Raw genomic sequence first — 212,221 nt, 5'->3', positions numbered from 1 at the left:
ACCATTCTAGATGCCATTAAGAACATTTGTGATTCATGGGAAGAGGTGAAAATATTAACAAAGCACGATCCATGAAAGAAAAAACTGTTAAGTTGGATTTTATTAGGATTAAAAACTTATGCTCTGCAAAAGACACTTTTTAAAAAATTGAAGTGTAGTCAATTTACAGCACTATATTAGTTTCAGGTGTACAATATAGTGATTCAGTATTTTCATAGATTACACTCCATTTAAAGTTATTACACTCCATATAAAGTTATAAAATATTGGCTATATTCCCTGTACTGCACAATATATCCTTGTAGCTTTTTTATTTTATACATAGTAGTTGGTACCTCTTAATCTCCTACTCTATCTTGTCCCTCCCCCTTCTCCCTCCCTATTGGTAACCACTAGCTTGTTCTCTATATCTGTGTCTGTTTCTGTTTTGTTATATTCATTTGTTTGTTTTATTTTTTAGATTCCACATATAAATGATAACATACAGTAATTGTCTTTCTCTGTCTTAATTATTTCACTAGGCATAATAGTGAAATATAGTGTTGCAAATGGCAAACTTTCATTCTTTTTTATGGCTGAATAATATGCTATAGTATATATATAATACATCTTTATCTATTCATCTGGCTTTTTTCTTCTTTCTTTTTTTTGCTGTACCCTCCAGCATGTGGGATCTTAATTCCCCGACCAGGGATCAAACCCTCGCCCCCTGCAGTGGAAGCACAGAGTCTTAACCACTGGACTGCCAGAGAAGTCCTCCATTCATCTATTGATGGACATTTAGGTTGCTTCCATACCTTGGCTATTGTAATTAATGCTACTCTGAACACTGGGGTGCATGTATCTTTTTGAATTAGTGTTTTCACTTTTTTCAGATTTATACCCAGGAGTGCAATTTCTGGATCATTTGGTATTTTTATTTTTTGAGAAACCTCCATACTGTTTTCCACAGTGGCTGCACCAATTTGTGTTCCCACCGACAGTGTACTAGGGTTCCCTTTTCTCCACATCCTCACCAACACTTGTTATTTAATTTTTTTTTTTTACACTGTATATCTGAATTTTATTTTATTTTATTTTTTAACATCTTTCTTGGAGTATAATTGCTTTACAATGGTGTGTTAGTTTCTGCTTTATAACAAAGTGAATCAGCCATACATAAACATATATCCCCATATCTCCTCCCTCTTGTGTCTCCCTACCACCCTCCCTATCCCACCCCTCTAGGTGGACACAAAGCACCAAGCTGATCTCCCTGTGCTATGTGGCTGCTTCCCACTAGCTATCTATTTTACATTTGGTAGTGTATATATGTCCATGCCACTCTCTCACTTCATCCCAGCTTACCCTTCCCCCTACCCGTGTCCTCAAGTCCATTCTCTATGTCTGCGTCTTTATTCCTGTCCTGCCCCTAGGTTCTTCAGAACCATTTTTTTCTTTTTTCTTTTTTAGATTCCGTATATATGTGTTAGCATATGGTATTTGTTTTTCTCTTTCTGACTTAACTTCACTCAGTATGACAGGCTCTAGGTCCATCCACCTCACTAAAAATAACTCAGTTTCATTTCTTTTTATGGCTGAGTAATATTCCATTGTATATATGTGCCACATCTTCTTTATCCATTCATCCGATGATGGACACTTAGGTTGCTTCCATGTCCTGGCTATTGTAGATAGAGCTGCAGTGAACATTTTGGTACATGACTCTTTTTGAATTATGGTTTTCTCAGGGTATATGCCCAGTGGTGGGATTGCTGGGTCATATGGTAACTCTATTTTTAGTTTTTTAAGGAACCTCCATACTGTTCTCCATAGTGGTTGTATCAATTTACATTCACACCAACAGTGCAAGAGGGTTCCCTTTTCTCCACGCCCTCTCCAGCATTTATTGCTTGTAGATTTTTTGATGATGGCCATTCTGACTGGTGTGAGGTGATACCTCATTGTAGTTTTGATTTGCATTTCTCTAATGATTAGTGATGTTGAGCATCCTTTCATGCGTTCCAACACTTGTTATTTGTAGACTTTTTGATGATAGCCACTCTGACAGGTATGAAATGATATCTCATTGTGATTTTGATTTGCATTTCTCTGATGATTAGTGATGTTGTGCATCTTTTCATGTGCCTGTTGGCCATCTGTACATCTTCTTTGGAAAAATATTGAAGATACTGTTAAAGATGAAAAGACAGGCCACAGATTTGGAGAAAATTTTGCAAAACACATATCTGATAAAAGACTTGTACCCAAAATACACAAAGAACTTTCAAGACTTAATAAGAAAGTAAACAATCCAATTTAAAAATGGGCAAGGAGTTGAACAAACACTTTACCAAAGAAGATATACAAATGGAAAATAAGCACACGAAAAGATGCTCAACATCATTAGTCATTAAGGAAATACAATTTAAAATCAACTATGCACCAAATGGCTAAAAAACAAAACCAAAACCAAGACCAAAGCTAAGTGATAAGCTGGAACTCTTAAACATTGCAGATGATAACATAAAATGGCATAGACACTTTGAAAGACATTTTGGTAGTTTTTAGAAATGGAGATATTGCGGGGACAACCACCTCTGCACCCGTTAGGTCTCATAAGAGTGACCCTATGGGGCTTCCCTGGTGGCACAATGGTTACGAATCCGCCTGACAATGCAGGGGACACGGGTTTGATCCCTGGTCTGGGAAGGTCCCACATGCCGCGGAGCAACTAAGCCCATGCACCACAACCACTGAACCTGTGCTCTAGAGCCTGCGAGCCACAAGTACTGAGCCTGCGTGCCACAACTACTGAAGCCCGCGTGCCTAGAGGCTGTGCTCTGCAACAAGAGAAGCCATCACAATGAGAAGCCTGCTCAGCGCAACAAAGAGTAGCCCCCTCTCGCCGCAACTAGGGAAAGCCCGCACGCAACAACAAAGATCCAATGCAGCCAAAAATTTTAAAAAATTTTTAATAAAAAATAAATTTTAAAAAAAAGTGACCTTATGAAGCCAACAATCTTTATCATCACCCCCAAGAACACGATATTATTTTTTATTTATTATCTTGGCTGCTAGATCTAGAGGTATGGTTTTCTCCATTATGATAGTTCTTATCCCTGGCCAAGGATAATAAATGAGGGCTTATTGGGGAGTATTCACGAGATCAACCCTGTGGGGGAGTAAAGGAAGCAGAATTAGGCAGAGGGAAAAGTTGAACTGTTATGCAATCACAATAACTCAAGGCAGCTTTGTAGCTGGAATGATTTTTCTGAGTTATTCCAAGTTGTATCCATTGGATCTGGAATGGCTGACCCTGGGAAGCCTTTGGGTGAGATATCTCCCTTCAGTCAAGGGCAATTTCTGGAGAGAGGCTCAGCTAAGGCTGTCATCTGCCAGTACTTGTAGCAGCTGAGGAAATGAGTGTTTCAGTCCTACAGGAGGGGAATCTGAGCAGCACACCCCCCAACCATAGTGGCTTAAATAAGTTAGAAGTTAGTTTGTTTCTCTCTCTCTCTCTTAATAGCTCCAAAGTAGGTGCATCCAGCAGAAAGTAGAATGATGGTTGCCAGGAGCTGGGGGAAGGGAGAATGGGGAAGTATAGAGTTTCAGTTTTGCAAAATGAAAAGAGTTCCGGAGATGGGTTGTGGTGATGGTTGCACAACAATATGAATGTATTTAATACCCCTGAAGTGTACACTTTAAAATAGTTAAGATGGTAAGTTTTGTTATGTGTATTTTACCACAATAAAAAAATTCAGGGAAAAAGCAGGTGGTTGTTAGGGGGGTCCAGCTCTTAACAATCAGGGACCCTGATTCCTTCCCTCTTGTAGCTCCGCTATCTTCTAAGTGGTTCTTCCCAAACTTTAAAATAAATGTGAATATCTTGGGCATCTTGTTAAACTTCAGACTCTGATGAAGTATATCTGGGGTGGGCCTTACTCTAACAAGTCCTTTCTAACAAGTTCTGATGCTGATGCTGCTAGCCCAAGGACCACATTTAGAATATCATGATGTTTTTGTGATTTAGAAGCTGCACAAGTCACCTCTGTTCCCATTCCATTGGTAAGAATTTAGTCATGTGGCCACACCAAGCTATACATCTATTACTTTGGAAGATGGAGAAACATTTTGGAGGATAACTAACAGTCTTTCATGGATCTTGTTCTAGGTATCAGTTTCTTCATCTATGAAATCAGGACCTTTTTACCTCTAATAGTCTGGGGTTTTGTGACACCCAATGTCCTCAACTGTAGAAACATGATTCTGGGTTACTTATTGTTGCTTTCTTGCAAGGTGACAAGAAAAAAATTTTGTGTTGAGACAAAGAAGATTTTAAAATTTTATTTATTACTTGCTTTCTTCTAATGGAAGTATATTATTAGGTGAACAGGATTTTAGGTGTGAAGAAACCAGAAGAGAGCTGAATTGCTCTGCAGGAGAAAAAGGAGAGATTTATGAGTTTGGAGGGATGATCCCAGGGGCTATAAAGCAGATTATAACCAGGTGCACCTGACAAGGCTGCCTCAAAAAAAGACTTAGAAGGGAGAGAAGGTAGCTGGTGTCTGGAGATGAACTTGGGGGATGAACAGAACTGGTTAATGGTGATTTTTATTAAATTTTACTGTGTGTTATATCATGCAACCCTCCAACCCCATCTTCTCTACAAAACCTTCCTTATATTGCCTTGTAGAATGGATTTTCTTTTGAGATATAAAGGGAAGTACTGAGTCCTACCCTAAGGGTAACACAAGGCAGGAACAATTGCTATCACTGGTTATATAATGCAGTAAATACTCTCATTTATCTTCAACACTTGCTTTAAATAAAAAAGAAAATACAACACACACACACACACACACGACAAAAAACAGGCAGGCTTCCTTGCACTCCAAAGACTTACTGAAGTCTGTTTCTGTTGTGATTACTTACTATGGAGGCCTCAGCTTTTCATTCATGACTTAAAGAACAGTCAAATAATACTTTTTAAGTTTCCTTCCAACTTCACACTTCTATAACTCAAATGTTAAACAGAATTTAAGTACAACTGAATCAACCATAATTTATCATTTCAGTGGTACCAGGAAGGCAGAAATAAGCAGTGAAGAATTGAGACAATATAAATTAGTCCAAACAAAACAAAACACAGAACTGAGATACTTGGAGAATTAAAGATAAATTGCCTTTCTTGGTTTGGCAATCTATATAATTACAACAGTTCTTCACTTCGTGACTTGAGGTATAATTTTGCTTTTAAAAAACAACCATCGGGACTTCCCTGGTGGCGCAGTGGTTAACAATGTGCCTGCCAATGCAAGGGGACACGGGTTCGAGCCCTGGTCCAGGAAGATCCCACATGCCGTGGAGCACCAAAGCCCGTGCGCCACAACTACTGAGCCTGTTCTCTAGAGCCTGCGAGCCACAACTACTGAGCCCACGTGCCTGGAGCCTGCGCACCGCAACGAAGAGTAGCCCCCCGCTCGCCGCAACTAGAGAAAGCCCGCGTGCAGCAATGAAGACCCAATGCAGCCAAAAATAAATAAATAAATAAATTTATTAAACAAAAAAACCAACCATCATTTTTTAGTGCGTTTTTGCTCTGACTTTACAAGAGGAACCATCTTAGGATAAGATTATTATACATATGGAATAGGTAACAAATGCCCATGGTACAAAATTTTAAAGGTACAAGAGTCTATACCGTGAAATGTCTCCCTCTGTATCTCTCTCCCGCGGCCCCTCAGTCTCCTGGAGGCAAGCACCTGTCTCTTGGGTACCCTTGAAGAGGTATTCTCTGGATATGTAAGTTAAGTAGGATGTTATGAGACACTTTCTTAGTTTCAGCTACAGCCTCAAAGGTTGAGAGAAAATAGTAGCTACCACATACATTCACATTCCAAGGAGAGTGGCCACCTTTCAAACAGGACTTACAAAGGTGAGAATCAAAAACTAGCTTTGCAAACCTTAGACAATTTTGAGGGTATTAAAGGCTTGAAGCTGAAGTGACCTGAGAGGGGGATTTTCTTTGGAGAGGATTTTGTTATTCCTCATGTCCACGGGTATCAGGAGGATGGTGTTTCCCCTTACATTAACCCAAAAAGAAGCCTTCAAAGAGACCACTTCTAGGTCTGGGCTGGATAGCATCCCTCACAGTTAGGGGGGTGGTGACATGCTGGAATGGTGTCTGATGCACGCCTGGGGAATTTAAGGTGAGAAGTTATGGCTTTAGGCCTGAAGAAGCAGAGAATGGAGAGGCCAAGCTTCCTGGGAGTGAGCTGCATTGATATGAGGACCAAGTGGATTCATGGGCAAAACCCAGGTTGAAATTGGCTTAAAAATAACATTGCTCAATATAAAATACATAACTAATAAGGACCTACTGTATAGCACAGGGAACTCTACTCAATATTCTGTAATGGCCTATATGGGAAAAGAATCTTAAAAAGCGTGGATATATGTATATGTATAACTGATTCACTTCTCAGTACAGCAGAAACCAACACAACATTGTAAATCAACTATACGCCAATAAAAATTTAAAAAAAAATAACATTGCCCAATTGGGCTGCCTGGAGGGGCATGAGACCCCAGAAGAGAGAGAGAGGGAGAGAAAGAGTAAACATCAGACATACAAGGGCTGAGGGTTAGAGGTGTAAGTGGCCTGCCGGAGAAAAGCATCCACCACATCACAGAAATTGCAATTGGAGGTTCCTAAATGGGGGATCTCGGAGAAAACAATACAAGAGATCAAGAATCACAGCCAGATCTCACCCCACCCCCTCCCCATATCCTCAAGTCCAGGGTAAGAGAGTGTCATGGACATATATACACTACCAAATGTAAAATAGATAGCTAGAGGGAAGCAGCCGCATAGCACAGGGAGATCAGCTCGGTGCTTTGTGACCATCTAGAGGGGTGGGATGGGGAGGGTGGGAGGGAGGGAGGTGCAAGAGGGAAGAGAAATGGGAACATACTGTATATGTATAACTGATTCACTTTGTTATAAAGCAGAAGCTAACACATCATTGTAAGGCAATTATACTTCAATAAAGATGTTTAAAAAAAAAAAAAAAAGAATCACAGCCAGGGGCCTTCCCTGGTGGCGCAGTGGTTGAGAATCTGCCTGCCAATGCAGGGGACGCGGGTTCGAGCCCTGGTCTGGGAAGATCCTGCATGCCGCGGAGCAACTAGGCCCGTGAGCCACAATTGCTGAGCCTGCGCGTCTGGAGCCTGTGCTCCGCAACAAGAGAGGCCGCGATAATGAGGCCCGCGCACCGCGATGAAGAGTGGCCCCCCGCTTGCCACAACTAGAGAAAGCCCTCGCACAGAAACGAAGACCCAACACAGCCATAAATAAATAAATAAAAATTAAAAAAAAAAAGTACCTGGATTCTTTAAAAAAAAAAAAAAAAAAAAAAGAATCACAGCCAGAATCTGCTACTCCTAGAAGGCCACAACTAGAATTACCTGTTTATCAGTCAGGTATGACCTTTTCCATCCTTTACTTCTCCCTATTCTTTTAACCCTGAGGGGTCAAAGCAGCTTAGAGAAGCAGGCGAGAGGCAGTAGCGGCCCAAGGCTGAGAAGTTAGGAAGCTTCCCAGCCTGCCCATTCCTCAGGCTTACAGCTAAGCTGAGCTGGAGGAAGGATAAGTTCTAATTTACAGAGGGGTTTGTAGTTTCAGTTATTTCACTGGACTGACCAACTGAATTACAGAAATGAAACTATTATTGGAAATAAAAGCGTTCAAGAGACTTTCTTTTTTCTGAGTGACCAAAAAAATTATGATCTTGCACAAGATTTCCTCCAAGGTTTAAAGAGATACTGAAAGGAAGAAGTAAAGTTGCTGTTTACTTATACCTTATTTTGAGCGTGACCCATTTAATAGGATTTTTACAAAAACATATGTGCGCATACCATACATACTGTTCTATGCTTTCTTTTTTTATGTAGCTGGGTGGCTGTTCCCTATTAATATATATAAATTTACTGCATTCTTCTAAACAGCTGCATAGTAGACCATTTTAAGGATGTACAATGATTTATTTTAATTGTTCCTTTTTAGGGTGTTGTCAATATATTAGTAATTCTTAATCTGTAAAGAAAAATGTAGAAAAAAATTTAAAACAAACACCTTAAATGCTTCTACCACACTTAAATAAACACACTTTCTAAGCATCTATTTTATGTGAAAGATATTTCTGGGTTTTTTTGGGTTTTTTTTTTTTTTAATAAATTTATTTATTTTATTTTTGGAGTTTTTTTTTTTTTTTAATAAATTTATTTATTTTATTTTTGGCTGCGTTGGGTCTTCGTTGCTGCGCTCGGGTCTTCCCTAGTTGCAGCGAGCAGGGGCCACTCCCCACTGCAGTGAGCAGACTTCTCACTGTGGTGGCCTCTCCCGTTGCGGAGCATGGGCTCTAGGCGTGTGGGCTTCAGTAGTTGTGGCATGCGGGCTCAGTAGTTGTGGCTCGCGAGCTGTAGAGTGCAGCCTTAGCTGTGGCTCACGGGGCCAGCCGCTCTACGTCATGTGGGATCTTCCTGGACCAGGTATCGAACCGGTGTCCCCTGCATTGGCAGGCGGACTCCTAACCACTGCACCACCAGGGAAGTCCTGATATTTCTGTTTTTACAGGAACTTTGTTTAAAAAAAAACCCTCATTGCTAAGCTTTAGAGTAATCCACATCACACCTAATTATCCACTGTATGACTGTCATTAGTGATTGCAAGCTGAAACTGAAAGCATTCAATAATAAGCAAAGCAATTATAATTAAATTCATTCTGGAACCTGGTTGAGCCACACGCAAAAAAAAAAAAACATTTTCCACCTGTTCCAAATTATAGTATTTTAATACGACCTAGGATGGTAGAAGTAGATCAGTTGTTTATTTTAAAAATTATTTTTTGGACTTCCCTAGTGGCTTAGTGGTTAAGAATCCGCCTGCCAATGCAGGGGACACAGGTTCGAACCCCAGTCTGGGAAGATCTCACAGGCCACGGAGCAACTAAGCCCATGTGCCACAACTACTGAGCCTGCGCTCTAGAGCTCGTGTGCCACAACTACTGAAGGCCACGTGCCTAGAGCCCGTGCTCCGCAACAAGAGAAGCCACTGCAATGAGAAGCCCATGCAATGCAACGAAGTGTAGCCCCCGCTCGCTGCAACTAGAGAAAGCCCGCGTGCAGCAACGAAGACCCAATGCAGCCAAAAATAAATAAATTAATTAAAATTACTTTTTGCTTAAACAGTTTTGTGCTTATGTTCTAAATTCAGGACACTGTTCTAAGTTCATCACTAATGTTAACTCATTTAATCCTCATAACAACCCTAGGAAGTAAGTATTGTCATTATACCCAGTTTACAGATAAGGAAATCGAGGCCTAGAGAAGCTAAGTAACTTGGTCAAGGTCACATAGCTAGAAAGTGACAAGGATTTGAATGCAGGAAGTCTGGCTCCAGAGTTCATGATCATAGTCACTCCCCCATTTTGTCCCCCTTTAGGCTGACTATAAATCTATCATATCACTGCAAAGATGAAGACTTATGGTGTGCTTTCTTAAAGCAGAACTAGCACTCAAAGCCATAATCTTCAACCGCATCATCATTAACAACAAAATTTGATAATGAGTGCACACTATACAGAGGACACTATTCTGTCCCTATGGATAAGAGAGATAAATCATGGCCTCTGCTCTTGAAAGAATTTAATCTAATTTCCCTGCTGGGTCAAAGGAAATTGCCAGAGGCAGTATTCTATGGCATTATCAGGTCAGTTCCAAGCGGAAAAAAAAAATACTAAAACCTAACAGTTAAATCCAAATGAGGAAAAATAAGAGGAAGCCAGAATGCAAATTCAGTCAGCTTGGGACTGGAGGAGAGCTAGTACGTGAGATGGTTCCAAGCAGACTAAAGGAAAGAGATCTCGAATCCTTACCTGGCTGAGAGTTTAGGTACTGGCCACAGATCGTTACCAGTGGCCTCTGGTGTGGGTGTGGTAAGAAAAGTCAAAGAGTTAAAGAGCTAAACCCATGTGGAGAGGGTCCTGTTTTCCCATCTATGGGAAATCAAGGCTCCAATACACTACTTCTGAACTCCAGATAGTACTCTTTTAATAGTAAAGAGTAGAAATTTACATGATTGGCTAATTTTTTTTTTTGGCTGTTCTTGATAAGCATTCAGTTGAGAGAGATCTAAGGCAGGAAGGGAAAACTCAGATGCCTACAGAGGCCAGGCTGCTGACTGTACATGGTGTACATGGGTGTAGCTGGTCAGGGTAGCAAAGTGAAGAGCGCTTGCTTACTTTGACACCATTTGACAGCAGCTCAGGATTTTGTTGTTTATTTCATGTCAAAAATCATTGCGAATGCAGTAAGCAGCCACTCTAGGGAAAGTGGTACTAGCTGAAAAGGGAAGTAGCTTAAAGAGAAGTTAAATAAACACACCAGTTTTATTCTTTATGGATTCTAAGGGGAAGTCAGGCACGTCAGAGTTGATGCTTCTCCCGCAAAGGATGTGTTTATGACGAAGGCAAGGACAGCTGGATTGTAGGTTCCATCCCAGGACTCTGTGTCCTTACTGTGTAAACAGGCTTCACACTTATTTTCAGAGGCAGAAAGGAAGGGGGGAAGCTAAAGAAACTGGGTCAGACCACAGTCAGTCTTAGGTGGGATGGGGTGGGGGAGGAACCCCAGGAAATAGAGCAGGTGATGACAGCTGTGAGTAGTAGAGGAATGAGTGCTGAATCCCTAGGGACCCTGCTGAGAGCAAGAAAGAGACTCTGAGGGGGGTGGCCTAGAAGTGGGAATAGAGCTGACACTTAACAGCCTTGCCCATGGAGTCCTGGGATAATGCCCAATAATAACATTTTAAAACAACCGAACTGGAGAATCTATGAAATTCTGCCTGATTGAATAAAATTAGTTAAATAAAAATCATGATAACGTTGCTGGTGTAAATACTTAGGTCATTTGGTTTGATTTGCCCAGGTTGATTCTCCAGAGGCTGCCACCATTTAGCGTGAAATCATATTCCGCTTTTTTGCAGGGGTATACTTGCAGTCAAGTAACAAATTGCACTATAATAGCTCAACCATTATTTTTTCTATTTAAGAGACAGTTTGTCTTAAATTGATTTTCTTCCTCTGCTACATAGCTAAAATTTTTGTCTTCATCTTATCATGCCCAAAATAAGCTTCTAAAAATAAAGTAATGAAAAGTCTTAAGGAGGAAAAGAAAGAAGGTGATGAAATTTGTTAGCTTTACAAATAAGGGATCTTGAGACCTGTAAATTTAAAAGTTTAGACTTTTACATTCAACACTTTATTCCTATTTCATAGGGTTTTGTTTCCATTTTTGTTTCAAAAACTCTACATACAAATTTTAGGAAAATAAGAGTATATGCCCACCATAGTTATTTTATTTCATATCCCACAATTTGGAAAAATAACAGTTTTATTTTAGAAATAGCCAAGAAAGAATTTTAGGCAGTGAATGATGTCAAAAACATAGTTCTTTATTTTAGAAATATATTATTTTAATCTATCATGCATCTAATAAATTCAAATAATAGAGACATAGACTAAAAATTTCTAGTAGGAAAGAAGATATTTGCAGGTGAAAAAAATACACTGGACCTCTAAGTAACAGTTAATTACAAATAAGTAGATTTGCCATTATCCTCTGCTTTAGCGTTATCCAGAAGGTTTTATCCAAACTCCTTGTTAGGTCACTTCAAGGCAGAGTATGGCTTATTAAGTAATACTAGTTTTCTAAAAAGAAGTTAAGTATATTGAAATGGGCTACCAAATTACTCAATATACATGGAGCTCCTTTTTTAAAATGTCCCTGTTGGAAAGGTCCATATATTGTTTGTTACCAAAAGCCTCTCTAACTATAATTAAAAATAAAACTTTAAAAGATAGCTGTTGAATTAAGTAAGTAAATTGGTAATAACAATTTGAAAATAAACTTAAACAATACCTTTTTAGTTGCTTAGCAAAATATTTATTACAAATAAATTATGCTCCAAATAAGCATATTGTATTAAAATAGAGATATCCCCTTGAAATCTCTTCTTCTTGAATAAATTTCCCCTCTCTGACAAAAGGTTTCTAGAATGTGGCAGGTGGGTGGTACACGTAGTCTTACAGCCTATGCAAAACAAACTTAGGAACAGATTTTAAAAAATAGATTAAGTGTTTTCTAAGCCACTGCTTGCCTACACTAGCCAGCTGAAGGCTTTAAATAATTTAATCCCTACAACAACTGCCAGCTCCAACTGGAAGCCTTAAACAAGAACTGGATTCACTGAGGACTCCAACAGGTGCAGTCTAATAGTGCTCCCCTAAATCTACTACTGATCTATGTTTGTGCATGTGTAGGACACTGTATTCTTAAATTCAACAGGACACTAATTCAATTAATCCAAATGCCTCTTGTTTTGTCCCATCTTCCACTACCATATTACCTGACATTCCTCTGTTTTTTTCCAGAGAAATACTTAGCACAATGTGTGCATATGAGTTTGTTTTCAATGTTGCTTTTCTAAGCAAGATCCCTCTTATTACAACAGTTTAAGTTTTGCAAAGCAAATTAACTAATACATTACTTTCTTCCTGTTGTTATTGCTCTTTCTATCCAACTGACTTTTCTATATTACTGCTTGCTAAGCACCATTAGAATTCCTCAGATTTTTTTCCTTTTACACATTTATAAAATGTATAAGAATGTACTTGTTGCTTATGTATTCAAATATATCTACAGAGAAAATTCACACATAGCTTTTATGTAATCAAACTGAGATAACTTTTCCTATCAAGTTAAAGTGAAACACCAAAAAAGAAAAGACCACTATCATGCCCTCAGTCAGTCATGCAGTAAAAAGAAGTTTAAAAACCAATAGCTAACTGAATATGCAATGCAAAATAATGAAGTTGGACCCTTATTTTACACTATATATAAAAATTAACTCAAAATGGATTAAAGACCTAAATGTAAGACCTAACGCTGTAAAACTCCTAGAAGAAAACATAGGGAAAAAGCTTCAGGACATTGGATTTGACAATTATTTCTTGGATATGACATCAAAAAACATAGGTAACAAAAGCAAAAATAGACAAATGGAACTATGTCAAAGTTCAAAACTTCTGTGCCTCAAAGGAAACAATCAACAGAGTGAAAAATCAACCTACAGAAAAGGGAGAAAATATTTGCAAATCATATATCTAATAAGAGGTTAATATCCAGAATATATAAAGAACTCTTACAACTCAATGACAACAAAAACAACCCAATTAAAAAATGGGCAAAGGACTTGAAAAGACATTTCTCCAAAGAAGATATACAAGTGGCCAACAAACATATGAAACGATACTTATTTCTGATCATAAGATACATGCAAATCAAAACCAAAATGAAGTATCACATCACACCTTTTAGGATAACTGCTATGAAAAGAACAAAAAATAACAAGTACCGGTGAGGATGTGGAGGAATTGGAACCCTTGTGTACTGTTGGTAAGGATGTAAAATGGTGTAGCCATTATAGAAAACTATGGAGGTTTCTCAAAAAATTAAAAATAGAATTACCACATAATCTAGCACTCCTACTTCTGGGTATATATTCAAAAGAATTGAAAGCAGGATCTGGAAGTGATATTCGTACACCTATGTTCATTGCAGCATTATTCACAGTAGTCAAGAGGTGGAAATAACCCAAATGTCCATCAATGGATGGATGCATAAAAAAAATGTGGTATATACATACAATGGAATATTATCCAACCTTTAAAAAGAAGGCAGTCCGACAATATGCAACAATATGGATGAACCTCAAGGACAATATGCTAAGTGAAACAAGCCAGTCACAGATATACTGTATGATTCCACTTATATGAGGTATCTAAAATCATAGAAACAGAAAGTAGAAAGGTGGTTGGCAAGGGCTGGGGAAAAGAGAAGGGGGAAATTAGTGTTTGTTTAATGGATGTAAAGTTTCAGTTTTACAAGATGAAAGAATCCTAGAAGAAATCTTACTGAATATACTTAACACTATTGAACTGTATACTTAAAAGTGGTTAGGATGGTTAATTTAATGTTACATATTTTTTACCACAATAAAATAAATAAATAAATATCAAGGAGAGAAACCCAAAAGCTACAGTTATCTTCCTGGCAAAATTCTTTCCCTAACACTTTTTCCTTCCTACCCCCAAGGTTTATAGAATTATTTTTTCCAACTTTTTATTTTGTAAAATTTAAAAACCAGAAGACTTGTAAGAAGTATAAATTGAATACTCATCCTAGATTTGTCAACATTTTGTCACATATACTTTTTTCTTTCTCTGGCTGTGTCTTTCCCCCACACATATACACATATATATTAACATGCATACATATATGTATATGTATATATGTATGTATGTGCACACATATACATATATAATTATAATCATTTCACTAAGCTATTTACAAGTTAGTGGCATACATCATGACACCTTACTCCTAAATACTTCAGACTATCTCCTAAGAACGAGGATATTCTCCTGCATAATCATAATATAATTATTACACTTGCTAAAGAAAAAAAATTATCCATGACACTTGTTAAAGATGGCAAAGGAGACTTTATTCAGAGAGAACTACCACAATGGGGTTTTGTAGTGTGGAGGAGAGATTGAGCTCAACTAACAAAGGCAAGTGGGAATTTATAAGGAAGGAGCAGGGTGAAGGTCTGTGGATAGAAAATTACTAAGAGGAAACATCAAGTGTAGGGAGATTCTGGCTAAACCATTTGACAAGATTCTTGCTGAAGGCAGGCTAGGGTGATAAGATATAGAAGATGAGGGATGAGGAACTTGATCAGATGTCAGGAGTGGTCAGATACCAAGCGTGGGAAATTTTCCAAAAAGTGACCCAGCAGGATTCTTGCTAAAACTGTACTAAATGGGCCAAGGACAGAACCCAAGGTCAGGGGCATAGTCAGAAAGAGGACTCAGAGGAACCTGACTCAAGTTAGGTCAAAGCAGAGTCTTTGTCACATTTGTGAAATTTAACATGGATACCATATTACTATCTACTAAACAGTCTATATTCAAATGTCTGCAATTGTCCCAATAATGTCTTTTATACCTGTTTTTTGCCTGTTTGTTTGTTTTGTTTCATTTTCTCTTGTTTTGATCAAGGACATTCAGTGAAGGATCACATATTGTGTTTAGTTGTGATGTCTCTCTGGTCTCCTTTAATCTAGAATAGTTCCCATCTTTTTTGTTTGTTTTTTGTCTTTCAAAACATTGACATTTTAAAAAAGTCAGAACAGTTGTTTTGCCAAATGTCAATCAGTCTGGATATCCTCATGACTAGGTCTAGGTTAAAAACTCTGTGGGATACCACATCGTTGATTTGTGCTCTTTTCCTATCAGGTGGTATGCCATAAAGAGTTAACTCAGCAGGCTTGATTGCTCAAACTCTGCACCTTCCAAAGAAAGGATTGGACCCTGACTGGCTCCTGGGAGATAACCTCTGAGCCCTTGGAATATCCTGCCTGGAAAGAGTGTTTTTTGAATGCCTTCGGCTTTGGGCAATCTGTATCATTTTGATCAGATAATTTATGCTAACAATTTGATTTATGGTGAGTACCTGTTTTTATATGCTGCGTGCCTGTGTGACTGACTCCCAGTAAAACCTTGGACACTGAGGCTTGGGTCAGCTTCTTTGGTTGGCAACACTTCACACATATTGTCACACATGGTTACTGAGAGAATTAAGCGCTGTCCGTGTGACTGAGAGAGGACAACCAGAAGCCTTACTCCTGGTTCCTCCTAGATTTGGCTCCATGCTCCTTTTCACTCTGCTGATTTTAATCGCTATCCTTTTGCTATCATAAACCATAACTGTGAGAATCACAGCTTTTTTGAGTTCTGTGAGTCCTTCTAGAGAATGATCAAACCTGAAGGGGCCTTAATGTTAGTTTGCTTCATTATTGGTGTTAACTTTGTTCATTTCACTAAGTTCCTCCCGAATTTCTCTAGTATAAAGATATCTTTTCCCTTTGTAATTAGGAAGTATTCTGTAGAGTGATACTTTGAGACTATGAATATTCTGTTCCCCAACAGTCTTTTACATAATAGTTTTAATATATTTTGATGATTCTTGTATGAATCAATTATTACTATGGGGGTTATAAAATGGTGATTTTTTGTTCTGTAATAACATGGATGGATAGGTTCTTTTTTGTTAGTCAGTTCCTACTATTATTTATTTTGATGCTGAACTTGACCACTATTTGACCAGTGGGACCCTCCCTCAATTTGACTCCTGTGTCACCATCAGTTTTTCAGAACTTCCTTACTTTCTGATACAATGAGATATTCCAAATTTACTTTGTCTTTCCTTGCTCTAGCTTGAAATCAACCATTTCTCCAAGTAGACATTGTTCCTTTTACTTTCCTTGAACATGAATTCCAGAGTCATGTGTAGCCTGTAGGAGTGATGAATAGAAAGCAGAGTCAGATTAGTCTACTAGGATGCACGATGACTGCATTGCTTTTGGCCTAAGCAAATAGAAAGATGTAGTTGCCATTTTCTGAAATGGTAAAGCCTAGGAAAAGAGCAGGTTTGGCAAGTAAGATCAGAAGCTTGGTTTTGGACATAAATTTGAGATACCATTAGATTCCCACATGGAAATATCACATAGGCAATTGGTTTAAGAAGTCTGGAGTGCAGAATGGAAGTATTGGCTGAAGAAATAAAATTGGGAGTTAGCATATAGCTGGTATTTGAATCCATGGAACATAAATGTGACCACCAAGGAAAAGATTGTGTTAGGAAAGTTCTAAGAACTGAGTCCTGGAGCATTCTAAATTTGGGAGATAAGAAGTATTCAGCAAAAGAGACAAAGAAGGAAGATCATACAAGTTTAGAATTGTCATTATTGCCTGGTGAAATTAACCACTGATTTGGTCTCCATCTCTATCCCTATAGTTTTTCCTTTTCCAGAATATCATATAAATGGAATCAATCAGTATGTAGTCTTTTGAATCTGGCTTCTTTCACTAAACATAACGCACTTGGGATTCATCCATACTATTTTGTTTATCAATAGATGTTCCTCAAAATTGTTGAATAGTATTTCTTTATATAGATGTGCCATAGTTCATTAATTCAACACCAGTTCATAGACATTTGGTTTATTCCCAGTCTTTAGAGATTATGAATAAAGTTGCCATAAACATTTGTATATTGTTTTGTGTGAAAACAATTTTTATTTGTCTTGGGGTAAATATTGATACTTAGGAGTGGAATTTTGGGGTCACACAGTAAGTATACATTTAACATTATTAGAGACTGCCAAACTGTTTTAAAAACTGTCTGCACAATTTTGCATTTCCACAAGCAATGTATAAGAGTTGCAGCTGCTTTGCATCCTCATCAGCACCTGGTATTGTCAGGTGTTGTTGTCTTGCCATCCACTACTAATAGGTTTGTAGTCATAACCTATCACAGTTTCAATTTGCCTTTCCTTAATGACCAGTGAAATTGAGCATCTTTTCATGTGTTTATTTGCCTTCTGCTTTTATTTTTTCATCAAGTGGCTGTTCAAATGTTTTGCTCATTTTTTAGTTGTGTTGTTTCCTTATTAGGTTTCAAGAGTTCTTTGAATCTGGATACAACTCTTTTGTCAGATATGTGCTTTGTAAACATTTTACCAAAGTCTGCAGCTTGTCTTTTTATTCTCTTAATGATGTCTTCCAAAGAACAAAACCTTTTTAATTTTGAAAAAGTCCAATTTATCAATATTTTCTTTTATGGATTAAATATGCTTTTGGCATCATATCTGGAAAACTCTTTGCCTAATCCAAGGTAAAAAAAGTTTTTCTCCTTTGTTTTTTCCTAAAAGTTATATAGTTTTACTTAGGTCTGTCATCCATTTTGAATTAATTTTATATAAGGTATGAGGTATAAGTTGAGACAGGTTTTTGCACATGGATGTCCAATTGTTCTAATACCATGTGCTGAAAAAGCTATACTTTCTCCGTTGGATTACCTAGACACTTGGTCAAAAGTCAGCTGTTTGTACTTGTATGGGTCTCAAAAAACCCTGCTTATATTTTGACTGTAATTGTTTTGAAACTATAGATCAATTGGGGGATAATGACAGCTTCATATTTAATAAGTCTAACATAGTCAGTGACCTTCCTGCCATCATTTTCATAGTTGCATTCTAATGTTTAAATACCTTTATTGAAGTGTAGAATTTATTTATACTTTTTAAGGTAATTTAGTAATTGTACATTTTAATCCATACTGAGTTTCTGGAAGGCAAAATCTGTATCCTACTTATCTTTGAATTACAGTATGCCGTAGATTCAAAGCATAGAGTAGGACCTCCATAAAAGTTTGTGGATTAAATATTTAAATATGAGACTTTTAAACGATTCTGATATCTTCAGACGTGTAGAGGGTTGGGCATATGGAACTTCCATGATACAAGAGGAAGAAAGAAGTATTTCTCTTTCTAAAAAGAGCCATAGTAATTGTCCCTGATGCAAGCAGAAGTAAGAAGACAGAAGAAACTGTCCCCCAAATTTTCACCCATCACAAGACTTAGATTCCAGAAATGTCAAGGCAAATTATTTTATAGGTGAGACTCATACAGTGATACATTATACCTAGCTTCCTGCATTTCATTATACACTTATACAAAAATTTGATCCAAAAATGAGAAACTTCTGCTAGAGCTGGTTAGGTTTGATTGTTTTTTGTCACTTATGAAAATTGTGCACTTTTTGCAAATCAAAACCGCAGTCAGGTATCACCTCACACTGGTCAGAATGGCCATCATCAAAAAGTCTACAAACAACAAATGCTGGAGAGGATGTGGAGAAAAGGAAACCCCTGTAAACTGCTGGTGGGAATGTAAATTGGTGCAGCCACTATGAAAAATAGTATGGAGTTTCCTTAAAAAAATAAAAATAGAATACCAAATGATCCAGCAATTCCACTCCTGGGTATATATCCAGAAAAAACAAAAACTCTAATTCAAAAAGATACATGCACCCAAATAAATAGTGTTCATAGCAGCACTATTTATAATAGGCAAGACATAGAAGCAACCCAAGCGCCCATGAACAGACAATTGGTTTAAGAAGATGTGGTATACATATGTTGTGGTATATATATATAAAATATTACTCAGCCATAGAAAAGAATGAAATATTGCCATTTGCCGCACATGGATGGACCTAGAGAATATTGTGCTTAGTGAAATAAGTCAGAGAAAGAAAAATACTATATGATATTCCTTACATGTGGAATCTAAACAATAATACAAATGAATCTATATACAAAACAGAAGCAGACTCACAGACATAGAAAACAAACTCAGGGTTACAAAGGGCAGAGGGCGGTGAGGAGGGACAAATTAGGAGTATGGGATTAACAGATACAAACTACTATACATAAAATAGGTAAGCAACAAAAATATACTGTATAGCACAGGGAATTATACCCAATATCTTGTAATAACCTATAATAGAATATAATCTACAAAAAAAGGAATCATTATGTTGTACACCTGAAATAACACAATACTGTAAATCAACTATATGTCAATTTTAAAAATTATGTAATTTTTAGTTTGGTCCCCATAGTGGACTTTTTTTTTTTTTTTTTTTTAGAATTTCCCTTTAGGAGAAAATTCATTGCATGATTAAGTATTTTACTGAAAACCCCCACATTTTGCCTTTGCCTTACTGTTGAATAGTACTATAGCAAACATCATCAATCAATTTTCACATAGCTGTAGTTCAAAGATAGGTGTAAGGGATATGTCATATCCTTTCTGATACACAGATGGTACCAAATTATTTTACCAATAATTATGTGACCATGGTAGCCAAAGGAGTAAAATTCATCATTATTTTTTCCTCTGCTACCATTTGATTTGGTGTGGTTCAAACAAATGATTTTGATGTGAAACTAGAGTGCTCAGATTTCTAATCTTTTAAAACCCTTTGCTTCCTTCATTTTAATGACTATTGGCAACAAAAGCAAAAATAAACAAATGGAACTACATCAAACTAAAAAGCTTCTGCATAGCAAAGGAAACCATCAACAAAATGAAAAGGCAATCTACAGAATAGAAAAAAATATTCAAAAATTTTATATTTGTTAAGGGGTCAATATCCAAAATATATAAAGAACTCATACAACTCAGAAGCAAAAAAAAATCAGGTTAAAAAATATGCAGAAGATCAGAATGAAATACATTTTTCCGAAGAAGACATACAGATGGCCAACAGATACAAGAAAAGGTGGTCAACATCACTAATCATCAAGGAAATGCAAATCAAAACCACAATGAGATACCATCTCACACCTGTTAGAATGGCTATTATCAAAAGACAAGAGATAACAAGCGTTGGTGAGGATATGGAGAAAACGGAATCTTTGTGTACTGTTGGTAGGAATGTAGATTGGTGCAGCCACCGTGAAAAATAGTATGGAAGTTCCTAAAAACTTTTTCAAAAAACTACCAAATGATCCAGCAATTTAACTTTTTATTCAAAGTGGGTATTTATTTGAAGGAAACAAAAACACTAACTCAAAAAGATAACAGCACCCTCATGTTCAATGCAGCATTATTTACAGTTGCCAAGACATGGAAACAGCCAAAGTGTCCATCAGTGGATGAATGGATGAAGAAGATGTGGCATATCAAGGAATATTAATCAGCCATAAAAAAGGAAGGAAATTCTGCCATTGCGACAACATGGATGGACTTCCAGGGCATTATGCTAAATGAAGTAAGTCAGACAGAGAGAGACAAATACCATATGATCTCATCACTTACATGTGGAATCTAAAAAAAAAGAACTCATGGAACAGACTGGCATTTTCCAGAGGTGAGGGGATGTGAAATAGGTGAAGATGGTCAAAAGGTACAAACTTCCAGTTATAAAATTTTTTAAGATAATAAATAAGGCTCTATCTGTACATTGATTCGTACACAATGAAACACATTTAGGAAACCCCATCTCCATTAGATGGATCAATTAATTGTTCATTTAGAATCATTTAGGAATTGTCTGTATATATAGGAAGTGCCTTTCTAAATGACTACTAACTAGTGTCTAGATGAAAATGATAATTTTATTATTCCAGTCGATTGGAAAAGCATTTTAAATTATTTTTTTCCAACTATACTGGTAGATTTACACAAATTATGTTATTCTCTTTTCAGGCACAATTTGGATCAAAAAGAGACATTTGGGGACTTCCCTGGTGGTGCAGTGGTTAAGAATCCACCTGCCAAAGCAGGGGACACGGGTTCGAGCCCTGGTCTGGGAAGATCCCACATGCCGCGGAGCAACTAAGCCCATGCGCCACAAATACTGAGCCTGCGCTCTAGAGCCTGAGAGCCACAACTCCTGAAGCCCAGACGCCTAGAGCCTGTGCTCTGCAACAAGAGAAGCCATCGCAATGAGAAGCTCGCGCACCGCAACGAAGAGTAGCTCCCGCTCACCGCAACTAGAGAAAAAACCCGCGCGAGCAACAAAGACCCAACGCAGCCAAAAATAAATAAAATAAATTTTAGAAAAGAGAGAGAGACATTTGTCAAGCACTTGGCTGGAGCTAGGGGTGCATGCTCTGATTAAGAAAGCTAGCAAGGATAAATGGGCCACATTGGGATCAAAACTATGACCTCATTGACAACGAGTTCCAACTAACCAGCACAGAGATAATAAATACATACTTCTTGGAACTTTGCTTTCTCTCTTCTCCACAACTGTTTTCTCTGTAGTCACTGAAGGATGAAGACATTTTATTCTCTCTAAACTTCCAGCAGAACCCTTTGTGCCAGGGATAGCACATTCCATCCTTCTGTGTACTATTAACAGTAAACAACGAAATGACCATCACAGAGTCTAAGTATTTGTTGCCTCATGAAAGGAATTTAGAAGAGTCCTTGGATGAAAAATCACCACACAGAGTAGAGTGGTAGTATTGTACTATTGTGCAGAGTATTATTACACCGAAGATTATGAACCATACATACTTTGCTGACAGTCTTTTGTGGGCCAAATTCATGTCCTCAAAATAGACACGGCATTTTAGATAATGTAAATTTATGGATATGGTAGATTTTTCTCCTAGAAAATGAATACATCTTTTATACAATTTCCAGGATAAAGGATAATGAAACTGTGGAAGCAAAGTTCTAAAATACTCATTATTTTTACACAACATCAAGTTGTGTTCGGAGATGGTAAAATCTGTTCTTTAAAATTATTTCTATTTCAGATGAATCATTTGGTGAACAAGCTCACATAAAAGGTGAGGGAACAGAAAAAGAAGGGGAAAGAGGACAAAAACTGATAATTTATCAGAATGTGGTTGTATCACACTTTAGAATGCCAAGAGCAGAAGTTCATTCAGTCTTAAGGACAAAGGAAGTTAACTGTAAGGACATGGATGGTTTAAGATTGTTAAGCCATTTCCTAGCAGGCAGTTCTAGGACTGGTCACACCAGTGTCCACATGGTCTTTCTCTCTCTTTCTTCTGGTGTCCCTCTTCTTTCAGCTTCAAACTTTCAAGTAGGGTACATGTGGTTGTATTGTTTAATTCATCAGTGTGGAGTCTGTCTATTGGGTAGATTCTGATTCAGGTGCCCATTCCTGACAAAAGCATTTAGGTTTAGCTTCTTTTTTTTAAGAGGCAATAGGTAAATCAACTATACTCCAATTAAAAAAAAAAAAAAAGAGGCAATAGGAGACAGTAGAAAGTCTGTGTCATATCACTTAGTACAGGCCCCACTTTCTTAAAAACAAAAAATAGCCCTCCACAGAAATCAAAATTGCACAGTATACCCAATATTTACGGCAAGGGAAGAAATGTATGCGTATGATTGAATACAAAAAGGGACGATGTGAAATAAAAACTGTTTTTCAAAGTGGTAAGATTATAATTATTTCTCCCCCCCTCAGTTTTTGCCAATATTGTTTTCTAGTGCTTTGACTAATTTAAGAAAGTTTTAAAAATATTTAGAACAATAAGTATCATTTAACAATACCTATATGTTTTTTTAAACTGATTATCTCCAGCTTTTTTACTTTTGAAATCATTTTAAACTCAAGCAGTAGAGTCAGATTAAATTTAGGAAATGTGTAAAAGATGAGATTAATTAACATTCTAATTCAAGATGAGTCAATAGTCATTCCAGTCAGTTTTATCATGCACATGAAGAATTCATTACTTGCAAGTGTTACATGTACTTTAAAAAATAAAATTCCAGATATATTTGTGTCCTTCTCACACAAGCTTTTAAAATATTTGCCCATCCCTCTACATAGCTGTAATCATATGCCTGTTAAACTTTTTGTAAAATAGATCAAAATATAAAAAGCAGACTGAAACATTAAGAAAGTATAGCTTTGAGGGTGAGGAAGTGGGGGTATGATTAATGTATTTGTAGCAAGTGGGTATATTATATCAAGTATAACATATGCCCAGCCTTTTATGACCAACTTTAACAGATATGAGTTTAAAATTAGAAATAACTGTAGAAATCTCCAAGGAATTTTAAAAAATCCAATCAGCTGGTTAACAGAGCTTTTGCTTTATTATCAGTGATGCTTGAGTTTTTCAGATCCCAAACAAAGGACCAGTATTAGCTTTCATAGCCAGCAGATACATTTGTAAGTGTTTAAGATGATGGATCAGTTGGAATATATATTTATCAGAGTGCCTAATTACAATGATCTCTCAGCAATTTAACAGTTGTCATTAATGTTTCTAGTAAAATTCTTATGTAAGTTATAAGAAATTAGTTCCTTAATCATCTGGTAGGTATGCTTGGACTATACTCTAGAATTCTGATTAGTATTTTTAACTGATTCGTAATAAGGAAGTAATGTTCTTACCAAGTATGTTTGTTTGTTTGTTTTGGCCACACCTCGTGGCATGCAGGATCTTAGTTCTCTGACCAGGGGGCCAGGGATCGAAACTGTGACCCTTGCAGTGGAAGCCCGGAATTCCCACCAAGTATGTTTAATCAAGTGGAAATTGTCTGCCACCTGGGGGATTCATGGAACCACTGCAAGTGGCAAAATTCATAAAGTATTACAACATATGTATCAATAGTATTATATTTACATAATTGTGGCCAATGAGGTTGTGGCAAAAGGAAGAAACTTGTATCCTGAATGTCAAGTGATGAAAATGTCCAAAAGAAAGGAGTGATCAGCTTTGTCAAATATTGCTGATAGACCAAATAAGATGAAGAGGACGGAAGGCTGAACACTGAATTTGGCAAGTGGGAGGTCATAGGTGTTTCTGGATGTTTTATGGTTCTTCTTGCTATTGTCAGTATGTCTTTTCATTTATGACATTTTCTTTTTTTTTTTTTTGGCCACCACATGTCTTTCAGGACCTTAGTCCCTCCACCAGGGATTGAACAGGTGCCCCCTGCAGTGGAAGCACAGAGTCCTAACCATTGGACTGCCAGGGAATTCCCTATGACATTTTCTAATCCATTACTGATGGAGTATAGGAAACTATTAATTGTTGTAAGTTGATTTTTTATTGGGCCACCTTACTGGATTTTATTATTATTTCTAATAATTTATCAGTTGATTTACTTGTATATTCTAGGTAGAAAATCATATTTATGAAAATATCAACAGATTTGTCTTACTTTCCAACATTTATACTTTATTTGGCATTAAGTGGCATATCTGTAATTTTAAATGATTTGCTGTAGATTTCTGGGAAATATTCTTTATCTAATACGGAAGTGTTTTTCTACTACTAGTTTGTTAGAGACTTTCCTTTTCTCAAATCATTAATGTGTGTGGAATTTTACCAAATAATTTTTAACAAATATCAGATAATAATGATTTTCTTTTTTCAATTGTTAATATGACAATATTCATTAATAGATTTGCTAATGTTAATTTATGCTTATGGATAAATCTAACTATCCAGTATTTTATATTTTCTTTTAAGCTCCATGCTGTTTTCAATTTGTTTTTGTTTGTTTTCTTTTCTTTTTTTTGCTAATTTTGATTTTTTATTTTTCCAATTTTGTTTACAAGTAAAACTGGCCTTAGGATTTGTTATAAGTGCCAACTATGTACAATTTTGGTATCAGAATTATTTTTAGCTCTAAAGTGATGTTGGAAGTTAATGAAATGTTTGAACTAAATAAATCTAAAAGTGTTAAACAACAACTATCATACAGGACAAATTCCCAAGCTCTAGTTGATTTACACATTTCAAGCAATAGCTAAAACAAAACTTTGATGGACTGCTTCTCAATTCATTCAAAAGTACTCTACTAGAGAGTAGATATAATCTAGCAGAAGAGAGAAAATATGAATGCAAATATAACACAAGGCAATATGGAGACGTGTTATAAGGATTTTAGAAGTGGAGATAGTTTCTGGCTCAGTTGATCTGTTAAGGTATCGTGTAAGAATGCCTGGTAGAGGGCAAGTACATGCAACTTATATCACAGAAGACTGATCTCCCTTCTACATTAAGAGCTCCTAGAAATCGAAAAGAAAGGAATGAGCACCCAATAGAATAATGGGCAAATGCCAGGAATAGAGTTCACAGGAAAGTACAAATGGTCTTTAACATAAGAAAATTTTCGCAACTCCACATATAATAAAAGTAATGCAAAACAAATCTTTACTGTGATACCACGTCGAACTTACCAGATTGGCATAAATACAAAGGTTTGACAACATACTCTATGGCAGGACTGTGGGGAAATGAGCACTCAGATATGGCCGTAAGAGTGGAAAATGGTACAAGGTAACAACATTAGAAATACCTGTGGAATCCAGAAAAATGGTACAGATGAACCTATTTGCAGGGCAGGAACAGAGACACAGATGTTGAGAACGGACGTGTGGACGTGGGGGGGAAGGGGGGTGGTGGGATGAATTGGGAGATTAGGATTGATATATATACACTACCATGTGTAAAATAGATAGCTAGTGGGAACCTGCGGTATAGCACAGGGAGCTCAGCTCAGTGCTCTGTGATGACCTAGATGGGTGGGATGGGGGTGTGGTGGGAGGGAGGCTCAAGAGGGAGGGGATATATGTATACATATAGCTGATTCACTTCGTTATACAGCAGAAACTAATACAACATTGTAAAGCAACTCTACTCCAATAAAAAAAAAAAGAAAAGAAATATGTCTACCAAAACGACAAAAGTATTTACCCTTTGACTCAACAATCCCATTTCTTAGAATCTATGCTGAAGATACCTCTACAAACAGAAACAATATATGCACATTTTTATTCATTGTAGCATTATTTGTAATAGGAAAAGATCGGAACAACCCTCCTGCCTATCAATAGGGAACAAGTTGAACAAACTATGGTACATCCATACTATGGAGTGCTGTGCAATTGTAAAAATGAGTGAAGATCTCTGTGTATTAATGTGGAGAGATCTCTGGATTATCTACAATACAAATGATAAATGCAAAGTGCAAAACTGTGAAATAAAGAGGGGAGGGATAAGGATATATGCACATACACATATTTCTGCTATAATGTAATGTGTACTTTTCTAAAAAGACTTGGCCTTCTGAAAAGCTGCATGCTTAAACTAAGGATTTATGTGAAAAAAATAGGGTTAAGAGCAGACCATTAAAAATTTATGTCACTTTGTAACCAAGCACGAATAAAAATAATAATTGATACCTTGGACAAAAACCTGGATCACTCAGACAGGCAGCCTGAGGTGAATGGAGGCTGCCAGGATCAATATTTAAAATTTATAACAACAAGGGGTACAGCTAGGCCTTTCAGTCAACCCTCCTCCCCCACAGCAGGCTCTCTTGGAGAAGTCTGTTAGTCTAGTCCTCCAAGAAGCAGAAACTAAAACAGGATTAAATAAATGTTCAAGGGTTTTATTAGGCAAGTCACCAGTGAGAGAAAAGGGAAAGGAGCCAGGGAAGGCTGGGAGGATCATCAGACTACAATGCAAGTCTGACTCCAGGTGAAAGACAGATGAAAGTAGCATCCTAGACTATCATGCAGCCAAAGAAAGATTTAATAAGCTGTTGGAAAGTCCTCAAGCCAGAATCAGTCATCAAGGGTTCTGGTTTTCCAGGAAAGGGCCTGCCTTTGTATCCCTAACACACTCAGTCCTTGGCTGGGAGCAGCTCATGAAAAGCATAGCCTCAGAGAAAACACAGGCAATGAATTTCAGCAGCTTGGACCCTTGGTCAATGAAGCTCACTGCAGCTGCACATCTCTCAGGCCCATACTCACTGGGCCAGCTCAAGGACATCTGAGTGGTGCATTTACATAGCCTCCAATACCATCATACAAAGGGAAAGCTGGTCATCAGCAAGAATGACATCAACATACTAAGAAAAATGATACAGAGAGAATCCTGGGACTAAGCCCTTGATGCCACTTCTTCCTGAAATCCAGATTTCCCTGCTTTTTCACATAATTTGGCTGTTCAAATTTTCCGTGGTGAGCCATAAATTCCTCTCCTTACTTAAAAAAATAAAAAATAAAATAAAATATATAAAAACAGTAGAGTGAAAATACCAGCAACATTTTAATTAAATCAAGGCTAGTGTGTGCTGAGACTATCCAGATTGAAGGGGAGCTCTGAGCAAATGGGGCTTTCATTAAGATAGGCCTAGAAGGTACTGCGTCTTGCTATGGGAGTGTCTAGATCTTTCAGGGTGTCCACAAGATCAAAATATATCATAATAATGTTTAAGTCATTTTTCACTCTTGTTCTCTGATGAGTATGCAGGGGAGTTTTCCAGAGGCTACATGACATGTAAGCATATTAAAGTCAGAAGCAGTTTGAGAATCCAGCTGTTTCTATTAAACCAGATATTAAAAAGATTTGCAAAATGCCATTCTTCTCGCTAATTTTTTGTTTTGGAAAATATAGTCATTTCTTTATGAATGTATGTTATTTATGTTAACTTGTAATGACATCATTATATTTAATTTACTTAATAAATAAAAGTTGATATTTTATCAGTTTTAATTTCTATATAGCCCTCAATGATTTTTAAGAGTTTATAATGCTCTTGAGACCAACAAGTCTAAGAACCTCTAACAGAAAAACTTTAGACTTCCTTCATTACAGTGATGAACAGTAGTAATATTGTTATTAATATTTGGAAATATTTTCTTTACATTTCTCAAAGACTTTAGATCCTGGCTCTTGGTTTCTCTCATCAGTACCACTCTGTTCATTTCAATGTATGCCTAGACAAACCTTCCCACACCAACACTTTTCGATTTTTTGAGCACACCTCCAATGATCTTGTCCTCAGCCATTCACGTCTATGGTCACACCCTAGATCTTCTCATTGTGTCATTATGGAAAACTACAGATCCTCTGTAATCTCATTTTTCTGCATTCCAGTCCTCTGATCACCACCTTTTACCTTTTTTTAAGTTTATTTATTTCATTTATATATTTGGCTGCGTTGGGTCTTCATTGCTGTGCGTGGGCTTTCTCTAGTTGTGGCGAGTGGGGGCTACTCTTCATTGCGGTGCATGGGCTTCTCATTGTGGTGGCTTCTCTTTTTGCAGAGCACGGGCTCTAGGTGAGTGGGCTTCAGTACTTGTGGCACACAGGCTTGGTTGCTCCGCAGCACGTGGGATCTTCCCAGACCAGGGATTGAACCTGTGTCCCCTGCATTGGCGGACGGATTCTTAACCACTGCGCCACCAGGGAAGTCCCACCTTCTATGTTTTTAGCTCAGTCCTTCTAGAGACCCTTTATTTGATTGATTGATTGATTGATTGATTGATTGCCACACTGAATGTCGGCAGTGAAAGCACAGAGTCCTAACCACTGGACTGCCAGGGAGTTCCCATCCTAGACACCCTTTAATGCCACCATAGGTCCTCAAATCTGGTGATGCTACTGTTGCTCACCTCTTGGTGCCCTCATTTCTCCTCCTTACACAGCTTAATCTCCATGGTCAATCACTGCAAACACTCCTTTGCATGAAACTTCAACGTTTCTCCCTTTTGGTTGCTCACGCTCATTTGACAAAACCACACCTCTGGTTAAATGCAACACCCCCAGCCCCCTCCACTCCCCACCAGCCCCATCCCCTGCCAATCCACATATGAAATTGTGCAGCTGAATTTAGGCTGAAGCAAAACATAAAACCAAGCTGACTGGTCCATTTTAATTCCATGACCAGAAACCTCAACTGGACTCTATGGTTTGCCCCTCAATCCTACTATGTTTCCCTAGTCAACTCACCCTCACCCCCTCCCAAATTACCTTAATTTTTTTTTTTTTTTGGCTGCGTCGGGCCTTAGTTGCAGCACTTAGTTGCCCCGTGGCATGTGGGATCTTAGTTCCCCGACCAGGAATGGAACCCACATCCCCTGCATTGGAAGGTGGATTCTTTACCACTGGACCACCAGGGAAGTCCTCCCATGTTATCTTCTCATACCTTCTCTTCCCTCCTCAAGCCCCCAAATCCTCACCCTCAAAACTTATTTTCAACCCGTGATCTTGCTTCCTACTTCACAAGAAAATGGAAGTAATCACAAGGGAATGTCCAAAGACTCAACAACACACCTAACCATGTTCCAGCATCTTTACTCATGTACTCGTCTGTCTGTTGAATTGTTCAGGCTTCTATCTCCAGCCAATTCCTCCTCAATTTGTGTGTGACATTCAGAATCCTTCTGCCTATCTTACTCCAGCAACTCTCTGTTTTACCTCTTAATGTTTTATTTGATACTGTATCATTCCTGCCAATATATAATTTTGCTGTTCTCTCTCCCACTTTATTTTTTTTTAATATTTATTTATTTGGTTGCCCTGGGTCTTAGTTGTGGCATGCAGGCTCCTTAGTTGTGGCATGCGTGTGGGATCTAGTTTCCTGACCAGGGATCGAACCCAGGCCCCCTGCATTGGCAGACGGATTCTTAACCACTGTGCCACCAGGGAAGTCCCTCTCTCCCACTTTTTTTTAAATAAATTTATTTCTTTTTATTTTGTTTATTTTTGGCTGCGTTGGGTCTTCGTTACTGCGCTCAGGCTTTCTCCAGTTGCAGTGAGCGGGGGCTACTCTTCGTTGTGGTGCACAGGCTCTAGGCACACAGGATTCAGTAGTTGTGGCACGTGGGCTCTAGAATGCAGGCTCAGTACTTGTGGCACACAGGCTTAGTTGCTCCGCGGCATGTGGGATCTTCCTGGCCCAGGGATCAAACCCGTGTCCCCTGCATTGGCAGGCGGATTCTTAACCACTGCACCACCAGGGAAGGCCTCTCCCACTTTAAAAACAAACATTTCTCTTGGCACAAACTCCCATTTATAAGACAAATAAGTCCTGGAGATGTAATGTACAGCATGATGACTATAGTTAACAATACTGTATTTGAAAGTTGCTAAGAGAGCAGATTTTAAAAGTTCTTACCACAAGAAAAAAAAAATTGTAACCGCATGTGGTGATGGAAGTTACCTAGACTTACTGTGGTGATCATTTCACAATATATACATATACATCAAATCACAATGTTGTACGCCTAAAACTAATACAATGTTATATGTCCATTATATCTCAATAAATTAAAAACGAAGTGTCTGGAAGAAATATGCCTTTGGCTACCTATCTTGGCCTCAAATTCCAGAGCAATAGAAGATTGATAAATTCTACTACATAACAATTCAAAAAAATTATTTTACATGACAAAAAAAGAAACAAACTTCCTGTCACGCCCCCACCCCCCAAAAAAACCCATAAGCACAATTAAAAGATAAATGAGGGGACTTCCCTGGTGGCACAGTGGTTAAGAATCCGCCTGCCAATGCAGGGAACACGGGTTTGATCCCTGGTCTGGGAAGATCCCACATGCCGCAGAGCAACTAAGCCCGTGCACCACACTACTTAGCGTGCGCTCTAGAGCCCGCGAGCCACAGCTACTGAGCCCAGGCGCCTAGAGCCATGCTCTGCAACCAGAGAAGCCACCACAATGAGAAGCCCGTGCATCGCAACAAAGAGTAGCCCCCCCCTCGCCACTGCTAGAGAAAGCCCGAGTGCAGCAACGAAGACCCAACGCAGCCAAAAATAAAAAAATTTAAAAAAAAAGATAAATGAGAAATGGGGATGAAATATTTGCAACCTATATAACACTCAAAGAGTTAATCTCTATAATATGAGAGGATTCTTAAAAATCAAGACAATGAAGACCAAAAATACAATAGAAAAATGGGCAAAAGACATGAATAGACAGTTCAGAGTAAAAGAAAATGATCCTTATACATATGAAAAGATCATAGCCTCACTTGTAATTAATAGGAATATGAATAAAACTATACTGAGATACCACTTGTTGAAGGAGCTGTGGGAAAAATAAGTACACTGATTTTAGGAGTGCAAAGTGGCACAATTCCCATGGAAGGGAAGATCTAATAAAATTTCACGTCTATTTACTCTTTGAGTCAGCAATCCCACTTTTACAAATGTACCCTTAAGATACATATACATAAATATAAAACAACATATGCACAAGATTATTTGCTGAAGCATTTGTATAGCCAAAGATAGGAAACAACACAGATATCCATCAATAGGGTTGGGTAAACTCATGGTACATCCACACCATGGAGTACTATGCAAATGTTAAAAAAAGAATGATGAAAATCTCTATTTTCATCATTTTCTCCCTACTTTAATGGTAGGGAGTGACCTCTACAACGTACTAAGTGAAAAAAGCAAGTGTAGAATAGTGTGCCCTTTGTGTAAGAAGTAAGGTGAAATGCATGCATTATGAATTTAGGCAAAAAGAAATACTAGAAAGATTAAACTGAAAACCAATAAAAATGTTTATCTATAAAAGATGGGAATGGAATTAGGTGGGTGGAGGGGGTAGAGATTGAGGTGAAACTTCTCTGATTATAACTCCGTAGAAGTTTTGATTCTTGAGCCATGTAATAGGGTTTTTATATTTTCAAATAAAATTACATCTTAGAAAAACAAACATTAAAATTGAAAACAAATGCAAACAATTGAACCTAACTGTATATTGAATTGCTCACATAAACTCAGAGAGATAAGAATTATTTCAAATAACTTTTGCACAAGGCTTTCTGACTGACCATCCTTAATGTGACATAATCTAAGGACAAAAAGAACTTTAAAGAAATCTTAAACCTCACTCAGCAAATGTATTGTTTTTGATATTTTAGTACTGGTATTTTTAATTTAGAAATTTTAAATATATTTTGTAGGAACCAAGATTTTCAGTGTAAGAGAAAAGAGAGACAAATGTAAAATCAATAAAGAAAAAAACCGGTCATGTTTAATTTGAATTGGGAAATCCATGTATGAACTCAAAATTAGAAAAATACATTTCCTATCGCTGAACACTGAAAAGGCCTAGAAGCAATGACACCCAGTAGCAGAGCGAACATCTATTGCCGGCATCTTAGTTCTAATTTCTATTCCCAAATTGAAGGAACCAGAGTAACCTTGGAGCAATGACTGAGTCCAAGTCTGTGATAGGGAAGGTACGTAAGTGATCCTGGGACATCTTGTGCCAGTAGGCCAGAAAGTTGTCCAAGACTATTGTTACCATGTCAAAAAGACATAGTATCCATTCACCCAGGGAAGGGACGTGTACTGGCTGAAAAAGAATAATGATTGCAATCGACCGAAACAACTTAAATCTTAAAAAACTCGTGAATCCACATGATACTCAAAAAGTGAAAAGGCCAAAAAAAAAAAAATCATTTTCCACTACTTGAAGTAGATATTAAATCAAACCCTTTACTTTGAAAATTGGTCATTATAGGGAAAAAAGTAAGCATTTATCCTGTTTTTTTAAGGTTAATGAGGAAGAGTTCTTTTTCACAGAAGAAATTTCTATTAATGTAGGAATTAGAGAATTATTTAATCACCAGATATTTCATTATTAGTTCAGGAAAGATTTATCAGTAAATGACCAAACCGTGGTGAAAATTTGTTGGGGAACAGGAAATTGGCACGGTACCAAAGCCTTACTCTGCAACTACTTAACTACTAAGGATGAAATATACCTAAAAAAGAGATGTGATAGTCACCACCTTAAACAAGTGATCAAACTTAAAATCAAACTAGTAATTTGATGTATCTCCTGGTGTAATACAAAACGAAAAACATATCTATATTATGACATATTCTTGTCAAAATGTGTAACCCGAATCTAATCACTCTTTTAGCGTACATTTTAGTTTATAGGAAACATGGGAAAGAGGAACATGTTAAATTATACTACAAGAAAACAATCAGATATATCCAGAATATGGACTATTCCTAGGGACAACTGGCGAACTCTCTTAAAAAATTCATAAAAAATAGGGCTTCCCTGGTGGCGCAGTGGTTAAGGATCCGCCTGACAATGCAGGGGACACGGGTTCGAGCCCTGGTCCGGGAAGATCCCACATGCCGCGGAGCAACTAAGCCCGTGCGCCACAACTACTGAAGCCCCCGCGCCTAGAGCCCGTGCTCCACAACAAGAGAAGCCACCGCAATGAGAAGCCCGTGCACCGCAACGAAGTAGCCCCTGCTCACCACAGCTAGAGAAAGCCCTCGTGCAGCTATGAAGACCCAACGCAGCCAAAAATAAAATAAATAAATTTTTTAAAAATTCATAAAAAATAAAAAGATGGGCGATAAATAACTAGAGATATAACAACTAAATGCAATGCTTGAAATTTGATTGGATCCTGATTTGTAAAAACCTCCTATAAAGACATTTTTGGGATACTTGGGAAAATTTGAACATGGACTGAATAGTAAATTATACAAGGAAATAATTGTTAATTTTCTTACGTGTGATATGTATTGCAGGTATAAAGGAAATTTCTGAGATATTCTGAGAAAACACAAGCTGATTTATTTTGGGATGAAGTGTCACGATGTCTGTGATTTACTTGAAAATTATTTTGCAAAAAACCAAACTATATATGTAAATACATACATATAAAGCAAACATGCCAAAATGTTAGCCATTGGATCAAGATGATGGGTATACAGGTATTCATTGTATTGTTCTTTGAACTTTTATCTCTTTAAAGTTTTTCATTAAAAATATTGGGAAAAAATATTGGCATTTGAGTCAAACTTTGAAGAATAGAATGTGAATACTATTCTTTTTTTTTTTTTAAAGAAATTCACGTTCTTTTATTTATTTATTTATTTATTTATGACTGTGTTGAGTCTTCGTTTCTGTGCGAGGGCTTTCTCTAGTTGCGGCAAGTGGGGACCACTCTTCATCGCGGTGCGCGGGCCTCTCACCATCGAGGCCTCTCTTGTTGCCGAGCACAGGCTCCAGACGCTCAGGCTCAGTAATTGTGGCTCACGGGCCCAGTTGCTCCGTGGCATGTGGGATCTTCCCAGACCAGGGCTCGAACCCGTGTCCCCTGCATTGGCAGGCAGATTCTCAACCACTGCGCCACCAGGGAAGCCCAATGAATACTATTCTTAAAGACTGATGTTCTTACACTAGTTCATTTAAGACAAACTTAGAAAACAGATAAAAAGAGAAAAATTATGATGTATAGTAGTCTCCGCTGCCCTCCACCACCACCCCCGCCCCCCGGCTCCCCACCATCCACAGTTTCAGTTACCTGCGATCAATCTTGTTCTGAAAATATTAAATGGAAAATTCCAGAAATAAACAATTCTTAAATTTTAAGTTGTGTATCGTTCTGAGTAGTGTGATGAAATCTGGTGCCACTTAGCCGTCTTGGTTATCAGCTTGACTGTGGAGGTATCTCAGTGCTTGTGTTCAGTTAACCCTTATTTTACTTAGAAATGGCCCCAAAATGCCACAGTAGTGAGGCTGGCAATTTGGATATGCCAAAGAGAAGTTGTAAAGTGCTTTCTTTAAGTAAAAATGTGAAAGTTCTTGCCTTATTAAGGAAAGGAAAAAAATCATGTGCTGAGGTTGCTAAGATCCATGGTAAGAACAAATCCTGTACCTGTGAAATTGTGAAGAAGGAAAAATAAATTCATGCTACTTTTGCTGTTGCACCTCAAATTACAAAGGTTATGGCCACAGTACGTGGTAAGTGCTTAGTTAAGGTGGAAAAGGCATTAACTTTGTATAATTAGATATTTTGAGAGAGATAAAGCGCACGTGCACAAATGAGCAAAATTCACGTAACTTTTACCACAGTTTGTTGTTATAATTGTTCTATTTTATTATTGTTGTTAATCTTCTATCGTTCATAATTTATAAATTGAACTATGATAACATAGGTATGTACAGGAAAAAATAGTATATATAGGGTTTGGTACTATCCCCTGTTTCAGGCATCCACTGGGGGTCTTGGAATGTAGGATAAGGGAGCTACAGAGGATAAGAGAGGGAGGGATTACAGTGTTTAACTAGTCCTCTACTGTTGGATGGTGCAATAAACACCTGTAATATACACCCTTTGCTCATGTGTCTGATTTCTTGGAAGTGTAAGAATTCAGGCTGTGAAATGTAAAATAGATAGCTAGTGGGAAGGAGCCACATAGCACAGGGAAATAAGCTCAGTGCTTTGTGACCACCTAGAGGGGTGGGATAGGAGGGGTGGGAAGGACACCCAAGAGGGAGGAGATATGGGGGATATATGTTTATGTATAGCTGATTCACTTTGTTACACAGCAGAAACTAACACACCATTGTAAAGCAATTATACTCCAATAAAGATGTTAAAAAAAAAAAAAGACTTCAGGCTGGAAAGGGCAGAGGTGGAAACATGAGCAGAGGCATGGGAGACTGAAAAGAATAAGGAGTGTATGGGAAAGGCTGAATAGTTTACGTTGGACCATAGGCCACTGTAGACGAGAGGGTGTTATAAGTCTTATGATGATCCTTGAACGTAAAAGAGTTTGAGAAGACCTGCTCTCACTTAATCTTGGACTTTGCCAAGTACAGTTCCAAGCACTTTTTCATGTATAACTTATTTAAATTGCAGGTACTGGGAATTCCCTGGCGGTCCCGTGGTTAGGACTCCACACTTACACTGCTGAGGGCGCAGGTTCCATCCCTGATGGGGGAACTCAGATCCTGCAAGCCTCGTGAAGCGGTAAAAAAAAAAAAAAGCAGGCATTATTGTTACTCGTAATTATAGGCAAGGAAACTGAGGCACAGCGATGTTTAACTACCCACGGTCACCCATCTAGCGAGAGATGAAGCCAGGATTCAAATGAATGCAGGCTGGCTCCAGAGCCGGAGCGCTATTATCAAGAACCATGGTGGGATGCTGAGCTTAAAAGCTGGGCCTTACTGACTTCAAACCTTCGACACATGAGTAAACGGTGGCGGTATAAATTAACATGGGCTTGATCTGTCCCTTTCATACCGCAAAAGCGTGAAGAGCATTAGGTGAGACCATAGAAAACGTCATAGATTCCTTATCTCCAAAATATAGGAAGCATTTAACACTTAGCATTGCTCCAAAATATGGCCAGCTTGCCTGAACTGAAACGATTTGCAGGCTTCAACAGTGAAGAGGTGCGCTCCACAGCTTGATAATTAAATTCCAAAAGGCGCGCGAGCCCCAGTGCAAAACAGTTTCCCGCCTCCCAGCCGGTTGCAGCTCGCTCAGCTACAGCCTCTCTACTCCCAGGCCGTGACGTCCCGCGCTTACATTGGGCCCGCCCTGACGTCCCGCGCTTACATTGGGCCCGCCCCTGGGATCTTCCTGCTTCTGCGCGGTTCAGTAATCGATGATTTTGCGCTCTTAACTCCGCCCGCTGCCCCGGAAGTTAATGCAGAAGCCACACCCCCTCCTTGGCCGGCCCGGGCGCAGCCATTTTAATTCATATCTGAGTGGGCGGTGGCGGTTCTTGTTGGCGGTCTGGCTCCGCAGGGCAGGGGGCAATTTTAGTTGTCTGGGGGTAGCTTTTAGTTTAATTTTTCTTTTCTAGCTTGGCATCGCGGGCCAGTTCGCACGTTCTAGTCGTCTGAGGCCATGTCAGGAGACGGAGCCACGGAGCAGGTGAGGAAGGAGAGTGGTGGGGCCTCGTGGCGACCTCTTCTCTCCCCGTCTCTGTTCGTCCGAGTTCTCCAGCCATGTTCGCTTGAGTAGGAATCAAGGGTCTAATGAACCCGAAAGACAGGGTACAGAAGTACGGTGGGAATTGGGGAGCAAGATCTGACTGAGATTTAAAACTTTTTTGGCTTCTCTGTCTTAGGCGTTAAGATGAACAAATATTTGATTTAGACAATAGCCGGGAAGCTACTTCGTCCTATTTAGATTCATGGGACTTCTCCGGTGAGAGTCTTTCCTTTAATACCATTTTGGTGTTAAGGGGTTAGGAATTGATTATTTTAACGTGTACTCGCTGTTTTCGAAAAACTTGACAGTGTTCCCTGCGCCGGCTTTCCGATATATACTGCACCCAGAAAAAGGTTTGAGAAGTAATTTAAGATGAAACTAATCTGGAGAATTAGACTCTTGCATGAGAGAATGAAGAAGGAAGCAGTTTAGGAATAAGAGCATCGTTATGCTAAGGTTTGGGAATTTTGTGGCTTTCTCCTGCTCCTTCCCTTTCTTCTATCAACATTTCATTTTCATTTTTCCAATGACACAAATAATTGTAGAATTTGATAAATCGGAAATGAGAAGTCTGTTTGGGCCACTGTAAGTAAAAGCATCTGTTTTTTTAGTACTGGATATGTGACATTTAAGTATTGTAAAATTCAGATTTTTAGTTAAATGATTTGTTTCTTTTGCTCTTTATTCAGAATTTTGTAGGATAGTATTTACCTTCGAAAGAGGAAACTGGCGTTTTATGAAAGCTGTCAATTTATTTTTCGATTCAAGTCCGATGTGTTTAGGTAAATAGTTTTTAAAATGGAGGCTAGCTAGACTGCAGTCTCAGTTTCCTGAAATTTCCCATTGCCATAGCAACGAAATACACTTAGGTTTTCGTTTTTGAGGTCCCCAGCTTTTAACGTGGGGGCTGTTCTTGGAGGTTGACAGAGATGAGGCAGAATTGGAGTGTTCCCATTTAATAGGGTGACTGTAAATTTTATTGTGTCGGGAAAGTTTGGCTAAACTGAATTTTGTGTTTGCTCGTCGACTGATTTCAGTCCTGAAATTTTCACAGTATTTACATTTTACATGCTGTTAGAATGCCCAAGAATGCCAAGTCTTAAAATCGTTATGTCAAGTCTGTTTATGTATACCTACCCTTTTTCTGGGCTCATGTTTTGTCACCTGAAAGTAGAGGAGGAGTAATGTGCTGAGGTTTTCATTGAAAGCTTCCCGAATTCATTGTTAATTTTAAAATTTATCTGAAAGTGTAAACACACTGAAATGTTGCCATGACCTTTCATTTCACAACTGTGGTGTTTTAAGTGGGAGAGAAGGTGGTAAAAATTTAAAGAAAAAATTTTCACCCATAAGTTTTATGTGTAAAGTTTAGGACATAAGGAAAAGTGCAGTGAACAACTGCAGTACAGTTCTTCACCTAGAATCGACAGTTGTTGAGTATTTTGCCATATTTGCTTTATCTCCTTGTACATATTTATTTGAAAGTAAGTGACACATATTCAGCCCCCCTTATATCAGCATTCTCTTATACAGTATAAGGCATTAATGCTGTTATATAACCATTATACCATTTCGCACCTAAGAAAATTAATAGCAGTACCATATCATTTCTAAAAATCAGTCCCAAGAATGTGATTCATAGGGTTTTGTTATTTTAAAAATCAGAATCTACACTAATATGTATAAAATGGATAACTAAGAAGAACCTGCTGTGTAAAAAAATAAATAAAATAAAATTCAAAAAAAAATCAGAATCTAATCTAGGTTATTTGCATCATTTGATTATGTCTCTTGAATCGTCCCTGTGTTTTTTCTCCCCTAGGATATTTATTGTATATTTGAAGAATCCAGAACAGTTCTCTTGCAGAACTTCTCATTTTATGCCTGGGCTTATTTGTTTTGTGTGTGTGTGGTATCATTTAACTTGTCCCCTCATCTTCTGTATTTCCTGAAAATTATGGTTATGTCTAAACTCAGAGCTTTGATAATATTCAGGTTAAATATTTTTGTGTAGAATACTTTATAACATCACATCAAAAGGCACTTCATGCTAGGTTGTTCCAGTGTTAGTAATGGTTAAGTTTGGTCACTTGGTCAGGGTTAGGGTAATGACTGCTGGATCTCTTCATTGTAAAGGATTATTTTCCCCTTTGCAGTTAGTAATCTGTGGGTTGATAACTGTGTTTCTCAATAACCTTTTATCTAGTTATTTATCATCAGTTGATAATCCCTAAATAAATCAGTTTTTTCCTTGAAAGTGGCAAGTGGTGGTTTTTTAAAAAATCCTATTCTGTCTCTACTTACTGGCTCATATTTTTTCCTCAAAGATGAAATTCCTTTTTTCTTTTCCCCTCCTTTTAGAAGATTGAGGATAGCTGTGGATTCATGGGGTTTCTCTGTATTGAGTATGTTAAAATCAGCTATAGCCTTTTCTTTTTCTTTTCTTTTTTTGTTTTTTAAATGCTTAACTTGTCCTAGCCTTTATGGTGCTTCCTATATATTTTTTCCATCAGTCTGTAAGACATGTTTTGATATCTGAGGATCAAGAAAAAAAGAATAGTATAATGTATGATGTTTCTATCATAGAGCTTCAACTCACAGCGAAACATGTTTTCTCCATACTTTCACTTACTCTCCCCACCTCTATCACTTTGAAGGAAATCGCAGATACTGTATTATTCAACTTTAACTGAAATGGTAATTAAATGATACCTTAAAGAGTGACATGATCAAAAATAGGAATCAACTAGCTCGCTTGATGTGTAAGACAACAGTTAATGAAAATTTAGAGGAAAAATGAGATGATGGACAAGGAAAAAAAAGACTAAACAAAACTGAAGAATAATAAGAAAAACATCAAAACCACTCTGAATCATGGATTTGCTTTGGAAAGATGGTAAGGGTGGGATAGACAAAGAATCCTGTGAGATATGAATTACAGATTTCTTTTAGCTGGTTAGCATTGAAACTCAAAAAAAATTTTGTTCAGTAAACCTGATAATATCTTAAATTTGTTATTCAGAAATATAGATGGTCCTTTCTTCGTACTGAATCTCTAGATTTATGCTGTATGAAAGAGGGAAATGATTGTAGACAAGCAAAATCACAGCTAAGGTTTATTGTGATTTTTTTTTTTTTTTTTTAACTCTTGTAAGGAAGTTCTATTTTACATTTAGAGGGCTATTTAAATTACCTTGCAGTTTTGGTGGGTATTCTTCTGGAGCTTCGTGTTTACTGTTTTTGTCAGTTTAATGGTGACAAAACCACCTGCATATAGGTTTTGTTAGGTTTTCCTGCTAACAAAAGCACATCTGGTTCCCGTGTGGAATTATGGCTATATTTTTATCGTGTACATTTTTTTTACTGCTTGATTCAACTTCTGATCTCATTCTTCACTCCATTTTACCTTGTGCACCACCTCTACAGCATTTAATAGGCTATTGGTTAGAGTTCCTCCACTGGGTTTTGAGTTGAAAGGCTGCCTTAGTTATTCACCATTGCACCTTAAAAACCTAGAAACACTTGTTTTGATAATTAAAGGTGTTCACTAGATAAATGGATAAATTTTTGCATTCAGGCTATATGCTATGTTACAAAATTTTAAAGAATTGTATCTTTTGGGAATACAGGTGCTTATAATTATTGTTAATAATTAATACAAAGTAAAATATTTTGGGGCATAAGAGTGAATGGTTTCTAAAGTTTTGTTATATGTATTTGGCCAAAGAAATGTATTTGGCCAAGTCAATTCCCATGAACCTTTAAGTCCCTAAAATTCTGTTTCTACGCTTTTGTGTTTTAGGAATAAGATTTCAGTTTTCAAACAATTCATAGCCTATCCTAGAATTTAGGCAGGCCTAAAGTATAAAAAGAATGATCCTTACTTCGGAAAAATTGCATGACTTGAAGGAGCACAAATTAATTGCCAATAGTTCTTAACAAAGAGGGGAATTTAGGGCCATAAATAATTGTTTTGCTTTTGGTGAAAAATAAGTTTAGGAAGATATAGAAAATATGAAAAATATGTGTTCTATTATATACTTACTAATGAGGAAAGAAAGACGAAACACTCAATGTTGAAACCTGATTTATTTTGTTGAGTAACCATTAATATTTAGTAGGGGTTAAAGGGAAATAGTGCCAATTTTAAACCCAAGTGGATGCGTGTGGAGGCTAGAAGAGGGAGGGAAAGGCCAAGAATATATGTTATAAAGAATATATGTTATAACAACAGTGTGTTCTTATCCAATTATTCTTATCTGTTGTTAACAAAATCTTTCTGTAATAGCCTTTCCTACTTTTCCCCCTCCTATTTTAAGATACTTAATATAATAGTTTGGGGCAGGCAAATTTGATTTGATCTTATTGTTAATATTTCTTGCGGAAACTGACTACATAGGATACTCTGTTTGGCAGTAATTATTCCTAAGAGAGATTGATCTGTGTTTACAGAAATATTGGTTTTCCGGAGAAGTACAACAGAAGGAGATTGTGTTAGAAGAGATTTGCATTCCCTCAGCATTAGGAATACAGAAATTTACAGCCTAGATAGACCTTCCAGAATGGCAAAATCTATTCAGATGTTTGTACCTATTCAGTGGATGATTGCAAAAAACAGTTCATAGTTTTAATCTTTTCTGCCATTGTCTCTAAATCTTTATTCCTCTTTAGACAAGACCCAGTTGTGAATTTGAGTCTTTTTTGTTTTTACTGAACAGTTGGTAATGGTGTGAGAATTGATTTTAAAAGAGATTTTAGTTGAACAAATGTTTAAGCTATTTTTAGATTAATGGATAGGTTATAATCAGCAGTAAATATTGAATAAAACCAGAAGGGTAAAACTGTGTCCTAATTGTTGTTTTCTAATGTTTCACTTAGTTTATCAAGTGAATTAATATTTTGGCTACTCCTGGTCTAAAGCTGCATTTTTCAAATTCTAAAATATTAAGATTTTTATTTATAGTGTGTAGCTGTTTGTTTCCTGGGGGATGAATAAACAAATTTAATAAGCAAATATGATAAGTATAATTATTTGGACCAATAACCATTAGCCTATTTTTTCTTTGTTAAGTTTTTGAATTGTTTGCATGTTTAGTAGATTTTAGTCTTTGGAAGGTTTGAATGGATTATATACAGGATACATTCAGATTCATTCACAAAAAACATCTAGTAGAGTTTTGTTGCACTGGTAAAGGAACATAGGACTAAGCTGGCGTCCAGTATTAATGTCATCTGTCACATAAAATGCTTAATTCTCTAGGCATATGAATCGGCTCAGTTATTACTTGCAGATAGTCTTGCAGAGTGCTACCCTAGTCTACTTTTAATTTTGAAAAAAGGCTACCAAGACAGACTTAAGAGTTGAAATGTATGTATTTGCAGTTTTCTTAATGTTTTAATAACAACAACAAAAGGAATGACTTAGGTCTGATTCCACTTTATTTTTGAGGAAACACAACATTTGGAAAAAAATATATTTACAGAACAGATGGATTAGGTGGTGTTTCTCAGAATGGAGTCCATGGTCCATTGCATCATATTCACTTAGGTGCTTTATAAAAGTATAGGTGCCTATACCTCAATTTCAGACATACTATCAATGTAACAGATTCTGTAGGTGAGGCTGAGAATCTTCATTGGAAATGAGTATCACATGTGATTTTTATGTAAATGAAAGTTTGCAAATCACTTAGGTTAGGGATTGAAGATACTTGGACCTTCAAAGTTGGTTTTGAATACATTGATAAAATAAATGGAGAAAAACATTGCAGATTATTTGAGGATGGTTAGGCCTTTGATAGTATTTTTACTGATTTTTCCTCTCCCTACTATATTTAGTCACTCATTATCCTTAATAGTGGAAAGTACTCATTACAAAACTAGTTTTGAGACACTTCTCTGCTTGTTCTGTTGCAAAAATCAGCAAAAATCTTGGTCAAAAAGCTAATATAGGTTTACATCCTTTAACTTACTACATTCCTCCCTGCATACTTTTGATGTTTATCACTTGGTTTAAATTTTCACTGACCTCTAGTTTAACTTAATTTCCATATGACCTCCAGCATAACACCCTCCCCCATTTACCACAAAAATAGCTGTTTGGAGAAAGAGAAGTACATTTTTTTTCCTGTCCAGGTTTTACTTGTGGGAATGGAAAGAAGAAATTAAATTAGATTATAAATTATTTAATCATTAATATAATAGTGTCTGTCAGTTCTCCACACCCCACGCCATTAACAACCACCTAATATAAATAAAGCTATCATATAGAAAGAAAGTGGTTTGCAGCTTAACTCGGTTTCCCAGAGGCTACATGACATATCCACAGTTATATGAAAAGGCTATTAAAAATGTTGCTCCCTTTTCCAACTACATAATTGTAGTTTTGTGGTCTTATACTTCATCAAAAACAATGTAGTGCAATAGGTTGAAAGCAGAAGCAGATGTCTTCTATTCAGCCAGACATTAAAGAGATCAGAAAAATGTAAAACAGTGCCATTTTTTCCACTAATTTTTTTTAATTTTGGAAAATATTTTAAAATAAAATCAGAAGTTTACTTTAAAATAAATTAACACATTAAAATTTTTACAGTTTTAATTTTTAGTATAATGTTGATTTAACCCCCACATTTTAAAAAAAATCTCTGGTTCCTCATTTTTAAGAGTGCAAAGCGATTCTTTATAAGAAGTTTGAGAACTGTTGAAATAGTGCAGGGAGCCTGTGAGACAATGTCATAAGTTCTATTTCTGAGTTAGCGTCACAAAACAAAAGGTTAAATATAGAAAGTAAAAAGACAACCAGCTGAATGGGAGAAAATTTTTGTATATCATATATCCAATAAAGGACTAGTATCTATAATATGTAAAGGACTCTTGCAATGCAATAACAAAAAAGAATTAAAAATGGGCAATCTGGAAAGACCCTTCTCTAAATATATACAGACGCCAATAAGAACATGAAAAGTGCTGAACTTCATTAGCCACCAGGGAAATAAAGATCAAAACCACAATGAGTTACCACTTCACCTGCTCGGATGGTTATAATCATCAAAAAGATGGATAATAACAGGTGTTGGTGGAGATGTAGAGAATTTGGAGCCCTCACACTGGTGGGACTGTAAAACGGTTCAGTCGCTTTGGAAAACAGTCTGGCAGTTCTTCAGAATGTTACGCAGAGGTTTGCTTTTTGACCTAGGAATTTCACTTCTAGGTATATACCTAAGTCAAAAGAAAACACAAAACGAATTCCACTCAAAAACTGGAAATAATCCAAATGTCCATCAACTGATTAATAAATAAAATGTGGGATATCCATGCAATGGAATACTTAGCAATAGAAAGGAAAGTACTGATATATGATAAAACATGAACCTTGCAAACATGCAAAGTGAAAGTCAGAAACAAAACACATTGTATGATATCATTTACATGAAATACCTGCACATCTATAGAAACAAAGTAGATTGGTGGTTGCCTAGGGCTAGGGGGATTGGGAAATGGGATTGCCTGTTAATGGGTACTGGTTTTTATTTAGGGTGATAAAAATGTTTTAAAATTTATTATGATGGTGAATATACTAAATTTAAGCCATTGAATTTTACACTTTAAATGGGTGAATTCTATGGAATGTGATTATGTCTCAATAAAGCCATAATTAAAAATAAAAAAGGTCAAACATGTATAATGTATCTTATCTCCATAATTTAAGCCAGTTGTACATGGGTTATTCTTCACATAGAAAAGTTGATATTTTAGCAGTACACTACGACTAGAAAAACAGTTCATAGAACAGATACTGGAGGTAGTTCCTCAGCAACATTTTCGCCTTACACCAAAAAAAAGTCCGTCATCTACTTCACAATTTTTTCTGATTTTTGTACCCATTTGAAATAGTATATGTTGGTGTGTATGTGTATACTCCTTACAGTTGTGTTATTTTTCTGGTTTTTAAAATTGTGCAAATCAAAGAAGTTCCCACTGTCCTACTAGTAAGTATCATTAAACGTGCATGCCTTGGGAATTGAACTAGTCCAGCTTTTGCTCCGCTCATTTGATTTGGGGCCCATCCTACTCCCCATTATCATCCCCCTGAAGAATGATAATGGGATTACAGATATTCCAAAGACAAAAGCTGGATTTTGATAGAGTTTCTTTATAGTAATGTTTCTGGGACATGTAAGCATGAGACGGCTCTTCTTTTGCTATAACTAAGGAGAGTTCTGACCTCATTCCATTACAAATGGGCACTGGAAACTTGGCACAAGTTTTCTTAAAGTGACCTATTTCTCTGATCTGGCAACAGATTCAGGAAATAATATTACAAGTCCATTCCTTATGGAGGCTCAGTCTCCTTGTGGATACTACAAAACTGTTCAATTTTCATTTGCTTTACAGCAGTGTGGTAACCAGGCCACAAAACAAAAATGTCATGCTCTTGGTTACCCAGTTGGTTCATAGCTGTGATGATGAATGACTTTTTTTTTTTTTAATTTACTTATTTTTATTATTTATTTATTTATTTTGGCTGTGTTGGGTCTTCGTTTCTGTGCGAGGGCTCTCTCTAGTTGCGGCAAGCGGGGGCCACTCTTCATCGCGGTGCGCGGGCCTCTCACTATCGCGGCCCCTCCAGTTGCGGGGCACAGGCTCCAGACGCGCAGGCTCAGCAGTTGTGGCTCACGGGCCCAGTTGCTCCGCGGCATGTGGGATCTTCCCAGACCAGGGCTCGAACCCGTGTCCCCGGCATTAGCAGGCAGACTCTCAACCACTGCGCCACCAGGGAAGCCCGATGAACGAAAAAAGTCTTTTATTGTGAGAATTAAATGTGGCCTTTAACTACCAGAGGATACTCTTGGCCATTTTGGTTACCTTCTATTGTTAATTAATTCGATTGATTGAGAATTATCTAAATAGATTGTTTTATGAACATTTAACTACATCCTTGTCCAGAGGAAAACATTTAGGGTTATAAGAGGTTCTGCGAAGAGCTGAGCCATAGTTCTGCCGGATTCTAACTGGACTTTGGGCAGATTCGTGTAAAATTTAGTTATATTTTTTATTATGAAATGGGATTATCAGTTACTTAACGAGGAGTGATAGTTAATGACTAACATAGTAGATGCTCAATAGATGTTTTTTTTTATATCTGATCCAACATCCTTTCCATGGGGTTCTTAGGTCCCTGGTAACCTCTTCCCCCAGGTGTCTGTGGGCAGAATTTTCGGGGTTCCCTGAACTTGAATGGGCAAAATAAAACTTTTCACTAATCTCTAACTGAAATTGAGCCTTTCCTTCTATTACGAATGTAGGCAAGAAACCACACTAGTAGTGTTAGCAACAGCTGTGTGACTGGGACAGACATATTCAAAGTACTGTTGGCACTCATCACTAGACTCGCAACTAGATTTTGTTATTTCATGTGTTAAGTATTTATTACAATGTAAACTTTGTTTAAAAATATTTTGATAATTATATTTCAGTATAATTGGTTTCCTTTGAAATCCTGCATAGTTTATTTTGTGTATTTAAGAACATTATCCCTAGAAAGGCCCATAGGCTTCCTTAGATTGCAGGAAGTTTCAGCAGCACACACAAAAAAAGTTTGGAATCCTTAGAGAGCCATAATTTTCAACTGAGGCTGCACATGAGAACCTCCTGGGGAGTTTTTTTAAAAATAGTGAGGGTCCAGGCTCCTTCTTAGAGATTCTGTTTTAATTGATCTAGAGCGAGGCTTGAGCATCTATTTATATTCCCTTTACCCCAGGTGATTCTGATGTGCTGCCAGGGTTGAGAATCACTAAGTGAATGGCTTGTTTTATTTTGTAAGGAGACATTTATACTTGCTGCAATTATGCTGGTCAGATATTAGATGCTATCTTCTGAGTTTCTCTGTTCTTTTGCAGATTATGGCATACATAATCTGATTTTGGTAGGTTAATTTTCAGCAAGTGGATTTGAGTGATTTGGCCTCCCATCAGACTGCTTTGAAGCACTAATTGTTAGCATTGATTAATTTAGCTGGTTTTTAATTCCTGATTTAAAGTTCCTGTATCAGATTTACTTCTTATTTTACCGTTAACGTTTTATAGTTGATATCTTACGAATCCTAGTTTATTTTAAAGTATTTTTAAAGTTTGTCAAGAAGTAAACCGTTCGAAAGAAATCTTTATTTTGTTGTGTCCCAAGTGCCCATTCAGCAATGTCTGGCACACACTGGGCACTGAACAAATATTTCTCAGGTGAACTGTAAAAATTCAAACAGCAGAAGAGTATACAGTGTGTGAAGTACACTTGTATGTGGTGTGTGTGTCTCCCCATCCACTCCTATTTTTTTAACCGGCTGTTACGGAGATTGTTCCATGTTGCTGTTTATAGAGCTGCATTGCTTTGTTCCTTTTAGTGACTACAGATTCCATAATTTATTTAACCAGTTCTTTTACACATGATTATTTAAATTATTCCTAGTCTTACACAGCAACAAACAACCACATAGCTGATTACTCTCCTGTGTACATCTTTGTGTACATGTAGAGTAGGGTAAGTTGTCAGAACTGGAATTCAGGGTCAGATATTCATGTTAAATTTTGGTCAATATTACTGCTTGTTCCTGCCAACAATGCGAGAATGTCTGTTTCTATTGATATATATTCTTGCCAGTGCAATGTTAATTATAAAACACCTTTGTGGGTGCTTAAAACTTAGCCTTCCAATGCAGGGGGTGCAGGTTCGATCCCTGGTCGGGGTGCTTAAGGTCCCATGTGCCTCTCGGCCAAAAAACCAAAACATAAAACAGAAGCAATATTGTAACAAATTCAATAAAGACTTTAAAAATGGTCCACATATGAAGTGAGTAGCATTGACATATATACACTAACAAATGTAAAATAGATAGCTAGTGGGACGCAGCTGCATCGCAGGGGAAGATCAGCTCAGCGCTTTGTGACCACCTAGAGGGATGGGATAGGGAGGGTGGGAGGGAGACGCAAGAGGGAGGGGACATGGGGATATGCGTATACATATAGCTGATTATACAGCAGAAACTAACACAACATTGTAAAGCAATTATACTCCAGTAAAGATGTTAAAAAGAAAATGATCCACATCAAAAAAAATCTTCAAAAAAACCCAAAAACACCCTTGATCTCTATCTTGTGGCTTACATTTGTATTGCTTTTAAGTGTTTAAAGTTCATTGTTCTTTTTCTATGAACTGTTCGAATACTTTGCCCATTTTCTTTTTGAGTTTCTGATTTTTAGTGACTGGACTTTATGTTAATAAATTTAATACTTTGCCATGTGTGTTGGGGATATTTTTTAAGTTCGTCTTTTCACTGTCATTGTGATACTTTTCCCATGCACAAATGTAAATAAACTTTATGAATTAAGTTTACTCTTTTCAGAGGCTTTTAAAGAGCCTTCCTGGGCAAAGATACATTTCAGTATATTTTCCAATGGTTCTTTCTTGTGTTTTTGTTCTTAATGTTTAAAGTTTTGATCTATCTGAAATTAATTTGGTAGAAAGGGTAAAATAGGAATTCAACTTTATTTTGATACAGTTATTCTAGCACCATGCATTGAATAACCCAACATTCTGATTTGAAATGCCACCTTTATTATTTCCTGTTTTTCCATATATCGTCTTTTTGAACCATCCTGATCTGGTGATTTATCACCATTGCAGTACTCTTTATTTGTCATTTTATGTTCTAATATGTGGGTGGGACCAGTGGTCCTCCTTTATTAAACTTTTCCAGTTTTAGTTTCTAAACTAAAGTAGTTTAAGCAAGCTACTTACAAAGCTCTTGTGTATTAGTTGAATATCCTAATTTTGATATAAAATTATATTAGTCTTTTAAAACATGGTTTTCTTTCTAAATGTATACTTATCAGTGGTGGAAACTGATTTATTCCAAAGAAAAGTATACTTCTTCCAGGTAATTTTTTTCCCCTAGACACAAGACTTGAAAATTTTTTTCCCAACTGCTATTTTGACAGAATTGCTTAGTGAAATATTAATTGCCACTAAGGGGGAAAAAAAAGGAAAAAGAAAGGTATTAGGGGCAATGCTTCCCTCTCTATCCCCTCTTGAATGTTACTGATACTTATTGCCCTACTATGGATTTCAAGAAGTCCTACAAAAAAGGTAAAACCAAACTTAGTACAAATTAACATTTATCTGAATTTTTTGAGTATCACTTTCCTTTTGTGGCACACAGTATTCTGAACAACAATTTGAGAAGTAATACTTGTATTTATGCCTCAGGTCCTAGCTACTCTTAGGTATTAATTTTTTAAGATTATATTTCTATAAGAAAAATAAAACTACCTTATTAAAGAGTTTAGAAAATATTAAAAGAAGGGGGGGGGGAAAGTCACCTGTACTTCTACCACCTGTCACCCAGACATGACTACTAAATATTTTAGTACAATCTTTTCAATCTGTTTTATTATGGATTTCTTTTATAGTTTTCATTATGCTGTATATACACTTTGTAAATCATGCTTTTCAAACTTTCACATCAAAAATAAAATTTCCGTGTCATTTCATGCTTTTTCTTTGTGGCTCAGGATGAATTCTGTATAGCAGTGTTTCTCAATGTTGGTCCAGGGACCCTGTGGGTTCCCAAGACTTTCAGAGGACCTGTGAATTCATACTGTTTCATAATAGATTTAAGACATTATTTGCCTTTTTCACTGTTAATCTCATGAGTCTACAGTGGAATTTTTACATGAGTTGATATTGCAGAAGGTTGAGTGCAGAAGCAGATAAGAAAATCCAGCTGCATTTTGAAGTCTGACATTATATAGATTTGCAGATATATGTAACATAATCTCACTGAATTTTTAAATAGTTATTTTTCATTAAAATGTTATTTATGTTAACATGTAAATAATTTTATTGTTATCTGTATACGAATAAATATCTAACATTTTTCTCAGTTTTAATTTCTAATATGGTAAATACTGAAATTACCCACATGAACAAAAGCTCTTTGGTGTACTCAAGGGTATAAAAGGGGTCCCAAGACTACAGAGTTTGAGAACTGCTGCTCTATATTATTTCATGTAAAAGATGGGTTTATTTAAGTTTTAAAAATGTTTTTTAAAAGTATGTGTTCACTTGATTTTGTTATTATGCAAGAGATTTATGATAAGATGGTATATATAGATTATAGGAAACACAGGCCTCTTTTATAAGAGGACATTTTTATGCTTTGTACTGTGATACTGCATCTGGGGGCTGATATGTTGTGCTTGAATTAAATTAGGCCTGAGATTTTTAAAACAGTAACTTCAGTTCATTGTTTTTTTTCTCCCTAGGCAGCTGAGTATGTCCCAGAGAAAGTGAAGAAAGCCGAAAAGAAATTAGAAGAGAATCCCTATGACCTTGACGCTTGGAGCATTCTCATTCGAGAGGCACAGGTTTAGTGATATAGGATTACATTTCCTTCTCTATGGGGCCAATCACACTACTTGGTTCTGCAGTAAATAATACATTTATAATCCTAACATTGTAAATGCTGTTTATTGGTTTTCAATTTTAGAATCAACCTATAGACAAAGCACGGAAGACTTATGAACGCCTTGTTGCCCAGTTCCCCAGTTCTGGCAGATTCTGGAAACTGTACATTGAAGCAGAGGTTAATATTTTATTTTATTTTTTCTTACATAGCTTTTGATGGGAATTGCAACATACACTATAGTGATAGAAAACAAATTAGGAACATAGATAGCACAACTAGGACAAGGAGGATTTAAAATGTCTCTTGCCTTTATTTTGTAAAATAGGTATGAAGGAGTAATTAAAATGAATTTTTGAAATTTGGGTCTTTACAAGCTGATGATTGTTGCATTTTGGAGTTGCAACAACATTAAAACAGTTTCAATGGTATTGGAGTGCTTTAGCCTTTTATTTACTTGTCATGTGTCAATTTATTGCCTCCTGTGTCATTTATTTAGAACTCATTTTTCTTTTTATTCCTATTTACAAACTAATATGAACGGTATTATAAGAAAATACAGAAATGTTAACTTAGTTTCATAGGGTATTTTGAGTGTCTCTGGTTAAATGAAACCTTTAGGTGAAAAATTATTTTCGATTTTAATTTTGTGAAAATGCATGGTTTGTCAATAAATGTAAGCACTTCAATAATTTAAAGAAACGTTTTTCTGTAGGATAAAGTTTACATTATACAGGAATACGCTAATATGAACTCAAACCTATGTAATCATAATTTACCCAATGATACTTTGTTTTTGTTTTTTTTCTTTCTAACTCTCTTGAAATTTGAAGTCAGGCATGTTTATTTTAAAGAGTAAAGGCCCCATTCTTGGTTATGATTAGAAGGGAAATGTTCATTTTTGAAGACCAGAATTAGCAATCCAGATGATAATAAAGTGTAAATGTATCGGTAACAGTTGGCACCAAGTAGTCATTTTTCAGGTGATATATTAATGAGATGTAAGGGGTAAGATGGGAATAGTTGATATCCACATTAAGCTGAAAGTGATATCCATTTCTTTTTATGACTTAAGAAGTATTCTTATTTGAGTATTAATTTTGTAATATAAATTCTCAACATAATCAAGTACACTGCAGCCTCGTCATAACATATTCCACAGTAGCTGAAATTTGATAACATGTGGGTCTGTTTTGGACCTATCAAAGGGCTTTAGTCATCAGCAGTACTGACTTCAACACAACACAGTGTGACCTGTGATGTGTCCCTCAGAAATGGACCCAACCAACAGCAGATTTAAATTGAGGCTACAGTGTACTCACTGTATTTGTGCTGTAGTTTATATTGTATTACTTTGGGAGGCGGGGAATTACTGGACAATAGCAGGAACATTGTGTGTGTGTTAAATTTTTTCTGTGTGGTTGTGTATGTGGTATGTGTGTTTGTGTGTTTGTATGTGTGAGAGAGATTGTACCTTATGTGGAGTCTGGTTGTGGTTTTGGACCAAGACCATATCCTTAAGGTTTTATCACTTATCTTTTGGGACCATTTCCTTCCTTTAGTATATCTAATCATCAGAGTAGACTGGCGTGGAATTCACCAGGTGAGTGAATAGGCCTGTCTGAAGTGTGCTGAAGCCAGGATCACCTTTACTTGGTCTTCATTCCAGTTTGACTTTACATATTAGCTTATATGCAAACTCATCAGAAATTAACATAATTGGTACATGATAGTTTTTGTATAATGAAGTAATACGTTCTGAGTTTTAGAAGTTTCTTTCAGTTTCTCAAATATTCAAGTATTATTCATGCATTTTATTATAGCATAAGTGAAACTGAAATTGGCTGTTAGATACCCCATTCTGTAAGTATAAGCACAGTGAGTCTGTTTCTCCCATTTCCTAGCTAAAAATACAAACTGCATTCTAAAAAAAAATTCTGAGACCAGATGTTATTCCAGAGGGCTGAAAGTTGTCTAAATAACAGGCTCATTTCATGTAATATTTCAGAGCTGTTAACAGTTGCCTGATTGATTTAGTTGGTAATGTTTGCAGTTTCACACGCATACACACACAAATATGAATGTATGTATAAAACACTTTTTGAGAAAAAAATGGTAAAGAATATGTGTATTTTATAAAATTTATATTTCTGGTTTAGGAATTAAGATGTTACATTGAATGCAAATTTTAAAAATGCATATCCTGAGCTATGTTTTCCTCTTTCTTAATTTGCTCTTTATTTTCACATTTGTACTTTGTTTAGCCTGTGAGGGGCTAAAGTTTTCTTTGGCCATATCACCCAATGTGGCCTTTAATATTTCTGGAGAAGACACATATTTATAATACATTAAAATCTGAAGTAATAATAAGAATGTCTTTAAAGATAATACTAACAGTGTTTACATAACATCCTGTATGCACTCTCAAGAAAATAAAGTTTTGTTAATACATTTGTTGTAACTCAGTACTTCATGGTGGGAAAATTGTTTATGTTCAGTTAAACCAGTGTGTGTGAGTCCAAATACATTTAGTTTTTTTCTAATAGAAAATACATACATCTTTAAAAATGAGATAATTTGCTTCCCCAGAGAAATTTCTTGTAAATCCTACTTAAGAACAAAGTGGCAAAGGAGCGGGGTATGTTTTAGGGGTTTGGGGAGTAGGGGGGATACTTTTAAACTTGAAACATCAATTGCAAATGGGAGCATATTATAAATAATTTTTAGTAAAGAAGTTAATGACAGTCATATTTTTAATATTTACCAGTATATCACCTTTTCTCATATCAGTGAGCATTTAGCAATACTAGTTGCTAAAAAGCTACTTGTGTAAAATTTGAACTTTAAAATGTCATCCTTAATTCATTACCCACTTTTATTTTTGTTGCTTATTGGAGGTAAAATTCCTTTAGGACCAACATCTATATATTTATAATACATACATAATTTCAAAATTAAGCCAAATTACTTTAATGTTGTATATATTATATAGGAGATCACATTTCGCCTCAACTGCTTGAAATTCTTTGCTTTCTTCTTGAATTCCAAAATGCTACTAGCCATATCATAAGAGCAAACAATTGTATGGCTCTTCTTAAAGTGATGGCAGTTATAAGTATAGAGTCTAAATTGTTATGATATGAAAATAGTTTTGCTGCTGCTTGGTTTTAGTAAAGGAAACATTTTAGTACATCTCTAGTTCATATACAGATGTCTTAAATCTGCAGTGCAGTATATTTTAGAGTTTAAGAAATGGGAGTTTTTAAACACTAGAGTTAAGTGAAATACCCATTTAGAGCCTAAGTGCTCTTTAAAGAACCCCTTTTTAGAGTGGTCAGAAGGGTCACAAAATATTAGCAAATTTATAGTTTTGCTACATTTTTTAAGTCGCTTTTCCCCATTTGGTTTCTGTAGCTCTTCATGTAGCTAGGTAATCAATGTGACAGCATGTAAGCTACAAATAACTTAGTGTTAGAAGTAAGTTGTTTTGAATTGGGCCACATTCATAAGAAATTTTCTTATGACAGGGTGATTTTTTTAATTGTTAGCTGAAGGAGAAATGAAGAAGGTAATGCTGCTGGTAATAGCAACAATGTATCTTGCTGTCTGTGAAAGCTGTAATTCTTTAATAAAAGTATGTAGAGAATTGATTGCCTTTTATTAAAAAATTTTTAATGTGAATCCTTTTCTTATAATGAGTTGTGACGTACATATTTCAGTTTTTCAAAATAACCTTTCTACTTGGGAAAAATGACTTTTAAAAATACCTTTCTTCTTGGAAAATCGAAGTGAACTCAGGATGGAACATGGGTGACCTAAATTGAAATAAACTTCTCCACTGTCAATACTGTTTTAATTTCTCTAAGTAGCAGTTTAAACTACTGTATTATAATGTTTTGTATATATTGAGCAATGTGATTTTTAAATGCAGAAAAAAAAATTTAATTATCATATAGATTTCTTTTCTATACTTCAGCTTGCAATCTTTTTTTTTAAAAAAATCTGTACTCTTTTCTTATAGATCTGCTCTTTTCCTGTTTGTAATAAATGTTGGTCCATGTCTGTGTGATTATTCAGATTGTTCTCTAAAATGCAATATGCTTTTTAATCTATAGTTTCTTAAATGCATGTATAAATGTAGTGTAGGGGTATAAAAGAAAACAAATTTTGCAAACACTGAACTGAGTGATCAAATATCTGAAAGTGATATGAATAATTACATACTATTTTTAAAACAAAGGAACTATTTACATTTACTGTTTTAAGTAGTAAACTTCTATTTTAGGTCTTACTGAAATATCTAATCCCATTCATCTTCCCTTCCATTATTGTAGCATAGGTGTTTAGGTTTTGTCACTTCCACTAACATGATCTATACATTTTTTCCCTTGGAGCCTTTTCTTTTCACCCCAGGCTTTGCAAAATAAAACTATTTGCAAAAAGACGTAGTTAATTCAGATAACAAAATTTCTCTTAAAAAAAAATCTTGTTTTTTTATTGTTTATGTCTTCTAGGTAATTTGTTATTTTATGTGAAGTGTAGCCAGCCCTTTATTTTCAGGCAAAATCTTGTACTAATCAACCTGATCATTTTTATATTTCTTTATAGAACAAATTTATAATCATTGAGTCACTCATAAGAATATTGGGGAAAAAGGTTCATTTTTTCCCCCTCTTCAAAGACTCTTAAAATTTTTAGCCAGGCTTTTTTATATTCTGTTTTTGTGTATCTAATAAGAGTTATGGTATATTCTGAAAATCTGGAAAAGCCATCTCTAACCAGACTTTTTTTTTAAGTATATACATTCCAAAATTTGTTGTGAAACATAAAGGGCTATTGGATCATGCAGTTTGAGGTTTCCCTGTGGGTAGTAGTTTAGCCTAAATTTCTTGGGCATTTATGGAATAACATAGTAATATACAATACCAAGTACTTAGTGTTTTAAATTACGGGGGGTTGTAGTCAGTAAGGTCTTGGGGGATTAATCTGCTATACAACCCCCTCGCCATCCCAAGAGATACTCATTAAAGGTAGGCTCCAACATGTGGCATCCATGAATAAACACAAACTCCCCTAAGCCTTTTATAATAGTTAGAAACCTCCATATTTGGAAACAGAACTAACCCTAACACGAAAAGCCTTTTTTAGGGTGCTCTGCGGTTTTGGTTCTAACTTTGAGCATAAGGGAACCTGGTGGCAATTAATTGACTTTCTCTTAAAAGACAAAAAGACCTCATAAAGGCTCAAGCGTTTTCTGATGGGTTTAGTGTGTGCTTTCAACTTGCAAACAGCTGTTCCTTTTAAATGAATGAGTCTGGCACAAGGCATTTCCAAGAAATGAAGATGTCTGAAATAATACTAGTGATGTCTATGAAAAGCTGCACTTCTAAATGTGGACAAGAATGCATTTATTTGCTTGTAAATAACTTCCTTTTTAAACTTTAACTTTTATTACTAAACATTTTTACTCTTAGCAACTTTGGAGTAGAAAACAAATAGTCGGTTAGTATAATGGCATAATAAATTCTGTATAAAATTTTCCCCCACGTATTCAGAATCTGCAGCAAATTCAACAAAATGGTGAATATTTGCTTTGAATACAACCTGTTGAGAAACTAAACGGCTTTTCTAATGCTCAGGAAAGCATAACCTGGGGTAAGTTTTACCATTTTGTATGCTAGGAAACCTCCAAAGAAAAATTTTCTGTTTGGAAATGTTAAGTGATTGTTCTGAAAACAGAGTCTGATGTCAAGGACAGTATTGAAATGTTGTTTTGGAATAATTACTTTGAAATGTAAAAAGGTCCAAAGATAAAGTCCCAAAGCTATTCTTAATCTTCCTAATACTTTTTTATTCATGTTACAGACCATGTTCAGTTACAACCTTTTTTTTTAAATACAAAGTTTTAGCTCTAGCATATACGGATAACATTATTATAAGTCTTTGTCTAAAGATTCCTGTATATGGGAAACAGTCTTTTTTTTTTTTCTCTTTCAGTTTATTGAGATACAATTGACATGCAGCATAAGTTTAAGATGTACAACATAATGATTTGATATATGTACGTATTGCGAAATGATTACCACAGTGTTTAGTTAACATCCATCACCTCACATAATAACAAGGGAAATGGTCTTATATGATGACAGATTCTGTAACTTTTTCATATTCAATTTGAAGAAAAAAAGAGTGCTATTTCATGATGACGGTTTTCTTGAAATTTTTTTAATTCAACAGACTATGGCTATGTATGTATTACATATTTAAAGCCAAAATGAATATTAGGTTTAAATCAAATTTAGAGCTGAAAGATGAATTAGCTTAGCCCCCTGTTTTATACATGTGTAAAATAAGAGATTGTTATCCCTTAGAGCCAAAGTTTGCAAATAACGTAACTTCAGTGTCACCTGGGAAGCTTTTAAAATATTCAGGCTTTGTAATTATTATTCCTGCATTGCTGACTCAATCTCCAAACGATGGACATGTAGGATCTGTTATTTTTAGGTGTTTCTGGTAGCCAGTTTTGGTAATTGAGGCTTTCTTTAGAGGGCAATAATTGAATCTTATTGCCATGAGTATACTTCATACCTGGCAGAATACTCCCTGTACTTGTCTGGAGTATAAAGTGATTGTTCTTTTGACTATACCATGTTGTGATTTATCAATCAGTATATAATCAATCAAGAAGTAATCTTTAGAGGTATCTACTATTTGCTTGGTAGTATTTTTGACAGTGTGGTTGCGTTATTAAACTTGGTCAGTTTTTTTGAACTTAATTTTATTCCTGGGTTTGAAGCCTGATTTTCTAACTCCATAAACTTTTTATTTTAAACACAATATAATCACCTAAGTGCCAAATTCTAAGAATCAACTTGTAAGGAAGTCTCATGTGTTAAGAGAGGGCCACTTAAGCTATGGCTTAAAAGGATTACTGCAGGGACTTCCCTGCCGGGGTCAAGTGGTTAAAGCTCCCCGCTTCCACTGCAGGGGGCACGGGTTTGATCCCTGGAGGTTCGATCCCTGGTCTGGGAACTAGGATCCCACATGCTGTGCAGCATGGCCCCCCAAAAAAAGATTACTGCAGCTTTTTTCGATAGCTGACTCTTACCCTTACTCCTGAGAATTTTTAAACATATGAATACCACATCTTCATATTTTCAGATTGTTAGCTAACATCCATTCATTTAATTAGTACTTGAGTCTTTGTAATATAAAAGACTTTCTCATTCTTTTGGGGGGTGAAAATGGATTGTGGTCACAGAGAACCATTCATTATTTCTAACTATTCCTGTAGTTCAGTTTCGATTCATTTCTAAATTTTTCATTACACAGATGAGTGCGTTTAACTCATGTCCCTTTATTTTAAAAAAATTTTTTCCTTAGTGGCTTCTGATAGTTTTTAAATGAAATGTGATTTTTTAATGGTATTTTTAGTATTTGTAGTTAATGTCTATTCTCAAGAGAGTTGGCTCTCTCCAGCTATAACTGAGAATTTTGCCACCAATGATACTTACAAAAGTACTCAAGTAATATCCAAATTTCATAAAACTTAAATGTCAAAAATGACATTACCTTAACAGAACAGCTGGTGAAAGTGTAGATTGTCATAGAAGAGCTTAAAAATATTTGGGGAAGATTGCCAACAAAATAACTTGGTTTCCTGTATTATCTATACGTTTATTTTAATTCTTTCATCCACCATTTCCTTTGATTACCAGTTCTAACTATTGTGTAATAAGTGATTTTTTTAAGGTTTTGTGGTTCTATTAATTAGAATGTTAGTAGGTGAGAAAATGCTTAAAACATATTATTTAGATTATCATTCTTTTAGATTAAAGATTCAAATTATATGTCCATCACTTAACCTGATTGACCAGTTTTTAACATCTGACATAAACTTTATCAGTTCTGTTTTTCGTGAGCCATAGGGGATTGGGTTGCATACATCATGACATCAGTGTATTTGCTAATAACAAAGATATTCTTATACGTAAACAAACTTATGAAACCCAGGAAATTTTACATTAATAGAATTTTAATCTGCAGTCCATTTTCTTCTTTAATTTTTGATCTAATAATGCCCTTTAGAGCAGTTTTCTTTTAAATCAGAATCTGATCCAAGATCATTGTATATAGTTGTCATTCCTCTCCAGTCTCCTTGGATGTTGAATAGTTCCTCAGTCTTAAATTTGATATTTCCTTATTAGATTCAGGTTATATACAGTATAGCTGAAAAGCTACAAATGGTTGTGTGTCCTCTTCAGAGGCACATGACGTTCATTTACCACTTATTGATGATGTCAGTGTTGACCATTTTCTCCACTGTGTAGTTACTGTTTTTACTTTTGTAACTAATAAAATAGTGGGGAGATATTTTGAGTCTCTGTAAAAATCCTGTGTCTCAACAACTGCCCACTCAATTTTGAATCTATTACGATTTTTGCCTGAATCAGTGATGTTTTTCTGACATTATCTAGGGTGTTTCAGTGTATTTATTGTTGAATATAAATACGTACTTAAAGTTCAAGCTTATTTGTATTCGAAAACTGTTGTAAAGTACTAGCTTCTCCTTGCCCTCATTTTTTTTTCTTTTGAACAGCTTACTAATAGTTAGAAAAGAGGATGATTTACAAGATTTGTGCATTTTATGATTGTAGCAAGTTTTCCAAATATAAAATCATATATTCTGTCAGTAATGCTTTTAAATTCTCTCACAAATCATAAGGGGAAGATTAAAAAATTTGCTCCCCCACTCATATAGAAACTTAACTGGTTGTATATTTTCATAACAATCATTGTAGGCTATGGGAAATAAATATATTGATTTACTTAGTTGACCAAATGGCAAATTATTTCAAGTAAGAATACGTGTTTTAAAAGTCATGAGATCTTTGATGTTAAAACAGGTTAAAAAGTGAGTCAAAAAGATCGTCTGGATAAATATTTGTGTTTGAAAATGCTATATTTTTCAAGTACTTATTTAAATTCTCCATTGTTTGAGGTACAAATTAGAAAGTTAACACTTTAAAGGAAATAATTTCTCTATTAGCAATTAAAGGGTGCTTACAGCATGGAAGTGGTATTTTCCCCAAAGTAAGCTGTTCAGTTATGAATTTGAATTTCCCAGAGTTCACAGAATAGTTAATGAGATTTACACTTAGAGAACAGACATTCCAAGTTGAAAGAACTTATTTATATATGTGTCTGTGATTTAATGTTTTATAGTTAGTTGGGGTAGTTATTTGCCATGTGTCTCAATGGCACGGTCAGAATTCTCCCCATTATTACTAAGACAGTGGCCTGACAATTTTTGCTAGTGTGGAAAGGATGTTTAAGTAATTGTTAATTTATTTAAAGAAATGCAAGGAATTTGTAAATTTTACTCTACAAAGGATAGTGTGGAGGAATAGCAATGACACAGAATTTGGAATCTGGTGACCTAGGATTTACTGCTTTTAGCTTTTCCTTGAATCAATGTGACCTTAGGGAAGCCATTAATTTTTCTCTTTTTTCCCTTCCCAATTTTTTATTATGAAAATTCTGAAACAAAAGTCAAAAGAATAATATAAGTATTATAGTAAATACCTATACACCTTCTTCCTTGATTCAGTGTTATGTTTTGCCATACATGTTTATCTTTCTCTATACAAAGAATATTGTCCTACATAACCACAGTACCATTATCCCACTGAAAAGGAACAGTGTTCTAATATAATTTCATACTCGGCTCATGTTTATATTTTTCCAACGGTCTCATATTCTTTCTAAAATGCCCTATTTCTATGATGGATGAAATCACTTGTATTTTATCTTCTTATAATGGTCCTTCTGCTGTGTCTTTTACTAAATTTAACAAGATTTCATATTATTTCACACTCTTGTTCCTTTCCCTTCCCAGTAGGAAAACTAATGTGAATTCAAGTGTTGTTTCCAATAATTTGTAAATTATGATATAAATGTAAACATTCCAGTAGCAATTATAGACAAGAGCTGTCTTTATAACTATCCTGATATTAGAGAGTGGGGTGGGAATTTTTTATATTTTTATTACTAAGAGGCAACTTATTTTATTCTAAATTTAAATATATTTGCAGTGAGTTAAAAGTTTTGAGGATCTTACCCAAAATATGCATAGGATTGCACTTGTTCTTAGAAATAAGCAGGTGTTTTTCAATTATATCACATTTTAAGTGTAGATCTACAAAACTACTAAATTTCATGGAAAAAAAAATTCTATGTGCACGTTATTTGAGGAAAAGAAGAGTGTGTGAGGATGATATTTTTGGAGGTGAAATATTTTCTAGAATAGATTTTTAGAAATAAAGAGTGCATTTAAAAATCCATTGTTGATTTTCAATTGTTATTGATAGTGATTTTTTTCTTTATTCTGATTACTTGCCTAAACAGTAATAGCTAAAAATAATTAGGCCTTTAATATATTCTGGGCACTGTGTTTAGTACTTTACATGGGATATCTGACTAATCACAGTTTACCTTTTGAAGTAGGTAAGTATTATCCCTTTTTTTTCAAATGTTCAGCTTTTCTGAGATCTAGAGTTCTTAAATAGCTTTCCTAAGATAATACTAAAGTTTAAGCTACTGGGAAGTAAATAGGAAAGCTGGAGGCTTTATACTCAGATAATCTAATTCCTAGGTCTGGGCTCCTACTCATTAACCACTGTACTAACAACCTAAAGGACCTAAAACACAGTTGTAGAATAGCTAAATAGTAGGTTCATAACTGACTCCTTTTTTCTTTGCTCAAGTGTTTCTTGCATTCTTATTTAGCTATTAGGATTTGGGGGTACATTTGAAAAAATATGTATAACTACTCAAAACCACATAAAATTGCTACGAATATTTTGGAAGATGGCATAGTACAATAACACATAACTGCATCTTAGAGTTTGTATAAAATCTTAGTTCTAAAATTCTACTTTGCAAAATTCTGTTTTTACCCTTCACGGTTTTTAAACTTTTCTGCACTATGTACTTGGTTCAGATTTCAAGTAGTAGAAAGGAATTCCGAACACAAAAGCGGGAAATCTTAGCAATTCTGACCCTTTAAGAAATTTCTAAGAATGTATTTTTTATAGCTCTAAATATTTATTTACATTCAGCATTAATGTGAGAACAAGAAATTTTACCTTTCGTTTCTGATTTAGCAATTAGGAGTTTTATTAGGATGGAATTTTCTCAAATCAAGGCCAAAATTTAGAATTTAGGTAAAGTATGTTACCTTTCAATCTGCTTACTGAACGGTTATCTCTATACTTTTCTTTCCATAGAAGTCTTGCAAAATAAGTTTTCTGATAGGACAGTCTGTACTTTATTGTGATTTTTTTTTTTTTTAGAGGGGAGATCTTTAAAATGTTTGAAGTTATGAAGCAAAACTTCATGAAAAAATAAAAATGAAAGATTAAAGGCAGGGAGCACAATATCTAGCTTCCTTTTTAAGAAAAAGTGAAAGAGGGTGTTAATTCCTATAGTTAATGGGAAAATCACATTTATTGAAGATCAGCATTTCCAGTTATTTGAACCTTGTGGTTTATCAGACTTAGAAATTCAAGACATACTTTTTGCGTGCCTCCCCAGACTATGTCACTGAAAACTGAAATATCTTCATGCATCTTCCTGATACAGTTCAATTGATTCTAAATAAACCATTATAATGTTATGTCAAATTTTAAATTACTTATAAGAGAATTTAGCAGTTCTAAAGTTTCCCACAATTGAAGAACTAGAAATTTCATGTATTCTGTAATGCTTATTCTTTTTGGATAGGATGATACTTTTTGGATAGGAAGAAAAGTATAAGTTGTACTTTAACTTTTAGGAGATTCTGTGCAGATTAAAATATGCAGAATTCTGTTAGCAAGTCCTTTTGGCAAGTAATTTTACATGTGGAGTCCTTAAAAGTATCCAAAACAGTAGGTAGAATGAAGACACATGCCTATTGATATATTTGCCTGGATTATATTCAGATAAAATTGCCTGAAGTGTTACACTGTTTTTCTGTATCACAATTGACTGTTGAATTTATGGATTCTGAAAAAAGTCATCTGGTATATTTTCAGGCCCTACACCATCTATATACTTTCATAAATTTTTATATGGCTTCGGGTGAAAACATACATGAAAACACCTTCTTTCAGGTTCTTTCATTTTATATATCAGGGGAAGATGGAATTAACTTTAAAGTATCTACTGAGTAAATGCATGCTAGACACTTAGATGCTATGGACACATTAGTGAACAAATTTACAGTTTGGTGTAGGAGACAATTATAATACTGGGTGGTAGGTGCTCTGATTGAGAAAACATGGGGAGTGTATGTGAGGGTGGGTCAAGGAAATCCTCCAGAAGAACAAGACTTTTTTTAAACATATCTTTACTGGAGCATAATTGCTTTACAATGTTGTGTTAGTTTCTGCTGTACAACAAAGTGAATCAGCTGTACGTATACATATATCCCCATATCCCCTCCCTCTTGCATCTCCCTCCCACCTCCGTATCCCACCACTCTAGGTTGTCACAAAGCACCGAGCCTGTGCTATGCGGCTGCTTCCCACTAGCCATCCATTTTGCATTTAGTAGTGTATATATGTCCATGCCACTCTCTCACTTCGTCCCAGCTTACCCTCCCCCCTCCCCGTGTCCTCAAGTCCATTCTCTATGTCTGCATCTTTATTCCTGCCCTGCCACTAGGTTCTTCAGTACCATTTTTTTAGATTCCATATACTTGCATTAGCATACAGTATTTGTTTTTCTCTTTCTGACTTCACTCTGTATGACAGACTCTAGGTCCATCCACCTCATTACAAATAACAATTTCGTTCCTTTTTATGAGGAACAAGACTTTCTAAATGCAAGTATGAAATTACACACAGAATCCCTGGCAGAGAAGCACTAGTGCCGAGGTCTCAATGATTAAGGGAGAAAAAACATGCTCTGTTTGAGAAGTTGAAACAGCTTGATAGTTTTTAAGCTAAGTTTTGCTTCTAGCCCTTCGCAGTATTGTAAACAGATGACTTGTGACTATTTCATGAAAATTTTCTTAATTACAAGAACACTAGCTCAATAGTTAATCTAGAATTGCAGCTAAGCTGTTAGGAAAATAGAGCTGGAGAAAAAGTATGAACTTCTGAAATTTCATAATGGCTAGTATTATGTGAATGTAATTTTGCTCTAGGAAAACCGTAAGTTGTGATATTTATAATTGTGGGCCTCTTTTAAAACTCAGATGCCTACAGAAATTTAGAAGTTAAGTGAGGGGAGGTTTCCTTTATAATTTTCAAAGAAAATTGCATGTTGGTTAGAAATTCTCTTGGTTTTACTAATTTTTACTTTGTATTTGAGTCTTAAGAAAGTAATAGAGTTAAGAAGCTATGAAACCTTTTATTCTCTATAATAGCCTTCATATAGTTTGAGGAAAATGACATTAATTGACCAGAGTATTCATTTTGGAGGAGGAACAAAGCCTTTTCAAAGGGAGAAAATTAGTTATGTTTTATTGGTAGGTTAGACTTGAGTAGTTACTTTGAAAAAGTTGGTTCCTAGAAAAATTTTTGCCATGAATAAAATCTGTTTTTACTAAATGCCAGTCCCAGGATACCACATTGTCAGTATGTCTAGTTTATCCAATAACATAGTTCCCAGATTGACTTCTGCACACACACAAAAAAGATTGCTCATCTGTTACATGAATTTTATTAATGAAGAAATGTATAGGACACCCAGATTGACTTCTGCACACACAAAAAAAAGATTGCTCATCTGTTACATGAATTTTATTAATGAAGAAATGTATAGGACACTATCCTTTTATTTGGTTAAATACATAAGTTAATATGCAAGTGTGTACTAAAAGGGACAGTTACACCAAAGGGACAAAACTTTTAAAATACCACTTACACTTTTATTGATTATAGTATTGAGGATTGAAACTTGGTTTTGGATAAAACCTGAAACTCATGTTCTGATGTCTTGTGAATATTTTGGGAATACTTAAAAGACTGACTAAAATTTAGTGAAAGCACAAGAACTGTGTTTCAAACTTCTCTTTTTGACGAAAAAGTTTGTAAATTTCATTCTCTAAATTTTCAAATTTCCATGAAGTCCAAAAATCTGTTAGGGAGGGTAGATTGCCTATCTATGGCAGTATGTTAAATTAATATGAGGAGGGAAGTATTAATAAGAATTGTATTGGTGTAATAGTGATAATATTGTATATTTTAGAAAGACATTGGTATTATATGAAACACAATGTTTTTGTAGCAGTAAGTAGTTGAGAATTATAATGGAATTTTGATCGCTGAATTAGCGAGTTCTGGCTCTTGATTGGAATCTTCAAAAACAATAACCAGGGTCCTATTTCAAGTAGAAATTGAATATAGGTTTTTTTAATGATACATTTTTAATGAATTGATATCTGTAAAGTAACATTTTTATATGTTTAAGAATCAGTTATTTCTTAGTCATAAATTCAGATAGGTTGAATAATTATTAGAAAATAAATGTACGGAGTGAATACTAGGATACCCACTTAAGTATAAAATTTTGTGCTTGATAGCTGCATGATAGATAATTCACATAGTAAAGTCTCTTCTTCAGTCACTCTGGCCTCCTTAAATATTCTAGACACATTCCCACCTCAAGGCTTTTCTTTACATTAGCTATTTTATCTGCTGTAAAGATACTTATCCAGATAGCTGCTTGGCAAAATCCCTTGCTTTCTTCAAATTTTTGTAAAAGTGTTATCTTCTCAGTGAGATCTGCTCTTGCCCATATTTTAAATTGCCACCCCCATTCCCAACACCTCAAAACTCATCCTTTCCTCTATTTTTTTCACCTATAGTGCTTATCTTCTAGTATACTGAACAGTTTACTTATTATAGTTTGTATTTTATACATTAATATGTTTCAGGAATCTAGAACAATGCTTGGCACATAGTGGCACTCTAAATATTTGTTGGGTGAAAAATGCACAATGGGAAATAAAACTGAATTTATCATTATTTTGCAACTTGAATTTTAATTTCTAAGAATTAGAGTGTGACATAATTTATAACAATGTATTATTTTTCATCAAATTATACGTGGCCAATACCTTTACTGTTAACATAGGTTTTAAAAATGTCTCTACAGTTTTTCTAAAAATACAAAGAAACTATCCTTTTGAATTGTCTAATACCCTCAGCCATTTAAGTATTTTAGAATGAGCATCATTGACATTTACAATTATTCTATCTTGATGTATGACCTAAAAGAGGTTTTTAAAGAATTATCCAATTTTAAAGAATTACAAAAGGGCATTACTAATTTACCTAGCATTTTGAAGTACCTTAAAAAAAAATTGCTTGTTTGTAATTCTGAAATGCTTTCAGATAAAACTTTAAAACCTGATACAGAAAATAAATGCCTGACTGGTTACAAGAAAGATTTAGGTGTATATATTGAAGTAAAACTTCTGAGACATTTGTATGTGTATGTATGAGATAAAAACAGGAGTTTTCACAACTTGATTTATCAAATTTCACAGGTTGTTTGTCAAATTAGTAAAGCATAAACATTTTAATTCTTACCCACCCATTTTCACTTGGACCAATGTATATGTGCACAATGCCAACATCCAGTTGATGCGTGGAAATTCTTTAAGACATCTAGATATTTAAAAATATAGAAAGTTCCTGTTTTAACTTAATCCATAAACTTTATATAGATTTATTTTAAAGAGAACAAGTATAAAAGATGAATTACTCCAGTTCTGGTCCTTAGAAAGAGTACTTCTGTGTTAAATGTTATTTATCATTTTACTTTTTGTTTTTGTAACTTTCACCCAAACTTCACTTACTTTGGCATGGCAAATATTAAGGGTAAACTCAAATTGCTGGTTTATAAAGTATTTCAGAGAACTGAATTACACTTGGGAATTCTCCAGTACATTAGAGGAAATATATTTGGTTTATTGAATTCTGTAATTTTCTTAACCTTTGAAATTTAGTGTTTCAAAGAACATTGGATTTTTAAGTTTTTAGTTGCTTTTCAAGATAATTTGCATACAGAATTTTTTCCTAATTCTTTTGAAGCCAGATGTTAATAAAATATATTGAAGATTTGGGTGATATGGTGAGCTTGGTTACTCAGATAAATGGTTTCACTGAAAACAAAGGCTGCCGGCAGAATTTTAAAACGTCTTGAAGAACTGACAGCATAGTGAAGAATTACCAAGCCAAAACCTAACTGGAAAACAAACACACACACAAACAAAAATAGGAATGCTGGGAGATAAGCTGAGTTCCTAAACTGTTTTTACCCTGAGAGCCTTTGTCAAACTGGGAGAACTTGAGCTTCAATTTCAAATGCTTATAGGAGTTCAGGTAGCAAAAGTCAAAGCCCAAGGCTTGCCCAGCAGGACACCCTCTTCCTCTAAAGCTGTGTGTAGGTAATACTCAGGATGACAGTGAACCAGAAATAAATCTGTGCTGCCTTATTAACCCGAGAAGACTGAGGAAGGTTGCTGTGGTCCTGAGCAGAGCAGAATGGGGAAGTCCTGGGATGTTTCAACAAGTTGGCACTTGCATGGATTTGTGGTCCAAATAAACATAACTTGGGTGGTTCAAAAAATTTTTGAACCATGCGTAAGGTGGCCTCAACCTGAATTATGCTACTAGGTGCCTGATAATCTTTCTCAGACTTTTTCTGGAGGAATGCACCTTCATCCTAAGCCACAGAAGAATATCCATGAATATTTTTCCAAGGAAAAGGAGTTTGCTTGTTAAAAACTAATCATGTAATAAAAAAACAGATACAGCAGAAACAGATCTGCAAAGACTTCAAAGACTAGAATTAAGATGGAATTAGGTTAATAAAAGATTAGACACAGGTGAAGAGAGAATTGGAGGATTGAAGAAATCCAGATTGGAGTTTAAAGAAACAATGAGATAGGAAATATGAAAGGATTAAGACCACAAAGGATAGAGTGAAAATGTGTCTAACTGAAGTTCCAGAAGTAGAGGAGAGATATTGGGCAGAAGCACAATTTGAAGAGATAAATACTAAGAATTTTTTTAGGGTGATTAAAAGAATTCAGCAGATTCAGGATGCTTCATGAATCCCAAACTGGATTAAAAAAAGAAAAATTCCCATGTAGACACAGACTGAAACTACAGAAAAACAATGAAAACCAAACCCATCTCAGAAGCAGCTGGAAACAAAAGGACAAATGGCCTTCAAACGAATGGCAGTTAGGTTGACAACTTCCCAAGAGCAACAGTAGAAGCCAGAAGACAATGGAATTGCCTCTTCAGTTTACTTAAACAAACCTGTCAAAAGTTCTATACGCAGGAGAAAAATCTTTATAGGGGTGAAGAAAGACATTATAGGTGAGGTTAATAAAATAACATTGTCAAAGTTAAATATTTTTTTTTGATAGGTAAGAGTGGGTTTATTTAGAGAAACACACTCCACAGACAGAGTGTGGGCCATCTCAGAAGGCAAGAGGCCACATATGTATTTTTTGACATTTCCCATTATAGTGTATAACTTCCTCAAACTAAAAGAAATGATATATATATATGTATATATATATATATGTATATAAAGAATATTCTTGTTTAGGTAGTATCCACCAGATTACTCAATATTTTTCTTAATAAGATTTTCCCTCCAAAGTCATTCTTTTCTAATGAAAGTTCTCATAGATGAAAGGTCTTTTGTTAGAATTGTAATTCATGTTATATTTTTACCTTCATTTTTTTGAGGAAAATGATTATGAATTTTATTTTTATTTTAATTTATAAATTGGTAAATCTTATTTGATTGGTTTAGTGCCAGAAGTTTATAAAGATTGTGGCATGCAACAGTCGTTTTGTTTTTTTAATTTTTAAATTTTATTTATTTTTTTATACAGCAGGTCCTTATTAGTCATCAGTTTTATACACATAAGTGTATACATGTCAATCCCAATCGCCCAATTCATCACACCACCACCCCACCCCCTGCCACTTTCCACGCTTGGTGTCCATACGTTTGTTCTCTACATCGGTGTCTCAATTTCTGCCTTGCAGACCGGTTCATCTGTACCATTTTTCTAGGTTCCACATATATGCATTAATATACGATATTTTTTTTTCTCTTTCTGACTTACTTCACTCTGTATGACAGTCTCTAGATCCATCCACGTCTCTACAAATGACCCAATTTTGTTCCTTTTTATGGCTGAGTAATATTCCATTGTATATATGTACCACATCTTCTTTAGCCATTCGTCTGTCGATGGGCATTTAGGTTGCTTCCATGACCTGGCTATTGTAAATAGTGCTGCAGTGAACACTGGGGTGCATGTGTCTTTTTGAATTATGGTTTTCTTAAGGTATATGCCCAGTAGTGGGATTGCTGGGTCACATGGTAATTCTATTTTTAGTTTTTTAAGGAACCTCCATACTGTTCTCCATAGTGGCTGTATCAATTTACATTACCAGCAACAGTGCAAGAGGGTTCCCTTTTCTCCACACCCTCTCCAGCATTTGTTGTTCATAGATTTTCTGATGATGCCCATTCTAACTGGTGTGAGGTGATACCTCATTGTAGTTTTGATTTGCATTTCTCTAATAATTAGTGATGTTGAGCAGCTTTTCATGTGCTTCTTGGCCATCTGTATGTCTTCTTTGGAGAAATGTCTATTTAGGTCTTTTGCCCATTTTTGGATTGGGTTGTTTGTTTTTTTAATATTGAGCTGCATGAGCTGTTTATATATTTTGGAGATTAATCCTTTGTCCGTTGATTAGTTTGCAAATACTTTCTCCCATTCTGAGGGTTGTCTTTTCGTCTTGTTTATGGTTTCCTTTGCTGTGCAAAAGCTTTGAAGTTTCATTAGGTCCCATTTGTTTATTTTTGTTTTTATTTCCATTACTGTAGGAGGTGGATCAAAAAAGATCTTGCTGTGATTTATGTAAAACAGTGTTCTTCCTATGTTTTCCTCTAGGAGTTTTATAGTGTCCGGTCTTACATTTAGGTCTCTAATCCATTTTGAGTTTATTTTTGTGTATGGTGTTAGGAAGTGTTCTAATTTCATTCTTTTACATGTAGCTGTCCAGTCTTCCCAGCATGCAACAGTTTGTTAAAGTAAATGTTGACTTTCAGATGTTTACCCATCTATATTACTTCAATAATCTTATTATTAAATGTTATAAATACTTTATAAAACACTTTAAGTAATCTTGAGTGACATCAGTGTCTTGTTCCATTAGTTAACATCCATTTTTAGGTTTGAAAATTATCTGACTAAATAAGTTAAAATTTTATGGTAGTACTTCTGTACTTTGTTTTATCAGTTTGTGTTATGGTTGATTGTTTCTTTTACAAATGCTTAAATTCTACTAGGTATTTAGATGTTGCAAAAATCCTTTGCCTTAAAAAATACTGTGAGTTAAATAGTTTAACAATATTATACATCTTAATACCTGTGTGCATAATACATGTTCTATTACTTGTATACATTTTTAGAGTATCTGGAATTTTTTTTTTAAGAATTGATGGTTAAATACAGAAATATGTTTAAACATGAGAGAAGCCCCAAAAGGTTATATATTACCTAAAGAGTTTTAAAATACATATTTGTATATTTTAAAATATGGTTCAAAAACCCAAGATATGAAAGGGACCTACAGGGAAAAGTTTTTCATCTGTCCATCCTTGAGTCACCCAATTCCCCTCCCCAGTGAAAAATATTCAGCTTATTTTTTTTCCTCTCCTTTTACATGAACAATTGCCTCTTAGGTTTTGTTTTACACCTTGCTTTTTTTCTTATTTGCTTAACAAAGTAAATTTTAGAGTGTATTTTTTTTTTTACAAGTACTTATTCCTTATTTTGTTTAATCTGTCTTCTGCTGAAGGACATTTAGGTTCCTCCCAAACTTGTTTTATTACAAACATTACTGCATTGAATATATGTGTACATGTCATTTCTATCTGTAAATATATCTAGGTTATTCCTAGATGAGGAATTGCTGGATCAAAGAGTATGAAGGATTTTTTTTAACCAAATTGCCTTCCACAGAGGTTGTAATAATTTGAAATCCCATTAATAATCCTTGATATTGAAAGTACACTTCCTCACAGCTTGTTAATTCAATATATTATTATACTTTAAAATTTTTGCCAGTATTCATAGGTAAACAATTATAATATCAGTATGGTTGTGATTTGCATTTCTCTTATGTATGAGATTGAACCTGTTTTTATACATTTAAAGTCCCTTTAGATTTCTTTTTCTGAGACTTGATCTCCTTACTCCATTTTTCTGTTTGGTTTTTTCTTATTTGCAGGAACATTATACGTTAGGGGACTTAAGGGAAACTTTTAACTTTTGCATGATTTGCTATTTATAAGTTCAGGTAATTTTGATATAACATTTAAATAGTATGTTATCTTTATTGTTTATGTTGTTTTTCTCAGTATAAGACTGGAAGGAATGATAAATACGCTCTCTGAGGTAAAAGACCAATACTTTCATTTGTTACTTTGGTGTTCATGACTTGCTTTAAATAATTTTCTTTCAAATGTTTTGTGCTTAGATTTTCATTTAGTTGATCAGCTCTATGATTTCCCACTTAAGTATTATGTTTGCAAATTATTTTTCTCATACATGTCTTGAACTTTTTATATTCTTGCAACTCAGCATTAGAAAGGTATGAGGAGACTTGAATACCCATATGTAATAATAACAGTTTTAAGTAGATTTTATAAGTGTATATTTCTGTTGCTAGTTATATATTTTTTCCCTTAAGTTGATTTGCCTATATTTTTGAAGGAAAATCTTGATTCACAGTACAGATTTTCTTGAGCTATTCAGTGTCACTGAAAATAGTAGGCATCAAAATCATGAAACCATCTTTCAAGAATGATAGCTCCCTTTGAAGTGAGTCTATGTGTAAGGATTATATCTGCACTACTTATTTAACATTAAATATTTTTAAACTAGTTTTCTCAATGGTCAGGTAAATACTTCATAAAATCTGGTTTTAGAACATGAATGCCCTCCTATCCAGCAATGTATCTCAACTGTAACAATTTGAAAGTCCGTCCTTAGATTATTGTGTGCATATTGTGGGATGATGAGGGAATGTGGGGAGGAGGATAGAGCAATGGTCTTGTCCCTGTCCTGTCTTCCCTTAGGTTTAGGGAGTGCTTGGGAAAGGGCTGTTAGGAGCTCGACTTCTTTGAGAAGCAGTATTAGGAAATTTTTTATTTTCCTGTTATTTTTTACATGTCACAGCTTTCGATAATCTGACATCCCCACTAACCTGTTACATAAAGCCTGGACAAAATCAGACCTGTATATTAGGATCCATTAGAAAGAATGGGCATGTGTTTATTAGATTATAGGAGCCTTCCTCCAGACTTCATTTACCAGCTAAAGTAACATCATCTTGATCCAGAGCTTGCTCTTCAGGTTTTTTTCCCCTTCAACTTTCTTTGCATTTCTGTCACAGCACAAGGAGGGAATTCCAATATAATCTTTATTGCAGTCTTGTCTACTGAAACCCTAATGCCAGTATTCTATATAGAATTTGGACTTAATTCTTTACTTCAGGTGATACCACTTGGGAAAATGTCATCACAAACATATATCTGGAGGAGATAAAATGTGAAATATAAACCAAACATTTCAAACTATATAAAACAAATTCCAGAGAACATAGTGCATGCTTTCTTGATAAGCCTTTAAATAAATGTACTTAGGAACTTACAAAGTTAGGAAAAAAGAAGTTTTAAAATTTAAGTATCTATTAGATTATTTAATAAACATTCTGGAGGTAGTACTTAACATTTCAAAGTAGGACTTAACCCATTAAAATAGAGCCGAAGTTTCAGTTTTGGAGCATGTCTACCATAGAGGAAGAAGATTCATGTCTCAGTCTTACTGATTCTTCTGGAGTTTTATATTTTTTACCTGAATTTTTTCTTTGCTTTTCTTGAAGATAATTTGTTAGCTATGTCTACCTATTTAAACCTCCATTTTCGAAATTCCAACTTCTCATCTTTTAAGTAAGTACTTAAAGCAGTGTTACATGGGAAATGAAAACCATGTTTTCATTCAAAAGAATTAATGAAAAATAAAATTGATTTGGGTGTTTGCATGGAATTATCTAAACAATGTGAAATCTGTTTTCAAAGTACATATTAGAGTTTTAATCAGTCCCTATCCATTGTTATTTCATTGTGAATTGTATGACAGTATAATTCTTAGCATTCTTTTTAAATCTTTTTACTGAAGTGAGGTTTTTATAGTTAATGTTTTAACAAGAATTACAGAACTTATAATGAGCTTTCTATAAAACTTACACGTTTTACATTTTTACATTGGCACTGATAAAGGAAAATATTATTTGAAAGAGTAATATATGTTTATTGCAGAAAAATTAGAAAAATATAAGCATAAAGAGAAGAAACATCCATATTCCCACTTTCACCACTTAGCATTTCTAGATGTAGCTATCTATAAAATCTTAAAACTTTTTTGTAACTTAAGTTTTTTACATGATAGCATACTTTTGTGTTGTTTATTATACAAAATCACTTTTAAATATGCCAAAGTAGTTCATTTTAGACATATGCGCTTTTTTTTAAATAAATTTATTTATTTTATTTATTTAATTTTGGCTGCGCTTGGTCTTCGTTGCTGTGCGTGGGCTTTCTCTAGTTGCGGCGAGCGGGGGCTACTCTTCGTTGCGGTGCGCGGGCTTCTCCTTGCGGTGGCTTCTCTTGTTGCGGAGCACGGGCTCTAGGCACGTGGGCTTCAGTAGTTGTGGCACGCGGGCTCTAGAGCACAGGCTCAGTAGTTGTGGCACACGGGCTTAGCTGCTCCGCAGCATGTGGGATCTTCCTGGACCAGGGATTTAACCCATGTCGCCTGCACTGGCAGGCGGATTCTTGACCACTGCACCACCAGGGAAGCCCTAGATAAATGCTTTTTAACCAGTCCTTTATTGTTGTGCATTCATATAGTTTCCAGTTTTTGCTTTATGTGAAACAAATACAATTTTACTTAAATATCTTTACACATTTATAACTTCTTTACATTTATATTTTAGACTTGATATTTCACTATCAAAGGTTGCTGACATCATCTTTCAAAAATTTCAGGTCATGATATTTTTTAATTGCTTCAGAATTTCAGTAAAAATGGCCAATGTATAGTTTGCACAAGAGTAGAGAGAAAAAAGATTAAATAAATGTACAATTTTGGTGAGAAATGATTAGGAGATTATTTAATATTTTTAAAAAGGGAACCTGAAATTAGGTTATTTTGTTAACAAAATAGAAATAAACTATGCTTAGAGGATTGAGAAAACTGGAATTGGATCATAAAATACAGGTGTAGGTTTTAATTTCTTGGATAAAATAAAAAGGGCATCAAAGGCAGAGTTACAGAATGTGATTATAATTTCTGAACTAAAGAGTATTTGAAAAGCAGCATTGAAAAAAACATAATATTTTAGTCTCAGGAATGAATGTACTGTAATTTTCATAGAATGAGGAAATCATCATTCATAAGTCTATGTTGATAGGGAAATACTGGAAGAGTAGGCAAGTTGCTCAAAAAGTAGAGAACTGTAATCCACTGGATTTATATCCACTTCATTGTAGAAGTTTAATCCTGTTTTTGAAAAGTGATTTTAAGAAAAGCTAGAGATGAAGCGTTACCCATGGTACTGTGTATCTAGTATACATGTTGATTCAGCAGTATTAAAGTGTACACAGAATTAGTAACAAAGAAATGCATAGAAAAACTTACGATGCCAGTTGATGCCACTGAAAATTAGGCAAGCAAATTGATATTCTGATAGGAATCTATCAAAATGGGAAAGAAATTATCTTGATTTATGAAACTAGAATGATCAGAGGAGTGATTAAAATAAGGCTTTTGCCCAATGATAATTCAATTGTTAATTTTTTTAAAATAGCAATTGTCAATATGTATGCAGTGAGAAGTATTGTGAAAGATGAATCGTAAATGGTTTTCTACTCTAAGAATTTTCACCACATGTTAAAAAGTTGTGTGACTATACTAATGGGAGATTAACTCAGCAAAATGAGAGTAGAGTGAGATATTTTCTAAGGCAATGTATAAAGTTCATGTAGTAATCTTAGAGAAATTATACTATTGAATAATATTTTAAGTTTGCCTAGAAGGATTTTTATTTTGTTAAGAGAGCAATTCATAAAAGCTAAAAATTAAGGTAGCAGGCTAGAGAAGACTATAAATGGATGTGAAAGAAATAAAGTGATATTAGGCTTTTGAGGGAAGTGAATCAGCACACCTACTTGAGCACTTCCCTGGTTGTGCAGTACAGAACTGATTCCATTTTCGAGATCAGTGGCTTGTAAACTTGGTTCTCTGACATTTCTGTAGCTCAAGGATCTCAAACGATTGTACACATTTCTCATTCTCAATTTTAATTTACCATTTAGAAAGAAAATCTATGTCATACATCAATGTAGAGGTGGCATGGGGGAGGTGGTGTAGGGGGGCTAGAGTAGCAAAACCAATGGAGCCATGAAGATGAGTGATGTTTTGATACTTTAGATCAAACTACTCACTTCTCAAAAAGTGAAATATCCTGCTCTGTTTTTCTTACTCAGAGTTTGCCGATTATTTTTGAAAAGTAATGATTTGGCATGGTGTTTACAAAGTGTGTTTACTGGGAGCAAAGAGTTTAGACATTAAGTGAAATAGGCTGAGTCTATAAATGTCAAGTGAGGATTGTTGACAGATGCCCTATAAATTGGGACAAAATCAAATTTAGGTCAGAGTTTTACCTTTGACATTCTTGGTTGAAATTAATTTTGCCTGATTTGCTAGCAATTACTTAATAACTTTTTCAGCTTGGTAGGCCTGGCTGAGGATTTGAGAGCATTTAAGAATGAATTCTAAATGGAGATGTTTATAACCAGAGAAAAATACCAACGAATTACTCAGAAGAGGAATTTACTGCCCCAAGTCAGCTATGATTTTCTTTCTTTTCTTTTAAAAAAACAAAAACCCAGTTCTCTTTGCTGCTGTGAAATTGTGTTATAGAAATAAAATCTGTCACAGAAATAACTGAGACAGAAAAATTCTCTATTCTCGCAGTGATAACAGTTTTGGCTAACAGTTTTGTGTGCATTTCTCCTGAGTTTATGTCTTTTGCACTCTAGATAGAGACACAGAGGGGGTGGGATGAGGAGGATAAGTTGATTGGATAAACATACCAAATGTGTGCCCATTTTTAAAATTCCACTTCCTTTTAAAAATATATTGTGGACATATTTCCATTCAGTATTATAAATATACATCATTGCGTTTAAAGTTTTATGTATATATGCATAATCCATTCCATTGTTTAGACAAAGCGTAATTTATTTAGTCAGTCTGCCTTTGGTCATTTAAGTTTCCAGACTTTTCTCTACCACAAGCACTCTTTCAGTGAACATCCTCATACCTATATCTTGCTAAAGAGCAATGTAGTGTAATAGCTAAGAGCTCAGTTGTGCAATATTGGGCAACTTACTAAACCTTCCTCAGTTTTGTCATCTTTAAGTAGTAAATAATAATAGTACTTTACTTAAGTGTTGTTCTAATGATTGAATGAGTTAATACATATAAACTCTTACATAGTAAGAGAGTAGTGCTTACATACCTTACATAGAGTAGTGCTTACATACCTTAAGTATTTAATAAATGCTGTTGGTATTAGCAGTATTTCGTCATTGATTTCAACTTCTAAGAAGTTGAATTGTTTCAGCTTTTAAATTTAAATTTGTAATAGATAAGCAATAATTTTCTTATTTTCAGATCCACTGGTCTTTCCTATACCCAGAGTTCCTTTTGACCTGTGGCATATCCCACCATCCACCACGTCTTTTTCTTATAATGGTCTCCTTTGACTTCTCTGATGTGATTTTTATCCTTTTTCTCTTATCTCAAGTACTCTTTGGAGTTCTTTTCCTTTTCTCTGCCTGAATAATGGATAATTTTTGAGAAATTAATCTTTGCTTGTCTGTATATTCTCTTCTTCAGAGAATATATTTAATGCGTTAGGTATTACATGCTCTAGGTATATATAAATTTTTTTTAAACAAGTGACTCAGATATACATCTTTAATCCCACTGTCTTATTTGAAAACCAATACCTTATCTCCTAACTGTAAACAGTTTCTACCTGAATTATTTATGGTCATCGCAAATGTAATAAAAAGTAAACTTTATTGTACAGCAACTACTATAACATTTTTCATTTTTGTTCCCATGAAAAAATTACTCTATTGTTTTTCGCTCTATATTACTGTTTTGCTCTCCCTGTTCTCCCTCTGCCAAGCCCAGGCCACTATTATCCCACTTAAGGATGATAGCAACAGCCTCTTAGCTATTCTCTCAGCTAGTGGCTGCTTGCCTCATTCCATGGCACTGAAAGCCACCTCTGTCTTCTTTCCTACCTTTACCCCCTCAAACCACCCCCGCCCACACACAGATGAGCCATAGTTTCTGTACTTTCCTTATTGTGTGACAGCCAATTTTTGTGTATCAGATTTAAACTCTGCTTGGCTTTTTAGGCCCCCTGTAATGGACCTCCACCACAACTAGCCAACCTATTTTCCTAATACCTATTCTTGTTTGAATGTTTTCACTATTCCACAGAAACTCGTGTTATTTCACGAATTTACAGAAACTTTTTCTCATTAATGGCCAGGATTCCATCTGAACAATAAAACTTTTCCTTGGTAACTCTAATTTGCATGGAACGCCTATTCCTCTGGATTTTATAAGACATGGCCCAAGTAGAAAATAATTTAAATTTAGTCCTGTGTTCTTTCCAATAATTTTATGATTCTAACTAGATTATAAGCTCTTTGATAGAGTTCAGGTCCATATTCCCATATCTACTTGGTAAATCCTAAACATGCTACAGATACTTTTTAGTTGGTTCAGAAAAGTGGAAGATTAATTAATACCTAATTTGGTTCATACAAAGAATCATTTAACCCAAAACTGAAGATAATCATATTTTTGCTTAGCACATTTTAATGTCAATCATACTGAGACTATAAGTGGTCTATACTTTACACTCATATTTAACAAATGTTATTTCTGTGCACATTTTAAGTGCCTTGAGGAACTGGAAATTTATGGGACAACAACATGGTTTTGGCCAATCTGTTAAATGTAAATCCATGTATGTGTATGTAGGCATACATTTGTAACTACATTTAATAGGAAAATTATGGAAATAGTACCGTATATTGTGGGAAAAATTAGGAAGCACAGATAAGCAAACATTTTAAACTACCTAGTTTATTTATCTGACTCCCTCACTAAAATATAACTCCATGAACTATAAAACTTAGTTTAATCCACCACTGTATCTCTAGAGATAGAATAGAGCCTGCCACATAGGCACACAATTATTTGTTGAATAAAAATGAATTTACTGGCAGATACTCCTCTCCTGATATCTTTACTTTAAAATTGGGACTGGGTGGAAAGGAAAATGTTCTGCAGCTTCTCTGGCAACTTAAAAATCTGTTGTTTGATCTTACAGTTCATTCCTCAATGTTTCCCAAATTCGTTAAATCTGCTTACATTTTGTAATTTTCTAAGACATAATTTCCAAGGCATAGCGGATTGAAAACAGAAAAGAGTAGTGAGAAAGAGTAAATTAATGGAAGATGGGGTTTGTATTTAGGATTCCATTTGCTTTCAGGTTTCAGGATTGGAGCTGAGCTTTTTGGATAATAAGAGAAGCAGAATCAGGCAGCTTCTGCAGCTCAAACTTAATTTAAATTGGTTGTCCTAAATTCCACAAAAGTGCATGTGCTGTGCTTTAGAGTAGAAAAGATGTAGGGGACAAATTAAGAATGTGGGTTTATGATTAATTCAGTTATTCATCACATTTGTCCTAAGCAACTGCCATGTTAACTCGCTTGAGATGGGGCCTAGCTCTGCCTCTGCTGTGTGGACCAGTAGTGTCTTAAAACACAAGTATGGACTTGCCCCAAATGGTTATTATATGAAAACCTAAACAAAATATATAGAGACTTACTTTTTCTTTAGATTGGTTTGCTAATTTACTTTCCTCTCTAGAGTCATCTTGCCAGTTGGGTTCACTTGTCAAATGTGTTTTTGAACCATTCAAAATAAATTATACAGTCGCTTATTAATTATTCTTATACTTGATAATTTAAAAAATAACATTAAAAAGTTCTGATGTTATGGGATTTGGTGGGGTTTTTTCCCCAGGCTATATCATAAGAAAAAAAACAGTGAATTTGAGGAAATCAGCCAAAATGCTGTTGACATGTAGAGGTTTATTTCTCTGATAAGAAAAATACTAGCTTTATAGACACTTATACTGACATTTTATAAATTGTTCAATGAAATATTAAAATATGTTCTTAACATCAGTTATGAAAAACTTATTTTTGAGCAGTGAAATATTGTGGCTTCTTTAGATCTTCATATAAAAATGTTCCAGGTAAAAGGCATAGCTAATCTAAACTATGTTATAAATGAACATTACCACAGTTAAATGAAGGTTTTTTTAGATTTTTCTGACAATGTTTACTTTTAAAAATTAAATAATCTACTGTAAATGATCATTAGTTCCAATAACTGCCCAGAGGATAGTTCTAGTTTCAAAAGACAATGTTAGTTAATGCTTGGGAAGTAATTGTGGAAGTTAACAAACAACTCGAAATAGGAAGTGTTCAAAAGTTAGGAACAGATCTGTGTTTGTTCAGTGTTATACTTCTTTTCACTCTCCCCCAAATAACCACTCATTTGAATTTAATTAAATTTAAAGTTTAATTAATCTTGCTAGAATTCCAACTATCTTCCCCCTTTATAAAATGAAAATATTAGGAAGTTGACAATTTTATTTTTTATTTTTTATGTTTTCTTATTTTTTTGGCCTGGCCACGTGGCTGGTGGGACCCTAGTTCCCTGACCAAGGATCAAACCCAGTGAGAACGAGGGGTCCTAACCACTGGACTGCCAGGGAATTCCCAGCTGACAATTTTTTAAAATTTAGTACTTTTTCTCCACCACAACTTTTCATATTTTGGTAAAATTCAAATGATTCATCAAAAAAGTAATATTGAAGTTGTATGACAAATTTTGATGATAAATAGATATATCGAAGGATAAATATTAAAATTATCCTAAATTTTTTCTTGGAATGATTTTTTTAATTACAAAAATAATATACCGTGTTATTAGAAGCTTTGGAAAAAACAATCATTCCATCACACTAACATATAAATTGTTCATTTTTTGGTATATTTCCAACCACTTAAAAACTTTTTCGCATTAGGATAACTTAGGATTCCTGTTAAAAAAAACAGAAATCTACATTTTTAACAGTCACCTGAGATGATTGTTTGCAGGTTAGAGAACCAAAGACTAAAGATAATTTTTTGTTTGTTTGTTTTTGGTCACGCCGTGCGGCCTGAGGGATCTTAGTTCCCTGACCAGGGATGGAACCCATGCCCCCTGCAGTGGAAGTGGAGTCCTAACGACTGGACCACCAGGGAATTCCCTAAAAATATTTTTTTAAGACCCCTGTTATTTAAACTTATATAACATTACTTTTAATATAATAAATAAGATGTGAGCAAGTTCTAGTAATCTTTGCAATCTAGTAATCTTTGTAAACGTGTGTGTGTGTGTATATATATATACATATATATATATATAATGGGATTTAAATGGAGGCATTTATTTTTATTTTTATTGAAGTATAGTTGCTTACAATGTTATATAAGTTACAGGTCTACAATATAGTGATTCACAATTTTTAAGATTATACTCCATTTATAATTATTATAAAATATTGGCTATATTCCCCATGTTGTAACTATATCCTTGTAGCTTATTTTGTACCTAATAGTTTGTACCTCTTAATCCCCTACCCCTATATTGCCCCTCCCCCTCTTCCCTCTCCTCACTGGTAACCACTAGTTTGTTCTCTATATCTATGAGTCTGCTTTTTTGTTATATTCACTGGTTTGTTGTATTTTTTAGATTCCACATATAAGTGATAACATACTGTATTTGTCTTTCTCTGTCTTATTTCACTTAGTATAATGCCCTTCAAGTCCATCCATGTTGCTGTAAATGGCAAAATTTTGTTCTTTTTCATGACTGAGTGGTATTCCATTGTATATATTTACCACATCTTCTTTATCCATTCTGTTGATGGACACTTAGGTTGCATACATATCTCGGCAATTATAAATAATGCTGCTATGAACATTGAGGTGCATGTATCTTTTCAAATTAGTGTTTTTAGTTTTTTTGAATATATATACCCAGGAGTGGAGTTTCTGACTCATATGATGATTCTATTTTTAGTTTTCTGAGAAAACTCCATACTGTTTTCTACAGTGGTTGCACAAATTTACATTCCCACCAACAGTGTTATTTCTAACACTTATTATTTTTAACCATTTACATTTTCTCTTTGGGAATTGCCTATTCATATTCTTTGCCAATTTTCCCAAAGAATAGTTTCGGTTTTCCTGGCCAATTTTAAGAACTGTATATAATCTGTCATCTACACTTGGGAATCTGGTGACTTGAATTTGTCTTACTTCACTCCTACTCTCAACTCAACCTATTTACTGAGCCAAGCAGCTGGATGCAAGGAAACCTCAGATTCTATTGCAGTCTCGAAGAACAGGGCTGGTGGAGCGCCTAGGACAAGGAATAAGAAACTGACTCAGAAATACTTGGCACCCTTCCACTGTCTTTTTGCCCCAGAGGAATGTTGACATCAGCCTGGCCACCAGGAAACCAAAAAGGAGCCGAACTGGCAGGCTGAGTACTCCTTACTCTTGAGCAAAGATTTCTCTCTGTTTTTTTGTCAGAAGACTACCAACAGCCAACTTGCTGTTTACACCTGCTACACAGCTCTCGTGGTAGAGAAGGGTCAACTACAACACTGGGACTGCCAACTCTGAGATCAGGGAATAGACGGAAGAAATAACTGCATATCTAAGGATCCAGCAACAAGAAAGGAATATAAACAAACTGTTGGGACAGGCCCCCAACAAAATAGAGCTGCTGGAGGAGAGAGACAATAACTTGAACAAAATAATAGGAGCACAGTGAGATTGAAACTGCAGTATTTAAAAAAACAAAACAAAAAAACCTCTGGTGCCAAAAGCCATTATTTTTGAACCAACTACAGCAATAGGTCAACTGGAGGAAAATGATAACATGGAGACTTAAATTTGTGGCCTGGAGAATCTAGTGGAAGAAGTATTTTTAAACTTAGAGCCAAAAGGCAAAGAAAGGGTAAAAATAACAGATTCTGAGGATAGAAGAAGTAGACCTAATGTGTATAATAGGAGTTCAATAAGGAAAAAAAGGAACAGATTAAAGAGAGGCAATAATTTAAAAAAGAGGAAAAGTCTTGAGCTGAAAGACATGACTCTAGCTTCAAAGGGCATGCTGAGTCCCTGGCAGAATTCATGGTAATAATAATAAATGTCAATTACTAAGTTCTCACTTGCAGTGTTCTAAGGGCTTTACATTTATTAACTCGTTGAGTCCTTAAAACAGCCCTACAAAATAGGTACTATTATCCCCCCTAATTCAGAAGAGGAAAAATGGTTAAGTGTATAGTCAAAAAGTGAACCCAAGAGATTTGACTCCAGAGCCTTGACTAAACTGCCTCAAAGAGCAAAGACCTATATTTAAGCAAATCCTGTTACAGTTTATGAACTCTGAAGATCAAGGGTGAAATCTTACAAGTTCCAGAGAGAAAGAGCAAGTAATCAGCAAAAGAAAAAGAGCCTGTCACCAGAGTTCTGATCTGCCTCACCTTAAGCCAGAAAGCAGTGGGAAATTTTATCTATACTACTGATTGAAAAGAACCACAAGCCAAGGTTTCTCTAACCAGTCAAATTATTCACCTGTCAGGCTGATACAAAGATTTGCTGATATATCACAATTGAATAACTAACCCCACCTACCATCTGATGAAAATACTCAAAGAAAGGGAAATCTAATAGTATTTATTTAACCTTTGTCTTCGCACATGCCACTCCTTCTGCCTGGAATAACTCCTCCCTTTCTTTACCAGTCTAACAACTCTTTTTTAAATTTAAATAGAATTGATGTACAATATTGTGTTAGTTTCAAGTGTACAGCAAAGTGTGTGTGTGTGTGTGTATATATATATATACACATTTCAGGTTATTTTCCATAAGAGGTTATTACAAGATATTGAATATAGTTCCCTGTGCTATACAGTAAATCCTTATTGCTTATCTATTTTATGTATAGTAATTTGTATCTGTTAATCCCATACTCCTGATTTATCCCTCTCCCCTTCCCTTTCCCCTTTGGTAATCATAAGTCTGTTTTCTATGCCTCTGAGTCTGTTTCTGTTTTGTATATAGATTCATTTGTATTATTTTTTAGATCCACATATAAGTGATATATAATATTTGTATTTCTCTGACTTACTTCACTTAGTATATTCTCTAGGTTCATCCATGTTGCTGCAAATGGCAGTATTTCTTTCTTTTTTATGGCTGAGTAATATTCCATTGTATATATATACCACATCTTCTTAAGCCAATTGTTTCTTGATAGACACTTGGGTGGCTTCTATGTCTTGACTATTGTAAGTAGTGCCGCTGTGAACATTAGGATGCATGTATCTTTTCGAATTAGTTTTCGTCTTTTCCAGATACATGCTCAGGAGTGGGATTGCTGGATCATATGATAGCTCTATTTTTAATTTTTAAGGGAACCTCCATACTGTTCTCCATAGTGGCTGCACCAATTTACATTCCCACCAACAGTGTAGGAGGGTTCCCTTTTCTCCACATCGTCTCCAGCATTTATTGTTTGTAGACTTTTTGATGATAGCCATTCTGACCTCACACCTCATTCTTAACATCTTCACTTCTTCCAGGAAATCTTTTGCAACCCCATAAGTCTGAGTTTTATGCTCCTCCTAAATGCTCCCATAGCACCCTGTAGTTCCCCCATCTTGACACTTGTTTTCCCTGTAAAATTGTAAGCTCTATGAGGACATAGGCAGACTATGCATGTTTTTTTCACTGTGGTAGCCCCAGTGCCTAGCACAGCGCCTGGAGTATAGTAGATTGACTGAGTGATTAAAATTTATGTGTAGTCAAAATTCACAAATCTTTTTTGCTACCCTACTCAGATTGTTCTAGTAGTAGCTATTCAGGGAAAATAAAGCTTTAAGTTTGTCTTCATTAGATACTTAAAGCCCTATTCAAGTATGCCTTGTTTATATTTCTTTATTCATCTTGTGACTGTTTTATAAAATTTTAAATTCACAAAAGTTCAACATAAATGAGCTTATAAAAATTTTTCCATATAGAATTAATTTATGTAAGGCATATTTACAATGCATATTATCCATATTGGGTTCAAACTTCTATTTGTTATTTTCAAAAGGCAGAATTAAATAGGAAAGTGTAGAAATGAATTTACAAGCTTAATCAAAACACTCAGAGATAGTGATAGTACTCTAAAAAGAATGGTGTTAATTCTGTATTTTTCTTTGTTTCTCTGCAGATTAAAGCTAAAAATTATGACAAGGTCGAAAAGGTGAGTCCTCTTAAGTATACTTTGAATGTATGCTGAAGTTTAATTTAGGACCTAATATACATAAGGCAAATACAGTAAAATGTTAACAATTGTTGAATCTAGCTAGTGATTACATAGGAATTCATTGTACTTATTCAGCCCTTTTGTATGTTTGAAAATGTTCATAATAAAATCTTGGGGGACTTCCCTGGTGGCGCAGTGGTTAAGAATCCGCCTGCCAATGCAGGGGACACGGGTTCGAGCTCTGGTCCGGGAAGATCCCACATGCCGCGGAGCACCTAAGCCTGTGTGCCACAACTACTGAGCCTGTGCTCTACAGCCTGTGAGCCACAACTACTGAAGCCCGTGAGCCTAGAGCCTGTGCTCTGCAACAAGAGAAGCCACCGCAATGAGAAGCCCGCGCACCGCAACAAAGAGTAGCCCTACTCACTGCAACTAGAGAAAGCCTGCATGCAGCAACGAAGACCCAAGACAAAAATAAACAAATAAAATAAATAAATTTTAAAAGATAAAATAAAATTTTGGAAAAGAAAATAATTATACTCTGCTGACCAAAATTATGAGAATGATTTTGATTATCTAAACAAAATAGAGGGAGTTGTTATTTGACATTTATTTGTAAGAAGATAAATTCATGAAAGGAGCTGAATTTGTTTCTTTAATGTTCCATTTCAACTATGTACATGTGAAATTTATTTAAGTGTGGATTCTGATAATATTTTATTGTATTTACAGCTATTTCAGAGATGCCTTATGAAGGTTTTGCACATTGATTTATGGAAGTGTTATCTTTCATATGTCCGAGAAACCAAGGGTAAACTACCAAGTTACAAGTAAGTTCAATCAGGAGCTTAAGAATGCAGGTCATCCCCAGGCACACAGTCAACCCCATAGAAACTCACACCTCTTAACTCCAGAGGGTGAAGAAACTTAAGGATTTGAAAAGTCAGGATTCTCTGAGAAGTCAGTAAACCATGGAAAAAAATGCTTCAAAGAAAGCCACTGGTATTAGATTTATTCTGGAGAATTGAATCATCCAAGCCCCTCTTATATATTGAAACACTGTACATTTGCAACTCCAAAGCACTTTGTTGACAGGCTTGTTGACAAACTTAATAAAAAGCATCTTATTACTTGTCATGGCACCACTCTTGGCAGGTTACATTGTAATATGCTACTTAAGTATTCCAAGGCATCTTTGACAATGGTATTGTTGTATAGTTGACCTCCTCACTAGGACTTACCCCACCTATCTATCTTTGTTGAATCTAAATAATGGACCTTCTCAAATGCTGTTTTTGTATATAACAAATAGGCAGATTATTTTTATAACCAGAATTCTATCTTTGTTTTCTTTTTCTTCATTATTGTTTATTGTCTTACACTGAAGAAGTTCTTTCTCCCTAAATTTTATGTCAGAGCTAATAGATCTTCAGACATAACTTGCCTTCTTAATCAAAGAACCAGATATTTCCACATTTGAATCTTCTACATATAAGATTAGGCAATTTAAGGGCTTTAAAGAGGGGACTTCCCTGGCGGTCCAGTGGTTAAGACTTTGCCTTCCGATGCAGGGGGTGTGGGTTTGATCCCTGGTTGGGGAGCTAAGATCCCACATGCGTGGCCAAAAAACCAAAACATAAAACAGAAGCAATATTGTAACAAATTCAATAAGGACTTTAAAAATGGTCCACATCAAAAAAAAAAGTCTTAAAAAATTAATAAACGATATAAAGATAAATAAAACATGGCCTCTATCTTTGATAAGCTTACAAGTAGTAGGTAAAAGAAACAAAGTACATAAATTAATGACATTGACAAGCTAAACACAAAAGAGCTTAGCCTTTACATTTTGTTTATATACTTGCAAAGATGTCTTTACATTTTGTTTGTATAAGCGGTTTAAATGCTGTTCTGATCATATGATCAGAAATCATGATTATGTTTTAGTTGTAGATACATTTTAATAACATGAAATTTTTCTAAAAAACATGCCTTTCATGTTTATTTCAGAGAAAAAATGGCTCAAGCATATGACTTTGCACTGGATAAAATTGGAATGGAAATTATGTCTTATCAGGTAGAGTTAAATTTTTTTTAATACATACACTTAAAAAATTTGAAACTACTAAGAAAGATACTAACATTTTATTTTATTTCTTAGATTTGGGTAGATTACATCAATTTCTTAAAAGGCGTGTAAGTATTTTTATAGTTTTATTTTCTGTGTGAACAGTTGATTTAGCTATAATATAATTGATGGTATTTCTTATCCAATGCCAGGGAAGCTGTTGGATCTTATGCAGAAAATCAGAGAATAACAGCTGTTCGAAGAGTTTATCAACGAGGTTGTGTTAATCCCATGATCAACATTGAACAACTGTGGAGAGACTATAACAAGTATGAAGAGGTAAATTAGGCCACAGTAGTTTATTATTATGACCAAGCCATCTAAATTTTTATGCACTGTGGATTTGTGGAGGCTAGCCTTTCTAATATCAGGTACCTGGATATCAGTGCTGCATACGTTTGTTTTCATATTGATTGTAATGAAAGAACCATTCCTAATGTTTTGAGAGTCTCATTTTACTGTTGAGTTATTTTTAGAGAATACTCTGGGAGAATTATAATTCTTACCAAACCATTTTTAATCAGTGCTAAACCATATCCACACAGTCATACACACACACATAGCCACTGATCTCTTATGAAACAGTTCCTTTTTAGAACTGCTTTTCTAGTAGTAATGATGAGTTGCAATGCCCCTCTGTCACCTAGTTACAGTGATGTGATTATTGCCTTGTAATTGTGAGATGTAGGGCTGTGGTCCAAGATCTTTGTCTCATAAGCAAATGATTTAACAAACTGAACTAATAAGCCCATTATGTAAACATACATGCCAAGTAAGCTCTATCTTTAAAAGAAAGTTCCTCACATGTCCACTGTGATTTGGAAGAACTATGTAGGGTATTGAAACTGTTCCCTCATAGGCATGAGCAGTGGTTCTCAAACATTTTGGTCTTGGGATTTTAAAAAGTATTAAAGACTGCAAAGAACTTATAATTTTAATGTGGCTTTTACCTATGAATATTTAGCATATTGGAATTAAAACTGAGAAAGTTTCAAGATACTTATTTATTAATTCATTTAAAGCTTGCAGTAGTAGACTCCTTATATTTTAACATAAATAGTATTAAACTGTATTTTCCAAAAGAAAAAATTCAGTGAGAAGAGTGGCATTATTTCATATTTTTGCAAATCTCTTTGGTATTTAGCTTAATAGAAGACAGGTAGATTTTCATATCTGCTTCTAAATTCTATCTGCTATGCTGTTGAATGTCATGTAGCTTCTGAAAAACTCCACTGTATATTTGTGAGAGAGGCAAATCATGTCTTAGTATTGTTTGAAAATTGTTTTGATCTTATGGATCCTCTGGAAGGGTCTTGGGGAACAGGAATCTTTGGACTACTCTTTGAGAACTACTAGGCATGAATGATAATGTTTATGTCTCCTTGCTACCTCTGCATTTATTTTTTAAAATTTATTTTATTTATATATTTATTTTTGGCTGCATTGGGTCTCCATTGCTGCGCGTGGGCTTTCTCTAGTTGCAGCGAGCGGGGGCTACTCTTCGTTGCGGTGCGCAGGCTCCTCTTGTTGCATAGCACGGACACCTGGCACGCGGGCCTCAGTAGTTGTGGCATGTGGGCTCAGTAGTTGTGGCGCACGGGCTTAGTTGCTCCACGGCATGTGGGATCTTCCCTGGACCAGGGCTCGAACCTGTGTCCCCTGCATTGGCAGGAGGATTCCCAACCACTGCACCACCAGGGAAGCCCTGCATTTATTTTTAAAGTTATGCAGACCAAGTTAGAAAAAGGCTTTTAGAACTAACTCATGGCTATTCACCCAGATGAATCTTTACATCATTCTTTTTTTTAAAAAAAAATAAATTTATTTATTTATTTATTTATTTATTTATTTATTTATTTATTTATTTTTGGCTGTGTTGGGTCTTCATTGCTGCGCACAGGCTTTCTCTAGTTGCGGAGAGCAGGGGCTACTCTTCGTTGCAGTGTGCGGGCTTCTCATTGCGGTGGCTTCTCTTGTTGCGGAGCACAGGCTCTAAGCGTGCGGGCTTCAGTAGTTGTGGCACGCGGACTCAGTAGTTGTGGTGCACGGGCTTAGTTGCTCTGCGGCATGTGGGATCTTCCCAGACCAGGGCTCAAACCCATGTCCCCTGCATTGGCAGGCGGATGGATTCTTACCACTGCGCCACCAGGGAAGTCCTGTATATCATTCTTTATTACTAGAATTTTATGTGAAATAATTGGTCCTTTCCAAATCATTCCCTGTCTTTAGAAATTCCTGACATATGGAAACTTACTGCATCTCATAACACATAGGCAGATCCTCCTTCATTTCTTAAGCATATAATGTGATCAAACCTTTATTTTACTAACCAAAAAACCTCTTAAACACTTTAAAGTAATTTAGCAAATGAATATACTATATTATGCTAACATTAAAATATACTTAATTTTCAAATAATATGCATTTTTCTTTTTTTTTCCTTAGGGTATCAATATTCATTTAGCTAAAAAAATGATTGAAGATCGGAGTAGGGATTACATGAATGCTAGGCGGGTAGCAAAGGTATGGAATTCTATCAGGCCACTTACTATAATGTTTGTTGTGAGTATGTTATTTACACAGGAGCTTTCCCTATCTGGTATTACTCTTAATATTTTCAATCATTAGCAGTCTTAACTAATGACAGTTAATTACGTTGTCTGAGCAGATGATTATTTGAAGCAAATTACCTCTTTACAGACATGTTAAAGGACAAAATAGAATAAATCAAGTTTGGAAGAAATTATTTTTTAAAATATAGAAACAGAGGTCATAGAGACAAAGTTCTACCTAGAATTGATCAAGTAGTTGTTATCCATCCCTCCTGTCAGCTCATACATATCCGAAAACTGTAATAATCTGTGGTCTAATGACATAGCTCTCAGGGACCGAGTTTTGTCTTGTGTACATAACTTTCCATTTGTTGACACTGTTAGAAGTTAGGGAAAATAGCCTAGACTATGAACTATTGAAATTTTAAAAGACAGATCACTTCTCCAAAGGTGGCAGTAACAGTGCCACCAGATCATCAGTCATGTTGATCTGTCAACTCCTCTGTCCTGAAGAGTGACTTCCTAGATCACCTGCAGAGAGGGCCCAGGGCTGTTCTGTTCACCCAGTCCTGGGAACCTCTTCTTGGGTAGGTAATCTTCTGTTATCTTTATTCCTGCTCTTAAATAGTTTTTAGGTTATATTAACAAAGTAGTATTTGGAAAAACTAGGCATTTTGAACAAAGTATTCCAAACAGATCAGCTGCATTTCATACATCTGAGTTGTTCCTCAGCTTACCACAGAATTCTAAATACTTGTTGTCTAGGAATATGAGACAGTAATGAAAGGTTTGGACCGCAATGCTCCCTCAGTGCCTCCTCAGAATACTCCTCAAGAAGCTCAGCAGGTAGATATGTGGAAGAAGTACATACAGTGGGAAAAGAGCAACCCTCTTCGTACAGAAGATCAGACCCTTATAACTAAAAGAGGTAACAAGACTAACCCTTCTGGGACTCCAATTATGTGTATGTTAGGCCACTTGATATTATCGCATAGGTTACCGAGGATGTTTTTTACTCCCAGTCTTTTTTTCTCTTCTGTTCTTCAGATTCAGTAATTTCTATAGATCTGTCTCCATGTTCACTGACCTTTGCTTTATCATATCCAATATGCTGGTGAGCCCATCTACTGAATTCTTCATTTCAAATATTCTACTTTTCAGTTGTATAAATTTCCATTCTAGAAATTTTTATGTTTTTTATAGTTTTCCTTTTTCTGTTAAGATTCCATGGCTGTTACCATCTTTTTCTTTATATCCTTGAACATTTTTATAACAATAGTTATAAAATCCTCATCTGCTAATTCCAATATCTGAGCCATTGTGGTGCTGATTTCTTTTCCTCTTGACTATGGGTCACATTTTTTGTTTTGTCACAAGTCTAGACATTTAAAAAAAATTTTTGGACATTGTAACAGATGTGTAAATGGTACATAGTAAAGACTAGATTCTGTTATCTTCCTCTGAAGAATGTTGAGTTTTCTTTTAGCAGGGAGTTAAATTACTGGCAGATCTCCTGGACCTTGTGGAGGCTTGGTTTTACACTGTTAGGATGAGTCTCTGTTAGTGGCCTTTATCTCACAGTAAATCTCTTAGTCCTGGGATATAGTCTTTACTCCCAAGATATAATGGAAAGTTCAAGGTGTTTACTCAGACTTTCTTAACTTGATGGGACTCAGATTCCAGACTTGGTCTCCATTACAGTGGGAAGCTGATGAGATATCTATCCAGCTCTTTCAGCTTTGCTTTCTGCTCAGGCTGTTTGTATTCTTTCCTGTGTATGTCTATTTTAGAGTCAGTTGAAGATCTGAGGGCATTAGGCCCAGATTTTCAGCCTCCACCTTCTGTGGCTCTCTTTTGGGGGATCTTCCCCCTTAATTTCCAGCTGTTCTTGTAACCCAAAACTCCATGTTACTTACCTCAAGCCAGTAAGACTTCAGCATTTGGCTTGAGTTCTAGCTATCCCAGAACTATACACACAGGGGTGTGCACTTGAGGGGAAAAGCCATATTAAATATATATCTCACCTAGTGTGATTCCAATTTTTTAAGGGCTCAGTCCTCTCCAGTTTCTTTTTCTTTTGGTCATTCTCTAGTGCCTTTAAACAGTTGCTTTTTGTATTTTTCAGTTTATGATTTTTTTTTTTTTCAGGAGAGTTAGTCTGATACAGACTACTCTGGCACTGTCAGAACTAGAATTTGGAACTTAAAAAAAAAAATTCCTCAATCTTGCCTTGCTCTCTCAGCTGGAGGCCTTTGCAAGTACTGTTTCCTTTGTTTACACCATTTTTGTATCTACTCCTGTCCTTCCTGCCTCTACTTACTCTCTCATCTGACCAGATTCTATCCCCTCTTCAGGTTTCGCTTAGATGTCAGTTCCTTAGTGAAGCCTTTCTTGAGTCTCTAAACTATGTTAAGTCCTGCTGCTGTAAGTTTCAAGAGTACACTCTACTTTCCTCATCATAATACTTATTACTTTTCATAACTGCGTTCTTAATATCAATCTTCCCACTATACTGCAGACTTCTTGAGTATAGGAAGTCTTATTCACTGGTATATTCACAGTGTCTTTCACATTCCCTAGCATATAGTTGTCACTCAATAAATATTAATTTAATAAATGATGAATGAATGGGGTTTGGGTGGATGATAATGCCAGAAATCACCGAAGTTTTTTTATTTCCAATTATCATTCATTACTGAGGGCCCTGTCTTAGCCTAAAAATTGAGTTGTGACGCTTGTATTGATAGTTTTGTAAATAATATTTATTCTAATTGAATGTTGCAAATGTCTTCCCTTAGTTATGTTTGCTTATGAACAGTGCCTGCTTGTGCTGGGCCATCACCCTGATATTTGGTATGAAGCTGCCCAGTATCTTGAGCAGTCAAGTAAACTGTTAGCAGAGAAGGGGGTGAGTATTTATTTGTTTCCCCCTTTTGGTCTTTTCATGGTTTTGATATAGCAATAATTTGCTAAAAGTATAGCACTGAATTTTGGTAATGAAGTGTAGGTATTGAAAATTTTAATCTTATGTCACTATGAATCTTAGTGACCCTCTTATATGATTAGACTACCTTAGTCAGAATTAAAATATAGTGGCTCTTCTTTAATGTATTAAAGTGATGAATCATTTAGAGTACTTCTATGATTCTTCTTTATGTTAAAATAATGGAAGAAGTCTTTGGAATTTTTTTTTTTTTAATATTTATTTATTTATTTGGTTGCACCGGGTCTTAGTTGCAGCATGTGGGCTCCTTAATTGCAGCAGGAGGGTTCCTTAGTTGTGGCATGCGAACTCTTAGTTGCGACATGCATGTGGGATCTAGTTCCCTGACCAGGGATTGATCCTGGGCCCCCTACATCGGGAGCACGGAGTCTTATCCACTGTACCACAAGGGAAGTCCCTGGGATTTCTTAAGAATCCAGAAATGCATATGTGTCCATACGTATATACATATGAGTGTGTGTTTTATTCTCTTTCAGCTTTATTGAAATTATTGTAAGTGAGCTTTCTTTTTTCTCTCCTAGGATATGAATAATGCCAAATTATTTAGTGATGAAGCTGCTAATATATATGAAAGAGCAATAAGCACTTTATTAAAGAAGAATATGCTTCTTTATTTTGCATATGCAGATTATGAAGAGGTGAGTTAAAATATTTAGAACTTTCTTGTAATTGGATTTTTTACTGCAGCACTGAATTTTTTTTCTGGCTGCTTCTTTGCCAGGCATATTGCTTTTGGAAGACAGAGATAATGCAGAATGAACAGTTATTAGTCCTTAGCTCATTATATATTTATGCTCAAAGCAGGTGCCTTTGTGGGGTGCAGCCTCTGGATTCCTCAGAGCTCAAATCCTGCTTGTTTATGAATACATATTTATATCCACTTCTTCTCTACCACCTTAGAGTCGCATGAAGTATGAGAAAGTTCACAGTATATATAACAGACTTCTGGCAATTGAGGATATTGACCCCACCTTGGTAAGTAACTTTACAAGTCTCCTTCCCACTTTTGTTGAATTGTTAGTTCTATGAATCTTGACCAATAACATAGAGTTATGGGACAACCATCACAATTAAAATACAAAACACTTCAATCACCCCACAGAAATTCCCTCATGTGACCCCCTTGTAGTCACCCCTTCCCTGTCTCCCGTCCCGACAATTGCAGATCTGCTCTCTGCTCGTTTCTTCTGTTGTTGTTTGTAAGTGCAGCGCTATGAACCAGCCACAGTGGGGCTTTCTCTAACACCTTCCTTGTGAGCATGGTTTGAATACCACGTAATAGTTGCTTAATAAATATTTCTTTTTAAATAAATGGAGGCAGGAGAAACCAACATTCTGGGAAGCAGTTGGACAAGAACTCACTTTATCCTGAATTCTACTCTGTAATAGTGGTTTTCAAAGCCCTGAATTTCTGCAAAAGTGCAGCAGAGCTCTTTCAGTGGGAGGGGAAGGGGAGGGGCCAATGCGTGGGGCTCTAGACCCTCTGCCTCAAGTCAACTACAGCTATACTCCTTTTTTTGTTTGTTTATCATGGGATTCCACTGCTCTAATTGCTTGCATTTAATCATCATTTTAAAATTCATTTAGCAAACTGATCTGTGCTATGCACTGTGCTAGATTCCAGCAGTATAATGACACATAAGTAAAATTCCTTTCCTCAAGGAACTCATAGTTCATTCATCCATCTATTCATCTGTCTAAACTGGGCAATGTAGTTTGACATCATCAAAACTGAGCAAATCAGGACCCTACTCATAGTCACCCTGTGTACAGTCCAGAGATGTTTGTTCATTGAACAAATATTGCATACTCATCATGTGTTGGGCAATCTGTAGGTGCTAAGTATAAAATGACTCAAATAGTTTATCAGTAAAGTTACATTATATGGTCTTTAGGAAATAGAGTAGTGGGTTTTTAAAGTAATAAATCAAGAAATACTAGCGTTTTCTAGTATTTTCACTTTTATTCCTTCTTTAAGATTTAATTTGCATGTTCTGGAATTAGATAATTGTGATGATTGCAAAACCTTGTGAATATACTAAAAACCGTTGAATTATACATTTAATGTATATGAATGTGAATTATATCTCAATTAAAATATTAATTTGCACGTCTTTAATACCAGAAAAAATTTGCTTGTGGATTTAAATAGTACACTATCAATAATCTTACTTTTTTATTTCTCGAGTATTCAAAATTGCTTCCTTATACAGCAAAACGTGTTAGTACTGCAGTAAGGTGAACCTGTATTGGATGCTACAGTGTTCACGTTTTGCCTAGTCTGTAGAAAACAAATACTTTTTTTGTGTAGGTATATATCCAATATATGAAATTTGCAAGAAGAGCAGAAGGTATTAAATCTGGAAGAATGATATTTAAAAAAGCAAGAGAAGATACCAGAACCCGCCACCATGTCTATGTTACTGCAGCACTCATGGAGTATTACTGTAGTAAGGTAAGTCCTCAAATAAAATATAAAGATAAAATAATTTCCTTCATATGAGATAAATTAATTAAAAGAAAGGCAGTCCTAATTTCTGTCATTAAGTTTTATTATTTATTTATTTATTTATTTATATCTATCTGGTTTTTTTGGCCGCGTTGGGTCTTCTTTGCTACGCGCAGGCTTTCTCCAGCCGCAGCAAGTGGGGGCTACTCTGCCTGTTAATTTATACCTTATTAAACTCCACATTTCTGAATCTGAATCCCCTTGAATGGTTTTTAGCTCTGTAATTTTAACTTAACATAATTTTAATCTCCATTTTAATTCTTAATATACCTTGTCATATTTAGATGTTATAATATATATATTAGATGTTTTATAATTTATAATGTTTATAATATATATATTTAGATGTTTTAATATTCTTTGAGTATCTTGTTTGACATTGCATGGAAATCAGTACTTTCCTCTCTACTTCTAGGACAAATCTGTTGCCTTTAAGATTTTTGAGCTGGGGCTAAAGAAATATGGAGACATTCCAGAATACGTCCTGGCCTATATTGACTATCTTTCTCACCTCAATGGTAAGTAGATTCTAGATCTGTAATGGTTACTTAATATTAAGCCATCAATGTCATTCTCTGAAATTATGTTGCTGGGTTTTTTTCTTTCTCAAATGTATTACATTCTGTCATCACACCAGAACCAGGCACTTGATAGGCACTCAAATATTTGTGGCCTGTCAACTATGAATTTATACTTCTTGCATAATGGTTGATGCCTTTCGATTCTGCAGAATGGTCTTTAATTTAGCATCAAAGTCCCAACAGTAATAGGATAAAGCCACAAATCTCTAGCCACAAAAACTCAAAGATGCCCAAGTAGTAAACTGCTTTGAGGCTTCTGGGGAAGATATTTCAAAGGAAACATTATGTTTATGAGCATCTTTATTTTCCTATTTTGTTGTAATAATAATGACCATCTTTTATTGAGTTCCTGCCTTATACCAGGCACTAGGCTAGAGGATCTGTGTATGTGTGTATGTATCTTATTTAGTCTAGTTAACCACAGTCCAGGATATGTAATTTCATGACTAAAAATGATCTGGCTTAAAAACTGATTTAAGAAAGAAATATGAAATTATGTGCCATGTAAACAATTGGATGTAAATTAGATATCACAGGTAAATATTAGTGATTTTAATGATATTTTAGAAAAATATAGCATTCTGTATACCTAAATAGTAGAAAAGAATAAAACTTAAACATGATTTTATATTTCAGCTTAGTGATTCTACTCTCTGGAAAAGGACTTAACTCCAAAAAGTGAGACAGTGGAGCATTTAATTAAAAAGAAATTTTCTTGTATGAAATGAATGTTCCTCACCAGTTTTATATTGTTTTGCTTGATTTTTTAGAATAGTTACTAGGATGTACAATATTTTCCTCTAAAATTGAGGATGAACTCTAAAATTGAGGATGAACTCTGATGTCAGCATTATTATCTTCTAAAATCAGTGTCTTTGTTTATTCATCAACCCATCATTTATTCAGTAGTTTTGGTTAGTAAGGTCTGGAAATACAAGAATAGGACTCCATTGTTACCCTCAGAGTATTCTCCTTGGGAAATCAGATGTGTAAACATAATTACATCATAATTTGATTCTTAATTGTGGCATAAATTCTGGGGTTAAGTGTATAATAGTGTTTCAGATTTCTCATCTGCAGAATGGTTATAATAAGAGTACCTTTCATAGGACTGTTGAGAGAATTAAATGAAATTTTGCACGTATTTGACTTATATATGGAATGTGGTAAGCATACAATAAATGTTAACTATTTAAGGTGATGGTGGCAATCATGAAAAACATGTGCTAAATTCTATAATAGAGCCCTGAATGAATTACTTTGGAAGCACAGAGAGGAGAGTGTAATCTAAGTTCCAGAGCTGTGCTATGCAATTATGGTAGCCACTAGACTACTAAGTTTTGAGCCCTTGAATTGTGGCTAGGCCAAAATGAGATGTGGTGTAAGTTAAAATACATACTGACTTCAAAGAGATAGTAGAAAAGAAATGTAAAATATCTTAATAATTTTTCATATTGATTACATGTTGAAATGATAATTTAGATATATTAGGTTAAATAAAATATATTAAAATTAATTTCACCTGTTTTTATTCTTTTATTTTTATTTTTATTTTTGTTTTTTGTTTGTTTTTATACTTTTAAATGTGGCTAGCAGCAAATTTAAATTATTGGATAGCACTGTTCTAGAGGGTGAGAGAAGGCAGCATGAGATGGGTCTTGAAGGATAAGCAATCGTTTTCCTAAAGATACAGGAAAATGCATTATTCCAGGAGAACACAGCATGTAATAAGCAGTGGAAAGTTATGTGGAATGGCAAAAAGTGTGTCTGGAGCAAAGCTTGGAATAAAGCTAAAAGAATAAAATGCAAGATTTACTTATTTCTTTAAGTACAGTATGTTAAGTTGAAGATAAAAGCCATGAATATGGTGCCATCTTCTTTGGTTCAATACATGTCATCTCTTGGTTTGACTTTGCATATTATGGACATGTCGTAAAACTGAGTAACTGCCCTGCAGCAGTAAAAACCAACTACTCTGTTGGATTTTTTTTTAACAGTTTTATTGAGGCATAATTTATATACCATAAATGCACTCATTTAAAATATGCAGTTCAAAGAGTGTTAGTAAATTTACTACTAGATTCTTAAATTTTAATAGATCCCTTAGAGCTTAGCAAGAAGTGTCATTTTCCACTTCCAGCTACAGACCTCCCAAGACTCTTAAATTTTAATCCACCTCTGGTGACCATTCTTATTCATTTGCCATTTGCATATTTATCTACCAATCTGGATATGGTACCTATATAAGAATTTAAAGTAGTTAAATATAGAGTAGTCCTGGTGCAGCAAAATAAGAAAATCAAATATCTAAATTTGAGCTTGTCATCCTCCACATTCAGTGTATTTTAAAAATATCAATAGTTTGATGCTTATAATGTCAACAGGTATGTAATTTTCATTATTTAAACATAAATGAGATATCCGATTCAGATATCACACTGTTATAAATTGTTTGACATTACAACTACACTATACTATAGAAGGAGGGCTAAACTAGAGGTAAAAAGACCTGGCTTCTAGTTATGGCTCTATTACTCAATAACTGTGAGCCACATCAACTCACTTCATCTTTTTGAACCTCAAGCTTCCTCATCTATAAATATTAGGTGTGATAATAGTTAGATCTCTCTGCATAGGATTTTTGTGAGGATTAAATGAGATAATGCATTGTTGAATTATAAAACTGCATTTTTAAAAATATTTAAAATCTTCTTTAATATCCTAGAGGACAATAATACTCGAGTTTTGTTTGAACGAGTTTTAACATCTGGAAGTCTTCCACCTGAGAAGTCTGGGTAAGCCATTTTGAAAACTTACTGGTCGCGTTCTAATATTTGAATTGTGGTCTATGGGATGAACATTTGCTTGTTGTGAGTATACGTTCCAGGAGAAATGTCCCTTCTCTCTTGAAGCTTAATTTACAAATGCCTGCCTTGCCATATTTTCATACCTGTTTAAGATTTGTTAAAAAAAATTTTTGCATACTGAGAGATGCCTTAGCAATTTATTATTAAATATTTTAATATATCTTGCTATATATCCCTAGAAATTGATATGAACAAACTAGAGGAGAGTTCTGAAATTTTTACTTCTTACTCGAGAGCAAAGACTCTTACAAAATGAAAATTTGTTTGACAAATTATATCCCTGATTTATGGTTTTGACTCTGTCCGTTTTATAGGAGGAACAACATGGTATAGTGGTACAGTGAAAGTAGTAAGGCTTTGGAGTCTTGGGTTCAAATTCCAGCTCAGGCAACTACACCTTGGGCAGATTTCCTCACCTTGCCAATCCTTACGTTCTTGTCAAGTAGCAATAATGTCTACCAGTATAGGAATTTTGTGATAGTCCTCTACGTAGTATATAATAGGAACTCAGTGCATTACTTTAGTACAAAGGTGCTTACTGACATACATTTATTTATTTATTTATTTATTTATTTATTTAACATCTTTTTTGGAGTATAATTGCTTTACAATGGTGTGTTAGTTTCTGCTTTATAACAAAGTAAATCAGCTATACATATACATATATCCCCATATCTCCTCCCTCTTGCGTCTCCCTCCCACCCTCCCTATCCGACCCCTCTAGGTGGTCACAAAGCACCAAGCTGATATCCCTGTGCTATGCAGCTGCTTCCCACTAGCTATCTATTTTACATTTGGTAGTGTATATATGTCCATGCCACTCTCTCACTTCGTCCCAGCTTACCCTTCCCCCTCCCCATGTCCTCAAGTCCATTCTCTACATCTGTGTCTTTATTCCTATCCTGCCCCTAAGTTCATCAGAACCTTTTGTTTTTTTTAGATTCCATATATATGGTAAGCATACGGTATTTGTTTTTCTCTTTCTGACTTAACTTCACTCTGTATGACAGACTCTAGGTCCATCCACCTCACTACAAATAACTCAATTTCATTTCTTTTTATGGCTGAGTAATATTCCATTGTATATATGTGCCACAACTTCTTTATTCATTCATCTGTCAGTGGACACTTAGGTTGCTTCCATGTCCTGGCTATTATAAGTAGTGCTGCGATGAACATTGTGGTTCATGACTCTTTTTGAATTATGGTTTTTCTCAGGGTATATGCCCAGTAGTGGGATTGCTGGGTCATATAATAGTTCTATTTTTAGTTTTTTAAGGAACCTCCATACTGTTCTCCATAGTGGCTGTATCAATTTACATTCCCACCAACAGTGCAGGAGGGTTCCCTTTTCTCCACACCCTCTCCAGCATTTATTGTTTGTAGATTTTTTGATGATGGCCATTCTGACCGGTGTGAGGTGATACCTCATTGTAGATTTTTTTTTTTTAAAGAGTTGTATGAACCAAAATTTCACAGAGTGAATAGCCTTTCTTTTTTTAAAAAAAGATTTTTTAAAAATTATTTATTTTTGGCTGTGTTGGGTCTTCGTTGCTGCGTGTGGGCTTTCTCTAGTTGTGTGTACTCTTCATTGCGATGCACAGGCTTCTCACTACGGTGGCCTTTCTTGTTGCGGAGCATGGGCTCTAGGTGTGCGGGCTTCAGTAGTTGAAACACGCGGCCTCAGTACTTGTGGCTCACGGGCTCTAGAGCACAGCTTCAGTAGTTGTGGCGCACGGGCCTAGTTGCTCCACGGCATGTGGGATCTTCCTGGACCAGGGCTCACGCCCGTGTCCCCTGCATTGGCAGGCGGATTCTTAACCACTGTGCCACTAGGGAAGCCCTCATTGTAGTTTTGACTTGCATTTCTCTAATGATTAGTGATGTTGAGCATCCTTTCATGTGTTCGTTGGCAATCTGTATATCTTCTTTGGAGAAATGTCTATTTAGGTCTTCTGCCCATTTTTGGACTGGGTTGTTTGTTTGTTTTTGATATTGAGCTGCATGAGCCTTACTGACATTTAAGTAGAGTCTTAGAGAATTAATTTTGGTTGTTAGAGAAGTGGTGAGGCACAAATTTGTCCCCAACGATCCATATTAATGGGAAAAAATAGAGAGCATGTTAGATTTCGAAATATATTTTTATTCATACATTGCCCCAAGAATGTATTCTACATTTTAATTCATGCCACTACAAAATGGTGAAGCCACATCATTCAGGAGAAACTGGAAATCTGTCTAGGTTCCTTTTTCAACTCTTCCACCTAGAGTTTACTCTCTCTAGTGTAAATGTCTCTCTTACTGGCCACAAAGGATAGGAAGGTATGCTAAATAAGTAAAAACTCAAAAAAAAGCCTTAAATATGAAAATATTTAGGGTGAAGGGTTATGATGACTGTAATTTACTTTCAAATACTTAAGCAAAAACAAGATGAAGCAAATATGGCAAAGTATTAATAATGATTAAATCTAGGTTATGGTATATAGGTATTCATTATACTACTCTTTTTCTGAAGTTTGGAAATCTTTATAATATAAAAAGAGAGACTTGTATAATTTTTTTAAAAAAAGGGAGGAAGGGAACTTAAAGCTTTTTTCTAAGCCCAAACCCAGAATAGTAAAGTATTGATGATATTTATTTTCTTACAGAGAAATCTGGGCCCGATTTTTAGCTTTTGAAAGTAATATTGGTGATCTAGCTAGTATACTCAAAGTGGAGAAAAGACGGTTTACAGCATTCAAAGAAGAGTATGAAGGCAAAGAAACAGCTTTACTGGTAGATAGATACAAGTTCATGGATTTATATCCCTGCTCTGCAAGTGAACTAAAAGCGCTTGGGTATAAGGTATGTACTTGGGCTCAAGATGTGTGTAGTGTCTTTACTTTCCTAATGTTTTAGAATAGTTCATGGATAAACTTCACTCTAAAGTAAATTCTGAAATAGAAATTAATCTAGCTTTAGAATAGATTTGCAGAATACAAAAAAGTTCAGGGATTTTCCTTGGGTTTGTGAAATATTGAGTATCAACAGTACTGAACAAAATGAGAATTAAAATGAGATTTAACAAACTTTCTTTCCTGGAAATTGTTAATGCGTTATATCTTATGTCTTGTGGGCAGATGGAGGAGGTGGGTGAAGGAAGAAAAACAAAAGAAAATCTGAATGTCACTTAGGTTAGTTTTTCTCTAATAGCTCTTAAGACTGATGTGTGTGTTTTGACAGGAGATCATATATAGTAATTCCTGCTATATATTTTGTAGATATAATGAAGAAACATTAGAGCTTATTAAATCCATAAAGTTCCTTGAAGGATTTGTATCTTTAAAACAGGGCTCCTTCAGTGGGGCCCTTTAGGAAATTATCTTATCTAGGAATGGAACTCTTCTGTTTGGACTACTGAGTCATAAGGAAACAAATCTGGAACCTGAACTCATTCAGGCCAAGAGGAAAGATTAATGTTTACACACTCCTAGAAATAGCCCTTGCTGAGAAAACCATTGTTCTATCATTTCTTGATTTTTCTGTGTCATGTGAACAAAGACTAAGATGGAAATCCAAAGGGAAGCTATATCCACAAGAGTCCTAGATTGGTCCCCTTAAGCCAACCAGCATTAGGATGTTCCTCACCATCATTCTGTATTTCCTCACTGCCCTCTTTTAGCCTGGGTCTCACTGGCTAAACCAGATTAAAATAAACTTCAGACCTTTTCATTAATGGAAGCTCCAGTTGTGTGCCAGCCCCATGTTCCTATTCTGAACTAAGGGGTTACTGCTCAGGGATCAGCAGGTTCTGCTTCTGGTTTAACTACTTCTTAATGAAAAGCCAAAGACATTTTAAGACTATTATGTGGAATTTTTAGGCTATTTCAACTTTGCCAAGATGAAAATGGAAATTAAGGAAGTTAATGAAAATATCTAAGTAGAACTACTTCTTGAATATGAATTTTCCATCTTGTATTTCTGTTTCTGTTCGTTTATTTGGAAAGGATTATTATGCTTTTGTGTGTCACACATAAGTGAGAGAGGGAAAAAAAGAAAAAAAAGTAATTCCCAGTAGGCATACTCATTTAGATTTGCCACCAAATGCATATGAGCAAATTTTGAGAATATGAAATTCTCTTATATCCCTTGATGGTGGCAAAAGAGGCACTTTTGGTTTTAGACAGATTGACACTGGTTACCTGTAGCAGAGGAACTTCTCTGGGATAGGGCCTCTTTAATAGGTAGCATGTTGCTCCCTTTGACATATCTCAGAAGGTTGCTCTCGGCCCTGGCAGGCATTGCTGGGACACTGAAAAGGAGACTGGATGGGTGTGAGGTCAGAGAGGCCTGTGCTCTCAAATCCTCTCTCTACTTCTTAGCCATCTAACATTGGAGACAGCAGAACCTGTTTTGAGTGTCAGCCCCTTCTATAAAATGGAGGTGTTACTATTTGCCTCCTCAAAGAGGGAATAAATGGCAAAAACTGACAAATAGTGGTTGCTCAACAAACATTCCTTCTCCCCTATAACAGTATGTTGGGAGTAATTTTTCATTTCATTAGCAAAATCTTATGAACTAATGTAAGTGATGATAAGCTTTATGTTAGGTTTCATGAAACAGCACCTTACTTAATCTTCACTTAGAGAACCTGGTAGATGATGTTCAATTTTAGTGGAAGGGAGATATCAGGAAAATATCTAAAACCGCAGATTTTCTTCCAAATTACCCCACCTCTACCTGGTATGTATTACCTACAAAAGCTTGTATCTATCCTACAAATGTCCCACCTGGCGACACTGAGTCTAATGATTCTTAACACTGGTCTTTACAGCCCTTTAGCTTTCCTTGTTAAGAACCTTTACTATCATGGAAGTTCTCGCTTATCTTTCTCCATTCTCTCTATGGTTTTAACCCAGTTATTCACAGTGTATCCTCAAGATTGTAGAATTGCAGTTATACTCTATAAGTCCCTTTTTCAGGTTTAGGATTCTTCTGTTCTGCATTTTCAGGATGTCTCCCGTGCTAAGCTAGCAGCTATAATTCCAGACCCAGTTGTAGCTCCTTCTATAGTGCCTGTTCTGAAAGATGAAGTGGATAGAAAACCAGAATACCCTAAACCAGACACTCAGCAGATGATTCCATTTCAGCCACGACATTTAGCACGTAAGCCATGACTTTAGATCCAGTACTGAGACCTCAGTTTGTTTGTTGGTGTAACTGGAGAGGTGTGGGGGGCAAAGTAATGTGACCTTTCCATTGCAGGTTAATAATTAGACTCAGGGTCACTATGACAGGTGGTTTGGCTGTAATCTTTGAACCAAGATGAGTTTAAAATGTCTTAAAAAAGAAAAAAACAAAACCTCATTGATCCAGATTGCAGTAACCCATTTTGGCAGTGATACTTAAGACAGTTTTCAGAAATGCTGCTACATACAGATTACCTGCACAGCTGGAAACTTACTTTGGTGATGTTATTTGGTGTCGTTTATACTTACTAATGGGTAGTAGCCTCTCTGGATTCTATTTGAACAAGGCCCTTATGATTAAATATGTTACTGTATAACTGACTTTAAATGGGATTGCTGAAAAAATGACTTGAGGCTTAGGCATGATTTGTGACAAAAACTGACTAGCTCAGCCCCTGGGTTGTCTTATGCAAAGTCACTTGTTTACTTTTCTGCCTCCCAGTGGCCATGGGGTTGAGACTGCTTTCACTGTCTCACCCACTTGAGTTTGGTCAAACATATAAAGCACTAAAAACGTTTTAAGATGTCCAGAACAAAGCAACATAGACTATCTGTACATAGTAATTCATGTACAAATTACTTACGTTAGTTCATTACATGTGTAGAAACTCTTCCGTCCCATTTGATTCCTACTCTTCTTTTACAGCTCCGGGCTTACACCCTGTCCCGGGTGGAGTGTTCCCAGTACCACCTGCAGCAGTTGTTTTAATGAAACTTCTCCCTCCTCCTATTTGTTTCCAGGTTTGTTCACTATTTTCATGATAGATATTTGCTCTATGGGTAATCATAGTAATTGTGTGCTTTTTCTCTTGTATCATGGGAAATACAAAGCAGGGCTCTTTTGTCAGATTACTGGGGATTAAATTTTCTTTGTATCAAAATAGGGTCCTTTTGTACAAGTGGATGAACTAATGGAAATTTTCCGAAGATGCAAGATACCAAACAGTAAGTGATGAGTCTCCATTTCTGGAGTGGAATTTCACATTGTTGTTTCCTAGGCGGGAGAGACTGTCATTCTTTGGCACTGAAGTTTCCAAAACCAGCTAGCCATCTTGCAGAAGTATAGTGACACCTGGGAGTGACCCAGACCCTCTTTGGTACAGAGAGGCTTGTTCATGTCCTTATTCTTCTAAGAAAAACATCATAAAAAGCTTATCTTTTCTGTTCATGTGAACATGCACTATCAGGTTTGGCTTATGAAAATAATTTTATTAATTTTAACAGCAGCTTTTTTGTCTTTAAGCTATTTATCCAGTATCAGTAGTACTATCTCAGAATTTCCTAATAGGAGGCTACAAAAGTATAAAGTATCCAAAGTAGTACATACATACTCCTTCACAGTCGCATACTTTTAAACATCCTCCAACGACAGTCCTTTTTGTTTTGCTTCAATAGCAGTTGAAGAAGCTGTGAGGATCATTACTGGAGGAGCCCCAGAGCTAGCTGTGGAAGGCAATGGCCCGGTGGAAAGTAATGCAGTACTCACCAAGGCTGTCAAAAGGCCCAACGAAGATTCAGATGAAGATGAGGAAAAGGGAGCTGTCGTTCCCCCTGTTCATGACATTTACAGAGCAAGGCAGCAGAAGCGAATTCGGTGAAGCAGGCACAGAACCTGCCTCTGAAAGAAAACTCCTATCCAGGATTCCTTTTGCCTCTTAAGTCATATGTTTAAAAGAGACAATGCTTTGTTACAAAGTTCTTGGAAACAAAGTTGTATTGTCATTGGTGCCTCTATTCATATGCTTCTTGAGAAAAACCAACCAACCTATGTGAATTTTAGGATTTGGAACAGACCTATGCTCTAAGCAAAATTAGGTTTTCAAAAATGTGAGAACAGTACAAAGTGGCAGAACCACATTTTGTTCCCGCTTCAAGGGTGTCTTGTATGTACCACTTGAAGACTTGTGGGTTTTCAACAGTTTTATTTTAAAAACTGGATGGCTTATGATTGTAAAGCATTTTATCACATTTTCTGAAAACAACAGCTGTTCTTGGTTTGCTTACGTAGAGTCCTGCCTTATTGTTTGTTTTATTTATGGCAGAATGTACGGAATCGGTTTTGTAGTTTAAAATTTTAAAAAACAATCCTTTAAAAAATAAAAGGATCTCAAAAAAGTCATGTCTCCTGCTGCTGCTTTCATTCAGATTTTATTTGAAATAGCTACTTATGTTATTTAGCCAACACTGTTTGTTTAAAAATAAATGTCAACAATGTAAGGAAAAGTCATCCTGTATTTACTATATATACACTTAACTGTTGTCCTTTCCTGGTCTTTTTTGCTACTATTTGAAAACATGAGGGATCCATTTTTAAGAAGCAAATTAAACATTTTAGAAATTTTCAAATATGAATGCATTTTTCCCAAATTAAATCTGAGTGAGATAGATTGAGATATTTTATCTTTCATGTCTCTTAAAAGCAACATAAGTGTGGGAATTCCTTTAACCACTCACTGTCTTGCTCTCACATAAATATATTTCAAAAAGTGCTCAGTGTTCAAGAACATTTTTTTCATCAGCTAAACAAAGACAGCATTAAAGGAAAACTACAGCCGAGTAACCAAAAACTAGCTACAGTGAGCAAAACTTACCATAAAAATTAAAAGTCAGAAGAATTAAGTTTTGCTCTTTTTTAGCAACGTTACCTCCTCTTGACTCACTTCTAGAAAATTAGACCAACAACTAGTTGAGCCTAAGGATTGTGATTCAGAATAAAAGCTAAAAATAAGGAAAAAAGAGGAAAAGTAGGAAGGCTATAAAGAGACAATCTTGCATAATGGGTACACAATTTAGAATTTGAATTCAAGTGTGATTAAATATCAGCTTCAAATATTTCTATAAAACCTATAATAAAAGGTTATCTTGAATCACTTTCTTATATAAATTTATACATAGCAAAGTTATATTTACCTAAGTTGATCACAGCATATGTCTCCAGTATTTTCCCAGTAAAGCTGAGAAAAATTTCCTCAAAACAAAGTCAGCTGCCTCTACTTCAGATTTTGTTATCTTCCTAAGAAGTATCATTTTCAAGCTGTGTGGGTTTTTTTTAATATCATGGTTATCAACAAAACAATCTGAAAGGCATAAGTAGTACCATATAGCAGAAACTTTAAAATATAGAGATATGGAATCTTTCCTGAAGTGCTATCTTTGGGTAGTGTATCGAAGAAGACAAAATGGTTTCAAATACCTGTAATGGTCTGTAACAGTGTTCCCATGTGACAAAAGAAAGCCACGTGATTGATTATGGAAAATGCTTTTTTTTTTTTTTTTTTTTTTAGCATTGTAATAAGAAAACACACACGCACACCCCTACCTACCTTGGGGAAAAGTGCTACTAAGGACTGTTAAGGCCATTATGTGTATTACAATTGCTCCTACTACATTTATTTCTAAGACTTTTTCCCCTAGAAATTATATGACCTTTAAACTTAAAAAGGATTATTTCTTAAGAAAATATTTTCTAATGTTCTACCTGATATATATATATATATGAACTTTTAGTTTTTATTATGATTTTGACTGAATGTTTGGTAATTCCTTTTGTAAACATAGTGAACAAGTAGCATGATGTTAGAAATCTGAAATTATTTTTGGAAAATCTATCTGTAGACTCTCATGGTATATATAGCCAGTCCTACATGCCCAAGGACTCTCATATATCCATATTGCTGGACCCAGAGAAATTACCAAAAGATATCCATATCTTTCCTCTTTATGAAAACAATGACAGCATCTCCCCACAATTTTAGAACTGGATAAAATTTAAGGACCATAAATGCTTCCTAAACAAAAATCAGTCAAACTCTGGCTTTTAGCACTAAATTTCGAACGAGAGGTTTTATCTGTGTTGCCACACATAGTAAAGTAAAAGGTTATAGCTACCTAGTAAATATAAAACTGATCAAATTGTACCACTGGAAAAGAATGAAAAAATATACCACTTTTGTCAGCATATTGACCTTGGGCAATAATTATTAATTTATTTGGTAATTTTATAATCCTCTATTGGATATGCTTTTTTAAAAAATAATAAATTTATTTATTTATTTATTTTTGGCTGCGCTGGGTCTTCGTTGCTGCACGTGGGCTTTCTCTAGTTGTGGCGAGCGGGGGGCTACTCTTCGATGCGGTGCGCGGGCTTCTCATAAATTTTGGTTTTTACATTTCAGTTCCCAAAGCAAACTTTACATTCAAGTTGGTAGTTCTTACTTGACTGTGACGTTCAGCAAGTGAAGTTATATTTCATTTAATAAAAATTTCAGAAGTCTTGAAAGGTAATTCATACCAAGTAACAAAACTCAGGTACCATATTACTAATTTAAGTAAAAACTTAAATATTCAACAGAAGTGAGCTTACCAGTGTCTGGGAATAAAAGTCCAAAAAACCAATTCAGTTTACTGAATTTTCTTCCCCGTCTGAGCCCTGACCAAATTTCTGCTTCGAGCTTACAGCAGACAGTACTTTAAAAAGCAGAGGCAACAAGAATTAGAAAGGAAAAAAAAAGTGTTACTTCGATTTTAAGGTTGCTTTTAAGTCAGAAGTTGCACTTAAAGGTTCTCAGTGTTTAGTTCAGATAAAACAAACACAATAATGGTGAAATCTGACTATTGCTACCAACTCCAGACACATCTGATTACTAAATTAAGTGACATTCCATCAAATCAGGCCTATAGATTAGTTCAGAAGGCAACACAGTATGACAGAAACCCACACTAGGGGCAGTTTTAAGTAAAATTCTGCCTGTTCAGGTTTCTGACACTTCTAGCTTTTTCTGAAAGTGTCAGTGAACATTTGATAGGTTAATAGAGGCTTTTAGGCCTAAAGGTTTTCCCCTACCCCATCCCATGAACTGCTTTGAATACTGTGAATAAAAAGGCAATCCATTAAAATAGGTATACAATATAAAACCCAATATAAATACACAATTGCAAACATCATTGTAATTCTTTATTTAGATTATGTTTTCAATGAGATAGTGCCTTTTAATATGAGTTTCATAGCCCATCATCCACTACCATTCAGTCATCCACTCATTTGTTCATTCATGCATTCATTTACTTCAAATGATATAGAGGTGGAAATGGGGAGAAACCACTGGGGTGGAGTGAACGGCAGCAGATGAGAAAAGTAAGATTGCAGCTCTAGCACAGAAGAGATGGTAAAAGAAAATAACAGTCTTGGGACAGGACAGGAGGAAAACCTTCCCTACAGGCCTGTAAAATGTGCTTGACTGAAGGGAGGTTGGGCACCAACAGTCGAATCTGTCATGATAACAGATATGCACCTACAGGCAGAGGGTTATATGCTCTCCTTTGTTGCTAATAAAGTCATTCATAGTCCTTTTGCATGTACAAAGCATTCTAATATCCATTATCAAATTTAATCCTCACAGGAAGTGTGAGTTAGGAGTATGCTCATTTTATGGGTGAAAATACGGAGCCCAAGGAAGAATAATTAGCCCAACATCACATGACCTTGCAAGAAGGCAACAGAGGAAAAACTCAACCCAGATCTTCCTCTAAATCAGGAACTTTCTGCACAATCCTACTGCAGTCTACGTAAGTTATTCCAGTCAGATTTACTACAGAATGTCAGACTTGGAAAGGCCCTTGTAAGGTCAAATCCAGTCCTTTCATTTTATAGGTATTGGAAATGGGTACTGATTTGCTCGAGCTAATCACATAACAGAAATGGGATCAAAACTCTGGTTTCCTGACAGCTCCCAGTCTTTCCACTCTACCACCCTGCCTCAAAATTAAAAGAAATACAAATGTTATACATAGAAATCAGGGCATGCCAAAATGTCACTGGAAATCAAACAGCAAACACCTATTCCCTCCCTTTGAAATTCACCAGGAAAGTAGGCTGCTCTATTCCCAGCTATCTTAAGACTTTGGAGAAAGTAAAATAAGCCACAAAAACAGAACTGCTAAATAATCCATTCAGAATTGTCAGCCAGTATGTGCACGTTATGTGCCCATTGAGTCAAACTTTTTAATAACTTCTCTTCACAGAGAAAAAAGTTCCTATACACCTGTCCACTGCATTAATCAGTAAGATATATCAGTGTAACTCTTACCTGAAGTATATTTATAAAGGGTTACATAAACGATCACATTTTACAGCTTGCTTTAGAATAAGATTAAAAAATATATATATGTAGAGTGAGAATCCACCCAATATCCACCCAATCAGTTGAGAGCTGACAAGGCAGCAGTTACCGCTCTAGACATTCATTCATTCATTCATTCAGGAGACTATCAAAGAAATCTAACTGACCTGCTGATATCAACCCAACTCTCAAGGCAATCAGTTCTACCCACCTACAGTGAAATACTAGTGCCAAATAAACTTAGCACTTCCACAAAAGACATGTTCTCCACAAACCTGTTAGGCAGGAAACCATATCAAATGCAATCAGTATGCAGTATACAACCCAATTCAATTCTGAAGGATAATTTATACACCAAAGGTATTTTTGTCTTGGAGGGAGAGCCGTAGGGGGGAGTTCTAAGTAGATGCTTAGCAAATATTTCCTGAGTGACTAAATGAACTAAATGAATTTTCCTGGCCCTTAGTGATAATCCTATGAGACTCCAGGAAGAAAACTAGCTCACTTATCTTCAAAGAGCAACAACAAAACGATTCAATATGAATATTGTGATTCTGAACTTTGCCATCTTCATTCTGGCTTCTGTAGAATTCCACCAGTGGACACTGAGGTAGTGGGGGCCACAGGAGTCTGTGAAGCTCCCCGTTATATATGCATCAAGATTTCAAACTGTTCAAACTTCACTCTGTCTATGTAGGAACCCATGAGGGAAAAGAAAGAAAAAAACCACCTAAGAGTTAACTCTTACAAAAGAAAGCAAAATGAAGAAACTTTGAGATTTAGGGAAAATGGCTGCAGGAGCTGGTGACCCACCCTGCATCTGTGAGGGCAACGCTCCTCTCCGGCATCCTTGGATGCGGAGGGAGGGACCCAAACACTGAGGCTGAGGCAAGCAAGAGTGCTGCCCCCAGGAACCTCATACTCTACAACCAGTGAGCACAGCTGCCTGCCACAGCAGCCTTATCTCCAGAAACAATTCCAGAGGTGACCTCATTGAATAAGCTACAAAAGATGTGATTTTGTTCTTTGAAACCTTGGAGGATTTGTCCTTCAGCCTAAACTTTATTAATATGACCTCTGACCCCGTAACCCAGCATACATTTCTGACTGCAAGTAAAAATATTAGAAGCAAATACTTGCAGAAATCACATTCCCAGTATAACCTTCACTCCTCTTGAAGCCTCACATCACTACACAGTGTACAGGGTGGATGTTTCCCCAACGCTGTCCCCAGCTCCACCCCAGCCCTCATCAGCTTGAATGAAGGGATTCCTTGCATGATTCTGGCAACTGGAGATCGCCCAACAACTTCATGGCTCTGTTTCTAACAAAACGTCCCTGTCTAAAATACACACAGGCACGTGCGCACGTTTTATTTTTTTTAACAGAACAGGTCACCTGTGAGAGCCAAGCTACCCTTTCAGTCACAGGATATGTCAGGAATTCTGGTCACTGAAGTTCCTCAATAAATACCAGGGATTTCCTATAACTTCGTTATCCAAGAAATAAGTGAGCTGACGCTATTTTACCTGAAAACACTTAAATCGAATGCTGGAATTCGAATCCAATCAATACATCTATGTATTGTATCAGAGTGAACTTTTCAGTAAAAACTTTAGACATCTGTCCTCTTCTATATATTACACTAACATATATTTAAAAAAATATTCCTCCTTGACTTTCAAAGCATGAAAGTCGCAGAATTTTCCTTTCTCTAGATCCCACAACTGCTATCATCCAGGCTCAGAAGTAATTTTGTACAAACAAGTAAGCTTTTTAAAATCAAATAACTCTCCTCTAGAACAAAAGGGTTCTGGGGCTCCGGGTAGCCCAGGCAGGGAGAAAGCAATAAATAGTGGGTGCGGGAGGTGTGTGGAGGCAGTAAGACTATATAAAGTCCTTCCAACACAAAATACCTGGAAGGAGGAGGGCTGGGCTGGGCAGGAGAGGGGCAAGGGTCTAAACGCATCACGGCCTGGTTCTGTTCACTCTGGGGTGGCTGTCAGATACTCCTGGGTGTCTGAAAGAAAAACGAGCCAGATGGCACGAAGAGGTCCCAGGCTCCTGGGAGAGACGAGGCAGCTACGATCATGATAGGGTGTGAGTGGAGACACACGGCAGTCCACCCGTTAAAAGCTGAGTGCTACCTACAAAACTAACGATAACGAAAAGCTTCTCTGATTTGTAAACTTGCACTCATAAACACAAACCCTCAAAACAGAATTCAGTACATTTTTCAACAAGTCTTTTCAACAGTGATACACAATATTCTTCCTTTTGGCATCAGTGCTGTTAAACAGAAATGTACTAAGCAGCCATTTTCCAAAGCAACACTACAGCTGAGAACAGGTCCAGTGGGTAACACTGCTGCTGTAGGGAGCAGAGGCGTTAGGGTCTGACAAGGATCTTACTGAGGATCGCATCATAGTAGGGACTGAAGACCATCTTGTTATAGTTGACCAGGCGCACGAACTTAATGGCAACTTCCTCCAGCTCTGTTTGAACGGGACCTAATCCCCCTGGGGCTGTGGGCAATGGCTTCTGATGACTGGAGACAAGGTAGGTTTCTAAGAAGGTCAGGACTCGGGAATCTGCGATAGAAAAGAATGCAGTTGTTTGCTTCTTGGTCAGGGTGACTTTACAAGCTTCTATTTATGCTTCAGTTTTCAGCTTAAACATCAACTTTTCGGGAAAGTCTTCCCTGATCATCCTGAGGCACCTCCCACTTCTGAACATTCATCCCATTTGTACTGTACCCCCCCCCCCCACCGCCACAAAGCTGGTCTGCTCCACGGGGTGGGACCATGCTCATCTTATTCATCGTTCTCTCCACAGCACCCAGCGCAGTGCCTGCCATGAGGCCTGGCCACCAGGCAAAGCCCAAAATACACTTGGAAAGCAAGGATAAATGTATGAACAATTAAGGGGAGATTAGGGTGCTGCCAGGTTCTGCTCTCAGAAGAGCAAGGCACACTGAGACCAACATTAGCCATTGTTTAAGATCATATAAAAAGTGGGAGGAAAAATAAAGCAGGAAATGCAAGTTCAAAAAAGAAGAGAAAGGGACTTCCCTGGTGGCACAGTAGTTAAGAATCCGCCTGCCAATGCAGGGGACACGGGTTCGAGCCCTGGTCTGGGAAGATCCCACATGCTGCGGAGCAACTAAGCCCGCGAGCCACAACTACTGAAGCCCGCGCGCCTAGAGCCTGTGCTCCCCAACAAGAGATGCCACCGCAAGGAGAAGCCCGCGCACCACAACAAAGAGTAGCCCCCCCTCGCCGCAACTAGAGAAAGCCCATGCGCAACAACGAAGACCCAACACAGCCAAAAATAAATAAATAAATAAATTTACTTAAAAAAAAAAAGAAGACTCTTGGGCTTCCCTGGTGGCGCAGTGGTTGAGAATCTGCCTGCCAATGCAGGGGACACGGGTTCGAGCCCTGGTCTGGGAAGATCCCACATGCCACGGAGCACCTGGGCCCGTGAGCCACAACTACTGAGCCTGTGCGTCTGGAGCCTGTGCTCCGCAACAAGAGAGGCCGCGACAGTGCGAGGCCCGCACACCGCGATGAAGAGTGGCCCCCGCTTGCCACAACTAGAGAAAGCCCTTGCACAGAAACGAAGACCCAACACAGCCAAAAATAAATAATAAATTAATTAATTAATTAACTAAGCACTTTAAAAAAAAAAAAAAGAAGACTCCAGCACTATTGGCTTGTGATCTAGATTTTCCCATAAGCCCACATGAAAGAAGCCTAAGCCTCCTTCTCCAAAGCCTGCAATGAAGGCCATGGAGTTGTGGGCAACTTGTCCTACTCTGAGGAATCATTTAGTTTGAAGGTTCTTTAGCCCACCCCCTGCTATGATATTTTTGCACTTTCCTGTGTACCCTCAGCTGCCAAAAAAGTGTGTGTGCAAGCCGCACCTTGCAGATTTTATTACAAAAGCAATAGCGGCATTTATATTAAATAAGCGTTTTCAAACTTCACACCCATCTCATGCCCTAGGGAACCTTCTCAGGTGCAACTGATTTACATCCTTTGGAGTCCAGTAACACACTTAACTGGCTGTGACTAAACAACCTAGATGACAGGACTAAGGGAGCAGCTTAGTAGCCAGTGGTCTCCTCGCAGCACTTCCCCACATCCCCACCCCGGTTGACAACAATGATCTCGACAGTCCGAGGGCCCTGCAGCATCAGGAGGGTCCTCCTGAGGGACCTGAAGATGAAACTGCGACTAACGCAGGCCTGGGATGAAATAAAAAAAAGTCATGGTATTAGAAGCACACCCATGTCACTGGTTCAGCCTCTACTCCAACCTAGAATCTGATAACCACAGATCATTCTGCTTTTGCCTGAAGCCTGCTAACTCTTCATTATTTATAAGATGAACATCTATCTGAGTTCATAAAGAAGTTAAGGAAGGACTTTACAATTAATTAAACGACAATAATTTTAAAAATTAAATATTAGATGTATTAGATGTAAAAATTCAATATTAGATGTAGTGAACAGAATCAACCAGTGATGATGGAAAGTAACAGCTCATATAGCAGAGTAATATATATATATATATGCCCCCTGCACTGGAAGTGCAGAGTCTTAACCACTGGACCGCCAGAGAAGTCTGGAGTAATATTTTTAATAACTGCAACTCGTTAGTGAGTCCTCCCTATGTGCTGCCAGGTTCTGCAGTAAGCACCTTACATATCTTATCACCTGAAGTCCTCTCAGCAACCCTGCAGGTGTTGGTATTACCCCCTTTTTAGAGATGATGAAACTCAAATATCACGTCACTTGCTCAAGCTACACAGTAAGTGCTTGTAAAGAAAACCGTCCTAGCCTTGTACTACAGCTATGCTTCTCCCTTACCCTCACGCCACTACCACATTCAAAACGCTTCTGACTCCAGATCCGGGGGAGAAGGGTCCCCACGCCAAGCAATGCTCTGTGACCCCAGCTGGGCGTCCTACAATTTTACTCAGTTCTGACACTACGTGGAGATAACCTCAGATCCCACAGGTTAAGGGCTCAGGTCCACGAGACTGCCCCCGACTTCAGAAGCCAATCACAAGGAGGAGGCCCCCAGGTCATCCACAACTTCTGACTTGACTACAAATCGGAGGTTGCCATGACGTCCTCTCCCTTGGATTTTGATGATTTGCTAGAATAGCTCACAGAACTCAGGGAAACACTTACTTAGGTTTACCAGTTTATTAAATAATAAAGGATCGGATAAAGGACACAAATGAAGAGTCGGAAGAAGCCACACATAGGGTGAGGTTGGGGAGAGTCCCGAGGGCAAGAGCTTCTGTTCTCGCGGAGCTGGGGCGCACCACCCGTCCACTACACGGATGTGTTCAGCAAACCAGAAGCTCTCCAAACCTTGTACTTTTGGGACTTCTGTGAAGGTTTCATCACGAAAGCATTTCTAGCCCCTCTCCTCTCTCTGGAGGATGGAGGGCGGGGCTGAAAGTTCCAAGCTTCTAATCATGGCTTGGTCTTTCGGGTGACCAGCCCCGACCCAGGAGCCCATCAAGAGTCACCTACTCAGAACGCAAGACACTCCCAGCACCCAGGAAACTCCAAAGGATGTAGGAGCTCCGGGTCAGGAGCCAAGGTCAAAGACCAAACACCAGAACAAAAGATGCCCCTAGCGCTCTTACCACTGAGGAAACTACCAGAGTTTCAGGAGCTCTGTGCCAGGAGCCAGGGGCAGAGACCAATATATTGTTTCCCGCCACCTCACACTGCTGGACGGAGCAGGGTTCTGAACCAAGACCGGTGATTGCAAAGCCAGAGCCCTCAGGACAGTGATGGCTGCCTAGTCACTTGGCCAAAGCTTCGGGTCGCCCTAATTGCACTATGGTGAATAATCACTCTCTCTTCACTCACTGGCACTCGTAATCCATCAAACCCTTCTAGATGTCCGCAGAGGGGCCTGTCTGCCAGCCCATCACAGGCATATCCCTGGTCCCGCCTTCGCCCAAACGTACCCACGATCCTGCGGATGGGGTTGTCAGGACTGGCCACGGCCTGGATCTGGCCCTTGAGCACGGCCTCCTTGTCCGTGGTGAGGGGGCTGAACCCGCACAGGGAAAGGCAGCTGCTCACCTCCAGGCAGACTTTCTCCCCAACGGTAGTCAGGGCATCCTCCAGATGGAAGGAGCTTGAGCAGAGAAGGGAAGGAGAAGCCAGTGAAGAAAGGGCCCATCAACAAAGTGCACATCCACCCCCACCTCCCAGGCCCCGCTTGGGGAGAGTCACAGCGACCAATTCACAGACTGATGGGTTCAAGGGGAAAACTGTGCCTCTTCCCTGCCCCGAACCCCTCAGACTGCGTCCATCCAACTCAGGGGACTTTGTCTCTCTACCCGTCTCTCTCTGCCAGAAAGAACAGTGGCAAGGGGAGGGCTCAGGTCATGCCTGGTCTAACAATCTAAAAGCTAACTTCTTGCTAGCATCTGAGTGGTGAAATAACCCTGGAACTGACTTAGGACTACCTTGGACACCTCTGGAGCAACACACCAGAAACCAGAAATGTGGTAGCCGTGGGACGGAGTGGGAGAGAAACTTTTCATTGGATACCACTTTGTCCCTTTAGGCTTTTGAAACACAGTGTATTAACGACTTTCAAAGAACAAATAAAATTGAAATCTAAAAGTTAAAATTCACACCTCGATTTCCTGGGGCTCCTGGGCTCCCCTGGAGTCTCTGTGGAGAGCCCTTGTGCTGGTGGGCGTTGTCTGAGAAGGCAATTGCCTTTGTCCTGGATCTAGAGGCTGTGTACAGCAGAATGAGTGGGAGCAAATGTGAGAGCCCCAGGACTTGCTGCTGGGGCCAGGGTGGACAAGGCAGGGCTGGCCTCCCAAGGAAGCGCCGGACAGGCCCTCCTCCTCAGTAGCTTTGACAGAGCAGTTTTACTGGAGGGGGACCTAGGTGACAGCCCAGGGCTACACCTGTGCAAGGGCCTCAGGCCAGGCCTCGCCTCAGCAAACACCCTGCAGGCCTGAGTCAAGACTGTTGAGCCCCAGGTCACAACTCGTGGACACGCCCCTCATCGCACTGAACACATGCAGGCTGTGTGCAAACTCAGCAGCCAATTCCTCCACTTTGTAAGGAGGAGGAGAAGGTTTGGGGACATTCCACTTGAAGAATCCTCTGAGGTGGACGTTGTCAGATACAGGTTTACTTAGAAACATTCAAAAATATTCTATATGCTGGAAACCACGTAAATCACCTAATCTGATTTCACTGCAGAAGCAGTTGCCCTCACACAAGTGTGGATTGGTGCTGGTTGATAAATAATCCATTTACACTCAGTACAAAATGTCTATGAGGAGTGTGCAAAGGGCAGAAAACTTTAATCACATTCACACACTCTGGAGGAATGCAGCTTGTTTCTTATTTGACCTTTCCCTAGGACTGTGTTGACCAAACTATTAGTTGATTATGAAAGCAATTCACTGGGTAGCAACCAGTATTTTTTTTCTTTTTAATGGAACAAGAATAGAATAGAAATATCAGGAAGTATTAAGGACAGTTGGGTAAGTTTCACTTTGTCAAGTTTTTATTGCAGTTACATGTGTGTCCAAGTATGCACCGTAACCACAGAAGGTGAATTTCTCACTATGCGTCCTGGTCACAAACATTTGAAAGCCACTGTCCTAGAGCCTCGCTAATCAGCCCTGGAGCGGACTCTAACCTTGACCGTGTGACCCTGAGTAAATCCTGTGCTGCACTGCCAGGTTTCCTCAGTCTCTGGCGAGTGTCCCCGATTCTGCCTTACACCGCAGACCCCCGCTTCAGTCTGCTCCCTGCCCCCCGCTGCCTCCCACCATCGGTTGAAGGCCCTGGTCACCACAGCTCTCCGTCACTTACGGCAGATGCATATCTGTGAGCAGAATCTTCACAATCATCTTGAGTTTCTCAGCGAAGTCGGCCCGGCTGGAAATTCCTGGGGCTGCCATGCTGAACGTGACCAGCAACACGGCCCCCAGGACGGTCAGCTGCTCCAGCTGGAGCTGGAACTCTTGGAAGCGAGAAAGGTCCATCAAAACTGTCTGCAATGAATAAAACAGAAATCATCCTGAGCTGCAGGTTCGGGCTGTGACCGGCAGAGGGCAGTGGGGCCGCAGCCCATACGGAGGCCTCTGAAGTTCCCCTGAGGATTTTCTAGTCCTTTCAGAGCCGGCCATAAGGGAGTCAGGTGTGAATTCTTCCACCACAGCGCCCCTCTCCCTTAGGAAGGCTGCAGTACAACATGAGCCAGACTGGGTGTAAACCCAGACTTCATCATTTAATAGCAGCACAACCTCATGCAGGTTTCGTCAACTCTCTGAGCCCTAGGCAAAATGGGGATTCCTCCTTCACAGTGCTGTTTTAAAGATGAAAAAAAGGGAGAGGGATAAGTTGGGAGACTGGGATTGACAATATACACTCTACTCTATATAAAATATATAACTATTAAGGACCTACTGCATAGCACAGGGAACGCTACTCAATACTCTGTAATGACCTATATGGGAAAAGAATCTAAAAAAGAGTAGATATATGTACATGTATAACTGATTCACTTTGCTGTACAGCAGAAAGTTAACACAACACTGTAAATCAATTACATTCCAATAAAAATTAAAAAGAAAGACAGAAAGAAAGATGAAAAAACACCATGTATATAAAGTGGCTGGGACTTCCCTGGTGGCGCAGTGGTTGAGAATCCGCCTGCCAATGCTGGGGACACGGGTTCGATCCCTGGTCCAGGAAGATCCTACAGGCCGCGGAGCAACTAAGCCCATGAGCCACAACTACTGAGCCTGCGCTCTAGAGCCCATGAGCCACAACTACTGAGCCCACGCGCGGCATCTACTGAAGCCCGCGTGCTCTAGAGCCCGTGCTCCACAACAAGAGAAGCCACCGCAGTGAGTGAGAAGCCCGCGCACCACAATGAAGAGCAGCCTCTGCTCGCCACAATTAGAGAAAGCCCGTGTGCAGCAATGAAGACCCAACGCAGCCATAAACAAATAAATAAATAGATGTATTAAAAAAAGAAAGATAATAATAAAGTGGCTGGCAGAGCCAGCACTCAATAAATAGGAATTACATCATTAGACGGGAAAGAGTAATGAGGTACACAGGGGGCCAACTCATCCCAGTTTTTCCGGGCGTGGCCTGGTTTAAAAACTGAAACTCCCAAGTCCCGTGAACACTACCCCCTCCCCACTCCCATTCCCAGTCCTGGGCCAACCAGACAACCAGCCACCCCATCCAGGGCACAGGAGGGAAGGAGGGGAGAAATACACTTATTCACCTCAGTATCCCCCTCAGTATCCAGCACAAAGGAGGCTCTCAAGAACTGGGGCATGAATAAAGAAAGAGAAAAATGAACGATAAGTAGAAAAAGTAGGAATGACAGATAACACCTGGAAAGTAGTCAGTGAGTGAATTTCCATGACGGCGTCCCTGTGTTACAGACAGGCCCAGGCCCTGCCAGGCCAAAGTCCCCTGTGTGGGGTGAGGTAAAGGGAAGTGGAAAGGCTGAGGAGATATGACTTCTGATCTGAGTTTTTACAGATTAATCAAATAAACTTTAAGGACCGGTCTTGCTGTACGAAACTGACACACCAAATCAAGACATTAACAATGTGGAATCTTAGCCCAGAATTCTCCCTAAGAAGTAAAAACCATCTTTGAAGGGAGACTCCTCTATTGTTAAACAGAGAGGCTTTACCAGTCTCTTTTTTGACTTCATTTTGTTACAGGGTAGCATCCTTGCTTTGTGGCCTCCTAGCAGTATGCCGTACTTGGGTTTAGAATGCAAAGGATTTCCAAGGATCAATTCTGAGAGTAGACATCTGTCCCCAGTGAAAACACCATTTTCCCCATGGCTATTTTTTTTTTTTTTAAAGCTTAAATCTTGAGTGTTACATCTTTTTTTTTTTTTTAAACTTCAGGTTTGTTTGTTTGTTTGTTTGTTTGTTTATTTATTTATGGCTGTGTTGGGTCTTCGTTTCTGTGCGAGGGCTTTCTCTAGTTGTGGCAAGCGGGGGCCACTCTTCATCACGTTGCGCGGGCCTCTCACTATCGCGGCCTCTCTTGTTGTGGAGCACAGGCTCCAGATGCGCAGGCTCAGTAATTGTGGCTCACGGGCCTAGTTGCTCCGCAGCATGTGGGATCTTCCCAGACCAGGGCTCGAACCCGTGTCTCCTGCATTGGCAGGCAGATTCTCAACCACTGCGCCACCAGGGAAGTCCCCCACATCTATTTTTTAAGAGAAATGTCTGCAGGAGAGAGGAGAGAGCATGTCACTCTGCAGGAAGGAAGCTCCCCACCCCCACTTCAATACCCCCTTTAGAGCCTGCTCTGGCACAAAACAGGGAACTCAGAGGCAAGAGGTGAAACCTTAGGCTCACAACGTCTTAAAAAGAAAAATAAGGAACTGAGAAAGAAACTTAGAGAAGTAGCAGGATCTGAGGCTAGAGATAAGAAGCCTGAGTGCCCTCAAAAAAGAGGGGGAGTCTAGACGCCAAACCAGCTATTTGCTGGGGGGATCCCCCGTTAGTCATCTCCTTAAAGGACTCCTGCAGTTAGAAGCACTTACTACGAAAAACATACAAAGAAAAAAAATATCGCTCTGGGCTTCCCTGGTTGCGCAGTGGTTAGGAATCCGCCTGCCAATGCAGGGGACACGGGTTCAAGCCCTGGTCCGGGAAGATCCCACATGCCGCGGAGCAACGAAGCCCGTGTACCACAATTACTGAAGCCCACATGCCTAGAGCCCGCGAGCCACAGCTAGAGAAAGCCCGCACGCAGCAACAAAGACACAACGCAGCCAAAAATAAATAAATAAAATAAATAAATTTAAAAATATATATATTGCTCTGCATGGAAGGGGAAGAAGTTTCTTTAGATAAAACTGAAAAGCACCGTCACTGTTAGGGTTTTCATCAAGATGAGTAAAAACAGGACAGAAGCTCGGCAGCACAAATTAGAAGCCCCATACACTGCTGGTGGGACTGTAAAATGAAGCAGGCGCTTTGGAAAATAGTCTGGCAGTTCCTTAGAATGTTAAACTTAAGAGTCACCACGTGACCCAGCAATTCTAATCCTAGGTACATACCCAAGAGAACCGAGAACACGTGGCCACACAAAAACTTGTACACAAATATTCAGAGCAGCACAATTCACAACAGCCCAAAAGTAGCCCATCAGTTGTCCATCAATTGATGAATGAATAAAGCAAAATGGGGTATAGCCATACAATGGAATATTATTCAGCCTTGAAAAGAAATGCTGCCACAAACAACATCGTGGATGAACCTTGAAGATATTATACTAAGTGAAATAAGCGAGTCACAAAAGGACAAATACTGTGTGATTTCACTCATATGAGGTAGCTAAAGTAGTCAGATTCAGAAACACAGAGGAACCGGGGGAGGGAGGAATGAGGAGTTAGTGTTTAAAGGGTACTGGGTTCCAATCTGTTCCATGAATGGGTGGCTGTGATGGCCGCAGAGTCATGTGAACGTACTTAGTGCCACTAAACTGTACACTTAAAAATGGTACATTTTATGTTGTGTATATTTTAACACAATAAAAAAAACTTAAAAAGAATGAAGTACTGATTTATGCTACAACATGGATGGACTTTATGCTAAGAAGCCAGACACAAATGGCCAATATTGCATGATTCCGTTTAAACGAAAAGCCCAGAATAGGCCAAATCCATAGAGACATAAAGAAGATTAATGGTTGCCAGGGGGTGGGGGGAGGGCTGTGACTGCTAATGGGTACAGGGCTTCTTTCTGGGTGACAGAAATGTTCTGAAATTAAACAGTGGTAATGGAAGCGTAACTCTGTGAACGTACTAAAAACCAGTGAATTATACAACTTATAAGGGAGATTTTTCTGGTATGTGAATTGTAACTATTATTTTTTTTAAAGTTCAGCAGCACAAAAAAGAAATGAGCAGTCAGACTGCCCTGGAGCACCTACTTCGGGGAAAGGTCTGTGGAGGTGGTCCCACTTCAGAAGCTTCAGGTATGCATAATTCTGGACAGCAACAGGATCTGGCCCGGGACCGTCCCCAGAGCCAGAGGCCTCTCCCACAGCCGGCAGGGCATTTCTACACTTCTGATTCATAAGGTCATCTGCGGCTTCTTCCAGCCACTGGGTGACAAAGTCCAGAGAATCTGTGAAAAGCAAGGCTTCGAACATTACTGGAACGCTCTGGACGGATGCTTCCCAGAATTACTTTAGGGAAGATCATCCTGGAACTGTGGTAAAGTATAAAGTACGGACTTTGGAATCAAATAGACCTCGGTTCACATCACAAGACTGCCAGTTACCAGCTGAGTGTTCTTAGATACGTCATAGTCAGTCTGACTATCAAGATTCTTAATACAAAGAAATGTCCACCACCACCTCACTGGCTGCTGTGAGGACTAACCACGACAGTGGATATAAATGCCACCTCGGATGTTCGACAGACCTCCACTCTCTTCTCTCCTACCCTGGCCACTCTTGCACGATACGTGGCTGGAAGCTCTGATAGCTCCAGCTCAGTGAGATGCAAAAATTCTTGCCCAGAGACAGATGGGATGAGACACTGACTAGAGTTTCCCAGTGTAAAGTATCCTCCACACTGAAGATGAGGCTTGTCCTTGTCTAGATCTTAGTCTCGTATCAATCTGGTTTACTTTCAGCCTTGCGGTGGCGGGGAGGGGTAAGTTCTGTCCCGTGTTTGACGCATACTGTGCAGTGTTTGGAGCACTGCAGGGGGTGGGGGGAACCTCAGTTGTCTTTCATCCGCCAGCATGCTTCCCCTACTTTTCTAAGCTGAATAACGCACCAGGGACTCTGAGGGACACGAGAGAGAGAAGATGAGGTTTCTGTCCACAGTGTCTGAGCAAACACCCCTCTGACAGGGCCTGGAATAGGTGGCAGCCCTGCCAGTGGCGGCCACCTTAAAACAAAACGGGCAGCCGAGGACACGGCTGGAGTCCACTCTTCACCGCTGCAACAGGACACACCTCTGGTTCTGCCCACATGCTGATCACGCCGAGCTCTTGGTTCCGAGCTTCGTTCTCCCTTCAGCCTCTGCAGACAGCATTCTGTAGGCGGCCAGCTCTGGAAAACCTCGGCTTTCATGCCGTGAGTGATAAGCACTAGACTCGGACCGGCTCAGCACCTGGGCCCCGGCTGTCCGCACCTGGCCCTCCTACAAAGGCTCTTCAGCCTGTAAACTGCAACCCTGGTTTCTCCTGAGGGGCAGTAAAATACCGGTTGAGAAAGGGAACTGTGTGGTCATCAATTCTGATCAAAAATCTCAAAATCTGGGGACTTCCCTGGAGGTCCAGTGGTTAAGACTCTGAGCTCCCAATGCAGGGGGCACAGGTTTGATCCCTGGTCAGGGAACTAAGATCCTGCATGCCGCCTGGCACAGCCAAAATAAAATAAAAAACCTCTCAAAATCTCTTACCACATCTGTAAAACTGGTTTAAAAAATATGGCAACACAGGTACACCCTTGACACAAGCCTAGTACACAGTAAACACTAACCAATCTTCTAGTACTGCTCCTTCAACTCTGCCCTTTCTTGACTCCTCCTGGCCCTCAGGACCAGTTCCAACTTCTCTGCCTGGGGCTGGATGAGCAACTGCTGACCTGATTCTGGTCAGGCAACACAATCTATCCAGAGACTGCCATTTTCATCTTGTGACCCGCAAACTTAGAGGCTAAACGGAACTCGTAATAAATTGGAACTGAAGACTGAAATTCACTTAGAACATCAGCTGCCAGTGCAGAGACCAAAAAAGCACCCTAGAAATGAAACATAGTTTGGATTCTAATTTATCTGTTTCCTGCAGTCATCTGAGAGGTTCATAAAAATGAGACTTTTTCTGGGTACGAAACCAGAAGATTTATGCATATAGAAGAGAAGCAAAGTGAAATTTCTTGACGTACCTCATAGAGGGGAGAAAAGTGAGCTAAATAGTCCTAAGAAGTTTGTCATGTTTTTAAAACCGAGGCCAAGTATACAATTCACCTCAAACTGGTGTCTTCATAAAAACCCATTTAATTTAGGACTTTTTTAAAATTTCTGTTCTCCTCTCCTACTTATAGTTCTCTTGCTTGTCAACTAAGTTTTCAGGGCCTAACATCTTGTGCTTTTCTGTCTTCAAATTAGACTACTCCTGAAACAGGAGGGAAGGGGGCAGGGCACAACCTTTGAAAGAACGACATAGCCCGAGGACATGACATAAACTGACTAGAACCAAATGGGCCCAAGATGGCGGGCACTTCCACTAGACCTTGTGCCTCAGTATACACATCAGCAAGCTAAATGACACATCCACAGGTGCCATGACAGTTCCAAGGCCAACCATAAGGATCAAAAAGTAGGTGGTGGCCCAATTCTTAGAAATCACCGCCCCTTCCTGAAATAGCTGGAATACTCCTCCCACTCATTAGCCTATAAATTACCCACCCCTATAAAAACTGACAACCCCATACCCTGGTGCTTTCTCATCTTCTGAGATGGCCCATACTCTGTCTGAGGAGTGTTTAGAGAAACACTTCTCTAAATAAATCCACTTCTTACCCATCACTTTGTCTCTCACTGAATTCTTTCTGCGATGAGATATCAAGAACCTGAGCTTCATTAAGTCCTGAAACCAAGTGTGTGATCTCAGTTGGAAGACCATGGGTTTTGGATGGGTTTGAGTCCCAGCACGTGGGTTCAAGTCCCAATCTGAGGTACATGGTTTCACTCTCATACTAAATTCTCATTTTGTTTTGAAAATATCATTATGCGGCAAGCTACAGCCACTAAAATGAAAAAACACAGACAACGAACAGGCACCACAAAACATTAAACATACTTGGCTGCTTCTCCAAAAACTCTTGAAACTGCTTCCTTTCATATTCAACTGACTGCTGCATGAGATGTGGCCTAATGCTACTGACAGCAAAGTTTGCCATGTCCACTTTCATTAGGTCCAACACGGAAAAAATTGCCCTGAAAGAGATAAAAGGATTTATCACTGGGCACTTGTAAAAGTAAACACTGCTGTTAAAAAAAATGAAGTGAGCTGATTTGAGACAGTTTTTTAATCTCAGAAAGGGTGGCAAGAAAAGTTGGAGAAGCCATGAGAACGCAGATTAAAAAAAACAAATTTAGAAGAAAGGACTGCAAATTTTTAAGCTGCTCTCTGTCCCACCCTTGCCCCTAGGCAAACATCACTTCCCCCACTGCCTGTCAGGCCCAGAGCTCATTCTTTGGCTCTGGGTCAGCGCTCTTGGCGGCCGCAAAGGAAGGACGGCCCCAGACCGGAGGTTAAGAGCAGAGAGTTCACCACCTGGTCTCCATGCTCACACAGGTTAACATGTTCACAGCAGGTTTTATGCTCTAGCTCTCATGGCATAATTGCTAGTTCACACTCTGAATGTAACCAATGGGCAGACGTGACGCAATGCCGAGGATGCCTTCCATACCATGCCTGTCACATACCAGCAGCACTCTTACCAGAGGTCGGGAGCTGCTAAGTGACCTACTTGCAGAAGGTGGATAAGAACCCAAGGTGCAGGTTTAGGTGTGGTCCTACACAGAGGTAAGAACAGGATCAAATGTCCTCCCAGTCCCCTGATGCCCTTTGGGACTGACTGAACATCGTATGACAGAATAAATTCACCCACACATAAGGTGATATGTATGGGAAAGGATACACAGTCTGAGGAACAACTCAGGGCCCCTCAGCCTGCCACTCTGTCCCTCTCCCAAATGCGTGGGGCAGCCCACTTTCTGGAGGGTGTTCTGCCTCTCCTTTGAGCATTCCCAACAGTCCCCTAAATCCACCTACAGGAAACCAGAGACTATTGGAGACTGCCAAGTGGCAGACCACTGACTGGAAGTAACCCACAATCATGTTTTATGCTCACAGTGTTTTTAAAAGCCAGGATTTCTAGCTTCTCTTGAAAAATCAAAAGATCTGGCAACCTGGGCCCAAACTCCATCACGACTACAGTCGGCTGGCACTAAGCAGCCACTGTGGCCTCCTTCAGATAGGGTGTATACTCCCAGGTTACCACTTTCCCCAGTCCCTTCTCTTTCCAGTAGGAATCTGAGTTAGGTTGAGTTTGCTACCAGCTATTTCCCCAGAGGACTCTCTTCCAAGGAATTCCTCATTTAACTTGGCTGATTTTGAGCTCTTACCGACTATATTATTTCTAATGTCTAGCACCGTGCCTAGCACATAAGAGGTAAGAGCTTGTTGAATGAATGAACAAATCAATAACTATATTTAGGCAGTCTTTGCAACATGCTCTCTCTAAACCCTGAGGGAACCTGACAATGAAGGGCATTTTTCTATGTAATGAACATTGACAGCATAATGATATCAAGAAGGCTAGAGATTAAACTTTTTTTACTTATAAAACTTTTGGAAAGCAACTTGGTAACATGCAATGAGTCTTAAAACTGTTCACATCCTCTGACACAGTAATCCCATTTTAAGAACCTATCTTTAGGAAATAACCTAAAATAAAGAAAAAGTTTTGTGCAGAGATGTGCACTACAGGGTTAAATACTAAATAACTATACATAATCTAATTTTCCATCTTAACAGAGAAACAGTTAATCATATCTATGTGAATGAATATTTTGCAGCCACTGAAAATGCTTATGGAGAGTTTAAAAAAGTAACGTAATGTAAGTTGGTTATAAAAGGGCAATGCAAGAGATCCTTGTGGTGTTGGAACTGTTCAGTATCTTGAGTGTAGTTGTGGATATTCGAACTTAGGTGATAAAATTGTATAAAAGTTACTATACATAAACATATACATGTGTATACAGGAAATCTAAAAGAGATCAGTGGACTGTATCAGTGTCAACACCCTGGTTCTGATAGTTTTGCGATGTCACCACTTGGAGAAGCTGGATAAAGTGTACTGTATTATTTCTTACAACTCCATGTGAATATATAATTATCTCAGTGATACTTTCAATGAAAAAATAAGTGAAATAATTAGGGTGTAATGTTAACAAAAAAAAGTCAGGCTTGCAGTGCCCACCGGGAGGTCTTCTTTGGTTCAGCTGAACAGTCAGACTCACAAGACGACAATAAACCACAGGTTTGGCACCATCTATTCACACAGCTTGCCAACGGGGCGGCACCAAGCACTCCTCTTCAAGAAGAGTTACAATATCAGTCATGAACAGACAGCTCAGAAATGTGGGAGCACCCTGACTTAAAAGCTCATAATCTCCACGGCATGCCTTCTAGGGTCTCTATGGGGGGCATGCCCAGTTATAAAAGTTTCCCCACTCACGGAAGTATCAAGTATGATGTGCCATCGAGTATTTATAGTTCATTATCATTTCTTTCTGTCTAGATGCAATTTACCAGTTAGAGGTCATTTTCCCCATAAGCAATGTTACCTAGTAGTATTTTGATACATAACACCTTCATCTGTTTACAGGAAAACAGTTAAGCAGTTAACCAAACGTCAAATTCTCAGGCAGCATCATGTCAATCCTTTGCCGATATTAGCATATAAATTATATAAATTTGATCACAATTGTATACATTTAAAAGTAAACATTCAAAAGACTAAAGGAAGTTAACATGGACTAAACGTGAGTTAATAGGATTATATTAATGTTAAATTTCTTGAATGTCCTGGTTGTATTTTGATTATGTGGAAGAATATCCACATTCTTAGGAAGTAGTTGCTGAAATAGTTAAGGGTGAAATGTCATAATATCTGACATTAACCATCAGAAGGTTCAGGGGAAAAAATATACATACATACCTACATACTCAATGTGCACATACTCAGTGTATATATAAAAAGATAAAGCAAACTGACTAAATGTTAAAAACTGGTGGATCTATGTAAGGGTTATATGAGTGTTGATTGTATTGTTTTTGCAACTTTTCTGTAGGTTTGTAATTTTTCAAAATAAAATGCTGAGGCAAAAAAAAAACTAAAAAAAATTTATATATCAATATGACAATAGTGATTGTGCCTTTGTGTGGTAAAATTACGGGTGAATTTTTTCCTTCTTTCTCCTTTTCTACAGTTTACAAAATGTTTGCTTTTTAAAAAATATTTCATGCTTTTTTGTTTCATTGGATTTATATTGATTTTAGTAAAAAACAGATTTGAATTTTAACATTTTAAAAACATATGCTAATTATCAGCCTTTACCTTGACCTGCCTTCAACCAGTTAAAGAGTATACAGACTATAACCTCACCCAGAGTCTCAAGTTCACTGTCTTTTCCCCTTCCTTCCTTCCTTTCAGCCTTCCCTTTCTCTTCCCTCCCTTCATTCCATCCCTCCCTCCTTTTCTTATCATAATCATTATTTTTAAAAAATACAGAACGCTTCACGAACTTGCGAGTCATCCTTGCACAGGGGCCACGCTAATCTCTGCATGGTTACAATTTTAGTATGTGTGCTGCCAAAGTGAGCACAGCAAAATATTTGCTTTTTAATTTTTTTTTTTTTTTAATGCATGAATACCTACACTTGAGGAAGTCTAACTCTGAAAATAGGCTCTGTATTTTAGGTGCCCTGAAGGTGATTAACACAGTGCCCATACCTGAAAAGGGGCACTATTTCCTTAAGGTCCTTTAGTTTCTTCACTTCCTCATCTCGAACAGGTGCGCACAGTGTCCCCATCATGCCAATAATGAATTCTGCCAGCTTGGAAATGTCCAGGGCCCCATTCTCTGCCTCCTGCTTTATCAGATCCAGATCCAAGACTTCTGTTATCTGGTTTCTCAGTCTAGTGTGACCAGGCAGCAAGAAAGATAAGAGCGTCTACAAGAGAGCACAGCCAAGTTTAATCAAAGCTTCCTAGTCAGAAGCCATTTTTGATTATATGTAAAGGAATTTACAATTATTCCAATAAGGGCTTACCAACTGTTACTGTAATGGTGCACACATTTTAACCTCTTATTCAACAAACCGACAGAAAAACATGTTTACAAATCATTTAGACTAGCTATTTAAGCTTCCATTTAAGCTCTAGGTAGCAATCAACTGGACGCAGTAAGAAAAAACTGTTAAAAGTGAAAAAAAAAAAAAACCCACATTAATTAGTGTGTGCCTGTGAGCTAACGACAGATGGCAATTTCCACAGACACATTACTTCTTTGGAAAACTGTTGCTAAAGGTATTACAAAAACAGTTCTACCTTTCACTTAATGCCTTCTCTATCCCAAAGACTGAATCGCTTTTTTGGTCATTATTTATTGAAGGTGTTTATTAAAATTTTTATAAATTATCTATATTTTATAAAATAACTTGTTTTCTTTAAATAATTCTGTTTTCAAAAATATGAACCTTCTTTTCATTTAGAAGAGTCATGCCCTCAGGTTATCACAGTTTCTTTGAAAATTTTTAAAGGGCAGTAAGCCAAAAATACCCTAAATCCACATTTCAGCAAGCAATTTAAAATCCTGATCCTTCAATATCATTAAAGCCTTCTGGCACAGTAACACAGAGAGGTTGAATAAATACTCCTAACACACGAAGAAAGCACCACGACTTGCTCTTCGCCTCACCTCTTTAATCTCACCAACAAGCTTGATGGCCCGGTCATAAGTTGGGGGGTCTTCACTTAACTGGACACTCAAGCAATCCCAAAAAGCTTTATGTACAATATCCTTTACTTTCTTCTCCAAGCTGGAGGCAAATGGAAAAAAAAGCAAAAGCAAATAAAATATTATTGCCTCAAACTACTTTCAAAAGCACAAATTCTACAGGTTTAGGGTAAGAAAATTTTTTTAAATTATTTGGATGAGGGAAAGATTTCCCAGATATACCTCAACCAATCACATACTTATTTTTAGTTAGCGATTTATTTCAATGAGTACCTCATTGGAAAGAATAAATTTTAACTGATTTGACAGGATTTGAAAGTTCAGATCTGTTAATTTAAGTTCCCCGATACCAGCAAGTTTCCTAAGATGTTTATGATTAAGTAGTTTAAGACTTTAAACTTTAAGTTTGTTTCCTAAAATTATCCTATTCCCATGTGACATATTGGACAACTGTTTAATTAGGTACCAAACTAGTGATATAACAACTTATATATAGCATTTCAGGAAAACCAGTCTTTATGTCATGAGAACAAAACAAGTAATTAATTCTTCATGATTAATGTGAAAAAGTACTATCCTTGCAGAACATATAAGAAATGTTTGTCAAGTCATATTCAGAAGCCTCATGCGGGAGACACTATAGCTTGCTGACCCAGCAGCCATCGCTCCTCCTTTGTCAACAGAATCCCGATTTTTTTCATGGTACTTTCACAATTATAACGGGCAATGTTTTTTCCTTCTTGCGACAATCCATCTTTAAAAGGTGCACCTTACAATCAACAGAATTTTAGATTCCATATGATATGTGCCAGGCACTAGGTAGGGATAGAGAATAAAGCATAGTCCTTGTCTCTAAGGAGTTTACAATCTGGTGAAGAATGCAAGTAAACCAACAACTACAGTAAAATGTGATAGTTACAAAGAAGAAATGAAGGAGACAGTGCAACGAACACACAAGAGGAGGCAGCTAAACCCTATGGAGTGGGAAGAAGCTGACACGCAAGACTTCCACAGGAGGTTTCCAGACCTTTTATTACATTGTCAAGGATCAGTGGTCCTGAGATCTACTATCGAACTCTAGTAATTCCCAGGATAAGGAATATATTTTACCAACATACGAAAGGAAAAATATATTAGAATATATTGACATCAAGTGAAGGAAACATTTCCAGAACTGGGAAATGGCTTTGTTCTACCAAACAAGATAACTCAGTAACCACCTTACCTGTCTTCTGGTAATTCAACTGGTTTAATCCGAAAGTCTCCATTTATGACAATTTCATGGGCTATGGTCATGTTAGTGACTCCTTTTGCTGTCTCTAGAAGTTCTTCTACTGTCACGAATCGAGGAGGACTAGCTATAACAAAAACCCAGTGTAAGAGGTCTGTTCCTCTAGATTAGGATTTCTATTAAATTAAGGAGAAGGTAGTGGTTCTGGTACCAGCTAATAATTTCAGTTATCCCTTTACTTATGAAAATATTCTGGCAATTTCTAATAGAATTTTACCTATTTCATATTTTTTTTCTTTTAACCTAGAATCCTAAAAGCACAGATCATTTACAATACTCAAAACATCTTTTTTTTTTTTTTTTGCCAAAACTGGTCAATGGAAAATGATTACAGTAAACTAAGACTTAGAAAAACTTTTTAAAGTTACTGATTATCACCTTCCCAGCAAGCTGAGAGTTTATTTTCTAATCCCTATGCCTCCTGTCTACCCTAAATGGAAAAAAGACACCAGATTTAGGATCTTCTCTTTTGTTCCCATCAGCAGTTTACATTTTGCTCCATCGTTAGCACTGTGCCTTGAACGAGTCTCCCCAAATTAAAATAGCCTTGAGCCAGGTGCTGTTTAAACAGTGCTAAAACCACTACCCTGTACAGGATACGAGGACAATATAAGAATTCTGAAGTTGACAAAGGAACAAATTAGAGTGTGTGACACAAGAATTTGTAGAATGCAGGCTCACTGAATCAAAAACCTCAGAGTCATCTCTGACTTCTCCCTTTCCACTGCGCTGTTATCCAGGTCCTGCAGATTTTACTTCTGTGTCAACTGTGGCAATAGCCTCATAACTGGTCTCTGTTCTTCGCTTTCTTTTGATAAAGTTTGAGATTTATCTTCCATAAAAAAAGTTCTCACCAATCTCCCCAGGTGTTCTAAGCCAAGGAACAAAGGGTAATTCCTACTTTTAAAAAGTCTATGATTAAATACTTGCATTTTTGGTTTATCAGTTATATCTCAATAAAGCTGGGTTATTTTGTTTGCTTTTTTATAAAAGTCCATGATAGCAGGTCTTTAGCTTATATCAGAATCACAGGGAAGGCTTATGAAGACAGATTGCTGGGCCCCCTCTCAGGGTTCTGATTTAGCCTGTCTGGGTGGGGCTGGAGAACTGCATCTCTCATAAGACTCCAGCTGATACCGATGGTTTCAGAAACCACACTTTGAAAAGCACTGGCCTAGAAGATGATTATATTAATTTTATGTAATGGTGATAAGATCTGGGCTTAAAATGAGATAAAAATGCCACTGGTTTACACAGGGTTTAATAGTTATAAAGATCTTCCTAGGTTAGTGAAAAGTTATTTTCCCTCTTCTTTTACTTTTTTCTTTTGCTCACCAGAAAAAGGAATCAAATCTAAGAGCTGGTCATATTCCGTCTGGTAAAAATCTTTATTTACTCACATAAGGGGACGTTGAGGAAACTCACAAAATTTTTTTCAGCATTTCCAGAGAATATTAATAAAAATAATAAAGAATATCAGCTTTGTGGATATTGGTAAAATGCAATAAATATCTAAAATCAAGGCCCAACAGATCTTTTCAATTCTCAGTATTATTTAGATGTCAATTTCTACCAAATGATCTACTGATAAAATGCAATCCCAATCAAAATCCCAGCAAAGTTTTTGTTGAAATTGCCAGACTGATTCTAAAATTTGTATGGAAATGCACAGGACCTAGAAAAGCCAAAACTATTTTGAAAAAGAAGAATAAAGTTGGAGGACTTATACTAAGTGATTTCAAGACTTACTATAATGCTAATAATCAAGACAGTGTGCGTCTGGCATGAGGACAGACATATAGACGAACTGAACAGAGCAGAGGATCCAAAAATAGACTGGTGCACACACATACATATGTATATTTGTGGTCAATAAGGCAAGATTAGTTTTTTTATCAAATAGTGCTGGAACAATTAGAAATCTATAAATAATAGAATGACCCTCAACCCTTACCTCACATGATAAATAAAAACTAACTCAAAATGAACTGCAGACCTAAATATAAAAGCTAAAACTATAAGACTTCTAAGAGAAAACACAGACAAAAATCTTTGCGATCTTGGATTACACAGAATTTCTTAGATAGGATACAAAAAGCTTAAAATGTAAGAGAAAAAACTGATAAATTAAACTTTACCAAAAGTCAAAACTTTTCCTCTGTGGAAGACTCTATTAAGAAAATGAGGGACTTCCCTGGTGGTCCAGCAGGTTCAAGACTCTGTTCCCAATGCAGGGGGCCCGGGTTCAGTCCCTGGTTGGGGAACTAGATCTCGCATGTATGCCACAACTAAGAGTCCGCATGCCACAACTAAGAAGTCCACATGCCACAACTAAAAAAAAAAAGATCCCACATGCTGCGTCACTTTGGAAAACAGTCTCTCAGTTTCTTATCAAGTAAAACATACATACACTTACCACATGACCCAGCAACCCCATTCCTAGGTCTTTACCCAAGAAAACTGAAAACATATGGCCATGTAAAGACTTGTACTCAAATGTTCATAGCAGCTTTCTTCATAACATTCAAAACGTGGAACTAATCCAAATGTCAGTAAAAGAATGGATAAACAACTGTAGTATAACTATACCATGTAATACTACTCAGCAATAAAAAAGGAACGAACTACTGACACATGCAAAACCACGGATGAATCCTAAAAGCATTATCCCTAGTGAAAGAGTCAGATACAAAAGACTGTACAGTAGGGACTTCCCTGGTGGTGCAGTGGTTAAGAATCCGCCTGCCAACGCAGGGGACACGGGTTTGAGCCCTGGTCCAGGAAGATCCCACATGCCATGGAACAACTAAGCCCATGCACCACGGCTACTGAGCCTGAGCTCTAAAGCCCGCGAGCCACAACTACTGAAGCCCACGTGCCACAACTACTGAAGCCTGCGTGCCTAGAGCTCATGTTCCGCAACAAGAGAAGTGACCGCAATGAGAAGCCTGCGCACTGTAATGAAGAGTAGCCCCCGCTCGCTGCAACTAGAGAAAGCCCGTGCGCAGCAACAAAGACCCAACGCAGCCAAAAATAAATAAATATTTTTAAAAACTGTCGCTAAATTGTTACAGCATTTGTGCACTGACGCTCTGTTACAGAAACTGAAAACCTCATTAAGTTAAACATGCCCTTTGGGAGCCTGGCAAACAGATTCCAAAATAAAATGAAGGTCTAATTCAGAATGGCTTACTCTCACCTTTCTTCACTAAGGGGTTCTGGGACCGGAAAAGTCTACACATTCTAAGAGATGCTTCCAGTCACACAAGTGGATGGACATTTATTGAGGGCAGATGGCAAATGTCACCCAAAGAGCTACCATAGACTTAGTGAAGCAAGGGTAAAGCTTATCTATTGAACATATTACACTGTGTGGAAATGGTTTGTTACAGTATCTTCCTCACTAGATTGCAAGCTCTAGGAGGACGGAGAACACGTGTACCTGGTTCACTGCTGGACTCCCGCTACACAGTGTGCACTCAATCAACACTGACTGATTAACTAAATATAGGGACACCATAATTCAGTCTGGTCTTGCACTTTAGAAAGGTAAGAACTCGGTGTCACCCATTTATCTAATGAATTTCATAAGGACCTGATTTAATAAACTAAAATGCTAAATGGGAAATATTAACTGGAATAACAATTGATGTTTTTCATCTGAATATGGCAACTTTTGCTGATCAACTAGGTGATTAAATGCTAGAGCAAAAGGTGCATTGTGAGCAGAGAATTAAAGTATATTAAAGGGACTTCCCTGGTGGTGCAGTGGTTAAGAATCGCCTGCCAATGCAGGGGACAGGGGTTCGAGCCCTGGTCAGGGAAGATCCCACATGCTGCGGAGCAACTGGGCCCGTGCGTCACAGCTACTAAGCCTGCTCTCTAGAGCCTGCAAGTCACAACTACTGAAGCCCGCACACCTAGATCCCGTGCTCCACAACAAGAGAGGCCACCACAATGAGAAGCCCACGCACCACAACGAAGAGTAGCCCCCGCTCACCGCAACTAGAGAAAGCCCAAGCGCAGCAACAAAGAGCCAATGCAGCCAAAAATAAATAAATAAATAAATAAATAAATAAATAAATAAATAATTTTTTTAAAAAAAGTATATTAAAAAAAACTCCAAAAAAATAAAATGATACAAATGAATCTGTATACAAAACAGAAACAGACTCAGAGACACAGAAAAACAAACGTATGGTTACCAAAAGGGAAAGGGAGAGGGGTAGGGATAAATTAGGAGTATGGAATTAACAGATACAAACTACTATACATAAAATAAGCAACAAGGATTTACCGTATAGCACAGAGAACTATATTCAATATCTTGTGATAATGTATAAAGGAAAATAATCTGAAAAAAATATATATATATATACACATAACTGAATCACTTTGCTATACACCGGAAACTAACACAATATTGTAAATCAACTATACTTCAATTTTAAAAAATCACCATTAGAATAAAAGGGTAATATTGGTGCAGGCAAGATCATTGGCAAAGGCTAAAATCAGTGAGTTGAAGTTTAAGCAGAAACAGGATGTCTGCATAGTCCCCAAGTACTGTAAGCAGATAGGGTAGGTGGTCTCCAGAGAAGAAGAACCAGGCATGACTCTCTTGACATAAGAGGCCATTTTTGACCTAAGCCACTCTGTGATGTAAGCCTGGCCACAGTGCTTGCCCTTGAACAGATCTCAGTAATTTAGTAAGATATGCGTAACAATGTGATACATATCTTTGAGTTCTGCAGGAACTAAGGCTCCCACCCCGGTGGAGGATGGTAACTGCATGCTGAGACCCCAGACTGGTCAGAACTGGAGGAATGATGATGTTGACCTTTTTCTACATTCTGTATCAGTTACTAAAAGTTTTGAACCCAAATTCCATTACATGCAGGGAAAGTGGGGTGAAGGTTTTTTCCCCACACCACCAAGCAATTCTCTGACACCAGATGGGTGTCGTACAGTTCAACTCAATTCTGACACTATCTACCTGGAGACAGCATCAGATTCCACAGGTTAAGGGCTCAGTCCTACAAGACTGTGCCCCCTGCCCCCACCCCCACTTCAGACAACAGTCCCAAGTCCAGATTGTCACTTTTTTTTTTTTTTCCCCTAACTGGATACCTTTTATTTATTTTTATTGCCTGGCTGGGCTCTCCAGTTCAGTTTTAATTAGAAGTAATGAGAGTAAATATCCTTGTCTTGTTCTCAAACTTACAGGGAGAAACATTCATTCTTTCACCATTGAGTATGATGTTAACTGTAAGAGTCTGTAAATGTCCTTTTATATTTTGTGGATGTTCTCTTCTTTATTTGCTGAGAGTTTTTACCATAAACTGATGTTAAATGTTATCAAAATAAGTCTATTTGTTTAAACAAACACATTATTTTGCTTCCTATGAACCAGGCACCGTTCTAAAATGCTTTACAAATAGTATCTCATTTAATCCTCTAACAGTCCTAGTAACATGAACTAGTTTTGAACTAATAGTGAATTACTATTGTCCCCATTCAGATAAAGAAATAGGCATAGAGAGGTTAAGTAACCAAAATGACATGGCTAGTAAGTAGCAAGTCACCTCTGCTTCTGACAGACTGGCTATGGATGGGAAGTTCCAACAACCTCTCCTTGCGTTCAATTAATTCGCTAGAGCAGCTCATGGAAGTCACAGAAACATTTTACATACTAGATTACTGGTTTATTATAAAAGGATGTAACTCAGAAACAGCCAGATGGAAGAGGTGCATAGGGCAAGGTATGGGGAAGCAGTGTGCCACTCTCCCAGCACCTCCATGTCTTCACCAACCCAGAGCTCCCTGAACCCCATCCTTCTGGGTTTTTATGCAGGCTTCATTACATAGGCAAACTTGATTAAATAATTGGCCATTGGCAACTGATACAACCTCCAGCTCCACCCTCCTCCCCAGAGGTGGGGGTGCGTGGGTGGGACTGAAAGTTCCAACCCTCTAATCACAAGGTTGAGTCCCCTGGCAAACAAGCTGCCATCCTTTGGTTAGGTTACCTAGGTGCTTTCCAAGCCAGCATAACAAAAGCCATCTTTCTAGCTCTCATCACTTAGGAAATTCCAATAGTTTAGCAGCTCTGTGCCAGGAACAGGACGAAAACCAAACATGTATTTCCTATTATAAATCACAGTATCACAGTTACCAATAGCAGTTCTACCCTTAAAACATTACTCTGTATTATAATTTGCAAGGCTAAAGGCTATCTTTTTGCTTTTAATTTGTAGAATCCCAGATGTGATTTTATGGTTACTTATAAATTCAGTTTGGGAGAAATGTCTGCAAACAGCTAATTTCATATTTTATAAATTCTTATTTATGCTCTATGCAGGCAGTGATGTCTCCTGACCTGGTCCCCAGACTATGGGGTCTTAGTTTTACCACTGGAGTCCACAGCCCTATACCTACCTATTACTACAAGGAGAAAGAGCAAGAAAGCCAGAAGCAATATTTTAGGTCATTGATTTTGAACCTCATTTTGATATCGATCTCTATGAGAATTTAATGAAAGCTTCCATGACCTTCTTCCTAGAAAAATGCACATACACACACATGTTGATACACTTTTTTGACTGCTCCTGGGTTCCCCAACTCTTGATCATGGGTCCCAGGATAAGTTGCCTTAAGGACATAACCACATACAATTTCAGATAGTCTAGTGTTGGCCTGACATTAATTTGGAATCATGCCATCAAACTGACAGGATGCCAAAGACAAGGACATAAATCAAAGAACAACTGAAGATCTAAACCAAAGGTACTTCTTTACCAGAAACTGCAAGTGATAAAACTACCATATTGGCCATAGACAGCCACATTACAGCTATCAGTCCTTGGTATCTTTAAATGCAACAGATGGGGGAATTCCCTGGCGGTCCAATGGTTAGGACTCTGCGCTTTCACTGCCCAGGGTGTGGGTTCAATCCCTGGTCGGGGAACTAAAATCCCACAAGGCGTGTGATGCGGCCAAAAAAAAAAAAAAAATTTTTTTTTAATAATAAATAAATAAATGTAACAGATGACATGTTAGTAGCAGCAGTATTAACAACTAATGTTTACTGAGCATTTATTATGTGCCAAGCACTGTTCTAAGGGCTTTACATGAATTCATTTAAACTTTACAACGACCCTAAGAGATAAAGTGTATTTTCCTCATTCTAAAAATGAGAAAACAGATGGTTTCTAACTATACATAGTGGAGACAAGGCCTAACACATGCATGATAGGCTGTTATTAACAGCATGTTTCCTTCCCTGAACACAATTTGACCTAGCAGTATATTTATCAAAATCTATGTGATAATAAACCACAATAAAATGGGGTCCACCAATGTTTGCTATAAGAATACTCTGTTGACTAATAAATTACCTGGAAGGGGCTTTTATCATTTTAAAAGAAACACACCTTAAACCCCAAAATGTTTGTACTTCTTCCAAATATGAAGGATTACTGATCATCTATACTTTAAAGAGATAACATCAACACTAACATTCTTAGACTATGACACCCCCTCTTAAAACATTCATTTTTGCACTCACTTCAAAAACCTTGAGTGTTCTTAATAAAAGACATGAGTTGGAGCAACCGCTGGGAATGCAGGCGGAAACTGCCACCCTTTCATCTACGAAGCCTGCTCCCTGCCAGGGATCTGAAATGACTTCACCACACACAGTTAGCAAAGTGAATCCCCTCAGCCTCGTGGGAACTAAGCCCCCAGGCAGTGAAGTTAGGGTGTGGTGAACTCACTCACAGTCAAAAACTTTTTTTTTCAACCTGCACAAGCACAGTCCTGGCTGGGACCTGCCTTGGGCTTTTCAAACACTCTTTTAATTAAAGCTGCAATTTGCACTCAACCTTCCTATTTCTCAGAGCATTTCAGGCAAACTGGAATGTCACTGAGGCTGGAGGAAAGCAGGAATATTCTGGACATTATTCTAAAATTTTAATTTCTCACGCAATTGAAAACCCACAAGTGACTAGGCTGTCAGTTGCTAATGCTAAAATGCTAATTATTGGCAATGTTATCATATTATTAGAACCTAGTTCAAGGCCACATGTACAAGGAAGCATAATAAAAATATCATCTGAAAACAATGAAAATATTGCTTCTAACCAAAGTCAAATGTGCTTACAGTGAGGTCTTTGCACTCTTTGGGTGCTAGGAGAGCCCGACTTTATTTTCTGTAAAGCTTCATCAGAATCTTCCACAGCATCTTCAAGGCCTTGCTCAGAATCATTTGATTTTGATTTTCCTTCTTCATTTATATTGGACTTGTCAAGGTTTTCAGACATTCTCAATTAAGTTCATTCACTTTCCTAGGGGGAAAAAGAAAATGAACCAAAATGTTCTTGCTCTGACACTAACTAGCAGTGTGACTCTGGGCAAATGATTTAACTTCTTTGGCTTTCAGATTTCTCATCTGTAAAAATCAAAGGGCTTGCTAAAATCTTATCCAGCTATAATATTCTACTTCAATGATTAAACAGATCACCTGTAAAATGACACTTGTAACTATCAAATTTATGGACCTGTACCTCAGAGAGTAACAAGTTCGAATACTTCTGTCCCAATCTGAGTACCATGTCATGAGAACACAGGACCTTAAACTGTTGGGAGGTAACACTATAAATTGCCTGCTTCTATTTTAATCAAAGAGTGATTCAATTCTTAAATTCTTTACTTTCAGTCCTGAGAAGTGATAGGAAAACTCTGGAAATAATGCTTTTCATCGGGCTTCGAAGTAAATATACACTAGGCTGAGGAGTTGGTTCCCTGATCCTATTATGTGGATAAGACACCTGGGGATGACAAACAGAAGGCAGAATCTCATGAAGCATTTAAGAAAAACGTGTGGGGCAAATTATTTTTATTAACTCCTTGCCAGTCAGCAGGAAAAGATGGTGAGTAAAGTACGAAGTTGCAGACAACCATAATGTATGTGGTTGGGAGGGATTTTAATTGTCTTAGTTGCTGATTAGAAGAGGAGTAACACTTAACACGCTGGTTTGGGCCTGGTTAATAAAGGCCTGGAATAGTAACCTCTTAATTACTATAAATGGTTTTTGTCAAGTTTTCTTCCCCTAGAGTTCTCTATTCTTAATGTGTTTCCAAATAAGGGCAAAGAAAGACACAACATTTTCTGCATTTATAATACTGAAAATAATTAGCATTTGTACTATTAGCACTTGGAGATCACAAAACATTTTCATAAGCACTAACAGACTTTATTACACACCTGGATGTTAATCCAGGGATCAAAAGAAATGTTGACTATTTTCAGGAGGTTTGGCAGACTCTCTTCTGTACATTAGAAGAGAAGAATCACTTGATATAATTATCTGAACATCAGATACCCCCATTAAACAGAATGAAGTTATTGGAATTGACATTTCAGGCCTGTATTATTAATATGAAGGTTGCTTTACTGTAGTTCCCTTCTACCTTCCAGCAACCCACTCCAGACACCCATCTCCTCTGTCCTAAATCCTTTCTGGCTCTGGAAATGCTCCAAGACCCAAAAGATAACATTACCAGCATATTCTATGAGAAAGGACCAACAAAAACACTTCTAATTTTATCCTCTTCACATGCTGGGAATTAGCTCAGAAGGATGAAGTAACGCATTCTGTGCAATAAGGAGGAAAATCAGGATTTCCAGGTCTTTAATACTAAGTTTAGTAAACTAACCCATCCTTGTAAAATTCGGCTCATGGCCTACCTCCTCCCAGGTCACTTCCCAACCTCACCAGTGTTTGCACCTTTCTCTGAACTCCTGTAGGGATGGTTATTAGACATCTGGCTTTCATCACTGCCTTAAATCCAATTCAAAATATCCTGATTTAAATAGGAATAGAACGATGAAAAGGCATGGTCTAGAGAGAGAGAGAGACATTCTTACAAGGAAATATAGTGAAACTTAAGCGTTAATGGCATTATGAAATCACTAGGGGAATACAGCAGGGGGAGAAACTAATTCTGCCTGGAAGGAGGTTGAGATAACCTTCCCAGAAAAGGTGACATTTGAGCTTGTCTTTTTGAAAAGAGTAGGATTTCACCCAATTAAAAACCATCTGGAGAGAATTCCCTGGCGGTCCAGTGGTTAGGACTCAGCACTTCCACTACAGGGGACACGGGTTCGATCCCTGGTCGGGGAACTAAGATCTGGCAAGCCAGGCTGTGTGGCCAAAAACAAAAAACAAAAAACTATCTGGAGGTGAAAAGGGGGGCCTTTCACTCAAAGGGCAGCATTTCACTCAAAGGGCAGCATTTCACTCAAAGGGCACAAGCGAAAGCAAAAGAAAATAAGTAGAAGAACAAGCAGCAGGTGATGAAGAAGGAGAGATGGGTTGGGGTCAGATGGTAAAATTACAAGTTCTTATTTTTTAAAAAACTCTTCACCTAGATTTTTAACTTCTTAAGGGCCAGACCAACCACATTCCCCACGTATGCTCCACACATGTAAGTATATCCTCCAAACAGATACCCACTAAGTATTTGTTGATAGCTGTGTCATCTCTTTAATGTCAGTTTAAACGGGACGCATGGGCGTTGGTCTCAGACATAGCTGGGTTCCAATTCTGGCTCTTTACTAGCAGTGTTAACTTCAACTTCCTCATCTGTAAAATGCAGCTACCTACCTCTTGGGTTTGGAGGACGTGTAAACGACAGAGCGTACATAACGACAGCTGGTGCACAACAGGCTTCCCACAAATGGTAACTATAATTAGAGGACTACAGGATGCAGCGAGGAACCATGTAACTGCGTACAGCGTGCTCATTCACTCAACAAGCCCCCTGCTATGCCTAAAAAGGTAACCGAGGGGTAGAAGACCCTCGCACTTGCCGTGAAGACCGTCTATCTGAGCCGCAAGCCGAGCCCAAGCTGCTCACAAGAGACTCCCCAGGAGAAAGGGTCTTTCAGCAAAAGAAAAGAGCTCTGTCCAGCGCCGGCGAGAATCACCTCCCCTAGCACTCAGCGCCACTCACGCCCAGCGTCCGGATTCCGTTGTAAACAACTGTTTGGGCCGGCGAGGGAGTGGCCGGGCCGGGGGCAAGCGAGGGAAGCGGGGCGCGCCTGGAGAACGGCCTCGAGGGGTGGGACAAAGACTGCGCTAAGACTCAACCCTCCCGCCGTCTCTGCCTCTTCCTCGCCTCCACCCGACATCGGGGGGAACTGACCGACGGAAAAAGGAGAAGAAATGCCTGTAATCTCGACCTTGTTCCTCCTGTGCGGGCCCCGCAGGGCTGCCAGCCTCCGCTTCCGCTTCCCTCACCTGTAGCGGAGTCGGCGTCCTCCCTCCTGCCGCTCGGCCGGGAATCTGGCGGGGGCCGGCGCTGCGGCGGAGGCGGGGAGGATGCGCGGCGAGCAGGGCGGTTCAGCCTCTGCCCCTCCAAGGCCGCACCCCTCACTGCGCTGCGAGCGGTCCTCCTCGCCCGGCTCGGGTGGGTAGCGGCCAGCGCGGCCGCTCCTCAGCGTCTGACAGCGGGAGACAGCTCTTAGCCCGGAGGCGCCGGGCCCACGCAGGGCGACGCCATGTTTCCGTACAGAAAGGTGGGAGGCGCGGCCGGATGCGGGCGGAGAGGGCCCAGTGGGCAGTGACTCGGAGCCGGGAGGCACCCCCCCCCCGCCCCACCCACGCCACAGAGGGGGGCGCCATGTTTCCGTACGGAAAGGCGGGCGGCGGGAGAGGGGTCGTGGAGCCAGTCAAGTAACGGAAAAGGGTTGGCCGTTTAGCTGCAAAGCCTTCCCCGCCCTGGTTTTCAAATTTAAATATTACATCACGTTTTGTAGCAGCATATAGTTCGTTCCCCTCCCCTCATTTTGGCTGTTAGAAAAAAGGCATGCCCACCACCTTGATAGCCAAGTCTCATTTTAATGGCACAGATTCGGTTTGGTTTGGGTCATCTCTTTTATCTAAGTGGCTGCTACACTTTGTCGACAAGAAGAGCGAGACTTTAGCCCTGAAAAGATGGAAGGCAAGGGGCCAAACACGTCCCATGAGGGTTCAGCTCCGTTTAGACAGCTGAGAAACACAGTGAGCACTCAGCATTTTATGTGCCGTCTGTGTTCTAGAAAGGAAACATCCCATGTTAAGACAAGCTTGTTCTGGAGCTTCCTTTCCTTTTGTCCCAGGTACCCGGGCCGTGGCTATCGCGGCGCTGGATAACTAGAAAACCATGCTTTTCTCAGCCTGTAGTAGTAAGATAGCAAGCTAAACGAATAGAAATAGCTTTGGGGCCTAATCTTAAAAAGTAAAAGCTACGTGACTCTTGACTGTTCGTTAGTAAAACGCTTTAAGACTGAGCATCAAACATATATGCCTTAAAATGAAGGTAACAATCAAGTCTCCTACCTGCAGCCTATAAAACCTGCTAAGTTTAAGTAACTAGAACAAAACAAGATGGAGTGGAATTTGTGCTTTCAAACGCTGTATCTAGGGCTTCCCTGGTGGCGCAGTGGTTAAGAATCCGCCTGCCAGTGCAGGGGACACGGGTTCAAGCCCTGGTCGGGGAAGATCCCACATGCGGCGGAGCAACTAACTAAGCCCGCGCGCCACAACTGCTGACCCTGCGCTCTAGAGCCCGGGAGCCACAACTACTTAAGTTCGCGCGCCTAGAGCCCGTGCTCCGCAGCAAGAGAAGCCACCGCAGCTGCAATGTAAAGTAGTCCCCCCAGCCCCCCTCCCTCCGAGGGGCGAAGAAACAAAGACCCAGTGCAGTCAAAAATAAATTAATAAATTTATTTTTAAAAAACACTACATCTAAATTGATCACACATGGGAAGTTACTCCTAAAGTATTGAAGACTGATTGCAATACAGCAACCTCAAACCATTCACTAACTAGCACATTAAAGTAAGAATTTTTCCCTTAAACACACACAGTTCTCAGATGAGGATTCACTTTAGAGGGGGGAAAAACGTTAAGACACTCAGTTAACTGGAACTAAGATTTAGGCAGAAAACATTCAGTTCTCACTTCTGAGTCCAGACTAATATACCATAGTCTCTAGATTAGAGGTTCTCAACCCTGACTCCACCTCAGAATCTCCTGGGGAGCAGTGGTTCTAAAGCTATCATCTGAAGCTCAGGGGGGTGGGGTGGGTGGTGATGCCAGGCAAGAATTTTTAAGCTTCCCAGGTGATTCTAAGAGGCAGCCAGGCTAAAACCACCTTCCTAGAGAGATCTACCCCCACCTCCACGCCCCTAGCGAGAGTCCCTCTACCTTCCTTGAAGGATGAGTATAAACAATTTTCACAGGTGGAGAAGATGCTGCAACACCACCAAAACCACTGATTTGCCTTGGATGGCTCACTTGTAATCTTTTGATATATTTTGAATTGTTTCCTTTAAATATTAAAAACACTGACACATGTTCCAGTTTGCTTTTTGGCTACAAGAACTGGAAATTCAAATTACCTCAAGGTAAAGGGATTTCACTGACAGGCTACCTAGGGTTTGGAAGAAGCAAGCTGGCTGCTGCTCTAGATTATTACTACTCTATCAACTCCCCAGGACACGCAGGATCTCTTTCATCACACCTCTACTTCTTGCTGCAGTTGGCTTCACTCCTCTCTACACTACAGACTAGCTTCTTTATTTTTTAGTCGTTCCTCCTTCAAAATTTAGATCTTTCTATACAGAATTTGATTGGCCAAGCTGATTTTTGTGCACAGTCTCATTAGCCTCCAGGTAGGCTGTCCTTGGATCAGTGCTTAGCCCTGGGCTACTCAGCTAGAGTGGTGGGGAAGCTCTTAGTCACCTAGGCATCAGTTGTTTAAGTGGGGATGGCTTTCCAAGAGGACATCATGGATTAGTGAATGAGGGCAAGCAGCAAATGACGATTGACAGTTCTAGTGATACAAGAGGGTTGTCCAAGGCATTCCGGGTAGCACCAGACCTGTAGTTTAAAACTTTGACAATGCTTGCCATAAACATGACCAACTTTTCTTAAAACTTTGTGCTGATGAAGTTTGAGGTAAACTGTGGTTTTACTAGATTTTCCATGAAATTAACATTCTATTAGAAGGCCACTTCTTCTAGGACCATGAATATAACTAGGCAGTTCTGCTTTCCCCTGAAGGAGAGGTGTTAGTTTTGTTGCCAAATAATCATGTTATTCCATGAAGTGCAAAATGAAGGTTGCAAATCAGGTAGTACACACACAGTTGCTGTCAACTATGGTCTCACCACACTTTCAGTAGTTTGTTTCTAAAAACTTCCTCACCCCTAAATTATGAAGTATCTTCTCTTTCACTTCATTGTAGAGAGCTGCCTTCCTTTCTTGCCTATGCAACAAAGCAAAATACACACCACAAAAAACCCACCTGACATAGTTATTCCCTGCTTTATTAGGAGAATTGGTATTTTATACTACAGATATGTCCTCAACTTTTTCCCATTTAAAGACTAGTCAATATCAGTTATATCTTACAGAAGATTGACATGCTAGCATATTGGTACATCATTTTAGTTTTCCCTACCTCTCATTAAAAGTCTAAATTTAAAATTCAGCCTCATTTTATTATTTTGTCTTTGAATGGTCATAATTCCTTTTTTTTTTTAATTTTTAAAATTTTATATATTTTTGGCTGCGTTGGGTCTTCGTTGTTGCGCGTGGGCTTTCTCCAGTTGCAGTGAGCGGGGGCTACTCTTTGTTGCAGTGCGCAGGCTTCTCATTGTAGTGGCTTCTCTTGTTGTGGAGCACGGGCTCTAGGCACGTGGGCTTCAGTAGCTGTGGCACGTGGGCTCAGTAGTTGTGGTGCACAGGCTTCTTTGCTCCGCGGCATGTGAGATCTTCCCAGACCAGGGCTCGAACCCATGTCCCCTGCATTGGCAGGCAGACTCTTAACCACTGCGCCACCAGGGAAGCCCTCAGCCTCATTTTAATCTTTTGGTTTTATTTTTGTGAAGATGCACAATTTAAAATTGTATTATAGAAGTATTATATTGCACATCTATTTGCCAAGTATATCTTGACAGTGCAGTAGTTCCAAAGTAATCATTAACTTGGATAAAAAGTTGAAGACTTTAGCTCTAATTTACAAGAAATGAAGGACACAGAGGAACATGATAAAGGATAGTACAGGCTTGCAATCAGCTAAATCCAGACTGTGGGAAACTCAAGAACAGATGACCAGGTTTACTCAATGACAGAAAGAGAGAAAAGGAGAAGGAAGGAGGGATAAAGAGAAAAACCTCTAGAGTAAAAGATTTAAGAAGCACATTAACCAATTGCACTTTATGAACTTTGTTTGGATCCCTATTTGAATAAACTGTCAAAATCATTTGAGATCAGAAAATGTGAACACTGACTGCATTTTGATATTAAGGAATTGTGGCTTTGTGTGTAATAATGACACTGTGGTTATGTTTCTTTTTAATTTTATTTTATTTATTTATTTTTGTCTGCGTTGGGTCTTCGTTGCTGTGCACAGGCTTTCTCTAGTTGCAGCAAGCAGGGGCTACTCTTCATTGCGGTGCGCAGGTTTCTCATTGCGGTGGCTTCTCTTGTTGCAGAGCATGGGCTCTATGCGTGCGAGCTTCAGTAGTTGTGGCACATGGGCTCAGTAGTTGTGGCTCGTGGGCTTTAGAGCACAGGCTCAGTAGTTGTGGCCCACGGGCTTTAGAGCGCAGGCTCAGTAGTTGTGGCGCATGGGCTTAGTTGCTCCGCAGCATGTGGGATCTTCCTGGACCAGGGCTCGAACCCATGTCACCTGCATTAGCAGGAGGATTCTTAACCACTGAGCCACCAGGGAAGTCCCTGTGGTTATGTTTTTAATGTCCTTATCTTTTAGCTATTCATACTGAAATTTAATAGATGAAGTGATAAGATATATTAAATTTGCTGAGGTGGGAGCACAGAATAGATTAAACAAGATCGGCCATGGGTTGACAACTGTTGAAACTGGATGATGAGTACATAAGAGTTCATTATTGGGGCTTCCCTGGTGGCGCAGTGGTTGAGAATCTGCCTGCCAGTGCAGGGGACACGGGTTCGAGCCCTGGTCTGGGAAGATCCCACATGCCACGGAGCAACTGGGCCCGTGAGCCACAACTACTGAGCCTGCGCATCTGGAGCCTGTGCTCCGCAACAAGAGAGGCCGTGACAGTGAGAGGCCCGCGCACCGTGATGAAGAGTGGCCCCCGCTCGCCGAAACTAGAGAAAGCCTTCGCACAGAAACAAAGACCCAACACAGCCAAAAAAAAAAGAAGAGTTCATTATTCTGTTCTCCCCATATTTATATATGTTTGAAATTTTCCACAATAAGCTTTAAAAGATGTTGAAGTTTTCAAAAGCATTAGGACAGTTCAATTTTTGACTTGTCTACAGTTTATGGTAACTCACAAATTCACTTTAGCATAGCCTAAGTTTCTATCTTGTATCTTTAAGAAGTATACCTTTCAAGGTACAAACCATACTCCTATTAACTTGTAATTACAGACTTCCTTACTGTTTAATACTTTCTTATATAAACACTGCAATGTCATATCATTTAAATTCCTAGGATGTTCTATAAAGTATTGTGCACAATAATTATAAATCAACCCACCTAAAAGAGGTCAATACTTAACAGCAATACACCATCTAATACTCAGTTTCAGACACAAAAAGTTATACAAAAAAGTTTTATTAAGTACAGTTTCATATTTAGAAGAACATCCAATATTACAATGTGATTGGATCTTTAGGATACATAATTTATTCTTAAAATACACAAGTTATATACAGACACTGGAACACTCAGTCCCCAAAATACTCAATAAAGATGTCTGGGTGACACTTATAGAACTGAGCTAGCAATTTTTTCTTCTCTTTGGCAGAAAGTTTTGAATCCTCATCAATATTTTTTAGTAAATTCATTAGCTCATCCTTGGTTGTCTTCCTTGTATGGTCAGAATAATCACTTTGATCAATTCTCTGGCAATAAATATATCCTTAAAGTTTAAAAGCAAAAAGTTCAGTTAATGAATCTATTCCTCAGATTTAACTAGAAAAATCAAGCAACACTTTTATACTTATATATTTTTCCCCATTTTGTAAAATGCATGTAAAGATGCTAAGCACTGCTGACTTTCTAACCCTGTCAAGTCGCTTTTTGACATAAGGAGGCTCTCAGCTAAGTCTGGATAGCTCTGAGGAGATTGATTAGAGTCTAGTTGAAATTAAAGTGCAACTACTTTACAGCAAAACACTTTCAAATAAACACCAGGAATTTATCCTTGTGAGACATGGAAGTAGTATTTCTCAGATTACCTGCGTCTCTGTTTGGATCTCTTCCCTTCTGAATGTCCATGAGCTTAACACTGACAATTTTATGTAGAGTTCCAGGAATCTTAAAAAAAAAAAAAAAAAAAAAAAAAAGAAGGAACATGGAACATTATTCAAATGCATTTTAACCTAGTGATCTATTACATAAGTTCAACTTAACTACTTTCAGAGTTTTACCTTAAAAACATCTTTTTGATGATCCATTAAAAAGAGTACCAGAAGATCAGTTTTGCCTTTGGATAAATTTTTATTGTCAACAATAGCTTTTGAGAATATCCTTTTCACAACCATTCGGTTGTCACTCTATAAAAATAAAACACACACCCAACAGCATATATTTTTAAGAATTGTAATATAAAAGGGAATGTTAAATATTAATAGCTACTATCCATTTCAGCATAATTGATGCTGATGATGGAATAATACATCCTATAAATATTACAGATACTGAATACAATTAACACTTAGACAAAAGACTTACTTCTTTCTGTAATTTAAATTCAGAGGGATGTGCTGCAACAGCCATGAAATACAGTAGTCTTCTAAATTCTTCTCTATTTTGGGAATCCAAAAGCTTTAGAAAGAGCTGAGTAGCTTCTAGTGCTATTTCAGTCTTCCCATTCACTTCAGCCAAAAGAAAAAAAATGCTTTTAATTTTGACCAGACACGACTATATCAAAGGGAACAAAATTCGAGTTAGAGCTTACGCTAATCAGTAAACTTATCCAAAACGATGTTCAAAAGCAAAACAAAAAGACTAGGAATTACAATGAATGACCAATACCATCAAGAAAGCCTATACTTGGGACTTCACTGGTGGCGCAGTGGTTAAGAATCCACCTGCCAATGCAGGGGACACAGGTTCGATCCCTGGTCCGGGAAGATCTCGCGTGCCGCAGAGCAACTAAACCTGTGCACCACAACTACTGAGCCCACATGCCACAACTACTGAAGCCCGCGTGCCTAGAGCCCATGCTCTGCAACAAGAGAAGCCACCGCAATGTGAAGCCCATGCACCTCAAGGAAGAGTAGCCCCCGCTCGCCGCAACTAGAGAAAGCCCGCACGCAGCAACGAAGACCCAACACAGCCAAAAATAAATAATAAATTAATTAAAAAAAAAAAAAAGGAAGCCTATACTCGAATTGGCCAGTCCTAAGTCCTTGTCATACACAAATCTTAAGATGTTAAATCTAACTTGGCTTTGTAAATAAATTCTCAGCCTATGTTTTCCAATAATTCACTACATTTCGAGGGTACACTATGTATACAGTACTGATGTATCCAACTCTACCTGAGAAAAATAAAGGATTCTCTGAAACCTGCCACTTGTTTTCAACAAACCATATGGAACAGTCTGGCTCACTGGTACAGAGACAAAGCAGAGTGTCTGCCATTGTGAAGAGAATGAAGGGGGAATGGTGATAGTGCTGATAACACTTTCTGAAAAAGAGAATTGCTACTCTCTGCTTATTAAGCTTCCAGTGAATGAGAGCAGCATTCTCCTGTGGCAACCAGAAGTCCCTGAATAACTTCAGAGCTTATTAAAGCCTCTTTCCAAGTGAGGCCTAGAAGTTTTGGAAAAAACACACTTTCCACGGATTAATCCAGATCCACTCTCAGCTTGAAGTAGTACCATTTTGGTTAATTTTGAGGACAAGTAACATTTTCCTGTGCCCTCCAAAAGAGAAATTCTTGTATCCAGTAACATCTTACTTACCTAGGAGTTCTGCAATTCCATTATGAACATCAGATAGGTGATTTAACAGAGGTTCCCTACTACTGTAATATTTGCTAATGGCATCAAACAGAAGTTCTTTCACTAAGTCTATTCTATCTGGTTGCTCAGGAAAGTTTCTGCTTATGTCTACAACCATCTGGTCTGGAAGGTATTCCAAGCAGTCAATTGCTGAAGAAAGCCACTCATCTTCCCTATGGGAGAAAAGAATTATTATTTTAAAAAGCAAAGGATAACCAACGTACACTCAGTACCTAATTTACTAGCTATTTCAAGTTTCCTACCAGAATAAATCTCTATACACCTAGATAAAGAGATGTGTAATTCTTTTTAATATATAGCTAGATCATGAATCACAGATAAAAAGTTGGGTTTAATATGTCTTTTTTTTTTTTTTTTAAGTGAAAACAGAATCCATCCACTACAATATAGGCCTGAGAAAGACATCAAAATTCAAACTCTGCTCCTTAAATTTCCTATGGAGGTCCAGAAACTCTAAGTTGCTTGCTCAGGGTCCCAGGTAGGACTAGATCCCAGATCTGACTCCTAGACCAGCATTTTTCTAATATCGTATTGCTTACTTCAAAGCTCTGTGTATGATCTATCATCTCTGACTTTGGCTAGAAGAGAATACAGGAAGATAAGGTACAGTTTCAAAATAATTAAATATTAATTACCATTTCTAATAAAATGCCAGTTGGGTAACTTAAGAAAATTGCTACATTTCAAGAAACAGAATGACTAAGTTGTTTGTTTTTTTTTTTTAACATCTTTATTGGAGTATAATTGCTTTACAATGGTGTGTTAGTTTCTGCTTTATAACAAAGTGAATCAGCTATACATATACATACATTCCCATATCTCCTCCCTCTTGCATCTCCCTCCCACCCTCCCTATCCCACCCCTCTAGGTGGTCACAAAGCACCAAGCTGATCTCCCTGCGCTATGCAGCTGCTTCCCACTAGCTATCTGTTTTACATTTGGTAGTGTATATATGTCCATGCCACTCTCTCACTTCGTCCCAGCTTACCCTTCCCCCTCCCCGTGTCCTCAAGTCCATTCTCTATGTCTGCGTCTTTATTCCTGTCCTGCCCTTAGGTTCTTCAGAACCTTTTTTTTTTTTAAGATTCCATATATATGTTAGTATACGATATTTGTTTTTCTCTTTCTGACTTACTTCACTCTGTATGACAGTCTCTAGGTCCATCCACCTTGCTACTTATATAACTCAATTTTGTTTCTTTTTATGGCTAATATTCCATTGTATATATGTGCCACATCTTCTTTATCCATTCATCTGCAGAATGACTAACTTTTAACATTCAATTTGTTAATATATATAGTTTAAAAAAAAATCATGTCCTCCACTGCTGTGGACTCAGGACAATTAATTCTGCCACCACCCAGGTCATGTCATCTCCTCTGGTCATCAGCTTCATCATAAGATGTAGATAGATGAACTTTAAGGTCAATTTCTGATTCTGTACTTAAAATTTAAGGTAATCATAAATTTTTTTCACATGTTACTTTAGATTGTAGAAATGTAATTTAAATTCTTGTAGAATAATAAGCTTCCTCTTTATATAGAGAGTTCAATAAGTAGTATGTCGGGATTAATTTTTTCACATAAGGGTTTAAGCTACCTTTTGACATTCAACTGTTTATTAATAATTCATTAGAATGTAGAAATGGTGAAGTACTAAAAATATAAGTTGTATTCCTTTCAAACATTTGCATATTCCTAACCACTGGAACACTATCTGCTAAGGCAAAAATCACTAAAAATTAAATAAACTAGAAAATACAAGATTTTAACATTTAATAATTTTACTTAGGGGAAGAGTTTCAAGGTTATAAGGAATATAGAACTCCTCCTTAAGGAAAAATAAAATCATAATTCCCTTAGCACCTGGAGTTAAGCCTTCAAATTTTTAATCAGGAGAGTGTAGTCAGAGGTGAGAGCAAGAGTTATTTTCATTATGTTTCTTTAATAAAACCAGTTAATTTAAAAATACACTTATTTTTTTTAAATTGTTATTTTTAATATGGTTGTAAAACTAAATATAATGACAGAACTAATTCTTAAAAGAGAACTCATGTATGAAAAGTATAGTAAACTCAATATAAAATAATGGATTTTTATCACAACAACCCGGAAGTTGGTGATGCAGTAAAATAAATAAATAAATAAATAAATAAATAAATATATGCTTAACTTATAATACATATGGGATAAGTATATATTCTTTTTTTTTTTAACATCTTCATTGGAGTATAATTGCTTTACAATGTTGTGTTAGTTTCTGCGGTATAACAAAGTGAATCAGCTATATGTATACATACATCCCCATATCCCCTCCCTCTTGCATCTCCCTCCCACCCTCCTTATCCCACGCCTCTAGGTGGTCACAAAGCACCAAGCTGATCTCCCTGTGCGATGCAGCTGCTTCCCACTAGCTATCTATTTTACATTAGGCAGTGTATATATGTCCACACCGCTCTCACATTGTCCCAGCTTACCCTTCTCCCTCCCCGTGTCCTCAAGTCCATTCTCTACATCTGCGTCTTTATTCCTGTCCTGCCCCTAGGTTCATCAGAACCATTTTTTTTTTTTTTTTAGATTCCATACATATGTGTTAGCATATGGTATTTGTTTTTCTCTTTCTGACTTACTTCACTCTGTATGAGAGACTCTAGGTCCACCCACCTCACTACAAATAACTCAATTTCGAAAAACACATATTTAATACACATTCTAGAAGACTATAAAAGCATATATAGTCAAAGGAGTCTAAGAATTTGACAAATCTGTTCATTTTGTTCCAGGTCCCTCTGAAGACCAGACAGCTCTAAGAGAGCAGACAGCCCCACATTTTAACAAAGAAGATGGAACATAATCATTTTCTTCACTTGATGTGCAAGTGAGATATATGTGAAACAAAAATGAATATGAAAAATAATGACATTTAAATCTCGTTAATTTTGACCAAGGTAATTTTGTTCATTTTTCCCAATACTGATAATATCAACTGACAAAGCATATCTGATCGTATGGACAGAAGTCAAAAGATTATTTTAAAACTAATATCTTCCTATAAACACACTCAAATTATTATATGTATTTCCACATACTGAGATTCACCGTAAGCCTTGAGAATCCCTCGATCCAGATAGTTCCTGTTGTTGACCAAGTCAGGCTGCCTCTTTGGTTGAGTAACTTTAGGTACCACCTCTTGCCGTTTGAGGAGGGAGTCAAGGAGTGGAAGGTCTATAAGTTGTAGCAGACGCCCAACTGTTTCTTCTTGCCATACTTCATTAATAACTGCACAGGGAAAATAACAAGGGGAAAAGTAACGATTAATAGTTACTACACGCTCACCACAATATCTGCCTAGGCAGGTCTAAGCTAATAAACTTATGGCAAAAGAAAAAAAAAAAAGGAAGAAGAAGAAAGAGAGAGAGTCAATTTTATGAAGTAGTTTCTTATAACAAAGTAAAACAATTCAAGATTTGTTTAAAGTGTAGGAGAACAGACATTGGACAACAGGAATTCTTTTCATTTTTGTACTGTAAAAAGCAATATGGCTTGATAAGAGATCAAGTCATATAACATGTTAATAAGGACCTTGGAAGAAAGAATGATTCATTCAATCTGAAAACTGGTTTGAAACCATTGGCTGCAGATTATTCTGCTCAGGGTTTCCACAACTGGGATGGGGGAGGGAAGGTGGAAATCAGTCATTCAAACCACATTCCATTGCCACAGACAAGGAAGAACATATAGCCCTGTTAATGTTTCAATATAATTGTCAAATTTTTATTTAACCTAATAAAATCTTAGGGAAAGATATATCTGAGAGCAGATTTTAAATAAATTTTTTAAAATCTGCATGTAAAACATTTCAGATTTGACTCTCTGCCAGCTGATAGGACAAAAGTCAGTGTTCCAGAATTGCAACACTGATCTATTTGTTAAAGATAATAGACCTCTGTTAAAACTTAATATAAACAGCTTTAATACACAGTGTGCTCTTTCTTTATGCTCTGAATATCTAAATTCTAATAAAGGTTAAGATTGAAAAAATTTAAATAACTTTATCTGAAGTTAGTCTTCTGTTTCTTCCTGTATCATCTTTAGCTTACCTTGTGGAGACAAGTTTGCAGAGATATTTACGTGAGGGGAGTCAGCAGGCTTTAAACTCAGATTTTCCCACAGATCCTCTAAATTTGCAGATTTGATATCGGAGGACTTAAATAATGCATCTGCATACCTAAAATAAATTTATTTCATAAATTCCTGTTTATTAGTAAGCCTACAGAAATATTTTTGAATTTGACAGCTAAGAGTTTCTAGAAAGTTTATGTATTTCAGAGCAAAAACATAACAAATACAAATTCTAAGAGTAGAATGAAATACAAAAACATCCCACCTTCTTTCTCAAGCCTGAATGTACACACTCTACATAAATTCTCCTTTGAGCGTTTAGATTTAAGTAATTCAATGACTAAAATGTTAGTCGCCAATTTTAAAACATAATCAAACACAGTCAAACTTTATGCTTACTGTTTTTATTAGTTATCTCTCTTTCCGGGGCATTCTCTGGTAGATGGCGCTCAAATACATAACTATAATCTCTTATTCATAATTCTGAAACCCAAAAAGCTTTGAAAAATTTAAAGTTTATTCAGAATTCATATAGTGACAAAACCTGTTCTGAGACTATCACAGCCTTTATCTATCCCAGTTAGTATGAATATTTTCACTGCAGAAATACTAATGTGTTTGATTACCAGATGCTGTCCCAGATCCCTCTCAGAGTGTTATCTAGTAAATGATATATGTACATAATGACCTTTCTAAAATCTCCAAAGTTCCAAATTCCTAAACGCATCTGTTCCCAAAGGTTTCAGATAAAGCACGTGGACCTACATTTGGAAAGTACTGACTGTGCCCTACCTTATCCTCCTACTTCCTTCCTATACAGAGAGAGGTAAATTTTATCATGTTTTAAATACAGAGTTAAAAAAAAACATTTGAAAGTCAATACACTAAAACTCTGAGTTTGGGTCAGATCTGAATTGTAAGAGCTTCAATTACATGGTCACCTCTTCACAGCTTAGCTGAGGGGAATAAAAGGGAAAAGTTTTATCTCATGACAAATAACTAAGTTAGCTATGCACTTATCACCTACATCCATTTCAATCACTGGGTTCTACAATTCTGTCCCCCAGGCTCCCTTTAAATGATTCCTGCTCCTCCACCACTGCTGCCTACTTCCCCCCTCCTCTGTAGACCACAATATTGCAAGATTCCTCTCCCCATTAGACTGTCCATATAGCTGCCTAAAATACAATCTCATCATGCTTAACGTCTTTCTGTGGCCTCCCCAACATCTGTGTGATCACGTGCAAACTCCTTACAATGTCCTATGAAACCTTCTGCATACTGGCTCCTTTCATATTTCACATCTGCTATTTTCTGGATTCTAGTGACAACCCACCTGCTTGTCTTCACCTCTCCTGTTCTCATACCACTTTGTGTATAAACTCTCTAACTTTTTTTATACAGTAATTGTAACTTGAAGCAGAAAAATCAAAGTTTGTTGGTGGTTTCTGCTAAATATATGAACAAACAAGAATTCTAGGAGATACCAAATAAACAGAAGTTTGCTCTACTTTATCAAAGTTACCCACAGACCCAGATTTTAGCCTAATTGACTGTTCCAAAAATAACAAAGACGGTCAGCATCTCATTAAAAAGTAGACAAAATCCTGCCAACATCCCCCCTGCCAATATTACGAGGCGGACGCGCCACCTACTGCACTAAGGAGGCCCCTCCCCCTGCCAGCAGTAAATGAAAATCTAACATAGACTAACCTGGAAGGTGAAAACAGTTTGTTCTCTTTGCCTAATTGACTGTCTCGGTTAGGTATCGTTGTGAATCTGTAAAGGCTGCAAGCGCTATCTTCAAATGTAGGTTTTTTGTCTTTTCCAAAGACTTTGGTCGGAACTGCTTCAAATACTTTGTAGTCCATGAGTGCTTGACACACTCTCACCACCTTGGCCCGAGGAATATCTGCATCACCAAAGTATTTATTCTGAATTAGGTGAGAAAAAATGACATCCACAGCTTCCGAACCAACAAAACAGTCATTGTGTCTTTTTAAACGATGCCTTCGTTTTTTCACCTCCACTTGTGTTTGAAGCGTGGTTATGATGCTGCTCCATACATACGTGGCTCCAAACGGCTTCTGGGCGACACTGAAACCTGGAATGCGAAAAATCACAGAGTCACCTCACTCATTTGTAGTCAGGCCTAAGCAATCCTTAAGCAACTCTCCAAAGTTATTAATGAGGGCAGCTTGCTACTGAAATATGAAATTATTAGTAGCAACTCATTAAAAAATGTAGTGCCTACCATATGCTAAACACTGTTTGATGTGCTAGGATACAAGAGCGGGCGAAACGAAGTCCCTGTTCTTATCGACTTATTCTTTGTGGGAAGATACAGACACTATGTATACGTTAGATCAGTGCCAAGAAGAAAAATAAAGCCAGGTAAGAAAGAGAATGCTGTTTTAGACGGGAGGTCAGGAAAGACCTCTTTGACGTGGTCATCTCTGATCAGAAGCCTACGTAAGACCTGGGGGCAAGCTGTGCGGTTATCCGGGGAAAGAACAGAGAGAACAGAAAGAGCAAAGGCCCTGAGGAGGGGGTATACTCCACTATGAGAACAGGAAGGAGGCTGCCATGACCTGAGTAGGTGACCAAGGGAAAGAACAGCAGGAAGTGAGATCAGAGAGGAGTGACAATGGGGTTTGGAGTGGGGGGATGCACATCAAGCAGGACCTTGTGGCAGTTACCAAGTATGTACAAGAGCTCTATTAAATGCCTCCATAAATGCTCCAATCTTCAACAGCAACCCTATGAAGCAGACATCACCTCTATTTGAGAGAAGGAAAACAGATTCACAGAGGTAAAGTGTAACCTCCAGACATTATACTGTAAGAGGTGGTACTGGGACTTGGTTCACGGTCTATACGATTTCAAAGCATCTATCAGTCAGATAAGACAGACATACAGATAGACACATGTATAGTTATAGATATACACACGCACACAATGCCTGTTGGAATAAACTAATTTTTTTTAAAGCTTCTTATTATGCAGACTCATGAGTTAAGTACTTTGTTATACAGGATCAACTAACAGTTTGGTTCCTGTTCAATAGGAGCTTATAGCCTATTGCAAAGATAGGAAAAGCACAGAAATAAAGTAAGGTTTTAGAAAACGTGCTTTCAAAGATCCATCACAGTTTTCCTCATTTTATTAAGTTGATATTTGGCATAACTACAAAGAAGAAAAGGAGAAACAATTAAAAGAAAATGGGGCCTTCCCTGGTGGCGCAGTGGTTGAGAATCTGCCTGCTAATGCAGGGGGCACGGGTTCGAGCCCTGGTCTGGGAAGATCCCACATGCCGCGGAGCAACTAGGCCCGTGAGCCACAACTACTGAGCCTGCGCGTCTGGAGCCTGTGCTCCACAACGGGAGAGGCCACGATAGTGAGAGGCCCGCGCACCGCGATGAAGAGTGACCCCCGCTTGCCACAACTAGAGAAAGCCCTCGCACAGAAATGAAGACCCAACACAGCCAAAGATAAATAAATAAATTAATTAATTAAAAGAAAAACTCATAGCTAACATCTTAAAAAAAAAAAAAAAATGGACCTTAAGTTTTAGTAAGCTGATGGAACTAAGTCTAGCTAATCGTCAGCCTGGTGGCTAGCTGGCTTGCTCTCTTTTTATGTAAACACATAGTATGCCTTTTTATGTGTTATACCTTTTAATGACCCTCTGAATATTCAGTTGTTCTAATCTTTAAGCCCCCATTTTTGTTAAGTATATAACTCCTTTATTTCCAAGATATTTTGGCAGAGAAATTGAAAACCGATTACATCCCTTAAGGTAGTCTAAGAAGGAAAACAATATGCAACGGTACAACAATAACGAATAAGGGGAATTATAATTAAAGAAACTCCTACTTGAAATTACCGTCCTGCTTTTTTAGATAAAATAGAATATGTAAGATGAAAGCAAAGTTTCTGAAGCACATTAAAACTCCACTTGGGAATTCCCTGGTGGTCCAGTGGTTAGCACTCGTGCTTCCACTGCCACCGGCCCGGTTTCCATCCCTGGTTGGGGAACTAAGATCCTGCAAGCCACGCGGCGCGGCTGAGAGAAAAAAAAAAACTCCACTCAATGCACTAGAGTCATAAATTTTAAGTGGGTCATTTGAAATTCATCTTTTGTGCTGCAATAAATATAGGGAGTGTAGTGAACCACAGTGTATTTATCTGTAGTGTAATTTTGTAGCTACCATAAAAATTACTAACATACACACACAGAAAACCCTTTATTGTTTGTATATTTCCAATACCAAAAGTAGATGGGTAATTTTACTATCTATCCATTATTATGATCTTAGTTTAAAATAATCAGCAAGATTATGGGTTTTTAAAATTAATTAATTAATTAATTTTGATTTTTGGCTGCAGTGGGTCTTCGTCACTGCGCGCAGGCTTTCTCTAGTTGTGGCGAGCAGGGGCTACTCTTCGTTGCGGTGTGCGGGCTTACTGCGGTGGCTTCTCTTGTTGCAGGGCACGGGCTATATGCGCGTGGGCTTCAGCAGTTGTGACACATGGGCTCAGCAGTTGTGGCTCGCGAGCTCTAGAGCACAGCCTCAGTAGTTGTGGCACACGGGCTTAGTTGCTCCGTGGCATGTGGGATCTTCCCGGACCAGGGCTCGAACCCGTGTCCCCTGCATTGGCAGGCGGATTCTTAACCACTGCGCTACCAGGGAAGTCCCAGCAAGATTGTTTTTAATTATCAAAATTATATTTTAAAATTCCAGATACTTCATAATCCATTACTAAACAAAGAAGTCATTGATGCTAGTTTTCCAAATATGTGAGCAGTTTTAAGAACTGAATTATGGAGACTCAACTAGACAAATCAAGCTGAAACTAGACTTACTACTGGTACTGTATTTAGTCTCTACTGAGTAGAGCCAGAATCATGCACTGTATGGAATCTCAAAATATGTCCAGGTCGTTCCCCTGGTATCCAGAACTAGGAGTAGCTGTACTGGTTCCAGCAAAGGAGGATTAGCACTTAATATTCTTAACTTCCTAACATACCAGAGATTATAGCTGAGATTTAAATGAACTTAATGTCTGTTCTTTAGTCTTTTTTCAAATCTTCATTATATTATTAATAGTAGCTAACATTTGAGGACTTACAATATGACAAGCTCTGCCTTCTCTCATTTAATCCTGATAAACTTCTCTAAAATAGTTATTAATAATCCTAGTTTGAAGAAATTGAGGCTCAGGGAATTAAACAAACTTACCCTCAGTTTTACAGGTAGTAAATATATACTAGCTTTTCTTAGTACTTAAATATAAATATATTAAAAGTAAGTCAGCAGGGCTTCCCTGGTGGTGCAGTAGTTAAGAATCCCCCCGCCAATGCAGAGGACATGGGTTCGAGCCCTGGTCCGGGAAGATCCCACATGCCGCGGAGCAACTAAGCCCATGCACCACAACTACTGAAGCCCTTGTGCCTAGAGCCCGTGCTCCACAACAAGAGAAGCCACCGCAATGAGAAGCCGGTGCACTGCAACGAAGAGTAGCCCCCGCTCGCCGCAACTAGAAAAAGTCCACGCGAAGCCAAGAACACACAGTGCAGCCCAAAATAAATAAATTAGATAAATAAATTTTTTTAAAAAAGAAGCTTTGTAAAAAAAAAAAAAAGAAAAGTTAGCAGATAGTTTTAGCATTAACCTTTCATTGAAGACTTGGATTAACTGAAAGAGCTTTAAGTGAGCCAATGAGATTAAAGAAACAAACAAAAAAACAACTTTAAGATTTGTGAATCCTTAACCAAGCTATTTAAAAACACTTAGTAGTCATTACTCCTAAAATAAGATAGGTATCATAAATTCTATGATATATACTATCCATAGTACACAGGAAAGGAAAATAAGCAAGGTTCAAACTTGTAGAGCTCAGATTGCCTATTAAGTACCAACAAAACAGACTTCTGGGCTAGTAATAATACTAAAGATGAAACACATAAATCATAACAGTTGAGCTACAAGTAAGTAAGCATAAAAACCCTAAAAGATAAGGCTGACTCACTTATTAATTTGAGATCAATAAGACAACTGATGGGGGTGAGAGCCTCAATGACGTGAAAAAGGCTAATCTTCACAGGGGAATTAAGAAATAAAGAATATATTTCCCCATATTAACTTGCTGTTTAAATATGGAAAATCAGGAAGTCTTGCAGGTTGGATAACACAGTATAAAAGATTAAAGAACAGGTTAGAGCAGGATAGTAGGCACCTGTGAGCCATACAATGTTTCCAGAGTTCTCCAGGCATAATACAATTCAGCCCTTTCAGGTCCCCTCTGTTCTCACTGACCATTAATTCCCAACCATTGCATCCTGGTTGCAAATATCCTGGAGTATTTCCCCTTAAGCATCACCACCCACAGACCCAAACTCATGTTCATACAGATATTTTAATACATAATCTACCCTGGACTTGACGACTAAATGTGCCAAAACTCACACCAGGATAGCCTGTTTTTTTAATGCTGACTTCACCAGTTGAACACAGATCCCCCACATGCTGCTTTGAAACTTCTTATTTATCATCATCTAAGAGCTGAAATGAACATTGGTATCGCTGACCATGGCCCAGTAAGATGAATTATTGTGACTTCTAAACAGGATTCGAGAGACCCGAAGTATACAATGAATGTTTTGTAAGTCTAGCAATCAGAATTTAAGCTTCAGCTTGTCCTCAAACTTCACTTGCATATGAGCTGGACAATTCTTTAAAATTCATCACTATCTACATCTTGATGCTTCTTTGTTTACATTTGGTTAAGCATGTTCCAAAAGCATCATGACCTAATGATCAAAGTCTAGAGACCAGCTGCGATAACCCTGAATAAGAGACTTAACTTTTATAATTTGTTTTCTTCATTTACTGATACAAGAATTAAACACTATGTTTAAGCTATGTTTCAGGTCTAAACTGCTGATTTGTAGGACTTTAGAGACTAAAATTATATCTCTCTCCATTTAGACATGGTCATTGAACACCAAACAAAATATGTAAGAAATGAAGCATAGGAACAAATTTGACCTGTCGGATAAAAAGCTTTGAGAAGCTATCAAGAGGCTCAGAAACTGTTTTAAACTAGATCTATAACATACTACACATGTTCATGAACACTATATAAATCTAGGCTAGTTAACAGTCAGTTTTCAAGCAGGCTTATCTTTATCTGTGTGAAAACAATAGCTATTTTTCCAAAGACCCATCCTTTGCATGTATTTGAAATCTACCCAAAAAAGTTTACCAGCCATAAAAAAGTTAAACTTCTAGTATTGAACTTATGTGTATTTGTAACACTACTAATAATCATCTTTACTTCTAAAAAGGCACACTAAATAATCAAGTCATTATAATAATAATTCCTTAAAAATCAAGTCATAAGGCAGATAGGTCAAGAAATTACATTTACTCATTAAGTCACAAGGGGATAATCAGCATCAACCATGATCTGTGCAGTCAGCATCAACTATGGCCCTGCTGTGAAAACCAATTTAAGGGTGAAAACAATTCTATAATCATGCTAATCAGTGAGATTATATTAACTCCTTAGATCAATAGACACATTATAAAACTGGATCCCAATGTAAGGTAAACATACACACAGAGTTACTAAAACATGCTACTTCTAAATGAATATGTAACAATTTTATTTTCATTTTTGGATATTACACTGCCCCCACCCCCAACACACACAAAAGAAAAGAATTCAGATAGCTCATGTTAGGCAGTTTTGCACAAAACTTAAAGAAATTGTGAGCTACTGCCTTATTTCATTCAAATTTCCTTATACTTCACAGAGGTTCAAATTATTCAATACTTGTTAGTTGTAGATTATTGCCAACTATTAAAATATTTTAAAGAAGGGTTAACACAGTGGTTCTTAGTAGGTGATTTTACTCCCCCCGGACATTTGGCAATGTCTGGAGCCATTTTTGGTTGTTATAAGCTGAGGAGGGAGAAATGCTACTGATGTTTAGTGGGTAGAGGGGCCAGGGACACTGCTTAACATTCTACAGTGACAGGCCAGCTCCCGCAACAGCAAAGAAAACGTCAGCAGAGCCAAGGTTCAGAAACCCTAGGTTAACTGAATACTGTTTAGACATGGAAACTTGTGGTAATGCAGCAGGCACAGTGCTAGGTTCTGTGAATAGAAAAACACAAGAGTGTGGGTTCTGGAGTCCCAGAGAACTTGGTTCTCTATTCTTGGCTCCATCATTACTAATAATGCAATCTTGGGCAAACTGCCTAACTTTTCTGGTGCAAAACAGAGTTAATTCCACTTCTCTCAGTTATTGTGAAGGTCATCTGAGATATATATGTAAAGTGGCTGGCACGTACCCAGCAATTAACAGACATATAAAAACGAAAGGGGAAATTGTCTCAGTCTAGAAGAGCCGAAGGACATGTGGATTCACTGTAATGTAGTATCCTGGATGGGACCCTGGAACAGAAAAAGGATATTAGGCAAAAACTAAGGAAATGTGAGTAAAAGCATGGACTATCAAAATCGGTTCACTAATTGTGACAAATGTATTACACTAATGTAAGATGTTAATCATAAGGGAAACTGAGTGAAGGGCATATGAGAACTCTAAGCACTAACTTAGTGACTTTTTGTAAATCTAAATCTATACTAAAAATGTTTATTTAAAAAGTAAAAAAAAAAAAAAAAAAAAAAAAAGGAAGGCCTCTTTCTTTCTCTTCCTTTCTTTGAACTAAGAAGACACAGTCCCCACCCTCAAAGAGTTTACTTTTTACCTATTCATACCACTTGGATGATGATGTCAAGCTCTGAACAGTAGTCAGTCAAATAAAGACCACTAGCAGGTGAGATGACAAATGTGACACATACCAGAAGATTTAACTCCTCATCAGAAGATAACAAGTATATAAAATCCTAAATCATTTAGGATTTGAGAGAATTTTACTTAAGAATTATTTTTTTTCAAAAGAGGTTTTAAAACATTACAGAATTGTTAAGACAAAGGAAAAGGACTACATTTATTGGACATTAACCAAAATTTCATGAAAATAGATAAATGTAGAGAGCTGTGCTTTGAGTGTTAAAACTAGGCAGATGTGACTGAGTGGGGAAAACTTCCTATACGCCAATATCAATACTGCAACACTTTTACTGCATATTGGTTTTGGTAATCCAAAGTTTGTTTTCCTCTTACACAGCATTAGAGATGTCATGCTGAAGACTGACACTGCCTCTGAAAAGAAGGCTGCAGGTAAACTATGTAAAATAAATAAAGAACAATTTTAGAATATGTTTAGAGAACTATTAACAAAAGTAGGCAGTGACCCCTGCTTTAATTCATACAGATTAATGAGATAGCATATGGGAAGTACATTGAGCTCCCTGGAAAAGTGATACCAGGTGAATTCAAAGAATTAGGTTACAGTATAAAGGGATAACAGGATAACATACCACTTTCTTGCTTGTCTATATTAAAAGACAAATTTCTTCAAACTACTCACTAAAGGTTAGCATACAGACTTTATTTCTTCTACATAAATCAGGTCCCTGGTTGTTACAGCCCCTTTAAACTATGGAAGAATTACTAATAGGTAGAGAAACAAAAATACAAAGCTGCTTGCCAGAGCACACAGAAAGAGAATGGCAGGGAACCAAGAACACAGGCTCCCATTACCATGCTCGCTTGGACTGTGACAAGGCAACTAAAGAGTGGGAAGGGGGATGAACATAGGATAACAGGTAGGGTTCCAACTGTAGCAACCAAAACAGATGAGAAAATGCAGTGGGCCCTTCTCTGCCCACTGCACCTGGTGTGCAGAAGACAGTGGTCCTTTCCTTGGGTTCAAATTCGATGACCAGCACTTCAACTCTTCCCTCTGAGAGTCATCTACCTAATTTTGAATACATATTCCCTTATATGAAGAACCTGTTCACTAATGACCAAAGCTCAGAACAGGTATTTCAGCTGTTAGAGAAGACAGGACTTTTAATCACATAAAATTTGGCAATTTCTTTCACTCAGAAAGTAAGCCTAAAGACTTCTCAAGACTGTTTCCAATATTATTTGATTTTATACTCCTAAACGATGAAGTATCTCCCTTCTCTTCACACTGTAAACACTGGAGAAATTCTGAATGTAGCCATCATGTGCTTATTTGAATCCTGTTAATTGGAGAGTAAGATTAATGTTAAGATCGTTCTTAGAAAAGTACAAATGAAAAGTGGTTCTCTATCACAATTTATCACCAGCATTTTGAAGATTAAAAGGAGCATTACTAATTGTAAGTTAAACAGAAAACTGAGGCCACTGAGATGCACCCAATTTGTCCTACGTCAATCCACTGACCACTGTCGCCTTGAGGAAGGAGTCACAGTTTCACTGGTTTGCTTTTACAAATGAAAGGCTTAATAATAAGGGAACTAATTCCTACAGCAACCCACATTGTAGCTACAGAAAGGGGGGAAAGTTGTAACTTCTCTAAAAGGAAAACAAAAAAGCCAAGTATTATCTGTATCCCTTAACTCTATTAACTGAGACGTAGGGTATGCTAAAATCGGAATTTTAGAACCGATCATCCGATTCCGTTCAATTGTTTGGACATTTAAAGAAACCAAGATGTTAGCATACTAACATCCTAAGTAACCTGCCCCCCAGGACATGATTTAGCTGGCAAAATTCACCAGTGTCTCTCCTTATCTCATGCAACCATTGAAAAGGAAAAGCAAAAACTTCTATTCATTGAAATACTGCTTATCCAGAAAGTGTAACTAATAAATACCTTTTATGCCAAGTTCCTGCCGGTAGAACTTAATATAACAGAAACCTCTCACCACTCCCAGGAAGAGTCTGGGCAACAAACTGGGCAACAGAGGCACTGGGCCCCTGGTCATATTGTGGAGTCAAGGTTTGTGGCTGAGACAGTAACCAGTAATGATGTGGAGCACGTCTGGAGACCTACTGCAAGCGCCCGGCACGCAGCTGGCGCACAGACTACCGCGCGGTGAAGTTAAAGTCTGGGTAACTTAGGAGAAAGCTGGCTGCGAGGGCACCAGGGTCCGGCACAGCAGCTCACCGGCGGGGGCGCCGGCCCGAGCGGCCACAGCTGTGCGGAGCTCGCGGAGGCGGCCGCGGACCTGGCTGTACCTGGCGGGATCCCCCGCCCGCGCGAGAACCTCAGCCTGCACCCCCCGCCCACCCCGTGACCCCCACCGTCCCCGGACCGGGTCCTCGGCACCTACCGGGAGGCCTCTGCGCGGGACTCTGGAGAGCCGACAGGTTGAGCGCCGCCGCCTTCTCCCGCACCGTGGCCATAGCCGCAGCTGCGCGGACACCGCCGCCTCAGACCGCCGCACTGCGAAGTGGGCGCCAGCACCGCGGCCGCCAGTTAACTAGCCCGGGATGGGGCGGGGCTCCCGCCAGGCCCCGCCCCCGCCCGGTGATCTGCAGTTGCGCGCCGCGCGCCGCACGCCGCCGGTCACGTGCAGGCCGGGGCCGATTGTAACCTGAGGCCCCGCGGGCGAGGAAAAGGTGCGGATCCCGCCCTCGAGGCAGCCAGGTGGGAAGTATTTCGGGGTGCTGCGCCCTGCGAGTCCGCGCCGGCCGCACGCGGCCCGCATCCCGCCGCCGCCGTCAGCACAGCCCACGTGCAGGCAGAGGTATGCGCGCGGCAGGCTCAGACCAGTAGGGTGCCGCGTCCCGCCCTGGATTAGTTCTGGGGCTCGGCCAGCTGTTTAACTGTCTTGGCCTTCTGTGTTCTCACCTGTGACGCGAGGGCAGTATTAGTATCCACTTCGCGGAATTTTTTTAATGAAGATTACACGAACCAATTCATGTATTTTAGTTGTTGAGTCTGGAACATAAGTGCTTAAAATTATGTCATGGTGATAAGTGCCTCTAGGTTTTCACGCATCCCCACCTGTAAAGAACAAATCTTTATCTGTTTCAGGAGAGCAATGTCTAGAGGTCACAGTCAGGAGGGCAGCTGGCTGGCCTTGGGGCTGGCTGCCAAGGAAATCGGTGCCGCCTCCAAAGTAACTCTGGGTCAGGTGGGTAGGGACAGAGTTAGGAAAGAAGGGAAGGGGCTGTTAAGGGGAAGTTGAAAACAGGGAATCCAGGGATCCAGCTCTGGGGTACCTCTGAAAAGATGAGTGGTGTAAGAGACCGATAATTCAATTGCCAGATACTTAAACCCCGCCCCCCCCCTTTTTTTTTCAAATTTGGGGATTTTGCAATCATGTTAAACCTTTGGTACCTACAATAAATGTCTTCTTAGAAGGAGGATGCCTGTGTGATCAGGTTATAAACCGAATGATTTTTTGTTTTTTGTTTTTTTTACTTTTGGCTGCATTGGGTCTTCATTGCTGCGCGTTGGCTTTCTCTAGTTGTCGTGAGCGGGGGTTACTCTTTGTTATGGTGTGCAGGCTTCTCATTGCGGTGGCTTCTGTTGTTGTGGAGCACAGGCTCTAGGCGTGTGGGCTTCTATAGTTGTGGCGCAAGGGCTCAGTAACTGTGGCGTGCAGGCTCTGGAGCACAGGCTGAGTAGCTGTGGCGCATGAGCTTAGTTGCTCCATGGCATCTGGGATCTTCCTGGACCAGGGCTCGAACCCGTGTCCCCAGCATTGGCAGGCGGATTCTTAACCACTGTGCCACCAGGGAAGCCTCAGAATGGTTTTTAAATGGGAGTTCATTACTTAGCTTATTGGAGGAAGCTCCTACACGTAGTTGCTTCAAAATGCTAAGAAGAATACAAACATGTGGTTATTTCAAAGAACACATACCAAGAAATTGCGACCCTAGGGACCCCAGTTTAGTGGGTTAGACGTGGGCCATTGCTGCTCCTAAGATTTAGAAACGGTTGCCAGTATTGTCCTTTTTTTATGCGCTCTCTCCCCCTGGTGGTAGTAAAACCCAACCGCACCTCTGTTCAAGGAATTTCCTTTGTCATTTCTCAGTTGACTACTCAGTTGACTACTGTATCTCAGAGATAAGATACAATTTAGGACGGGTTTCAGGTACTCACTAGACCAATTAACTTTAGTCTACCCCGTGCTGTGTAACTGAATGAACACACAAGTCCATCCCCACTACTTGGGGAAAAAAAAGCTCATCTTATTTCTGAAAACAAATCTTGACAAACACTAATATTGGGTCTTTTGAAAAAGGCAGGTGACCTCAGTGACTATTTTGATGATTTATATAACATTTCAAAGAATTTTTACCAGCCTGTGCTATCTTTGTCTATCTTACCTGGTGAAATGCTCTCTTTTACTTGTCTGCATTCTATGTATCTTGGAGGCCTAATTCAAATCCCACCTTCTTTGCTGGACAGATTTTTCCAGATTACACTGATATATTCCTTCTCTACAGACCCATGACATTTATCAAATACATTACTGTTTTATGGCCCCATCGTACTGATACTACCTAATTATTTCAGCACACACGTCTTGATTGCCTAGCAAAGTTGGAAAACTGTTCAGGGCAGGGAGAATATCTTAACCTCTCAGATTTCTTTCAATATCTGTCATGTTGGGCACATAGTAGATGTCTTATATAGTAATGATTATCCTCATTAAAATACAGAGCTTTTAAAAATATCAGCTTCATGCTTTTAAAAATCTAGTTTTGTTGTTGTTTGTTTGTTTTTGTTTTGGCCACGCCATGGGGCTTGCAGGATCTTAGTTCCTCGACCAGGTTTTGAACCCACGCCCTCAGCAGTGAAAGCGTGGAGTCCTAACCACTGGACCACCAGGGAATCCCCCAAATTTAATGTTTAGGAGCCTCTAGTTAAAAAAACATTAAAAATCTCTTTCATATCTAGGAGTGTCACAATCAGTTTATGACATGAAAGGAAATTTCATCCATCCCTTTCTGGATGAATCTAGTGCACTGCTGCACAGCCTGCAGCCTCTTTCTTTCTGTTCTATAAAACTACTATAAAACAGCGTGCAACTAGGTAATTTTTGCACAGTTTTTTTTTCTTAACAGAGTGCTTTAAAATAATTATTATTGATTATTTCTCAAACAAGTGTGTCAAGTCAATATTATGTTTAGCATATGGGAAAACTTCACTTGGTCTAACTTGTCTAAGCCAGTTAAGAGGCAGGAAACAGAACTGTTCTGGTGCAATCCTGCATACACACACACACACACACACACACACACACACACACACACACACACTAAATCACCCCCAAACAAACAACCAGCACTACCATTTTCTCTAGCAGTGGAAACTAGAAATGTAAATCTAGAAGTGTAAAAAAATGATGAATAAAAATCTTCTGGAGTTTTTGAAAAAACTTTGTTATTAAGGTAGCAATTTAGTGCCAATTTTTTCACTATTAAAACATGGGAAGTGTAATTTTTAAATTTTCACCTCAAATTTTGGCTAAATCAAACTTCAGGCTCATATCTTAACCAAGACTCACCCTCCCCAAAATTGCTGTAGTGGACTATTTGTGTTTTAGGAAAGGTATCCATCTCATATTCACTCCCGTTTTCAGTGGCCAAGTGGTTGGGGAAATGAGGAGGAGGCCACCGAAAACAGAAAGGAATTGAAACCTGTTTTCTAGAAAAGATCTGATACACAATTTATAAAGCTGATACTTGGTTTCCAGCCCATGACACTGAATATTTCCCCTGTCTCGCTGGTTGTTATTCCTCCGTCTCCCTTCCTCTGATTCCTCCTCTTCTCCCTGCTACTAATAATGTTCAGGTGTCCCAGAGCTCAGTCTTTGTCCTCTTCTCTATCAATCATTCACTCCTTCAGCCAACCTCGTGTTTTAAAAAATCATTTGAAGGCTCCCCAAATCATATCTCTACTGTAAACATTTCATTAAAACTGCAGCCTCATTTATCTGACTGCCAGGTCTACATCTCCACTTGGATGTCCGGTAGGCATCCCAAACTTAACATGTCCAAAACCAAACTCCTGATCTTTCCCCTCAAAATCTCTTCCACACAAATTTCTCCAGCTAAGTTAATAGCAACTCCAGCTCTATAGTAGCTCAGGCCAAATGTCTTGGAGTCATCCTTAACTCCTTTTCTCTCACTATACACCCACCCAATCCATGAGGAAATCTGTTGGTCTATTTTCAAAATATGTCCAGGATATGACCATGTCCCAATACCTCCATTCCTACTACTCTGGCCTGAATCGCTATCACCTCTTACCTGGGTTACTACAGTAGCTTCCTAATTGGTCTTCTTGCTTTTCTCTTTGCCCCACCCTTTTCAGTCTCTTTTAACAGAGCAGCTAGAATAGTCCTTAAACCATAAGTAAGATCATGCCACAGATTAAACCTCTGCAAAGGCTATCCATCATTCCATTCCAGCCACACTAGTTTCTACCTGTTCTATTAACACATCAGTCACATTCCTACCTTAGGGGTCTCTGTACAGTTGTTCACTCTGCCTGCAATGCTCTTTTCCCAAATAAACCCACAGCTAACTCTCCTGTATTCAAGTTTTGGTTCAAACGTGGCCTACTCAATGAGGACTTCCTTAACAATCCTATTCAAATACTGCCGTCATGACCTCATCTCTCATACTTATCCCTCAGCAATCCAGACCCTCCTTATCTTGGTCTTTTTCTCTTTTCCAAATTTCTTATCCTTTTCTAATACATGTACTAACTTCTAAAAATCTATGTTTAGTGTCTGTTTCTTCCCTCTCCCCCAGTGTAATCTCCATGTGGTTAAGATTCATCAACATATCCCAAGTACCTAGAACAGTGCTTGGCACACAATAGGCATTCAATGAATATTTGGTGAATTAAAGAATAAAAAATAGACTCCACCTTGCTATTAAGTTCTCTTATTTACATTGCAGAATTGTCCCATAGGTTCCATTTTGAGTTTTTTCAGTATTTTTTCATTCTTGAAAGGAAAGAGGTCTATTTAAGTCTAACGTTTGCTTAAAAACAAAAGAAGGAGATCCTCCTTGGATCGCCACATTGCACACTGTTGTGTGGTTGAGTATGTCCTCTCCAGTCTTTAAGTGGGAGAGCTCCTTGTTGTAAATGTGCATGACTAGGTCCATAATCCAACATCCTGAGAGTTTCTTTTTTGTGTTTGGTGAAATATCTGTACGAGGGTCAGCTTCCTAACTTTTTATTTGGTCCAGCTCCCATTCCACATAGATTGTGTGACTGTATTCCGTGTCTTTCCTATTGCAATTTCTTCCTAGGTGGGGAAATACCACATCACCTGCGGGCTTATGTTTGGTGTGGGCGTGCTTACCCTGAGGACTTCCAACTGCTGTGGCTTTCAAAGGCCTTTTAAATGTGGCCTTCAGTTGGACTGCTCCCCTAAAGTCTTGTGACCTTATTCTTTCTGCCACTCTCCCCCCTCTTTGGCCACGTCACTTGGCTTGCAGGATCCCAGTTCACCGACCAGGGATTGAACCCGGGGCCATGGCAGTGAAAGTGCCAAGTCCTAAATACTGGACCACCAGGGAACTCCCTTTCTGCCACTCTTTATTCCACTGAATTAGAGGTTGATAGTTGGATTCTACCAAGATCTCCTTTATTTACTTACCATACCACCATCCTTTTGTTTTTGTTTTTGTTTTTGTTTTTTGTTTTTGGAAGAGAAGTTGAATGTCATCTCTGGCGTGTTTTTCTTCAATCAGGTCTTGTTCAACACCCAGAATTTTTTTTTTTAAGTTTGGAGCATTTGGATCCTATCTACTTATTTTTTTTTTTTAACATCTTTATTGGAGTATAATTACTTTACAATGGTGTGTTAGTTTCTGCTTTATAACAAAGTGAATCAGCTATACGTATACATATATCCCCATATCCCCTCCCTCTTGCGTCTCCCTCCCTCCCTCCCTGTCCTCCCTATCCCACCCCTCTAGGTGGTCACAAAACACCTAGCTGATCTCCTTGTGCTATGCAGCTGCTTCCCACTAGCAGGTTTTTTCCCATCTCCTGTCTCTCAGTGGTCAAAGATTGTTCCATGCAGCATTAACTCCCTGCACAGATTGGTTGTTACCTGGCTCTTCCAGGCAGCTACATGGAGACTCCAGATCCCACAGTAACAGTGGCAGCAACCACAGCACAAGGCACCATTTGGAGTGAAACAGCAGATGGGTACAAGCCAACATTTGTCCCAGCCTGCCTGATGTAACTGCCACCATCCAGCATTTGAACGTGGATGCAAAGAAATCTCAAAGTACCAAGAACTGGCAAGGAAGGGAACACTTAAACAATGCCAGAAAGATTAAGATTTGGTGTAACAACTTTGGAAAATAATTTTTTACTACCTTGCAAAGTTGAAAATTCATAAATCTATCTGTATATCCTTTGACTCCATGTGTAGGTGTAGAAACACTTGTTTTGAGCATCTAGAACCAAGTCAAAGATTGCTCGTAAGAGGATTTTTCATGAAAGCAATATAATGGAAACAACTCCTGGGGAGTGGATACACAAAGTTCAGTATATTAACACAACAGAATAATACACAGCAGAGAAAATGAATGAAGTTGGGGTGGATACAAATTCACAGATAACAGCTAGAATTATAATGAAGGAAATAAGTAGTTTTTAGATTGCATAGAGTATGATACTAGTTTTATAAGTCTCAAAACAAGTCTGCCATGGGATGTGTATGGAAACACTATGAACATAAAACAAGTGAATGACAGATTCTGGATAAGTCTTCATCTTCCAGGAAAATGAAAAGGGATGGGATAAGGAAGTAGCAGTCAAGTAGGTACACATGAAAGTAATTGGTAACATTCTAGTTCTACAGAAGAGTGTTGCTTGTATGACATTCATTTCATCACTATACCTTAATACTGACATATATATATATATATACATACATGTACATATATAATGTATGCATCACAAACTAATAAAAATCTAAAAATAAGCATAGCTTTTCTCAAAGACACTGAAGAGGACATCTTGTGAAGCATGCAATGGCCTCTTTGTTGTGTCTTTCTATTCCTTCCTGGCCCCCTCCCAGTGCAGACTGCTAAGGCAGTTCTATGATTCTGGGCATCACACTTTGCAAATCACTGGTGTGATGATAGCTCTCATATGATTTGAATGGGTAACTTGGAAAGTCTACATAATAATGCAATTTTCTCCCTCCTGTGTTCCCTATCCCAGCAGAGAGTGTAAACACTTTCCAAGTTGTGGGAGAAACTTGGATATTATTCATGACTCCTGAGCCACTCTCTCCACATCACCTGTACTAAATCACCAACTGCTCTCCTTTAGAGATATTCAATATCCATTGAATCTATCCATTTTTCTCCATCCTCAACGTTACTCCTCTAGACAAGATAACCATCATATTTAGTCTCCCAGGTTATTGCAACATAACTGCTTTCCATCACCATCTGTGTCCCTAATACCATCTTTGAACAGTGTAGCAGGTGTCATTTTCCCAAAAACACAAATCTAATCGTGTTGCTCTCTTACTGCAAAGGTTCTGCATTGGTCTCAGGATAAAATGCAACTTCCTCAAAGCATAGCATACAGCCTTGTTCATTTATCTTGTGCATCTCAGGTCTCACCTGTCAATATTACTGTTTTATTACTGCCCAGGTATTATAAGCTTCTGACTATCCCCATCTTTCTTTTGCTTGCCAATGCTGCACTTCCTAGAATGCCCTTTTACAAATTCTTGACTGGATGCTCTCTTTTCCTTAGAACAACGTAACTTCTGTTTACCTCATAACAGTGGCCTGTTTAGAGTGATTACGCACCTCTCCTACATGCTCCATGCAACATGTAGTTATTCTTATCACATACTTATTGCTGGATTTGGATCTTAGAAGCTCCAAGCACTAAAAAGTATACAGTTCCATGCTAACCCAGCATGTGTAATTTAAGAAATGAAAATGATGTTGAATCATACAGTAAGTGTATGGAAATCTAAAAAAGTGTTGATTTTTCCCAGTATGATTATGTGTTGCTTCTGTTGAAACATCAGCTACACAATTTAAAAAATTCATGTCCCTATATTGCTGTGACCCTGATGAAACCTGGTCTTTTTATTGAGTAATTCACTGTGGCATGTATTTACTGTGATGTTTTGAAATTGCCTGTCTTCCTATATCTTTCTGCCTTGAGGGTATGGATTATGCCATGTTAACTACTAGACCCTCAGTGTCTGCCCCCAAATAGCTGTGCCATACACATCTGTTAACAGAAAGAAGGAATAAATGAGTAAATGAGTGGCCACAGACTCACTCTTCTTGCCTTGCTGCTAATTACAAAAAGTGGCCTCATATTTCTCTATTCTGCCTTACCCTTCTTAACTATATACTTCATTTATCGGACTGAGCCACCAAACTAAATAAATAGACAATTATTCCATGGCTGGTTTTTAAATAGTCTTGAGATAGAGGTCTCCTAAATGGCTTTTTTTTTTTTTTATGGTATGCTAGAATCACTTTCAATCTTTCATTTAAAAAAAGAAAAAAAAAATAACACCTAGATCATGTCATAAAATGTTTTGCAACTTGCAGGCACTCAACTTCTGTTGATCTTGTCACTCTTTTTTTTTTTTTTTCACACACACACACACTGTATTTTATTTTTACAAGAGATAAATAGACTGACACCAAGCATTGTACATGGATGACCACAACAAAAGCAACAATGATTGCAATTACCAAACATGAAACACACTCATACTATGTCATAATATTGACATTCAGTCCAGTAATCCTCCACTGTAACAGCTCCTTTACTTTGCAGTGAAAATTGATTTGTATATTCTTTGCCTCTGAGTCCTTGTGGGATTTTTTTTTTTTTAATTCAGACAGAAAGTCACAAAAATTATACTCATCTTCATCAGTTCACTCAGTCCCATGTAATTAATTTTTTTTTTATCTTGATCTTTTGTTAGCACTTTTATGAGTTCATCAGTTTTTCATTAGAGTTCTGAAAATGCTTATTCATTCAGTTCAGCAGTACAGTCAGTTACCAGAAACCTGTACTTGTCAGAGTCTTTTCCATGAATTTCTTGAAGATGAAACCCTTTTATAGGAACATATTTGCAAAATCATCAGAGTACACCCAGAACTGTCTGTAAATGACAAAAGACTTAAAAATGACCACGGTTAAAAATTTGATGAAAGTTCATAATAATGCAGTTGACAAGAAAATTAGTTATTTCTAAGATATACATTTTAAAGTAATAACTAGGATTATTACATATAACATTATACCAGAACATATAAGATTTTTAGAAATTTCATGTAATGTCTGAAACATTTATATTAACATATTTCCATACATATTTCCATACACATACAAATATAAGATTTTTAGAAATTTCATGTAATGTCTGAAACATTTATATTAATATATTTCCATACAAATAACCCAGTGAAAGTTTCGTATTAGTTGTTTTGTTTGTTTTTTTATACTGCAGGTTCTTATTAGGCATCAATTTTATACACATCAGTGTATACATGTCAATCCCAATCGCCCAATTCAGCACACCACCATCCCCACCCCACCGCAGTTTTCCCCCCTTGGTGTCCATATGTCCATTCTCTACATCTGTGTCTCAACTTCTGCCCTGCAAACTGGCTCATCTGTACCATTTTTCTAGGTTCCACATACATGCATTAATATACGATATTTGTTTTTCTCTTTCTGACTTACTTCACTCTGTATGACAGTCTCTAGATCCATCCACGTCTCAACAAATGACTCAATTTCGTTCCTTTTTATGGCTGAGTAATATTCCATTGTATATATGTACCACATCTTCTTTATCCATTCGTCTGTTGATGGGCATTTAGGTTGCTTCCATGACCTGGCTATTGTAAATAGTGCTGCAATGAACATTCGGGTGCATGTGTCTTTTTGAATTACGGTTTTCTCTGCGTATATGCCCAGTAGTGGGATTGCTGGGTCATATGGTAATTCTATTTTTAGTTTTTTAAGGAACCTCCATATTGTTCTCCATAGTGGCTGTATCAATTTACATTCCCACCAACAGTGCAAGAGGGTTCCCTTTTCTCCACACCCTCTCCAGCATTTGTTGTTTGTAGATTTTCTGATGATGCCCATTCTAACAGGGGTGAGGTGATACCTCATTGTAGTTTTGATTTGCATTTCTCTAATAATTAGTGATGTTGAGCATCTTTTCATGTGCTTCGTGGCCGTCTGGATGTCTTCTTTGGAGAAATGTCTATTTAGGTCTTCTGTCCATTTTTGGATTGGGGTGTTTGTTTCTTTAATATTGAGCTGAATGAGCTGTTCATATATTTTGGAGATTAATCCTTTGTCCGTTGATTCATTTGCAAATATTTTCTCCCATTCTGAGGGTTGTCTTTTCGTCTTGTTTATGGTTTCCTTTGCTGTGCAAAAGCTTTGAAGTTTCATTAGGTCCCACTTGTTTATTTTTGTTTTTATTTCCATTACTCTAGGAGGTGGATCAAAAAAGATCTTGCTGTGATTTATGTCAAAGAGTGTTCTTCCTATGTTTTCCTCTAAGAGTTTTATAGTATCCAGTCTTATATTTAGGTCTCTAATCCATTTTGAGTTTATTTTTGTGTATGGTGTTAGGGAGTATTCTAATTTCATTCTTTTACATGTAGCTGTCCAGTTTTCCCAGCACCACTTATTGAAGAGACTGTCTTTTCTCCATTGTATATCTTTGCCTCCTTTGTCATAGATTAGTTGACCATAGGTGCGTGGGTTAATCTCTGGGCTTTCTATCTTGTTCCATTGATCTATGTTTCTGTTTTTGTGCCAGTACCATATTGTCTTGATTACTGTAGCTTTGTAGTAGAGTCTGAAGTCAGGGAGTCTGATTCCTCCAGCTCCATTTTTTTGCCTCAAGACTGCTTTGGCTATTCGGGGTCTTTTGTGTCTCCATACAAATTTTAAGATGATTTGTTCTAGCTCCGTAAAAAATGCCATTGGTAATTTGATAGGGATTGCATTGAATCTGTAGATTGCTTTGGGTAGTATACTCATTTTCACAATGTTGATTCTTCCAATCCAAGAACATGGTATATCTCTCCATCTGTTGGTATCATCTTTAATTTCTTTCATCAGTGTCTTATAGTTTTCTGCATACAGGTCTTTTGTCTCCCTAGGTAGGTTTATTCCTAGGTATTTTATTCTTTTGGTTGCAATGGTAAATGGGAGTGTTTCCTTAATTTCTCTTTCAGATTTTTCATCATTAGTGTATAGGAATGCAAGAGATTTCTGTGCATTAATTTTGTATCCTGCAACTTTACCATATTCATTGATTAGCTCTAGCAGTTTTCTGGTGGCAGTTTTAGGATTCTCTATGTATAGTATCATGTCATCCGCAAACAGTGACAGTTTTACTTCTTCTTTTCCAATTTGTATTCCTTTTATTTCTTTTTCTTCTCTGATTGCCGTGGCTAGGACTTCCAGAACTATGTTGAATAATAGTGGTGAGAGTGGACATCCTTGTCTCGTTCCTGATCTTAGAGGAAATGCTTTCAGTTTTTCACCATTGAGAATGATGTTTGCTGTGGGTTTGTCATATATGGCCTTTATTATGTTGAGGTAGGTTCCCTCTATGCCCACTTTCTGGAGAGTTTTTATCAGAAATGGGTGTTGAATTTTGTCAAAAGCTTTTTCTGCATCTATTGAGATGATCATATGGTTTTTATTCTTCAATTTGTTAATATGGTGTATCACATTGATTGATTTGCATATATTGAAGAATCCTTGCATCCCTGGGATAAATCCCACTTGATCGTGGTGTATGATCCTTTTAATGTGTTGTTGGATTCTGTTTGCTAGTATTTTGTTGAGGATTTTTCCATCTATATTCATCAGTGATATTGGTCTGTAATTTTCTTTTTTTGTAGTGTCTTTGTCTGGTTTTGGTATCAGGGTGATGGTGGCCTCGTAGAATGACTTTGGGAGTGTTCCTTCCTCTGCAATTTTTTGGAAGAGTTTGAGAAGGATGGGTGTTAGCTCTTCTCTAAATGTTTGATAGAATTCACCTGTGAAGCCATCTGGTCCTGGACTTTTGTTTGTTGGAAGATTTTTAATCACAGTTTCAATTTCATTACTTGTGATTGGTCTGTTCATATTTTCTGTTTCTTCCTGGTTCAGTCTTGGAAGGTTATACCTTTCTAAGAATTTGTCCATTTCTTCCAGGTTGTCCATTTTATTGGCATAAAGTTGCTTGTAGTAGTCTCTTAGGATGCTTTGTATTTCTGCGGTGTCTGTTGTAACTTCTCCTTTTTCATTTCTGATTTTATTGATTTGAGTCCTCTCCCTCTTTTTCTTGATGAGTCTGGCTAATGGCTTATCAATTTTGTTTATCTTCTCAAAGAACCAACTTTTAGTTTTATTGATCTTTGCTATTGTTTTCTTTGTTTCTATTTCATTTATTTCTGCTCTGATCTTTATGATTTCTTTCCTTCTGCTAACTTTGGGTTTTGTTTGTTCTTCTTTCTCTAGTTTCTTTAGGTGTAAGGTTAGATTGTTTACTTGAGATTTTTCTTGTTTCTTGAGGTAGGCTTGTATAGCTATAAACTTCCCTCTTAGAACCGCTTTTGCTGCATCCCATAGGTTTTGGGTCGTCGTGTTTTTATTGTCATTTGTCTCTAGGTATTTTTTTATTTCCTCTTTGATTTCTTCAGTGATCTCTTGGTTATTTAGTAACGTATTGTTTAGCCTCCATGTGTTTGTCTTTTTTACGTTTTTTTCTCTGTAATTCATTTCTAATCTCATAGCGTTGTGGTCAGAAAAGATGCTTGATATGATTTCAATTTTCTTAAATTTACTGAGGCTTGATTTGTGACCCAAGATGTGATCTATCCTGGAGAATGTTCCGTGCGCACTTGAGAAGAACGTGTAATCTGCTGTTTTTGGATGGAATGTCCTATATATATCAATTAAATCTATCTGGTCTATTGTGTCATTTAAAGCTTCTGTTTCCTTATTTATTTTCATTTTGGATGATCTGTCCATTGGTGTAAGTGAGGTGTTAAAGCCCCCCACTATTACTGTGTTACTGTCGATTTCCTCTTTTATAGCTGTTAGCAGTTGCCTTATGTATTGAGGTGCTCCTATGTTGGGTGCATATATATTTATAATTGTTATATCTTCTTCTTGGATTGATCCCTGGATCATTATGTAGTGTCCTTCCTTGTCTCTTGTAACATTCTTTATTTTAAAGTCTATTTTATCTGATATGAGTATAGCTACTCCAGCTTTCTTTTGATTTCCATTTGCATGGAATATCTTTTTCCATCCCCTCACTTTCAGTCTGTATGTGTCCCTAGGTCTAAAGTGGGTCTCTTGTAGACAGCATATATATGGGTCTTGTTTTTGTATCCATTCAGCCAGTCTATGTCTTTTGGTTGGGGCATTTAATCCATTCACGTTTAAGGTAATTATCGATATGTATGTTCCTATGACCATTTTCTTAATTGTTTTGGGTTTGTTTTTGTAGGTCCTTTTCTTCTCTTGTGTTTCCCACTTAGAGAAGTTCCTTTAGCATTTGTTGTAGAGCTGGTTTGGTGGTGCTGAATTCTCTTAGCTTTTGCTTGTCTGTAAAGCTTTTGATTTCTCCATCAAATCTAAATGAGATCCTTGCTGGGTAGAGTAATCTTGGTTGTAGGTTCTTCCCTTTCATCACTTTAAGTATATCATGCCACTCCCTTCTGGCTTGCAGAGTTTCTGCTGAGAAATCAGCTGTTAACCTTATGGGAGTTCCCTTGTATGTTATTTGTCGTTTTTCCCTTGCTGCTTTCAATAATTTTTCTTTGTCTTTAATTTTTGCCACTTTGATTACTATGTGTCTTGGCGTGTTTCTCCTTGGGTTTATTCTGTATGGGACTCTCTGCGCTTCCTGGACTTGGGTGGCTATTTCCTTTCCCATGTTAGGGAAGTTTTCGACTATAATCTCTTCAAATATTTTCTCTGGTCCTTTCTCTCTCTCTTCTCCTTCTGGGACCCCTATAATGCGAATGTTGTTGCGTTTAATGTTGTCCCAGAGGTCTCTTAGGCTGTCTTCATTTCTTTTCATTCTTTTTTCTTTAGTCTGTTCCGCAGCAGTGAATTCCACCATTCTGTCTTCCAGGTCACTTATCCGTTCTTCTGCCTCAGTTATTCTGCTATTGATTCCTTCTAGTGTAGTTTTCATTTCAGTTATTGTATTGGTCATCTCTGTTTGTTTGTTCTTTAATTCTTCTAGGTCTTTGTTAATCATTTCTTGCATCTTCTCAATCTTTGCCTCCATTCTTATTCTGAGGTCCTGGATCATCTTCACTATCATTATTCTGAATTCTTTTTCTGGAAGGTTGCCTATCTCCACTTCATTTAGTTGTTTTTCTGGGGTTTTTTCTTGTTCCTTCATCTGGTACATAGCCCTCTGCCTTTTCATCTTCTCTATCTTTCTGTAACTGTGGTTTTTGGTCCACAGGCTGCAGGATTGTAGTTTTTCTTGCTTCTGCTGTCTGCCCTCTGGTGGTTGAGGCTATCTAAGAGGCTTGATGGGAGGCTCTGGTGGTGGGTAGAGCTGACTGTACCCCTAAATGGCTTTTATTTCAGTCATTAATTCAAGAGTGAGTTCGAGTTCTCCAAAATTAACAAAAAGCCATCAGAGATGGAAAACCTCAGATGACAAATACATCTAACCTTTCAATTTTACTTTCCAAATAGATAATCTAAAGCCATTATTTTCCCATTTACTCTAGAAATTAGTTATCTACTGATGCATAATACATTGCTCCAAATGTAGCAGCTTAAAAAGCTTAAAACAGTAAGTACTTTTTTTGGAATCTCACATTTGAGTCATGAATCAGGACAGTTAGTTAGATGGTTTTGGCTTAGGGTCTCTCAGGTGGCAGCAATCAAAGTTTCAGCCAATGTTGTAGTCATCTGAGACTTAACTGGGTCTGGAGGATGAGTTTCTGAACTCACATGGCTGTTAACAGAAGGCTTTGGTTTCTTAACATTTGTGCCTCTCCATAGATGGAGATGTTCCTTAACATCGGCCTATGACATGGCTCCCCCAAGATGGGTGATATGAGAGAGAAGGAGAAGGGAAGCTGTGGGTGGGAGGAAAGAGAGAGAGAGAGAGAGAGGAACCCAAGCAGAAGCCACAGTCTTTTATAATGTTATTTTAGAAGTGACATACCATCAGCCATATTCTAATGGTCACACGAACCAGACCCTGATGCAACATGAGAGGGAATCCTACAAAGGTCTGAAGACCAGGGTGTGAGGTTGTTGGGGACCATTGTGACGGCTGCATAGGAAGAATTTTGAGCAAGTATATAGCATTATCTGACTTATGTATAAATGATAATTATTGTTGCTTGGTGAAAAATAAAATGAAGAAGATCAAGAGTAGAAACAAGTAAATCAAATACAAGGCTGTTGTAATTGAGGAAATAGATAATAAATTGTTACTTGAACAAGGGTTGTAGAAATGATGGTATTAATAAGGGATCACACTGCTATATTTTAAATAGATAACCAACAAGGACCTAATGTATAGCACATGGAACCCTGCTCAATATTCTGCAATAACCTAAATGGGAAAAGAATTTGAAAAAGAATAGATACATGTGTATGTATAACTGAATCACCTTGCTGTACACCTGAAACAAACACAATACTGTTAATCAACTACACTCCAATATAAAATAAATTTTTTTAAAAAAGTAATCAAGCTATATGCATATTTTTTTTAAACATCTTTATTGAAGTATAATTGCCTTACAATGGTGTGTTAGCTTCTGCTTTATAACAAAGTGAATCAGTTATACACATACAATATGTTCCCATATCTCTTCCCTCTTGAATCTCCCTCCCTCCCACCCTCCCCATCCCACCCCTCTAGGTGGTCACAAAGCACCGAGCTGATCTCCCTGTGCTATGTGGCTGCTTCCCACTAGCTATCTATTTTACATTTGGTAGTGTATATATGTCCATGACACTCTCTTACCCTGTCACATCTCACCCCACCCCCTCCCCATATCCTCAAGTCCATTCTCTAGTAGGTCTGTGTCTTTATTCCCATCTTGCCACTAGGTTCTTCATGGTTTTTTTTTTTTTCCTTAGATTCCGTATATATGTGTTAGCATACTGTATTTGTTTTTCTCTTTCTGACTTACTTCACTCTGTATGACAGACTCTAACTCCATCCACCTCATTACAAATACCTCCATTTCATTTCTTTTTATGGCTGAGTAATATTCCATTGTATATATGTGCCACATCTTCTTTATCCATTCATCCCTATCTACTTATTGATGCAGATTTTTTCCTTGTTTTTAAGTTCCTTTGGCCTTTTCAGTTGTAGTTTGGCAGCAGCCTGTTATAAACTGGTGCCTGGAAGTCCAAGAGTATATAATTCAATAATTACCTGTAGGATGTGTACAAAAGTGTTCAATCTCTTTTGCACTTGGAAATAAGCTCCCTAAATGATTTCAGGTTGTAGCTAGATTTGGGGACTGCTAGATCATCAGTGAGGCTTATATTTAGGACTGAAAAACTTTGTGCTGACTACAAATGTACCTGAGAGCTTTAAGCAGTACCCTCAATTTGTCACCACTTAGCTGCTTTCTCTTCTGGGAGTTCCTTTTTGTTTTCAAAACCAAAAGGCATTACCCCAAATAGCAAGATGCTGCAGACATCAAATTATCATCACTGCTTGAGATGTATGTGGACAAAGAATGTTGCCTGCCATTTCAGTAAACAAAGACTGTTACCTGCCATTCTGGTGTTTTTTGAATGGATAAATGATGAAATCCCATAATTATGATCCAGGGAAATTATGGCACTAGACAGTGAATCCTAGAAAGAATGGTTCCCCTTGAAACATTGGGAAATTATAAGGCAAAAAGTCTAATTTGAAACAACTGTTTTTGTTTTGTTTTGTTTTTTAGAGGATTTTATTTTCAAAGGAAAGTACAAGTGAAAGCAATCTTTTTTTTTTAATTAAATTTATTTATTTATTTATATATATATTTTATTTATGGCTGTGTCAGATCTTAGTTGCGGCACTCAGGCTTCTCTCTAGTTGAGGTGCGCAGGCTCAGTAGTCTGTGGGTTCTGTAGTGAACCCACACGCAGGCTTAGTTGCCCCACGGCCTGTGGGATCTTAGTTCCCCGACCAGGGATCGAACCCGCGTCCCCTGCATTGGAAGGTGGATTCTTTACCACTGGGCCACCAGGGAAGTCCCGAAAGCAATCTTGAAGAGTCAGCAGCAGTTAGTTCTGTAGTGCCAGGTAAGGATCTGGAAGTAGCACATGGGATTATATAAATGTGTACATATCTTTGTATGCATGGGGATTTTTTAAATTTTTATTTATTTATTTATTTATTTATTCATTTATTTTTGGCCCACCACATGGCATGTGGGATCTTAGTTTCCTGACCAGGGATTGAACCAGTGCCCCCTGCAGTGGGAGCGCAGAGTCTTAACCACTGGACTGCCAGGGAAGTCCCTGAAACACCTGTTGACAGAAAAAAACCTGCACAACCTAAAAGTTGAGAATTATGTTTTATTTGGCCTACTTACTGAGGTCTATAGCCCAGGATAGCAGCCTCTCAGATAGCTCTGAGGAACTGTTCCAAAGAGGTAAGAGAGTTGCCAGGATATATAGGAGTTTTTGCTGGGAAAAAAAAAATTTAGTTGAACATCAAAAGATTATTGCTGGGCTTCCCTGGTGGCACAGTGGTTAAGAACCTGCCCATCAATGCAGGGGACACGGGTTTGAGCCCTGGTCTGGGAAGATCCCACGTGCCGCAGAGCAACCAAGCCCGTGTGTCATGACTACTGAGCCCGCATGCCACAACTACTGAGCCTGTGTGCCACAACTACTGAAGCCTGCGTGCCTAGATCCCATGCTCAACAGCAAGAGAAGCCACTACAATGAGAAGGCCGTGCACCACAACGAACAGTAGCCCCTGCTCACTGCAACTAGAGAAAGCCCGTGTGCAGCAACGAAGACCCAATGCAGCCAAAAATAAATAAATAAATAAATACATTAAAAAAAAAGATGATTGCTAATCACAAAAAACAGACATCTCGAGTTAATGATTTTGGTGCTTTTCTATGTATGGGAAGATACAAGAGTCTCTGCTCATTGAAATTATTCCCGTGACATACATCTTAGCTACCTAGGGCCAGTACCCTGCTTTTCTCCATCCTGAATTACCCTCAGGGCACACCATGGGAGTGGGGGGTGGGCAGCTACAGTGGCTGATGGCTTGGTGGCAGCAACCTGTTTTTTTCCATCCTGAATTCCCATCTGGATGTACCCTGCAGGGGCAGCTGCAGTGGCTGATAACTTTATGGCTGCAACATCCTTTGTTTACTGAAATGGCAGAAAGAATATTTGAAGAACTAATGACCAAACAACTTTCTTAATTTGATGAAAAATCTAAATCAACACATTCAAAAAGCTCAGCAAACTCCTAAAAGGTAAAGTCAAAGAAATCCAAACCTAGGCACATCATCATCAAACTGTCAAAAGTTAAAAACAAAAAGAGACTCTTAAAAACAGTAAGGGATACTCAATTTGGTTAACAGATGACTTCTGAACAGAAATCATGAAGTGCAGAGGGACAGCATATTTCAAAGTGCTGAAAGAAAGAGACTATCAATCAACAGTTTTATATCCAGTAAAACTATACGTCAAATGAAAGAGAAATTAAGACATTCTCAGATAAACAAAAACTGAGAGAATTGTCACTAGCAGAACTGTCTTACAAGAAATACTTCATCAGGGACTTCCCTGGTGGCGCAGTGGTTAAGAATCCACCTGCCAATGCAGGGGACACGGGTTTGAGCCCTGGTCCAGGAAGATCCCACATGCCACGGAGCAACTAAGCCGGTGGGCCACAACTACTGAGCTTGCGCTCTACAGCCCACGAGCCACAACTACTGAAGCCCATGCGCCTAGAGCCCGTGCTCCACAACAAGAGAAGCCACCGCAATGAAAAGCCCACTCACTGCAACGAAGAGTAGCCCCCACTTGCCGCAACTAGAGAAAAGCCTGCGCACAGCAACAAAGACCCAATGCAACCAATAAATAAATAAATAAATAAATTTTAGAAAAAGAAATACTTCATCAGGCTGAGATGAAATGACACTAGACAGGAACTCAAGTCCACATAAATTAATGAAGAGCACCAGTAAAGTTAAATACATAGGTAAGTATAAAAAAATATATAATTATATTTTTGTTTGTCACTCTTTTATTCTCCTGATTTTAAAAGACAACTGTGGGAGTTCCCTGGTGGTCTAGTGCTTAGGATTCTGTGCTTTCACTGCTGTGGCCTGGGTTCAGTCCCTGGTTGGGGAACTGATATCCTGCAAGCCATGCAGTGTGACCAAAAAAGAAAAAGACAAATGCATAAAGTAATAGTTATAAAACTGTACTGATGGGCTTTTAATATATAAAGATGGAATTTATATGACAGTAATAACACAAGGGAGGGGGAGGGAACAAAGCTAAACTGGAGCAAATATTTTATTATTTAAATTAAGTTGGTATTCATCTGAATTAGATTATTTTACATTAAGATGTCAGTTATAATCTCCAGAGCACCACTAAGAAAATAACTCAAAAAATATATAGTAAAACAACAAAGGGAATTAACATGGCACACTATAAAGTACCTATTTTAACACAAAAGAAGGCAATAATGAAGGAATAGAGGAACAAAAAAGACATAAAGCATTTAGAAAACAAATGGAAAAATGACAGAAGGAAATCCTACTTTTTCAGTAAAGACAATAAACATGAATGTATTAAAAAGTCCAATCAAGGGAATTCCCTGGTGGTCCAGTGGTTAGGACTCTGCTTTCACTGCCAAGGGCCCAGGTTCAATCCCTGGTAGGGGAACTAAGATCCCCTGAGCCACATGGTATGGCCAAAACAAACAAACAAACAAAAAAACATGATCCAACTGTATGCTATCTGCAAACAATACACTTTATTTCCCTCCTCCCCCAAGCAATACACTTTAGATTCAAAGATACAAATAAGTTGAAAGTACATAAATATTTATCAAGAAAATAGTACATTGCTAGTAGTGTGCTAGGATTAGGATATACAAAGGGAAATAGCACACTGTTCCTATTTTTAAGTTCCATCTAGTGGGAACAACTAAGATGTTTAGAAATAATTCCATGGCTGTGTGAGTACTGTTATAATAGAAACATTTGCAGAGTTCTCTGTGACCACAGAAGAAGAAAGATCAGACTCTGTCTGAAGGAAAATAGAAGGCTTCCCTGTGGGTCTGTGTTAAAGTTGAGCATTTAAAGATATTTACCTGATACAGGAGGAAGTACAGGACTTCCAGTCAGGCAGAAGAAATATCATAAGTAAAAGCATGATAACATGCTTAAAATGGTGTACTCAGGGCTTCCGTGGTGGCGCAGTGGTTGAGAATCTGCCTGCCAATGCAGGGGACACGGGTTCGAGCCCTGGTCCGGGAAGATCCCACATGCCGCGGAGCAACTAGGCCCATGAGCCACAATTACTGAGCCTGCGTGTCTGGAGCCTGTTCTCAGCAACAAGAGAGGCCGTGATAGTGAGAGGCCCGCGCACCGCGATGAAGAGTGGCCCCCGCTTGCCGCAACTAGAGAAAGCCCTCACACAGAAACGAAGACCCAACACAGCCAAAAATAAATAAATAATTTTTTTAAAAAATGGTGTACTCAGCAATAAAAAGCTCTGTAGGGCTACAGAGTAGGGTCCATAAGGGTAAAGATGGGAGAGCTGAAGGGAGATTACATAAGAAATATAAGGTAGGCTACATCATGAGGGGTCTTAGGTGATCAGAAAGCCAGTTTCTGCTGAGAGTGTAGAGATAAGATTGAAGGGTTAAGAATCTAGAAGTAAGGAGATCAGTGAAGCCATGAAAGATACAGATATGAGAACTAAAATAGTACTTAGTTTTTACTGAAGGAGAAATAGAAGGAAAAAAAGGGAAGATTTAACAGATCCCTTCCTTCCTTCTACATGTATTTCTTGAGCACCCACTAATGGACATGTATAGTGCTCAGTGAATATACAGAGCTAGGTGGACGATTGCACATGGTCAGAGAAGAAAAGGAAAGATTCAAAGATGATTCCTAGTATTTCCAGCTTGGGCAATTATGGACAGTGAGGGTATCCACACTTTCAAAATCAAGGTCAAAGAATTAGAGGGAATCTTCCAAGAATTCAACTTATGTATCAATATGTTGAGCTCAAGACCTTTTGTAATTGATGACCAAAGTGATAAGCTAAGGGTGGTGGGAACAGATGGCAGTTTTGTTTTCTAAATATTTTAAAAAATTTTAAATTCTGGCAAAAAACACACAGTATTAATTTACCCTCAACCATTTTTAAGTGTGCAGTATTGTAGTGTTAACTATATTCATACTGTTGTATAACAGATCTGTAGAATGTTTTAATCTTGCAAAATTAAAACCCTATACCCATCAAACAACTGCTCCTCATTTCCCTCTACTTGCAGCCCCTGGCAACCACCATTCTACTTTCTATTTCCAGAAATTTGACTGTTTTAGGTATCTCATATAAGTGGAATCATACAATATTTTTTCTTTTACAACTGGCTTATTTCACTCAGCAAAATGTTCTCAGGGTTCTTCCATGTTGAAGCATGTGACAGGATTTCCTCCTTTTTTAAGGCTGAATAATATTACATTGTATGTATATTTTCAACATCCATTCATCTGTCAGTGGACATTTGGGCTACTTCCACTTCTTGGCTATTGTAAATATACTGCAATGACCTCTTTGAAATCCTGCTTTCAACTCTTTGGCTATAAACCAAGAACTGGGATTACTGGATCATAAGATAATTCTAAGTTTTTGAGGCACTTCCATACTGTTTTTCATAATGGCTACACCATCTTACATTTCCACCAACAGTATGCAAGTGTTCCAGTTTCTCCATATCCTCATCAACACGTGTTATTTGCTTTTTTTTCTTTAAATATTGACCATCCTAATGAGTATGAGATGATACCTTGTGATTTTGATTTGCATTTCCCATTTGATCAATGATGTTGAGCATTTTTTCAGGTGCTTCTTGTCCATTTGTATATGGAGAAATGGCTATTCAAGTCCTTTGACCATTTTTTAAAAAATTTCTTTTATTATTATTTTTGGCTGTGCTGGGTCTTCGTTTCTGTGCAAGGGCTTTCTCTAGTTGCGGCGAGCAGGGGCCACTCTTCATCACTGTGCGCGGGCCTCTCACTGTCGCGGCCTCTCTTGTTGCGGAGCACAAGCTCCAGATGCGCAGGCTCAGTAGTTGTGGCTCACGGGCCCAGTTGCTCCGTGGCATGTGGGATCTTCCCCAACCAGGGCTCGAACCCGTGTCCCCTGCATTAGCAGGCAGATTCTCAACCACTGCGCCACCAGGGAAGCCCCCCTTTGACCATTTTTTAATTGGGTTGCTTGTTGTTGTTGAGTTGTAGGAGTTCTTTATACATTCTGGATATTAACCCCTTATTAGATATATAATTTGCAATTATTTTCCCCATTCTACAGGTTTCCTTTTCACTTTGTTGATTGTTTCCTTTTATTTGCAGAAAAAATTTTAAGTTTGATAGATTCCCATTTGTCTATTTTTGTTGCCTGTACTTTTGGTATTATAGTCAAGATGTCATTGTCACATTTGATGTCATGAAACACTTCCTGTATGTTTTCTTCTAGGAATTTTATAGTTTTAGGTCTTATGTTTAGGTCTTTAACTCATTTGAGTTACTTTTTGTATATAGTGTAAGGTAAGGGTCCATTTTCATTATTTCACATGTGGATATCCAGTTTTCCCAGCATCATTTATTGAAGGTAAATCCTTCCCCATTGTATGGTCTTGGCACCCTTGTCAAAGATCATTTTACCATATACACAGGGTTTAATTCTGGGCTCTTTATTCTATTCCATTTGTCTATGTATCTGTTTTTATGCCAATACCACACTCTCTGATTACTGTAGCTTTGTAATATGTTTTGAACAGACTGTTGTTTTGATAGGGTCATTACTTCTGGTACTTAGCAGAGGATTTAATAGAAATCCATCAGGGGAACTATAATCATTTACAGAGTATTGGACTAATGTTTCTCCCTATGTTAAGAAAAATATGCTAATTTAAAATAATATTTAAAACAATACTTGTTTGAGGATGTGGAGAAATTTACCCTCATATGTTGCTGGTGGGAATGTAAAATAGTGCAATCACTTTGGAAAACAATTTGGCAGTTCCTCAAAAAGTTAAACGTAAGAGTTACTATATGGAGGGGGCAGACAGCAGAAGCAAGAAGAACTACAGTTCTGCAGCCTGTGGAAGGAAAACCACATTCACAGAAAGACAGACAAAATGAAAAGGCAGAGGACTTTGTACCAGATGAAGGAACAAGATAAAACCCCAGAAAAACAACTAAATGAAGTGGAGATAGGCAACCTTCCAGAAAAAGAATTCAGAATAATGATAGTGAAGATGATCCAGGACCTCAGAAAAAGAATGGAGGCAAAGATCGAGAAGATGCAAGAAATGTTTAACAAAGACCAAGAAGAATTAAAGAACAAAGAAACAGAGATGACCAATACAATAACTGAAATGAAAACTACACTAGAATGAATCAATAGCAGAATAACTGAGGCAGAAGAACGGATAAGTGACCTGGAAGACAGAATGGTGGAATTTACTGCCATGGAACAGAATAAAGAAAAAAGAATGAAAAGAAATGAAGACAGCCTAAGAGGCCTCTGAGACAACATTAAATGCAACAACATTCACATTATAGGGGTCCCAGAAGGAGAAGAAAGAGAGAAAGGACCCGAGAAAATATTTGAAGACATTTTAGTAAAAAACTTCCCTAACATGGGAAAGGAAATAGCCACCCAAGTCCAGGAAATGCACAGAGTCCCAGGCAGGATAAACCCAAGTAGAAACATGCCGAGACACACAGTAATCAAATTGACAAAAATTAAAGACAAAGAAAAATTATTGAAAGCAGCAAGGGAAAAATGACAAATAACATGCAAGGGAACTCCCATAAGGTTAACAGCTGATTTCTCAGCAGAAACTCTACAAGCCAGAAGAGAGTGGCATGATATATTTAAAGTGATGAAAGGGAAAAACGTACAACCAAGATTACTCTACTGGCAAGGATCTCATTCAGATTTGACGGAGAAATCAAAAGCTTTACAGACAAGCAAAAGCTAGGAGAATTCAACACTACCAAACCAGCTCTACAACAAATGCTAAAGGAACTTCTCTAAGTGGGAAACACAAGAGAAGAAAAAGACCTACAAAAACAAACCCATAACAATTAAGAAAATGGTAATAGGAACATACCTATCAATAATTACCTTAAACTTGAATGGATTAAGTGCTCCAATCAAAAGACACAGACTGGCTGAATGGATACAAAAACAAGACCCATCTATATGCTGTCTACAAGAGACCCACTTCAGACCTAGGCACACATACAGACTGAAAGTGAGGGGATGAAAAAAGATATTCCATGCAAATGGAAATCAAAAGGAAGCTGGAGTAGCAATACTCATATCACATAAAATAGACATTAAAATAAAGAATGTTACAAGAGACAAGGAAGGACACTACATAATGATCAAGGGATCAATCCAAGAAGAAGATATAACAATTATAAATATATGTGCACCCAATATAGGAGCACCTCGATACATAAGGCAACTGCTAACAGCTATAAAAGAGGAAATCGACGGTAACACAATAATAGTGGGGGACTTTAACACCTCACTTACACCAATGGACAGATCATCCAAACAGAAAATTAATAAAGAAACACAAGCTTTAAATGACACAACAGACCAGATAGATTTAACTGATATTTAGAGGACATTCCATCCAAAAACAGCAGATTACACTTTCTTCTCAAGTGCACACGGAACATTCTTTAGGATAGATCACATCTTGGGTCACAAATCAAGCCTTGGTAAACTTAAGAAAATTAAAATCATATCAAGCATCTTTTCTGACCACAATGCTATGAGATTAGAAATCAATTACAGGGGGAAAAACGTAAAAAACACAAACACATGGAGGCTAAACAATACGTTACTAAATAACCCAGAGATCACTGAAGAAATCAAAGAGGAAATCAAAAAATCAAAACCTAGAGACAAATTACAACGAAAACATGACGATCCAAAACCTATGGGATGCAGCAAAAGCAGTTCTAAGGGGAAGTTTATAGCAATACAAGCTTACCTCAAGAAACAAGAAAAATCTCAAACAATCTAACCTTACACCTAAAGGAACTAGAGAAGAACAAACAAAACCCAAAGTTAGTAGAAGGAAAGAAATCATAAAGATCAGAGCAGAAATAAATGAAATAGAAACAAAGAAAACAATAGCAAATATCAATAAAACTAAAAGCTGGTTCTTTGAGAAGATAAACAAAATTGATAAACCATTAGCCAGTCTCATCAAGAAAAAGAGGGAGAGGACTCAAATCAATAAAATTAGAAATGAAAAAGGAGAAGTTACAACGGACATGGCAGAAATACAAAGCATCCTAAGAGACTACTACAAGCAACCCTATGCCAATAAAATGGACAACCTGGAAGAAATGGACAAATTCTTAGAAAGGTATAACCTTCCAAGACTGAACCAGGAAGAAACAGAAAATATGAACAGACCAATCACAAGTAATGAAATTTAAACTGTGATTAAAAATCTTCCAACAAACAAAAGTCCAGGACCAGATGGCTTCACAGGTGAATTCTATCAAACGTTTAGAGAAGACCTAACACCCATCCTTCTCAAACTCTTCCAAAAAATTGCAGACGAAGGAACACTCCCAAACGCATTCTATGAGGCCACCATCACCCTGATACCAAAACCAGACAAAGATACCACAAAAAAAGAAAATTACAGACCAACATCACTGATGAATATAGATGCAAAAATCCTCAATAAAATACTAGCAAACAGAATCCAACAACACATTAAAAGGATCATACACTATGATCAAGTGGGATTTATCCCAGGGATGCAAGGATTCTTCAATATATGCAAATCAATCAATGTGATACACCATATTAACAAATTGAAGAATAAAAACCATATGATCATCTCAGTAGATGCAGAAAAAGCTTTTGACAAAATTCAACACCCATTTATGATAAAAACTCTCCAGAAAGTGGGCATAGAGGGAACCTACCTCAACATAATAAAGGCCATATACTACAAACCCACAGCAAACATCATTCTCAATGGTGAAAAACTGAAAACATTTCCTCTAAGATCAGGAACAAGACAAGGATGTCCACTCTCGCCACTATTATTCTACATAGTTTTGGAAGTCCTAGCCACGGCAATCAGAGAAGAAAAAGAAATAAAAGGAATACAAATTGGAAAAGAAGAAGTAAAACTGTCACTGTTTGCAGATGACATGATACTATATATAGAGAATCCTAAAGATGCCACCAGAAAACTACTAGAGCTAATCAATGTATTTGGTAAAGTTGCAGGATACAAAGTTAATGCACAGAAATCTCTTGCATTCCTATACATTAACAACGAAGGATCAGAAAGAAAAATTAAGGAAACAATCCCATTCACCATTGCAACGAAAAGAATAAAATACCTAGGAATAAACCTACCTAAGGAGGTAAAAGACCTGTACTCAGAAAACTATAAGACACTGATGAAAGAAGTCAAAGATGACACAAACAGATGGAGAGATATACCATGTTGTTGGATTGGAAGAATCAATATTGTGAAAATGACTATACTACCCAAAGCAATCTACAGATTCAATACAACCCCTATCAAATTACCAGTGACATTTTTTACAGAACTAGAACAAAAAATCTTAAAATTTATATGGAGACACAAAAGACCCAGGATAGCCAAAGCAGTCTTGAGGGAAAAAAACAGAGCTGGAGGAATCAGACTCCCTGACTTCAGACTATACTACAAAGCTACAGTAATCAAGACAATATGGTACTGGCACAAAAACAGAAATATAGATCAATGGAACAGGATAGAAAGCCCAGAGATAAACCCACACACCTATGGTCAACTAATCTATGACAAAGGAGGCAAGGATATACAATGGAGAAAAGACAGTCTCTTCAATAAGTGGTGCTGGGAAAACTGGACAGCTACATGTAAAAGAATGAAATTAGAACACTCCCTAACACCATACACAAAAACAAACTCAAAATGGATTCGAGACCTAAATGTAAGGCCAGACACTATAAAACTCTTAGAGGAAAACATAGGAAGAACACTCTTTGACATAAATCACAGTAAGATCTTTTTGATCCACCTCCTAGAGTAATGGAAATAAAAACAAAAATAAACAAATGGGACCTAATGAAACTTAAAGGCAAAGCAAAGGAAACTACAAACAAGACAAAAAGACAACCCTCAGAATGGGAGAAAATATTTGCAAACAAATCAACAGACAAAGGATTAATCTCCCAAATATATAAACAGCTCATGAAGCTCAATATTAAAAAAACAACCCAATCCAAAAATGGGCAGAAGACCTAAATAGACATTTCTCTGAAGAAGACATACAAATGGCCAAGAAGCACATACAAAGCTGCTCAACATCACTAATTATTAGAGAAATGCAAATCAAAACTACAATGAGGTATCACCTCACACCAGTTAGAATGGGCATCATCAGAAAATCTACAAACAACAAATGCTGGAGAAGGTGTGGAGAAAAGGGAACCCTCTTGCACTGTTGGTGGGAATGTAAGTTGGTGTAGCCACTATGGAGAACAGTATGGAGGTTCCTTAAAAAACTAAAAATAGAACTACCATATGACCCAGCAATCCCACTACCGGGCATATACCCAGAGAAAACCATCATTCAAAAAGACACATGTACCCCAATGTTCATTGCAGCACTATTTACAATAGCCAGGTCATGGAAGCAACCTAAATGCCCATCAACAGACGAATGGATAAAGAAGATGTGGTACGTATATACAATGGAATATTACTCAGCCATAAAAAGGAACAAAATTGGGTCATTTGTAGAGACCTGGATGGATCTAGAGACTGTCATACAGAGTGAAGTAAGTCAGAAAGAGAAGAACGAATATCGTATATTAACGCATATATGTGGAACCTAGAAAAATGGTACAGATGAACTGGTTTGCAAGGGAAAATTAGTGACACTGATGTAAAGAACAAACGTATGGACACCAAGGGGGGAAAGCGGGGGGGTGGTGGTGGTGGTGGTGGTATGAATTGGGAGATTGGGATTGACATGTATACACTAATATGTATAAAATAGATAACTAATAAGAACCTGCTGTATAAAAAAATAAATAAAATTCAAAAATTCGAAAAAAGAAACCTTAAAAAAAAAAAGAGTTACTGTATGACTCAGCAATTCTAGTCCAAAAATATACCCAGGAAAATTGAGAGCACGTGTCCACCAAAAATTTGTATACAGATGTTCACAGAAGTGTTATTTATAATAGCTAAAAATGGGAAATCAACTCAAATATTCATGAACTGATGAATGGATAAACAAAATGTGATATATTGATGCAATGAAATATTATTCAGCCAAAGAAAGGAACAAAGTACTGATACATGCTGCAACATGGAAGAATTTTGAAAACATTATGCTAAGTGAAAGAAACCAGATGCAAAAGATCACATATATCATATGATTCTGAAACCATGTAACTCATATTGGGACTTGAACCCACACGCTGGGACTCTTACCCAGCCAAAACCCAGATTGGGACTTGAACTCACTGAGGTCACACACCTGTCTCAGGACTTAATGAAGTTCAGGTTCTTGATGTCTCATCATAGAAAGAATTCAGTGAGAGACAAAGTGATGGGTAAGAAGTGGATTTATTTAGAGAGGAACACACTCCACAGTCAAAGTGTGGGCCATCTCAGAAGGCGAGAGTGGCCCCAGGGTATGGGGTTGTCAGTTTTTATAGGTGTGGGTAATTTCATAGGCTAATGAGTGAGAGGAGGCTTCCAGTTATTTTGGGGAAGGGGTGGGGATTTCCAGAAATAGGGCCACCACCCACTTTTTGACCATTATGGTCAGCCTTGGAACTGTCATGGTAGCTGTGGGTGTGTCATTTAGCTTGCTGATGTGTTACAATGAGCGTATACTGAGGCTCAAGGTCTAGTGGAAGTCGATATCTGCCATCTTGGACCCATTTGGTTCTAATCTGTTTATGTCATGTCCTTGGGCTATGTCATTCTTTTAAAAGTTGTGCCCTGCCCCCTTCCCTCCTGTTTCAGTTCCATTTATATGAAATGTTTAGAATAGGCTAATCCATAGAGATAGAAAGTAGATTATCCAGGGGATGGGAGGAGAGGGGAACTGGTACGAGGTTTCTTTTTAGAGTGATGAAAATGTTCTGAAATTACACAGGTGGTGATGGTTGCACAACATTGTGAATATACTAAAAACTGTTGAATTGTATGCTTTAAGGGTAAACTTTTTCAAATGTGTATTATATCTTAATAAAAAAAAAATACTGGGAATTCCCTGGCGGTCCAGTGGTTAAAACTCAGCGCTCTCACTGCTAGGGCTCCGGGTTCGATCCTGGTTGGGGAACTAAGATCCCACAAGCCACAAGGCGTGGCTGAAAAAGAAAAACTTTGCAAGACACCTATTTTTTTTTTTCCCCTAACCACTGGACCACCAGGGAGTTCCCTGTAAGACTTTTATCTTTTTTTATATACATTTTTATTTATTTATTTTAAAAATTTTTATTGGCGTATAGTTGCTTTACAAGACTTTTTTTTTTAAGTGTAATGTAGATTTGCTTATGCTTTTTTTTTTTTGGCTGCATCGGGTCTGAGTTGCGGCACGTGGGATCTTCGTTGCGGTGCATGGGCTTCTCTCTAGTTATGGCTTATTTGCCCACGGCATGTGGGATCTTAATTCCCTGACCAGGGATCAAACCCGTATCCACTGCATTGGAAGGCGGATTCTTAACCACTGGACCACCAGGGAAGTCTCACAAGACTCTTATCTTAAAAGCACATCATTGTATAGTGAAAACTTTGAAATACATGTGCTTGATATAAGTGATGTATGTGATAGATGACTTCAGGACATATTTATTGCCATATTTTGATCACCTTTATTTTGTTACATAAGATTTCTAATACGAAGAGTTTGATAATTACTAGTGTAACATATATCTCCAAGGATATGTCTGTATTATTGTCGACAACATTTCCTGTCGTAGATTATCAAACTCACTCAATGCTAGGTACTTATTATTTGAGAGTTGTTCAAGTGTTTGTCCAATTGTGTGTACTATGGAATTAGGACCTTGATTTTACAGTTAAGACAATGAGCTTTGGAGTCACAAGACTTACATTTAAATACTAGCTCCACCACACAGCTTTGGGTTATTTACTTAATTTCTCTAGTTTCCTTGCCTACAAAATAGGATAACAGTAATTGCCTCATAGCTCTGTTATAAAGATTGAGATATTAGATAGTTAAGCATTATTAAAATGTATGTTATTTAAACTGATTGTTTATGGGGCTGGGATGAATTGGGAGATTGGGATTGACGTATATATACTATTGATACTATGTATAAAATAGATAACTAATGAGAACCTACTGTATAGCACAGGGAACTCTACTCAATGCTCTCTGATGACCTAAATGGGAAGGAAATCCAAAAAAGAGGGGATATATGTATACGTATAGCTGATTCATTTTGCTGTACAGTAGAAACTAACACAACATTGTAAAGCAACTATACTCCAATAAAAATTAATTTAAAAACTAAACTAATTGTTTAGCATATAGTATGTATTTAATAAATCATTCTTATTCCTGTTGTATTATGTGCCCCAGTTTTTTAAAGAGCCAAGGATGAATGGCCCAAAGCATCCAGAATAAATAATTTGTACTTCTACTACTAGTGGAATCTTCACTTATCTTCATCTTAATTTTTATTGCTGTGTAAATCTCAAAAGCAGAGCACCTAACACAAAGTGGGTACTTAATAAACTAGGTGATGATTTATAAATATTGTTTGCCAGTTAGCCAAAAAAAAATTGTTTATAAAGAATGGGATTTGGGTATGCCCACTAAGTTAATCATCTACTTTAATAAAACACATACACACAAAGCACTTAGGGCATGCACCTTAATAACATATATAGCTAGATAAACAATGAGTGCGATGACAGTTAGGTTGTGACTTCAAAGTTCAGAAGAAGCAGTTCTAAATCCAATGACAGTTTCTTTTGTTTAAAGAACTGGTTGCAATGTCGTTAGTAAATCACTTTCCTGTAGTCTTAATATGTAATAAAAAACTAATCATACCAACATGTGTATTTGGAGTAATGCTTAATCCCAGTTGAAGGAAGGTTTTGATGTTCTCCGATTTAAAAAAAATACAAACCCTTTTTCTATTAAGATTAATATTTGTAAATAATATAATAAGAAAAATGGAACACAAAGGACTAAGGGACAACAAAAGATAAAAGAAAAATATATTTCTTACTATTTCATGCATATAACACCTTCAAAAACCCTAATCTAAATTAGAAAAATTATTTTTATTATACATATGTTATATATAATGTATGTTTTACAAATTTTATACGTTTCTTTTTTTTTCTTTTTTGGCCTCGTGGCGTGGCTTGCAGGATCTTAGCTCCCCAACCAGGGATTGAACCCAGGCCCACAGCAGTGAGAGCGAGGAGTCCTAACCACTGGACCACCAGGGAATTCCCATTTAATTATTATTTTTATCAAATGCAAACATGGTAGAAAGACTCTTACGCTTATATTAAACATGGACCATTGCATTTTTGCACAAAAACTTACATTTAAAACTTTAAACAGCTGGAGAATCCATGTTAGTGTGAGGAGCTTCACTGACCCACTCACCAGTGAAATTGGTGAAAATTATTTTTAAAAACCCAACGAGTTAAAGCCTCTAGGAATGATGCTAAGCACAAACAACAAATGAAGAAACATCTATTCAAGAAAATGTATGAAAATTGAGTAAGAAAGGCGAGTCTATGATATTGAACCAAGACCACTCTCTCCTTCTTCCCAACTCAGCAAGGCAGAGACTGCACTCCAGACAGCTGCAGGGCTCCCTATTCCCCCAGCTCCCAGTGGGAGGACTTTCTGGGTGGAGCAAAACATCAGCATTTCTCACCCTGCCCCCAACTACCTCTTCTGAGGCTACGTCCTTGAGTATGATTGAAAGGTGGGGACTCCTTTCTGCCCAGCTCCCGCTCATGGAATGTAGGCTCTACCTTGGGTGTGACATGCTGAGAACTCTGGGATCCTGATCATCCTTGCCCTGGTGCATAAAGCAGTGGTTCTGTGTCAGGAGAGGCAAGCCAAGAGGACCCCACGCAGCTGCCCCCCACACCCCCACGAGCACCCGGCTCCTAGAATGGGGGTGTTATTTAGAGAGAAGCTTGCCATCATGCCCCACCCAGCTTCAGAGGCCTGGCTCAGAGATTATCTCTGGCAGCAGAAGCAGGTCATAAAAAAAGATAACTACTAATCTCTTTCAGAAGGAACTGACTTCACTTGCAGCAGAGCATGGAGAAGACCAAGCCTAAGAGCATTCACAAGGACAGTGCATGTTTTGGTGAAAATCATTTGGAAGGAGATTCAAGATACATGCTAAACTGTAGGCTGGTTAATTTTCAGAAGAGAACCAGAAATAAGGCAGCAGGAGAAACCCCCCTGGAGTCAGAACAAATATCGAACACTGACCTCAGAAACTATCCCTTCAAGTGAGTCTTGACTGGAGTAATCTGAACAGAAATTTATGCCCAGGCATAAATTAAAAGCAAGAGAGCAATCGGCTGGAAATTAGTGAAGTTTAACCCCCGGTGTGTTCAAGGAAAGACAGGAAGACAACTCTACCAAAACCACTGTCATCTCGGCGTGACTGTGGGCATACCACTTCCCTGAGGGGCAACCCCACAGCTGACGGAATACTGAAAGGTGAAAGACTGGATGCTTCCTCCTAAAATCAGAAAGAAGACAAGAAGTCTGCTTTTCAGCATTGTATTAGGTGTCCTAACTGGAGCAACACTGTAAAGGAAGAAGTGAAACTTTCCCTATTTGTGAATGATATGATCTTTTATACAGAAGATCTCAAGGAACCCATTAAAAAATGATTAGAATGTTCACCAAGGTTACAGGGTAAAAACCAAATATACAAAAAAACAAAAATTCAAGTTATCTATTTTTTCTTCAATGAGCTCTGATAGTTTCTATTCAAGGAATTTGTCCACTTTATCTAACTTGTCAAATTTTTTTTGTTTCTTTTTTGCCTTTCTTGATTTATTTTTATTTTTTATATATGTATTTATTCTTTTTCAGATTCTTTTCCCATTTAGGTTGTTACATAATATTGAGCATAATCCCTGTGCTGTACAGTAGGTCCTTGTTGGTTGTCCATTTTAAATATAGCAGTGTGTACATGTCAATCCCAAACTCCCTAACTATCCCTTCCACTCAGCCTTCTCCCCAGTACCCATAAGTTCATTCTCTGAGTCTGTGAATCTGTTTCTGTTTTGTAAATAAGTTCATCTGTATCATTTCTTTTTAGATTCTGCATATAAACGATATCATATATCTCCCTTTCTCTGCCTGACTTACTTCACTCAGTATGACAATCTCTAGGTCCATCCATGTTGCTGCAAATGGCATTATTTCATTCTTTTTAATGGCTGAGTAATATTCCATTGTATATATGTGCCACATCTTCTTTATCCATTCCTGTCAATGGACATTTAGGTTGCTTCCATGTCTTGGCTAGTGTAAATAGTGCTGCAATGAACACTGGGGTGCATGTATCCTTTTGGACCATGTTTTTCTCTGGATATATGCCCAGGAGTGGGATTGCAAGATCATATGGTAGCTTTATTTTTAGTTTTTTAACGAACCTCCATACTGCTCTCCCCAGTGGCTGTACCAATTTACACTCCCATCAACAGTGTAGGAGGGTTCCCTTCTCTCCACTCCCTCTCCAGCATTTATTGTTTGTGGATTTTTTGATGACAGCAATTTTGACTGGTGTGAGGTGATACCTCATTGTAGTTTTGATTTGCAATTCTATAATAATTAGTGATGTTGAACATCTTTTCATGTGCCTATTGGCCATCTGTATGTCTTCTTTGGAGAAATGTCTATTTAGGTCTTCTGCCCATTTTTTTACTGGGTTGTTTGCTTTGATGATATTAAGCTGCATGAGCTGTTTGTAAATTTTGGAGACTAATCCCTTGTCGGTCACATCATTTGTAAATATTTTCTCTGAATCAGTGGGTTGTCTTTTCATCTTGTCTATGGTTTCCTTTGCTGTGCAAAAGCTTTTGAGTTTAATTAGGTCCCATTTGTTTTTATTTCCATTACTCTGGGAGATGGATGGAAAAAAATACTGCTGTGATTTATGTCAGAGAGTGTTCTGCCTATGTTTTTCTCTAAGAGTTTTAGAGTGTCTGGTCTCACATTTAGATCTTTAATCTATTTTGAGCTTATTTTTGTGTTTGGGGTTAAAAAATATTCTAATTTCATTTTTAAAAAATATTTATTTATTTATTTGGTTGCACCAGGTCTTAGTTGCAGCAGGTGGGCTCCTTAGTTGCAGCTTGCGGGCTCCTTAGTAGTGGCATGCAAACTCTTAGTTGCAGCACACATGTGGGATCTAGTTTCCTGACCAGGGATCAAACCCAGGCCCCCTGCATTGGGAGCACGGAGTCTTAACCACTGTGCCACCAGGAAAGTCCCAATATTATTTTTCTTTTTAACATTTATTTATTTTGTTTTTTGTTGTTTTTGGCTGTGTCGGGTCTTAGTTGCAGCACACGGGGTCTTCGTTGAGGCATGCGGGGTCTTCGTTGAGGCGTGTGGGATTTTTCATTGTAGTGCGTGGGCTGTTCATTGTGGCACCAAGCTTCTCTCTAGTTGTGGTGTGCAGGTTTTCTCTCTCTAGTTGTGGCGCATGTGTTCCAGGGTGCGTAGGCTCTGTAGTTGTGGCGTGTGGGGTGCAGAGCACGTGAGCTCCCTAGTATGTGGCATGTGGGCTCTCTTGTTGAGGCGCGTGAGCTCAGCAGTTGTGGTGCACGGGCTTAGTTGCCCCACGCCATGTGGGATCTTAGTTCCCCAACCTGGGATTGAACCCATATCCCCTGCATTAGAAGGCAGATTATTTACCACTGGACCACCAGGGCAGTCCCCCAGTATTACTTATTGAGATAGGTTTTACAACCCATTTTATTTCTGTCCTTCATTTTTTCTGATATAAGAACTAGGAAACGTCCCGCCCAGGCAGAACGATACGGCAGTGCCGCGGGAGCCTCAGTTGGCCTCGGATAGCCGGTCCCCCACTGTCCCCGCCGGCGGGCTGCCGCCCGCGTCCCCCGGGGCGCGGCACGGCACGCCCTGCCGCGCATCGGGACCGGGGTCCGGTGCGGAGAGCCCTTCGTCCTGGGACATGGGGTGCGGCCGGAAAGGCGGCCGCCCCCTCGCCCATCACGCACCGCACGTTCGTGGGGAATCTGGTGCTAAACCATTCGTAGACGACCTGCTTCTGGGTTGGGGTTTCGTACGTAGCAGAGCAGGTCCCTCGCTGCGATCTATTGAAAGTCAGCCCTCGACACAAGGGTTTGTAATAAAAAACAAACAAAAAAAAGAAATAAAATAGCAAAAAAATAAAAAAATAAAATAAAATAAAAACGAAAAATAAAGAAAAGAGAAAAAAAAGAACTAGGAAACGTTGTTCTTATAAATAATGGATGAATGAAGGAATAAAAGGTATTTTATTCCCTTTTATGCAATGTCACTGAATTTTGAAAATACACTCTAAGTTACATGGCAAAACAAATCACATAGCTATCTATGAACAAAAGCAGAGATACGGCCTCCAGCAGACCCTCAGAAAAGAAAACTGTAAGGGACATGGTTTAGTCATAAGTTTGTCATCCCAAAGAGAAGATGTAAGGTGCAAGAAAGAATGGAGGGCCATATGGTAAATATAGAAATAACCCTAAGCAAACACTATTTAAAACACTATTGCTTGTTGAGTATTAGAAAACAGGATAGAATTAAAATACGTGGGGGGTGGGACTTCCCTGGTGGCACAGTGGATAAGACTCCACACTCCCAATGCAGGGGGCATGGGTTTGACCCCTGGTCAGGGGACTAGATCCCACATGCATGCTGCGACTAAGAGTTTGCATACCACAACTAAGGAGCTCATGTGCCGCAACTAAGGAGCCCACGTGCTGCATCTAATTTCATTGTTTTACATGTAGCTGTCCAGTTTTCCCAGCAACATTTGTTGAAGAGACTGTCATTCCACCATGGTATAATCTTGCCTCTTCTGTCGTAGATTAATTGACCATAGGTGTGTGGGTTTATTTCTGGGCTTTCTATCCTGTTCCATTGATCTATATTTCTATTTTTGTGCCAGTACCATACTATTTTTATGACTATAGCTTTGTAGTATAATCTGAAGTCAGGGAGCCTGATTCTTCCAGCTCTGTTTTTCTTTCCCAAGATTGCTTTGGCTATTCAGGGTCTTTTGTGTCTCCATACAGATTTTAAGATTTTTTTGTTCTAGTTCTGTAAAAAAATGCCATTGGTAATTTGATAGGGATTGAATTGAATCTGTAGATTGCCTTGGGTAGTAGAGTCATTTTGACAATATTGATAATTCCAATCCAAGAACATGGTATGTCTTTCCATCTGTTTGTGTCATCTTCAGTTTCTATCATCAGTTCTCTTATAGTTTTCAGAGTATAGGTCATTTGTCTCCTTAGGTTTTCTCCTAGGTATTTTATTCTTTTTGATGCGATGGTAAGTGGGATTGTTTCTTATTTTTTAATTAATTTCTTTCTTTGGCTCCGCTGGGTCTTAGTCGCAGCACACGGGATCTTCATTGCCGCGTGTGGGATCTTCGTTGTGGCATGCAGGACCTTTAGTTGTGGCATGCAGGCTCTTAGTTGTGGTATGCGGGATCTAGTTCCCTGACCAGGGGTCGAACCTGGGCCCCCCCTGCTTTGGGAACACAGAGTCCTAACCACTGGACCACCAGAGATGTCCTGGGATTGTTTCTTGAATTTCTCTTTTTGATCTCTTGTTGTCAGTGTATAGAAATGCAACAGATTTCTGTGTATTCATTTTGTAACCTGAACTTTACCAAATTTACTGATGAGCTCTAGTAGTCTTCTGGTAGCGTCTTTAGGATTCTTTTTTTAAATTAATTAATTTATTTATTTTTGGCTGTGTTGGGTCTTCGTTTCTGTGTGAGGGCTTTCTCTAGTTGCAGCGAGCAGGGGCCACTCTTCATCGCGGTGCGCGGGCCTCTCGCTGTCACGGCCTCTCTTGTTGTGGAACACAGGCTCCAGACGCGCAGGCTTAGTAGTTGTGGCTCACGGGCCTAGTTGCTCCGCGGCATGTGGGATCTTCCCAGAGCAGGGCTCGAGCCTGTGTCCCCTGCATTGGCAGGCAGATTCTCAACCACTGCGCCACCAGGGAAGCCCCTTTAGGATTTTTTATGTGTAGTATCAGGTCATCTGCAAATAGTGACAGTTTTACTTCTTCTTTTCCAATTTGGATTCCTTTAATTTCTTTTTCTTCTTCAATTGCTGTGGCTAGTACTTCCAAAACTATGTTGAATAAAAGTGGCGAGAGTGAACGTCCTTGTCTTGTTACTGATCTTAGAGGAAATGCTTTCAGCTTTTGACCACTGAGTATGATGTTAGCTGTGGGTTTGTCATATATAGCCTTTATTATATTTAGGTAGGTTCCCTCTATGCCCACTTTCTGGAGAGTTTTTAATCTTAAATGGATGTTGAATTTTGTCAGAAGCTTTTTCTGCATCTATTGAGATGATCATGTGGTTTTTATACTTCAATATGTTGATGTGGTGTATCACACTGATTGATTTGTGGATATTGAAAAATCCTTGCATCCCTGGGATAAATCCCACTTGATCATGGTGTATGATCCTTTTAATGTATTGCTGGATTTGGATTGCTAGTATTTTGTTGACAATTTTTGCATCAATGTTCATCAGTGTTATTGGCCTGTAATTTTTTTTTTGTGGTATCTTTGTCTGGTTTTGGTGTCAGGGTGATGGTAGTCTCACAGAATGAGTTTGGGAGTGTTCCTTCCTCTGCAATTTTTTGGAACAGTTTCAGAAGGATAGGTGTTAGCTGTTCTCTAAATATTTGGTAGAATTCACCTGTGAAGCCACCAGGTCCTGGACTTTTGTTTGTTGGGATTTTTTTTTTTAATCTGTTTTATTTTTAAATTTTTTTTTTAATTTTTAAATTATTATTTATTTATTTATTTATTTACTTTTGGCTGTGTTGGGTCTTCGTTTCTGTGCAAGGGCTTTCTCTAGTTGTGGCGAGCGGGGGCCACTCTTCATCGCGGTGCACGAGCCTCTCACTGTCACGGCCTCTCTTGTTGCGGAGCGCAGGCTCCAGATGCGCAGGCTCAGTAGTTGTGGATTATGGGCCTAGTTGCTCCACGGCATGTGGGATCTTCCCAGACCAGGGCTCGAACCCGTGTCCCCTGCATCGGCAGGCAGATTCTCAACCACTGCGCCACCAGGGAAGCCCTGTTGGGATTTTTTTAATCACAGTTTCAATTTCAGTGCTTGTGACTGGTCTGTTCATATTTTCTATTTCTTCCTGGTTCAGTCTTGGAAGGTTGTACTTTTCTAAGCATTTGTCCATTTCTTCCAGGTTGTCCATTTTATTGGCATATAGTTGCTTATAGTAGTCTCTTATGATCCTTTGTATTTCTGTGGTGTCAGTTGTAACTTCTCCTTTTTCATTTCTAATTTAAGGATTTGAGTCCTCTCCTTTTTTTTCTTGATGAGGCTGGCTAAAGGTTTATCAATTTTGTTTATCTTTTCAAAGAACCAGCTTTTAGTTTCATTGATCTTTGCTATTGTTTCCTTCATTTCTTTTTCATTTCTTTTTTATTTTGGCTGCATTGGGTCTTCTTTGCTGCACGTGGGCTTTCTCTAGTTGCAGTGAGCGGGGCTACTCTTAGTGTGGTGCACGGGCTTCTCATTGCGGTAGTTTCTCTTGCTGTGGAGCACGAGCTCTAGGCACACAGACTTCAGTAGTTTTAGTGCTCAGCCTCAGTAGTTGTGGCACATGGGCCCTGGAGTGCATGGGCTTCAGTAGTTGCAGCATGCAGGATTCAGTAGTTGTGGTGCACAGGCTTAGTTGCTCTGCAGCATGTGGGATCTTCCTGGGCCAGGGATCGAACCTGTGTCCCCTGCATTGGCAGGCGGATTCTTAACAACTGCACCATGAGGGAAGTCCCTTGTCTCTACCTTCTTGAGCATATATATTTAGAATAGCTGTTTTATTATCCTTGTTGACTAATTTTATCATTTGGATCTTTTCTGCTTCTGTTTCTATGGATTGATTTTTCTTCTCAAATGAGATGTATTTTCTTGTTCTTTGCATTCCTGGTAATTTTTGATTTGATGACAAAGTTAATTTTACATGGTTGGGTATTGGAAATTTTTTTGTATTTCTTTATATATTTTGGGGCTTTGTTCTGGGATGCAATTAAGTGACTTAAAAGCAATTGAATTTTTTTCAGGATTGCTGTTAAGCTCTGTTAGATGGGTCCAGAACAGCCTTTATTCCACGCCCAATTTTGTTGCACTAGTGAGACAAAAATCTCCTGAGGATTCTACTAATGCCCAGTGTTAGGAAGTCTTTTCAATCTGCCTAATGGGAACATGAACGCTGCTAGTTCCTGTGTGAGTCAGGAGATTGTTCTATCTGACTCTTTCTGGTGGTCCTTTACTTGACCTTGGTAGTTTCCTGCCACATGTAAGCTGGTCAGTTAGTACTTAGTTGGAGTCTTGAGGGGAACCCTCTGCAGACCTGCAGAACTCAATTTTTGTGCAGCTTTCTCCTCTCTGGTACTCTGCGCTTCACATTCTAGGTGCCTAGGCCTCCCCAAAATCTGAAGTTTGTCTCAATTTAGCGAGACCTACGGGCTCTGGGTTCACTGTTCCTGTACCGTGTCCTAGAAACTTTCCAGATAGTAAGCTGTGACAATTGGAGGGCTCAAGTCATTTGTTTCCCTTCCCTCAGATTACTATCCTGTGCTGCCTATTGTTTAAATGTTTGAAAACCATTTTCATAATTTCGTCCTCCTTTATAAAGCAGAGTTACATCTGGTCCCTGTTACTCCATCATGGCTGAAAGTGGAGGTTGCCAGTAAAGTTTTGGCCTTTATGCTAAGAGCAATAGACGGCATTGAAGGGTTTCCAGTGGTGTTTAAAATCACTGACTGCTCTGTAGAGAATGGATGGAAGGAAAGCAAGATGAGAAGCGGGGGAAACAGCAATTCACAGATTACTAGAGTAGGCCATTACTACAGTTGATGGTGGTTTGGACCAGTAAAATGACAGTGGAAGAAGAGAACTGGGGAAAGGTGAGGTTTAGTTAGGAACTGACAGGATGTTATTGCCTGTGTGAATTTCAAAGAATATGTCTCAGTGATGAAAGTCTTTGATCTCTATGATGAGGGAGTCTCATTGTGAACCTCTGAAAATCTTAGAGCAGATGAGAGCAGTGTATATAAACTGTGTTCTTGCTTCCTGGTAGACCAGAGATAATTTCAAGAAAATCAGTGATGATTTTCACCTTTTCTATGCCTTAGTTGATACGTTAGTGGTTGTTATGGACTGAATGTTATTTGTCCCTCCAAATTCATATGTTGAAGCCCTAACCTTCAATGTGGTAGGATTTGGAGATGGAGCCTTTGAGAGGTAATTAGAGTTAAGTGAGGCCATGAAGTGAGGGGCACTCATGGTGGGATCAATGCCTGTATAAAAGACACCACAAAGCCTGCTCTCACTGCCATTTGAGGACACAGCGAGAAGGCAGCCGTTTGTAAGCCAGGAAGAGAGCCCTCACTAGCAACTGACTCTGCTGGACCTTGGTCTGGGAGTTCTAGCCTCCAGAACTGGGAAAAAATGTTTCCCTGGTTTAAGCCACATAGTCTATGGTATTTTGTGATAGCACCCCGAGAAGACTAATGCAGTGGTGTTCAGACTCCTCATCGTTCTCATTTGGATGGCCACGTGTTTGTTAATGAGCAGTACGGGTATACCTTAAAAAGGCAAATTTTTGCTTTGCAATGCTGCGTGAATGGTGCTTTAATACATAATCTTTTTGATAGTGAATTGTTTGCAAACTCCTGTGGTAATGTTAATGTATTTGCATTAGTGTTGGCTGTGAAAAACCTTAACTTCCTGACTTCTACTTTAGTCAAATAACATTATCTTATAATAAACTCAATGAAGGACTGGCATTGGAAAGACCTTCTGCTGATTTGCCCATTAACAGTTTTTAAGTCATTGATAAAGAGTCTATGTAAACAAGGATAATTTAAAAAAATTCATTCTGAAGCCAGGTTCTTTCTGTTAGGCTTGTTGCTAGCGTTTTGAATTTCTCTGCTTCACTGCTTAAAGACAGCTGCTCTCTGATGATAGCCCATTCACTTCCATAGACTAAATGGAAGTTAAATATAAGAATTAAGAGAATGGACTCTGGTCTGTTGAGAAGTAAGCACAGAGTGAGAACTCAGTGACATGCAAAGGATGCGTTCTGTAAGAGATGTTTTCTTCTAAAAATAGAAAGAGAAAGCAGGGAATGGGCCACTGACAATATTATATTTTGAACTACTTAGAGGTCAACCTGAAAACACTTTAAACTGATTCCAAAGAAACCCCCATTTATCCATTCACCCATCTACTCAACACATACCTATTAAGTGCCTATTGTGTAAAAGTCTCCATGCTATTGGAGATATCAAGATGAAGACTATGTGGATACTGACCTTAAGTACTTCACAACTGACTGGTGGCATCAGACATGATTCTACTTAATCTTATGCCAGTGTCACAGATGAACTAAGCGCTGCTAGGGTGTGTGCGTGTATAAGATACCTACTTAATGACTGTGATATAGTCTTGCAAGTTAGTAAAATACGGTAAATAATGGAGTAAGGCCATTTGTACCATTCTGCTGTCCCTCTCTTTTGGTGCTGCCAAACTGAACCACCTTGCATTTCTCCCAACATTCCAGCCTCTCTATCCAGAATCAGAGATGATGAACAGCTTTAGAAGACTTTCTTACCTTACTTTCGGGATGAGAAAACATCCAGATTAGGCTTCACATGACATGCCTGAGTATAGAGCTAGTTTAGTGACAGAACTGAAACAAAACCATTCTCCTGAATACAAACTAAGTATTATGCCTTCTTCATCCAGCCCTGTTTAGAAGTCCTCCCAAACTCTGAGGCTCCACTTGATCATTACTGCTTCCATGAAGCCTTCCCTGACCCTCCCCAAGAAATGAACCCTCATCCCGAGTATTCTGCTCACAGTGAGTACATCTAACAGAAACATTCATTTATTTTTACCAGGACTTTGTTCCCTAGTTATTCTGTCTAGAGTCTCAAGCCCAAAAGACAGAGGAATGTGAAGTCCTCATCCCTGGGCTCTCTCTGCATGAGGGCAAAATGGAGAAAATCATGGCCGCTACATTTCACTTTTTCATAAAATACCAGCAACTTTCCTATTATACAAACTCTTGGTATTGTCATTTTCTTCTGATGTCGCAATTACTGTTGCTCATTAAGATCATGAACACCTTTACTGCAAAATTCATTGTATACTTTTCTGTTTTTACCTTTTTAATGTTCCCTGTAAATTTCCTTTCATATATCCATTTATTCATCAAATATTTAATGAGAACAGATACTGCACTAGATGCTGGGAATACAGTGGTGAGGAAAACACACATGGTCCTATCATCAGACGACAGGACCAAGCAGCCACAACAGTGTGGTAAATCCTACATGAGAGGAATCACAGGGCATATGATCTGGTCCAGAGGGTTAGAACCTAGTCTGATTACTTTTTTCTAAAGAAGACATACAGATGGCCAAAAGGCCCATGAAAAGACGCTCAACATCACTTGTTTAATTAGAGAAATGCAAATAAAACTACAATGGAGGTATCACCTCACACCGGTCAGAATGGCCATCATCAAAAAATCGACAAACAATAAATGCTGGAGAGGGTGTGGAGAAAAGGGAACCCTCCTACACTGTTGGTCGGAATGTAAATTGGTACAGCCACTATGGAGAACAGTATGGAGGTTCCTTAAAAAACTAAAAATAGAGCTACCTTATGATCCAGCAATCCCACTCCTGGGCAGGTATCCGGAGAAAACCATAATTCAAAAAGATACATGCTGCACCCCAATGTTCACAATAGCCAGGACATGAAAGCAACCTAAATGTCCATCAACAGATGAATGGATAAAGAAGATGTGGTACATATATACAATAGAACACTACTCGGCCATAAAAAATAATGAAATAATGCCATTTGCATTAACATGGATGCAACTAGAGATTATCACACTAAGTGAAGTAAGTCAGAAAGACAAAGACAAATACCATATGATATCACTTATATGTGGAATCTAGAGTACGACACAAATGAACCTATCTACAAAGCAGAAACAGACTCACAGACATAGAGAACAGACTTGTGGTTGCCAAGGGGGAGGGAAGTGGGGGAGGGGTAGACTGGGAGTTTGGGGTTAGTAGATACAAACTATTACATGCTGAATGGATGGACAAGGTCCTACTGTATAGCACAGGGAACTATATTCAATGTCCTGGGATAAACCATAATGGAAAAGAATATAAAAAAGAATGTGTATGTATCTATAGCTGAGGCACTGTACTGTACAGCAGAAATTAACACAACATTGTAAATCAATTATACTTCAAAAAAACCCACAAAACCTAGTCTGATTAAACAGAAGTGATGTTAAAGTGAAATCTGAAGATTAAGAGATGAAGAATAGTTCAGCAGAGGGAATCTGAAGGCAAGAAAAAACATACACGTTCCTTAAGCCTGGGCCACAATGGGGAAAGAAGAACCATTCCTTAGAGGGCTTTGTAAACTGTGACAGAGTCTGGGCTAAAGGCAATGAAAAGCCATGGAAAGGTTGTGAAGAGGGGAAGGACAGGAGAAAGATAATTTTGGCTGCAATTTAAGAAAAACATTGCTACCATGTCCATTATTTTTAACTCTATGTCTTAAATGATTTTCATTGTTGCCTTATTCTAAATACTGTAAGGAGCTAAATTAAAAGAAAATCTGTTATTTGATTTGAGAGAAAACAATAAACTATATACATCATAGGTAAATTACATAAAACATAAGCTATTCTTATAAAGCAATTTCTTGACTCCTGATTAACATCACAAAATAGATAAGGCTTAACAATAGACTAATAGGTAATTGTATCTTCCTTTTATTTGAAACCAGTCAGTTCTAAATTATTCATGCTAACTGAAGAACAGATACATACGTAACCTAAAATGATCAATGATCCAGATAATTTGTTTCACTTAGGAATGTGCTTTTCAATTTTCATTTGAACATGGGTGTCTCTGAAATTTAGGACTTTACTTAAAGCCATACCACAGAAATGGGCCAATCCATACAGGCTTAAATCTTGTGACCCATCCCATACTGGGAACTAACAGTATGTTCTAGGCTGATGTCAAGACTTAGTAGAGAGTGATTTATATCTTTTTAAAATACATTTTTCGTATTCTTTGACTTTTTTTTGTACAAGAATGAGTAGCTTTATTATTTTTCTGGTAATAAAAACATTTCCACATGGAAAGCAAAGAGTAGAAGTATCCTCTTTCCCACCTTCCTTGAGAAGGTCACGTTAAATAATTGAGTTTAGAGAGCTTCTCTGAGATACAAAGTATATTTAAAAAAAAAATGCTAATAAAAAGAACCACATAGTAACAAGGCATTAACAAAGCAGTGTAGTATAAGTACTATTATTTAGGTTTGCCATATGTATAATTTGAATAATGACTATTTTCTAAAATATATGAATGATGACCATTTTCTAAAATGAACAGCAATTTCAGCAGCCAGTGGAGAATAAAACAGAGATGTTACAGAATTTTAAAATTTTTTGATAGAGGTCATTGATTAAAGATTTATTTTTGTACTGTGTAAAAAAAAATCAAGGAATGAAAAGTAAGTGCTTTTATAATCAAAACTAAAACCTAGCAAATATGCTAACAATATTTTTACTTGAAATACTTAACATTTTTACATATTACATGAGAGTAAAGGCAGAATCTTATTCTGAAAATTAAAGGATCAGTCAAGACAAAATCCTTTTTACTTATTCAACAGTTTATATAGATAAAAAGTATCTGAAAAAAAAAAAGTATCTGGATATCAGCAATTACTTCTAGCTATGCATTATTTTCAAATAAAAATTAGAAATTATAGAACTTATACTTCTTTGTAGGAGGAAAAGGGCTAAAAGAGTTGTATCTTAACACAGAAACTCCTAAATACTTTCTGATATTGTCAGCTGAAGCTGAATAATTCATCAAATATTGACTTAACCATTTGAGAAAATGATGGGAGGGCCCTTTACCGTTTGTACCTAATAACTTTATTTAGGACTCTATAATGTACTTTGAATCTGTAACATGATGATGCATGGATAATACCTCAGTTTTCACTTCTTAAAAATAAAAAAACCAAACCCCAAAACATTCTGACCTTGTTGTTTAAAAAATTGTCTTCATTTTAATGATCTGAGTTAGTAACAAACAAATATACAAAATTGTCTTTCACATTTCCATACATTGTATTATGGACCACTTAAAAACTCTGGACTACAAATGCAGGTTTCTTTGTATCCTTAACTTCAATTATTGTCACTTATAAATAACAGTGATTTGCGAAAACATGCATTTGTGAACACAGGTGCCAAAAGTCGTACGTGTAAGTTAATGTACAACCAGTAGTGTACATTGTTCATTTGTGCAGTTATGTGTCAAGTGTAATTGACACAGAAGCAGTTATCCTGGGATATTTCACTCTTTGAAAAGTATTTCTGAGAAACAGATGGAACTACAGTTTAAAACAAAATTGTATTCTATAGATACAATAAAATTCACAACGTGTACGTCTGAAGCAACTTCTGGGACCCAAAGCTGATTCAATAACCCTGCTGCCATATTAGCTTTATGGGTATATCTCCAAAATCACAGGTTGGAAAATAGCTGCTTTAACAAAAATAAATATGTATATTAAAAGGAAAGTGAGACTTTGAAAACAGTAATGATGTGAGTCATCTATAATTTTCACTGTTTTAGAAATTAAAAGAAATTTAGAAATTTAAAGGTAATCTGAATATTTTCTAGGCCATTTTAAGTTTAGATTTTTCCATCTCATCAATGTTTTCTATCTGATAGTATAATAGAAAAATGGGCAGTTTCTATTGTTTACTATAATTCATAAATCATTATAAATTTATGACTTCATTAGAAGATCAATTAAGTAGAAACTGGGTCATCATGAAATGGGAATAAGGAGGCCCCTTTTCTCTAACCACTAATCTGCACTAGAAGTAAATACCAATACAAAGTGATTTTTTTAAGGAGTAAATCGTTTCTAGGTTTCTGTAGGTAGGAAAATCCAATCTCTCTTAAACAGGTTTTCCTGGGTTGTGGCAACATGTGCTTTATCTCTTGAACTCTATCTACAACCTAAGGTTATTCCTATATTATACATTTCAAACAACTCCCTGGCAAGGAATGTGAATGCTAACCATCTAGGTATTTATTCAACTTCATACAAAGAAAGGACTCGTGTATGGATGTCATACTAATAGTCCCACTTCACTAAGGCCTGAGTTTGATGTCTTCGCCTATGCTATATGGATCAAATGACAGAAGATGGTGCAAAGCAACTGGCTCTCTCCAGGCAGTATCACACACTTGGCCTCTGATTTGACTAATACGAATACAACTGCAAACAGTTGGAAGGGCAACTGCAGTTGAAAAGGAAATGGGTTATTTTCTACAGGAAACAAGGAAAGGTCTCTGTTTTCCATGGGTCTTATCATGAAGGAAATGTGGCTAGTGATTTCAAACGTGTACTTCAAGAGTTACCTAAGTGCAGGATGGCTTTTAAAAATGTTTAAACCATCAATGAATCAGGGAAGTAAGCTGGGGGAAATAACGTAAAGGTGTATACTTACAACACTACATTAGGAGATGTAGTTATCTACTTCTGCACTTTGGAAATGAAAGAAACCAATTCTGTCCAGAGTCAATATCAGAAAGAAATATGGCTGCTTCCTACTCTTCTCCACTTAGCAAAATTAATTTTATGACGCTCTCACTGCTGATATTCTCTCATTTGAGTTAGGCAAAATGAATCTAATAGGTTATTTTGTTTTCAAAATAAGCTGCCTAAACAGGTTTTCAAAAGACTTTCAGAAATGGAACATTTAATCCTTGAGAAATTTCCATGATTACCTTGTCTAATGGCAGGTACAAGGATTGTTGGATTAAGAATTATTGCTTTCAATAAGATAACCATCAGAAATAAATATGTAAGCTTAACTCAAATACTCATTTTTCACCCAATGCTACAATGTTTATTCTCAAATCAAGTCACATGTTACTTTTAATTCTTTGCCAGTTTACCAAGGTTTTAAGTGTAAGAAGTTGGCCTGTTAACTCAAAATCAAGACAATAGCAATATCCACATAAGCACGTCTTATTTGGGCATTGAGCAGTAACACTGCTTTCTCGATAGGACTTACTTAAGGCACTAAATGGTGGTAAAATAAACAAAAGTATGATGATTAACAACTTCTTTAGAATCCTAAAAAAGGAGATCATTTAGAAGGACACTAGTAAATCTTTTTCTCAAACAAATAAGGCATCCTGTTGGCAAACACAAATAAAACACAAGGTCATGTTGAACCTAATACATTCATGGTCTCAGCTAAACTACTTGAAGAAACACTAGCTATCAAACTAAAGAGAGCTACAATAGCATGTATAAAGGTTGGAAAGGCACCAAAAGGAGGGCTCTACCACTTCCAGT

At 37.8% G+C, this 212,221-nt stretch overlaps 3 protein-coding genes and 1 non-coding gene across 9 annotated transcripts; 1 reads left to right on the top strand and 3 right to left on the bottom strand.

The window, feature by feature from the left end:
* The first annotated feature begins 36,800 nt into the window (after nucleotides 1-36,800).
* On the top strand, nucleotides 36,801-105,095 carry CSTF3 (cleavage stimulation factor subunit 3). 2 transcript variants are annotated; one of them, XM_068556537.1, is made up of 21 exons: nucleotides 36,801-36,990; nucleotides 50,367-50,468; nucleotides 50,591-50,686; nucleotides 84,111-84,143; nucleotides 84,879-84,976; nucleotides 86,157-86,223; nucleotides 86,308-86,342; nucleotides 86,427-86,553; nucleotides 88,720-88,797; nucleotides 89,592-89,754; nucleotides 91,625-91,734; nucleotides 92,352-92,468; nucleotides 92,731-92,805; nucleotides 94,142-94,285; nucleotides 94,755-94,857; nucleotides 97,646-97,715; nucleotides 100,436-100,631; nucleotides 102,779-102,932; nucleotides 103,662-103,756; nucleotides 103,900-103,960; nucleotides 104,411-105,095. In XM_068556537.1, the coding sequence occupies exons 1-21, from the start codon at nucleotides 36,964-36,966 to the stop codon at nucleotides 104,611-104,613; spliced, it is 2,154 nt and encodes a 717-aa protein (XP_068412638.1). In that variant the 5' UTR covers nucleotides 36,801-36,963; the 3' UTR covers nucleotides 104,614-105,095. The 2 variants fall into 2 exon arrangements, with proteins under 2 accessions (XP_068412638.1, XP_068412641.1); XM_068556540.1 differs by lacking the exons at nucleotides 36,801-36,990; nucleotides 50,367-50,468; nucleotides 50,591-50,686 and adding an exon at nucleotides 70,965-71,000.
* Nucleotides 105,096-107,947: 2,852 nt separating this feature from the next.
* On the bottom strand, nucleotides 107,948-141,613 carry TCP11L1 (t-complex 11 like 1). 5 transcript variants are annotated; one of them, XM_068556543.1, is made up of 10 exons: nucleotides 141,284-141,613; nucleotides 138,200-138,383; nucleotides 129,973-130,105; nucleotides 128,709-128,829; nucleotides 127,742-127,962; nucleotides 124,018-124,154; nucleotides 121,130-121,326; nucleotides 117,017-117,198; nucleotides 115,132-115,304; nucleotides 107,948-111,725 (listed from the first exon to the last, which is right to left on the bottom strand). In XM_068556543.1, the coding sequence occupies exons 2-10, from the start codon at nucleotides 138,357-138,359 to the stop codon at nucleotides 111,523-111,525; spliced, it is 1,527 nt and encodes a 508-aa protein (XP_068412644.1). In that variant the 5' UTR covers nucleotides 138,360-138,383; nucleotides 141,284-141,613; the 3' UTR covers nucleotides 107,948-111,522. The 5 variants fall into 5 exon arrangements, with proteins under 5 accessions (XP_068412644.1, XP_068412643.1, XP_068412645.1 ...); XM_068556542.1 differs by having other exon boundaries at nucleotides 141,342-141,613; XM_068556544.1 differs by lacking the exon at nucleotides 141,284-141,613 and adding an exon at nucleotides 139,815-139,835.
* Nucleotides 127,510-127,613, bottom strand: LOC137772775 (U6 spliceosomal RNA). Its single transcript, XR_011075577.1, has one exon. It is a non-coding gene; the product is annotated as a U6 spliceosomal RNA (small nuclear RNA).
* Nucleotides 141,614-146,751: 5,138 nt separating the features above from the next.
* DEPDC7 (DEP domain containing 7) lies at nucleotides 146,752-164,586 on the bottom strand. The gene is made up of 9 exons (XM_068556541.1): nucleotides 164,487-164,586; nucleotides 154,953-155,343; nucleotides 153,218-153,345; nucleotides 152,207-152,396; nucleotides 149,057-149,268; nucleotides 147,820-147,962; nucleotides 147,516-147,641; nucleotides 147,324-147,402; nucleotides 146,752-147,004 (listed from the first exon to the last, which is right to left on the bottom strand). Exons 1-9 carry the CDS (start codon nucleotides 164,557-164,559, stop codon nucleotides 146,811-146,813), a joined length of 1,536 nt encoding a protein of 511 aa, XP_068412642.1. The 5' UTR covers nucleotides 164,560-164,586; the 3' UTR covers nucleotides 146,752-146,810.
* Between the last annotated feature and the right edge of the window lie 47,635 nt (nucleotides 164,587-212,221).

The sequence above is a fragment of the Eschrichtius robustus genome, chromosome 11 (genome assembly GCF_028021215.1).
Source record: "Eschrichtius robustus isolate mEscRob2 chromosome 11, mEscRob2.pri, whole genome shotgun sequence".
Lineage (NCBI taxonomy): Eukaryota > Metazoa > Chordata > Mammalia > Artiodactyla > Eschrichtiidae > Eschrichtius > Eschrichtius robustus.
This window is presented reverse-complemented; position numbering and strand designations above follow the sequence as displayed.

Bases quoted from the DNA above. Each gene is read 5' to 3' on its own strand.
- CSTF3 (XM_068556537.1), top strand. From the start codon at position 36,964: ATGTCAGGAGACGGAGCCACGGAGCAG. The intron at 84,977-86,156 runs GTAAGTTCAATC...TGTTTATTTCAG, and splicing joins GGTAAACTACCAAGTTACAA to AGAAAAAATGGCTCAAGCAT. The intron at 92,806-94,141 runs GTAAGTAACTTT...TTTTTTGTGTAG, and splicing joins AGGATATTGACCCCACCTTG to GTATATATCCAATATATGAA.
- TCP11L1 (XM_068556543.1), bottom strand. From the start codon at position 138,359: ATGTCTGAAAACCTTGACAAGTCCAATATAAATGAAGAAGGAAAATCA. The intron at 128,830-129,972 runs GTAAGGTGGTTA...ATTTGCCTCCAG, and splicing joins GTTGAATTACCAGAAGACAG to CTTGGAGAAGAAAGTAAAGG. The intron at 115,305-117,016 runs GTAAGTGACGGA...TCTCTGCTCAAG, and splicing joins CTCACAGATATGCATCTGCC to CTCCTTCCATCTGGAGGATG.
- DEPDC7 (XM_068556541.1), bottom strand. From the start codon at position 164,559: ATGGCCACGGTGCGGGAGAAGGCGGCGGCGCTCAACCTGTCGGCTCTC. The intron at 153,346-154,952 runs GTTAGTCTATGT...AATTTATTTTAG, and splicing joins AAACTGTTTTCACCTTCCAG to GTATGCAGATGCATTATTTA. The intron at 152,397-153,217 runs GTAAGCTAAAGA...TTCCCTGTGCAG, and splicing joins TGCAAACTTGTCTCCACAAG to TTATTAATGAAGTATGGCAA.